We start from the raw sequence: 265,496 nt of genomic DNA, 5'->3' as shown, positions 1-265,496 counted from the left end.
CATAAGACCTATCTGTGTCGGTGCGATGTAAAGCCCCTAGCAAAAAAAAAAGTCTTATATATGTATAAATGATACGAGTAAAGAAGTCAAATCAGAGATGAGGCTTTTTGCAGATGATGCTATTCTGTATAGAGTAATAGAAATAAGTTACAAAATTGTGAGCTGCTTCAAAATGACCTTGGTAATATTGGGAGATGAACGGCAGGCAATGGTGTGATGGGGTTAAAAGTCATGTTGTGAGTTTCACAAATAGGAAAAGTTCTCTCAGTTTAATTACTGCGTTGATGGGGTGGAAGTTCCTAATGGGGATCACTGTTAGTACCTAGGTGTTCATACAGGGTGGTGCACTAATCGTTGACACATTTCAAAAGCAAATATAAAATGCAACTTACGTGCTATGTTGTTAAAATTTCATGCACACCATCCCTGTTCCATGGAAATATCTGTAGAGGTGACACTGCTGCTTTGTCTCCAAATTCCTGCATTCCAGTGAGCTTTCTGCCATGACCGACTACTGCCAACTCTCCGTTCATCAGCGTGCCAAAACAGTTATTTATAATGCGAATCAAAAAATTACAGCGACACAAAAGAAATTTCAAGCTGTATTTCAGACTAGGTGGGCATCAGCAAGGAATACAACCCTTCACTTATACAGAAACTTTGAAGAACAAAGCAGTGTGAAGGAAGAAAAGTGACCACATGCACCAGCAGTTCGGTCTCCTGAAAACATCACTGCGCTGAGGATCGCCATGTTGCGCAGCCCACACAAGTCAACATGGGGGGCTTCAAGAGAAAGTGGATTATCGCACCATTCAGTTCAAAGAATATTACACGGCAACATTCAATTGTACCCGTACAAAATGACTGTGCTACACAAGTTAACAGATCTTCACAGGCAGAAGAGTCTGCAGTATGCTTTATGGGCTCAAGATAAAGATGAAGTACTGTTCAACACTTGGTTCTCTGACAAAGCCTATTTTCATCTCAAAGGGGCAGTTAATAAATGAAATGTGCAGTTTTGGGCTACAGAAAAACAGACAGTATTCACGAAAAAACATGTATGGAGAAAAAAGTGAGTCTGTGGGTAGCTCAGTCAAGTCACAGGTTAATTGGACCATTTTTCTTCAGTCAGACACTTAATGCACAGCGATACAAGGACGTACTGGAGAATGAATTCATGCCTCAAATTCTCGCTGTACCTATTCATACGTGGTGGTTTATGCAAGATGGTGCAACACCTCACACAGCTAACAATGTTCTTGAGTTTTGAGGGGAGTATGTGTTGATCGTGTAATGTCTCATCATTACCCACAGTACAACAATTATGGCTGATTCTTCTGGCCTCCTTAAAGCCCAGATTTAAATTATTGTGATTTCTATTTACGGGGCTATTTTATAGAAAAACTCTTCGCTTCAAGACCTCGAAGCCGCATGGCAATGCGTGGTCGGTTTGTGCAGCTCACCAGTGAAATTCATGAAAACCTGTACCGCAAAGTAGTCAGAAACATGCGTACTTGTCTCGAAGAGGTTATCCGCCAAAGTGGAGGCCATATTGAACATGTGATGTCGTGAAATGTATTTCCAGGGTCCTAGCTGCCTGTGTCGAAAATTTCATTAGTGTTCTGTGAAAAATAAAGTTGTTATTCTAAAATTAAATGTGTCAACTATTCGTGTGCCACCCTGTATAAGGAAAGATCTTCATTGAGGTAATCACATAAATGGGATTGTAAATAAAGGGTACAGATCTCTGCACATGGTTATGAGGGTGTTTAGGGGTTGTAATAAGGAGGTAAAGGAGAGGGGATATAAGTCTCTGGTAAGACCCCAACGAGAGAAAGGTTCCAGGGTTTGTGACCCTCACCAGGATTACTTGATTGAAGAACTGGGAAACATCCAAAGGAAAGGAGCTCGATTTGTTCTGGGTGATTTCCGACAAAAGAGATTTCTTCATTTCGATAATTACTTATAAATTGTATAATTTATAAATTGATCTTTTTTCATGAATTATTAAGAAAAGAATATTTATTAGGACAATTTCTCTATGGAATATTGTACAAGTGTTTCCTTGACGACTGCTTTCTATTGTAGAAATAATTTATTTATTTTCTCTTGAGTTATTTGTTTGTTTTAATCTTGTCAATCTTATGTTAATTTTAAGGACACTTCCTCTAAAGCATTACTTTGTCAATTTTATATATTTTTCATCTAAACAGTGTTATGTGGCTGAAGATGTTGATAATATACGAAACATGTACCACTTTTGACCATTAAAAATTGCCTTAAGCAATCATTGTATCGACTAGGTGGAAAATAAATAAATACTTAATTGTGAATCTATTGAAGTGATGTAGATGTTGATTCCCATAGGGAACCTAAAATATTTGTCCTGAATGAGTAAATTTATAATACCAATATAATGGTCCGTTATTGGACATTATAAATTATAAAATATAAATTATAAAAAAAAAAATTATAATGTCCAATAACGGACCATTATATTGGTATTATAAATTTACTCATTCAGGACAAATATTTTAGGTTCCCTATGGGAATCAACATCTACATCATTTGATGGCCAGGCAGGCATCTATTTTTCGAAATGAGACATAGCTCTCATAGTGCATTGGCACTGCTGGTGGCTTCAAATAGCCTATGCAGTGGCCTCCACGGTATGCACTAGCCTTGCGTCTTGGGTGGTGTGCTAAGTCCCAACTGACGAGCCTAACTTAGCACACGAGGGCGAAACGCAGGCAACCAAGAATGAGTTAGCTGGAAAATTTATAATGTCCAATAACGGACCATTATATTGGTATTAATCGATTGAAGTGCGATATGGACCATGAAGCTGATTTTATGTAAAAGAGAAGCGTTACAAAAATGTTGCAAAGTTTGGGCTGGGAAGACTTGGGAGAAAGCAGATAAGCTGCTCGACTAAGTGGTATGTTCTCAGCTGTTACTTGAGCGATGGCATGGAATGACATTAGTAGACGAATAAGCGTGAGTGGTGTCTTTAAAAGTAGGAAAGATCACACAATATGAAGATAAAGTTGGAATTCAAGAGGACAAATTGGGGCCAATATTTGTTTATAGGAAGAGGAGTTAGGGATTGGAATAACTTACCAAGGGAGATGTTCAATAAATTTCCAATTTCTTTGAAATCATTTTAGGAAAGGCTAGGAAAACAACAGATAGGGAACCTAAATGCATACTGGTAGTGAATGATTGATTGATTGATTGATTGATTGATTGATTGGCCGCGGAGACACAACTGAGTCCTGCTAGCCGTAATGGCAGCTCCGGCATCATGAACGTGGCTACTCCACGGGTTTTCGACGCCAAGACGGAACAACCAGATGATGAACATTAAAATAGTTAACACCACCTTTCCAATACTTATCTTTCCTGATATTTAGGATATAAACATTACAACAGGTGTTGTAAAATGGAACATGTTACACTTAACTGGCATAAGTATCATCAGCCGAAATAAATCTGAGACTAAAGTTAGTTCAGGGCCCCGAACCTAGTGTCCTTAAAATATATGGCATCCTCCTAAGCCTATTTGATTTTCTAGATGAAAATGTTGATTCTTAGGGTGCCATATATTTTTAGGACACTAGGTTCAGGGCCCTGACCTAACTATAGGCTAAGATTTATTTCGGCTGATGATACTTATCCCAGTTAAGTGTAATATGTTCCATTTTACAACGCCTGTTGTAATGTTTATATCCTAAATATAAGGAAAGATAAGTATTGCAAAGATGGTGTTAACTATTTTAATGTTCATAATGTGATGTCCAATACAGTCTACACTGAGTTTTATTACTTGTAATACAACCAGATGACGCGAAGGTGGACGGGCCATACCATTATGATACCATGAGCAAGGCGTCCGACAGTTGCAGTAAGCTCCATGGCACTGAGAACAATTCAGGGAGTATGTTCGGTGTGAAACAGAACTACGAGGAGGCTCAGACTATGTCCCAGGAGATGGGGGCAGTGATGGCAATGACACGGCCATTTGGACCCCCTCTAGGAGATGGAGAACCAATGGGGTCCAAACTGACAACCGACAAACAAGGGTGCGACATGTCCAGGACACTCGCCACGGATTTGGCAGTAAGAACATCAAGTTCAGCACCCCAGAAAAAGAGGAGAGTCAACAGGACAAGCTGGAGACATGCGAGCCTGTCCTATCCATCACACCGGTGGAGTACGAAGTATGAAGACACGTGGGCCGTAGCACAGCACAAGAGTGTGAACGAAGGGAAAGCCAGCGGAGTTCCGACTGCCATGCGAGGACCAGCAGATCATTGCCACCAGGAATGAGGACACCGTAGACCAGGTCCAGTAGATCTCCCATGGGAAGGTGGTGATGTCCGATTGAACCGCCTGTCTGTGCCCTGCGGACTGCGACAGTGCCAACGAGAGGACTGTGTGACTGAGGGAGTCTGTATGCAATTAAACAGTGAGGATAAGAGAGACAAAGACTTGTATATTAGGACACCTGGATATACAAATTTAAGACCTAGAGTAAGGAATGTACAGGACAGATATTGCAGGTTTTAGTCGGGGGGGATTATTGTCGTACATAAGCCATCCTATACGTAACCTTACTCTTGTAAAACCTTCAGTTACTGTATTATGTTTAATATATTTTAAATATCTTTTATTAAATGCTGGCCCCGTGGTGTAGGGTTAGCGTGCCTGCCTCTTACCCGGAGGTTCCATGTTCAATTCCTGGCCAGGTCAGGGATTTTTACTCAGCCTACGTGATTACAATTAAGGAACTATCTGACAGTGAGATAACGGTCCCGGTCTAGAAAGCCAAGAATAACGGCTGAGTGGGTCCGTTGTGCTGACCACGACACCTCGTAATCTGTAGGCATGGATCTCATAGTGCATTGGCACTGCTGGTGACTCCAAGTATTCTACGCAGTGGTCTCTATGGTATGCACTAGCCATGCGTTTTGGTGGGTGTGCTAAGTACTAACTGATGAGCCCAACTTAGCACACGGGGGTGAAATGCTGGCAACCAGGAATGAGTTAGCTGGAAAATTTATAATGTCCAATTTACATTGGTATTATAAATTTACTCATTAGGGACAAATTTCAGATTCCCTATGGGAATCAACATCTATGTCATAAGTGGTATATTCCAAGCTGTCAGTGGAGAGATGGCATGGAATGATATTAGTAGACGAATAAGTTTGAGTGGTGTTTTTAAAAATAGGAAAGATCGCAATATGAAGAAGGTGGTAGTGTTTCACGTTGGTACTAACAACGTAAGACAAGCAGGCATAAGTACCAACATAGTTGGGGATGTGTGGGACCTAGTATGGTAAATGCTGCACGGGTGAAATTTAAGGAAGCGGAGGTTGTTATCAGTAGAATACTGTGTAGGAGGGATACTGACTGGAAGGTGATTGGGGATTTAAATGAGACTATGGAGTGGGTATGTGGGAAACTGAGATTTCTAGATCCTAATGGGTGGGTAGGAGATAGGGATCTGCTCTTGGATGGCCTTTACTTAAACCGCAGTGGTTCATATAAGTTAGGAAATTTGTTTAGAAGGGTTACGGGCAGGTACATTCAGGGAAACGGGATGGCTTAGGGAGTGGTGATAAGGGAACAGGGAACTGGAAATCAAGTAGGGATGACATAAAAATGTTAGTGCTCAACTGTAGAAGTATTGTAAAGAAAGGAATAGAATTAAGTAATTTAATAGATATATACTTACCGGATATTGTAATAATAGTTGAATCATAGCTGACAAATGATATAATGGATGCAGAAATTTTCTCATGGAACTGGAGGGTGGATTGTAGAGATGGATAGGAATGATAGGAGGGGAAGTGTTCATTCTGGTGAAAGAAGAATTTGTAAGCTATGAGAATGTTAAAGATGACAAACATGAAATTCTAGGTGTAAGGCTCATCTCTAAAGATAATAGGCAACTTGATGCCTTTGGTGTGTACAGACCGGGAAAGGATAGCGCAAACACTGATTCAAAATTATTTGATAAGATAATTAGCTATGTGGGAAATGATAAGGAAAGGAACGTGATTGTAGCAGGAGATCTCAATTTACCAGAGGTCAATTTAGAAGGTAATGCAAACAACAGAAAGCATGCCCACCAAATGGCAATAAGTTAATATGGGAAGCACAGCTGATTCAGAAAGTGATGAAACCAACTAGAGGGAAGAATATTCTGGACGTGGTGCTCGTAAAACCAGATGAGATCTATAGAGAAACCGAAGTAATAAAAGGTATTGGTGATCACAGAGCTGTTTTTTTGTTGTAGTTAAAAATAGATGCAATATAAAGGATGGTCTTAAAAACAGGACTATATGGCAGCACCATACGGCTGATAAAACAGGCATGAGAGAGTTTTTAAAAAGTAACTATGATTGGTGGAAAATGGTAAATAAAAATGTAAACAGACTCTGGGATGGGTTTAGAGCAATTGTTGAGGTATATGAAAATAGGTTTGTACTTTTAAAGGTGGTAAGGAATGGTAAGTATCCACTATATTATAATAGAGAAGTAAAGAGACTAAGAAGGAGGTGCAGGTTGGAAAGAAACAGAGTTAAAAATGGCTGCAGAAGTAAGGAGAAATTGAACTTACTAGGAAATTGAATCTAGCAAAGAAGTCAGCTAAGGATAACATGATGGCAAGCATAATTGGCAGCCATACAATTTTTAGTGAAAAATGGAAGAGTACAGTATGTATAGGTACTTTAAGGCAGAAACAGGTTCCAAGAAGGGTATTCCAGGAATCATTAATGAAGAAGGGGAGTGTGTATGTGAGGATCTTCAAGAGGCAGAAGTATTTAGTCAGCAGTATGTAAAGATTGTTGGTTACAAGAATTATGTCCAGATAGAGCAGGTGACTAATACTAAAGAAGTATTAAAATTTACCTATAACAACAATGACATTTACAGTAAGATACAAAAGTTGAAAACTAGAAAAGCGGCTGGAATTGATCAGATTTCTGGAGATATACTAAAGACAATGGGTTGGGATATAGTACCATATCTGAAGTACTTATTTGATTATTGTTTTATCGGAGGAGCTATACCAGATGAATGGAGAGTTGCTATTGTAGCCCCTGTGTATAAAGGAAAGGGTGATAGACATAAAGCTGAAAATTACAGGCCAGTAAGTTTGACATGCATTGTATGTAAGCTTTGGGAAGGCATTCTTTCTGATTATATTAGACATGTTTGTGAAATTAATAATTGGTTCGATAGAAGGCAATTTGGTTTGAGGAAAGGTTATTCCACTGAAGCTCAACTTGTAGGATTCCAGCAAGATATAGCAGATATCTTGGATTCTGGAGGTCAAATGGACTGTATCGCGATTGACATGTCTAAAGCATTTGATAGGGTGGATCATGGGAGACTACTGGCAAAAATGAGTGCAATTAGACTAGACAAAAGAGTGACTGAATGGGTTGCTATATTTCTAGAAAATAGATCTCAGAGAGTTAGAGTAGGTGAAGCTTTGTCTGACCCTGTAATAGTTGAGAGGGGAGTTCCTCAGGGCAGTGTTATCGGACCTTTATGTTTTCTTATATATATATAAATGATATGAGTAAAGGAGTGGAATCGGAGGTAAGGCTTTTTGCGGATGATGTTATTCTCTATAGAGTGATAAATAAGTTACAAGATTGTGAGCAACTGCAAAATGACCTCGATGATGTTGTGAGATGGAGAGTAGGCAACGTTATGATGATAAACTGGGTTAAAAGTCAGGTTGTGAATTTTACAAATAGGAAAATTCCTCTGTGTTTTAATTACTGCATTGATGGGGTGAAAGTTCCCTTTGGGGTTCATTGTAAATACCTAGGTCTTAATATAAGGAAAGATCTTCATTTGTGTAATAACATAAATATGATTGTAAATAAAGGGTACAGTTCTCTGCACATGGTTATGAGGGTATTTAGGAGTTGTAGTAACGATGTAAAGGAGAGGACATATAAGTCTCTGGTAAGACCCCAACTAGAGTATGGTTCCAGTGTATGGGACCCTCACCAGTATTACTTGATTCAAGAACTGGAAAAAATCCAAAGAAAAGCAGCTCTATTTGTTCTGGGTGCTTTCCGACAAAAGAGTAGCGTTACAAAAATTTTGCAAAGTTTGGTCTGGGAAAAATTGGGAGGAAGGAGAGGAGCTGCTCGACTAAGTGGTATGTTCTGAGCTATCAGTGGAGAGTTGGTGTGGGAGGACATCAGTAGACGAATAAGTTTGAGTGGTGGCTTTAAAAGTAGGAAAGATCACAATATGAAGATAAAGTAGGAATTCAAGAGGACAAACTGGGGCAAATATTTATTTTTAGGAAGGGGATTTAGGGATTGGAATAATTTACCAGGGGAGATGTTCAATAAATTTCCAAATTCTTTGCAGTTATTTGAGGAAAGTCTAGGTAAACAACAGATAGAGAATCTGCCACCTGAGTGACTGCCGTAAATGCAGATCAGTGGTGATTGATTGATTGACTGACTGATTGATTGATTGATTGATTGATTGATTGATTGATTGGAGTTACAAGGACACAAAATCCTCGAAAGAAAAGTGGACAGACAGGTAATGCAGAAAGTACTCCACCTAGGCATAGGATACACATAATTCTCGAATGAAAGATTCCATCTGCTCAACACTTTATCTCATATATTGAGTCATATACTGTATTAGTGGGAATACATGTTTCATCTGCTATGAGGACATCTTCAATTCATTGAAAGATAAGCATAAGATTACAAAGACAGCCCTTAATATATAGGTATATGTGATAAAGAGAATGTTGAACAGGTGGGCTCTTTCATTTGAGAATTGGATTGTGTCAACAAGGGTAAGGAAAATAATGAAATACATCATTGTTTGGGATAAACAAGATACCGGTACTCGACTCAGTCACTGACTTAACCTTCTCAAGCAGCCGAGTATCCATCTCCTCTCTCAAGTCGCTCACAAGGGCTACACATTTGTTTACATTCATGCCCTAATGAATGAGGGGAACAGGAGGAACTTGGAAAAAATGGATGAATTCTGGGAAGATTTTGAGGCTCTTCTTCCTAAAATCCCAGAAAGACATAGGCCTACCCCATACTGCAACATGACCTCAATGCCCAGTTGGGAAGGGAAAGAAAATACAGAAACTGATGATAATGAGCTTTTGGGCTTTCACTGTGTCAAGAAAGCAAGGTGAAATTCTTTATGTTTACAGAGAACTTTGCTCGGCATCTTCAGAAGAAAATCTCGTCTGTTCATGAGGTAGATTTCTCTAGTAATGATGTTTTGAATTTAGGAATGCTTTGCCATTGGTTTACAGTAAGCAGTACTCTTGCACTTTATTTTATATTATTTTTTATTTCTATTTATTTCTTCTACTGCATTCATCCCTGATTTGTCTGATGACCATGCTGTTACATTGCAACACACATATGGTGTAACATGAAACATCTTAATTGGAGCTTAGATGGCTTCGTCGGCTCCCACTTGGAATGCTAGCGTACAGTGAGCCCTCTAGTGATGAAGGAGAGTACCACTTTCTATAGACCAGAGGTGCTCACGCTGGGCATTCCGTCTTGCAGGTGCATAGCTCTGTAAGCGGACAGGCGGGCAAATGGTGAGTGTATGTGATTCAGCTACAGTGACGCTGCGGTTACGTCACAGGCTGTGGAGGTTGAGCGATACCCGAGTTTGAAATGGAAGCAGAAAATAACGAAGGAAAGAGGGCAGAAATCCATGTCATTTTCAATTTATGTTGTAAGAAATGTTATTTATGTTAACTTCAGTTTATGTATTTTGACTGGATACAATAACGAATTAGGCCTACATGTTTGTAATGTATGTAATGAATTGCAATTTTCACTATTATAATTTAAAAGTTGCTTTAGAAACATTTCTAATGTAATATGGAGTTAAGGTGGATACGCTGTGGCTTGTGGTTGCTTGGGTTTAAATTATCTGATAAACTCACCAACAATCCAATCATGCTTACCAGGAATAAAATCAGTTAGGTTATTTATTTGCTTTTTTTTTTGCTAGTTGCTTTACGTCGCACCGACACAGATAGGTCTTATGGCGACGATGGGACAGGGAAGGGCTGGGAGTGGGAAGGAAGTGGCCGTGGCCTTAATTAAGGTACAGCCCCAGCATTTGCCTCGTGTGAAAATGGGAAACCACGGAAAACCATCTTCAGGGCTGCCGACAGTGGGGTTCGAACCTACTATCTCCCGAATACTGGATACTGGCCGCACTTAAGCCACTGCAGCTATCGAGCTCGGTGTTATTTATTTGAAGGCATACTGTACATCTATCTGGTAGATACATTTACTGTACATCTATCTGGTAGATACATTTACTGTACACATATCTGGGAGATATATTTACTGTACATCTATCTGGTAGATACATTTACTGTACATCTATCTGGGAGATGCATTTACTGTACATCTATCTGGTAGATACATTTACTGTACATCTATCTGGGAGATGCATTTACATTGTTGTACTTTTATCTTGGATAGTAAATCTCTATTTCCTCACTTGTGATGAAACTCCCTCATCATTTAGAGGCTAGCTCTTGTCTTTGGATGCCTGTTAAGTTTTAAATACTATTTTCAGATATTCAGTGAACAGGAAAAGTCACACAGCACTATGATACTGTGCAAAATCAAGCAGTAAACTGGTTGATTATGTAAATATATTACTTTTTGCTTAATGAATAACAGGAATTGTATTTAAAAAAATGGAAATACTGAAATTCCCAACCAAGGAATTGTAAATTGTAGCTTGTACCTTTGTAGATTGTGACACAAAAATGATAATGTGTAAGTTTTCTTTGAATGTGTATATATATGAGAAAATAAAACTGACTTTATATAGAGGGCGCCAGCTCCATGGTGTAGGGGTATAGTGCCTGCCTCTTACCTGGAGGTCCCAGGTTCGATTCCTGGCCAGGTCAGGGATTTTTACCTGGATCTGAGGGCTGGTTCGAGGTCCACTCAGCCTACGTGATTAGAATTGAGGAGCTATCTGACGGTGAGATGGCAGCCCCAGTCTAGAAAGCCAAGATTAATGGCCGAGAGGATTCATCGTGCTGACCACACGACACCTCATAATCTGAAGGCCTTCGTGCTGAACAGCAGTCGCTTGGTAGGTCATGGCCCTTCGTGGCTGTTGTACCATGGGGAGGGGGGATATAGAGGGCAGTATAAATCAAACTGGAATATCTTGAAAAGGTCAGTTTTTAAATACTCTACCTCAATCAGCACTTTGCTGAGTAGTGGACGAGAGCTTCATAGTCACAATCCAACGTCACTGCTTCACTTCCCTGCAAAGTGTGTTCCCTCTCTCACTTCACTGTGATGTATGCTTCTCAATCAATATTGATCTGCATTTAGGGCAGTTGCCGAGGCGGCAGATTCCCTATCTGTTGTTTTCCTAGCCTTTTCTTAAATGATTGCAAAGAAATTGGAAATTTATTGAGCATCTCCCTTGGTAAGTTATTCCAATCCCCAACTCCCTTGCCCCAATTTGTCCTCTTGAATTCCAACTTTATCTTCATATTGTGATCTTTCCTACTTTTAAAGACACCACTCAAACTTATTCGTCTACTGATGTCATTCCACCATTGCTACATAAGCTGCCCGCATTTACGTCAGGCCAGCCCACTTGAGCACCTCTGCTACAGACCAACAGTAAGCATTCTTAAATTCAAATCTTCATTGATGGATAAGACTTTCTCGTGAACAGACAAGATTTTCTTCTGAAGACGCGGAACAAAGTTCTCTGTGAAATGTAAAGAACTTCACCTTGTTTCTTGAAGTGTCAAAAGCCCAAAAGCTTAACATCATGTCTACAAGTACGTGCCTTGAAAGCACCAATTTAACAATATACAGGAACAATCCTGAGCGCAAGTGACCTAACCACAATGGAGAACAATTGGTGGAACTGGCCTATCAGATGACTCAAAACATCTACAACAAGCGAGGTCTGTCATGCAATCTGAAGCTGAAACACTTCACAACAGTCATCCACCTGGAAGCCCTGTATGTCAGTCACTAAATAGAAAAGTCTTGATAGAAAAACTAGAAGTCAGGGAGAGAAGAATTCTCAGAAAGATCCAAGACCTAGTACTGGCAGATGAAGAATATCAGAAACATCGCAATTCAGTGCTCTACTCCCAGATATACAGGATGTATCATAATTAACAGCGTAAATCGAAACACCTGTAAGTGCACGATACTAAAAGCAAAAAAGTTGGATCCGCAATTGACTTGTTTACGAGATAATGTATCATTTGTGATTACTAGCCACCAATGACTTGATTGTGTGTTAATGTCATCCTAGTTAAAAAAAAAAAAGGGTACCAATACAACATTAAGAAAAGTTATTAGGTTCTTTGGTAGAAGTGCAGTTGTTTTTAATGAACAAGAAATCAGTCATACTTAGTATGTTACCCACATGCTGTGAATGAATCACCCCACATTAGCTATGTTTCTCATTGAATGTGTGATTAGTGGTACTAGGTGATCGTCTCATCGGGCAGCACATTTTATCAAACAAACTCAATGGATGGATTTACCTTTGGTTTCTGAGGCTTCAACTACGAGTAAGTACACTGTACAATCATTGTAGTATTGAAAATTGTTTCATCCTCCTGGATCAGTTCTTTAATCCCAATTTCAACTTGAATGAGATATCAGAAAAACCAAAGCCTTTATTTGATCTATTAATTCTTATTTTCAATTTTTTAAAAATGGAGTACTCTAACCCTCCTTCTTTATTTTTCTCCAAATTCCCTCCAGCAATCAACCACCATGCCGCATCCCTCAGCCCCACCTTACGCTACATTATACCGTCCATCTACAACTCAGCTCTATTTTTCTTCCCTCTCTTTTAATTTTTTCAATGATCCATATTGGAACCAAATGAACATCTCAACACTTTCTCATCAACATCATTCTCTTCACAGTTGTTTCAGCTGAACCAAATTCTAGAAGATTCTTTTAAGTGTTTCACCTGGTCTTTGGTGAAGTGCATTCTTCAAATTAGAAGAAAACTGAGAACTTACACAAGACACGTGATTGTGGTGACTGTTTAACATCCAAATCTTTACTTGTCTTACACCAAATTTCAACAACACATGCTTGCTTCATAAATTTTATCTATAATTCATGTCTTGCCTTAACTTCTATTGATTTTGACTGATGGTCTCTAGCAAGACCGAAACTAATTTCATCAAATATATGTAACTTTTTTTAAGGTTACAATAAATAGTATTGAATAGGTGGAAACCTTTAGCTTTTGTTTTACACTACATTTTACTAGGTCACCTCAGAAATCTGTGAATCAGGGTGCTCGTGAAAGCGGGGTAAGCCGATCAACTGTGCGACGAATTCTGAAGGCTACAAAGTGGAAAACGAACATTCCAAAGCCTTTATTTGATCTATTAATTCTTATTTTCAATTTTTTAAAAATGGAGTACTCCAAATTCCCTCCAGAAGTCACCCATCCCTGGTATGAACAAGGACGACCCGGATCGAAGGATGGAGTACTGCAAGTGGTTTGAAGGCATGCTTTGTGAGGATGAACAGTTTACAGGGATGGTTATCTGGTCTGATGAGGTGCAATTCAAACTGAATGGTACTGTAAACTGCCACAAGTATGTGTACTGGAGTCCTGAAAATCCTCACGTTCACGGGGACAAACATGTTAATCTACCCAGTGTTAATGTGTGGTGTGGTCTGTTATCACGTGGTTTGATTGGCCCATTCTTCCTTGAAGGTACCGTAACTGGTGAGGTGTATCTTCATATGCTGCAAACATCATTTTACGTGCCATTCGAGACGTGTTTGAAAATGAAAGAATTTACCTTACACCTCCTGACTTCTACCTATGGGGGACCTTGAAAACGAAAGTTTATCGACAAAAGCGAGCTATACTGAATGAGCTACAAGGAACCATTGAGGCATCCTGTGCAGCTATCACACCGGCAACACTGACAGCCATAGTTTGTCAGTGGTTCAGCGGCATCTACATTGCTTGGCTGCTAATGGGGGTCACTTTAAACACATAAAATAACCTTCCCCCATGCAAGAATTGTAACGATATGTCATTTTGTTCCATTAATATCGACTATCAAAGAGTGTCTACATTTTTCTGGATCCCTCTGTATATAATGAGGTGGAATGACAACACCACTCCATTCCACTGTGAGCTTCACAACCACTGAAGTTAGTTGGAATCCATGAAAATACCGAACAAAGTCTTCAATGAAATGCTGGGACCATTATAAATGCTCCCAAACCATGGCCTACTAGCTCGGAAAATACAGACATGATTTAATACTGGGGACAGATGAAAGTCTAATGGTTGAATAAGGATGGCCCCTAGTAAGCCCATTCAAAAGAAGGAGAAGAAACTACACAGAAATGTGTACTTTGACCATTGCAGAAAGTAGGAAGAAATGGGGAAGCATAGCACAGATTAGTCGACATGATATACACTAGCAAAAAAAAATGTTTAAATTCACCTGTGTAATTCTCTATGTATTCTTGAATGTTACTTACTTGAGATTTATTTCATATGAGATATTTCCTACTACAGATGTTTCCCATGTTAAAATAAGAGATATTTAACATGCGAATGGTCACGCCCACGGCAGTTTGCCACACTTTTTAAATGTTTGTTAATAGTTTCATTGCTAGCCGCTGTAGGGCTTAGGGCGCTCGTTTCATCCCTCCCGTCCCTCTCTCTCTCGCCTAACGTTGATTATTGTCAGTGTATTGCCGTGTTCCGAAGTAGTTTAAGTTTTCTTTCACTCTCGCATCTACTGCGGCAAATTGCCTTCGTGAGACCCTTTGCGTAGTGCATTCTTATATGACTGCATTTCCAAGAAAGTTTCTTATGTGAAGTTCATGAGGTTTATGGTGGCTTTCAGTGAAGTGTGGTGCTGTAGTTTTATCTTGAATTGTGACCAAATCATTCATTGAAATGTATAAATGCAAACGTTGAGGCAATTTGCTCATGTGTGACCTCTCGTGCTCTTTAAGAACTCACATAATTTTACCAGATTTTGCAAAAAAATTAAATTAATTTTTTTACATTGAGAAAATATTTTTTACTGGGTAATTATGTTAGTACTTGTTTAAAGGCAGTTAAACAGGGTACATATTTATATTTTTATCAGAGCATTCACTGCAAAAGGAAAATAACAGCTCATTAAAATATTAAGCGTGAGCAATTTGCCTTCGCACAGCCTCTCAAGTTCTAAAATGGGCACGACCTCTCGTGTGTTAATGATATGAGAAACAGAACATTTATTTTCCAAATGGAATATTTTTTTGGCAAAATCACATGAATTACAAAATACCCATATACATATTTACACTTACCATTCTACTCATTATGTTGTCTCCTGCTGAGTTCTTGCTTACTCCTGTCATGACCTCATTGTACATTTGAATGAATGCACATCTTTTGGGAAACAGTTGAAGATGTCCTTTGGTAAGCTGTTCCATTGTTTTTCTGCCCTTCCCACAAATTAATATTTCCCTCAGTTATTGTGCCATTGGCATAACCTTATTTTAAACTCATGATCAAACCTTCTCCTATTATCACTTCAGTCTTTAGTGTCTTTCCAATGTCCTCTCAAGTACTTTTCCCTGTATATGCCAGGCTTATAACCCCCAATCTTGCTGTCACCCTCCTTCCTGTTAAACTTTTCCACCTGAGTTCCCTTAGCATCGGTAGCAGCGATGAGGGAGGGGGCAGGGGGAACATTTGGTGGAGCAAAAATCAAATTTTATTCCATTTTAGCTGCCTGAAAGTGGGAATTATCTTTTAAAAAATGTGCAAACTCTCTTGTCTTTTCAGCTAATTTTTTCCTCTTATTTCTATAATTATTAAGAACAATATTTAGTGGAAATGGGCAAAAAACGTCATTCATCACAGCTAACCAAATTGTACAAGGCCACAGCAAGTGTAGTGGAGACCCACGGAGTAATGTGCTGCATGTGCTGTGGTGAAGGGTAGCAGGGGTATATTTTTTACCTCGCTTACCCGCATTCATGAGTCTGGCAGTCTCACTCAGCCAATGTGTCTGTTCAGTTCTATCTAGTGTGTTACTGTGTTTGTGTGTGGCCAAATACTAAATTACTTTTTAATTTTAATTTTTACTTTTAATTATATAACCAATTGTTCTTAATAATTTATTACCCTCAATCTTGCTGTCAACCTACTTCCTATTAAACTTTTCCACCTGAGTTCCCTTAGCATTTGTTGTGAAATTACCAGCGTTTCACTCCTGTGCAGCAGCAGGCTCATGGGAGATAACAGATTACCGAAAAAAAATGTATGATCTAGAACTTGAAGACAAAAGACCAAGATGGCGACCAAGACTCAGGTACAAGGACATGGTGAAGATTGACATTCAACAGCGAGGACATACTTTGGAAAGCATCGAAGAAGGAGAGAAGTTCAGAGACCACAACTGGTGGAGAGGCTTCGTTCGCCGACCCATCGCTTAAGATGGAATGACGTGGGATATGTATGTATGTAATCACGCCATACTTCTATTGAATTATAATACACGTGTAATTATTGTTCCTTTGGTGACATTTTTACTGAATAGTATTGTTATTACTGCACTTAAGTTGGTAAACTGTCAACCTTTTACGTTTCTATTGAAATTCGCTCAGTGAGCAACAAAAACTTTTTATATAACATTTTTTTTCAATTTTGATGTTATACACCCCTCTGGCTATATCCATTGGACCCAGGTACTTTTTGTTGTCTATATATTTTTGTGACCTTCACCCCCCACCCACTTAATTCCCACTTCTTAGCATGATACTAACACTGTTAGTCACTCTATAGTCTCCCATTACAATGATATTTAATTATGAAAACATTCAAGCTCTTAAGTCTTTAGGCTTTTTTAATCGTGAAATTACCAGCGTTTCGTTCCAGTGCAGCAGCAGGCTCATCAGTTGGAATGCTGCACCTTTCCAAGACGCTCGCACTAGTATGCCATTGAGACACCACTGCAAGCCTCTTATGAAGGACAATGCAGTGACAGTGCACTAGGGGAAGCATGTGCCTCCACTTGTATAAATGCCTGCTTTTGGCCTTTATATCAAAAAATAAGATTCCTAGAAGGAAATTGCACTGCTGCACTGGGGTAAAACACTGGTAATTTCACAATTGAAAAAGCCTAAAGACTTAAGAGCTGAATGTTTTAACATTTGCATCGATGAAATTAAATTATGGTTTCCTTCTAAGAACCTTATTTTTTGATATTTAATTATTATTTAGATTTTTTTAGTTACTGGAGAATGATACTTCAAATATAATCTTCAACCTGTGTAAACCAAACGTCAGCCTTCTTCTTCTTCTTTTTCTTAGTATTTGATGGACTTCACTCATGCACTATGTCTAGCCACTAGTCTTATATACAGTACCTTGACCAAGAAGTTAAAGGAAAGAGGCCAAGAAATCGATGGATAGACACAGTGAAATCGAAGGCCAGCAAGAGGAATATCAAGTGGGAGAGATAGAGGAACAGAAACTATAATTTAACAGGAAGAAGCGGCAAGCAATTGTACACTACACCTGGGAAACTGGAGCTAGAAAATGCTGATGATGAATGTATACACTGGTAACTGTGAGTCACAGGTAGCACCAGACAGTCTTTGCAAGAGGTAAAGGAACTGATGTCTGGTCTGGAACATAACGAACATCATGTTTACATGGATAATTTTTATTAAAGTGTACAGAATTTTTACTGACTTACAGCATTCAGGTATTGGTGCTTGTGGCATTATTAGGATCAATAGGCAGGGCCTGCCAGAGAGTATGAAGGTCATAAAAATGAAATGGAGAGATTTGCCAACAGTGTGGGTAACAGAAGATAGAAAATGACACGGAACTGGGAGAGTAAACATGCTGTCTTCAGTAGGTAGTGCCGTGGTACAACAGGTGGAGGTGAATTCCAAGAAAGGACACAAAGTGTTAAAACCCAACATTCAGGTTATGTATAATAAAAGCATGCAGAGTTCAACACCAACATCAAAGAAGCTAGCAGAGGGATACTACTACAAGTGGGAAAAATCAAGAGGACTGAGAAATTTAAGTGTCTCGGTAATATAATAATTTCGTGTGGCTATTACTAGCCGAGTGCAGCCCTTGTAAGGCAGACCCTCCGATAAGGGTGGGCGGCATCTGCCATGTGTAGGTAACTGCGTGTTATTGTGGTGGAGGATAGTATTATGTGTGGTGTGTGAGTTGCAGGGACGTTGGGGACAGCACAAACACCCAGCCCCCGGGCCACTGGAATTAACCAATGAAGGTTAAAATCCCCGACCCGGCCGGGAATCGAACCCGGGACCCTCTGAACCGAAGGCCAGTACGCTGACCATTCAGCCAACGAGTCGGACAGTGTCTCGGTGAATGGATTGAACCCAACTTATCAGAAAGAGCGTCATTATCCATGAGAGTCAACAAGTTGGAACTGGCCTATCGACTGACGATGAACACTTATGACAAAAAATTCCTATCACGCAATCTGAAACAGAAGCACTACACGTTGTCATACGACCAGAAGCTCTGTATGCCACGGAGTGTCTTTTATTGAACCAAAGAGGTCTGATGGAGAAACTGGAAGTCACAGAGAGAGAGAAGAATTCTCAGGAGGATCTTAGGTCCAGTAAATGAACGTGAGGAATTCCACAGACTGCACAATTCCGAGCTCTAGGAACATACAGAGAGGTTCTCTGATTGTGCTAGGAAAAGGAGAGTAGCTTTCTATGGCCGTATTGTAAGACTGCCTTCCAAAAGACTGACCAATCGCCTGTTCATCTTCTGGCAGAACAAGAAGACCCGTACCACTTGCCTGACAGAAACTGAGAAGGATATTGAAGAACTAGGAATATCAGATCTTCAAGACAGACGGTGTGTATGGCATGCCCTGAAGGAAGCCGATGGATTTCAAGAAAAATTCCTAGAAGAAAGGAACCCCCTGGACAGATGAAAGAAAGGAGTTATAGCGGCAGAAAATGCGAGCATACTGAGCAAAGATCAAAGTCCAATAGTTGAACAAGCGAGGTCCAAAGTAGATCCATTCGAACCAAGAAGTAGAAGAAGAAAAGCATGGGAGGTGTCGATCAGTTTGATCATTACTGTTCTATGTATCCGTTTACAGGTTTACAATGAAATGGTACATGGTACTGTGCCACTTTGTAATTGAAGTTGCTCTCATAAATAGCTGTATTGCTTACAACATTCAGAACCCAGAAAAGAAGGTTATCCCACAGAAAGTTTTGTGAGAACATTATTCACAGCCTCCTGGAAAATTATGAATGCCCAAATACCAAAACAAAAGGGAAAGAAAAATCTCAACCCCTACTTTGGCAGCCAGACTGACAGAGAGGTACTTCCCAAAACAATCTGAGGACAAGAAACGCTAACCTAATTTTACTGTGTGTTGTACAGGGTCTCTCAAATAAAACCAGATCAAACGCATGGTGTTTATACTCTGTGCTACAGCAACTGCAGTATGGCAGGTGCGTGCATAGTTTTTGACCTGGCAAGCATCAGTCGCCAGTCTGAATCTCAGCTGTTAACATGGTGAGACAGTTATCATTCCAACACTGTATTTTCGTATGTAAGAGTTCTGGTTTCATCTTAATGGTCGTGTGAACAGTCATAACTCTTGCAATTGGTGTGAAGAAAATGGTGTTAATAATAATTGTATGGCCTCAGCTACCGTGTGCAGACATTTCAATTTGACGCCATCTGGCTGTCTGCTCGTCAATTTTGATGTTCTGTTTTACTCTAGGCCTTCTAGATGGCAGACCGAGTAAGTTGAAACTCTCTTGGGCGTCTATGGCTGAGATTTAATTAATTTTGTCTGGTAAACACCAAATGTGTCACCGGAGATCTTCTACATGCCGTCATCGTACGACATGGAATGTAAAATGGACTTTTTTCCGCTCTTCAAAAATCTGACTACCTCTAGCGGGTTTGAACCTGCTATCTTGGGATCCAGAGACTGACACTCTACCACTGATCTACAGAGGTAGCTATATTGGAGTTTATGAAGTCCCTCATTATGATAGGACGATTGGTGTTTGGGTGCTCTTACTGCAAGATGAATGATTGGGCTCAGTTTTTTGAGATGACAGTTAAATGAAGAGATTTACCAAGACGACATTTTGATGCAGTTCTTCCATCAGTTAACGGAAGAAGAAAAATCGCATGGATGGTTTCAACAAGATTCAGCCTCTGCTCATACAGCAGAAGATTCCCTTCTTACAATCTCGAAAGTGTTTGCAGACAGAATGAGCAGTGCTGGTCTGTTTCATCCTCATTCTCCAGATCTAACAGCGTGTGATTTTTACTTGTGGAGTAAACTGAAAGAGAAAACGTATTGAACAAATCCTCACACATTGGAGGAACTGAGAAATAACATTACGAATGAAATCAGAAACATTACACTGGCAGAACTCACTCACATCAGGCAGAATGTGGTTACCAGATACAATGCCTGTATAGCCCAGGAAGGACGACACTGCCAGCATCTTTTATAAGGTAAGATTTCATATATAAGATTGTATACACGCTTAAAGCAAGGCATTGCAAGTAATCAGCTTCATTTTCCGTATCAAAATCTAATCACTAAGTTTTACAATATTAAAATTCTTCCACCGTTTTGATACTTTTTTATTTACCCTTTGGCAAATTTTTATTTGTCAACAGTACATGTTTCGTTCCTTATTTAGGAACATCCTCAGCTGTTATTATAGCTTAGGTGAATTGCTAAGATTTTAAACACGTTAATTTGCAGGTACATTGATTCTCTTAAAAGCTACTAAAATACCAATTAAATTAAATGATATTAAAAAACAATGTAGGGGTTAGTGTGTTAATGATATGAGAACAGATGATTACATAGTTGGTCAGCTTAAAAACTATGTCTATTCATTTGAATAGTTGTTAAATTTTTTTTTCATTTTGTTACATTAAAATGTCTGTTTGCGGTTAAAAGTTTTAAAATTGTTAGTACTATACTAGACGTAAAGCAGCATCAAACGACCCTCCAGGGTCACAGTAGAATTGGAGTCTAACAACAGCAAGAAATTGAAACGAAGCTCCCTTCACAAAAATTGGTCAGCAATCAGCTTCAAAGTTCCACATTAGACTCAATCAAAGGCACTATAAGCAAACTCATAATATAATACAACTTACCAGGAAGGAACGGAAGAAAAAACTTTCAATAATTTTAAAACAATTTTAAAACTTTTAACCGCAAACAGACATTTTAATGTAACAAAATGAAAAAGTTTTTTTAAACTACTATTCAAATGAATAGACATAGGTTCTAAGCTGACCAACTATGTAATCATCTGTTCTCATATCATTAACACACTAACCCCTACATTGTTTATAATATCATTTAATTTAATTGGTATTTTAGTAGTTTTTAAGTGAATCAATGTACCTGCAAATTAACGTGTTTAAAATCTTAGCAATTCACCTAAGCTATAATAACAGCTGAGAATGTTCCTAAATAAGGAACGAAACATGTACTGTTGACAAATAAAAATTTGCCAAAAGGCAAATAAAAAAGTATCAAAATGGTGGAAGAATTTTAATGTTGTAAAACTTACTAAAGCAAGGCAGCCGTGCTTGACGTGAGTTCGGCTGAGGCAGCTGCTGTAGCGCAGAGTACAAACACCGTGCGTTCGCTCTGAGTTTATATGGGAGATCCGGTATAATGGCAGCTCAGTAAGGAAAGGGGTAGGAGCCTGCCAACATAAGCAAACAAGCTATTTTTGTTCAAATTGCCCAGACAATCCATCCTTATGCTTTGGGAAGCATCACACTTTTAAACATTATGGGGAGTGCTAGATGTGCAAATAAAGAAATAATTTTCAGAGCTGACAAGATGTCTTTGGTGAAATAAATCACTACTATCAATTTATCAGACAAATAACTTACAATTTTTTAAGTTTTGTATTCACGGTGTATTTCTGAAGTGTGTACTATCTGCGCACTTTTTAGCGATAGATTTGTGTATGGGTTTGAGGAGCAAGGAGGGATCACTTCCAGTTCCGTTATTACTGCCAACTGAATGGAAATGAAATCTGAATTGAATCAATAATATGATCAATCGATGTGAATATTCTAAACCTTTGTTATTTTAAGCCAACAACTGTGTCACACACACCATTATATAACATTATATAACATTATTCCTAGAGTGAATTCTATAGTTTAGCTTTGCTGTGTAAATAACAACAGTACTAGTTCGTAAAGTGTACGCCAGATGTCGCACAGTGATGCATAAGTGATTCATAGTTTGTATTTCAAAAGTTGCCAATACGAATCTCGAAGATTGCCGAGGTTGACCGATTCAGCACTAGGGTGTAAATCTCTCACTAAAAAGTGCGCAGATAGTAGATATTCATCTTGATCAATAGGTCAGGAGTTTTCAATGTTCTTCAATACTGATAGATCAGCTGATCAGTGATCTGTTATTCCATTAGCTTGATTAGAGTCATTCAGATTGCTTTAAAAGGCTTTGGAAAGGCCTGTTTTTAAATATTCTTCTTCTTTCATAAGTAGGCTAGCACCCATTTCCATTATTAGCAAAATTTTGCCATAATCGTACAAAATGTTTTCAGGTTGTTGTTGAGGGAAACTTGTAAATAATTCTCAAATAATGTAAATAAGTTACTTTCAAAACTACTTTTATGTACAAAATGCTGTGTTCTTTCATATGTTAGAGGTGTCATTAAATAGTATAACTTGCACAGAATAGGCAAATATTTCTATGTTTCCACTGCTGGGCAAAGCCCTCTCTCGCCACACGGGTTGTGAAAACGGCAACATTGTTTTAAGCTTTCCCTCCCTTCTGTTCACTGGCCTGCATTCTTTTGTGGTTAGTTGCATGTGATTGGTTAAATTTTTGGGTTGTCAAGATGCTTTCTTTTCACTTCAACCCCATTACAGCTCGAGAAAAGATGTTGAAGCAGCTGTCATTCCCATTCCAGTTCTGTGCAGACTATGTTGATGATCATTAGCAGTGAGTGGGGATTGGAAGTGTGGGAAGGGGGAATATACAGACAACAAGAAGTACCTGGGCTTGTGGAATATAATAAAACAGTAGGGGGTATATAAATCAAATCTGAAAATAAAGCTACTAAATGGTAAGTTTTTAATGCTCTCTGAGCGAATTTCGACAGAGGTTGACAGCTTACTAACTTAAGTGACGTAATAATAGCTTTTTTGAGATTTTAATTCAATACTATACAATGAAACTTTCACCAAAGGAACAATATCAATATTACACATGTATTACAATTAAATAGATGTATGCATGATTATACAAATAAATATCATTTAGTATTTAACTACACACTAAGAAACTAACAGACACTAAAGGGACTGCCGAATGCGTGTGGCAAGTGGGTGAATTGTACCTCAGTGTCCATGGCCTTGGTTGCTACCCTTCCTCACAGCACATGCAAAGTCTCCACTACTTGCTGTGGAGCTATACAAATCAGTTAACTGCGATGAACGAAATTTTGTGCGTATTTCCACTAATCATTTTGTTAATCATTAAAGAAAATGAAGAAAAGAGCTGGTAAGACAGCAAGGCTTGTACAATTTGTTTTTCTTAATAATTCCTAGTTTTAGCTGGTTAAAATTGAATAAAAATGTAACTTAATGTTTTGAAAAAAATAGGGTTGGGGTGGGGGCAACTGCCCCCACTTGCCTCCCCCACAATTGCCGCTACTGTTGATGATAAAATAATTGAATGATAAATTTGTCCAGATTGTCTTATTATCATTTCCTAAAATGAAAGTCCCATCAGTACTATCTGATAAATCACTCTCAATGTTAGCTTCCTCATCAGAAAATTCATTCTTGGAGCCTGTGTTTTTTGCACATTCTTGCAAAATTTCTTTCTCCCTCGCCTCGTATCCACTAATTTCGTCCTTATCAAGGATTTCTCATTAAGGTTTCATAAAATCAAGGAAGTCCGCCAACTCTAAAGAAAATGTACAATGTACTGCTCCGGGGTAACTGGGTCATGATTTTACAACATGACCTCCAGTTTCCTTCATAAAACTGTAATTTGGGACAAGTAATAAGCAATTTTTGACTACAATTTATAGCACGATTAGTTAGCAATAAACCGACAAACATATTACATACCATTTAAGGCAACTTCTTGACATTATATATTTTTTATACATACATAATTTTTTCTTTTTTGCTAGTTGCTTTATGTCGCACCGACACAGATAATTCTTATGGCGACGATGGGATAGGAAAGGCCTAGGAGTTGAAAGGAAGTGGTCGAGCCTTAATTAAGGTACAGCCCCAGCATTTGCCTGGTGTGAAAATGGGAAACCACGGAAAACCATCTTCAGGGCTGCCGACAGTGGGATGCAAGCTCACAGCCGCACGCCCGTAACCACATGGCCAACTCACCCGGTACATAATTTTTATTCCCTCTGTTGGCCCAGTTGCCCCGTGAATATGGGGTGACTGGACCACCCCAGGCTGTATTCTATAAGAGTACTGCAGCAAATATCTGGGGTAGGTGGACCTATTATTGTGCATTTAATTGATTTAGAAAAACAAAATATTGGTATGACCAATAGTTTGATTTAAGCACACATTCCGGCCGTTGTATCAGAACCCTAATAAGGGCATTTGAAAAAAGGGCAAAGAAAAATGTCCAAATCATAAGGAAAAGTAATATATATATATTTATAACTGTATTCAAAGAAACTTGTTTCTTACAAAGAAATTAGAAAAAATTCAAAGAAATTACAATACTATCTTACCATGAAATTACAAAAAAAAAAAAAAAAAGACAAGAAAAGGAAACATTAAAAAAAATTACAAATTAAGTAAATAGGCCTAATTAAAATAAATTTGAGTTAAAATAATTACTCATACATTAAGGAAAACTTAGTGGATATTAGTTAGATCACTGAGGTCTGCTGCAAAACCAATCATATTATTAAATCGAGCGGAACTACTTGTTATCATTTGTGAAAGTTTCCGTACGATGTCAAACTCTCTAATGTAGAATTCTTCATTGGTTTCTTTGAATTACATTGTCTGCAAATGTCTTTTATAAACAAGAACCATGTAGCCTTCATTCTCTTTTTGTAAAACCTTTGCAACGTATAATCTGAATCTATTCTCTGTTTTGCCAAAAACTTTAGCGATGAAAAACTCTCCAGGTTCAGGTGTAATTCTATCTTCATCCTCATACTCCGAGAAACTTTCAAGAGAGTCTTCTGCACTTTCTTGGATAGAATAAGCATCACAATCATTTTCATCACAAGAACAGTCTTAATGAACTTCTTCTATTTCGGTTTTCTTTTTCCTTTCTTTCTTTTCTCAGAATTTTTCTCTTTTCTTGCTTTTGCATTTTCCACTCTTCTTTTACATTTTTCTTCTTTTTCTATCAAAGCCTTTTCTTTCTCCTCTTCTTCTTTTCTTTCATTTCAAGGTATTTTTAAGTTACTGGAGTCCTCTGCGATAAAAAGATGTCTCACCATCTAAAGGCAAAAATTTACAAGACCGTGGTACGCCCAGCAGCTATTTATGGGGCATAATGTCATCCAATGACTAAAAAGCACAAGCAGACTCTTCATACAATGGAAATGAGGATGCTTCGATGGACTCTTGGACTGACTCGATGTGACCACATAAGAAATGAAGATGTTCGACAAAGGCTTGGCGTCACTCCAATTGTGGAGAAAGTGAGGGAAGTGCGTCTCCACTGGTACGGTCACGTTATGATAATGCAAGATGGCTCAGTTGCTAAAAGGAGCTCTCCAAGTTGATACAGGAATAGCTCGACCACGTGGAAGGCCTTTAAAGCAGTGGACCGACAATATCAAGCCCGACATGCACGACGCTGGTTTAAAACCTGAAGATGTCAGCAATAGGATGAAATGGAGGAGATGTACCAAAGCAGCGGACCACATACTTTAGGATAAATGCTAGGAAAGGGAGAATATTTCACAGTTATTAACAATTTTTTTCCTTTTCTGTGATTTGTCTGAGTTTTTGTCATTTCTTACAAGGTCCAGTAACAATTCTTCAAAAGTCTTTCTCCTTAGTGCTGATGACTGCTCGAGCTCAGATGTTGATGGCCGCTCAGTTTCAACTGTTTGGGCTCTAGTGTTAGTGGCTGCTCATGTTGAGATGTCGAAGGTTGCGCAGGATCGATTTGCATGAGCTGCTGAAGCTTCAAGGTAGTTTATTTTACTTGTTATACATTACTGGGGTTAGTGGGCCATCCCATTGAGGTTACTGAGTCCCTCCAGACCCAGTTACCCCTTTTTTATAAATTTTCTTGGGTAACTGGACCACCCCTGCCAGACAAACAACAACAAGCTCAGGAGTGTTTATTAGCATATTTATAGATAAAACCATTCATTATGTTTATGCCTAAATGGTAATAAAGAAACAGGTACTTGCCAAGAAATGGTGGAAGCCCGTAACACATTTGAAAACATTACATTGTATAAGAAAATTTCTTATTAAATATTAGTGACCCTCTTACAACTACAAAATGGCTCCAATTGAAGTAATAGCTGTTGTTCTAAAGAGAAACAAAGAAGATGAAGGTGTGCCAACAGAATAATATTAAAATTCCCACAAATATGGATATGAATAACCTCCGGCCGAGTTACCCCCTGGGTCCAGAAACCCCGGAGCACCTTGTAACTTGGAATCATAGAATGAAAATACTCCAATTTATAAATTTCATTGTGGGCTTCCTTATTGGCCTTAAACTCAACTTTGGTTTTGAGAGGTCATTTCCACCTTCCAATAATTTTTAATGGCTAATCTGTCATTACATAAACTTAGCTTATCATCCAATTTTGGACCAGCATTGAACATGTTATAAACAATATTTTATTGTCTGTGTCAGCTTTCTTATTGCACACATTTTTACCTGAAGATGTCTCACAAATTGGGATGAAACATGCACTAATTAGATGTTAAGCTAAGTCCAAAATTAGACGATAACCTAAGTTTATGTAATAATAGATTGGCCCAGTCTTGATTGAGTAAGCTGAGTGAGCAGATGTGCTGAGTGAGTGCAGAAGGATGGGGATTACGCTGGAGCTATGTTGAGTGAGGATAGGAAGTTGGCAGTGCAGGAGGAAAAAAGAAAACAAAAACGTGTAAGATAAAGGGAGAGGCAATAGGAAAAATGGCATGGCTGCTGCTGGCTGTGGTGGTGGTAGTGCTGCTAATAATGGTAGGTGTGGAGGCGAACCCAGGCCTGGTCCAGTGGGTGCTCTTGGGTGAGAAGAATTGAGATGATAAAAGACAAGGTAGGGGAGGCGTGTCAAACAGACAAAATAAAGAAAATGATAAGGCAGCGGTGGCCAGGAATATCGCACCTGTGCAGCACACTGATATGCCATGCGATGAGCTGCCCTCATGCTTGCACATTAAGATTACCACTCCTCCAGAGCTGCTCCTCCCAGCATGACCGACTAAACTAGCCATGCAGGAGAGAAATACTGCTCTCGCTCCTCACCTATTAACAACAGTATGACATCCTAGCCATATAGCAGTCATCCTTTCTGAGTCCGAAAATTTCAGACCACACATTATATTATTGTGGTTTATACATCATATACAATAAATAAATACAAATTCAAACGATGTGTCCTTGTTTGCGTAAACCTGTGACAGGACATTCTATTTAGTAAGATATCACATATGAAATGCTATTGTATCATATTCTTCTTTGTGGACAGCATTATAGTGATGCTCGACAGTAAATTTCCAGTGTCCGCCGATAGTTCAGTGAAGAAATAAACATTTAAAATTGTTTCTGTTGGCCATAAAAAAGAACTGCAATTCCCAGTAAATTTTAAAGGATTGCAAATTTTTGCCACTTCTTTTTTGTTTTTGGATGTGCTTTCCATATTGCAATGCAATGAACAACCATCCTGAACAGTGTATGCTATGTTCCCTAGCCGTCAAACTCATACAATACAGCTGGCCAACTCTACGGTCAGTGCTCCCCACCACATTACGTCTCTCTCTGCGAGAGCGGATGCGCCTACCAAGCTCTTCATGTGTGCAAAGTCAGTGTGCGGTGACTGTAACATTGTGAACTGTGCAGTATCTGGGCACCGCTGTGATAAGGGATCAATCCAAGGAGTTAAAATGTCTTAAGGCAGTGCATTACAAAGGAAGTGGAAGTGATAAAGGAAAAAGTAGAGAGTAATGAGGAGGAGATGGCTAAATTGAAAAGAGAACTAGTGTATGGTATCCAGGATCGAAGGAAGAAAAATATTTTAATATATGGAGTAGAAGAAGCTGTGAAAGAAGATAAAGTGATAATAGTATATAAGGCGGTTCAGATGATGCAGATCAAAATGAAGATACATTTTAATGAGGTGGATACTGATGAGGTTCCCAGCATGGGAAAAGTAAAAGGGAAAGGTGGTAGGCCAATTAAACTTATGCTAATATCTATCCTGATGGTGTACACTGTTCTAAGGAATGCAGGGAACCTAAAAGAAGAGAAGGTCTAGATGAAACAGGATATAGGTATTTAGAGACTTTAAAGTACTAAGAAGTCATATGGGGAGAGTGAGGCAACAAGGGCTGAGAGTGTACATTCAATCATACAACTGGTTGTTGAGAATGGTAAATGGTCAAGAGAGTTGTCAGTGGATAAGTTGCAGGAAATGGATAATAAATTAGCCATTAATGTGTATTGGAATGTAGAAATCATCTCTTAAAATCAGAGTTATAACAATCCTCCATCACTACAAAAATCTCACTTTCCTTACAAGGCACGTCACGTTCTAAACGATCTACCCTGTGTTTATCAACATTTCACTCAAGAACAAAGCAACAAATATAAATAGTATAGACCATAATTTATAGTTCAACAAAGGAGCAGATGCTCGAATTGGAAACAACACAGTAAGAGACTTAAACCAGTGGATGAAGGAAAAATGGCGTCGTCAACTGCAGAATGGAAAGTCCGCTGAAAGGAAGCACTACCCCAGGTGTTAGCACGGAAGAGGAAACTACCATTGCATTATGCAATGCACCGGGACCTAGGGTTCTCCGGAGTCCCAACATCTGCAATAAGGAAGAGTCGGAGTATCCTTGATGTCCTTCCAGACTCAAGTTTAAGAAGACATTTTTTGTTGGTACTTTGAATGTAAATTCTTTATTGAAAACTGGTAAACAGAAAAGTACTAGAAACTCTTTCAGATGAAAATGAAATACAAATCCTAGCAGTAGAAGGAACAAGATTTTTGAATAAAAATGTAACAGGAAACAAGAACTATAGAATTTTTAAGGGTAAACCAGCAATTAAAATTATGAAAGGTACTGCTTTTTATGTTCATAAAAAGGTAATAGATCATGTAACAGAATTCAAATATAGTTCTAAAAGAATATCTCATCTCACAATTCACTGCAAAAATGAATGGTATACCTTTGTTAATTGCCATGCACCAATACATGAAGATAACAAGAAAAATCCCAGTAAAGTAGAAGAACTCTGGGAACTTCTGGAAGAGGAAATGTCCAAAATCCCAAAATTAAATGCTGTGATACTGAAAATCCACAGCCTGTTTCTAGTCATTGACTGGGTCAGGAATGGAATGAATGAAGCCCCACCTAGTGGTGAGAATAGGAATTGTTCCGGCTGCCGAAGCCTGTCTCACTCCTCTGGGGCAATGATTAATGAATGACAGATGAAATGAAATGATATTGGAGAGTATTGCTGGAATGAATTGAATCGTGCAGTGGAGTAAGGAACTAAGTCAAAATCGGCCATTTTCATTTTATTGCCTCATTTACCTGACATAACCAAGCCCTATCGTTTGGTAAATGAAAGAAACAAGTCAGTCTTCTCCTTGTGGGAGAAACAGTGGATGGACATCAGGCATATTCTGAAGAAACGCACTAAGTCATCGACTTAGTGCGTTTCTTGACCACTTGCAATTCATGACTTAGTTCCATTCTTGGCCACACGTTGCATGCGATGTAAGTATAACAGGGGATATTTCAATTTACGGCGTTGGTATAACACTAAACTGATATCCGATCATATTCAATCATTCCCTCTGAAATGGACTCATTACGGAGGGAAAGAACTGCATTACTTAGATGCCCGCTTAACTATTAAAGAAATGCACAACATGTTTGTCACAAAATACCCGGAGTGTGGAGTCAAGTACAGCTTCTACAGAACTTATTTTGTTGAGAATTATAACTACCGGTTCGGACGACCACAGATCGATGTCTGCAGCAAGTGTGAGGAGTTCACAACTAAACTTAGGAGTCCACATATTTGTGAATCAGCAAAGCGTGTAGCTCAGGCTGAATATGATGTTCGTAAAGGAAGAAGCAGGAAATTCTACAGGTCATTGAAAGAAGTTGCAACACTGTGCAGAACAAATGACAAAGTGACAGGCCTTGCCTTTGACTTTATGCAAAATCTGCCCCTCCCACACATACCGCTGCAAGAAGTGTTTTACATGAGACAGTTGTGGGTGAATGTGTTTTGTATTCATGATCTTGCAACGGACAAGTGTGTTGTGTATATGTATCATGAATGCCAAGGAAAGAAGGGTGCGAATGAAGTTGCTTCTTTCCTGAAAGATTATATAGACGAATTTGTGTCAGAAAATGTTGATCAGTTACAAGTTTTCTCTGATGGTTCTCCAGGCCAAAATAAGAACCATGCGGTCATAAGACTAATGCTAGGCCTGGCAGCTTCAAATCATTGTAAGGAGATTAGACAGTACTTTCCCGAGAGGGGTCATTCATTCCTACCATGCGACAGGGACTTTGCGGTATTTAAGAAAAACATTTAAAAAGTGGACAGAGTTTATACTATCAAAGAGTATATGACAATTATTGTAAACAGAAAAGCAAATGTTACAGTTAAGTTAGTAGACTCAAGTGCAGTATTTAATTTTGACAAGTGGTGGCCTGAGTTTTTTTAAAAAGTGACTGTATCAGCTGAAATATTGACAAAGAATACTCCTCGTGCTGGAACGATTGCATTTTCTCCTTCGTTTAAAGAATACAGATATAGGTCAGAGAAACCAGGAGTTCTTGTAGCACTTCCCTTCATAAACAGCATTGTGAAACATACGTTTCATCTTGGGAAAGGTAACTTTTGCACATTTTCCTTGCAACCAATGGCAGGCAGCATATCCAGAGGGTGGGGTTCCAATAAAAGCTGAGAAGATTAAGGACTTGCGTAAACTGTTGAAATATGTTGCGAATGAGGATGCTTTGGCATTTTATTTTGACATTATTTCGCAGCCAATGAATTCCCCTTAGGTTAGTAGTCTCGGTTGTAATACTGCAGTGATTTGGCGCTTCAAGGTCATTTGTGTTTGTTTCCCTGTTTTTTCTGTTGGATAAACTGTAAACAGTGCTTATGTATTGCATTATGCTATGTTTAATATATAACAAAGGTTGGTATAGTTCGTATGAGAGATTTATTCCCAACCCCCAATTTTTTTCGGTGTTTTTGGAGAAAGGAACTAAGTCAAAAAAGTTCAAACGGTCATAAAATTTATAAATTTTTCTTGAACATTTTCCTGTTACCTCCGTTACATATCTATTACTGATCTAAATATTATATAAAATAATAGGAACTATTCATTGAAGCGTGTTGAAAAAAATCAGTTTTTTTGCTCTCCTGAAAAGTAGCAAAATCTGACTTAGTTCCTTACTTGACTACACGATTCAATTATGACAGGGAAAACCTGAGTACCCAGAGAAAAATCTGTCCCATCTCTGCTTTGTCCAGCACAAATCTCTCATGAAGTGACCAGGATTTTAACCATGGAACCCAGTGGTGAGAGGTCGGAGTGGTGCCACCTGAGCCATGGAGGCTCTTATGCTGTGATACTATTGGGGGATTTTAATGCAAAAATAGGGAGAGAAAAAGTTTTTCAGAAAACAGTGGGGGAATATACAGCCCATAAAGGAATGAAAAATGGAATGAGACTAATTAATCTCTGTAAAACCTTTCAGTTGATATTATTGTCAACTTTTTTCAAGCAACTACCAACATGGATATCTCTGATTCCAATGTTAGGGGAATTCCAGTTGGATGATGAGGCTATTTCTCAAAGGAATGTTAAAGAAATTATGAATGTAAATGTAATAAGAATTAGAGAATTTGACTCTGAACACTACTTCTCTAAAGTTAAACTCAAACTTCTCTCTCATAAAAATCAAAGAAGACAAAAACTAATGAGGTATAACATAGACAGACTCAACATCACACAGGAAACAATAAAACATTTTCAAGAAGAAATTCAAGTAACTTAACATGGTAACTGGCAAAAATTATCCAAAGAAATCAACAGTGCAGCAAATCTGAAAAGAAAGTTTGGTGGAATGAAACTTGTTAAGAATTGCTAACAGAAAGAGCAAAACTACGAAAAAAAATGGAAATGCTCTGGAAAGAAAGAACACTTTGAACAATTTCAGCAGCAAAGAAAAGAAACAGCAATAATAATAATAAGGAGTACTAAATGATATTTTAAAAACTCACAACTTGTTGAGATACAGGATAATTGTTCAAAAAATAACTCATGGAATTTTTATCAGATGTTTAAAAATAACCTGAAGGGCTATCAAGCTCCAAGTATTTGCTTCAGAGATGAAAATGGCAGAATGGGGCTAACCAATACCGCAAACTGTGAAATACTCGCAAAATACTTCAATCAACTTCTGAACTGTGAAGAACCGAACCACAAGTTAGAATTTCCAGAGATATACGAAAACTTGGAAGCAGATCCACCACCTACTGTTGAAGAAATTGGAAAAGCAATTAGGCCCAATACCCAAAACAAAACTTAAACAATGGTCTCAACCAAAAATCATAGATGATCTTCAAAACTTATTTGAAGAAATCTGCAAAATGGAGAGGATCCCAAAAGAATGGAAAGTGGCTCTTATACATCCTTTTTATAAGAAAGGTAACAAGCAAGACGTCAACAACTAGCGAGATATATTCCCATTGCCAGTGTCTTATAAGATATTTTCAACAATATTAATGAACAGAGTAAAAGCAACTCTTGACAGTTGTTTGGGTGAATATCAGAATGGATTTAGAAAGGGCAGATCTTATCTCAGAACAGATATTCAACCTGAAGTCCATAATCTGTCACAAATTAATGAACTCTAAAGACATAGAGTAGTAGTAAAACTTATACATTTAAAAACAGCTTTTGACTCTGTTGATAGGGAAACTCTAGATAAAATAATCCGAGAGTTCAGAGTTAAAACCAAATTGACAAACCTAATCTGTAAAACCCTCACAGACACCATAACAAAAGTAAAATTTATGGGTGAAATATGTAAACCATTCAGAATAAATACAGGTGTAAGGCAGGGTGATGGTTTTTCTCCAAATCTATTCAGCTGTGTCCTGGAGAAAATAGTAAGAATTTGGAATATAAAACTGAAAGAGCATAAGCTATCAACAATAACACTGGGAAGAAAGAACAGAGGTATTGAAATAAAATGTCCAGCATTTGCAGATGATTTTGCCAAACTTTCAGAAAACCTGAAAATGCAGCAATACTAGTCAGTCTCCTCGATGAAATGGCCAAGAGAACAGGTTTAAGAATTTCTGTAGGAGAAAACAAAATTTATGGCAAATATAAGAAAAAAACTACAGAATATCCAATAACAGAAATTTGTTGAATAAGGAAAATAAAGAAATTCAGATATTTGGGAGAAACAACTCAAGAAAATGGCTTGGAAAAGTCTGCTGTAGAAGAAACTAGGAATATATACAACAAAAAGTGTTTATCTAAAAACCTCAAAATATAATACTATAACACAGTAGTCAAACCAGAATGCCTATATGCGAGTGAATGTCTAGTACCTACTGAATTACAAGCTGAATAAATTAGAAGTACTGGAAAGAAAAATGATACGGAAAATACTCGGTCCACTGAGAACTACAGAAGTTTGGAAATCAAGAAGTAATTATGAATTATTATATCGGAACATAGAAAACACAATAGAAACAATGCGGAAGAGGCAATTGACATTTTTTGAACGTTTATGCAGAAGACAGTTTAACCAAACGGATCTTCAAATAACTTAGGAACAACAGCCCAGATTCATGAAGTCAAGAAAGATTTGGGAAGAAACAATATAAGAGAAGAAGCAGCAACAGAGAGAGAGAGAGAGAATATTAGAAAGAAAATGTTAAAAATTTAAGGATTCCAAGAAAACAGGCTCAAAATGGTCCAAAGATAGGAAAAAGATACATAGTGAACAGATCCAATCTTCCCATCCCTCCACAAGGCACCTGTTCAGCATAGCAGGTGAGGCCGCCTTGGCGAGGTACTGGTCATTCTCTCCAGTTGTATTCCCCGACCCAAAGTCTGAAACTCCAGGACACTGCCCTTGAGGCAGTAGAGGTGGGATCCCCCGCTGAGTCCGAGAGAAAAACCGACCCTGGAGGGTAAACATATTAAGAAGAAGAAGAAGAAGAAGAAGAAGAAGAAGTCTGAAAGAAGGTATTTTTCTTTCCTGGTCTTTCATGGTCAAATTAAATGCGAGAGCCAGTGACTTAATAGAACGACCATGAGATGTGATACGGTAAACAAAATTCCCTGTAGCTTAATGTTCAGAATCTCAAGGATAACCACGTTTTTGACATAAATATGTCTTATGACTGGAGGTCATCCGAAAAATTGAGTAACGTGTGTAACGGAAGTGTAAGCATAACAACCGTGCAGTAGCGATGCTAAGAAGCTCGACCCCCCCCCCCCCACGGCAATATTGAAAATGGGCCCCTCGTTTCCAGATAAGTTGCAAGTTTATTTCGTAGTACAAGGTCGTATACGGTATTATTACAATGAACAGCAACGACGAAGCTAATAATAATAATAATAATAATAATAATAATAATAATAATAATAATAATAATAATAATAATAATAATAACTAGCAGTTTCCCGCTGGCTCCACCCGCAATGTACAAAGTATGGTGTTGTTCGTTACTTGTTGTTGTTGTTATTTGCTTTACGTCGCACTGACACAGATAGGTCTTATGGCGACGATGGGATAGGAAAGGCCTAGGAGTTGGAAGGAAGCGGCCGTGGCCTTAATTATGGTACAGCCCCGGCATTTGCCTGGTGTGAAAATGGGAAACCACGGAAAACCATCTTCAAGGCTGCCGACAGTGGGACTCGAACCCACTATCTCCCGATTACTGGATACTGGCCGCACTTAAGCGACTGCAGCTATCGAGCTCGGTTTGTTCGTTACTATCCTCCTGGATGCATTTGCAAAGTTTCGAGTTAATGAAATAAAGCACATGATCTGCTGTGCTAATAGAATGTAATATTATGTCAACAAAACACTTGAAAATACATCACACAAAGAAATTGAATTAAACGTTCCTTGGAACAACACTACGCCCCGAACTGTTAAAAAGTCCTTCAAAGATCTTCGTCATAGAGACAAATGTATTCATAACTTTTCTCAGAATCAACCAATTTAAGTAGTTATTACCTCAAAAGAAAACGCTTGATCCACTGAGTGTTTTATAGACTAAAACGAACTGCGTACCTCAATTAGAACGAAGGATATGATTGCTTCAATGAGAAAAAATGTTTAAGAAATGAGACGTCAAATTGAATGTGCACTCATAACTTTCCTCAGAATCAACCAATTTGAACAGTTATGAGCTGAAATGAAAGAGCTTGATCCATTGAGTGTTCTTAGGCCAAAACAACTCCGTACCTCAATTAGAACCAAAGATATGATCGCTTCAAAGATATAAAAAATTGAAAAATCAAATTATTTGAGGAAGGTGGAAGTTAAGTGATTTATAGTACCTGATGACAAATCTGTGCATGAATAACTTTCAGTTAAAAAAAATGAAGGAAAGCGACCGGATAGAATGGCCGGACTGACTGACTTGCCTACTTTAGTTTTCATACATTTTTTATATATATAGATAATAATAATAATAATAATAATAATAATAATAATAATAATAATTTACAGGATTTAGTTTTCAAATACAAAGGAATTAAAACAACACACTCATATGGTACGAACACACACACACACAACGAATGCATATTTCAATTATAGAAACCAAAACACGCTGACCATCACAATATTAAGAAATAATCTCGTTCCTAGGACCAGATAATTTACAACTCGAACGTCCATCGTAGGCCTACTTAGCTACACTGACCGCCGAGAGTTATAAACAGGCTCGAGACTTCGGTATTTAGAGTTTAGATAAGGAGGATGTTTTTGTTATCGCATCTTCACTGACTACTGGGTTCTCAGAACTGGCTAATTACTTCAAAAGCCTTGTTGATTGTTGTGAGTGGCAGCAAGGGATGGTTATTATTGGAACAGGTTGGGAAACCTACATTCTTTCAGAAATAACTACTATACTCCTGTTGATGAAAGAAGCTCTGCACTACGACGGCCTAAGTTTGGAATAACCCTCTGTAATACAAATAGTAAGGGCTGCCTGGGCGAGGTGGTAAAGGCGTGCTCGGTTCGCCCTGAAGGACGTGGGTTCGAATCCCCGTCAGGAAGTCGTAAAATTTAAGAAGTGAGATTTCCACTTCCGGAGGTGCACATGGCCCTGAGGTTCACTCAGCCTACACCAAAAATGAGTACCAGATTAATTCGTGGGGGCAAAGGTGGCCGGGCGTAGGGCTAACCACTCCACCCCATCAAGTGCCGAGGTTAAGAATAGTGGAAGCCTTTACCTTCCACCCCTCCAAGGGCTTTCATGGCCTGTATGGAGATAACTTTGCTTTTTAATACAAATAATACTGTGTTGTGTTCTAGCTTTATCAAATCACTCTTCAGGTACTGAAGTAAGAAACAGTCATGGGTCCCTCACAAGCCTTGGGCCCCACCACCCCGCGGGCTCTGCGGAGGTCCTTATCGCCGTCATTGAGGCAGTGCTGTAAGGTAGGCATGGATGGTCAGACAATGTTAGCTAGCAACCGTGCAGGCTGTCTTATGGCTGTTAATGGATGGCCATAACTGGGAGACATATTTATTATGATTGCATTTTTGCAAAGGGAAAAGTGCCTTCTTTTTTATTTTGACATAGACAACAGGTACATGGAAAGAAAAATTGAGCAGGGTTTCACAAAACTTGACATCTGCAAAAATATACATTTTTCAGCAGAGATTTTTTAATTAACTCACAAACGAAACACAGTATCTTTGCGGCTAATATCAGTTTAAAAGCATATAAATTAAATAAATAATAGCACAAATAACTCTCTTGGAAGAAATAGCCAACAAGACAGGTTTGAGAATTCTCTGTAGAAAAAAAAATTATTATAAACATTAAGAACGTTCCAAATGTTTGGCGACAGAGTAACGAAATTCAAATATCTGGGAGAAATAATTCAAGAAAATGATTTAGACAGATTTGCGGTAGAAGAAAGGGTACACAAGATGGAAAGAGTACATGGTATCACAAAGAATTTTTATAACAAAAAGTGTGTATCTAAAAATCTTAAAATAAGGCACTACACTACAGTGGTGAAACCGGAATGCTTATATGCAAGGAAATGCCTGCTACTAAAACTATAGATTAGATAAACTTGAGGTACTAGAAAGGAGAATCATGAGACATATCTTAGGCCCTGTGAAAACAAAAACAGAAGCATGGAAATTAAGATCTAGTGATGAAATATACAGGAACATAGAAAACATAACAGAAACCATAAGAAAACGGAGAGCAATTCTTGGACATATTTACAGAATGGATGATTCCAGATTAACAAAAAGGATTTTCAAGTACCATTGGGACAAAAAGGCAACAACTAGCTGGATTCAAGAAGTAAAGAAAGATTTAGAAAGAAATAAAATAAGAGAAGAAGGAACTATGGACAGAGAGATATTTGGAAAGTGGGTAGTAAGTATGGAAGGATTCCAAGGAAGATTGAACAAGAAACCTGGTGCCAAGTGGTCCGAGGACAGAAAGAAACAGCATAGTGAACGGATGACAGAATATTGGAAGGAATAGAAGAGAAGACAAAGTGTGACGAGAATTGAATTGAAATTGGCATGTGGTCCTTAGCAGGCCTCATCGAAAAGAAGAGAAGAAGGAGAAGAAGAAGAAGAAGAAGAAGAAGAAGAAGAAGAAGAAGAAGAAGAAGAAGAAGAAATATACGCTAACGAACACATACTAAAATATTAAGTTCATGGGTGAGGTACCTGTACTCTTTGAAGTCAATACAGGTGTAAGACAATGATATTGCCTATCCCCACTTCTGTTCAGTTGTGTCCTGGACAAGGTCATCAAAGACTGGGAAAAAGTACTCGCAGAAAAATGCATTAAGGACCTAGTAAGGATAGGGTACAAGAAAGAAAACATTGCTATCAACTGCTTAGCACCCCGGGCTGAGTGGCTCAGACGGTTAAGGCGCTGGCCTTCTGACCCCAACTTGACAGGTTCGATCCTGGCTCAGTCCGGTGGTATTTGAAGGTGATCAAATACGTCAGCCCCGTGTCGGTAGATTTACTGGCACGTAAAAAGAACTCCTGCGGGACTAAATTCCGGCACCTCGGCGTCTCCGAAAACCGTAAAAGTAGTTAGAAGCCAATAACATTATTATTATTATTATTATTATTATTATTATTATTATTATTATTATTATTAACTGCTTAGCATTCGCTGGTGATCTTGTGCTGCTGTCAGAGAACATCGAATCGGCTATAATGCAAGTTCAGACTTTGGAAGACCGGGCGAGTTGGCCGTGCTCGTAGAGGCGCGCGGCTGTGAGCTTGCATCCGGGAGATAGTAGGTTCGAATCCCACTGTCGGCAGCCCTGAAAATGGTTTTCCGTGGTTTACCATATTCACACCAGGCAAATGCTGGGGCTGTACCTTAATTAAGGCCACGGCCGCTTCCTTCCAACTCCTAGGCCTATCCTATCCCATCGTCGCCATAAGACCTATCTGTGTCAGGGCGACGTAAAGCCCCTAGCAAAAAAAAAAAAAAAAAGACTTTGGAAGAGATAGCAGTGAAAACCGTCCTGCAGATATCGTTTGAAAAAAACCCATTTCATGACCAACTTTAAAGAAGTCCCGAGATATTAATGACAACAAAGGAGAATAAGACAAATAAAGGTGTTAAGCACCTTGGTGAGATAATTCAGCCTAACGGGCTCGGTAAAGAAGGAAACCGCGAGAGAGCCAGAAAAATAGAGCTTGCATTCCCCTTTACGAAAAACACGTACGCCTATAATAAGAAAGCGATTTCTATTAGGACTCAACTACGACACTATCAGACAGTAATCCAACCAGAGTCCCTGTATGCTTCAGAATTCCTAGAATTAACAACCAGAAAACACACTGAAGAAATCGAGACGAAGGAGAGAAGGATTTTAAGAAAAATTCTCAGACCAAAAAGATGTGCTGAGACATACCGATTACGCAGTGACAAAGAAGTACGATATAAAACATGCAGCAGGATTTCATATGCAATACGCAAACGAAGGGTTAAATTCTTTGGACATATTTCAAAAATGCCCGACTACAGACTCACTAAGATTTTTTAAAACCATTTCAACAAGTCCAATAGGAAAGGCAACTCTTATGACAAATGGTTTGTTAACACCAAGAAGGATCTGCAAGAAATGAACATTATGGATCAAGACATCCACAACAGAATCACTTTCAGAAGCAAGGTGCACACATCTGAGGGGCTCCCAGAGCCAGAAACAGCGACCAAGAAGAAACAACTCTGGACGACTGAAAAGAAAGAAGCTGTAAAAAATGAAGGAATACTGGCGACAAAGAAAACTGAAGTTATGAAGAGATATTTACATGGTCTATTGTTGGCCAAAATTGACTATGAATAATAATAATAATAATAATAATAATAATAATAATAATAATAATAATAAAAAACACAATTCATCACGAACATCGGTGAATCTCCTTGTACGTTGCATCTGGAACAGGGAGAGATCAGGAAAACCAATAGGTTTAAGTACTTGGGAGAATGGTTGGAATCCAATCTCTCTGAAGGAACAGCTTTGTCAACTCGAGTTAACAGGCTTGAAATGACCTACCAACTGACCAAGAATACGTATAATAAAAAGTGTCTCTCTCATAATACTAAGATGAAGCACTACCAGACAGTCATCCGCCCTGAAGCCTTATATGCTTCAGAATGTCTAACATTCAACAGGAAGGGACTCATGGAAAAACTTGAAATCCAGGAAAGAAAGATAATGAGGAAGATACTGGGGCCAGTCAAGGAAGGGGACAGTTATAAAAGACGGCCTAACCAAGAGCTCTACAAGTACTGTGAAAGAATAACGAATGTAGCAAGGAAGAGACGCCTAGCATTCTATGGGCACGTCTACAGGATGCATCCTACCAGGTTGACCAACCGGATTCTCAGCTACTGGCAAAATAGGAAGACCAAGTCACCATGGTTGATGGAAGTGAATAAAGATCTACAGGAACTGGGAATAACAGAAGGAATCTTAAAGGATCGTACAGCACTCAGGAAGATGCTTAAACATAAGAAGTTCCAGGACAGATTATCAACAAAGAAGACTGGCGCCCTTTGGACAAAGGAGAGGAAGGAGCAACACAGACTGAGGATGCGCAACTACTGGGCAAACATCAAAGCCCATTCCAAAATGCAATAGTTGAATGTCGTGGTCCTTAGCTGGCCTATACGAAACAAGAAGAAGAATAATAATGTCAATCATCATGTTCCAATTTCAATTATCAACAGTGTTTAATTCGTGTACCGGTACTGAATTTGAAAGAAGTCATGTCATGAAGTGAGAAAAATAAAGCTAATACAATTCTATAAATAAATGTTAACGGTTGTTCTCTAATCCACTCTGAGTTGTCGGAATGAACCTGCCACTCCCAGCTGATCTTCCACGCTCTTCAGTTTACCAGGTCTTCTCGACTCGTCGACACCGTATTTCTCGTCCTCTAGGAAGTAGTCCCGGTAACTCTCCACTTTCTTCTTGATGGATACTGTGGGAAATAAATAAATAAATAAATAAATAAATAAATAAATAAATAAATAAATAAATAAATAAAATGTATATAGGGGGTGTTCCCCCCAAAATATGGGAAGTAAGCAGGACGTGGGATAGTACACAGCAAAAACAACACAAAACGTCCCTATAAACATACATCCCATGGTCGAACGTTCACAAGTTACAGACATTCCATTATTATTATTATTATTATTATTATTATTATTATTATTATTATTATTATTATTGTACCAGACGCCAACTGACTTGAACTTGTAAACTCCCAAGAAATTTCATCTTCTACTCTTAGATGACTCTACGATCGATTTATTGGTGCACTCTTATGGAGTAAACACTAACCTAGAGCTTAGGAAATTTCATTTTTGTTATTGGCAAACCTTTTTCTGAGGAGTGTTCTTTTTATTGTTCCGAAGTTGTCTACACTTCTACTGGTTCCTCTTCTATTGTTATCTACCTATCAGAGGCCTGTAAATGGGTTCTCTAGCCTATCAAATCCGGGGGGTGTGTACAGGAATCCAGCCAATCAGCAAAGTGTTCTGGAAGCTTCCCCTCACGGCACTATAAAAGCAGGACACTTTAGGGCTTTCTTGTCTGAATTGCTCCAGCGGTTGGGAGTGCAACTTGACACGAGCTTACGAGGCAGGGGCGAGGCCTGCTTGAGAAAGATCCAGCGGCACAAGGTAATGGCAGAATTTACCTAGACATGTGATAACGCCTGCGGATGGTATGAGGGGAAGTTTTCTACCGTTTTCTTTTAATGTAATTTTGTAAACTGGCGGTTTCAATGAAGAATATCGGCTAAGTTTGAGGACTCTATTTCTATTCCATACTGGGAAATATGTAATGTAAGGGAACAAGAGTGATGACCCTCTGCTGTGTCCCATTCAGCCTTGCACTGGGTAACTAACATTTTCAACCTCAACATTTCGTAAATCTCTTGGCGTTAAATGTTTCTCCTTTAGTCATACCTTTTACTGTAGTATAGGATTAGCCTCTGTATCATTGGGCCATAAGCCCACTTAGGGTTTCAACAATTGTTTGCCTTACGTCACAATATCTACTTTTATAGTTTTCTGAGACGCCGAGGTGCCGGAATTTTGTCCCGCAGGAATTATTTTACGTGCCAGTAAATCTACCGAAGCGAGGCTGACGTATTTGGGCACCTTCAAATACCACCGGACTGAGCCAGGATCGAACATGCCAAGTTGGGGTCAGAAGGCCAGCGCCTCAACCGTCTGAGCCACTCAGGCCGGCTTAACAATTTCTAGAAGGAGTCCAGGTGTTTTGCCTCCTTGCCGTTTGTTTATGCTCGATTATGTGCAACCCTTTCCTTTATACTATTAAGGCCATGTAGTATGGGCATTTATGCCACTGTTTATTATGTAACTGTTTCTGCGTTTTGGTTCCCTTTGAGACAGTGCTTAAAGTTATTGTGGACCAATTAATGAACACTTTGAAGTGGGGTCACCCGATGGGTTGGCTAGGTTAATTGCGAGGCTAGACCAGGGTATTTTGGAGCCCAGACTCCTGTGTAATGTAACTGGTAGGAGCAAGATTTGCAATTATGCTCTTCTCTAAGTAAAATTAACTACCTCGTAATTTTTGCAGGTTTTGTAACTGATGTTTGGCCCCGATATTGTTAGAGTCGACGAGCTCATTCGTATTGTTTGTTATTCATTCAGATTCTCTATCTCTCAATTATTTTAGAAAAGGAAAGAAATAACATTTCCAATTTTTTTAAATGTTAAATTTTGCTCTAGATAATTCCTTGTCCAGCCATTCAACCCAGTCGTTTGTTATTAGTCTGTGAGCCACGGAAACTCCGTAACGATTATCATTATTTAATCAGTTTACCTCAGTGAGGGATCCCACCTCTACCGCCTCAAGGGCAGTATCATGGAGCGTGAGACAATTGGTCTGGGGATACAAGGTGGGTAGGAGGACCAGTACCTTGCCCAGGTGACCTCACCTACTATACTGAAGAGGGGCCTTTTGGAGGGAGGGGGGGGGCGATGGGGAGATTGGAAAGGATAGACAAGGAAAAGAGAAGGAAATGACTGTGGCCTTAATTTAGGTACCGCTGTGAGCTTGCATCCGGGAGATAGTGGGTTCGAATCCCACTGTCGGCAGCCCTGAAGATCGTTTTCCGTGGTTTCCCATTTTCACACCAGGCAAATTAAGGCCACGGCCGCTTCCTTCCAAATCCTACGCCTTTCCTATCCCATCGTCGCCATAAGATCTATCTGTGTCGGTGCGACATAAAGCCACTAGCAAAAAATAATTTAGGTACCATCCCGGCATTTACCTGGAGAAGAAGTGGGATATCACGAAAAACGACTTCAAGGTTGGCTGAGGTGGGAATCGAACTCAACTACTCAATTGACTTCCCGAGGCTGAGTGGGCCCTGCACCGGGAGGTACACCCCAACGCCGCGCATTTAAATCTAGCGCCTAAAAGAACTCCTGTACTGGTGAAACAGTGAAATTAAAACTATAACTACTTAGAACTTTATTCAGAAGATGTCACCACTAAAATCTGATGTAATTTTGTTGTTGTGAAGTTTCCTGAACTGACTGTATTTCTACTTGTTTTGTTTGCCATTCATCAAGAAGTTTGGACATTCTTCCACAGATGTCACTACTAAAAACGATGATCATGCACCCTGGTGCGAAGTGAAAGAACTGTTGATTTAAAGAAGTTTGGTATTCATAAGTTTTTTTTACTAATTGATATTCATTTATTTTTGGTTGGCAATATTTATCTTTTATTTCCGCCAGTTTTGAATCCAACCAATCAAGAATTTCTGTAATTAATTTTCTACCAATCACAGTCTTCTTCTTCTTCTTCTTCTTCTTCGATTTTGAGTGTAACTTTTAAAATAACCCAATAAAAATGAGAGGGTGTAGCTAGTTTAATCTTGAATGGTCTCGAACTTTCCCCGAGGGTTTATAAACTGCGGATTTTCACGTCTCTTGGCCAATTGATCGTCATCTTACTGAGTGTATGTGTCAAGCAGGAGGCAGGAGGCCTCTTCGTCCGCTGCTAGAACTTCTACAAGGTAATGGCCACATAACATCTTTCTTTCTTTCTTTCTTTCTTTCTTTCTTTCTTTCTTGCTAACTCCGCAGTTTAACCAGAGGGAAAGGTCCGAAATCGTTAACCATGTAACCTTCCTTCTAAAAATGTAACTTTCTGCCGGCTAATGTAATAACTTCATAAAATCTTCTACTGTAAATCGGGGATAGAGAGTGATGTACCCTCTCGAGTTCCCCTTCATCTTGGTTTGTGGTGCCACGTTTTGTAACCTTTCGTTTCTGCAATGTATTAAAGTTATTTCCATCCGAGCAACCTCAGTAGTTTGGGAATAGCCCCTGTTTCGTCGGCCAAGCGCCCTATATTTCTTAAAATTTTTTTGGAGCTCAGTCTTCGACTCCATTCAAATTGTACTCGGTCCGTTTACTTAGCCTGTTCTTTTCCTCTAAGGCCCTGTGTCTTATTACACCTCTGTGTAATAAGATTTCTATTTGTAAAAAGTGCCTTGTAAGGCTAGAGATAATTAGATTGTCATGCAATGTTGCCTTGAGTAGGCTTAGCAACTGAAAGCACGTTAGCTCTTTGTCAAGTGTTGTAAAAGGTGCCTCTGGGAAGCTTGATATTGTATTTTGTGAGCAAGTGCTCCATGAATTAGGGGATTTCTGCCCTTGTATAAATTTGTGCTCTTTTGTAAATTTGAGCTGAGAGTTCAAGAATAGTAAAGCGAGGGGCTTGAAGTCCAGGACTTGTAGAATTCATTACATTGTATTTTCCTTGACTTATTTCTAACTTGCCTATTGTACCTGTTACGTTGTTATTGGTTGATTTTTGAAATTCTAAAGAAATGTAACCTTTGTTAAAGTTTTTAAATTCTATTCTTGACATCGTAGTTAGACCCATTCATCCCGGCACCTTCTTTCACCTCTGCGATCCACAAAACCCCGGAACAGATCCCATTCCAGTTCTCGTACCTCTTTCCAAATTTCGTGGCAGAGCTACTGTCCCACAGAGTCGGACTATTATATTTATTATTATACATAATCGATAATGGACCAAGTAAATAACTCCTTATGATTTCAATTTTCTTTGGCGCCAATATTCCTTCATTTACAGCTTCTTTCTTTTTAGCCGACCAATGTTGTTTCTTCTTGGTCGCTCTTTCTGGCTCTAGGAACCCTTCAAATATGTGGATCTTGTTCCTGAAAGTGGTTCTATTGTGGATGTTTTGATCCATGATGTTCATTTCTTGCAGAACCTTCTTGGTGTTAACAAACCATTTGTCGTAAGAGTTGCCGTTCCTATTGGGCTTGTTGAAATGTTTAATTTTCTTAGTGAGTCTGTCATCGGGCATTCTTGAAATATGCCCAAAGAATTTAACCCTACGTTTGCGTATTATTATTATTATTATTATTATTATTATTATTATTATTATTATTATTATTATTATTATTATTATTCATTACCTGGTGCTAAAATGTAAAGCTGCACTCTTGTGGAAGTACCACATCATTCGCATATAAGAGTGTCCAGGGATAGGGACACTGAATATCAGCTATTGTCGTATCCATACAAAGATTGAACAGTAGGTGGGAGAGGGATGGACTTTGAGAACACCGACAGTGATGTTAAAAGTAGGTGACAATCCGGCCGGACTTTGTATCATACTTGCGAGGTTAGGGTACAGAGGTTGGGTCCATCCAAAACATACCCCTAGAATTTAAGCTGCGTTGGTGTAATGGGAAGCGAGTTAGGTGATAGGGCTGCCAAGGAGGTGGTCACACTGCCCCCGTTGCTTTTCGTTCTCACCTGAGACATTTGGTGATTTCTCATTGGGAGACGGAGTGGCAGGTCAATCTTTTCTCAAATGAGCAGAGAACGATTAAAGGAACTATGAAGCTATGGAAAACTTCTCTTCGGGCTTCTCGGAGAGAAGTGCGCCTTTTCAAAGACCATGTTTTAGTACATAGGAACTTCTCCAGATCTTGTCTACAGCAGATTCCGAGAAAATACGCTAAAATTTCAGATGTCTGCCTGCCGTAGCTTTGGCTGGGTATCGCACACATACCCACAGACAAACACTTCCAGATATTACAGACTGAATATGGCTCGTCGTGTCGGGGACCAAAAATGGCTTCATTCATGGCTCCTTGACTTGTATTGCCTTATCTTATGTACGTTGCCTAGCGACAGTGAATCTACACACTTAATCCTGGTGACAGAACGTTGAATTGTCATTTCTCAGCACACCTTTTTCGTTCGTAACTCACCAATGAAAGCGAAGTTTAAAAATCCGGCTTCGAGGTGCACGGACTCCTTTCCATCTACCTATGTTCAAAATTTCAGATCTCTGCGTGCCGTAGATTTGGCTGGGCATCGGAAAACACACACACACACACACACACACACACACACACACACACACACACACACACACACACACACACACACACACACACACACACACACACACACACACACACACACACACACACACACACACACTCTCTTCCTTTTAATATTGTATGTAGCTATACAGATAAGGCATTACGAATGAGATCCACCGATTATCTATAGCCTATATTAAGGAGTTTAGTTTTGGCAAATCCGTCCGTCCGTTCTGCTGGACCGATCTGCTTCATTTCTATTTTATTCCCTCCGAAACTACCAGCCGGTAAATCATGAAACATCGATAGGTCTCCAAGTTCAGCCAACTTTGAGTAATTAAAACATCAAATCACTAAATAACCACTTCAGTCATTGCAGGCTAAGGCTTAACCTACAATCTATACTTAGGGGGTTGCTAAGCGACTAACACTTTCAAAATTGTCTGATATTGTATGTGTTTTTCATGCTTAGTAATAGCATTGCATGCAGCCATGTTTGATTGCTACCTGTCAAGCCAGAGAGTATACACTTCCTCTGATGATGGAAGAATACTATTGTCTGCTAGGTACTCTTTGATTCTATGACCTTCCCCAGCTTCTGAATATACTCAACAGATGGCAGAATGTTCTTAATAAGTTACCTGCTATTAAGAGAAAATAGTCTACGTACGTACAGACGGGAAAGGTATCAAGTCGACTGCCTTCTATATGACCATTAATAAAGCGCAGGGACAAACTCTTAAAAAAGTGGGTGTCTACTTACCTGAAGCAGTATTCAGCCATGGCCAAATGTATGTTGCACTATCTCAGGCAAGGTCTACGAAAAATGTTAAGATTCATACACGGCCGATTGGTCGAATCACAGAGAATATTATATGGAAAGTGTTTTAATCTAAATTACGAATAAATCAGTTATTATGCACCGGTATCACATGTTCATAAAAACATTGAAAAGGGCAGTCAAAACAATATGACTGCGACAGACATATCAAGGCGAATTATCTGACCTATTTGCTCAATTTTCATCATCATTGTTAAAATTTTGTTCAGTGGATAGACTTTACAATTTTAATTATCATTGCATTTCGTTTCATCTCGTACTTTTAGGGGCCGATGACCTAGATATTAGGCCCCTTTAAACAACAAGCATCATCATCATCATCATACATATGGAAATTTCGTGGCTGCGAAGTGCCCGCAATATGATGTCTTGAGGGACCGGATAAAATGCTCTCCACCGAGCTCGATAGCTGCAGTCGCTTAAGTGCGGTCAGTATCCAGTAATCGGGAGATCGTGGGTTCGAGTCCCACTGTCGGCAGCCCTGAAGATGGATTTCCGTGGTTTCCCATTTTCACACCAGGCAAATGCCGGGGCTGTACCTTCATTAAGGCCACGGCCGCTTCCTTCCAATTCCTAGGCCTTTCCTACCCCATCGTCGCCGTAAGACCTATCTGTGTCGGTGCGACGTAAAGCAAAAAAATAAAAATGTTCTCCGCAGGTCTATAATGCACCGTCTTCTTCCATTTTCTGTACATTTCAATCAACAAACGTAAGACATGGGTAATATCTGTGATACTGCATCCTCCAATAAGTCCGCACTGATTTGCTGTTATGGCAACAATACTTCTTAGCCGATTATCCAGTACTCTTTCAAAAACCTGTAGAAAATGGCATAGAAGTCGAATTCTTGTAAACTGTCTAATATATTATAGCAAATACAGTAGAGACAATACGCGACATTCTGTGCGAGATGTCGAGCGACAGCTATTAGAGCTCTCTCTAGCGGATTGACCTGAGAACTACTGATTCTGTCCTAAGAGCACGTGTATTTGTGTGTGAAGTTTTTGGTGTTATTTATGCGTTTTCAGTGAGTTGACATAATTAAATAGTAGCGTGTGTTATTCCCTGATATCTCCTCTCAACATGAGAGGAAAGGTATATGCTGTGTTCGGCCGCAGTAATTATGAAGTAGAGAAGTATGCGCGGTCTTTCTTCCGTTTCCCTCGTGATAAGAACATGCAAATAATATTGTGTTTGCATATATATTCTTCCAGTGACAAAGAGATTTTTATAGTACTTCATAATCTTCTGACCTGCCAGTAGGAATATGGGACTGAACATCAACCAGCAGAAAACTAAATATATGGCTGTTGGGAAAGCATGTAAGGAGAACATGCCACCCTCAATAACCGTGGACAATTACACCTCTGAGAGAGTTGAGCAGTTAAAATATCTGGGATCGACAGTCACCTACTCAAATGATACCTCTCATGAAATTAAACAGAGATTAATAGCAGCCAACAGAGCCTATTTTGCTCTAACAAGGCTTCTCTCCTCAAGGCTCTTGATCCGTACCACTAAATTAACCATCTATAGAACACTTATAAGACCTGTGCTTACATATACCTCGGAAACTTGGCCATTAACAGCAAAAGATACTGGAATGCTGGATGCCTTCGAAAGAAAGATACTTCGAAGAATCATCGGTCCAGTCTGTGAAAGAGGAACATGGAGGAGGAGGTACAATCATGAATTGTACAACATTTTTAAAGACCCACCTATTAGAAGAATAGTGAAATCAGCCAGATTGAGGTGGGCCGGGCATGTAGCACGAATGAGTGATACGGAAGTACCTAAAAAGATATTAAATGGAAATCCAGAGGGACAGAGAGGACGAGGTCGACCGAGAACCAGATGGATGGATGGTATTACTGAAGATCTTCGGAAAATGGGCTATAGGAATTGGAAAGTTTTAGCGTTGAATCGTGATAAATGGCGGAAGATTGTTGAAGAGGCCAAGGTTCATAATGAACTGTAGAGCCAGAGAAGAAGAAGAAGCATCTTCTGACCTACTCGACCCATATTTTATTGTATAGTGCAGCAGTTAACCTTCAATACCGATGTGTTGTTGTAGGTGTGATCTGTGGATTTTTAAATGTCACAGAAGTAATCTGGATAATGTGTACAAGAAAGAAGGGATGTTGCCTTTATATAAGAATTATAAGATCTGTTCAAATCATTTCCAGGCCAGCGACTTTAGAAATCCTCAACTATACTGTAAGCTGTGCCTTTTCGGAAAATTGTGAAGACATTCCCAATGATTTAATTAAGGAAAATGCATATGCATGTGTGTGGCTGGTTGTGTTCCAAGTTACCCAATTTGGAATGTCGTAATGTGTTGTCAAGCACTGAACAAAATATGGGTGACTAGAAATGTACACATTTTGTTAAAACAATATCATAATGCAAATTCGCTTTATCCTAATGTAATAGCAAGTATTGTTTATAGGACAATTTTGAATGTTTTTGAGGCTAATTTTATAGATTTTCTTTCTGTTAGTAGGCTTCATGTTCAGAGGAAAATTGTCCAGCTTTTAAATGTTAATTCATTGCATCATGTGTGTAAGGAATGTGCCGATATTTTTATTGACAAGTGTCTTAATGTTATGATACAATGTTTTTTAAATGAGAAAAAAGACAAATCTAACCGTAAAAGTTCAGGCAGGAATGCTACAGCAAAAAAGTAATGCATAAATGAAAGATCAAGCCATTTCACAGCAGTCCATTTCACATCTTGATTATATGTCTAATTTCAGTCTTTAAATAATAACCTTTCAAATAATTCTTCATTCCTTTATCCAGAATTGCTTTAGCAACTTCGAAGTTAATATCTCAATAATACTTTCTTTCTAGACGTAATTTATTTATCCATTTTCGTATATGCATTTCCATTGACATTTGAATTTAGCGCGAATTTTCAGGTCACGTCACTAGGAGCGCCACTTGCGAATTGTCTTTCATTTTAACAAGGCTAAATCCGTAAGTGTCGCGTATTGTCTCTACTGTATTTGATTATACTTAAGTATACTCACTTCTCATCATTTCCACACTTTGATTTTCCCCACCAAATTCCTCAGGTAGAACCATTAGAAGTCCCCTTTCCTTTAACGATTCTACGTCTTGATGTACATACAACTGTAACAAAAAGAAGAGAAATGATGTTAGAACATTCGACCAAATCTGCATCCATGAATATCCGCTTGATAACTGATAAAATTCTTGCTGATGAAATCACAAGAAATATACCCACAAATGAAATTGATATTCTATCAAATGTATAAGCTGTTAAAAGGATGCACTCAAACAAATTATTGATCTCCCTTGTAGCAGAAGCGACTGGGGTAAATTTTCATTCATTGGGAAGGGCGTGACGGAGTGGAACAGTTTACCAGGGGTAGTGTTTGATCCTTTTCCAGAATCTGTACAGGTATTCAAGAAGAGAATAAACAGCAAGAGGGAAAATAAATGAAATGTTAGAGGGCATTCGACCAGTGCAGGCTATTGTAAATAAAAAATGTGTGTTAAAAAATTAATTCCATCCCCTGGTCCATGGAGTTTGGACAGCCAAAGTAGGGGACTACCTGTAGGGGTGAAGTACAGTGGGGACTTCGAGGACCCTGGGACCGCTACGGTAGCTGTGAAGGCCCTTCAGGAACTCTGAAAAGTGGTGACAAAAGGGGGCTCTGGTTAAGACGCAGCAGGTCGTTATGCTACTTAGGTTCCAAAATGGGTAAAAAATAAAAAAAAAGTAAATAAATGCAATGTAAATTTTAATCTTATACCAGTTGCATAGTATTATTTGAAGTAATTCCACATACTGTATATGAGTTGACTATGTTTGTAAGTATAGGAGATATTATAAGTAGAATTTTGTAAACAATATAAATTTTTTAAGGATGATCTGTTTGTTTAATAGAAAAAAATTGTTAGCATAAATTGTATATTATTGTATTCTAGAAAAAAAATTCTTCTCTTGTTAATTTAAAATTGAGTGCTTGACACTAATGTATTTTAGTGTACCATTTGCCCCCGAGGTAGACACCTCATTTACAAATAAAGAGATTTTGATTTGATTTTGAACTGTCCAGGTAGATAGCATTTCCGGGGCTCAGGTCTTATGCGAGCCAAGTGGGAAGCTTCTATACAAAACTTCAGAATCTAAAACCATCTTCTTCGTGTTAGAGACGGTTGCCTTCACGCTTCAGAAAATTACGGGCAGAAAGGAAGCCAGTATTGGGGAAGTTAGACACTGATGAAACTAATAATGCATTAACTGGTCGGCGAATTCCTTAACTACTACAGAAACAAAGCTTCCGCACTTGGACACTACACACTTTAAGAGAGAAAGACGTTGAAGTTTATGCTGATCACACTTAAGCGAATTTCTGGGTAAGTAAGTGGCCAGGTTTAGCAAGCACGAGGCAAGTGTACTGAGAACGTATGTGCGCATTCGCGATTCCAGGGAGTGAAGGTGCCGAGTCGCTGGAAGCAGAGCCAACCTGGAAAGGACTCTGAATGGGCAAATGCTATCATATAGAGCGATAATAATAATAATAATAATAATAATAATAATAATAATAATAATAATAATAATAATAAAACAAACCAATATACAGAGTTCGGGAAGCGCGCGGAAATCCACAGAATCAAAAATAAGCATATGAAAAGAATCGATAACAAGATCAATAACAATTGTATATTAAGTAAACAAATTACAAACAACAAGAAAGAGGACCGGTAAACTAGCGTAGCAATAACAACCTCAATTGTGACTTGAGAAAAATATGAACTTTGATTACAATAAACACATCACACTGGAGCGATGAATAAGACCACCTGGCTCGAAAAATGTGCCGGCTTATGTACCCGAGAGGAAGGTTCCAGAAAACTCTGGGCTAAAGTCCGACACACCCCTAATTTTGATCGGGTAATTAAATAGATACAAGACACGGCTTTTTGGCTGAAAAATAAATATACAACATTTTCTATTGGTTAACATTTTGAAGTAGGCGGCAAGAGATAGGAGTGTAGTAAACTTGAACACACCAAAAAACGAAGAATAATCAATTCAGTTTAGGAAACCTAGGAATAAAAATTACTTAATAATTTCAGTAGTAAGTCTTCCAACCAGAGGGCATACATTTATAGTAGAGACATCTGTAGGGAAATGTCCAAACTTGTATTAGTTGTTGCGCGTTTTCAAGGCGCTTCATTTCAATGAACGGGGCGGGTGTACCTACTGGTATTATTATTATTATTATTATTGACAAATACATTGCAAATGGGAAATATCCTGGTGGCAATGGCCACTTGCAGTAATGTAATAATTAAGTAAAGTTAACATAATTTTCCATCCATCCATCCATCCATCCATCCATCCATCCATCCATCCATCCATCCATCCATCCATCCGTCCGTCCGTCCGTCCGTCCGTCCGTCCGTCCGTCCGTCCGTCCGTCCGTCCGTCCGTCCGTCCGTCCGTCCATCCATCCATCCATCCATCCATCCATCCATCCATCCATCCATCCATCCATCCATCCATCCATCCATCCATCCATCCATCCATCCATCCATCCATCCATCCATCCATCCATCCATCCATCCATCCACAAGAGTACTACAAGCAAATATATGGAAATAAAATATTACAAGAATTACTACTAGTTTAACATTTTAAATCCAGCATCATCATATACGAATTCACACACAACTGAAGTATTTCCAGTGCTTAACACTACAGCTTACAATACGATAGGTTTATCTTACTAGTAACTTAACATTATAGGTGATAATAAAGTGAAGTTCAACCTAATTACCCTATAACAGAAACAAGAGTACAACAAGCAATAAATACTACTAGTTTAACGTTCTAAATCCAGCATACGTACAGTTTCATACACAGCTTAATTATTTCCAATACTTAACACTATGGCTTACAAAACTATAGGTTGAGCTTACTACTAGCTTAACACTGCAAGTGATAGTAAAGTAAACTTAAAACATAACTACCCAACAACAACAACAACTGGAGTACAACAAGCAATCCCACGAGAAAAAAAAAATACAAGAAATACTACTAGTTTAACATTATCGTATCAAATTTCATACACAACTTAAGTATTGACAGTGCTTAACACTACGGCTTACAATACTATAGATTGAACTTACTACTAGCTTAACATTACTATGATAACAAAGTAAAGTTAAAAACATTGGTAATTACTATACCCGTTGTACCATAAAGTAGGAAGAGTAGCATAAATTCAAGGAGTTCTCTAGGCTGTACCCCTAATATTTATGCAAATCTCAAAGCATAACCGTTGTACAGTGGAGGGTATACTTGTTACTGGCTTAAGTAAGTTTGCAATCTAACCTATCAGTACCTAATAATCCGGACTCTAGTAATTACCAAATAACAACAACTACTACTACTACTACTACTACATGATTACAACAAGCATTTCCCTGGAAAGAGAATACCACAGGAAAAATCCTAGCTTCACAATCTAAACCAAGCAGAAAATCAAAAATTCCATGTCCGTAATTGACAATTTTTACTTTTCACTTTACACAAGCACTAATGGTTTTCTTAAATGACTTGATACCGGAAGAGAATTTATCAAAGACTGCTGCAGGTAATTTATTCTAATCCCTTATGGTCCTGTTAACGAAGGAAAACTTGCCCACGTCCGTATGCGGGTTTCTGGCCCTAATTTTATGCTTATGATCATTTCTCGATAAATATGAGGGAGGTTCCAACCTATTCGTAATACTACTCCCGGCAGCCCTTCCCGTATAGCTCTTACAAAGACCACATGGGCGAGCTCTAGTTCTTCTAGATTCAAGACTTTCCCAATTACTGTAATGGTATTCCTCCTATTCCCGGTTACGAAACGCATCGCTCTTCTTTGAACTTTTTCTAGGGAATTTATTAAACCCACCCTGTACGGATCCCAGCACGCAGATCCATATTCGAGAATCGGTCTTACCAAGCATTTATAAGCTTTACTTTTGGCACCAGAATTAGCTTTCTTGAGATTCCGCATAATAAAATATAACGATCTCCAGGAGTTCTTAACTACATTTTCCACTTGCTCTGACTAGTTTAAAAGTCTTTTCTAATGGTAACACCTAAGTACTTACAACTATCAACTTCAACAACACTTTCTCCTCCAGTGTCGTAATGCCTCTTTCCTGTCATTTTCGTTTTACTGAAACACAATACAAAGTTAATAAAGCAATGTTAAAAATATAATTACCCTACAAGAACAACAACAGTACTACAAGCAAACCCGTGGAAAGAAAGTATTACAAGAAATACTACTAGTTTAAGTGTAAAATTGTAAATCCATCATCATCATATACACATTCACACAAAATTTAAGTATTTCCCAGTGCTTAACACTTTATCACTGCTATAAAATATATTTGCCATGAAAATTATCAAGTAGGCCTAGGTATTTCATTAATCTGAACTTGCAGTGGGCTCGATTCCTCGTAGATAGAAAGATTCGCTGTCTCTTGCATCACTAGTATCCTCTCCTAAATTACTTACAAATTCGTTACACACCACGTCTAAAACATTCTTCACACGCGGTCTTTTCTTTACGTGGTGGGTGATTCTTTTTCGTGCAATAAACAGTTGCAACAGACACACCGGCGAACTCGGATGTTAGTTTTGCGATATGGTAAAAGCTCGTTAATTCGAAGTCGTTGAGACGCAAAAATTGGACTTCGAATTACGTGATTTCGAACTAACCGCCAGCTCGTACTTCAGAAATGCCAACCCTTACCGCGTCAAAAATTAGTAACCCAGATCTGCCCACTGTCCTAATTTAAGGACAGAAGACATACCCACCATCTTTTACCACTGCCTAAGCCGTCAGGCAAAAATTGGTGCTAACTGTTATGTTGGTAGCACAATAAAGATATCAGGGAGTAAAGAATAAGGGGAGCTGCCCGCTACACTACTCTCTGTGGCTGTCGCTTGAAGCCAACGGCCAGGCCCCCCCATGGTTACCAAAACATGGCAATTCTTATGTTGAGGATATATACAAACTTAGACATTTTCTCGGGAGTAGGGAAACTTCGAATCGCTCAATTAACTACAATCGTTTTCAAAATAACGCAGCGATTAACCGTGACAAAATTATCTGGCAAAAGACCTATTAATGCTTTTTTACTGAGCTCTAAGGAAGCGTTTCTCATGGCCCGCAGCCTTAAATCTACTCTCTCGCTAGTTGACTATTGGTACTAGAAACCGAGTACAGTCTAACCTGGTCAGCGTTCGGTGACGGACGTGTTGAGTGAGGAGCTGGTAGAGCCGGTGAGTGGAAAAGTAAGACGGGAAGGAAGAGGAAGATGATTGCTGTGGATCAATATCGTGCAGCTATTGGAAGATGGCAGGGGAGATGGAAAAAGGAAACAGTTAGAAATAAAGGAGGTAAAGTGGAAACAAAAATGATGGGCGAGATGATACTGGTGGCAGCGGTGGTTATGGTACTGTTAGCCATAGGAGGTGTGGAGGTGAACCCCGGCCCGACTTCCAGTGGCAACATGAACTGGGAAGACGTGGAGGTCATAAGAAGAGTGGTGAAAGAAGTGGTGGAAGAAGTATGTCCGTTTGAGCAGATTAAAAATATGATGAAAGAACAAATGAAGGAATTTGAACATATGAGGCGTTGGATACATGGAAAAACAGACGAGACAATGAACAAAGTAGAAAACAGCAGGAGAGAAATGATATCACTAAAGGCAAAAATAAAGGAGATGGAGGAAGAGGTGGTGAAACTGAAAGCAAAAATTGAAGACAGCAACCGAGAACGCAGGAAGAAATGCTTATTTATATATGGAGTGCCGGAAGACAAAGGGGAAGACAAAGTGCTGACAACCTACAAAGTTGTGGAAGTTATTCAGAAAATGATGAAAATTAACTTTAGTGAAGTTGATATTGATGATGTGGAAAGGATAGGTAAAAAACGGGGTGATAGGCCGATAAAACTGAAGTTGTTTTCCACCCTGATGGCGGAAATAGTGATAAGAGTGCAGATAATATACGTAGCACAAAAATTTGGATTAAAAGAGACATGGGAAGAGAAGGGGTAAAGAATATAAACACTCTGAAAAAACATTAAGTCAGGGCTACAATACAAGAGTTAAGAGCCTACATTAAAAAAAATAAACCGAGTATCTTAAAAACAGGAGATGTAAATCTTCATCAGATATCAGTAAAGATAAAGAGTATGCTATTAATAAGGGTTACCACAATCTGAGTGCTTTTGGAGAATGCGCAATAAATTACCAAACTAGGCATAGCAACATTGCTTACTACATATTTTGGAGTGGTGGTGATTATTCTTTTATTAGAACGTACAACCATCAAGTAAACCATCCTCTGACACAAGTGGAAACAATGCAGTAATCAGCTAAGGGCCCCTTGGACGCCGACACACACTCCGAAGTAGAGCCCCTTAGGCCCCCTTAATCGCCTTTTACGACACGTGGTGGTGATAATTGCTTTAAGAGGGAGTACAACTAGGCAACCATCCTCTATTAACATTAATCAGAGAGAAATGAAGATATCGGCCAAAGAAAGACAAGGGCCATGAAGGGCGAGAAAATGAAAGACTCCCTAGCCCTCGAATCCTCTTATAGACTCGGGGTCGGAAAAGAACAAGAGTGACCGTCGGAGATCGGACAAGACATTAAAATTAGCCTGGCACAAGTAAGTGGAAGCAATGCCAGGCCTCAGCTAAGGGCCCCGTGGTTGCCAATCCATGCTCCCAAATTGAGAGCTCCTGGGACCCCTTTCAGTCGCCTCTTACGAAAAGCAGGGGATACCGTGGACCTTATTCTACCGTCCTCACCCATAGGGGGATACATATTTTAGAGGTGGTGGTAGTGATTATTGTTTTAAGAAGAAGTACAACTGGGCAACCATCCTAACCCTAATTCAGAAGAAAAATGGAAGGTATCCGACACTTCGAAAGATGAAGGTATCGGCCAAAGGAAGACAAGGCAACGAAGGGCGTGAAAATGAAAAACTCCCTAAGCCTCGAGTGCTCTAAATCTGTAGATAAGAAGGGAATGCTTAAAAAAATAGTAGGTACTGCATTCTCCTTCAAAACAAATTTCTTCATGGACCGATCAAACAATTCCGGTTTGAAATGTGCTGAACATATTCTGGTGTAAGGAGAAGGTATAAAATTTTCCCTTCTAATTGCCTTAATCCACTCTGTTCTCCTTTCTTCATGAACAGGAAACCTCCTGAAAAACTGACGATAAACAAGTCTAACCTAAACATTCTTACAAAAGTGGACGGTGCTTCTGAGACTCCGAAATACTAGCACAATAACAATGGAGGTAATATAATGTACTGTACTGCATATTACAAGCCATACTTAGAATCTTACCTGTGCAATGTTATTCCAGGAATATTTTCGGATTCGTACCGTATGCACAACACGACATTGTAAGAGCTACAACATCAACTAAATATTAGTATTTTTTTTTTTACGTTTTAGCGTGTCGTGCAGTGTTTGCATGTGAAAATTCCCGCAATTACAATTATTTGCGATCACCGTATTCACTTCAATGAGCTGTGACAGATTTGAATATTAAAAAAATAGCATGTGTTCTCGCGCCTATTTACGACCACGCCCCCTATGTAGACCACTGTCAATGGGCTTCACTCTCAGAGCTCCAAGGCATCTCCTTGTATTCTTTACTCCCTGAGAGATATAAACTGTAATTTGTTTTGGTTTCAAGCAGTTTAAAGAAGTTTCTGTACATTGTTGATAGCTTTATAACAACCAGACTTTGGCATCATGGGAAAGCTGGTGCCCCGTAAAAATGAAAGATAAGTTACGCAGTACCTTTTGTTGATATTTATAATCCAATTGGTGTGATATGTTGGTCAAGGTACAAGTAATGAATATACGAATTCTCCATTCTTGGTGGCGAATAATTGACTATGTGATTTTTATTTATATTTGAGTGTCCTCTTTATAGGACAGTGGGCATAACGTGTACTATTACATAGTTTGTTTCTCCTCTATTCCAGATTGTCTCTGAACGAGATTTTGTCAATTCTGGGGGAAGAACCAGACTGCAAAGTGGCATCTGCTGCTGTGTTACCACCTAGTTCCATGGATGACATCGTTACTGATGAGGAATCAGGTGAAGAGGACGATTTGAACGTGAATCATTTTCCTGGATCACAGTTACGTGCTGATGCTGAAATGATGTACCATGAACAAGACGATGTAGTAGATGAAGAAGTTGTAAATAACACTTCCAACTGCGACATTACTGAGGAAAACCACCTGAAATTGACCATGTCTTCCAAAACTGCATACCTGTGGAACCTGAAACGGCAAAAAAGCGCAGTCGTCCATCGCCGCTAGAAAATGCTGATTCCCAATATGACCACGAAGATCATGTAATTGAATACCAAGGGAAGCAAACAAAGTGCAAGGTATGTGACAAAAAAAAGTCTATGAGGAAAGCAACGGGAAACTACCTCATTCCTCATTTCCCTAATACGCCTCTTCAGTGACGCCTAGGCTATTTGTGACAGCTGTTAGCGGAGCTATGGAGGCAATGTTGACCTCGAAAATCCGAATTCGCGTGTAATCTCCGCAATGTTATGACCCATGCGCCGTCCGCTGATGATCATCCCACGTTCAAAGTCGGTTAACTTGCGACGTGTTGGCATCTTCCCGATATTGGTGTCTGTGATAAACTGCTCAGCTACGCTGCACCTAGCCGCAACACTCAGGGGTCATACACGGTGCTTTTCCTAATGGAACACCCCTTGATACTTGATACTTGATATCAAGTATTCTCTCTTAACCATGTGAAGAGATGTGTAACCTTTCTTAACAACCTCATTAATATGGTTATCCCAATGTAAACATCAATGTACTTAGAGTATTCCCAATGAGGTACTTTCACCTCATCAAAACAGTAATTGAAACTGAGAGGATTTTTCCTCTTGGTGAATCTTATAACTTGACTTTTCATCCGATTTACATTCCTACCATTATCTGCTGTCCATAACACTATATTGTTTAAGTCCTCCTGCAGTCGCTCACAAGCCTGAAATTCATTTACTACTCTAACATCGTCCGCAAATAGTCTTATCTATGATTCCAGATCTCATATAATTTACATATATAAGAAAACATAAAGGTCGAATAACACAGCCCCGTGGGACTCCGTCCTTCTCTTAATCATTACAGGATCAGATAGCGCTTCACCTAGTCTAGTTTCCCAAGTTTTATTTTCTAGAAATTTAGCCTCTCATTCAACTATTCTTTGTCTAGTACAATAGCCCTCATTTTGTCAGTAATCTTACATGAAATACCCTATCAATGGCCTTTGAAAGGTCAAAAGCGTTCGACGGGGTATTAACAGCTAATGTGTTCATTTCTCTATGCCATATACTTGTATTTTTGAATTCAGTATTCGTTACAGAACATAATTCTTCAGAGATATTATAATAGCGTCACAGCCTTAAATGCAGATCGGTAGTAAATGATGATGATGATGATGATGATGGTGACGGTCATAAGTCATATCTTACTCTTTTCCGTATCTTCTCCTTGAGCACAGTCTTCACGAGGTTGATCAACGTCCCGAAGAAGCCCGGTGTATTTATATACTCGATGCCAGCTATTCTGCACGGATATCCATTCTGAAACAAGAAGCCTACAAATTAGAGTGGTAACTAAGGCGGGGATTTTTAGCCACTAACTAAAATGCTTAAAATAGGCAGGCAGAAGACACTGAAAATTCGAGAAATAAACACCTTAAATGGCACTAAAAATCAATAAATTACACAAAAAAGAGAAATTAAAGAAACAGTTACTACATGAGACAAAAAATAGGTTATTATAAGGTGTATTATATACACATAGGACCACTAATAACGTAGATATTTGAGAATTGCATTTTAGGCCTTCCCCTAAACCACCATTTCACCCAGCGTGAATATAATTATTTATAGCCTAGATTTTAGTGCCTCATTCCCCGACTTTACATACTGATTTTCATTTACTCTTGAGCCATTTTTTTCCGTTATGCACGTACACAGACAGACAGACAGACAGACAGACAGACAGACAGACAGACAGACAGACAGACAGACAGACAGACAGACAGACAGACAGACAGACAGACAGACAGACAGACAGACAGACAGACAGACAGACAGACAGACAGACAGACAGACAGACAGACAGACAGACAGACAATTAAAAGGGACATTTCCTTGTTACAGTGGACACAACTGATATAAACTAATTTTAAAAATTCTGAGCAATGTACAGACAAAACTCTTATTTTATATACACTGGGTAGCCAAAAGTCATGGGAAGACATTGAATGTGATGTTAATAACAAGTTGCTCCTCCGCGAGTCCTCAAAACTGTAGCGATACGGTGAGGCATCGACTCTACAAGGTGTTGGAATCGTTCTGGAGGGATCTGGACCCACACGTCTCTGCTACCCACAATTAGTCTTGTGTAGTTGGTGCGCGGTTCATGGAGCGTACACAAGCATCCACAGCATCCTATAAATGCTAGACTGGATTAAGAGCGGGGGATCTGGAGGGCCAATTCATGGTCGTAACTTCACTGGAATCTTCCTCCAACCACCTGCAAGCCACTACAGATCGGTGACATGGAGCATTGTCCTGTTGAAACATGGCATCTCCATCAGGGTGCTCTAGGACCAGAAACGGATGCAGATGGTCTGAAAGAATGTCCACATAACGTGTACCTGTCAGCGCTCCCTGCAGCTGGACAATGGGGCCTAATTGCGACCATGAGAACGTCGTTCAGACCAGAACTGAGCCACCTTCCGCCTGGACACAACCTTATTGACATAGCTTCATGAGGCATACGCCACACTCTCACGCACCCCTCAGCTCGATACAACTGGAACCAGGATTCATCGGACCATACCACACGCCGTCACTGTTCCATGGTCCATTGCCGATGTTCGCGGGCCCATGCACGTCGTTGAGCTCTGTGTCGAGGTGTCAGCGAAGGAACACGAGTTGGTTATCGGCTGGTGAAGCCTATGCGGTGCAGTTACCTCCTTACAGTCCTGGTAGAAATGGGCTCCTGACTCCCAACATTCAACTTGGCGGTGATCTGACTCACAGTAGCCCGTCGACCGCCCAGTATGGTTCTGCGAAGGCGACGTGATGTCCGTTCGTTAAACACCTGTGGTCTTCCCGTAGGGTGGTAAGATTCTCTCTGCCATATTGAAGATCCACCCTCGGCAATGTTGACTTCGAAAACCCGAATTCGCGTGTAATCTCCGCAGTACTATGACCGATCCGCCGTGCGCCGATGATCATCCCCCGTTCAAAGTCGGTTAACTCGCGACGTGTTGCCATCTTCACGACACTGGTGTCTGTGATAAACTGCTCAGCTACGCTGCACCTAGCCGCAACACTCAGGGGTCATACACGGTGCTTTTCCTAATGGAACACCCCTTCCCATGACTTTTGGCCACTCAGTGTACATAGATACGAAAACATGGCTTCTGAACTACAGCGAAGCTTGGGGCGTAAGATGTTAACTCTGAGTTGATAGGAGATTTACCTGCCAGACTGAGACTGATTTCTGCGTTACTGTCGGAGTCCACATGGCCATATGGGCCAGGGTGATGTTGTGGCAGTCTGCCAGAACCTTCTGTCCGAAGATGGCAGCGTGATCGCATTCCAGAAATATAATCTCGAACACCATGAAGACAGCCTTCAAGATATCGTCCACATTGTGCTTGGACGTGTCTATGAGATGCATCATCATGAGCCATACGTGGTGTCCTTCTGCGTCGGTCCCCAAAGAAAGCTGAATCCTACAAACATAAAGAAAGATATATATTTTGGGAAATATCAATCAATCAATCAATCAATCAATCAATCAATCAATCAATCAATCAATCAATCAATCAATCAATCAATCAATCAATCAATCAATCAATCAATCAATCAATCAATCAATCAATCAATCAATCAATCAATCAATCAATCAATCAATCAATCAATCAATCAATCAATCAATCAATCAATCAATCAATCAATCAATCAATCAATCAATCAATCAATCAATCAATCAATCAATCAATCAATCAATCAATCAATCAATCAATCAATCAATCAATCAATCAATCAATCAATCAATCAATCAATCAATCAATCAATCAATCAATCAATCAATCAATCAATCAATCAATCAATCAATCAATCAATCAAGTAAGTTTCTAATGAAAACTTTCCGAAGTGAGTAACAAGATACATAGTCTATTCTACAACGGTTGTGCTGTTAGTTTTGCATAAACGTAGAGGTACGGTCATTCAGAACTCTAGAATTTATGTAACTCTCGCTACATAACGAAATAACGGGCTAGATGACACTTCCTACTAACCAAATTAGTTTGCGTCTACTCTATTAGTGCTTAAAAGTCCGAGGTCTATTGCGTTCTAATTTATTAGTGTTTAAAAGTCCGATGTCTGTTCGTTAGCGACCTCCATTTAGCGCTGTTGTCCAGGAGGCGATTCCCAATCAATTGTGTACCTAGCTTTTTTTCTAAACATTTCAACGAACTTGGAAATTTATCGAACATTTCCTGTGATAAATTATTCCAATCTCTTACCCCTTGTCCTATAAATGAGTAGTTACCCCAATTTGTTGTCTCGAATTACAACTTTATCTTCATATTATGATCTTTCCTACTCTTAAAAGCTCCGCTCAAGTTTAATCGTCTACTTATGTCATTCCACGCATCTCTCCACTGACAGCTCGAAACATACATACATACCTAGGTCGTCTCCTTACTCCCAAGTCTTTCCAGCCCAAAATCCTAAATAGTTTCATGTCTATAAGTACGGGCCGTGAAAGCATCAATGGCAGCATTACTACAACTCCTAAATACTTTCATAACCATGTGAAGAGATCTGTAGCCTTTCTTAACAACCTCGTTTATGATTACCCCAATGAAGTTCATTACTTATTTTAACACCTAGTTTCTTCCAATGTTCTCCATGAGGTACTGTCACCCCATCAGCAAAAGAAGAACTCCCCTGTACCTGATTTACTGAGAGAACTTGTACTCTTGATGAAAATTTATAACCTGATGTTTCATCCGTTTATCATCATACCATTGTCTGCTGTCCATTTCACAATATTGCCTGGAAGTAGAGTAATCACATATACTTTTAAGCAGAACATGAATACACACCCTTTGTTAAAAATGTCTTGTAACTCTGGCAAGAAAGGATCTCTGTTCTTGAAGAACTCAGGCATGGCAGTGCGATACGTGTAGTAGGCGTCTAATTTCTCCTTGGTGCGCTCCAGGCTGAACTTACAGCCGCGAAGGAAGGTGATGAGGAACTGGTCGTCTAGAAAGAGAGACATAGATAAAACAGCGTCAGTCAGAAAGATCAAGAGCAAGTAACTAAATTAAACCAGAAAAAATTAAAGGGACATTCTATCTCTGTTGTTTGTGAATTGAGTCGGGCAGACAGAACAATATTAGGGAGGTGTGACTGCGATCGAAACTTCACATCAAGTTACTCATTTCACTTCCTTCGTGAAGTCTCATTGCTCCGATTTACGATACAGTGAAAACGAGCAGAATAATGTCCGGCTGCATAGATAAATGGCTAGCGTGCCGACCTTCGGTTCACGGCATCCTGGGTGCGATTCCCGGCCGGGTTAATTCTTTTGGCCAGTTCAACCTTAGAATTCATCGTAGGTTCGGCCATATGGTGTCAATTGTAATGGGATTGTAGAAAACGGCTAGAGATCTCTGCACTTGGTTATGAGTGGGTTGTAGTAAGGATGTAAAGAAGATGGCATATATGTATTGAACCCATGACCTTTGTGCCCTAAGAACATTATGCATAATGTAACAATTAAACTAAAAGTTGGATTCTTGATAGCATGGATTTGACACGTGACGAGGGGGTGATTACCTTCGGTCCCACGCTCTGGGGTACGTGACGTCAGCCATACGTGTCGACGGCGGAAGAATCTCAAGTCATTTTTATGAACTATTTCAAAGGGCGTGTACATGGCGTGAACCCACGCCAAGTCAAAAAATATAGTGCCTATCAAAGGAGGTCAATCATCTCACAAATCGAACCCGTAAAAATTTTAAATGTCCATGAACACTACCGCCAGAAATGTAGCAAGCATGTAGTCACTTTCAAAACTCTTGAAATTACAGTTTAGGTAAGTCAGAAAATTTACAGAAAATTTCTTGGCGGCAAAAGGGAGAGATCCGAAGAGAGGGGGTAACTGCTATAAATATGAAGGGACGCCATGACGAAGTTTCCTTCTCCGGCATTTGTGAAACAAAGCGGACGAAAAATTGTTGAGCTGCTCTGCGAAATCAAACCAACGAAAGTAGACTGAGTTCAACTGCAGATTTTAGCCATTGCGGCTAAGTCTTGACTCCATGAGGAGATAGTTTTCTTGAGTGAAATAATTGTACCAGATAGGACGGTCAAAGTACTGAATAAATTCTAATGTGATTAAGGAATTCGTGTGCGTCAATAACTATAGTCCATCGTGTGCACTCAACAAACAAGTGAAGGGTATTTTCTTTTTTTTATGCTTTATTCCAGGAAACCTGAAGAAATAATAATAAATTGTGAAGCCATGAATGTAAAAATGGCTAAATAAAATGCCAGGATCAGAGGTGGGCCCTATGACGAATACTGGCGTGACGACATGAGGTAGGTGACTTTCCATCTTACTACCTCTTATACCTTGTCTCGTGATTTCTTGTATTTGAATGGGGATATACGACGCAGTGGTCACCCCTACTAAGTTTTGTAAATGTGAGAGTACGACTAAAAGAGTCATTTGTTTTATTTTCCACTTGGATAAAAGTTTGAAGTCTTGCGAGTGCCGTATAATGTTGTAAAAAGTTATTGAATAGGGTTCCGAAGTGATATCACGTCCAATGTAGATCGTCATCCGTGTGCGTGTACTGCCTATATTTTGTGATGTCAAATTAAGATGTTCATTCGACGTAAAGTTCTTCTGTCTGCAATTTGATGTTAATAATAATAATCCATGGTCACTCATTTTCAATCGAGTGGAAGCGCGCTGTCGGGTGAGAACCTAGGGTGATGAATTTGGTCACGGAGAGAAACGTTTTTTTTAATGCCCATTTTAAACTGTGTCTGACTGACAATAAAGATCTAGTAGAATGTTTCAGTCATTTCTGGTAAAATCAAGTTATTAAATACGATATCATTTATGCGAAGTTATTCATGATTAATGCATTGTGCGATATTAGACGTCGGGATTTCTAGTGAGGATTTTGTTCCAGTTCTTTGTCGATGATAATTGTGGAGCTGGGAAACAGAGGTTAGTTTGTGAATCAGGTTGGACCTGTCATTGAAGCCGGGACACGGAAGCCCGAGGAATGTTTTATAATGTTGAGATGAGATGTGCGAATCAGGTTAGAGTCCTGTCATTTGAAGCCGGGACATGATAGCCCGAGGAATATTTTATAATGTTGAGAATGGAAAGAAATTCATAGAAATCCATAGCGGTATAATTGGCGACGCGTGTAATTAGTGTGGGCATCTTGAAGCATATCTGTGCATTTTGTTTGTTAGAATATCGTATTTGTTTAAATTTGTCGGCAGGGTTTAAAGAGAGCATTTTGAGGAGCCAGTCAACTGTGTATAAAACAGGTGTTTCGTGTAACTGCCAAGCGAACTGGGGGGTGAGAGCCTCAGCTGACAGCGGGGATGTAACGGGACGTGTGGAATTGAGATTGTAATTCTCGGCCGGGAAAACGTTAAAATACTGGATTTAGTAGAAATTCATAGCCGGTAATGATCTAAGTATTGTGAAATACTGTAATTGGGGACGTAATGAGCATTTGAAATCACGAACTTTGAGTATAAGGAACAGAGTAACCCAATTTCAGGGTTGTCCAAAATATAGAGCGATGGTCGTGATGATCGGGTTGTCTGTGAGGGGTGTGCAAAATTCATAAGGGTAATGACGAGATATGACTTCGTAATTATATGGCGAGTTGTTTGGTTTGTACGTAGATTATTAGGATATCCAAGTGTTAATAACGGTTAGGACTAGATTAGATTTTTAAGCGTGATATCACGAGACAGGATATATAGCTGGACATGAATTATGTAAAATTCTTTTCCAGCCAGATGAACATCGCAATATTGAATTCACATCACAGCTGCGTAGGAATTTGTGAAGAAACCAGAGTCCGCGGTGATAACATTTACTGATCTTTAACATTTCGTTAAATCATTTGAATTTATTTAATTATTTAATTCAGTGAAACAGCATTTGAAATAACTTTAATCAAGCGAATAACTTGGAGATGCATTCTGGAAATTTTAGTTTGTTTTCTGGGGAATATTAACATGTAAAGTAACGATTAAGAGGGCATATCCGAAGGAAATGGATTTTACTGCCACAAAGTTTGTGAGCATTGCTATTGTTGTAATTATTGAACTTTGATTGATTGAGCAGTGAATGTGCTGGGGATAGTAAAGTGGAAACTTTGGTCATCAACCGATGTAACTTAATTGTGTTTAGCCTTCAGCCTAGAAACTTGGATGGTCAGGGGTCATCAACCTCAGTGACTTAGATTAGGGCCATATGCCATTGTAGCATCATTTCCTTGCGGTCATCATCCACAATGACTTTAAAGTAACTCAGAAGAATAGATGTCGGCCCATGACATAGACGCAGGTCACATCGATTCAATTAAGGGTCCATGCCGTAGAACCACTGTGTGGCACACACCGATTGGACGGCCTTAATTATTCCCAGAGTCCAGAGTTCGTGTTACGAGGGCTGGACCATAACGAATCACTATGATGGTACATGTGGCCTCACATGGAAGCCGAATTTAAGGATTTCCAGACTTTCCTTTCTTAAATGATTAATAATTGAGACAATGGTTTCTAGTATGAATGCCCATCAGGCAGTTACGTTAAAGTCTCACACCAGTGTTCTGACGTTTATGTAAAAGTGATTGTGGTGTCCAGTGGACACAATTGACTTCTCTGATACTGTTGACATACCATGGGGCTTCAGAATTTTCCTGAATAAATAGGAATCTTTTAAATAGACCTTTCATTCCAGTAGATAGATTAGAATTAATGAACCCTACCTTTACCTCAGCAAGTGACGAAGAACCCGAAACGACCCAAGAGACAGATCTCACGAACTTTGCTGATAGGTAAGGAAGGCAGGTATCCCTCAATATGGACCTAAAGGGTTTAGTATTTAATAAGACCCCAACTACAGTATGGTTCCACTGTATGGGACCCTCACCAGAATTACTTGATTCGAAAACTGAAAAAATAAATCCAAAGATAAGCAGCACGATTAGTTCTGGATATTTCCGACAAAAGAGTAGCGTTACGAAAATGTTACAAAGTCTGGGTTGGGAAGACTTGGGGGGAAAGGAGACCTGCTGCTCGACTAAGTGGTATGTTCCGAGCTGTCAGTGGAGAGATGGTGTGGAATGGCATTTGTAGACGAATACGTTTGAGTGGTGCTTTTAGAAATAGGAGAGATCACAATATGAAGATAAAGTTGGAATTCAACAGGAAAAATTGGGGCAATATTCGTTTATAAGGAGGAGAGTTACGGATTGGAATAATTCACCAAGGGAGATGTTCAATTAAATTTCTTAATTCCTTTCAATTATTCAAGAAGAGATTAGGTAAACAACAGACATGGAATCTGCCACTTGGGCGACTGCCCTAAATGTAGATCAGTGGTGCTTGATTGAGCCGGTTCGAGTCCCGTTGGTCGAAATTTTTTTACCATCGGATTGTTGACCGGCGCGGTAGGAGAGGTGATGGTATACAATATCTAGTAACTGAATTGCGCGCTGAACGCCTGAATTCACTGAGAACTAGCGCAGAAATGAAGAGCTACGGTAGTGCCGTTGCTAAAAATTGAAAGGTCTGTCAGCTCCAAGCAACTCCAAGTGAACTGCAAGCATGTATCCATGGTGACCACATTTTCGAAGACAGCCGTACCCCTACTGCCTTCTGTCCAGTCAGGTAGGCTGTCAGAATGCTTCTTTTATTATTAGGACTATATAAAATGTAATCTCCTGACCTGTCCTCGCTCTGAGGTGTGGCTGCTTGCTGAGCCAGTCCTTGATGTATGCCACGTCCTTCTCTCTTCGTTCAGGATCCTCATTGATGTTCTCTCTCGCCGCGTCCTCCAAGTCCTTGGTCAGGGGTCGGATATCCAGCATGCTGCAAGCCTGGAAGAAACAAATGAGTATTCAGGTTCTCGTAGGGTAGATCGCTGCAACTACACAAGATAACTATAAGGCGTGATCAAATTCCGTTTGAGGGCGTTGCTGCAGCAGGCATGCAACGTAGCGTGACTCCAATGCGGGTATATAAGCACAGACATGTAGGCAAAGGGATTAGTGTGCAGTCGTGTCGTGCCGAGGTGTATGTGTTAAATGCGGCCATGTGAACTATGACGACGTTATTACCAAATGCGTCCAAACAGGACCAACGTGCTGTTATTCTGTTCTTGGCTGCCGAAGGACAAACACTGGTGGACATCCATCGGAGAATGAAGGCTGTGTGTGGGACACCATGTCTTTCGAAAACTACCGTTGTGGAATGCTACACCAAGTTCCATGCGGGTTGCGTTTCGATACAAGACGCCCGTCTCCATACCGCAAAGGTCGTCATGCAGAAGGTACGCAAACTTAGGTGGGAGACACCCGAGCACCTGTCCTATAGTCCTGATCTCTCCCCATGCGATGATCACTTCTTCGGTCCCCTCAAAAAAGAATTCCTGTCGGACGAGGATGTGCAGCAGAGGGTTACGGACTTTTTCACGCAGCAGCACACGGTGTTTTACTATACGGGGATCTTCAACCTGATGCGTCGGTGGGATGAGTGCTTCAATGCTTACGAAGAATTTGCCTGATTGGCATCTCGATTCAGGACGGTACGGCCGTCGAATGGGATCTTTTTGATTGCCCCCTTATACAACAAGCCTGCAGATTGCGAACTGACATGTATTCAGGACGACAAATCCTCTCCACCCAAATCCATCCTTGAAAAATAAGGTAGCAGTGGGACCATACGTCCCGTTTTCGCTGGCAGTCCCCATATTTTATTTTGTCTCACCCGACGCGTCGGTTTTGACATGAATTTGACTCAGGGCTGGTGGTCATCCGAAACATTTGCGTGACGAGACACAATGTGGAACGGAAGTGACATCACGATATGTTTTACCTATCAATAGTGACAGTGAGAGGTGCACGGGCTGTAGATTTATATAAATAGTGTGTATGTGTAATGTAACAGACAATCTTTCCAGTCCATCAAACACACAATTTCAATATAAACATTTTACACACAGATAATTAAAAGTAAATCTTTGAATATTAAGGAAGCAATCGAAATTCATCGCAAAATAAGCTAACGAAACCAACCTAAATGACCATATCCATATAAAAAAAATCCCCCTGTTCACTTACTTAACATCTGGTTAACATTTACTCTTTAAACTAGTTCCCCCTCTAGGTGGGGGTGGTAGAATAACACCCACGGTATACCCTGCCTGTCGTAAGAGGGGTCTCAGCGATTCTAAACTTGGGAGCGTGGGTTGACGACCCCTTAGCTGAGTCCTGGCATTGCTTCCACTTACTTGTGCCAGGCTCCTCACTTTAATCTATCCTACCCGACCTCCCTTGGTCAACTCTCGTTCTTTTCCGACGCCGATGGTATTAGAGCACTCGAGGCCTAGGGAGCTTTTCATTTTCACGCCCTTCGTGGCCCTTGTTTACCTTTGGCCGATATCTTCATTTTCCGAAGTGTCGGATCCCTTCCATTTTTTCTCTTTAATTAGTGTTATAGAGAGGATGGTTGCCTAGTTGTACTTCCTCTTAAAACAATAATCACCATCAATACTGCGTCTTTAAATTAGCGCTTAATGGCCTTTAGATTATGTTTTATCATTTTTAATAACATCGTAATTGATACTTTCTAATTCATTTCCATACTTTTATTTAAGCCAAATCATCAGCTTGCATTTGTCCATAATACATAAAATACATTATAACATGAAGAAGTAAGTAACCTTCTCTCCCATCTCAAGGAACAGTATGCTACCCCCACCCCCCCACCCCCCACCCCAAAAACTTTCCACTTGCCTCACCATGATCATAGTCGTGAAGTAGTGTTTGGAAACAACGAAGTATTTCATTAAGTTAATAGCAAACTCTCTGTCATTGATAAGTTTTTGCTACGTAAACAATACCGTACATACACATGATTTAAGGGATTTGATAGGATATGAGGATGTTCTTGTAGAACGAAACATATCGTTCTTTGTGTAATAGTGTGTATTTTTTTACAGGTATGTTCTAGTGTTATAATCTATATTGAATTTTTGTGTTTGACAGGCTGGAAAGAGTTTATTTTACATTTAACTAAGTCGACAGTGGAAAGTATGGTTTCCTTCTTAAATGATTAGTGTGTGTTGAATTAGAAGGCACTAGTTTAAAATCCTTTCCTGGTCAAGTTATTTAAGAAATGAATTTTTGGGAATGAAACATGTTTTGTAGTGATGGAATGTCAAGGAATGAGAGGTTATTTCTTTAAAACAAATTCAAACACTGGAACTGTGGAAAAAAAAAATTGTGGGGACTATACTTCCCAATAACTAAACGCTAGCACACACAAATCAGGACATAGAACGCGAATATGTGAATTCATCTTATACCACACAGAAGTATAACCAATTTACACTGAATACAGCTGTAACCATCATTTCAGGTAGAATACGGGGTGTACAAAGTGAAAGCCAAACAAATAATTCAACCACAATTAATTATTGGAAAGGTAATCTGAACACATTTATTTGCCATGAAACAAGAACTAATACATTAGATTTTTTTCATGGAATTTCTGGAACTCAGTAACATAATAAAGTGAAATAAAATAACAAAATAATTCTGGAGATGAATAATCATGGCAAGATGAAGAACGTATATTCCTGTGTTTCACCTTTACATAAATCCTATTTATTTACCCATACTGAGACAAAAAATATGCTTAATCTATGTCTGAAGCACTACAGAATATTTTATGATAACGTAAATAGCTTAGATTTGCTAACATCCATCTTTCTGGTGCAGAAAATTACTTCACTTCCTAAAAATGCGCGCTCTTGGCAGCCATTACACTGCACACTAGTAGTATAATAAGCGGGTTCTGGCGCCTCCTCCCGCGGGAAATTTGAATTCTGGCGGGAAATTTGAATTTTGGCGGGAGATTTGAATTTGGAAACAAAGCCACGTGCTTTTTGACAGCTGTCATCGACAACAACGCATCGCTAACCTCACTGCTGCCATCTTGATGGGCCTAAACCTCAGTAGTGCCAACTTAACCTAACTAGTGCGAGATAAACAAAGCCACGTGTTTTTTTGACAGCCACGTGCTTTTTGACAGACAACAACGCATCGCTAACCTCAGTACTGCCATCTTGACGGACCTAAACCTCAGTAGTGCCAACCTAACCTAACTAGTGCGAGGTAAACAAAGCCACGTGTTTTTTTGACAGCCACGTGCTTTTTGACAGACAACAACGCATCGCTAACCTCAGTACTGCCATCTTGACGGGCCTAAACCTTAGTGGTACCAACTTAACCTAACTAGCGTGTGGTAAACAAAGCCACGTGCTTTTTGACAGCTGTCATCCGCCATCTTTAAACCACAGAGCACTGTGCTGCCCTCTTTATCGTAGTAGATGTAAAATTCATCACCTGTCATCGGCAGTGCTGCCATCTTGGCGGGCCTAAACCTTAGTGCTACCAACTTAACCTCACTAGCGTGAGATAAACAAATCCACGTGCAGCTGACATCCGCCATCTTTAATCTATAGAGCACAGTGCTGCCCTCTTTAGCTACTTACCTTCCACGTGCAGCTGTCATCCGCCATCTTTAATCTATAGAGCACAGTGCTGCCCTCTTTAGCTACTTACCTTTGAAATGTGGTGGCGGATAATTTGAAAAATGCTTTTTGACAGCAGCCATCTTTAATCTAGAGAGCACCGTGCTGCCCTCTTTAGCTAGATACCTGTGGTGGCAGGCAATTTCACATGACAGCAGCCATCTTTAATCAAGAGAGCACCGTGCTGCCCTCTATGTGGTGGCGGCAAATACTACATGCTCTTGTTTGGAAACAAACTCACGCGCTTTTTTGACAGCCGTCATCCGCCATCTTTAATCAACAGAGCACAGTGCTGCCATCTTTAGCTAGATACCTTTGAAATGTGGTGGCAGCAAATTCCACGTGCTCTTGTTGGGAAACAAAGCCATGTGCTTTTTGGACAGCTGTCATCCGCCATCTTTAATCAACAGTGCACCGTGCTGCTATCATGCGGGCAATTTCGTCAGCTGTCATCCGCCATCTTTAATCCACAGAACACCGTGCTGCCCTCTTTATGGCTACTACCTTAAGCACGTAGTAGCGGGCAATTTGAAAAGTTCTGTTAGCTATCATCCGCCATCTTTAATCAAGAGAGCACCGTGCTGCCATCTTTAGCTAGATACCTTTGAAATGTGGTGGCGGCAAATTGAAACATTTCACGTGCTCTTGTTTGGAAACAAACTCACGTGCTTTTTTGACAGCTACCATCCGCCATCTTTAATCAACAGAGCATAGTGCTGCCCTCTTTAGTTTGAAATGTGGTGGCGGTAAATTCCACGTGCTCTTGTTTGGAAACAAAGCCATGTGCTTTTTTTGACAGGTGTCATCTGCCATCTTTAATCAACAGAGCACCGTGTTGCTATCATGCGGGTAATTTCGTCAGCTGTCATACGCCATCTTTAATCTACAGAGAACAGTGCTGCACTCTATGTGGTGGTGGTAAATTCCACGTACTCTTGTTTGGAAACAAATTCTATGTGCTCTTCAGCTGTCATCCACCATCTTTAATCAAGAGAGCACCGTGCTGCCCTCTTTGTGGTGGCGGATAATTTGAAAAATTCTTTTCGACAAGCAGCCATCTTTAATCCAGAGAGAACAGTGCTGCCCTCTTTAGCTACTTACCTTTGAGGCGGTTCATTTGAAAAATTCTATTTGAAAAGCTGCCATCTTTAATGAAAAGAGCATCGTAGTGCTATCTTGCGGGTAATTTTTTACGTCACAGCTGTCATCCACCATCTTGCATTGCTAACCGTAGTGCTGCCCTCTTTAGCTACTTACCTTTGAAAAAAATCTATTTGACAAGCTGTCACCCGCCATCTTGCATCGCAAACCTCAGTGCTGCACTCTATGTGGCGGCAGATAATTTGAAAAAATCTTTATGACAAGCAGCCATCTTTAATCTAGAGAGAACAGTGCTACCATCCTTAGCTACCGCCATCTTACATCGCTTACCTCGATGCTGCACTCTTTAGTTGAAATGTGGTGGCGGTAAATTCGAACAAGTTTAATCACGCATCGGGAAAGCTAGAGTAAGCACGTGCTGCAGTGATGACGTCATTGTGCATGTTTAAACCCGTTCGTTGACTAAAAGCTTTAGTCTTCGAGAAACAGTGATAGAGTGTGGAGTGCAAACATGACGAAAACATTAATAGTTGATGTGCAAGGCTTTAAAGTAAACGGAAACAAATTTGTGTTTAAAGAGGTGGCTGTGTTAGATTGCAGTGTGTTGTGGGCTCCAAAACTTGTTAGTTTAGTATTTAGTCCACCGTTCCCTTACTGTTTGCAAACAGATGAAGATAAAAAGCAGACTCAGTGGATTGAAAACAATTTAGGTTTGAAGTGGGAAGGAAAAGGAATACCTTATCGTTTTCTACCTTTAATGATGAATGCACATTTGTCAAGAGCAGATCTTGTTCTTTTAAATGGTTGTGAAAAGAAAGAATGGTTGCGTGATTTTCTACCATCATCATGTGAAATTATCGACATGCATGAATTAGGGTGCCCATCATTTAAAACTCTTCCGAAAGAGCATAGCAGAGAAACAAGTAAACAGTCTTTACAACATGTATGCATGCTCTTTGATTGGTTGTGTCGCAGTGCATGCCGGGAAGTGAACAACATATGTAAACTGCAGTGTCGAAATAACCTTAGTGTAAAAGAAACATTTGTAGAGTAAAGACATCATGTCATTTCTAACAGATACTAAGTGTAACGGAGTTGAAAAGGCGATCGTAAAGTTTTATGCATGCAAAAAGAAACTAAACACTTTTACTGAAGAAGAGTTAAGTGCATTACCAAAGGCATTTTTGGTTAATGTAGCTGCGAATGCTGTAAAGAAGATTTGGGATAAGGTGCCTCGTGAGTGGACTCAAGATCCTGTTTTGTCAGAGCTTCAAACGTGTAGTTTACATCATGAACACGTGAGTTTAGGTAGACGACCTTCTGTGAGACAGTGCCGTACATGTCAACTAATTAAACTGTATCAAGGACCTAAAACTAACGAGTTGTCTTCGCTTATAAACACTTATCATGGCTGTGGAGAGAGTAAACAAGGAAAAGGTGAAGAAACGTGCTGGGAGAAAGATGAGGAAGCATGTTGGGCGTGGACTCATCAATAGAGTGATTGATCTTCTTTTCTTCGTGCTTCATCTCCCCTGCGCCCCTAGAACACGTTCGCCTGACACGTAGTTACATGCTGCCTGCATAGAGTATGTCGTGTAGCTGTTAAAATCTGCTTCGTACAGTTATGCTGTGTGTATGTGTGTGTGTTATTACCTAGTGCTTTAGCTGCTCAGAAGAATATAGCAGCACTTGTCGTTGTTGGTGTAATAAAACGAAAACTGAGTGACAAAGACCGCAAAATAAACAAAGGATAAAAATGTATATATATATATTCTAAAATAAATATGAATTGTCAAAACATATTACAGGTGTTGTTTAATCCTACAGCATGTCCTAGTGACTTAGAAGAAAGGAAACGTAGAGGATTAAAAGAAAACACACATAAGATTTAAAGTACATCCTCTTTATTAATCCATGAATTAAAGCTGTTATTAAAACCAAGCCATTTAACATACAGTTTATTGCCACGACGTCGAATAACACGTTCAACTAAATAGTGATCAGGATATTTTGTTTTCTGCAGTTCTTCGATGTAGAATCCTCCTTCAATAGGCTGTGCTCTGAGATCGCGAAGAAAATACGTAACTGGATTAGTAAGCTTAACACTTCTGATTTGAAAAATTTCAGTGCTCCAGTTAGGTGTGTATCCTTTTGCAAAGATAGACTTGTGTTTGCTGATGCGAACAAAATCACCTTCTTTAAAGCGATGGCGACGTGGATCAGCTGTTTTAATTACAAGATGAATAGCATTTATACGAGGTGTATTCTTTGTAACAAGCCGTGGCTTTGTTCCGATAGTGCGATGAGGTGTATCGTTGTAGGTAGATAAAAGTCTAGGTAGCAGATCAATCCAACGATATGAACCTTGCGCTGTAAATTCTCGCCACATCATTGTTTTGAGTGTACGATTAAAGCGTTCTACAACACTTGCCTTGAGATTGCTGAACGTAGAGTAGTGTTGAATGCCAAGTAACTTGAGGTAAGAAGAAAAATCCTTGTTGTAAAACTCTTTACCTTGATCAGTTTGAAGAAGCCTTGGGCAGCGTTTCGATTCTTCAACAATATGTTAAATGCTTCTTTAACTTGAGCTGCTGGTTTAGAACGCACGGGTTGTGCAAAAGCAAACTTCGAGTACACATCGATAACAGTAAGTAGATACTTATACCCCTTATTACTAGAGGCATATGGAATCATTTCTACTAAGTGTGCTTGCCAGAGATCATCTTTTCCTCGTGTAATAACGCGTCTGCGACAGTAGGTGCGACGTGCTGGTTTATGTAACTCATGTGCGATGTTTACCTTTACAGGTGAGATCTTCTCTTGACGAGCCATTACAAAATAATACCGGCATAACGTAGTTCTCTTTCTATTTCTAGAATTTCTGATCCGTGACCAGTATGACCAGCCTCTTGCGATGCTCTTAAAAGTTGTAATCGTTCAACGAGTAAGTTTGGGTCAATACGGCAACAAAGGCTTGTAGATAACATCTAGACTACGTGCAGTCGGAAACAGCTTAGAAATAAATTCACGATACTTGTAACTCTTATTCGCATTTACAGCTTCTGTTCTCTTGTAATTACGTCGTGTTGCGTCAGTAGCAAAAAGTATTACTTTATATTTTTTAAGATCATCTTGTAAAATTGTATCCTTGTCAGGTATTCGTGAGAAAAGAAGTTCTAAGAGTCCTTTCGTAGGTTTATAGGTAACACCTTTTACAATGAGTTTGTTGCTATTAATCTTAACATTTGAATTTCCTATCCGGAAACAGTCATCTTCGTAGCGAATACCGTAGGTAGTGTCAGTTTGTCCTGTAAAAAGTTTTTCTATATAAGGTGCAAAGAGAGATCCATAGGTATCTTGAATAAAAGTTCTAAACTGATTGCGATACTCTGGTGTAATCATCACCTCAGACAAAGATGGTAGATTTTGCGTCGATGTAGTAGGTGTTTCAGCAATAACATCTGTAGTTAAAAACTCAACACGCTTAGATGGTGATGTATCATTAAGTTCTTCTTCTCCTTCTTCTTCTTCTTCTTCCTTATCTTCCTCTTCTTGATCTACATCCTGCTTCTTCTCTTCCTTATCTTGTTTATGCTTTTCTTCTTCATGCTTCTCTTTATGATATGATGTTTGCATAGAAGCAAAACTTGAAGTAGACTGCGGTAATGAAGTAGAATTAAAAATTTCTTTGAGTGGTGTACTTAGATGTGTTTTTAAAAATAAATCCGTGTCTGCTTGAATACGTTTAAGCTCCTTAAATTTCCGTCGAATATTGTTTCGAGCTTGGATGATATGTTTTGTGATCTCCTTGCTAGATGTTAACATGATGATGGTTTTTAATCAAGTAGTTACTGTAATTCTGTGTTAATGCATATAAAATGATCGAAACCCATGCGATATCGTCCATGCTGTACATCACTTTCTTTATCAATAACTAAAAAGCTGTAACGGTGTAATGACCAACATTTAGCACACATACGTTTAAAGTCATCGAATGTCATATCAGTGTTAACGTGATCGTTATACACATGTCGCATGTTGCGCTCATCTTGCCGAAAAAGCACAATAACATTTGCGTTGTCGCGTATCAACTGCTTAGGCACACGAGAATAGGTTTGGCACAAATAGATGCAATCAACATATTTATGCCGACCCATACTAAAGAACGCACGAATAACGTTTTGCTGTTCTGTTGCGACATCATCAAAGATCATAAGAGAATTAGGAAGCACATCGTCTGGTGATGGTACTTGCTCATGCGAATTAAATTTAAAATATCTTATTCCATCTTTAACTAGATCGTGCATTACAGTTTGTAGAATAGTATATAGCGGCTGATAGAGTGACTTTGCGAAAACGTAAATATTCTCGAAGCGTACACCATTTACAGATGTAATAAGTGTGAGTAAAAGATTTGTTTTACCGCATCCCGACGGACCTGATATAATACATCGAACAGTAAAAGGAAACAACGTTCCATGACGTTTTCTTGTAGTTGTACTAGAACTAGGTAAGAGATGTGGTACAATGTCGGTAACAGGTAGCGTGTCTTGCTGCTTTATAATCTTCATGATAACTGAATCATAAAGTACGTAATAGTAATATATATATTAAACGAAACAAGAGGCAACGGTTAGTTTATGATTTGCTCTTGACTAGTAAAGTCGTGTCCAGCATGGTGAAACAACGATATCCAAACGACATGAAGAAGAAGAAGAAAGTAAAAACTGTTGGATGGAAAGATGTTATAAAGGCTGCGCAAAAAGCTATTCGAGGGGAATACAATCCTCGTGTAGCTATTACTAAGGCGTTACGCGCAGCAAGAGCGAGAATTTCTCCAAAGTGCAGAGCAATATTTAGTAAACGTGCACGAATTATTCCTGTACCAAAACGAGGAGGATTTCTTCCTGCGCTGTTTGCTGGCTTAGCAGCTTTAGGGTCATTGGTAGGTGGTGCTAGTGCTGTAGCGAGAACTGTCAAAGCTGTAGAAGAAGCGAAACAACAGTTGAAAGAGAGTTAACGTCATAACAAGACGATGGAGGCAATTGCGTTACGAGGCAAAGGTGTGAACGTGAAGCTAGCGCCATACAAGAGCGGGCTTGGTATCTACATTTCTCAAAAAAAGTCTACTGAATGCACTGCCATATCGAGCTCTAACGCATGATGAAGTTTTTACGTTTGCTAAACAACTAGGAATTCATTATTTTCGAGGAGTGTATATGCGCGATCAACTACCAGTGCGCCCACGTGAACGTGAAAGTGCCGTAATTAACTTGGACGACAGTCGTGGACCTGGAACTCATTACGTTGCTTATGTAAAACGTAAATCTAAAGTATGGTATTTTGATAGCTATGGAGATTTACCTCCTCCTTTTGAGCTCATACGTTATTTCGGAAGCAGTGCAGACATTGTTTACAATAAAAACCGTGTGCAAAACTTTAATACACGCATGTGCGGACGATTATGTCTTATGTTCTTATATCAAACCCAGACAGTAGAGAAAGTGCATTAGTGTCTACATGATGATGAACAGTGAAAGAACGTTTGCTGTACGTGGAGAAGGACCTGAAACAACCGTCTATTTTAATCCACCAATCGAACTTGGTTATCAGCCGCATAGTCTTGGACTAGTATCGTTTGAAAGCTACCATAAAATCTATAATGTGCATGATAGTTTAAACAAGTTCTATTACGATGAGTATGTGCTAACACTACCCTCAGGTAGTTATGCAGTAGACGATATTCACGACTATATTGAAAGTACGTTAATTGATCAGTTTGGGGAAGATAGTTTTAGTAATCATAATTACAAGTTCTCAATCACTATAAGCAACATTACACATAAATGTGTTATTGAATCATCATTTAAGATTGACTTCAAATCACAACCTGATTCGATTGGACCACTGCTTGGATTTTCATCGAGGGAGCTCCTACCGAACGTACGTTACGAGTCTGATCAGCCTATAAAACTCTTCGATGATTATAATGTGAACATTACTTGTAATATTATTACAGACTTGAATAGTAATCTACAACCTTCGCACGTCCTGCACGACTTTATTGTTACAGAGGAACGTGGATATACTATTTGTGAGAAACCGGCAGTAGTTCTTTATCATCCTGTGTCTGTAAAACACATTAGCAATATTACTCTTAGACTTGTAAATAAACATAATCAGCTTATTCATTTAGATCAGCACGCGTACGTAGCTTACAAACTACATCTTAAACCAGTATGAAAACCATCTATAAAACACGGTGTACATTCCGAAGACATACTACATGTGTGCAGAGACTCATCGAGTTAACAGATACCCATAAGCAGATACTCCAAGATTTAGGATATACACTACTACAACAGAATGGAAGAAATGCTAGACATTACGAATACAGTAGAAAGTCGTGAAGGTGTAGTACGAAGTGAGCTTCATTCCTATCAACCTTTTACGTTTGGATTAAATAACAATGATGAAATTCATTTTATTATTAATCAGCAAGATGTTTACACCTTACCACACGAAAGCTACCTCTATATTGAAGGACGACTAGAAAAGTCTGATGGAAGTGGACCAAGCACTTCACAACTAAACAACCATGCTCTAGCTTTTCTCTTTTCTGAAGCGCGATATGAAGTAAATAATGTTGAAATAGATCGAACGAAGAATGTTGGTATTACAAGTGCAATGAAACTCTACCCTTCTTTCTGTGAAGAAGAAAGTAATCTTTTGCGGATGGCTGGATGGTGTCCAAAAGCTACTAACAACTGGATGATTAATGAGGATGGAACTTTTACGGGTATGTTATCACTGAAACATATTTTTGGATTCGCAGAAGACTTTACACGTATTATAATCAACGCAAAACAAGAGCTTATTCTAATCCGTGATCGAAGTGATTACAATTCTCTTAAAGCAGTAGAAACACCAGTAGAATCGAAAATAACACTGCATCGTATACTGTGGCGGATTCCACACGTAACCTTATCTGATCGTGAAAAACTTCGATTGCTCAAGATTGTAGAAAATGATACACCATTACCCATACGTTTTAGAAGTTGGGAGCTGCATGAATATCCTGTGTTACCACCTACCAACAAGCATAGCTGGGCTGTTAAAACATCACGTTTTACTGAGAAGCCCTTGTACATTATTTTTGGATTTCAAACTAATCGTAAATTCAATCACGAAAAAGATAGCTCACTGTTTGATCACTGTAAATTAAGACACGTTAGACTATATCTCAACGGAATTACGTATCCCTACGAAAACATCGACATTAACTTTGAGAAAAATAAGTTTGGGATGCTCTATGACATGTTTTGTAAATTTCAATCATCGTATTATCAGAAAGAAGATCGTCCGCTATTTACACCTCAAGAATTTAAAAATAAAGCTCCGATTGTAGTTATAGACTGCTCTTATCATGAAGAATCTATAAAAGGATCTCCAGTTGATATTCGTTTAGAATTTGAAACATCTGAAAACATTCCTGCTAACACAGCAGCCTATTGTCTTATTATTCATATGAGTGATGTTATTTACCATCCGCTAACGAATATCGTTACGAGACTATAAATAAGAATAGATCTTTATCATTTTCATTAGTGTGTGCTTCGACATCGTACGCTATGGAACAAAACTGTAAATGTGCATGTTGTTTGCATGCTCATACGCAACATCTTATTTATGTTTCACGAGTGAGTGAGGCTATTAAGATGTTCTATAAACATAGATCGTCGATGCCGAAACATCTTATTCAATACTTACCACCAGGATTTTTATATACGTACGCAGCCTCTTACGTACATAATTTATGGGACATCCTTCCTCTACACAGTAAGATGTCGATCGAAGTAGCTTTATGCAGAACTTGTGAACGACATTACAAGCATCGAGGAGAAAATGGTGATGATGATTGGGATGGACCAAATCCGAGGATTGAACACTGTACACAGTGTATGAATGAACTTTCTCTAGTACCTCATGATGATGATGATGATGATGATTCCGAAAAGGAATAACAGCAAGGTAAGAAGTATATGATCTTCTCTGTAAAGCATAACATACTTAGTATAATATATTTCTAAATGTTTTGTTTAATTTGAATGTTGCAGGAGGCATTTCAGAAGCATACGTTGTTAAGAAGCACACCAACCTTGTCAGCAGCAAAAACGAACACTGTTGTAGTACATTTGTAAATAAATATTTGATCGCATTCAAAAATGTTGTACTTATTGCATTGCTTTACACCGACTTACTCTTAAGAAAAACGATCAGGTCTAAACACGCACAATGACGTCATCACAACAGCACGTGCTTACTCTAGCTTTCCCGATGCATGTTTAAACTTGTTCGAATTTACCGCTAACACATTCCTTTACACCAACTTACTCTTAAGAAAACAGACAAGTCTAAACGTGCACAATGACGTCATCACTGCAGCACGTGCTTACTCTAGCTTTCCCGATGCGTGATTAAACTTGTTCGAATTTACCGCCACCACATTTCAACTAAAGAGTGCAGCATCGAGGTAAGCGATGTAAGATGGCGGTAGCTAAAGATGGTAGCACTGTTCTCTCTAGATTAAAGATGGCTGCTTGTCATAAAGATTTTTTTCAAATTATCTGCCGCCACATAGAGTGCAGCACTGAGGTTTGCGATGCAAGATGGCGGGTGACAGCTTGTCAAATAGATTTTTTTCAAAGGTAAGTAGCTAAAGAGGGCAGCACTACGGTTAGCAATGCAAGATGGTGGATGACAGCTATGACGTAAAAAATTACCCGCAAGATAGCACCACGATGCTCTTTTCAGTAAGGATGGCAGCTTTTCAAATATAATTTTTCAAATGAACCGCCTCAAAGGTAAGTAGCTAAAGAGGGCAGCACTGTTCTCTCTGGATTAAAGATGGCTGCTTGTCGAAAAGAATTTTTCAAATTATCCGCCACCACAAAGAGGGCAGCACGGTGCTCTCTTGATTAAAGATGGTGGATGACAGCTGAAGAGCACATAGAATTTGTTTCCAAACAAGAGTACGTGGAATTTACCACCACCACATAGAGTGCAGCACTGTTCTCTGTAGATTAAAGATGGCGTATGACAGCTGACGAAATTACCCGCATGATAGCAGCACGGTGCTCTGTTGATTAAAGATGGCAGATGACACCTGTCAAAAAAAGCACATGGCTTTGTTTCCAAACAAGAGCACGTGGAATTTACTGCCACCACATTTCAAACTAAAGAGGGCAGCACTATGCTCTGTTGATTAAAGATGGCGGATGGTAGCTGTCAAAAAAGCACGTGAGTTTGTTTCCAAACAAGAGCACGTGAAATTTTTCAATTTGCTGCCACCACATTTCAAAGGTATCTAGCTAAAGATGGCAGCACGGTGCTCTCTTGATTAAAGATGGCGGATGATAGCTAACAGAACTTTTCAAATTGCCCGCTACTACGTGCTTAAGGTAGTAGCCATAAAGAGGGCAGCACGGTGTTCTGTGGATTAAAGATGGCGGATGACAGCTGACGAAATTGCCCGCATGATAGCAGCACGGTGCACTGTTGATTAAAGATGGCGGATGACAGCTGTCAAAAAAGCACATGGCTTTGTTTCCAAACAGGAGCACGTGGAATTTGCCGCCACCACATTTCAAAGGTATCTAGCTAAAGATGGCAGCACTGTGCTCTGTTGATTAAAGATGGCGGATGACGGCTGTCAAAAAAGCGCGTGAGTTTGTTTCCAAACAAGAGCATGTAGTATTTGCCGCCACCACATAGAGGGCAGCACGGTGCTCTCTTGATTAAAGATGGCTGCTGTCATGTGAAATTGCCTGCCACCACAGGTATCTAGCTAAAGAGGGCAGCACGGTGCTCTCTAGATTAAAGATGGCTGCTGTCAAAAAGCATTTTTCAAATTATCCGCCACCACATTTCAAAGGTAAGTAGCTAAAGAGGGCAGCACTGTGCTCTATAGATTAAAGATGGCGGATGACAGCTGCACGTGGAAGGTAAGTAGCTAAAGAGGGCAGCACTGTGCTCTATAGATTAAAGATGGCGGATGTCAGCTGCACGTGGATTTGTTTATCTCACGCTAGTGAGGTTAAGTTGGTAGCACTAAGGTTTAGGCCCGCCAAGATGGCAGCACTGCCGATGACAGGTGATGAATTTTACATCTACTACGATAAAGAGGGCAGCACAGTGCTCTGTGGTTTAAAGATGGCGGATGACAGCTGTCAAAAAGCACGTGGCTTTGTTTACCACACGCTAGTTAGGTTAAGTTGGTACCACTAAGGTTTAGGCCCGTCAAGATGGCAGTACTGAGGTTAGCGATGCGTTGTTGTCTGTCAAAAAGCACGTGGCTGTCAAAAAACACGTGGCTTTGTTTACCTCGCACTAGTTAGGTTAGGTTGGCACTACTGAGGTTTAGGCCCATCAAGATGGCAGCAGTGAGGTTAGCGATGCGTTGTTGTCGATGACAGCTGTCAAAAAGCACGTGGCTTTGTTTACAAATTCAAATCTCCCGCCAAAATTCAAATTTCCCGCCAAAATTCAAATTTCCCGCCAGAATTCAAATTTCCCGCGGGAGGAGGTGCCAGAACCCGCTTATTATACTACTCACACTTGTAAACAAACACGTCCAGCAACCTAGAAACTGCAAATATACCAGAGCAGAAAGTTTTTATAGATTTTCTGATATCCAAACTTGGTAGCGGCACAAATCAAATGTGGGAATCAGGTCACCCTTTGGCCCAATAGCGGAAAAATGTTAGTGGAGATTATATCACCCACTGACCACGAAAGGGTTAAGCGTTGCCTACGTGATTATGTAGTAATAAGGCCTCCGCATGGTAGCTTACACAGCGTGAAATATGTTCTAGTTGTGGAGTCACCGCTAGACTTTGTGTTAGCCTTCCACTGTTTAACACACTCGTATATGGAAACTGTGAAGCCAAAAGATAACTTCGTGAGTGTTTCACGTGAGATAAGCCTTAAAATCAATTATACAAGGCGTTGATTTGTGTATTCAGCTTGTAGTGAGTATATGGTTTCTATTTAAACATAAGATTAAGAAAAATTTTGGTGCATATTGATAAATATACAAAGTTTTGTATTTAGCGCTGAGGGAGTATTTATCGTAAACATTCTATTCACAGGATGTTTATTGCGCGTGATAAACAGTGGTTTATTGCTGTGTACCACTCTGAAAATGTGCAGTTCCTTCCACGAGTAAATGCAGAATTACGAGGAAAATGGGTCAAAATTACATGATGTAGGGGTGTCAGAAAAATAGTATGCGATAGTCTTCCTCGAAGTCTGTAGTATTCAGTGAACATTTTGAAAGCACGTGTTTTAGCATTTCTACTAAAACTAACCGCATTCAATTCCAACACTTTTTTCAGGATATCCATGGTATTTGCATGGCGAAAGTAGGCTATCTGCATACTGAAGTGTTTTAAAATATTCTATGGGGTATTCTCATTTTTTTACCAGGACGTGAACTTTACGGTTGTATTTATACTACCTGACTCGCATGAGCTCTTCTTCAATTATTGGATGATACGTTTACTTTTTATTCATTGAACGTAATAGAAATATCACTTTCCTATTCATCTCATGGTCAACTAGATCTACTCTACATCAAGTCGGCCGTGGTAGTACTAATATTCAGACCCATGGCCTCCCTCTTACGGTGTACACTGTAGAACTAATATCACAGTCTAATATAACAGTCGCGAAGCTCTGATGATATTTTTCATCCGAGGCGACTACAGCGCTCCAAGCGGCAAGGTAGAGGCAACTTGCTAGCAGACAACAGGGAACGAATTACCACTACAGTCTAAAATGGTCATAACTTCTGAACCATTCATGCAAATAATGTCCTGACAAGGTTATTGTAATCCTTATGAAATAGTGGAGGAGGTCAAACAATTTATTCCGATGAGGAGTTCGAGGATAATATCGAAATATTTAATCTTAAGGAGTTATTTTTCTTTACCGAGGACTATAACATAAAATCGCTTTTAGAGGGCAACCGGTTCGAAATAAGTATATACCACCGCGGACTTTTTTTGTAGAGGTTTCTATGCTCTACAATTCGTACGCTTACACTTGGGGTCTATCGTTGACGGTTCAGTCAGCGTAAGCCAAGAAAGCAAGTGACCGACCGACCGATATCGAACCTGCCAAGTTGGTCTAAGAAGGCCAGCGCTCTACCATGGTGGGTACGCCTTCACCCTGGCCAGGAGTTTCGGTGGGTTGGGAAAAGAGCAATGGCACTAGGAAGAGGGGAATTTGAAGTGAGGAAGAGGGAGGTGCGTGTAGGAATTTATTTTTATTTTTAATTTTACTATTTTTTAGAATTTTATACATACAAGCGCATAATAATAGAGTAACGCGTAACAGTTGTTTTTGTTAATATATAAGTGCAGACTCATGAATAGTTTAATAATAATAATAATAGCAATAAAGGCAATGATGATCTGATTTAAATCGTTCGTTATCAATAAGTGAGTTTCATTTATTGAAAGACATTTTCATGATCATTAGCTTTTCGCAAAGGAAAAGTTTTACATTTTCGCTCATTTTATTCTCGTTTTAATTATAGGAATATAAGAAATTGATATATTTATAGTCGATTATTATCGTGAGAGGAAGTTGAAAACATTCGAAAATATTTTTGTATTCTAGTGGATTAATATTGTACCTTGTGTATTAGGGTTTATTAACATTGAAATAAGGAGTTATTTCATTAAGTCCGGTTTTCCGAAAATTCAAAAAAATAAAAATATTTGTTATTTTAGAACATTTTGATACCAGATGACTCTGTGAATTGATCGAGGGGATCTTTCTTTTGTGTATATTTAAATTCTTCTTAAGCTTTACCTTTTCTCTTTATTTCAGTGACTATTTTCTAGATAAAATGAATACGTTTTGAGTTGTGATTTAGAAAGGAAGAGAATAATTATATCTAACACTGTGCTTGCCTTAAGAGATAGAATAATACCCGAATGATTTATAACTATGCATTTATAATTCATTTCGTGCCATAGCTTCTTAGCGACATTTCAAGTGGTGTGACATCCGTACTTGCTTCAGTCGTATGTGTGACTATTGATACTGAAAATTTCAATTTTTTTGCTAGTGGCTTTTCGTCGCACCGACACAGATAGGTATTATGGCGACGATGGGATAGGAAAGGAGTAGGAGTTGGAAGGAAGCGGCCGTGGCCTTAAAATACAGCCCCAGCATTTGCCTAGTGTCAAATTGGGAAACCATCTTCAGGGCTGCCGACAGTGGGATTCGAACCCACTATCTCCCGGATGCAAGCTCACTCACAGCCGCGCGCTCCTAACCGCACGGCCAACTCGCCCGGTGAAAATTTCATAATGATTTTTACAATCTTGTTGTTTTTCGAATGTATGCCCCCTTTCCTTTTCGATGTTTATAGACAATAGGCAGTAAAGAAAATCAGAGGAATTTGGAAAAGGAATTACAATCCAAGGGGAGGAAATAAAGCTCTGAGACTTTCCGATGATATTGTTATTTTATCCGAGACTGCAGAAGATCTGGAGAAATCGCTGAATGGCATGGTCACAAAAGTAATGGAGTGCAGTCGAAAAATCAAATGATGCAGGAAATATTAGATTAGGAAATGAAGTCTTAAAGGAAGTAGATGAATATTGTTACTTGGGTAGTAAAATAACTAACGATGGCAGAAGTAAAGAGGACATAAAATTCAGACTAGCAAAAGCAAGGTAGGCCTTTCCCTAAGAAAATAAATTTCCTCGCTTCGAATATAGTTATAGGAGTTAGAAAGATGTTTTTGAAGATTTTCGTATGGAGTATGACATTGTCTGGTGAAACATGGACGATAACTAACTCAGAAAGAAAGAAAAAGGAAGCTTTAGAAATGTGGTGTAACAGAAGAATGATGAACGTGAGATGGGTGATCGAATCAAGAATGAAGAGATACTGAATGGAATCGGTGAGAGAAGGTCGCTTTGGTTAAATTTGACGAAGAGATAGAATGATAGGGCAAATTCGGTTGGTTTTTGAGGGACGTGTAGGAGTCAATGGCGGCTGGTGGTTTAAATGTTCAGTGGTGCACAATTTTTACCAATGATATAATATAATTCCGCCTCTGTGGTGTAGTGGTTAGCGTGATTAGCTGCCACCCCCGGAGGCCCGGGTTCGATTCCCGGCTCTGCCACGAAATTTGCAAAGTGGTACGAGGGCTGGAACGGGGTCCACTCAGCCTCGGGAGGTCAACTGAGTAGAGGTGGGTTCGATTCCCACCTCAGCCATCCTGGAAGTGGTTTTCCGTGGTTTCCCACTTCTCCTCCAGGCGAATGCCGGGATGGTACCTCACTTAAGGCCACGGCCGCTTCCTCCCTCTTCCTTGCCTATCCCTTCCAATCTTCCCATCCCTCCACAGGGCCCCTGTTCAGCATAGCAGGTGAGGCCGCCTGGGCGAGGTACTGGTCATACTCCCCAGTTGTATCCCCCGACCAAGAGTCTGAAGCTCCAGGACACTGCCCTTGAGGCGGTAGAGGTGGGATCCCTTGCTAAGTCCGAGGGAAAAACCGAACCTGGAGGGTTCACAGATGATGATGATGATATAATATAATTACAGGCTAATTTTCAAATCTAGATACATCAACAATACTTTTTTATTATTAAAAATAAAATAAACATTTTACATTTATAATTTCAGGAATATTACTATAAGACATTAAAATTTTTTTTCATTTAAAAACTCGTTTACCATACTGAAATGAAACACTTTGAGGTAGCCTAATTCCGGTATTGAAAAAAATATCCTTTTGTAATGTAACTGGTTTCAAAATTAAACGTCGCGTGGGCTTACCTATTCGTTTCACCTCGGACTGTTCCTCGGCAGTCCTTCGCGGAAACGGCCTAGACATTAAAGACTGCACCGAATTCATGATCTGGCAAAATACCACTAACTGATAAAAACGCACAATAATAAAAACACACATGCTGACACGAATGTTTACACAATGAAATCAATAAGCTACTTAGCTTGTACGCACGTAACAAAGCTCACGACTATACTGAAAGAAATGGTGTTTATTATCAAATTTAGAGACATTAGTTATATATCCAGCCACGGCCGACTTGATGCGTCGCTCTAGCCAGGACGAATAGCTCTAGCTAGCTCCTTACGGAGCGCAGCGAGGGGTCCAATGGGCCGTGATTCAGCAGATGAACTTCCATCAGGTGTCGCTAGATGACACTCCTGTTCTATAACAGAATCTCACATTGAGCAGCAACGGTCTCTAGCGACTTCGCTAGTAGTTGGTTACGTAGGAGCACGGCCGATTTGATGCGTCGCTCTAGGTAGCTCCTTAGCGCAGCGAGGGATCCAGTCGGCCGTGGTAGGAGGAGCGAGGTTGATCTTAGCCTACAAGGAATACAAAGCCTGCCCAATAGCCACTCATAGCTGTCCGCCCTGTGGATGCTATATTTGCCGCTAGAGGCGCTGCAATTCAACCTCACATGAACACCTCGGTTGGCGGTATATCTACACGTTGTATGCTTACTGGTGACGTTTACTACGAAAGTTGAATGTTAATACTGATAGAAATAATGAAACTCAATAATGATTTTGTTTTGTCCCAATCCTTGGCTGAATGGTCAGCGTTGAGGCCTTCGGTTCAGAAGGTCCCGGATTTGATTGCCGGCCGGATGGGTGATTATAATCACGTCTAATTAATTCTTCTGGCTCGGGGACTGGTGTTTGTGTTTCTTGATACAGTGATTACTAGACCCCGGATTTTTAGGTACTAAAATGTTATTTTAGCTGCCTAAAACAGACTCTCAAATAGGCTCTACAATATTTTTAGACAGCTGCAGTTTTACGTATCTTAATATGCATTATTTAAAACACCGTGTTGATTTTGCTAAATTGATAATAATTCGTTATGGGGAAATATAAAACAAGTTTCACTCACCACTTGCTGCAAACGTCACAGAATATAATTTTACCATCCGATGTGAAATGGGTAAACTCTTGTAAATTGAGGATGAATTGGAACCTGACACTTTCGGCTTAATTCACACACTAACCAAATAGGAATCAATGTATTGTTAAAATACGTCAATCATATTACACTGGTGTACTGCTGCGTTCCGTTTTGTGAACAAGGCTCTAGAAATAAAGTTCTTGGAACTAGTTTCCATGAATTCCCTTGCTAAGAGCCAACTAGGGAATTATGGATTAAAGCAATAGGCCTAAGCAGACAAGGTATGGTACAGTAAATACACAGACCATGTGACGGCAAAAATTAGGTTACTTATTATTATTGCTCCTGTTCTGATGATAATAATTTCCTTATTCTGTTGTGTAAGTGGTACCAAGGATAAGTTATGGAACCCTAGTGACCGCTCCGTCGAGTGCTGCAATGGCATATATTGGAGGGTATTTTGTAAGAGTTGTCAAAGACCAAATGCCATGTGAAGATTGTGTTGAAAAAATTAGTAGTATCCAGAGTCCATCTCCACTAACGTCATTAATAAAAATCAAAGACAGAGGTGGTCTCACGACTCAGGTATCCAGAGCCAAGTTTTGTTTCACTGCTGATGAAACTGGGACAAGTAAGGGACGAAATGTTATCGGTAACGCTGGGCAGTCCAAAAATAGCACAAACATTAACCGAAATACTGTTGCCACGTGTTGCTAAAAGTCCTATTCTACAGTGTGGGATAAGTGATCATCCTGAGGAACAAACCAGAATAATACTGCAGAAGTTTCTGCATCCCTCTGTCACTAACTACGCGAATGGCATGGTAGATGAGTATCGCCGAGAATACTTCTCGAGAAGAAAAACAATTTATGAGAAGAAAATATCAAGGAAAATAGTTAAAGTCGTTCCTTTTCACTGAAAGTCTACGGTACGGTAGTAAAAATATCTAGTGCAGACCTTATATCCTTTGAAATGCTAGACATAAATTTCGACAGTTATGTGTGCCATCTGAAATGAAAATACACAGCTGAATTGAACTCCTAGGGAAAAAAGGTGAACATTTATTATTTTCTGCTCAGTAACGTATATAATACACAGGAAGTATAGTGTAGAGATAAGTTTGTGCTGGTTTTAACTGCCGTTAGCAATGCTAGTGAGTGCTGATGTGAGGTGGTATACTAGCGCTGCAGTGGTCAAGGCGCGCACTGCCAGGCGGACACTGTTTCTGAAGAGAGCACTGCGAATGAGCAGGCTTTGTATTCCTTGTAAGCTAAGGGTTGATAAACATCCATTTCGATGGCTTTCTTTAAAAAACCTAAGTCCGATTACTCTTCCTATCCATTATATTCCTTAAGACTGGTCACGCTTCCCAGTCTCATATTTATATGCAGTCAAAAAGAATAATTTTCGTTATGGTCATTTTCCTCTGCCAATATGTAAAGGAAAATGAACCTTAAATACATTATACTGTAGGAGTGTGTAAATTTGCCATGCAATCTACATCCCTACAATACGGTACGGTAAGGTCCATTTTCCTTTAGATATCAGCAAAGGAAAATGAACACAGCGAAAATTATTTTGATGGACTGCGTACAAATATATGACCGGGAGGCGTGACCAGACTTAAGGAATATAGGGTAGGAAGAACATTTGGACATACGAGGTTTTAAAAGAAAGCCATCGATTTAAGCGATGTATAAGAAGCCACGCCTATTTTTTCCTCTCCCCGCGCACCCCTCTAGCAGCCTAAAAGCACACTTCTAGCAGCCCCGCGCAACCCCTCGAGCAGCCTAAAAGCACACTTCTAGCAGCCCCGCGCAACCCTCGAGTAGCCTAAGTTTCATCCTACCTCAGATTGACTTCCCGCTGCAAACTTTTCGGCTCCTGCAGTGAACATCTAAGAGTACCGGCTTGTAAAGTACCCTGTAGTCAATATTTGCTCTTTCAAGCTCTTGCAAGGTTTGTCTTGTTGAATGAAAATACAGTAGTTGATAAAACTTTACCTAAAATAAACATAAACATTTAATAGGGGTAGCGCAAACCTGCAACCTTATGGAGAAACCGCCCCTGATAGGAGGTAAGAACTGTAGCGGTAGACCAAGGTATGAATCTGACAAGCAGATTAGAGCAGATGTAGTAGTACCGTAGAAATGAAAATGTTAGCACAGGATAGGGTGGCATGGAGAGCTGCATCAAAGAAGTCTATGGACTTACAAGGAATAGAGTGTTGTTGTTATCTCTCATCTCAATACTTGCCCCCTCCAAGACTAGAAGTTTTTGCTGCTTCACTCAACAGAATTACCAATTCGACTGACCTGGCTAGATCTCTCTTATATCTAAGCGAAGTAACCAGCAATATCCTTCGTCATTTTCTTCCTTTGGAAAATAACAATCAGGAAAGTTTACAGCTTCTTAGTGACAGAGATTCAGTTGAAAGGTGCAGGTAGGGGCGCGCTCCACAGCCGAAGCCCCCTCCAGTCTTATAGAAAAACTCCACAATCTGTTTCCAGTCATTCGACCGGGTCACGGATGGAATGAACAAGGCCCCATCTAGCAGCGAGGATAGGAATTGTGCCGACTGCCGAAGCCTGTCGCTCTCCTCTGGGGCAGTGGTTAATGAATGACATATGAAACAAAATGATATTGGAGAGTATTGCTGGAATGAAACATGACAGGGAGAACCGAAGTGCCCGGAGGAAAACCTGTCCCACCTCCGCTTTGTCCAGCATAATTCTCGCATGGAGTGACCGGGATTTGAACCACGGAACTCAGCAGTGAGAGGCCGGCGCGCTGCCGCCTGAGCACGGAGGCTCTCATTCTTATTAAAAATATTTTAAAATTTGAATGAGATTTAAAACATGAAATAACAATCCTTCCCTGGTTTTACGAACACAACACTGAGAAAAATTTCTACCGAGCAAGAGTATGCGCGGTTTGGGGCGCGCAACTGTCGCCTTGCATTCGACAAATAGTGGGTTCGAACCCCGCTGTCGACAGCTCTAAAGATGGTTTTCAGTGGTTTCCCATTTTCACACCAGGCAAATGCTGGGGCTGTACCTCACCCAAGGCTACACTCGCTTCCTTCCCTCTCCTAGCCCGTCGATGCCGTAAGACCTATCTGTGTCGGTGCAACGTAAAGAACATTTTCTGATTCTATCGACAATAACCTCACTGAAGTATTTATTTGCATTCCCTGTGACTATGTTATTTTAATCTGAAACTACACTTACTGAATCCACATCATCGGTGTCCTACTTCCTATGCAGTGAATGTATTACTTTGCTATCAACCTGTAATGCGGTTATTGTTTATTAGACGCGGCAAGCTAGATCAAAGGATTAGTGATCCAGCCGACCTTAAAAGGACACATTATAGTCATTTTGACCAGAAATCATATACAGGGAGGGCAAATAAAAACTGGCCCGAAAATATGGACAGGATTGACGCGGAATTAACCATTTTAAATGAACAGGAGAACGGCCCATCACAGGAAATGCTGGAAAGTGTGATTTGGATGCACAAATCGGTTGCTGTCATATGTCTCCCGTCCGAGTACATCGCTGTGTCATTACGTGTGAGTGAGGGAGAGGAGCAGACGTGTTTAGTGTCCAGTTGAATGCAACACAAAATGGTGCTCACGATAAAACAGCCCGTGTTCATTGTCGAATGTTATGCGGGGACAGAATATCGAATTAGGCGTCTCTTCCGTTATTTTTTAATCCTCTGATGCTATCACCCTCTAAGCTTACACGTCACTAACATGTTGCATGTCAGTTAGAGGCGAGCCGGCCAAGAGTCTCTAAGTACCCACGTGTTAATACAGGGTCTTTATTTATGCTTGGAAGGGACTTTATCGCTCGAACTTGGCCGCCAATGACAGGCCGCTACCGGCCGCTGGCGCGTGCTGTTTCCGGCACTCTGCAGTTGTTGAGAGCTGAGCTCCGGGATAGTAGGGTGTTCAATGAAGCTACTGCGTACTGTATGTCGTGTTGTATAGTGTTTTATTGTGATTGTGTACAGTGCTGTAATGCATGTGAAATATTCGTTACGTGAACGTGTATATCTGCACAATACTTACATTAAGTGAAGAAAATCGTGTGCTAGGACAAGACAAAAGTTTCGAGAGAAATTTCCAGGGAGACCCATTCCTGTCAATCGGAAAATAAAACAACTGGCCGAGAGATTCAAACCTACAGGTTCAGTAAATAATAAAAAGGTCGTTATCTTCTTACTGAAGCGTGTTTGGTACGAGGACCATGAGACAAAAATCTGTGGCCCCATCGTAGCCCAGATTTAACGGCATGTGATTTTTATTTGTGGGGAATGTTAAAAAATATAGTTTATGGGAACAACCCTCACCACTAGATGAACTTAGAGACAATATAAGAGTTGCAATTGCATCCATCAGTGCTGATGAACGTGTTAGAGTAACCGAAAACTTCATTAGGAGATGCCGATTATTTTGGCAGCGCATGGGGGAAGATTTTCAGCATAAACTGTAAAAATGGTGAGTAAAATGCATGATAATGATTTTGAGCACTGTATTCTGCCGTACATACGCACTCGCGGTAGCCGGCAACTGAACCGTCACTGGCGGCCAAGATCGAGCGAGAAAGTCCCTTCCAAGCATAAGTAAAGACCATGTATATATACTAATTTTGATTCGGGTAAGAAAGGTTACAGATCTCTTCACAGGGTTATGAGAGTATTCAGGGGTTGTAGTAAAGATGTAAATGAGAGGGCGTATATGTCTCTGATAAGACCTCATCAGTTCTACTTCATAGGAGAAATGGAAAAAAATCTAAGGAAAGCAGCACGATTTCTTCTGAGCGAATTCCGACAAAGGAGTAGTGTTACTAAAATTTTACAAACTTTGCGGTGGGAAGACTTGGGAGTAAGGAGACGAGATGCTCGACTATGAGGTAAGTTCCGAGTTGTCAGTGGAGAGATGGCGTGGTAAACTTGAGCGGAGCTTTTAAAACAAGGAAATATTTGGGCAACTATTCATTTGTAGGACGACAAGCATGGGATTGGAATAAATTATCATGGGACATGTTCGATAACTTGCCGAGTTCTTTGAAAATATTTAAGTAAACAATTGATAGGGAGCTGTCAGCCCTAAATGTAGATCATCAATGACTGATAGATGGATGATATACAGTGAGTCAAAATGAAACTCACACACTGGAGGAAAGCTTGTTTATTTGGATTCAACAAGAACATATAACTACTGTACTACTTTATTTTAGTCTAGGTTCTGGCTTAACAAATACACATTTCTCTACTAAGGTACAAAGTAAATCAATTCCTATTTCTTATACTTACAAAGAAAATGAATACATTAAACATGCATGAAACAGGTCAAAGTAAAACTCATACACCTTCAAGTAGTTCTTCAGTGATCTCGAATAGCACAATTAATTTACAGTTGAAGGGTCAGGGGGGGGGGGGGAACCAGGAGAGTCAATATTTGTACAACTTGAGACAACGCAAGTTTTGTGCTTGACTTCCCTAGTTCTTTCTCCTAATAGCGAAATTTTGAGTGCTAATTTCTCCTAACTCTCCTGCTTTTTTTCCATTTCCGACCTCTCAATAGATGCGCATGATCACTCTGAAGCGGACTGTAACAATATCTCAATTTTGATGAAAAAGTAACTTACCTGTTTTTTTTTTCCCACGACCTTTCAGTTAATAATGTGTAGGATATCCTTTAGCACTTTTCATGGCTCTTAAACGATTAGGCATAGATTGTACCAACTTTTCGCAATTAGATGGATCTATTTTCTTCCTTTCTTTACATAAATCAATTTTCAGATCACCTGTGTTCGAAATCTGGTGTTTTCTTATCGCTGTTTCCCAGTAATGCCATAGATTTTGTATCACATTTAAGTCTGTTCACTTTGGAGGTGTCTCGAGTAGTTTTCGGCAATTATACAGCAGCCACATCCGTACTTTATGAGCTTTGCGCTTCGGGTCGTTACCTTGGTAATACTTAAATCGATCAAGTATTCCAAGCTTTTGAGCACTAGATCGTAAATGTTCTTTCAGTACACATGTTGATCCATGGTCCCATCAATAAAAGTCAACTCTTCGGGTCCACTAGCTGACATGCAGCCCCCAGACATTTACCCTACCTCCACCATGTTTGACTCTTTGACGTAGATTGCTATGTTTCAACTCCTCATTTGGTTTCCTCCAGACCAGGGCCTCTCAGGATGCATGCGCGTGGTGCATGCACTGTGCACGGTGCAAAAGACGACATGGCTTGGTTGACCTGAGTGCAGACCCCCCACTCCTCGATTTGGAGCAATAGCGCTAACTCTCTCTTTCCTTGCGCCTCTCTCGCTCGCTCCGCCTGTCTCCCTTGCGCCGTAGCGCTCCAAATCCGGGCTGAGTTGAGCCGAGTATAGCCGAGTAGAGCCGAGCATAGCCGAGTAGCCCAGAGACGAAGCGTTGATCCGAGCCAGACCGAGCGGCACCGAGCGGCACCGATGCACAATGTACGGAGCTCTTGCGCCTCGCTCTGCACGCATGAGATTTTGGGCGTTTGAGAGGCCCTGCTCCAGACATTAACCTTTCTATCTGGTCCGAAGAGATTGTATTTGCTTTCACATGCATATATAATGGTATTCAAGAAGTCGAAATCGTTTACTATATAATCCTTAACGAAGCTCAACCTTTTCTTCTTATTAGTCTTGCTGACATATGGTTTTCCCTAGCTATACGTCCATGCCTGTTACTTTTCCTTAGGGCAAGTCGAATAGTTTCTGGATGTGCTCTCTTGTTGTTGTGTTCCTTAGCCATCACAGCCAGTTTCGGAGCACTAATCGCTGGATTTTTTTCACTTAATATACTATCCAACGTTCCTCCCAGAGGTTGAACATTTTTCTCCTACTCACTTTGTCTTTATTTTCAATGCTGCGTGTACTTTTATATCTATTTATAACACACTGTACAGTTGCATGACTCCTGTTTACAAGTTACCAATTTCTCGGAGTGATTTTCCTCTCTCAGGGTCAAAAATCAACATTTCTCTTTCTTCTTTCGAAGATTGTCCTCTTTGACTCCCCGTGATAGCATCGGAACTTGTCTGTACTTCACAACTCTCGACAACACACTGTCGAAACACAAGCATACAGGATTTGTACTGACCTCTTATCCGCCCATGTAGAACTGTATGAGTTTCATTTTGACGTGCCCCAGCAACATATAAACAAAGAACCTGTTATATCTTGCTAAGTTAAGGGATACGCTAACTACGTAGGTGGATCAAAAGGTTAGTTGCAGTAACGCGCCGCAGCAGCTCGCTGTGTTTCGCAAACGTGGGCACAGGGGAGAAAGGGGCAGACACTGCCCACACGTGTGTTAGGCAGGTCGCTGTGGTGTCTCGTCTAGTATTGTGGGAATAGCGGCCAAGTGCAATGGCGCGTCAACTGGACGTTCACTCCAAATATGAGGTGCGTGCGACATTCCGATTCCTATGGGCCAAAAGGAAGAATTGCACGGGCATTCATCGTGAAATTAGTGCTATGTATGGGGAGAGGACCGTTTACCGGCAAGGCATCGTAAAGTGGTGCCAGCAATTCGAAGCCGGACGCACGGATATCACGGACAACCATCGCGAAGGCAGGCCCGCAACGTCCAGGACGCGTGTATAGGTCAACAGTGTGAATGCGATCATTAGACAGAACCGTGGCATTAAACTGAGAGAAATCGCGACGTAGCTGAACATGTCGTATGGCAGTGTGTTCGCCATTGTTCACGAGGACTTTGGATATCGTAAGCTGTGTCAAAGATGGGTCCCACGTCTTCTCACCGATGAGCACAAGGGACAACGTTTCCAATCCTCCCTGACATTTTTGCAACGCTATGCTGCAGACGGCAACGAGTTTCTGCGGCGAATCGCCACAGGCGACGAAACGTCGGTCCACCACTTCACCCCCAAAACGAAGCGAACATCAGTGGAATGGGTGCACCCCTCATCACCACAACGAAAGAAGGCCAAGGTTCAACCTTCAGCCGGTAAGGTTATGGCGACAGTGTTCTTTGACATAGAGGGTTTTCTGCACGTGGAATTCATGCCGAAAAGAACGACGATCAACGCGGCGTCGTATTGTCAAACGTTGCACCGGTTGCGTAAAGCGATTAAAGAGAAGGGCTGGGGGAAATTGAGTGCCGGTGTGATTTTGTTGCACGATAACGCAGCACCTCACAAGGCCCGCCACACGAGAGAACTGCTGCAGCGTTTCAAGTGGGATGTCTGGCAACATCCACCCTAAAATCTCGACCTAGTGCCATGTGACTTTCATCTGTTCGATAAGCTCAAAACAGAACTCGGTGGTCGACGCATCTAGACCGATGAGGAGGTGAAGGGCGCTGTCTCCGATTGGTTGCAGAACGCTGGAGGAAATTTCTATGCATCCGGCATCGACAAGTTGGTTGTGCGTTCGCAGAAATGGTTGGAGTCTCTTGGAAACTATGTGGAAAAGTGACGTTACAGTGTACGTCGTTATAGTCGTGTTGCTGTTGTATAGGTGGTGTAATAAATGGCCATAACTGGGAAGTGCAACTTATTTTCTGATCTGCCCTCGTAGTCTGTGGCGACTTAATAATTCAAGACATACCTTTATTGTTCCAGACATAAAATGCGAACATAAATATTATTGTACACATTTCTATTCAAAACACATACTAGTTACGGTGGTGTATGACTCACTGTATCTTCACCTTCTGGCAACGCTACAGGGTCAGTGGCCCATTGAAGGTACGCCTGGTTTTAGGTACACTTAGAGGACGCATAAGTTACGTGAAGTAGAAGTGGCCAAACTGCACTCCTGCCTTGCACACAGAGTACAGAGTGGAAGAATTGAATTGAATTTATTGATAATGATGATATACATGCCACTGAGGCTGAAAAGCCCCTTTATGTAGCGTCTACTTATAACACAATACAAGTTTATGAATATACTAACTACATTTTATAATATTAAAATATTAAATTAAACATTAAACTTAAAAATTAAAATACAGATACCAATTCCAATAAAATTAAAACATAAATCATATAAGAAGTAATAAAGCATATCATTCGATTTTTTAATATTTTAGGCTACAAGAATTTCAGGAATATAAAAAACAGAAACAATTTTCTTAGAAATATACATATTTCTTATTATTAGACACAAGAATACCTGATCTCAGCCCCTTGCGTACTCCTCCAGGAAGATAGATGTTAAGGACTGCTTTAGTTGGGTGCAGTTCCTGTCATTTGCGAAACGGTGAAGATTAAAGACATTGAGGATACGGGATGCAGTGCAAACAAAAGATTTGTTAAATTTAGTGGTACGATGAAGGGGAATTTGAAGGGTAGTTTTTGTAAACCTATTATCTCTATTATGTACTGACTCCATAGATTTAAATGCATTATAAAGGTAGGGTGGGGTCTTCAGTTTGAGAATTTTGTGCGTAGCAACGGTTACTGTGATTTCCCGTCGTTCATGGAGTTTCAACCATTGCAGCTGTATGTAATAGGGTGTTATGTGTTCATCACGCCTGGCATTTGTCACGTAACGAACACATGCGTTTTGCACCCTCTGTAGTTGTATGTTCAAAGTTTCAGATAAGTCGTTGTATACGACTGATCCATAGTCAATTATGGGGAATATAAGACTTTGAACAAGTAGTTTCCGCATAAAAGGTGGTGTACATGACACGTTACGTTTCAAAATATGCATGGATGACACAACTTTTCTGATCACATTTGACGTATGATCAGACCAGGCTAGGGTTCTGTCGAAAATGAGTCCTAGATTGTTAACGGTGTCACTATAATGGATATCTGAATCTAGAATTTTTATTGGTGGGAGGGATTTGAGGACAACAGTTTTCAGGAGTTTTGAGTAACCTATGCAAATCAGCTGGGTCTTAGCCACATTTAATTGGAGGTTATGATTTGCGCTCCATTCGATCAATCGAGAGATATCATGGTTGAAATGCATTATACAACAAGGTGCGTTAGTGGGACTGAGGTGGAAGTGGGAGAGTTTAGCAATCTGGCCACAGGATAGCAGCACGGTCGCCTATCACCTGGTCTGTTTTCGAAAAGTTTCAAAGACTTCGAAGTGCTCGAGACTCTCTTGGATTTCTTTGTTAGGAACTTCTCCGTTTTAGGTGAGAATATTCCCTGTTAATTCCACCTTGAGCTGACGGATCTGCAGAGCAACACTCGACTCAAGGACATATTTCTGCGATCCAAAATATGCACGATTTTTATAAAGTATTTCTTCAAGTATTATTATCTGAAAACATCCTATAGTTTTTATTTGATATGAAATCTGTTTTAAAGTAGTGATATACGTTTTGATCTGCGGTAGTAAGCAGTACCAACTAGTAATAATATAAAAAGTAAAAATGAAAACTTGGCGGCCAAAGTATCCGGATTGCTGGTATTGGCTAACACGAAAATATCACGTACATATTATACACACGGCGGTCATTTAACATGGTAAACGTAATATCATGCGGAAAAAATCACCTTTACGCGTATGAAAACGCTTCGCCAACAAGCGCGCACCACATATATTCTATATTCTATATTCTACTAGAAAGAGCACAGCAAGCTGATTATTTACAAATTTCAATTAGTCAAATAACGTTTTCTTCTAGATTTCACATCACTATATAGATGAATATACATATTTGTTAAAATGATATTTATAACATTATTTTGAAAATTTCAAAATAAATTAAGGTGCAAAATTCTTCGATTTATTTGCTCTCATAAGCCCTATGAAATATAATTTGTTGCCGTAGTTTTGAAGTGGTGCATAATTTCTTATATTCAGCACCCAATGAAAAGGAAGTACGCCAGAAATTATAATGTTATTGGCTTTACGTCCCAGTAACTACTTTTTACTGTTTTTGGAGACGCCGAAGTGCCAGAATTTAGTCCCGCAGTTCTTTTATGTGCCCATAAATCTACCGACACGAGGCTGACCTATTTGAGCACCTTTAAATACCACCGCCGCGGGCCAGGAACGAACCTGCCAACTTGGGATTTGAAGGCCAGTGCCTTAACAATCTGAGCCACTCTGCTTAAGTACATCCGAAATGATTATGTTAACATTTGACACATTGATGATGACCTAGACACTAAGGATATAATAAGTTTTTACCCATTAAAGGTCCGAGTCGTCAGCGTACTGGCCTTCGGTTCAGAGGGGTCCGGGTTCGATTCCCGGCCGGGTCGGGGATTTTAACCTTCATTGGTTAATTCCATTGACCCTGGGACTGGGTGTTTGTGCTGTCCCGAACATCCCTGCAACTCACACACCACACATAACTCTGTCCTCCATCACATTAACACGCAGTTACCTATACATGGCAGATGCCTCCCACCCTCATCGGAGGGTCTGCCTTACAAGGGCTGCACTCGGCTAGAAATAGCCACACGAAATTATGATCATTATACCCATTAAAGGACATGAGTGGATAAACTCTAGTGACTCTAAGCATTGATATTTAACCACATGGACAAGCTTCAGTTCGGTGTGGTCTGCTTTATAACAGGTAAGCACAGCAAGAATCGGAAGGTGTTGGTAGTGTAAAACCCTGCGTTACAAACCCAGCCAATTCCTCAAGTATCTATTTCTTCTGTGTAACAGTATACAGATTGCTCCGTCTGTCACACTTCCCGATTTTGTTACACTTCAAGATCTGGCCAAACATTTCTGCAGGCAAGCACAGATTATTGTAAAATACACTTGTACCTAAATCACTCGACACCTTGAAGCACATAGGCACTGACGGAATATCATAATATAAACTATATTCTACCTAAATTCATATTTTTTGAGGTTCAGCGTTTGGAATTGGAGGAAAGTCTTCCTTAACCTCATACTTATCCTCAAAATGATGTATGCACACGACAGTTTTGTCATTGACTTTAAAATAATCACGATGCATATTCCTAATCCACTTCTTTCTTAATGTTTTACTCCGTAGAAATCTTAAAATAGTGTTATGAGAGGCAATGCCTCTGTTTGACTCATACCTGGTACACAACACGATCCAGACAAACACGTTCTCATATTACTGCGTATAATTACAGATCCTAAGTGTCCATTAGAGGCGGAAAACTATCGATAGCACTATCGATGGTTATCGATAGCGACCACTATCGTCATACATCGATAGTCAGTTGCCTATTATCGATAGTCAACGCTAGTTTTTTTCCCCCCTCATTGGCTTGTTTTTCGCGCTAGCAGAAATTATACAGTTGTTTACAGTGAACTGGTATGCAGTTCGTTCTAATTCATAGGTGTGCATTTAAGTACCTCTGCGTACCTCCGATTTCAGTGCCTGAATAAAGACTATTTAGCATTTTGGAAGGCGGGATTCTCCATTCAACCTAACCTTAGTTGAGTTGGTGCCAATACGGGACAAGAAATTAGATTTATATGCCCACTATCGGCAGCCCTGAAAATGGTTTTCCGTTTTTTCCCATTTTCACAGCAGGCAAATGCTGGGGCTGTACCTTAATTAAGGCCACGGCCGCTTCCTTCCAACTCCTAAGCCTTTCCTATCCCATCGTCGCCGTAAGACCTATCTGTGTCGGTGCGACGTAAAGCCCCTAGCAAAAAAAAAAAAAAAAGATTTATATGTTGTTAGAGACTGTACGTAGGCGAGAGAAGATAAGGCACATTTAAGGTCAAGGACATCATGAAAGCAACTGAAAACTCTCCTGCCATCTGTTGAGAATGCTGTAAAATATTTCTCCAAAGATATATATATATATATATATATATATATATTTTGCTAGTGGCTTTACGTCGCACCGACACAGATAGGTCTTATGGCGACGATGGGATAGGAAAGGCCTAGGAGTTGGAAGGAAGCGGCCGTGGCCTTAATCAAGGTACAGCCCCAGCATTTGCCTGGTGTGAAAATGGGAAACCACGGAAAACCATTTTCAGGGCTGCCGATAGTGGGATTCGAACCTACTATCTCCCGGATGCAAGCTCAAAGCCGCGCGCCTCTACGCGCACGGCCAACTCGCCCGGTCCCAAAGATATTACAATACCGGAGAAAATGTCTGGCGATCGCAATATGAACACTGCAGCTGAACGAGAATTTCTCGGGCGGTCACATTATAGGCAAGCGCGTGCAGCCCAAGAATGTCTCGGACGTGCCACTGAAGAGATTTATGAGTGACTCCGATTTGAATTTCAGAAATTACATAGCATAAAATAGTTGTGCTTTCTACAGATTTTTTGGTGGATTTTGTTCAATAGTAGTTCTATTTTCGGGCATAATGATATGATTCATTTCACTTTTTGAAAACTATCTATTACTATCGATAGTAGAGCTCATAATATCGGAAAATATCGACGGCAATTACTATCGATAGTTTGCCGCCTCTAGTGTCCATTGACTCATATAAATATACTCGCACACTTATATCCGGCTTCCTCCCTCACTCTCACCCCCCTCTCCGCTAGCTCAATTCTCTATATTACAGTTAAGCAACATTGGGAGTGGTCATCCATTGGATGGGTGACCATCATCCCCCACTCTACACCTACCGGCCTCGCGCCACTATAAATCTCTACTCACTCCCTTTTACGGGAAATGATGAAACCCCTGGACACTACATAGTGGCCCAGGAACTCTTCTTCTCACCCATACGGGTGCAGGCCATATTCTGGCCAGTTCAGATTTCTCCTTCTTTTAGGCCACCACCTTCCACACCACAGTTCTGTTCCTACCACTGAATTGTCGAAAGCAGTACTCAAGACTGAAAGGTCGAAGGGCTATAATGGCTCAAAGGATCCGGGCTCCAGCCCGCATATCCATTTAGATGCGTGGTCTGTACAAGGAAACTAACATTTATCGTCAACTTTCCTGAAATTATATCGACTACATACGATAATAACAAGCCAAAAACAAACTCACATTTCCAACAAGTCCGGCTACTCGATGCGCCATCTTTGAACGATAGAGAGTAGCATTAAGGTCTGACGATGGGAGCCGGTCTTGGTTGAGACGCTGGTCATCTGACTCTAACTTGGCAGGTTCGATCCTCGTTCAGTACAGTGATATATGAAGGTACTCAAATACGTCAGTCTCGTGTCGGTAGATTTACTGGCACGTAAAAGAACTCCTGTGGGACAAAATTCCAGTCTCCTTCGGTGTCTCCGAAAACCGTAAAAATAATTAGTGGGACTTAAAGCAATTATTGTTATTTAATTTATACATGGCCCACATAGCTAAGCTGACGCACGCGAAGGTCTACAGTGTCGGTCAAAAGTTTAGGACCACATTGAAAAATCATGAAGTTCCATCTAGAACCTACAATTTTGCTACTAGACCTCTGTATCTTTTCTCCTGAGCTCTTGCATTTAATATGACATACATCGCCTGATTTCAGTGATTTACGCCAAGTATTGTATAAGTAATACAATTTTAAATGTTATAAGGTCACATCAGAAAGTCGACATTTTTGGAAATATTATGTACTGTATCCTCTAATTGGTTTCAAGTATCAACACTAAGATTATTGTAGAGACTTAGCAATAGTTAGGGGTCATTTTAGTATAAATATGAAAATTCCGAAAAAATGCGGCACCCATTTTTGTGGGTTTATTTTGTTTCAAACCAGTGCTAAAATAGTCGATTTTTCCTTGTTCTTGTCATAGGTCTCAGTGTGAACTATCGACATCAGAAACGTATTCTTGGATGCCATCCACAGAGTGCAAATGAAACTATCAGGCCAGATAAGTTTGACGCCGATAACTCACACTGAGACCTTGGGCCATACATGAAAAAGGCAAAGAAAAATCAACAATTTTGGCCCTGGTTCAAATAATAAAACACGAAAAAAACCGGTGCCGCATATTTTCGGAATTTTTATATTTATACTAAAATGGCCCCCACCTATTCCTAAGTCTACAGAAAAATCTTGTTGGTGATACTTGAAACCAATTAGAGTATTCAGTACATTATATTACCAAAATTTTTGATTTTTTGTTGTGACCTTCCAAGAGTTAAAAATTCATAACTTCTACAGTACTTGAACTAACTCAATGAAATCAGGCAGCATATATCCTATTAGATGTGAGACATCAAAAAGAAAATTACAGACGTCTAGTGGCACAATTTTAGGTTCTAGGTGACATTTCGTGATTTCTTTATATGGTCCTAAACATTTGACCGGTACTGTATATGCATGCTGATGATACGGCTATTTTCTCTGTCTCGTGGCAACCACCCAGAGTACGAAATTACAGTGAAGACCCCCTCTCCACCTTCGAACCATGACTACGAAAGTGGAGGATCAAAATTAATGGAAATAAAATGAATACTACTTTATTTTCTAAACGTACTATGATCTACTCCCTCCCACTCTCTTCTTTGGCGAAGTGACCCGGTGGAGAAATGCAACCAAATATTTGGAAGTTACCCTAGACCAGAGATGGTGAAGCTATGACACGCGTGGCACTAGGTGACACGTGAACACGATTTCGTGGTACGTCAGACGACATCCTAACATATTTTAAATGTTTTAGCATGAATGAATAGGTTGGAAATCTAGCAAAATAGCATATTTAGATATTACGCTTTAATAAAGAAGCATGTCTCAATTAAATTTATGGATAAATTTTTTACAAATTGTAATAAGTTAAAAAGCAGTTCTCAGATGAAACTATCTTTACACCGGTCTCTTTTGATACCAACTTTGCTTTACGGGAGTGAAAGCTGGGTGGAATCAGGATATCTTATTCATAAGTTAGAACTAACAGACACGAAAGTAGCGAGAATGATTGCTGGTACAACCAGGTGGGAATGTTAGAGGGCATTCGACCAGTGCAGGCTATTGTAAATAAAAAATGTGTGTTAAAAAAATTAATTCCATCCCCTGGTCCATGGAGTTTGGACAGCCAAAGTAGGGGACTGCCTGTAGGGGTGAAGTACAGTGGGGACTTCGAGGGCCCTGGGACCGCTACGGTAGCTGTGATGGCCCTTCAGGAACTCTGAAAAGTGGTGGCAAAAGAGGGCTCTGGTTAAGACGCAGCAGGTCGTTATGCTACTTAGGTTCCAAAATGGGTTAAAAAAAAAGTAAATAAATGCAATGTAAATTTTAATCTTATACCAGTTGCATAGTATTATTTGAAGTAATTCCACATACTGTATATGAGTTGACTATGTTTGTGAGTATAGGAGATATTATAAGTAGAATTTTTTAAACAATATAAATTTATTAAGGATGATCTGTTTGTTTAATAGAAAAAAATTGTTAGCATAAATTGTATATTATTGTATTCTAGAAATTTTTTTTTTACTTCTCTTGTTAATTTAAAATTTAGTGTTTGACAATAATTTATTTTAGTGTAGCATTTGCCACCGAGGTAGACACCTCATTTGCAAATAAAGAGATTTTGATTTGATTTGAACAATGGCAGTAGGGTACTCGGAATGAGGAGATAAAGGCTAAGTTGCTATTTTTGCTAGTTGCTTTACGTCGCACCGACTCAGATAGGTCTTATGGCGACGATGGGACAGGAAATGGCTAGGAGTGGGAAGGAATCGGCCATGGCCTTAATTAAGGTACAGCCCCAGCATTTGCCTGGTGTGAAAATGGGAAACCACGGAAAACCATTTTCGAACCTATTATCTACCGAATACTGGACACTGGCCGCAATTAAGCGACTGCAGCTATCGAGCTCGGTAAGGCTAAGTTGGGAATAAACTCGATAGATGAAGCTGTACTCATAAAAGTCGGCTTCGGTGGTGGGGTCATGTGAGGCGAATGAAAGAGGATAGTTTACCTAGGAGTATAATGGACTCTGTTATGGAGGGTAAGAGAAGTAGAGGGAGACCAAGACGACGATTTCTAGACTCAGTTTATAATGATTTAAAGACAAAAGGTACAGAACTAAATCAGGCTACAGCACTAGTTGCAAATAGGGGATTTGGGCGACATTTAGTAAATTCCCAGAGGCTTGCAGACTGAAATCTGAAAGGCATAATGGTCTATAAAGATGATGTATGTATGTAATAGGTTAATGCAAAAAAATACCTTATACTTAAAATTTACCCGCTTTTTAAAGTGTAATTTTCTGTGATTTTTGCAAAATAAAATCGTGTACCATTCAGTCGAATGGATTTTTATGTAATGCATTTTAATACCTAAATGAAGTAAAATGAGGGGTTTCACACTAGACTGTAAGAAGTAATAAACAAGACCTAATTGACACGCTAGTCGGTAAAGGTTTGCCATCCCTGCCCTAGGCAGAGGACTAACCTTCGAGGAACATATAAATTCGATTTCGGTCCAAGCGAACAGACGCTTATCTGAAATTATACCTCTTATGAAAGCCGACCAAGGCCTTAATCTAGAAAACAGGCTCACGTTTTACAAGACCTCCCTCAGAGCTACCCTACAGTAAGTCAATCCGGTCTGGGGAACGGCAGCTAAAACACACCTATTGTCGCGGCCACGAAATTAGGCGGGTCAGAGAAATTACGCTGTTGCCAAGGTTATGTAGCAACTGGCGAAGAAATGTCTAACTGAACACATCATTTCGGGGCGCGAGGCAAGTTGTTCTCTCTCAAGCTTCTGATGTTACTTCATATAATGTTTCGAAACAAATTATACTACAAGCTTCAGAAAAGACTGTTGATTCCAGTGGTATAACTATTTTCCATATAAACCACTTTAAATAATTATGAAAAATAAAATCTTGAACGAGTAAGTTTAAATCCGTAGAATCATGTATTGAAAATTTCAGTAAGCGGCCAAGTTTTTATTTCTTCAGCCAATAAAATTTTGTCTGCGGGAAAAATGTAAAAATTCGCCTGACATATTTTTTATTTGAAACATATTTCCGTGAGTCTTGTAATTTTCCTGGAAAATGGCCCGAAAAGCGATCGTGTAAATGTCGCTAGCTGAGGCAGTTCGGGGCGCGCGCACCAGCACAGGCTGCAGGACCCCGTAAATACTTTCGGATTACATATTAATCTGTATCAGTTTTATTACATTATAAATATTTGAATACTGTATATTGTACCGAGTAATATAGGAAAAGAACTACTTTAAAGAATAGGTTTACATTAATTTACAATGAAGTAAGAATCGGTTTCTGGCTTTAAGGCAGTCTTAGTCACTGTCATCACTCATCTCACTATCTGTCGAGTCGTCTTTTACACTGATGATGAATGGCTCCTTTCTTTCGTCCCTTACTATTTCCTTGGCCAAATCGTCTATTTGAACATCTTCCGCGCGATTGAAGCACTTTTCCCAATCTGCAGCAGTCACACGGTCGATGGCTTCTGACGTGAGTTTTTCTACGCCCTTTATTTTGAATGTCTTGTTCCTCTCTGCCACTTCTTTCTTGACTTGAGCCCAAATCAATTCACATTCACCATCCATCTTTAACTGCACTTACGATGCGAGCTCAACAGCTGCATGACAGGGAATGACTCGGGTAAGGTGGCCTGGAGCGGATGGGCTTCAGTTTGACAGCACTGCACGATCAGCGTTGCCAATCCGTGCCCAGGGGTAAGCGACTCTCGACCATCTGTCGCTTCGCCGTTCCCATATCTGACGACAGCGCAGTTTTCCTTACCCGCCTAATTTGGTGGCCGCGGCAATAGATAAGGTGCAGCTCATACAAAATCGTGCGCTGCGTCTCGTCTCTGGTGCACGCTGGTATGAACAGAATCGGGACATCCTTCAATACCTGAAGATTGATGAGATTAGCACCAGAATAAAGAAGACGTTCCAGAAATTCTATTCTGCACTAATCCGTAAGCCGAACGCCCTCCTCTCCACGTTGGAAAAACTACGATACCATATACCCCGCACGGTTTCACTTCCAAATTGATGTTACGCAAAAAAAATGAGCTTCGCCTTACCTCTGTTGCCAGCGCGCTACTGCCGCGAGAACAGCTGATGCAATACGACCGCGGTAAACAGCCCCCGAAAAATGTAATGCCATACTCAGAAGAGCTAATGAATCGGGATTGGAAACAAAGTCATAGATTGTGAGCAACTGCAATGTGACCTCGAAAATGTTGTGAGATGGACAGCAGGCAAAGGTATGTTGATAAACGGGGTTAAAAGTCAGGTTGTGAGTTTCACAAATGGGAAAAGTCCTCTCAGTTTTAATTACTGCGTTGATGGGGTGAAAGTTCCTTTTGGGGATAATTGTAAGAATCTAGGTGTTAATATAAGGAAAGATCTTCATTGGGGTAATCACATAAATGGGATTGTAAATAAAGGTTACAGATCTCTGCACATGGTTATGAGGGTGTTTAGGGGTTGTAGTAAGGATGTAAAGGAGAGGGCATATAAGTCTCTGGTAAGACCCCAACTAGAGTATGGTTCCAGTGTATGGGACCCTCACCAGGATTACCTGATTCAAGAACTGGAAAAAATCCAAAGAAAAGCAGCTCGATTTGTTCCGGAAGATTTGCGACAAAAGAGTAGCGTTACAAAAATATTGCAAAGTTTGGGTTAGGAAGAATTGAGAGAAGGAAGAAGAGCTGCTCGACTAAGTGGTATGTTCCGAGCTGTCAGTGGAGAGATGGCGTGGAATGACATTAGTAGACGAATAAGTTTGAGTGGCGTTTATAAAAGTAGGAAAGATCACAATATGAAAATAAAGTTGGAATTCAAGAGGAAAAACTGGGGCAAATATTCATTTATAGGAAGGGGAGTTAGGGATTGGAATAACTTACCAAGGGAGACGTTCAATAAATTTCCAATTTCTTTGAAATCATTTAGGAAAAGGCTAGGAAAGCAACAGATAGGGAATCTGCCACCTGGGCGACTGCCCTAAATGCAGATCAATATTGATTGATTGATACACTTACTATCAACATCCGACACTAAAAAGAGAATGAGGGAATACCACTTCACTCACCGCCAATGGCTGGCACAGGAAGGAGGTTATGACCTACAAAGAGAACACTCCACTGATCTCAGAATCACTTTTTTGCCACTTGTCTTCCCCGAACTACACTGAGACATGCTAAACACGCAAACGAACTAAATACATTGACCAATACACGGACTTAAATAAAACTACAGCTATATTTTATGCACTGAATTATCAAATCTATACTACATGTTCATTGAGGAGGTCATATCAAAACTCAAGCAAAAAACAAGAGGAATCAAAATTAACGGACAACAAATCCACTGTATAAGGTTTACCGATGACATTGCATTAATTGCAGATTCAGAGAGGGGAATAAGTAAAATGCTACGAGTTTTAACATCAACATTACAAGAATAAAAATTGAAACTGAACACCTCGAAAACAAAAGTCTTAGTTGTCAAGAAATCAACTGAGGAAAATACCAATAAACATTAAGGTAGGCGATGAAAATGTACAACAAGTAAGTCAATTTTGCTATTTGGGAAGCATTATCACTCAGGACAACAGGTGCACCACAGAAATCAGGAGGTTTGCTCTAGCTAAAACGAGCCTTCAGTAACAAGAATCAGCTTTTGACAAGCAGGAACATTAACATTAAAATTAGGAAAGAATTTGCCAAAATGTTTGTGTGGAGTGTTTTGTTGTAAGGTTGCGAAACGTGGGTCTTAGCAAAACAGGATATAAAACGCCTGGAAGCAATGGGAATGTGGATATGGAGGAGGATGCTAAAAATTAGTTGGACAGAGAAAAAGTCAAATAATAGGGTCCTTAAGGAAATAAACGAAACAAGGGAATTGATCAACACTATAGAAAAGAGGAAAACTAAATGAATCGCTAATTGCAGAAACCACCTAAGTGCACTTTTTCAAACTGTTGGGAAAATGAAAAAAAAACTGTGTGGGAGCATAAGTTGAAGTCTGATCTCCTTCTAAATTTTTAAAATTAAAGTTTAATGTGCTAGAAAAGTGTAGTAAACAAGAAATAAGTTTTAAACATTTTTAAATGCCACAAATAATTTTTTTAAAACATTGCACTTAGGTTGTTTCTGAAATAAACAACTTTTTCTGTTCATTTTTGTAGCAATTATTTAAAAAACAGCAAACTGATTAATCTGTGCAAGTTTTAAGATGAAAAGTTACGTAAATAACACCGTTTTATTCATACAAAATTTAATAGACATCAGTTAATGAACCACAAAGTACAAATTGGAACAGTAAAACCCTTTCTGGCTTTATTCAGCTTCTGGCATATCCCCAGCAGGTTCTCTCTCAGTTGTTGGCCACTGAATGATGCTGTCATAAAAGTCTTCATAACCAACGGTGTAGTCCATTCATTTTGTCAAGTCCTCTACTTCTTTCTTTTTTGTTGATTGGAACCTAAAATAAAAAAAAATGCGTTGTGCAGAACCCATTAAATTTTTTTAAATTATTATAGACTACAAAATGTTTTTACTTGCTCAATAATTTTATATCCCTTTAGTAATATTATTGTAATCAACTTACCTTTCCTTTCTCGAAAGGTAGCTCAGGTGGGCTGTCAGTTTTCAGTAGATGAAAATCCTCCAATAAACGCCTTTGCCACAACTTGTCCTGAAGTATCTTTATAGTACAGAAACTGTTTGTAACTAGAAACCTTGAATGGCTTCTTACGTTCTCGTGGTACTTCCCTGCCTGATGTTTCATTAGAGTTTGTCATTTTCCTGTACGATATAGGCCACCAATGCTTAAAACCTAAGACATCGTCCGAGGTAAGATGATAAACGGTAAAACGTCTAGACACACTTGTCTTGCTCAGCATACTCATCTGGAGTATAAATTCTGACCACCTTCCTCAAGAGCCGTTTAATACTTCCAATATCACTGTCACAAGGCGAAAAAGAGTGCCCACGGACAGGGAAGTTTTGCGTAATCGTCTCAAACTGACCTCTGTCACAGAGATTCAGTAAGAAACGCACAACTGTGTGTTTCTGTGTGAGTCACAAAACAGGTTATCCTAACAGGGCCACCGACCGTTATGAGTGGTGGAATGAATTTACCGCAGAAAGAATCTAAGCGACTGCGCTTAGGTTCTTTCTGAAATAAACGCATTATTTACACAGCTGCCTAACAGCATTGCTTGTATGGAATATGGTTTGTTTCTGCTAAAAACAATGTATTTATCTCCGAATAGTACAATCCTGTCAAAAACTCAATTTTGATAAAAGTGTCACTTAGGTGGATTCTGAAATAAACGATTCAAATTTCTTGCCCACACACTTCGACATAACACATTCCTTACGGCAATGCTGGAAGGAAAAGTTCTGGGTAAGAAGGGAAGAGGAAGGCCGAGGAAGAAGTATCTGGATTCCGTGATGGACAGGCTGAATTTGAAAAAAATATGTTAACCTGAAACGCTCAGCAGAGGAGAGACAAATGTGGTTGCAGCGACAAAGCCTTGCCTTTAGGATACGAATGAATGAATGCTGTACTAACTTTCGCTATGCTAAACTGTAAACTACGCTGTATTGTGCTACACTAGAGAGATAAATACTAATATGAAACGAACTAATTACCGAAGAAAAAATGCAAAATATCGCGAACCGTACCGAATACCATACACGCTGAGCGAGATAGGTTAACCACGTGCTGAATGTAAATATTAGACTTAGCAGCTTGGGATCGGTTGGATGTCTGTGTTGCAGCGCATAACCACCTGACAGAGCCAAAATAGGCCAAAACGTCAATTTAAATGTAAAGTACTGTGGAGTATAGGTTTTCGCTATAAGCGTCCGAAGGTTATTTTAAATTAGTCACCCCTAAACAGTCCCGATTCTGTTTCAACAGGTCCTCACCCTCATACATCAACGCAGTTCCTAGCTTAGACTATTCAGGATTAACACACAAGACCAAATTCCGTTCGGAGGGCTAAAGTCCTCAAAAGAAACGGTGTGTTCGTATTCTGCTTGAGACTCGACTCCAGGAAAACTAGCAGGAAATTCATAGTCCTTTTACTAGCAGTAGTACTCGTCGTTGAGAATTACTTAGTAGTGCTGGAGCTGTACCTTGATTCAGGCCACGGCCACTTCATTCCCAGTTCTAACCCTTTCCCAACCCTTGAGTCACGGGAATTCTTTCAATGTCTTCGTGCGACGTTAAACCAAAAGGACAAAAAACAGTCAGGTTATAAGTTTCACCAAGTGCTAGTACCTCATGGGAATTACTGCAAGTACCCAGTAATGTAAACTTATTTAAGGAATTATCTTCAACGGGGTAATTAGCTATTTCTACTCAAGTAAAATCTTTACATTTGAAATAATAAGGTATCTAATCCTGGTTTATAATTCAAATTTCAAAGCTTCATATATTATAATCAAACCTTATATAGATTCAAAATTCTACCTTAAAAATCTATCTTTAAACTTACAAAAAACCTACTAACTTCTATACTAGTTATGTTTACTGTAGCCCTACGTATAACCGCGGCGGCTGGCACGACTTTAGCCGGCCACATATCATATTCCAAATCCCCTTGATAAATAATATCAAATGCTAAAAATCACACTACACCTTTTAACCATCATATATGTTCACAAAAAGTCACTTGAAAAGTTTGTTCTCAAAACGGGTTCATTATACAGTGGAACCTTGGATTGCGAGCATAATTCGTTCCGGCAACATGCTCGTAATCCAAATCGCTCGTATATCAAGGCAAATTTTCCCATAAGAAACTATTGAAACTCGGATGATTCGTCCACAACACAAAAACATTTATTCGCATAAAATTTCTAAAACAAAATATAACGTTAAACAATTAAACAGCACTTTACCTTACAATAGAATCATTGTTAGTGTGAGAGAGACGAGAGATGACATGAGAAGAGTCACTGTGTAGCACGAATTTCACTAACGGAATCACTGCTATCGGTTGGCTCATTGGAAGTGTTTTCTTTTCGTGCAACTTTAACGAGGAACCTATCCAATGACTGTTGCTTTCGCCTCTTTTTGAGGATTTCACGAAAATGTGGCATTGCATTGTCATTGAACAGATTCATCCACTGTAATCATCTCTTTCTTCCGACCGAATTCCTTTTTAGCCTTCTTTTCGTTCACAGGGCCCATCGTTGCGGAACAGTTATATCACAGATGACAGAAACAAAACATGTACACTCGTACGGTGTTGACTATGCGAGCGAGGCACGCCAACTGAAGTCCAGCGCGGGAAATGATTACACACACTTTCCCAGGAAAGAGAGTGGCAGGGGGAGGGGAAAACAAAGGCACAGGGGAGGTGGAAACGTACGTACACGTGACGCTCGTATTGCGAAACCTCACTCGCTTATCAAGTTACAATTTATTTAAAATATTTGCTCGTCTTGCAAAACACTCGTAGACCAAGTTACTCGCAATCCGAGGTTCTACTGTATTACATTTGATTATTTATGGGATGTTAATATATAACTGGTTATTAATTAGTTGATCCACTATTTATTCTTATTTTATTCTTGCATAGTTGTTTACTTATAGTCTATATATACATATACTATTACTGTTTTAACTAGTGAATTGTATACTTGTATAATGGCTTTGATATTTTTGAATTTGTGTTTCTCATTAGAAATCCTAGGTTCTTATAGACCTTATTTACGGCGTTCTTTATGTATGTATTGAACGCAAGTTTACTATCAAATATTACTCATAAATCCTTCTTTTCTTCAACTCGTTTTAGGCTGATATAGTTCATTTCATAAAATATGGATTCGTGGTTGTCATTTTCTACTAAAAATTATTGATTCACATTTATTAACATTGAATTGAGAGGAATTGTGTTTTCGTCACTCAACCAGTGCTGTGAGGCCTTGCTGTAATTTTTCGTTATCCTGGTTTGAAGAAATCTGCCTGTAAATTTTCATGTCATCGGCAAATAACTGAAATTTAGAGTTCGTCAATACAGAACCATTATCATTAACAAACAGAATGAACAACAGTGCACCTAATTTCGCAAATAGCATCCTGACAAGAGGGCAGCGAATTTCAAATCTGGATGAAAATCCACAGCCTGTTTCCAGTCATTCGACCGGGTCAGGAATGGAATTAATGGAATCTAGCGGCGAGGATAGGGAATTGTGCTCGCTGACGAAGCCTGTCGCACTCCTCTGGGGCAATGATTAATGGATGACCAATGAAATGACATTGGAGAGTTTTGCTGGAATGAAAGATGAAAGGGACAATCGAAGTACCCGGAGAAAAACCTGTCCCGCCTCCGCTTTATCCAGCACAAATCTCACATGGAGTGACCGGGATTTGAACCATGGAACCCAGCGGTGAGAGGCCGGCGCGCTGCCCCCCGAGCCACGGAGGTTCTTCAGTTCTGAATACATTTCATTTTTATGGTGTTTCATTTAGAAATCAACTAAATCACGCTATAAGCAGAACTAGCAAAAGTACGTCCTTCTTTGTTGATGACATCTTTTGAAATGGATCTATACATGATTTATGGTGGCGACACCTTCAGCGCCAGCAGTGTCCTAGTATAATAGAGGCCTTAGTATGCAATATCCTTCGAGGAAGTAGTACAATTGAGAACTTCCATGTTTCGAATTTTGAAATAGAACGGTATAGAATAGTATAGTATCACCTGAAAGTGGGGAGAGAAGATAAGTTTATTTCAGTTCATTTGTTCGATATCTACATTAAATTATCCTTCTTACACCTGTTTGACTGTTACTACGTTAAATATTATACTTAGAGCCAATAATGCTTATAATCATAACACAAATTATACCCACTTTTTCTTTACTTTTCGCTTTATTTCTGTCCTAGATATAGTACAGTGCACATATTCTAGGACTATCATGTATTCTACCCGCACTTCTTTTAATTAGCGCTTTTTTCCTTCTTTCTTAATCTGTTTACCCTCCAGGGTTGGTCTTCCGTCGGACTCAGCGAGGGATCCCACCTCTATCGCCTCAAGGGCAGTGTCCTGGAGCTTCAGACTTTCGGTCGGGGGATACAGCTAGGGAGAATGACCAGTACCTCGCCCAGGCGGTCTCACCTGCTATGCTGAACAGGGGCCTTGACGGGGGGGATGAGAAGTTTGGAAGGGATAGACAAGGAAGAGGGAAGGAAGCGGCCGTGGCCTGAAGTTAGATACCATTCTGGCATTTGCCTGGAGGAGAAGTGGGAAACAACGGAAAACCACTTCCAGGATAGCTGAGGTGGGAATCGAACCGACCTCTACTCAGTTGACCTCCCGAGGCTGAATGGAGCCCGTTCCAGCACTCGTACCACTTTTTAAATTTCGTGACAGAGCTGGGAATCGAACCTGGGCCTCCGGGGGGTGGCAGGTAATCACACTAGGCGGACTAGTGCTTTATTACAATTCCTTTTGTAACACACTTTAAAAAAATGCTTTCTTCCCGGTGTAATACATTCTTTGTTTAATATTTTATCAATTATATAGCATTCTTTCTCTCTTTGAAGCCTTCGTTGCTCAGGCAGCAGCGCGCCGGCCTCTCACCGCTGGGTTCCATGGTTCAAATCCCGGTCACTCCATGTGAGATTTGTGCTGGACAAAGTGGAGGCGGGACAGGTTTTTCTCCGGGTACTCCGATTTTCCCTGTCATCTTCCATTCAAGCTACACTCTCCATTAACATTTCATTTCATCTGTCAGTCATTAATCATTGCCCCAGAGGAGTGCGACAGGCTTCGGCAGCCGGCAAATTTCCTATCCTCGCCGCTAGATGGGGCTTCATTCATTCCATTCATTCCGGTCACATGACTGGAAACAGGCTGTGGATTTTCATTTTTATTTTTCTCTTTTTTCTATTTTTATTTTAAATTCACTACCCAAATCCAAGTGCGTCAGTCCACCTACATACTCTCTGTAGATGCTCCTCTCGAATTTTTAAATACTGAAGTTGACGTGTAACACCACGTGTGCTGTACAAATGTAACGCCACGAACCTGCTACGTTGGCGTAGCAGGGTGAGAGGTGATACTCCCACGTGGCGCGTCCCAGGTGGCGTAAAGGGGGGTCCTAACCGGCTTGTCGGCGGACTTGAGGGAAATAAAATACCTCTCGCGAACCAAACACACACCCCGTGTGGGTGGGGGAGGCAGACGAATAATACACCCACGGTATCCCCTGCCTGTCGTGAGAGTCGACTAAAAGGGGCGACCAAGGGATGATTGGATTAGAACCATGAAACTACTTGTGATTAGTACCACCGCGCGGGGAACACCATGGGTCGTTATTACTTGCGCGTAGTACCACTATGTTAGGTACCAAATACAGTAGGTTTGTGATTAGTAGCAATCAGGAACACCGTGCGGTCAGGCTTTTACGGTACCTGTGATTAGTAGCACTATATGAGCGACACCAGGGTTCTGGCTTTCCTATGATTATTACCCACTATATAAGGAACACCGCGGGATAGTACGAGTCCCTGTGGTTAGTACACGCATGTAATGAAAACCATAGGTTTGCGTTGCCTGTAAATGGCGCCGCTATGTGTGAAACACCATAGGTCTGTATTACCTGTGCGAATTTCATTACCTGTGAGTAGTACCATAATGTGTGGAATACCGCGAGTCTACGATACTGTTGATTAGTACCGCACCATGTCAAATACCATGGTTCTACTTTCCAAGCGATAGGTACCATTATGAGAGTGCGATGACCTATATTTTGGACCCCTTTAGCTTGCAAGCATCATCTATTCAGTATTGAGCTATAGAAGCAGCCCCTTGGTCAGTATTACTATTGTTTTCCGTCCGTTTCTGAGACTGAGGCATTGCGGGTCGTCTCCACTGATTATTTTAACTTCATATCCATCCGTTCATTTTTCGTCCTCACGTTTTGAATTCTGGTCAGTGGAGAATTTTGTATTTTTATTTTGTCATTGCATTTCGTCTCATTTCGTACCATCAGGGGCCGATGACCTCGATGTTAGGCCCCTTAAAACAACAAGCATCATCAGCATCAAATGTAACGAACACTGACATTTTAAATTCACTACGATTTAATGTTTAATGTTTCAAATTCATTATCGTAAACAGCTTGCTCATAATAGAGCATACTGTTGTTTTGTCATCAGTCCATAAACTGTTTTGATGCAGCCCCTATTTTGTGCTAATCCTTTCATTTCTACGTAACAGCCTACATCTACTCTAATCTGTTTGTTATATTATACCTTGGTTTACCCTTACTGTTCTTATCACCTACACTTCCCTCAAAAGCTTACTGAACAAGTCTTAGATGTCTTAAGATGTGTCCTGTCATTCTATCTCTTCTTCTATTCCATTCTAGTCAGATAGACCTCCTCTCACCAATTCAATTCAGTATTTCTTCATTCGATCCACCCATCTCACTTTCAGTGAACTAGTTATTGTCCATGTTTCGCTACCATACAATGCCCTGCCCCACATCTTTGTAATTCCTATATCAATGTTCGAAGTGAGTACATTTCCTTTCTTAAGAAAGGCCTGCCTTGCTTGTCTGCATTTTATGTCCTCCTTACTTCTGCCATTGTTAATTTTTCTACTATTCAACTAACAATATTCATCTACTTCCTTTAAGACTTCATTTCTTAATCTAATATTTCCTGCATCACCTCGTTTACTTATTTAGTTTCAACTTGCACTTTTCTCCCATGACTCTGTCCATAATACGATCTTCTGCAGTCTCAGATACAAAAGCAATATCATCTGCAAATCTCAGGGTTTTGACTTCCTCTCCTTGGATTGTTATTCCCATTTCAAAAGAATCTAACTGTCTTGCGACAGAGAAACCTCGAAGAATGTGGATATTAGAACATGTAAGCAAGGCTTGTCACAGGAGGTAGATAAAGGTGAGGCTTAGGAATGCTCTTAGCTCGCTTGCTTGGTCTGCGAGCGTGCTCAATCACTTGGCGCGATAAGACTAGAGGAACGTGCTCTAGTTCTTCCTCGGAATACTGTCCGATCGTTTTTCTCACAGGTCTATACATAGATTTACTCGGCTGACATTTTTATTTATTCCTTTTCTGAGGTGACAAAGTCGTAGCGCACTGGCAGTGAAGTTGGCGATACAAGAATCAGTGTATATGACAGGCTATTAAGGGGACAGGGTAGTGTAAACGCCGGTCACCAATAAATACTTAATATCATCTAAACTGCTCTATCAATCTTTCTAAAATTGTTCAGTATTGTTAAAGTGACTTGTGGGTATGCATGGTTTGAATTTAGTAGGGATTGATTGATCCATTGAGCAGTGAAGGAAATTCACAAATTTTTGAAAACGAAAAAATTCACTGCTTTTTGGGTACCTTTTTCTTATGTTCTAGACGACACAGGGTCATGATTATTGGTTTATACAATGAAATACACATGATTAATACTCTGTAGCAGATTACTTGTGATTGCTTTTATGGTTGATTCTATAAAACAATTCTATTCCATCAAATTTTTTGAGCTACTTTTAAACAATATTTGGTTCCTATTTATTTATTATCTCAATAAACTAATAATGAAATCAAAACCATTCTGCTACACTATATGTGTTGGTATTTTCTCAGTGTGTGATAGACATTTTTTTGCCTGTACATTTTGTAGTGTCTGAGAAAATGGTACATAATTCAGCAAAAATGGCATTTTGAGAAAACTGAGGTTGATGTTGAACTTGCCCACGATTTTAAAACATTCCGGGCATTAATCATCTTCTTTCCCTTCATTGATTCTCTTTTCTCGCCTCTTCTTCTCGTTCTGCTTTTCTTAGTTGAATATAGAGCCTAGTGCTTTCACCGCTCGATTATTTATTGCATTAACTAGCTAAAATGCCTGTTCTTTTTACGGATTTTTGAGCAAATTAAATTGATCATTGATGCAAAATGAAATGTCGATTATATATATTACAATTAGCTTTACGTCACACCGGCACAGATAGGTCTTATGGCAACGATGGGATAGGAAAGGGCTAGAAGTGGGATGAAACGACCGTGGCCTTAATTAAGGTACAGCCGGGATGGTACCTAATTTAAGGACACGGCCGCTTCCTTCCCTCTTCCTTGCCTGTTCCTACCAATCCTCCTAATCCCTCCTGTTCAGCATAGCAGGTGAAGCCACCTGGGCGAGGTACTGGTCCTCCTATCCACGACGAAATGTCTCACGCTCCAGGACACTGCATTTGAGGAGGTGAAGGTGGTATCGCTCGGTGAGTTCCGGGAGAGAAAGCAATTCTAGATGGGAAACGGATGGTGAAATGAAATGTAATTAACTGTTGAACGACCGAGCAAGTTGACCACGTGGTTTGGGTCACGTAGATACTCGTATTATGTTGCATTCGGGAGGCAGTGAATTTGGCAGCCCTGAAGATTGCTTTCCGTGGTTTCCCATTTCACACCAGGCTTCCTTCCCACTCCTAGCCCTTTCCTGTCTCATCGTAGCCGTAAGACCTATCTGTGTAGGTAAGACGTAAACTGAAGTGTAGAAAAGAACCTTTCTAAACTGCGGGTTGGTATTTTAAGGTTCCAATAAATGGAAATTTCTCTCCTCAGCTGCTGGAGTTTCGTAGCTATAGGCTGAGAGCATTAACTAAATAATTACATTTAATTAATTAATTCTTTGATATTTAAGCACCTTCAAATATCACCGCTATGAGCGGGTATAGAAGCCACCAGGCTGGACTCAGAAGGTCATCGCTTCTGACCTCTCAGGAGCTGAACCTGATGTTCTTGAAATGCATCTATCGATATGGTACCACGAAAAAGAATCTCCAAAAATAGAAGAGCTTCACAAAAATTGAAACTCTAGAAAATGCTTTGTTCAGAATGTAGAGATCTTTGTTTATTTGTATGGCTCCGAACGCTCAGGACTACAGAGTTGATAACATGTAAATTAATGCATATCTAGCGCTCGTTCCATCTCTCGAATCGTCTGACTGTGGGTATTACACACGCCATAAGTCACTGAACCATGTTGTGAAATACAAATTCCCCCGCCTTCCGCTTGATGGATCACTCACAGTTCTCATTCTCAAGTTGAGATAAGATCTCCAGTAATAGAACAACTTGTCAACAATGAAGGCAATTTGTATGTAATCGGACCGTAAGAACAAGGAATTTTCTTTTTTTGGAAAACAAATCACACTACTTCCTGCTTACACCGTCTGACCTGGTTGGAGTGAAGAAAGGTAAGATGTCTTTATGTAAAGTAACCAACACAGAACAGCTGTGAACGGTCTTAACTGACATGGACGTGGAACTGCGTCATTTAAATACTCTCACGTAATACAAACGGGACTGAGTCAGCTGTCTTGGGAGTAAGAGGCCAATTACTAAGTCCCTGCTCCACTATGGTCATCATCATCATCATCATCATCAACAATCGGATACTGGATTCACCCGTTATCTACTCGCAGTAAAGTAGCCGACCTTAGATTCCTGTACAACGCTGTTCACGGTTTATTTAGTTCTCCTGAACCTGCATCCTTCATTAACCAACGTGTTTCAACTCGCGAAAGCAGGATTAATCCACAGCTTCGTATTCGTTGTCCAAAGAACTTTATTTAACCGCTCAAGGGGTGTTAACGAATGCGATACGGACCCGCCTGCCAAAATACAAATTCAGCCCCTCCTCAAATAAAAAGGAAAACCTATGAATAACTTGATATAAATTTAATTACAGTTTGTAGAAATAATGCAATATATTGTCAAGTTGTAAGAACAAGAGGAGTATTCGTTACTGTAAGATTATTAAAAATAACTAAAGGATCCGAGCTGCTCCGCGCAGTGTTGCCAGGTCTCTCGTAAATCCAGGTGTCCTCCAGATAATTTGCAACACGCCAGAAAACCCGTAAAAGCTAAGAAATCTCCCGAAATTTCTTCTAATCCAAATTTATTGAAAAGTGAATAACAATGATTAATGGTTCATATTATATTTGTGCCGAAAAACTCTTTCCTCGTCTCACTGCCTCACGTTTTATCGATAACATCACTCGTTAGGTACTTCCCCGCAATCATTTTAGGTTCGAATTACGTAATCTCCCTCCTCTTATTGAGCTCAATACTCATGCTTGACGGCATCATTCGAAGGGAAATCCCCGATCCGCACATAGAATACTAATGCCCTAGTGCACCAACCTCGGTAAAGAGAATACCGCTGTAAACTTCACAATTTTACCAGGGTAAAGTCGTATTTCTGTTGCACCAAGCTCGGTTTCGAGTTTACCGACATTTTACCGCGGTATAATGTTTACCGCGCGTGAGCGAGCGGTTAACTAAGAAAACCGCTGTAAAGTTGTATTTGTGCTCTGTGGTTAAAGATTCCAAGATGGAGCTTAACAACTATAGGTTATATGTCCAGTATCTTAATCAGTTTGAAAGAAATGAAGGGAGAATTATAGAAGAGAGACGCGATTTATTTGAAGAATTAAGCGATGTTTCGTTCCAGAGAAGATGTGAACAATTGGAATGCCCGACTGGGAGAAACTGTCCTATGTCGCCTAGAAATCGTCTTTTAATAGCGCTGCGGTTCTATGCAACTGGAACATTTCAAGGAGTGATCGGTGACATCTGTGATGTTGACAGAACAACTGTATGCCGCATAATACACAAGGTTTCTGATCTACTTGCGTCGTTATCGCCACAGTTCATTCAACTTCCACTTACGCAGCGAGAACAAAGAGAGGTTATGGAAGGGTTTCATACAATAGCTGGGTTCCTTGGTGTATTGCGTGCGCTGGACTGCACTCATGTGCGAATACAGTCTCCCGGAGGTGAAAATGGGGAGGTATTTAGAAATAGGAAAGGTTATTTCTCGCTAAAAGTGCAAACTGTGAGCGATTCGAACCTCACGATACGAGATATTGTAGCAAGATGGCGAGGGTCGACTCATGATAGCACAATATTTCACAATTCTCGGCTGAGAGCGCGTCTCGAGACGAGAGAAATAGCTAATGGCTATATTTTGGGTGATGGAGGTTACCCATGTAAATCCTTCCTCCTGTTCAGAATCCCACCTCCCCAGCAGAACAACGATATAACAGAGCCCATATTGCCACAAGGAATGTTGTCGAGAGACAATATTGTGTGTGGAAAAGGAGGTCCCCTTCCATGTCTTTAGGACTTCGATGTAACATTCAAAACATGTCGAACATTACTTTCCATTTTAAGGAGTCGAGGACTTGCTTGCGCTGTCACAAAATGTAAATACGAGGGACAAGTGACTGTCGAAACGATCACTGCCGGCTGGATAAACTAAAGACAAGTGACTATCGAAATGATCACTGCTTCCTGAATACTACTTCAAATTTCTTCCGAGGGGAATAATAGCGAGAAAATCAAGCGTCTAGAAACCGCGGTAACGAAACCGGGCGATAGTAATGGTGCACTGCTTTTACGACAATACCACGGTAAAAGTTTTACCACGGTTTCGTAAAGGCTGATAATTACCGAGCTTGGTGCACTCGGGCATAAGACTTCAAAATTGACACACAGTTTCTACACCGATGAATAACTACAGGAAGAAGAAGAAGAAGAAGAAGAAGAAGAAAGAATAATAATAATAATAATAATAATAAGAAGAAGAAGAAGAAGAAGCGTAGAGTGGCCAGAACACGGGTGAGTAAAACTCAATATTTTTCTCATACCAACTTTAAATGACTCTTGCATTCTTTAATTTAGTTATACGAGTATTATAATATTTCAGTGCTCGAAAAACTACTGACATTTTCATTAATATTCCAGAGAATTTTACGTACAATCTACCAATATTTTATCTGTGGACTTGGCAACGCTGGCTCTGCAACATTCGTTATAAATAGGTCAGGTAACTTGTCTTGAAGTCATTTGGTTTTCCCTACACTTTTCGATAGTTTTATGATCACTTAATAAGAAGCGCAGTTCGTAGTCAGAATTCTGACGTCATTATGCCGTCTGTTTGGTAAACATTTATCCATATATTCGCCTTCTTATCCTGCAGATCTTGACGTAAAGCTTGGTATTCTGTAGTACAAGGCAATGGTATTTTTACTTGCAGTTATTCTGTATAGAGCGGTTATCTTGTGAGCTCATAGACTAGTCTTGAAGGAGCTTTTTTTCAGACAGAGAACTTTTTATATACATGGCCTTCACTCTTTCCAGTGTAGCTAGGTTGTCCTTCAATAGGTGTTCCGAGATAATGCCTCAGGCATATGTCATGATGGGGTCTGTTTGTACGTAGACTTTTTCCTCTTAGCAAAATGTTATGTCATGATGGGATCTGTTTGTACGTAGACTTTTTCCTCTTGGCAAAATGTTATGTCATAATGGGATCTGTTTGTACGTAGACTTTTTCCTCTTAGCAAAATGTAAGTTATTAAGAACGCTCTACCATCTGTTGACTGTATTTGGAAGCTGGGAAAGGTTAGATAATCAAAGAGTATCTAGCAGGGAATAGTATTCTTCCGTAATCAGATGAAGTGTATACTCTCTGGCTTGACAGATAGTAATCAAACATGGCTGCATGCAATGACATTACTAAGGATAGAAATCACATATATCAGAATATTATTTTACCCGCCATTGGTCGAGCCTAACGGACGACATCCGTACATTCCTACGGTAGGATATTTCTTCAAGAATCGACACTAGAAAATAGAGGTTCCATACTTCAGTAATTGTCTCTGAATTCCTGGCCCTCCCTGTCACTCCTGGAAGGTGAATTACGATGTTCCTCCTTGGTCTGCGTCTGCACAGATTTGGTACGGGGATTATCCACTGTGTTGTATTGTCATGGTCTGTGTAATAAGGCGCAAAACCAACGACTATTCCTTTCTCTTCATATTCTTCAGCATATTGTTCATATTTTGGACAGTATGTCGAACCTCATATACCTTGGAGAATTATCAGAAGAGCTGTTACCGTTCTGAAACATATTCTCTTCAAGGTCCGGTTCCTCTTGAAGCCAATTGTCTATTTAATAATCATCATTCACAATGTAAAAAATAAACTACACATAAAATGGAAAAATAATTAGAACTGGGTAATTAATCATACGAATTTTAAGAATTTGGCAAGCTAAACGAAAATTACGAAAATCGAGAATCAAACATTATCAGTAGAAATGTATAACACGGATGGTCGAGGGTGAACACGTAGTAGTGTACAGTTCATTGGCACTGAAGTCACTAAAGATGATTCAGTTAGGTAGTGACTGATCCCTTTCACTCTATATATTCCAGCGAACAGCTACTGATAGTTACACGTCGCAGCAAAATTAAATTCGTGGTGAGTACCGCGCTCACCCCGCGACCAACGGCGGGTTAAAGTGTTAGTCGCTTAGCAACCTGCTAAGTACAGAATGTATTGCGGGTTAGGCTAAGCTTTCGCCTGCAATTATTGCAGGGATCATTTAATGATTTGATTTTATGATTACTCCACGTTGATTTAACTTCGAGACCTAACAATGTCTCATAATTGACCGGCAGGTAATTACGGAGAGGATAAAACAAAAATGAAGCAAGTCGATTAAGTAAAATGGATTATAAATGGTGTTTTTAATCTATATATTAAAAAAATTGATGAAAACTAAAGTCAGTCAGTGCGGCCATTCTATCCGGTCGATTTCCTTAATTTTTTTTAACTGAAAAGTATTCATGCACAGATTTGTCATCAGGCACTATAAATCACTTAACTTTCGCCTTCCTCAAATTATTTGATTTTTTCAATTGTATGTCTCTTTGAAGCTGTCATATATTTGGCTCTAATTAAGGTACGCAGTTCGTTTTGACCTAAGAACACTCAGTGGATCAAGCTCTTTCATTTCAGCTCTTAACTATTCAAATTGGTTGATTCTGAGGAAAGTTATGAGTGCACATTCAATTTGACGTCCCATTTCTTCAACATTTTTCTTCTCATTGAAGCAATTAAATCTTTCGTTCTAATTAAGGTACGCAGTTCGTTTTGGTCTTAAACACTCAGTGGATCAAGCGCTTTCTTTTGAGGTAATAACTACTTACATTGCTAGATTCTGAGAAAAGTTATGAGTTCATTTGTCTCCATGACGAAGATCTTTCAAGGACTTTTCAACAATTCAGCGCGTAGTGTTGTTCCAAAGAACGTTTAATTCAATTTCTTTGTGTAATGTATTTTCAAGTGTTTTCTTGACATAATATTACATTCTATTACCGCAGCAGATCATGTGCTTTATTTCATTAAGCCGGAACTTTGCAAATACATCCGTGAGGATAGTAACGAACAACACCATACATTGTACATTGCGGGCGGAGCCAGCGGTAAACTGCTAGTTAATTCTTTCAATATATAGATGTTTACTAGCTTTTATTTGGCTGCTTCCGTAATTTAATGACTACGCTGCTGAACTGCAAATTAGATGTTCGCACTTACCTTTAATTGGTTTCATTTTTCAGCAGCTACAGAACAATTATACGTAACGTATACTGAAGTCGCGGTTATGATAATTTATTCCATCAAAAATAAATCAAAAATCAAAAATTGTTTAAATAAAGTTTGAAAACTATCGAACTGCACAAATGATAAACCTAGTCTGTTATTAACTTCGTGCAGGGAGAGCTTGTTCGAAACTGAGTTGACTGACTGCTACTACACACACTTCTTATTGACATTATACGTTGTCTAATAAATAAAGCCGGATTTTTATGCAATAACAAGGTAGATTGCAAACTAATTTGGTTAGTAGGAAGTGTCGGCCACCCGCTCTTCCATAATGTAGCAAGAGTAACATAAAATATAGGGGTTCTGGTGGGCCGTACCCCTAATGTTTATGCAAACCCCATAGCATAATCGTTGTGAAGGTAGACTATACTTGCTACTCGCTTCAGTAAGTTTGCATTCTAAGCTATTAATGCATAAAAATCCGGGCTGTAGTTATTATAAATTAAGGTATGGACTTTAAAGTCACCTTTATAAATGTTTCATTTATTCATATTCTTAAAACATTTAAGAAAAAACTATGTGCGGTACCTCTACTATTGTAGATCCATAAGAAACAAGCTGTTAATGAACTGTAAAAAAAATCAGAGTTCTGCCTTAAGTAGTTTCTGAGGTAATGGGGGGAATGTCGCAAAAAACGTATCTTTTCAGAAAGTGTACCAAAACTTGGATGGTACCATGTTTCTTACCACGTAAATACCAGATAGAAAGTAATACCATAGCAACCGATGTTGCCTACTTATGAAGCAGGATGTTTACTATATATCAACAAAAATTTCCGACTTCTAGAGCAAGTAATTTCCGAGATATCTTGTCTTTACTCGAGAAATCCCGAGAAATGGCTTGTGCGGGAATATACATGTACTTTCTTAAAATTTATAAATAACTGCACTCTCTATAATCATTGAAACATACATAAAATTAAAGAGGAAACTCCACATATTAATTTTCCATAAAAACAAAAATAGATTTTTTTTACCATTACCACCTTTTATACTCCCTTTGAAGGCCCGGAGCCGCACTATCGTTACGCGCCTGATCCGCTGCAGGAAACAGAGGCTGGTGTGTGGACTGCAGAGTAAAGATCTAGAAGAGAGATTGGTAAAGAACTGCTTTGGAGTGTCGTAATGTATGAAAAAAAAACATAGACACTTAGGAAAGAATGATAAAAGACTTTGAAAAGTCGATTTGGAGAAAAGGTGGAAGGGTTGAGTTGGAATAACAGAATGATCAATAAAGAGTGCGGGGAGAAGAAAGAGAAATGCTTCGAAAGACCTAAAGATGAAGTATATGAAGATTTTATTTATATATTTATTTGGTTGCTGGAAGCGTCCGTAAACAACAAAACTTGGAGATCTATGAAGAAGTAGGATGTCTTCCTACAAATGGATCTACAAGATGAGCTCATATTGTTGTCATCGACCGGGCGAAAGGTGATTGATCCGACGGTAAGATTCGAGGAAAAATAACAGCAGCCTCGATTAGTGTGTGAGGAGAAAAAGGTCAAATGTGAGGCATGCGTTGAGGATCTCGGAGAAAAGTATGAGATTACAAAATGGGAAGTCATTGACGTTATAATTGGGGCTAGAGGGACAATTCCTAAGGGGAAACTGAACTTCTTAAGAACAAACAAAATCCCGGACACCATTATCCAGACCATAGCGGATTCTCTGTTGAAAAGTTCACTGGTGATCCTTAGGCACTATTTGTACTGCCTGATCTGAAATACCATGCATAGGTGTTTCTTTTTCAAATAAAATCTGAAAGAGACAATCTGCCTTATGGTGGCAGTTTTAATCTTGAGTTATGACTCAAGCCCCGCTTAATCCAAACATCATATATACCGAGCTCGATAGCTGCAGTCGCTTAAGTGCGGCCAGTATCCAGTAATCGGGAGATAGTGGGTTCGAGCCCCACTGTCGGCAGCCCTGAAGATGGTTTTCCGTGGTTTCCCATTTTCACACCAGGCAAATGCCGGGGCTGTACCTTAATTAAGGCCACGGCTGCTTCCTTCCACTTCCTAGGCCTTTCCTATCCCATCGTCGCCAAAGACCTATCTGTGTCGGTGCGACGTAAAACGAATAGCAAAAAACAAAAGCAAAACATCATATAAAATAAATATTGTTCTTATGAACTGATTAGGAGGCAGATCTTTTGAGTCCCTAATAGGGGCGGCTATCAGGTGGATTATCTCTCTTAATTAATTAATTAATTAATTTACTGATTTATTTATCGTATGGCTTTTCGTGCCGGGAGTGTCCAAGGACATATTTGGCTCGACTGGTGCAGGTCTTTCTTTCTATTTGACATCCATGAGTGACCTGCGCGTATGGATGTGAAATGAGGATGATAATGAGGTAGAGAGAAGGTGAAATCTGGTGTCGGCACGTAGCCTACTCCTGTCGAATAACACGAAGTGGCGTGTTCAAGGCTTCATGATCCACCATCAACAGCGTCTTATTCCCTCACTCCGTATGAACACAGTGTCCGACCATATAGACTTCACGCCTTAACGATCATGACTATCAGGCAGGCACTATATGAGGTGCCTGACGACATGTGAAATTGAAGGAACGATGCATTGACAAACAGAGTGAGGTAGGAAGAGGTTTCAGCTGGTACACGACAATAAAGTGAGAAGAAGATACGACGTGCTGAAGACAGAGAATCATGGTGACACAGACCATGAGAAAAACGATCGATGATAATTTTAAAAAAATTGTATTTATTTGGGAAATAAACACAGCGAGATGGCGGGGTACACAGATCCTAGCGAAATAGATATTTACAATGAAGTAGAACAATGCAAACTGAAAAATAAAGAATTGAAAGAGCTACGAGGATTTAATCAACTAATGATAAAAGCAGAGGAAGAAAATTAAAACCTAACACCATAACTGCATGTGAAAAAAATTAACAATAAAAATAATGGAAAAATAGGAAAGAACAGGGAAGATTGAAGATTCAGTAAAACGAAGAGAAGAAATGATATCTAGGCACGGAATACAGATCAGCATTCCAAGGATACTTAGTCTACAAGAAAAGTAGAGCCAGGATGCATGGCTCAGACGGTTGAGGCGCTGGCCTTCTGATCCCAACTTGGCAGGTTCGATCCTGGCTCAGTCCGGTGTTATTTGAAGGTGCTCAAATACGCCAGTCTTGTGTCGGTGGATTTAGTGACACGTAAAAGTACTCCCGCGGGACTAAATTGCTGTACCTCGGTGTCTCCGAAAACCGTAAAAGAAATTAGTGGCATGTAAAGCGAATTATATTATTATTACTAGCTGTAGTACCCGGCGTTGTCCGGGTAGCTTTTGAATGTTTACCTTTAGTATTTGTATTACCAGTTAGTTAAGTGTGAAGTGGATGCTTATTGATTTCTTTTTGAGATATTAATTTTACGACCTATTATGTAGTTTTAGAGCTATTTAGATGTATCTGATTTCAAGTTTTAGATTATTTAATTTTCGTGTAAAACCTCGTCCTTGTGGAAGCTAGAATTGACGGGGAAGTATTTGATTCTTTCCAAAAGGAAAAAAAAGGAATAATTATATGTATTTATCCGTCACACTATACATAATGATGTACACAATTTCGGCAGTCATTGAGACCGTCACAATCAGCCTAATGACCCCAAAAGCTGTGTATTCAACACTAATCTCGGTCATTTTATACTATATACTTTTAAGCCCTACTCAGATCCTGTCGAGACTGAACGTGGACTTAAACGGTATCAAGAACGTCACAGTTCATATAAGAGACACATGAACAATGGGTTTCGACATTCATATCGGTTATTTTCCATCATTTTTGCACGTCAGCCGCTCTCATTTCCCACCCCACGGCGGAGGCTATGATTCTTCATCTCCATAGTATTTTTTCTAAGATGGTAAGTCATATGTGTACCAAGTTTCGTTGAGAGCAATTCTGGAACATACCCCACATACAGCACATCCATAATATCCCTTTTATTTACATTCATTTTCACCCCCTCTCAAGTGATTGCGGCTGAAGTATGACAACTATCCAGAGTGTCACAGATCAACTCTGTGACCTCGTAAAGAAGTATTCGACATTAATATCAGTAAAACGTTTATTTTTATAGTTCTACATTTCCCGTAGGTGTGCTAGAGGTGTTTTACCCCAACACTATTTTTTTCAGATAGCAAGTTCTGCGTGTACCAATTTTATATGAGGGCTAGGCTTAATGAAAATACATCCGTATTTTTGGTCATTTTGAACATTTTCCTTTCTATCCCTTCTAATATCCATGCCGATAGGGGCTGAACAAAGACAACCGGATTGTGATTATTCATCTCAGCGACCTCGAGAAGTATGGCTGTGCCTTAATTAAGGCCACGGCCACTTCCTTCCAATTCCTAAGCCTTTACTATCCCTTCGTCGCCGTAAGACATATCTGTGTCGGTACGACGTAAAGCAAATTAGCAAAAAAATAAAATAAAAAAATAAAATACAAATGTATGGATTCGACACAATTTTTATTATTTGTATATATCTTTCCCCCATCGTTCCTCCACCCCGAAGGAGGCTAAAATTAGACATTAAAAATTTCCGGCGTGTCACTATTCATCTCAGCGAAAGCGAAAAGTATGGATTCAACACTACTTTTGATGATTTTTTATCTCACCCCCTCGCCCCCTACCCGTAAGTGTAGGTGGGGTGTCTAACTCCCACGTGGTTTGTCTCATGATAATAAAAATTCGGAGTGCTGCTATTCATCTCAGTGACCCGGAAAAGGATGGATTCTACACTATTTGTCATTACTTTGATATATCACTCCCCCCTCGACCCCACCCAAAAGGCGGCTGAATTTGGACCTTGGAAAAATTTCGGAGTATCACTATTCATCTCATCGAATCCGAAAACGATGGATTCGACACTATTTACTATATTCCTGTATGTGAACCCCTCGCTCCCCGCTCCGATGGGTACATGGGGTGTCTTACCCCCACGCGGTTTGTCAAAAGAAATCCGGAGTGTCACTATTAATTTCAGCTACCCCGAAAAGGATGGATTCGGCACTATTTCCTATTACATTGATGTATCCGTTCTCCCCTCGCCCCCACCCAAAAGGGGGTTCTATTTGGACTTGAAAAAATTCCGGAGAATCACTATTCATCTCAGCGAATCCAAAAACGATGGATTCGACACTATTTTCGTATATTTTTAAATGTGGCCCCCTCGCCCCCCATCGCTATGGGTACATGGGGTGTCTTACCACACGCCGTGTCACTATTAATCTCAGCGAGCCCGAAAAGTATTGAATCCCACCCAACTCGCCCCTCGCCCCTAACGGTTCCTGGGGTGCCTTACACCACCGCGGTTTTCTCTTGATACTAAAAATCAGGAGTGCCAATATTCACCTTGGCGACCCCGAAAACTATATATTCGACACTATTTTCGATTAATTTTATATGACACTCCCCCACCCCCACCCCAAAGGGGGTCGACCTTGGTATTTAAAAGTATTCAGATTGTCACTATTCATCTCAGCGACCACGAAAATTATGGATTCCACACTATTTTCGAATATTTTATATATCACCCCCTCGTCCCCCCCAAATGGTACCCCCACGCGGTTTGTCAAAAGAAATCCGGAGTGTCAATATTTATCTCAGCGACCCCGAAAAGGATGGATTCGACACCATTTCCTATTACCTTCATGTATCACTTCCCCCTCGCCACCCACCCCAAAGGGGGCAGAACATGGACATTAAAAAATTCCGGAATGTCACCATTCATCTCAGCGACCATAAAAGTATGAATCCGACACTTCTTTCGAATATTTTAATGTCACCCCCCTTTTGCCCCCCACGCCCCTATGGATACATGGGGTGTCTTACACCACGCAGTTTATCAAAAGAAATCCGGAATGACACTATTCATCTCAGCGACCCCGAAAAGGATGGATTCGACACTATTTCCTATTACTTTGATATATCATTCCCCCCTTTCCCCCACCCAGAAGGGGGCTAAATTTGGACTTGACAAAATTCGGGAGTATCACTATTCATCTCGGTGAATCCAAAAATGATGGAGTTGACACTATTTTTGTATATTTTTATATGTGACCCACCTCGCCCCCCCGCCCCCAAGCATACTTAACTATTAGAAATGTGCAATCTGGAGGCACGGTTGCGATAGATACAAATAAGCTTAGAGAGTCCCTTGATTTGCTCATTTCCATCCCCACTTTGGGAGAGAAAGAAATTGACGACTCTCTTTCCACGATCACTGACAATACTACTAAGCTAGCTGAGGCTAAAATTAGACATTAAAAATTTCCGGCGTGTCACTATTCATCTCAGCGAAAGCGAAAAGTATGGATTCAACACTACTTTGATGATTTTTTATCTCACCCCCTCGCCGTAAGACATATCTGTGTCGGTACGACGTAAAGCAAATTAGCAAAAAATAAAAAAAAAATAAATAAAATACAAATGTATGGATTCGACACAATTTTTATTATTTGTATATATCTTTCCCCCATCGTTCCTCCACCCTGAAGGATTTCTTTTGACAAACCGCGTGGGGTAGGACACCCCATGTACCCATATGTGCGTGGGGGGCGAGGGGGTGACAATAGTGTCGTAAGTGTAGGTGGGGTGTCTAACTCCCACGTGGTTTGTCTCATGATAATAAAAATTCGGAGTGCCGCTATTCATCTCAGTGACCCGGAAAAGGATGGATTCTACACTATTTGTCATTACTTTGATATATCACTACCCCCTCGCCCCCCACCCAAAAGGCGGCTGAATTTGGACTTGGAAAAATTTCGGAGTATCACTATTCATCTCATCGAATCCGAAAACGATGGATTCGACACTATTTACTATATTCCTGTATGTGAACCCCTCGCTCCCCGCTCCGATGGGTACATGGGGTGTCTTACCCCCACGCGGTTTGTCAAAAGAAATCCGGAGTGTCACTATTAATTTCAGCTACCCCGAAAAGGATGGATTCGGCACTATTTCCTATTACATTGATGTATCCGTTCTCCCCTCGCCCCCACCCAAAAGGGGGTTCTATTTGGACTTGAAAAAATTCCGGAGAATCACTATTCATCTCAGCGAATCCAAAAACGATGGATTCGACACTATTTTCGTATATTTTTATATGTGGCCCCCTCGCCCCCCATCGCTATGGGTACATGGGGTGTCTTGCCCCACGCCGTGTGTCAAAACAATTCCGGAGTGTCACTATTAATCCCAGCGAGCCCGAAAAGTATTGAATCACACCCAACTCGCCCCTCGCCCCTAACGGTTCCTGGGTTGCCTTACACCACCGCGGTTTTCTCTTGATACTAAAAATCAGGAGTGCCAATATTCACCTTGGCGACCCCGAAAACTATATATTCGACACTATTTTCGATTATTTTTATATGACACTCCCCCACCCCCACCCCAAAGGGGGTCGAACTTGGTATTTAAAAGTATTCAGATTGTCACTATTCATCTCAGCGACCACGAAAAGTATGGATTCCACACTATTTTCGAATATTTTATATATCACCCCCTCGTCCCCCCCCAAATGGTACCCCAACGCGGTTTGTCAAAAGAAATCCGGAGTGTCAATATTTATCTCAGCGACCCCGAAAAGGATGGATTCGACACCATTTCCTATTACCTTCATGTATCACTTCCCCCTCGCCACCCACCCCAAAGGGGGCAGAACATGGACATTAAAAAATTCCGGAATGTCACCATTCATCTCAGCGACCATAAAAGTATGAATCCGACACTTCTTTCGAATATTTTAATGTCACCCCCCTTTTGCCCCCCACGCCCCTATGGATACATGGGGTGTCTTACACCACGCAGTTTATCAAAAGAAATCCGGAATGACACTATTCATCTCAGCGACCCCGAAAAGGATGGATTCGACACTATTTCCTATTACTTTGAGATATCACTCCCCCCCTTTCCCCCACCCAGAAGGGGGCTAAATTTGGACTTGAAAAAATTCGGGAGTATCACTATTCATCTCGGTGAATCCAAAAATGATGGAGTTGACACTATTTTTGTATATTTTTATATGTGACCCACCTCGCCCCCCCGCCCCCAAGCGTACTAGTGGTGTCTTACCCCCACGCGGTTTGGACTTAAAAATTTTCCGGAGTGTCAGTATTCATCTCAGCGGCCACGAAAAGTATGGATTCGACACTATTGTCGAATATTTTATGTCACCCCCTCGCCCCCCACGCACATATGGGTAAATGGGGGGTCCTACCCCATGCGGTTTGTCAAAAGAAATCCGGAGTGTCACTTTTAATCTCAGCGACCCCGAAATAGATGGATTCGACACTATTTTCGGTTATTTTGATATCTCACTCCCCTTCGACCCCCTCACTCCAAAGGGGGCTGATTTTGGGCTTTAAAAATTCCGGAGTGTCAGTATTCATCTCAGCGACCCCGAAAACGATGGATTCGACACTATTTTCGTATATTTTTACATGTGTCCCCACTCGCCACCTCGCCCCCGCCCCTGTAGGTACACGGGGTGTCTTACCCCCACGCGGTTTGTCAAACGAAATCCAGAGAGTCACTATTCATTTCAGCGACCAAAAAAGGTTGGATTCGACACTATTTCCTATTACTTTGATGTATCATTCCCCCCTCGCCCCCAACCAAAAGGGTTCTGAATTTGGACTTGGACTTATTTTGGAGTATCACTATTCATCTCAGCGAATCCGAAAGCGAAGGATTCGACACTATTTTCGTATATTTTTATATGTGACCCCCTCGCCCCCCCGCCCTTAAGGGTACATGGGGTGTCTTACCCCACGCGGTTTGGACTTAAAAATATTCCGGAGTGTTAGTATTCATCGCAGCGACCACGAAAAGTATGGATTCGACACTATTGTCGAATATTTTATGTCACCCCCTCGCCCCTCACGCTCCTATGGGTACGTGGTGTGTCCTACCCCACGCGGTTTGTCAAAGAAATCCAGAGTGTTACTGTTCATCTCAGCGACCCCGAAAAGGATGGATTCGACACTATTTTCGATTATTTTGATATCTCACTCCCCTTCGCCCCCCACCACCTCTATGGGTCCGTGGAGTGTCTTACCCCACGCGGTTTGTTAAAATAAATCCGGAGTGTCACTATTCATCTCAGCGACCCCGAAAAGTATGCATTCGACACCATTTTCTAATATTTTCAAAGGTGACACCCTCGCCCCCCGCTCCCAAGGGTACTTGGGGTGTCTTACCCCCACGCGGTTTGTCTCCTGATACTAAGTCGTAAGTGTAACAAGTTTGGTGTAAATCGCTCCAGTGGTTTAGGAGGAGATGTAATACATACATACATACATACATACATACAAACATACAATGACATTTATATATATAATATAGATTATTGTCCGACTCGTTGGCTGAACGGTCAGCGCACTGCCCTTCGGTTCAGAGGGTCCCGGGTTCGATTCCCGGCTGGTTCGGGTATTTTAACCTTAATTGGTTAATTCCAATGGCACGGGGGCTGGGTGTATGTGTTGTCTTCATCATCATTTCATCCTCATCACGACGCGCAGGTCGCCTACGGGTGTCAAGTCAAAAGACCTGCACCTGGGGAGCCGAACCCGTCCTGGGATATCCCGGCACTAAAAGCCATACGACATTTCATTTCATTTCATATAGATTATTATTATTATTATTATTATTATTATTATTATTATTATTATTATTATTATTATTACTGTTAAGAAAAGTAGATGGTACAATCTTTATGGCTTAGGCAGGATCACAAAGACTTACAAGAATTGGGGATCGAGGAGGGAGATATACAGGAAAGAACAACCTTTAGGAAGAAATTTGTGGAAATGAGGGATGACCTGAAACAGCATGTCCTAGAGCGCGTAGATCCTGGATAATTCCCCCATTATCCTTATAATTGATAGAACGCGGAGTTCTAGGTAATAGTAGGTTAGAATGCAAACTTTCTAAAGCGGGTAACAAGTGTACTCTAGCAGCACTACGGTTATATTGTGAGTTTTGCATAAATATTAGGGGTTCGGCCTATCACAAGGCCTAGATGTTATGTTACTCTTGTTACATTATGGAAGAGCGGGCAAGTCTGCACACCGGTTATGCTATGAGTTTTGCATAAGTATTAAGGGTTCGGACTATTAGAACCCCTGGAATTTATGTTACTCTTGCTGCATTATGGAAGAGCGGACTAGTCTGCACAAAGGTTATCCTATGAGTTTTGCATAAATATTAGTGGTTCGGCCTATCAGAACCTCTAGAATTTATATTAATCTGGATGCATTATGGAAGCGTGGACTAGTCTGCACACCGGTTATGCTATGACTTTTGCATTAATATTAAGGGTTCGGCCTATCAGAACCTCTAGAATTTATGTTACTCTGGCTACATTATAGAAGAGTGGACTCGTCTGCACAACGGTTATGCTATGAGTTTTGCATAAATATTAAGGGTTCGGCCTATCAGATCCTCTAGAATTTATGTTACTCTTGCTACATTATCAAAGAGCGGACTAGTCTACACAACGGTTATGCTATGACTTCTGCATAAATATTAAGGGTTCGGCCTATCAGAACCTCTAGAATTTCTGTTACTCTGGCTACATTATGGAAGCGCGAACTAGTCGGCACAACGGTTGTGCTGTGAGTTTTGCTTAAATATTAGGGGTTCGGATTATCCGAAACCCTGCAATTAATGTTACTCTTGCTACATTATGGAAGAGCGGTTTGCACGACTCTTCCTACCAATCAAATTAGTTTACATTCTGAGCTCTCACTGCCTTAAAATTCCGGGTCTGCTCATTATAATTTGGAGCATTGGTTGTCGTGACCATCAGTGTCGATTTTAAACCCATCAGAAATTGACATGATTAATAAGCTTTTGAGCTTATCTCGTGTCAAAAAAGCAAGGTGAAATTCTTTGCGTTTCGCAAAGAAATTTGCTCCGCGTCTTCAGGAGAAAATATTGTCTGTTCACGAGGAAGAATTTCACCTGTTTTCCTGACACGACAAAATCCCGAAAGCTCCTTATCATACCTGCAATATACAGTAGTGAAAGCGTCAATCTACATGCTATCAGGGATAGCTTGATGGTGATGATGATGCTTGTTGTTTAAAAGGACTTAAGATCGAAGGTCATCGGTCCCGGGGAGAGCTTGTAAATCCTCTAGCTTATTTCGGTTTGGCGTTAAATATGTTTGCCATACTCTTTCTGCAAAGCAAGGCATGATTCCTAGCTTGAGAAGCTTCAAGTATGTTTCACTTGGTGTTAAAGCTCCTTACCTGATGCTTAAAACGTCTTGTGTGGCCTTGAATTTAATTTACCCCAGTCTGGAGCATATGTGTGTTATTTTTCATGCATTATCTCCAAGGTATGTAAAGCCAAGTGTAATTGACCTGAATACTGCTCTCTTTCTTACACCTTCATTTGTTATTAACATCTCCTTATCTATGTCTGGTGTGTAAGAACCTTTTGTAAGAGAGTTTGGATTTCTCCCATTTAGTAGTATTCAGCCTCTGCCGGTCTAATTAAGGATAATTTTGTCATTTGTACTTTTCGAATTAAAAAAATCTATTCATTTTACATGCTATAGTATTCACGGCATGGAGAGCTGCATCAAACCAGTCTATGGACTGATGACTCAAACAACAACAACAAAGTATTCACGAGAATATTCTAACTGTATAATTAAGTGGTAGTGTTGTTTGAGTTCTGAGAATACTCTAAAATGTAGGTCTGTCTTTATGTTCCTGCCTTGTACCCTGATTCTTTTCCTAATGAGTGGACAGTATAACAAGGATGTAACACTGTTGATATATAAATTGGAACATTAGAAGGAGTCTCTCTAGCATCTACGACACGCAGTGGTGGCTCGTGAAAGTAGGTCACGCTATGGTTTAAATACAGACACGGATAATAATAGATAAACTCTCGATTATCCGACCAAATTCGCACGGATAACTGGAAACACTGACAATACGATTTTGTGCATCCTTCTTCAAATTTATCCGCAGCAAATGTATCTCCATATAGGCGTTTACCTTGCACAGAAATTTTCCGTTAAACCTTGTACACCAAACTGAAAAAAAGAACCTTACAATCCTAAGGCCGCATGAAATATTTTTGCTTTTACAGCGCACATAGCATCTGATATTTGTACCCCCTTCCGTTCTCTTCTGATGAAACTATTGTAACAGTGCTGCATTCCAGTTATTGTAAGTCAGCTTCTTGATACATTTTCGCTTTAAAGGGCCTGCTTCACTAGAGAATCCTAAGAGTTTCTCTTAGGTATTTTTAAGGTCCCTGTCTGAACACTAATTCCATAATCATTCGCTAATTTCTTTACTGGTTCTTCTTTGTATAACTTTTCAATCAATTCAAGATTTTATTTTAAGGTTAAAAGCACTTCCTTTCGCTTTGTAGCCATGACTGGTATCACAGAACACCAACAAAAGACAGCTGTATAATACTGTGTTTAGTGTTTGGTCAGGAGCGCGCTCGAATATCACAGGTATTCAAAATACCGTGAACAAAATAAAGGAAATAAAATCAAAATAATACTACAATAAACCTAGGAGGTGCACGGATAACCCATACAACGGATAATTCGCATATGGATAATCGTAACTTTGCTGTAAATCTAAAACACACTCACATATTTACACATCCAGGTACATACATTAGAAGACAATCTGTCAAAACACACCAAGGCTTACCTTATCACTAAACCCCGGAAGTTCAGGCATTTATTTTGGCTAAAATAGGCAAGCAAATACTCAATTCACATTTAGGACACAGGTAGTAAAAGAATTAAAGTAGGTATTTATAATGACAAAAAAGTGCACTAAAATAATATAGGTGTTTTTTTTGTAAGTGAATTAATGCACATCTGCATCCCATTTTAGTACTAAATCTTACGTTCCCCTATAGGTGGGGATGATAGAATAACATCAGCGGTATCCCCTGCCAGTCGTCAGAGGCGACTAAAAGTGGGAACAGTGGTTCTCAACTTGGGAGTGTGTGTTAGGGACTACGGTTCCGCTAGCGTCGCTTTCATTTATTTGTGTCAGATTCCTCTCTCTTATCTTTCATACCCAAACTCACTTTGTCAACCCTTATTCTTTACCAACCCGACAGTATTAGGTTTTAGGACCTTACGGAGTTTATTTTCACACCGTTCGTGGCCCTTCCTTTCTTTTGTCGATATCTATATTTTTTCAAAGTGTCAGAGTTCTTCCATTTTTCTTCTGCTTAGTGTTAATAGAAGATGGTTACCAAGTTGTTCTTGAGGTGCTCAAATACGTCAGCCTTGTGTCGATACGTTTACTGGCACGTAAAAGAACTCCTGCGGGACTAAGTTCTGGCACCTCGGCGTCTCCAGTAACCGTAACAGTCGTTAGTGGGACGTAAAGCAAAATAGAATGATTATTATTATTATTATTATTATTATTATTAAAACAATAATCACCACCACTACCACTTAATTGTACGTAGCAGGAACGGGACCTGGCAACCCTCTCGACCATTTGGCTCGTGGAGTGAGTTTTCAGTAGAGATTTTTGTAATATTAAAATTAATGAATTTTTTATCTATTAAGTTGAAATGAATTTGTCTTCTTTATTATTAACATAGTAGGTACATTGGAATCATATTTTCTTTTCTTTCCATTGTTTAATTTTAATATTAAAAAACAGCAGAAAATATCCGCAAAAACTCAAAAGAGGCAGAAAAGGCACAAAACTATCAAATAGGCACCGGAAGCTAAAATAGGCAAAGAGGACAAAATAAAATCTGGTCCTACTGTTCCGAAACGTTCGGAAATATGTTTGTGTCTATCTGACACTTCGATATATGAACACCCAAATAAATATGGCATTTTGCCTAACTTCCGGGTTCTACTTGTCACTAATATATTTGTATCAGATCCAGCCCTCTTTCTTTAGTTGTTTACAAATTTTTCCATCATAACCAGCGGATTTTGACATAAGTAGGAATTTAACGATACAAAATGTGTGATGGAATATTACCTAGTCATCGTGCAGGCTGTAATGTGAAGTATTGATGGATTGTCATGACTCAGAGACACATTTATGGCCATTTTATTTTTTCAAAGGGATATCTGACACAATTGTTTATTTTTCAGTTGCCACAGAACTTCTGAGGAACGTCTTTATGCTACTAAATATAGAGGAACACCTCTCTCTTTCCATAGTAGTCATTAGTATGGTTGTAGAATAAATTTATCAATAGCACACTCAGTAATACAAGTCAATGAACCTGGTAGCTTTCTTTTTCCAAAGAGTTGTCTGCTACCCTTCTTGGTCACAGTTTGCGTGTGACCCAGGCTCTCTCCTTACAGCAGGCCTCTTCTAGAAGACACATGGCTTTCGACAACGTTTGTAGTCCATGCATTTTGAATGCCTGCTCTACAGTCACATGGGGGCTGTGACCGGGTGTTGATATATAGGACGTTATGCTCTATCCAGAAGTCAGATTTTGCAGTTTAGAAATACTTGTTACCTTCTCTATGAGTTTGAAACGTGTGTCCTGCGTATAATGTATTGAGAAGTAAAAAAAAAAAAAATTGATGTTTATTGGGAGGACACGTGATCCTGTGATCTTTTCGGTCTGCCACTACTGATTAGAGACCATTCCAAGTGACCAGCTAGTGATAAGAAGTAGCCCCGAAGGAGAGAGTGGGAAAGGGACGGAGGGGAGTGAGCTGTATGGATGGCACATTTTGTGAGTCATGTTGTGTGCATATTGAGTATTCTACGTGAAGGCTGGTTGGATCCTCAACAGCTCCACCATCACCTATCATAGATAGTCTGGATATCACTGAAGAGGCATACTAGGGAAACGAAGAATAAGGTAGTTTCCGGTTGCTTTCCTCAGCCAATTAAACATTTGTCATTGCATATCAGTAGGGGAAGGATTTTTGGGCGCGAATAAGTTAGAATACAAAGGCATTTAACCAAGGCGCAAGTGTCTTCTACCGGCACAATGGTTCTGCAGTGAGATTTGCATGAATAGTAGCGATCTGAACTATCAGAACTCCTAAGTGTCTCCTACCCGCATAACGGTCCTGCAGTGAGAATTGCGGAACTATCAGCGATCGAACTATCAGAACCCCTAAAGTGTCTTCTACCCGCATAACGGTTTTGCAGTGAGATTTGCATAAATATTAGCGATCTGAACCATGAGAATCCATAAAGTGTTTTCTACCCGCAGAACGGTTCTGCAGTGAGATTTGCATAAATATTAGCGATCTGAATTATCAGAACGCCTAAAGTGTCTTCTACCTTACAGTTCTGCAGTGAGATTTGCATAAATATTAGCGATCTGAACTATCAGAACCCCTAAGGCGTCTTCTACCCACATAACGGTTTTGCGGTGAGATTTGCATAAATATTAGCGAACTGAACTACAGTATGAGATTCCCTACAGTGCCTTCTACCCGCAGAACGGTTCTGCAGTGAGATTTGCATAAATATTAGCGATCTGAATTATCAGAACCCCTAAAATATCTTCTACCCTACAGTTCTGCAGTGAGATTCGGATAAATATTAGCGATCTGAACTATCAGAATCCCTAAGGTGTCTTCTACCCACATAACGGTTCTGCAGTGAGATTTGCGTAACTATCAGCGATCTGAACTATCAGAACCCCTCAAGTGTCTTCTACCCTACGGTTCTGCAGTGAGATTTGCATAAATATTAGCGATCTGAACTATGAGAATCTCTAAAGTGTCTTCTACCCGCAGAGCGGTTCTGCAGTGAGATTTGCGTAACTATCAGCGATCTGAACTATCAGAACCCCTAAAGTGTCTTCTACCCGCATAACGGTTTTGCAGTGAGATTTGCATAAATATTAGCGATCTGAACTATGAGAATCTCAAGTCTCTTCTACCCGCAGAGCGGTTCTGCAGTGAGATTTGCATAAATATTAGCGATCTGAATTGGATGCCGTTATGCATCACTAGACCAAGCGCCAAAAGTTGGTTGCGAGATAATCGCGTTTAAATTTGGTTCTATGTGTAAATTCGAGCGAACATAATTTTACTAAATATGGTATTACTGGTGTTGTAGGATAATAGATTGTACCTTCTCACAAAATTTCAACATTTTTATACTCGCACTACATAGATTTTCTTGAAGAAATGGCGCTTAGTCTACTGATGCAATTTAAGGTTTTTCTCAAGTGCGAATAATGTATCACGATGCTACACCAAAAACCCTCAACTGTTGAGTATCTACTGAGTAAAACTTCAAAAAATACTACGTGGCGGCAGCCTCTATTAAAAACTGAATCTCCTACTGTCTGAAAAGGCCCGCTAAGTGCTTGATCCACCGCGAGCCGCGCCACAACTCCGGTACATTATTCAAGTTTTAGATGGAGAAATTCTAGAAGGAAAGCTATTCTCTAAAGTCGTTGCTATAACGACTTACTGATTTGAGGAATTTCAACTTATCTGAGTCAAATACATTTGTAAGACATGAGCCATTGTAGTCTGTACAATTTTTGATTTTCCTTCACGATGGGCCTATTATGTTCTGAGAGTACAGTATTGACGTGATATTTTTAAGCCTTGTTTTGTTCTGCTCGAGACAGAAAATGTGGTTAAAGATGTTTTCTCCCATAAATACACACAAATCACTGGATAGGTAATAATATTGTTGCTCTCAGTTCATTCAATCTCGAAATCAGGATATCCATTAAACCTATCTACGTCATCCACGATGTCTGAATCTGCTTGAAGATTCTGGTAAAATTGTTTGGCATCTGCAGGTATTAGGTGCATCAGCGAACCAAAGTCTCTTAGTTTGGCTTCAGAGATAATAGGTTTTCCTTTTGGCCAAAATGGTATTAATGCCTGGTGAAAGGGAACTCTACTTTCCCGTGGTCGTCTCTGTCTTGACTTATTTAGATTTACTTCCTGAGATTCACCATCAAATTCTAGAGAGTGATTCTCAGACTCAACCTTCTTAGCAAGCTGCATAAGTAGCATTCTCCTTCTCCTTACTTTTGGGAGTACTTGATACATCGCTTAACTTCGTCACTTGATAAACTACTCAATGAATCACCACGTAAAAATGTCAGCACTATCGAAAACGCGGGCTCCTTCGCTGTCATCCGCGCGCAATGTGAGGAATGTGGCGCTTGGTCCAATGATGCAAACTGGAACGTCGCATAGTCTACTGATGCAATATACACTTTTACTGATTCCCGCTTTGTCGCTTAGGTTTTCTGTTTATTAACAACTAACGGCCTCTTGTAATGCAGTGGGGAATTTTTTATAAATAGTTCAAGCCTTCCTCTACAAGATGGCGCTAAAATCTCAATTTTCGTCAAATGGCGCTTAGTCTACTGATGCATAACGGCATCCAATTATCCGAACCCCGACATACATTTTCACACCATTCATTAACAGCAACTGGCTGCATAAGGCATGACATTACTAGCATCGCTCATACCCCAGTCACTTTCACCGAATACAGCATGTTCAGGAGATAAGTACAAATAATCTTGCGGAGGGTAGGATTAGCTAAAGGTTGGTCTCGGGTGGAGTTTGAAGTAGACTGCGATGTTTGTGAGGTAGGTAGTAGCTCCGTGAACCCCTTGCCATATGCCACCACCAGTAGCGTAATGTGTTTGAAGCGGTTCCTAAGTGCGTTACTTCACTGCAGTTTCAAGTAGCATGAACGGGTAAGAAACAATTCTAAGTACATCACTGCACTGCAGATGTGCTACTACTACTAACAACATGTTTTCATTCCTGCCTGAACGGGGAGCCGGGCCTCTTAGACGGTGACGCCGTCTCTGAGGCCGGGAGCTTTGTTACGGCGAAGGAGCTGCCGGGAGAAGGTGAGGGTGTTGGCAGCCGTAGCCTGTACTAGGAACTGTCCCGGCATTTGCCTTAATGCAGGAGAATGGAAAACCACGGAAAGCCATTCTCAGGACAGCCGACGACTGGGGCCAGCCTTGAGATCCAGTCCTGTCCCGTCCCCCGAATGCACAGGCGTAGAGCCACGGTAGTACAGCTGTACACATCACATCACATCACATCACATCACAGTATCAACCAATCACCGTTGATCTCTATTTAGGGCAGTCGCCGAGGTGGCAGATTCCGTATCAGTTCTTCACCTCTTTTAAATAATATTTGGAAATTTATCGAGCATCTCTCTTGGTAAATTATTCCAATCCCTAACTCCTCTTCCTATAAACGAATATTTGCCCTAATTTGAACCCACGAATTCCAACTTTATCTTCATATTATGATCACTCCATTGAGTTAGTAAATTATACACTAGAGGTAGCACTGGCGCTGCAGTCGCGTGCGAAGTTGAGCGAGCGCGCTGTTTGGCAAAAGCTGCGTTGTTTGGCACTGTCACTACTTTAGCTTCCCGATAAATTGAAGTATATACTTCTCTGAAGGAAAATGCCAGTCTCCTGTGCAGCTTATGGCTGCATAGACAGATTCATGAAGGGCAATGGCGTATCATTTCACAGGTTGTTTTCTTGAAATTCATTTCCATGCGTATAGAATAATATTTTGTGTGACACTTATTGTCATGTCTACTTGGGCTGACTTCGCGACTGATTCCGCTGTCAGCGTGAATGAGATTCTTTGGATCTCACCATGACGACTGAAGTTAATGTTTAGGAAATATAAGGATGACATATTCTTCTCACTGAATGGCCATTCCTTTGAAAGCGAATATCCAGAAAAATCATGTGCATGATACCGAGCGACTACTTGCAGGCTTTCGGTCACGTAGCTGTCAGCTTGCATTCAGGAGATAGTGGGTTTGAACCCCACTGTCGGCAGCCCTGAAGATGGTTTCGAATTTTTACACCAGGCAAATGCTGGGGCTGTACCTTAATTAAGGCCACACCCGTTGCAATCGCACTCCTAGTCCTTTCCTGTCCCATAGTCGCCGTAAGACCTATCTGTGTTAGTGCGACGTAAAGCCAGTTGGTACAAATAAGAAAATATGTGCATGATAGCCAGGAATTGTGCTCCGTTTTTCACTTTTCTTAAAATGTATTTATAATATTAAAAGCTATTGAATATATTTTATGTATATTTCCTGTTGCTTTCCCTTTGTACAATACGTGTAGATGTCCCTATTAATACCTTACCAGATTTTACAATTTTTGGACTATATGTGCAAGACAGTGTGAAGATCTGAGTCCTTTACTTTCGTCAATATTATTATTCCTTTATATATCATGTTTGACTATATACAAGCATAATATATTATTGGCCGAGCGAGTTGGACACGCGCGGTTAGGGCCGTGTAGCTGTAAGATTTTAAATGCTGGGGTTGTACCTTAATTAAGCGCACGGCCACTTCCTTCCAACTCCTAGTTCTTTCCTATCCCATCGTCGCTAAAAGGCCTATCTGTGTCCGTGCGATGTAAAGTAAATTGTAAAAAATATTGTATTTTTTCAGTTCTCTTCAATCATATAAATTTACCACTTTCCTTTTCTATTAACGGAAACCATTTTACAGGTTACAATCTTAATGCAAATCATACATTTCAGGAAAAGCTAAATAAACACTCCATAATAGTCTGAAACCACAGCCGAGTGTCATATTTCCACTTGTAATCACGTTTAGAAAACATCGACAGTAATAATAGTAATATTGACTTTACGTCCCACTAACTACTTACACGTTTTCGGAGATGCTGAGGTTCGAATTCTTTCCCACAGGAGTTCTTTCATGTGCCGGTAAATCTGACACATTTAAGCACCTGCAAGTACCACCGGACTGAGCTAGGCTCGAACCTGCCAACTTGGGCTCAGAAAGCCAGCTTCTAAACCGGCGATGACAATATTTTATCTACTTTACCCCAAAATCTCGCCAACGCTTTTAGGTCTAAAAACTCGCTCATTCGCTTCGTACGATCGAGGAGATTTTTGGTCGTTGGGCAGAATTATACCAAAGTCATGGTCATTTACACAAAGGATAACGAAATGTACATGCCGTCCTTCTAAACGTATGCTGTTAGGAAACTTAGTAAATTGATTTTATGTTACTTAACTGCACCTGAACACCGTCTTCTTTTGTCACGTATTTCTACTGTATTTATTCTTTTTGGGCTTTCTTCTTTACTGGAGAGAAGCATGGAAAGTATACTGTAGTATGTGAGAATGTTAACATGTAAGACTTTTAAACCATATCTACATCCACACAGTTTTAAATGACCCCTATTTACACTGATGAGTACAGCGGAGTGTTTTGCCGAACAGCTGTGATTTCAACATGTCACGAACCTACTACGCTGGCGTAGCAGGGGGAGAGGTGATACTCCCACGTGGCGCGTCCCACGTGGCGGATAGGAGGGTCCTAACCGGCTTGCCGGCGGACTTGAGGGAAATAAAATACCTCTCGCGGACCAAACACACAACCCCCTGTGGGTGGGGGACGCAGACGAAGAATACACCCACGGTATCCCCTGCCTGTCGTAGAGGCGACTAAAAGGGGTGACCAAGGGATGATTGTCTTGGAATCATGAAACTACTCGTGATTAGTACCACCACGCGGAGAACATCATGGGTCGCTTTTACTTGCGCGTAGTACCACTATATTAGGTACCAAATATGTTTGTGATTAGTAGCACACAGGAGCACCGTCGTGCGGTCGGCTTTTGCAGTACCTGTGATTAGTACCACCATATGAGCAGGACCATGGGATGATGGCTACCATGGTTCTGCCTTGCCTGTGATTAGTACCCACTATATGAGGAACAGCACGGGATAGGGGAAGGTCCCTCTGCTTAGTACTCTTATGTGCTGAACACCATAGGTTTGCGTTGCCTGTTAATGGCGCCGCAAAGTGAGAGAAACCATAGGTCTGTATTATATGTCGAATTTCTTAACCTGTGAGTAGAACCATAATGTGTGGAATACCGCGAGTCTCTGCTACTTTTGATTAGTACCGCAACAGGACAAATACCATGGTTCTATGAATATTGAATTTTCACGACCGCATTGTAATCGAAACAGGCTTTCAACGTATTAGGTCGTGTTACGTACATGTAGTACGTGTTGAAGAGATGTTAAGTACAGAACAAAAATGGCCAGCCGGACACCAGTGGGATCCGAACCCACAACCTCCCGATTTCGCGTCGGTTGCTCTACCAATTGAGCAATGGTGGCCTAGGCCATCTGTGTTCTGTTTGAAAGGATCTGAGCTACAGGTCTGGCACTGCTGCTAGCACACTGTAGAGTGCGTTTAAGTCGCCCGTTGTGGGGCATGTCAATGAATATTGAATTTTCACGACCGCATTGTAATCGAAACAGACTTTCAACGTATTAGGTCGTGTTACGTACATGTAGTACGTGTTGAAGAGATGTTAAGTACAGAACAAAAATGGCCAGCCGGACACCAGTGGGATCCGAACCCACAACCTCCCGATTTCGCGTCGGTTGCTCTACCAATTGAGCAATGGTGGCCTAGGCCATCTGTGTTCTGTTGGAAAGGATCTGAGCTACAGGTCTGGCACTGCTGCTAGCACACTGTAGAGTGCGTTTAAGTCGCCCGTTGTGGGGCATGTCAATGAATATTGAATTTTCACGACCGCATTGTAATCGAAACAGACTTTCAACGTATTAGGTCGTGTTACGTACATGTAGTACGTGTTGAAGAGATGTTAAGTACTGGTGTCCGGTTGGCCATTTTTGTTCTGTACTTAACATCTCTTCAACACGTACTACATGTACGTAACACGACCTAATACGTTGAAAGCCTGTTTCGATTACCATGGTTCTACTTTCCTAGAGATCAGTACCGTTATGAGGGGCCGATAGCTTGGATTTTGGACCCCCTTTAGACTGCAAGCATCATCATTTCAGTGTAATGCTATAGCAGCAGTCCCTTGGTCAGTAATTCTATTCTTTTACGTCAGTTTGTGTGAACGTAAAGCATCGCGGGTCACATCCACTGATTGTTTTAAATTCATGTCCATCCGTTCATTCTTCGTTCTCACGCTTTGAATTCTGGTCAGTGGAGAATTTTAGTCTTTTAATTTGTCATTCCATTTCGTCTCATTTCGTACCATTAGGGACCGATGACCTCGATGTTAGGCCCCTTTAAACAACAATCATCATCATCATCATCATCATCATCATCATCATCATCATCATTTCAACATGCTCTCTCGCAGGTGGTGGTACCACTGCTACCTCAAGTTTATTATTTTCTAACTCTGTGGGTCACTCCTCATTTTAAACACACCACTCACGAGTGTTCCTGATCCTATAAGTATAAGGACATTCCACTCGCGCCCCAGATGTCCCAATGCCCTCTTTCTTTATGAGTGTCAGACGAACAGAATGGATTGCTCAACGTTACAGGACATTACAGTACTGAACAAAGGTATATTTTTAATCTGTCTAAAGTGAGAACTGTGGCTCAGGAAAACTCATGACTGCTGAGGGCATTAAAATCACTGAATGGAGTGGGTGAATCAGTGGACCTTTTTCACTCACCCCCGTCTAAAATTAGACATGCCCTAACGACCTCAAGAGTGTAAAGTCCTCTCTGTAAAATATATACATTTGTGTAGAAAATTGCTTCTAGATTTAATTTAATATTGGCAGTTATTTTAGGAGATTAGTTCTTATTTATTGAAGGTGTATTTGTTGTATGTAGTGTTTTAATGAATCACCTATAATTGGGTCCAGAGATGCATTACTGGGAAGACAGGTTTTGGTACAAAGATGCATGTATATGTCTGTGAATGTATACGCTTATTTTATTGATTATGAAAAAGCTTAGCCGCTTCTGTGGTGTAGTGGTTAGCGTGATTAGCTGCCACCCCCGGAGGTCCGGGTTCGATTCCCGGCTCTGCCACGAAATTTGAAAAGTGGTACGAGGGCTGGAACGGGGTCCACTCAGCCTCGGGAGGTCAACTGAGTAGAGGTGGGTTCGATTCCCACCTCAGCCATCCTGGAAGTGGTTTTCCGTGGTTTCCCACTTCTCCTCCAGGCGAATGCCGGGATGGTACCTAACTTAAGGCCACGGCCGCTTCCTTCCCTCTTCCTTGCCTATCCCTTCCAATCTTCCCATCCCTCCACAAGGCCCCTGTTCAGCATAGCAGGTGAGGCCGCCTGGGCGAGGTACTGGTCATACTCCCCAGTTGTATCCCCCGACCAAGAGTCTGAAGCTCCAGGACACTGCCCTTGAGGCGGTAGAGGTGGGATCCCTCGCTAAGTCCGAGGGAAAAACCGAACCTGGAGGGTAAACAGATGATGATGATGATGATGAAAAAGCTTTCGTCCATGTGAAACATGAAACATTGCTACATATCCCACATGATATCGGCATGGATGGTAGAGATATTCTAATTATTGCCTACCTGTGTTGAAAACAGCCCGCAAACACCTGAGCTATTGAAATAAATCGAGAAGTGAGGCAAGGCTGTGTTCTATCTCCACTCCTCTTCAATGTTTACTCTGAAAGGGTATTTTATGGAGCACTAGAAGGAAAACAGGAGGATATCGTTGTTAATGGAATCACAATAAATAATCTGTGACGTGCAGATGATACTGTTCTGCTTGCAACAAGCGCTGAAGGTTTACAGACGTTACTAAACTGTGTACCGGGCGAGTTGGCCGTGCGCGTAGAGGCGCGCGGCTGTGAGCTTGCATCCGGGAGATAGTAGGTTCGAATCCCACTATCGGCAGCCCTGAAGATGGTTTTCCGTGGTTTCTCATTTCCACACCAGGCAAATGCTGGGGCTGTACCTTAATTAAGGCTACGGCCGCTTCCTTCCAACTCCTAGGCCTTTCCTATCCCATCGTCGCCATAAGACCTATCTGTGTCGGTGCGACGTAAAGCCCCTAGCAAAAAAAAAATCTAAACTGTGTGGTTGAACACAGTAAAATGAAACGTCGTATGGCTTTTAGTGCCGGAATATCCCAGGACGGGTTCGGCTCGCCAAGTGCCGGTCTTTCTATTTGACGGCCGTAGGAGACCTGCGCGTCGTGTGAGGATGAAATGATGATTAAGACAACACATACACCCAGCCCCCGTGCAACTGGAATTAACCAATTAAGGTTAAAATCCCCGACCCGGCTGGGAATCGAACCCGGGACCGTCTGAACTGAAGGCCAGTACGCTGACCGTTCAGCCAACGAGTCGGACGGTTGAACACAGTGATGCATCAGGTCTGCATTTGAACACAAGAAAGACGAAAGTAATGGTCATAAGCAAAGATGTCATTCAACCTGTTGACTTGATAGTAGCTGGCACATGAGTGGAGCAAGTCGAACGCTGTAAGTGTCTCGGCAGCGTACTTCATCACAGCTGGAACAATGCTGTTGAAATAAGGTCCCGGACTGAACGGGCAAGGACTGCATTCAAGAGATTGAGCAAACTTCTCGGTAACAGGGACTTTAATATCAATCTCCATCTCCGTTTACTTCGACGTTATGCATTTTCTGCCTTATTTTCTGGTGCCGAATCTTGGACCCTAACAGAGAACACCACCAAAAATCTTCGACCCTTTGAGATGTGGAGCTCAGAATATCATGGGTTGAGAGAATACGTGCCGCCTCTGTGGTGTAGTGGTTAGCGTGATTAGCTGCCACCTCCGGAGGTCCGGGTTCGATTCCCGGCTCTGCCACGAAATTTGAAAAGTGGTACGAGGGCTGGAACGGGGTCCATTCAGCCTCGGGAGGTCAACTGAGTAGAGGTGGGTTCGATTCCCACCTCAGCCATCCTCGAAGTGGTTTTCCGTGGTTTCCCACTTCACCTCCAGGCGAATGCCGGGATGGTACCTAACTTAAGGCCACGGCCGCTTCCTTCCCTCATCCTTGCCTATCCTTTCCAATCTTACCATCCCTCCACAAGGCCCCTGTTCACCATAACAGGTGAGGCCGCCTGGGCGAGGTACTGGTCATACTCCCCAGTTGTGTCCCCGACCAAGAGTCTGAAGCTCCAGGACACTGCCCTTGAGGCGGTAGAGGTGGGATCCCTCGCTGAGTCCGAGGGAAAAGCCGAACCTGGAGGGTAAGCAGATGATGATGATGATGATGATGAGAGAATACGTAACACTGAAGTATTCCAACGTCTGAACAAAGAGCTAGACGTCATGCACAACGTCAAAAACTTGAGTGCTTTGGCCATATCATTTGAAATGACAGCCGGGCTGAGTGGCTCAGACGGTTGAGGCGCTGGCCTTCTGACCCCAACTTGGCAGGTTCGATCCTGACTCAGTCCGGTGGTATTTGAAGGTGCTCAAATACGCCAGCCTCGTGTCGGTAGATTTACTGGCACGTACAAGAACTCCTGCGGGACAAAATTCCGGCATCTCGGCGTCTCCGAAAACCATAAAAGAGTAGTTAGTGGGACGTAAAGCAAATGACATTATTATTATTATTATTATTATTATTATTATTGCTAAGGGCTTTACGTCGCGCCGACACAGATAGGTCTTATGGCGACGATGGGACAGGAAAGGCCTAGGAGTTGGAAGGAAGCGGCCGTGGCCTTAATTAAGGTACAGCCCCAGCATTTGCCTGGTGTGAAAATGGGAAACCACGGAAAACCATCTTCAGGGCTGCCGACAGTGGGGCTCGAACCCACTATCTCCCAATTACTGGACACTGGCTTCACTTAAGCGAATGCAGCTATCGAGCTCGGTAACGATGATTGAATCAAATCACTCTTCGGACTGATAACTCAAGCAACAGCAAGAACAAGAACAACGACATTATCATTCTGGTTTAACTGAACACGCGGGCAACGCGTCCGCCCTGGGTTCGATTCCCGGCCGGGTTTTTAATTGTAATGATTAATATCCCTGGCCTGGGGACTGGATGTTTGTGACATGCTTAATCTTCCCTTCCTCACACACACAGCCAACGGCCGCAGCCGTGTTGAAACACCGGATCCCGTGAGATCTCCGAAGTTAAGCAACATTGGGCGTGGTCAGAGTTGGATGGGTTGCCAAGTGCTGTTGGTGGTGAGGGGGTAGGGGAATGGAGGAGCGGAAAGGAACTGGCCACTCTACCGCACGTAAACTCCGGCTCAGGAACACCTCTGCGGAGGTTCGGACCTGCCTTCGGGCAGAATAACCCTTACCCTTACCTCACATACAACATTCCACACTACCGCCATTCCAATTACACGCAGGTTCATACAATATGGTGCCAGTAGGCGCAAAAGATCCACGTGGGTCGAAGCCCCGAACAAATAGCATTTAACAAAAAACTGAACACAGAATAGTCATTTGTAGGGGGAAAGGTATCTACTGTATTTAGTGATTAGGTTTAATGTCCCTCATTATGGACAAAAAAGCCTCAAGGTATATTTCACATGCTTATGCTAATGGGATCTGCATTTTCTATACAATTGCACTTTAATAAAGGTGATGTCATTAGATTGACAAAGGTTATAGCCAGCGACGGGATATCAGTATCCAGGAATGCTAAATTGAGACATTACAAAACTGTAATCCTTCCACCAGCTTCATACGCAACAGAGTGTTGAATACCTTCTCAGATATAAGAATAAGCACAAAAGAAAAGATAATCCTGAGGAAAATTATGGCACTAATTTGGGAGAGTGGCATATACATATAGAGATCAGAACGAGATCTATACAAACAATTAGAAAAAATAATCACGCTTTCAGTAAAATAAAATTAAGGATCTTTGGTCAATCACAAAGACAGATTAACAAAACATATTTTTGAGCATTATGCAAAGAAAACCCCACTGTTCTGGCCCTTCAGGCAAAAACTCAATGTTAAAACCATCCTAGGGATATGAGCTACAAATTTTAGGTAAATAAAATATAATAAAATGTGAGAGTACATTATTTATTCCTAAAAAAATCAATCATTTTTTATTCACCGTTATCCGTTCCATTAGATTAGTGGATTGACTTTTTCTACCACTACGAGCGCTAATGTGAGTCAATGCAGAGTTCCACTTAAGCCCTTATAACTACATTCGGTTTTGAAATTTTTCAAAAAATCGAAAACCCCAGAGGGTACTGAACCAAGTGAAACATTACAGAAAGAATTATGTGCAAATGTTTTCAGACCGCCTCTGTGGTGCAGTGGTTAGTGTGATTAGCTGCCACCCCCGGAGGCCCGGGTTCGATTCCCGGCTCTGCCACGAAATTTGAAAAGTGGTACGAGGACTGGAACGGGGTCCACTCAGCCTCGGGTGGTCAACTGAGTAGAGGTGGGTTCGATTCCCACCTCCGCCATCCTCGAAGTGGTTTTCCGTGGTTTTCCACTTCTTCTCCAGGCAAATGCCAAGATGGTACCTAACTTAAGGCTACGGCCGCTTCCTTCTCTCTTCCTTGTCTATCCCTTCCCATCCCCCCACAAGGCCCCTGTTCAGCGTAGCAGGTGAGGCCACCTGGGCGACGTACTGGTCATCCTCCCCAGTTGTATCCCCCGACCCAATATCTCACGCTCCAGGACACTGCCTTTGAGGCGGTAGGGGTGGGATCCCTCGTGAGTCCGAGGAAAAAACCAACCCTGGAGATTAAGAAGAAAAAAATGTGTTCAGAATCTACAAATTGGCTGGATATTTGCACTTACCAGCCAACAATATTTGCATCCAGTGGAAGAGGGGACACAATTTCCTCTGTTTAACTTTTCAGTAAAGAAAAAAAAAGAATAAAATAATCGGTTTTTCATTCATATCGTACTAGGTGATACCCACACCGTGGATTTGGTAATTTGATAATAGTAATTTTTCCTCTGTACTGCACTAAGACATTATCTGAAAATCCCAAAAGTAAAAAACCTCGCCGAAATATTGAATTTCATTTACCCCACAACCTTTTTGTAAACCATGTCCGTGCTATTGCCTTTAGAGGCTAAGATATCCGGGCTACTGACGGAGCTAGCTCCCAAACGTGCGGCATAAAACTGTACACATGAGAAACAGTCCTCTTTCAAGTCGAAAACAAAAACAAAATACGTGTTTCTTCATTTTTAAAGGAGATTACAAGCGCCAATTTTCACCTCTTTAAACTGTTAAGTTTATGAGATATAAAAAAATTAACCTCTCTTTCCATTCCCTTAGTTTTGGAATATTCAAAGGTCCTCCCTTAATGAGCGCCTACACAGTAGTATAAATGTACCCCAATATTTTAATTCTTTATGTCCAGTAGTTTTGGCTCGGCGTTGATGAATCATTCCGTCAGTCAGTCAGTCAGTCAGTCAGTCAGTCAGGACATGTTATTTTATATATATAGATTATGGTATAAATTTTTAATATTATCACGTTTTCAACATACGTTAAAAAGTTGTTTATAGATCGTGAAAAATGAAAATCACAAAACTTTATAAGCATTTCGCTTATGATCGCTATTGCAAAAAAATAAATAAAAGTCGCCATGGCTAGATATGAGGCACTGACTTACTGTGTATTCCGAATGCGCGGCCAGTCACTTCGCAACACTACTCGCTACACAAGGCGAAGTTGACTGAGCGCTATGTTCGGACTGAAGCTGCAACTGAGTGTCCTTTCCTCCCACCTCTCCTCACTTCTGGGAAGAGAAGGGGACGACCTGAACTGATGAGTATGGTCTTATCTTCTATGTCATGTCACGTTACTATTCTGTCCCCATTTTTACAGAATTCCTTTTATTAACCTTCAAAAGTTGCTGCCTTGGATATCTTACTGAAGCAGTAGAATTACTGTACATATTTCTAAACATAGCGAATTGAATTAATATTTTTTATTTTCATTTTTATTTTATGGATCTTTTCCTGTCCATGTTTACTTTTTTAAATGAAAAGAAAACCAGCCTGGACCTACGATGGTGTCAAGAATATGGATAGCTTACGTCATCAATATTCTAAACATCAAGTTGCGACCGTTATTTTTCTAGCTCGGTTTGGCAATACGAGAATAAATTCACAAGAGTTTTTTTCCAAAATGTTAATAACCTTCGGTAAAACACCATGTTTACGCAGCGTATGTCAAGAAAGCGTTCAGCTGGCCGTTTTCTCTGTGATTATCTTCACTAAATTTATGGCTAGTCGGTCCCTTCTGTTGCTTCTGTGACGTATTACAATATTATTCTTTTTCATTTTAACACAATTCATTTGATTAAACTTCAAAGGTTGCAACATTGGTCAATCTGCTGAAACAGTAGGCCTATATTTAAATAATGTTTTATTAATTTTCAGTTTTATTTCACTACAATATGTGATTTATAATATTTGAGCCCACCTCTTTTTAGTTTCGACACAGCTAATATATAACCGGTAGGTCCTTCAGTCTGCAGAAATTAAATTTAAGAAGTATATTTACAAAGTAACTAATTAATAACACTTTTGGTTGCTCTAATAAACGAGCATATTTTAACCAATCAATCACTATTGATCTGCATTTAGGGCAGTCGCCCTCGTGGCAGATTCCCTATCTGTTGTTTCCTAACCTTTTCTTAAATGATTTCAAAGAAATAGGAAATTTATTGAACATTTCCCTTGGTAAGTTATTCCAATCCCCAACTCCCCTTCCTATAAACGAATATTTCCCCCAGTTTGTCCTCTTGAATTCCATCTTGATCTTCATATTGTGATATTTCCTACTTTAAAGACGCCACTCAAATTTATTCGTCTACTAATGACGTTACACGACATCTCTCCGCTGACAGCTCAGAACATACCGCTTAGTTGAGCAGCTCGTCTCCTTTCTCCCAAGTCTTCCCAGCTCAAACTTTGAAACATTTTTGTAACGCTACTCTTTTGTCGGATATCACCTAGAACAAATCGAGCTGCTTTCGTTAGTTTTCTTCCAGTTCTTGAATCACGTAATCCTGGTGAGGGTCCCATTCACTGCTACCATACTTTAGTTGGGGTTTTACCAGGGACTTATATGCCCTCTCCTTTACATCCTTACCACAACCATAAACACTCTCATAACCCTTTATTTACAATAATATTTATGTGATTACCCCAATGAAGATCTTTCCTTATATTAACACCTCGATACTTACAATGATCCCCAAAAGGAACTTTCACCCCATCAACGCAGTAAATACAACTCAGAGGACTTTTCCTATTTGTGAAACTCACAACCTGACTCTTAACCCCGTTTATCATCGTACCATTGCCTAGTGTCCATTTCACAACATTATCGAGGTCATTTTGCAGTTGCTCACATTCTTGTTACTTATTTATTACTCTGTACAGAATAACATCATGCGCAAAAAGCCTTATCTCTGATTTTATTTCTTTACTCATGTCGTAGATATATGAAAGAAAACATAAAGGTCCAGTAATACTGCCTTGAGTAATTCCCTTCTTAATTATTACAGCTTCGCCTAATCTGATTTTCTGAGATCTATTTTCTACAAATATAGCCAGCCATTCAGTCACTCCTTTGTCTAGTACTCTTGCACTGATTTTTTCCAATAGTCTCCCATGATCCACCCTATAAAATGCCTTAAGCAAGTCAATCGTGATACAGTCCATTTGGCCTCCAGAATCCAAGATATCTGCTATATCTTGCTGGAATCCTACAAGATGAGCTTCACCCAAACTGTCATCTATCGAACCAGTTATTACTTTCGCAAACATGTTTAATAAAATCAGAAAGTATGCTTTCCCAATGCTTATATGCAATGCATGTCGAACTGTCTAACCTGTAATTTTAAGATTTATGTTTATCACCCTTTCCTTTAAACACAGGAGCTACTTACTTTTATGAAAAGGCTTGAAAAAAAATGTATGAACATTTGCTAATTTTTAGCATCATTTAAATATTCATATTTTCCGAACGGTTAATATATTTGTTTATAATAAGTAAATAACATATCAATTCGCTGGTCAAATACGTTCTGTGAAAATACTCCTTAAAAGTGACGTATTTTAGCATTCTTAAGGTAGGGCTCTCTGTATGCCCTTCGTAGTTTAGTTTAAGCAAATGTTCTGAAGCATTGTTTCGCATAAGATTTAATTTACTGCTATCTGATTTTCAGAATTGTAAAAGATTTTTATTTCATACTCTTAATAAAACTAATAAACAGCTCCCGCGTTATCGGCAGAACCTACTAGCTGTCATAAACTGTCGTAACGTAAGAGAGGAGTTGTGATAACGGTAAATAGTGCATTGAATGCAGTGGGGATAGTTCGAGTTCTACAGGAGAAGAAGGTTGTAGTCACTGTGAATATGAACTTTCATCCACCCACCCCCACAAAAAAAAAAAAAAAGAAACCACAGCCCTTCAGGTAAGGCACTCAATTTTGAAAACATCCCAGGGATATGAGCTACTAATTTTAAGTAAATGAAATGTAATGTGAGAATATATTTATTTATACCTAAATGTTACAATACTTTGTTAATCACCGTTATCCCGTAGATTAGAATACCATTTTGCCTTTTTCTACCGCTACAAGCGAATTAATGCAGAGTTTCACTTAAGCCCTGATAAGTGCGTACGGTGTGGAAATTTTTAGAAAATCAACACAAGCCTGATGGTATTGAACCAAGAAACGCATTACAGGAAGAAATATTTAAATAATTTAATTTGACTAGGATTTGAATTCAAAAAAGCGAGTAAAGAAACAAGTGATTTTCGACTTTTTTTTTCGGAACTGCATTTAGACCATTAGTGATTTTTGAAATTTGTTTTCACAATTTGTAATGTTTTCGGGCCCTTTAGCCCTTCAAATTTCGGTGCAATTGAGGAAGTAGTTTAAGTTTACGTTTTTCGTGGTATACTAAGAAAGGTTTTAGACATTAAAAGAACACAGTGTGTAGTGTTGTCACAATATTCGTTGAGGAAACATTATATTTTTGACAATTATCATTATCGAGGGTACCGTCTGAAAAATCTACTGAAGCGGTATCCGAAATTGAAACCGAATATTAAAATGGATAATTTACCCTCACATTCATGAATCTTTGAATACATATGACGTCAAAATAATATCCTATTAAAAACGTTTACACAAGATGGAAAGTGTGTAAGATATCACTAATAATTTTTACAACAAGGAATGCTTATATACAAATCTTAAAATAAGGCAATACAATACAGTGGTGAAACCAGAATGTCTTTACGCAAGTGAATATTTAGTTTTGAGGTAAACTAAAATTGAAGTACTAAAAAGAAGCATCATGAAGAAAATCTAAGGTCCAACAACAAACAACAGGACAATCGAAATTAATAAATAAATATACCAGAACATAGGAAACACAATAAGAAAAAAGAGATTCCTATGTTTGGATATATCAATCTATAGAATGGATGATAACAGATTGACAGAACAGATATTCAACTACCTATAGGAGAAGTTTAATAACAAGCTGAATACAAGAGGTTAAGAAAGATTTACTAAGAAATAAAGTAAGAGAAGAAGAAAGTATAGAAAGAGAGATTTAAAAAGTTTTAAGATTGGAAGGATTCCAAGGTAAATGAAAGGGAATCCCCGTCAAAAGTGGTGTGAAAAGAGAAGAATAAAGCAGAAACGAAGATAATGTTGTGCACACGTGACGGAAATCAGACTGCAAATATCTGCTTGGATGGAGAGAGTCTTACCCAAGTGAAACATTTCAAATACTTGGGAAGTATCATCTTATCAGATGGAAGATGTAAAAATGATGTCCGCTCTCGTATCGCTCAGGCCAAGGAAGCCTTCAGTAAGAAGAGGAGTCTACTAACATCAAAGGCTACCTTACTTTCAGTGAAGAAACATTTTATTAAAAGCTTTGTTTGGAGCATTGCGAAATTCGCCTCAGAAACCTAAACCCTGTTGAAGAGGGACAAGGCAAGAATAAGAGCTTTTGAAATGTAGCGTTGGCGTCAAATCCTACGAATTACCATGGACAAGTAAGGTAACAAATAATGAAGTTTTGAATAGAGTGGAAGGGAAACGCTCATTGTTACCAACTATTGAAAAATCGATGGAACGGCTGGGTTGGTCATCTACTGCGCCATTCATCCTGGTGCATCTAACTGATCAAAGAAAATGTGGAAGGGAGACCAAAAAAGAGGTCAGCTAATTAAACACGTGGCTCAAGAGCGGACATCACTTGGGAGAAGATCATGATGTCCACCAACCTTCAGTTGAGGAGACGAAGAAAAGAATGATGAAGGAACACTGGAAAGAATGGAAGAAAAAACAAAAAAGGAGGATGAATTGAAATTGACATGTCGTCCCTAGCAGGCGTCATGGTAATGAAGTTGAAAATGTAATGTTTTTAGCTCAGGTAGTATTTGTTGACACATTACAATATATTTCAGTGTGAAAACGTTCGCTTCTTGTACGTCGAATGTCTTCACACGACTTAGGTATGCAAAATATGTCCTGAAGCCGCAGTGAAGCGATGCACTTCTTACAATTCACGCATGCATTCTTCCTGAAACATGGTACGGCGGATGGTATAAGCTGGGGGGGGGGGGAGGAACTACTACCTACCTCAAGAGCATTGCACTCTACTTCTTGCTCCTCCCTCGAAAAAATTATTCGATAAAATAGAAGAAGGACCCTTAAAAACTTCAAAGTGGCTCTTGTACACGCGTCCACTGCAGGGTTTTACAGAAGAACGACTATCATAGCATTCGGTTACAAATAAATGAGCCGCGATGGAATCCCGGTGCGATTGATATATTGAATGGCGCGCCTGGTGCTTGGGCTCTTCGTCTAGTAGACCATGACTCGCTGAGCCAGGCTTAAGTGGTGATTAATGTTTTAAGAGGAAGTACAACTGGTTATCTGTAATTCACGATGAGTTCAACACAAATCTGGCGCTCACAAGTTTTGAGTAGGACGAGGCCAAGGCCATTGAGATCCATGTTGTTGTTTTGTGATAAATAATATCACGTAGAAACATTTACAACAGTTCGTTATTTATGTTGCCGACAAGCGAATTATTTGTTTCAGAAATTTTTTTCCACTGAATGCGACTCAGCATCAGTTTTTCGTTCAGTCCATAATTCTTGTAACTTGAAAATAGGTGCAATGAGCATGGCATGAAAATTAGCCTTTCCAAGACCAAATTGATGTCAGTAGGTAAGAAATCTAAGAAAATTGAATGTCAGATTAGTGATGCAAAGCTGCATCGGGTAGATAATTTCAAGTATTTAGGATACGTGTTCTTGCAGGATGGTAATAAAGTGAGATTGAATCAAGGTGTAGTAAAGCTAATGCAGTGAGCCAAGGCCGCACTAGATATCTAGTTGGCCTTGAGTGAGCTCGCAATTGCGATCAACAGTAGGCTATTCTGTAAGAAGGAAGCCAGCTCGCAGACAGAACTATCTTTACATCGGTCTGTTTTCAGACCAACTTTGCTTTAAGGGTGCGTCATCTGGGTGGACTCAGGATATCTTATTCATAAGTCAGAAGTAACAGGCATGAAAGTAGCGAGAATGATTGCCGGTGCAAACAGGTGGGAACAGCGGCAGGAGGGTAGTCGGAATGAGGAGATAAAGGCTAATTTAGGAATGAACTTGATGGATGAAGATGTACTCATAAACCGGCTTCGGTGGTGGGGTCATTTGAGGCGAATGGAGGAGGATAGATTACCTAGGAGAATGATGGACTCTGTTTTGGAGGGTAAGAGAAGTGGAGTGAGATCAAGACGACGGTGATTAAACACAGTTTTTAAGGATTTAAAGATAAGAGCTATAGAACTAAGCGAGGCCACAGAACTAGTTACAAATAGAGAAAAGTGGCGGAGTTAAAAAAAAATTCACAGAGGCTTGCAAACTGAACGCTAACGATCTATAATGAAGGTATTGTATGTAAGTATACATGATTCACCGAGTTCAATTGCTGCAGTTGCTTAAGTGCTGCCAGTACCCAATACTCGGGAGATTGGGGTTTGAGCTCTACTGTCGGCAGCCCTGAAGATGGTTTTCTGTGGATTCCGATTTTCACACCAGACAAATGCTGGGGCTTACCTTAATAAAGGCCACGGTCACTTCCTTCCAACTTCTAACCCTTTCCTATCCCATCGTCGCTATTAAAGCTATCTCTGTCATTGCGACGTAAAGCAACTTGTAAATAAGTATTTATATTTTTCTTTAAAAAACTTGTATATATTAAAGAGAATTTAAGACTAACAGCACGTATTTGCAACTAATAATATTATTAGCCTTGGAAACAAATAACTAAAAATTAAAGTGGTAAATACGAGGCATTTTAAAATGTAAACCCCGGAGCCTGGGGTTAATATTCCTCATGAGTAGTGCCCGAATTTTTAAGCTGTAATCAGTAAGAAAGTAAACTTACTGAAGCGCATAACTAGTTTTACCTATATTCAAAATTAAGTTCCCGGAAGGAAAGCATAATTTAATTTCATCAATAAAATGCTAAAAATACACTGACTGACAGTGACAATGCAACACCAAGGAGGAGTGGTTCGAAAGGGATGAAAGTTGAGGAAAAAACAGAGACGGCACGGACGAATAATTGATGTTTATTTCAAACCGATATGCAGGTTACACAATGCGCACGGCATCGACTCAGTAGGATGTAGGACCACCGCGAGCGGCGATGCACGCAGAAACACGTCGAGCTACAGAGTCAATACGAGTGCGGATGGTGTCCTGAGGGATGGTTCTCCATTCTCTGTCAACCATTTGCCACAGTTGGTCGTCCGTACGAGGCTGGGGCAGAGTTTGCAAACGGCGTCCAATGCGATCCCACACGTGTTCGATTGGTGAGAGATCCGGAGAGTACGCTGGCCACGGAAGCATCTGTACACCTCGTAGAGCCTGTTCGGAGATGCGAGCAGTGTGTGGGCGGGCATTATCCTGCTCAAACAGAGCATTGGGCAGCCCCTGAAGGTACGGGAGGGCCACCGGCCGCAGCACATGCTGCACGTAGCGGTGGGCATTTAACGTGCCTTGAATACGCACTAGAGGTGACGTGGAATCATACGCAATAGCGCCCCAAACCATGATGCCGCGTTGTCTAGCGGTAGGGCGTTCCACAGTTACTGCCGGATTTGACCTTTCTCCACGCCGACGCCACACTCGTCTGCGGTGACTATCACTGACAGAACAGAAGCGTGACTCATCGGAGAACACGACGTTCCGCCATTCCCTCATCCAAGTCGCTCTAGCCCGGCACCATGCCAGGCGTGCACGTCTATGCTGAGGAGTCAATGGTAGTCTTCTGAGCGGACGCCGGGAGTGCAGGCCTCCTTCAACCAATCGACGGGAAATTGTTCTGGTCGATATTGGAACAGCCAGGGTGTCTTGCACATGCTGAAGAATGGCGGTTGACGTGGCGTGCGGGGCTGCCACCGCTTGGCGGCGGATGCGCCGATCCTCGCGTGCTGACGTCACTCGGGCTGCGCCTGGCCCCCTCGCACGTGCCACATGTCCCTGCGCCAACCATCTTCGCCACAGGCGCTGCACCGTGGACACATCCCTATGGGTATCGGCTGCGATTTGACGAAGCGACCAACCTGCCCTTCTCAGCCCGATCACCATACCCCTCGTAAAGTTGTCTGTCTGCTGGAAATGCCTCCGTTGACGGCGGCCTGGCATTCGTAGCTATACACGTGTCCTGTGGCACACGACACCACGTTCTACAATGACTGTCGGCTGAGAAATCACGGTACGAAGTGGGCCATTCGCCAACGCCGTGTCCCATTTATCGTTCGCTACGTGCGCAGCACAGCGGCGCATTTCACATCATGAGCATACCTCAGTGACGTCAGTCTACCCTGCAATTGGCATAAAGTTCTGACCACTCCTTCTTGGTGTTGCATTTGCTCTTTCAGTCAGTGTATTCAAGCTCTCAGGCCTGTTCAATCGTGAAATTACCAGCGTTTCGCCCCAGTGTGGCAATGGACTAATCAGTTGGAATGCTGGTGTCTAGTGCGCCGTTGATACACCGCTGTAAGCCTCCTGTGTAGAGCAGTGCAGTGACGGTCATAGGGGTAATCCGTGACAACGGGCGACAGCCCCCCCCCCCCACGCAATATTTGGAGGTAACCGAATTTTCTTAATATTACAAACTTAGACATACATTGGGAAAGCAACGGGAAACTACCTCGCTCCTCATTTCCCTAGTACGCCTCTTCAGTGACACCTAGGCTATTTATGACAGCTGTTGGTGGAGCCGTGGAGGATTAAACCAACCTTCGGGCTGAATACCCAACACAACACATAGACATACATATTTGACAAGTGCGTTGTTTGTTACTTTGGTTAATTTAGTTTAGTGAAACAAAATGATCGCTGGAAAATTGTGTAGGCTTCCTTCATCTTGATATAAATACTTTCTATCATGGTTTAATTTTATCTTCATCCCTTAATTCTAATTAAACTTCCGAAAAAACTGTTGACATGACGGGTGGGCCCCGATTGTTATGGACTGCGTCGTTGATCAGATGTTCAGATTACCTTTCACCCCCTGTGGGTGGGGGACGCAGACGAAGAATACCCCCACGGTATCCCCTTCATGTCGTAAGAGGCGACTAAAAGGGGTGACCAACGGATGATTGAATTAGAACTATGAGACTACTTGCAATTGGTACCATCACGCCAGTAACACCATGGGTCGCCTTTACTTACGATTAGTACTACTATGCTAGGTACACAACAGGTTTGTGATTAGTAGCAACAGGGGGTGTATCAGTATGGATTTTACAGTACCCGTGTTTAGGACCAATATATGCGGGACAACATGGGTTTCTGTTGACTGTGGTTAGTTCACCTATGTGAGGAACACTGCGGGTTTGCGGTGCGTATGAGTGCTCGTAGTGGTGATTAAGTGAAACCATGAATTGACTCACATTAGCGCTCGTAGTGGTGCTAAGTGAAACCATGAATTGACTCACATTACCGGTCGTAGTGGTGTTTAAGTGAAACTCTGCCTTGACTCACATTAGCGCTCGTAGTGGTGTTTAAGTGAAACTCTGCATTGACTCACATTAGCGTTCGTAGTGGTGCTTAAGTTAAACTCTGCATTGACTCATATTAGCGTTCGCAGTGGCGTGTAAGTGAAACTCTGGATTGTCTCACATTAGCGCTCGTAGTGGTGCTTAAGTGAAACAATGCATTAACTCACATTAGCCTTCGTAGTGGTGCTTAAGTGAAACTCCGCATTGTCTCACATTAGCGCTCGTAGTGGTGCTTAAGTGAAACTCCGCATTGACTCACATTAGCGTTCGTAGTGGTGCTTAAGTGAAACTCTGCATTGACTCACATTAGCACTCGTAGTGATGCTTAAGTAAAACAATGAATTGACTCACATTAGCGCTCGTAGTGGTGCTTAAGTGAAACTCCGCATTGACTCACATTAGCGTTCGTAGTGGTGCTTAAGTGAAACTCTGCATTGACTCATATTAGCACTCGTAGTGATGCTTAAGTAAAACAATGAATTGACTCACATTAGCGCTCGTAGTGGTGCTTAAGTGAAACTCTGCATTGACTCACATTAGCACTCGTAGTGATGCTTAAGTAAAACAATGAATTGACTCACATTAACGCTTGTAGTGATGCTTAAGTGAAACTCCGCATTGACTCACATTAGCGTTCGTAGTGGTGCTTAAGTGAAACTCTGCACTGACTCACATTAGCACTCGTAGTGATGCTTAAGTAAAACAATGAATTGACTCACATTAGCGCTCGTAGTGGTGCTTAAGTTAAACTCTGCATTGACTCATATTAGCGTTCGCAGTGGCGTGTAAGTGAAACTCTGGATTGTCTCACATTAGCGCTCGTAGTGGTGCTTAAGTGAAACAATGCATTGACTCACATTAGCCTTCGTAGTGGTGCTTAAGTGAAACTCCGCATTGACTCACATTAGCGCTCGTAGTGGTGCTTAAGTGAAACTCCGCATTGACTCACATTAGCGCTCGTAGTGGTGCTTAAGTGATACAATGTATTGACTCACATTTGCGTTCGTAGTGGTGCTTAAGTGAAACTCTGCATTGACTCATATTAACGCTCGTAGTGGTGCTTAAGTGAAACTCTGCATTGACTCACGTTAACGCTCGTAGTGGTGCTTAAGTGAAACAATGAATTGACTCACGTTAACGCTCGTAGTGGTGCTTAAGTGAAACTCTGCATTGACTCACGTTAACGCTCGTAGTGGTGCTTAAGTGAAACTCTGCATTGACTCACATTAGCGCTCGTAGTGGTGCTTAAGTGAAACTCTGCATTGACTCATATTAACGCTTGTAGTGGTGCTTAAGTGAATCTCTGCATTGACTCACGTTAACGCTCGTAGTGGTGCTTAAGTGAAACTCTGCATTGACTCACATTAACGCTCGTAGTGGTGCTTAAGTGAATCTCTGCATTGACTCACGTTAACGCTCGTAGTGGTGCTTAAGTGAAACTCTGCATTGACTCACGTTAACGCTCGTAGTGGTGCTTAAGTGAAACTCTGCATTGACTCACATTAGCGCTCGTAGTGGTGCTTAAGTGAAACTCTGCATTGACTCACATTAGCGCTCGTAGTGGTGCTTAAGTGAAACTCTGCATTGACTCACGTTAACGCTCGTAGTGGTGCTTAAGTGAAACTCTGCATTGACTCACGTTAACGCTCGTAGTGGTGCTTAAGTGAAACTCTGCATTAACTCACGTTAACGCTCGTAGTGGTGCTTAAGTGAATCTCTGCATTGACTCACGTTAACGCTCGTAGTGGTGCTTAAGTGAATCTCTGCATTGATTCACATTAGCGCTCGTAGTGGTGCTCAAGTGAAACTCTGCATTGACTCCCAATAACGCTCGTAGTGGTGCTTAAGTGAATCTCTGCATTGACTCACATTAGCGCTCGTAGTGGTGCTTAAGTGAATCTCTGCATTGACTCACGTTAACGCTCGTAGTGGTGCTTAAGTGAAACTCTGCATTGACTCACGTTAGCGTTCGTAGTAGTGCTTAAGTGAAACTCTGCATTGACTCACGTTAACGCTCGTAGTGGTGCTTAAGTGAAACTCTGCATTGACTCACATTAGCGCTCGTAGTGGTGCTTAAGTGAATCTCTGCATTGACTCACGTTAACGCTCGTAGTGGTGCTTAAGTGAAACTCTGCATTGACTCACGTTAGCGTTCGTAGTAGTGCTTAAGTGAAACTCTGCATTGACTCACGTTAACGCTCGTAGTGGTGCTTAAGTGAAACAATGTATTGACTCACATTTGCGTTCGTAGTGGTGCTTAAGTGAAACTCTGCATTGACTCACGTTAACGCTCGTAGTGATGCTTAAGTAAAACAATGAATTGACTCACATTAGCGCTCGTAGTGGTGCTTAAGTGAAACTCTGCATTGACTCACGTTAACGCTCGTAGTGGTGCTTAAGTGAATCTCTGCATTGACTCACATTAGCGCTCGTAGTGGTGCTCAAGTGAAACTCTGCATTGACTCCCAATAACGCTCGTAGTGGTAGAAAAAGGAAAACTGTTAATCTAATCGACCGGAAAACGATGATTAAGAAAAGGATTTTAAATTTTAAATATAAATAAAGAATATATTCTCATTTTTTGTTTATTTTTCCCTAAAATGTCTTCAACATTGATTTGCTTGCCTGTGGATTTTTGGGCTTAGAAGTGTAGATTGTACGAGTATTACAATACAGTACAGGAGTGTAGAGGTTTAATTAATATTTAAGCGTCACCCTTTCCGGGTCTTTATATATCAGAAAAAGCTTCCACTTGCCTACCTTTGGAGATGAGCCTTGCACCTAGAATTTTATATTTGACATACCAGGTGTATGCATAAGTTTCTGTCGGTTTCTGTTGTAAAGAAGACATTTAATTTTCAAGGGAAGCTCATTTAATGTTTATTCAAAATATTGGCTTTCGGCTTGTACACACTTCGCCCATCTTTCAGGTAAATTATGAAAACCATGCCAGAAAATCTGCTTGTCTTTTGCGTCAAACCATTCGTCGAGCCATTCTACGACTTCCTCGAAATTGCTGAAGTGCTGCTCTGCGAGCGCGTGCCTCATTGATGCGAAGAGGTAATAGTCAGATGGCGCCAGGTCGGGGCAGTACGGAGGGTGCGGAAGGATGTCCCATTCAAGCGATTTCAAGGTGTCTTTCACTGGTTTTGCTGTTTGAGGCGGTGCATTGTCGTGTAACAAAATCACTTTGCCATGACTTCTGGACCATTCCGATGGTGTTTTGGTCAATGCGTGGTTTAGTTGAATCATTTGTTGACGATAGCATTGTGCATTAATGGTTTTCTCGGCCTTCAAGAGTTTGAAGAATCTTTGCTCTTTTGTGGTCTACCAGAGCGCCCACTGTCATTCACATTGAAATCACTACGTTTTAATTATCGAAACCATATCTGACATGATCTAATCGATGGAGCGTGTCCACCTTATGTTTCTACCAGCAAACGATGACTGTACACAGCCTTTTTGTTTTGATTAAATAAGGGCCGGTTGCATAAAAATCGCTAACTGTAGTTCAGTTTTGATCGAAGATTGGAAATGAACTTCGTTCTTTTATCTGTGTGACTTGTATAACACTAATCTGAGATCACTGAACCAAGTTCAGTTTTGATCTAAGGTAGACGAAACAGAGTTGACAACATCGCTAAACAAGAGAGATAATTGCGATTGTATCGAATCGAGTTGTATCGAACATGCGATTTAGAGAGAAACGATCGACAATTCTCGACGCCATTCGACATTCATTTGTCTGCGATACGTAAGCAAAGCCGCAAAATGGAGAAGAAAGATGAGTAACAAGAAGACGTGTACTGCAAATTTTAAGAAAGAGGAAAAAGATATGTCCTTCTTACTTCACCCTCCTCAGCAGGCATCTTGATGAATTGAGGTTTTAGAGCTGCAATCTCTCTAGTGACTTTGTGTATAGTCCTACTTGCAGTTCCTTTATTTACATTGAATACATCTCCAATTACTAGCCTATTTGGAAGCTTCCAGTTGCGTAAAATCTTTAGTGTGAGAAGGATCATATACATTGAATTCAGTGCATGATTTCGTTTAGTTTGTGTCCTTAATTGTAGATGTAATCTTTGTTCTAGTTCTTCAACTACACGTTTTCCTAATCGAAACCGTATTTTAAATTGTCGATCATTTAGTTCTAACAAGGAATTCCTTCTATGTTGAAACACGCGAGGAGCTCTTTGGAGTTCAAACTCTCCATTCTCGGATGAAACGTCAGAGTAATCTGAAATCTGAAAATAGCATAACCTATAGGCCCTAAGCATAAAACAGTGGAGAACAAACAACTTGTTAATAGTAGGATTATTGTTCAAATAATTACAATTAGCATTAGGCCTACTTATCATTTTACTTTAATCAACAGTAGGTCTATTTATTACTTTTCTTTGTAATTATGTCATAGACACCTAAACAGATTTATTTCTCACAAAAATAATAATTATATTCCTTCTGCTGAACTTAGTTCAACCAGGTTAATCTGAGAAAATTCACCAGTCAGTTTTGATCTTCCATCAAGAAGACATGATCTTGGATTAATGTTTATACAACCAAAATTCTAAGTTCAGCTTGACTGGAGATCAGTTTAAGGTGGTTGAACTCAGATTAACTTTTATGCAACCGGCCCTAAGAAAAGCAATGCGTGCCGCAAATGTTCTTTTTCAGGCACAAACGTCGACACGATCACTGAACGATACAACACAGACGTTAGTGTTTGGCGGACTCAACTTGTGTGTTGTAGAAGGTGAATGTCAGACGAATAAACTAATGTATGTAGGGGCAAAAGATTCACATGGGTCGACGCCGCGAACAAATATCATTTTAAAATACTAACGTGTCAAATTAATACGCTGCGTTCTGTTCGCTGGCGCCATCTCTTAGTGAAACCGGAAAAGACTTATGCATACAGCTAGTACTTAACTTTCTCATACCTTAGACATTCTTCTGTCACCAGATAGACTCGATTACGCAAGTCGAACTTATGCATGTGAATGGGAGCTTCCTAAGATGATGCTAGAAATGTGTGGATGCAGGAGGAGAACATTTTCAACATCTCCGGCATGAGGTACAATCTTATTTTCTTGACTCTTATTTTTAATTTTGATTGTTATCTCATCTCCTGCAAGGATAAAGTGAGCGAAGTCCTGTCATTGTTCCTATGCCACGGAGCGGGCAGTGATGAGTCAACGGGAGGCAGCTAAGTTGGGCGGGCCTGCCGGCCAGCCGATGAGAGACACTCACTGTACTTACTGTAAATATATTTGCATTCAGTAAGTCAAAGAAATGTTCAAGGCTATGTGTTAGTGTCATACTTTCGAAACGTGTGTACACTGGTTATGCCCCCCCTTCCGGACAGTTCCACCCTCACTATCCTGTTTTTTCTACACACACATTCTTTCCATTCTTCAGCTCTGTTCTATTTTTCAATCCTGGGTGTCTTTCGTTACACTTTATTTTATTTTTTCTGTTTCTATTTTTTCTTTTATCACATTTGTCCCTGATTTGTGTGACGACCTTGCTGTTACTTCGCACGCACACACGTTGTAACAAGGAGCTTAGATGGTGTCGACAGCTCCCGCTTGGAGCGCTGTGCCAGCATACAGGGAGCCATCTGGTGACGAATGAGAGTACCACTTACTATGACCAACAGTAAAGCATTCTTGAATTCAAATCCTCATTATTGGAGAAGTCTTCCTCGTTAACATTTGAGATTTTCTTCTGAAGATGCCGAGCAAATTTCGCTGCGAAACGTAAAGAATTTCACCTTGTTTCCTTGACATAAGCCTATATCATGTATACAAGACAAAGGAAGTTTGGATATGATTTCAGTAACGAAAACCAGTGAAATAGAAGAAGGAGGAAAAAGAGGAGAGGAAAATATTGGGGAAAATCTAGGGACCATTGAAAATAGAGGAAGGAGAGTTTAGTCATAGGAAGAATAAAGATCTATGCAACGACGATCTGGAATTGGACTATTGGAAAGAAGGAAAGAGATTCATTGGAAGCAAGCCAAATGTGGATTTGGAGGAAAATGACGAGGACATGTTGGACAGAAAAAAGGAAGAATTGAAATGTTTTAAGAGAAAAAATGAACAACGGAGACTGATAAAGGATATGGGAAGAAGATAAAACGTGTAGGTCATATCCTGACGGAAAAATACTAGGAAAGAAAGGAAGATGATGGCCAAGGAAGACATACTTGGTGGGATGTAAAGACTACAAGGAAGCGTAGAGAAGAGCGGGACTGAGAGGAGAAGTAGCTGATGTACCCGTGCTTCGCTACGGAATTCTCAGAAAGACTGTCTTGGTGGTTTTCCCAACTGAAGTCAACATTACAATGATCTAAATAGGAATGTAGCGATTAAAAGCAATGCTATATATGAAATACTCGATTAAATGAGAAACCGCACATTTTCTCACTTTTAACAAACAGTACTACGCTGCCGATCTAACAGTCCAAATTTCCAGTGCTGGAATGACCAGGCTGCAGACAGCCGCGAACAATCCTCTGCCATTATTCCGTTAAATGCGCACACTGCTAATTCTAATCAGTGCCTCAGACTAGGGATTGAATATGTGGAATGCTATGATGAACCAATGTTTACGTGCCAGTACAGTATTAGAAAATTTATGAACCAGAGGAAAGGCATGCTAAAGAAGAGATATGTAACTCCCCTGCTACTTCTCGCCAATATTCAGGTAGACTGTTATACTCGGCATGCAGCAGTAATCCCATCTATCGGAGATGAGTAGCAGCAGAAGACACAAAGCACATCACAACAAACAATGGTCAATGTAATGTTATTGTCGATCACTTTTATGTAGGCATTCACATTTCGTTTTCTTCCGACTCTATGATATTTTCTCATGTCTCGGTGCAGATATGGACTTAGCAACAAAGATCCAATTTCATGAACATGTACGATAAAAATGTAGAAGACATAAATGATCGGAAATGTAATTCTTTATAACTTTCATTGCGTACTATTTATCGATAGGACCAATAAGAACATAAATATTTGAGAATTAAATTTAAGGCTTTCTTCTAAACTACCATTTCACTCAGCGCGCGAATACTATTATTTATTGCCTAGATTGTAGCGTCTTATTCCCCGACTTTACGTACCGATCTTCATTAAATTCTCTTCAACCGTTCTCCTGTGATGCGCGTACAGACAGGCAGACAGACAGACAGACAGACAGACAGACAGACAGACAGACAGACAGACAGACAGACAGACAGACAGACAGACAGACAGACAGACAGACAGACAGACAGACAGACAGACAGACAGACAGACAGACAGACAGACAGACAGACAGACAGACAGACAGACAGACAGACAGACAGACATTACGGAAAGTGAATAAGTGCATTTCCTTGTTAGCCTACTGTGGACACGACTGATGCAGAAATACTATTCTTTATAATTCTGAGCAATGTACATGACAAAATTATTATATTATATATATGGTTGGAGCGATGATATATGATGGTGTATGATGATGTTGATGACAAAGACGAAAATGAAAGGATGTCAGACAAGATCAGAAAGAGGAGAATAAAATTTTTTGGTCACATAATGAGCGTTTAACCATGTTTACAAGACAATGAGCAAAAAGACCCGTACAAAGGGATAATTACAAATTTGCCAATGTTCTGGGATGGAGAAAATCTAGATCAAGTAAAGGAATTCAAACATCTAGGAAGTCTTATCATATCTCACGGGAAGTGTGCTAGAGAAGTAAACACTCAGACTGCACAGGCGAAGGGAGCTTTCTCGAAAAAAGTAGGCTCTACCTACATTTAAGGACATCTGCGTGAAGGTACGAAAACACTTCGGGAAAAGTTTTGCGAGCTATGGCTCTGAAACATGGACCCTGCGGAAAGTAAAAGTGGCGAAGCTCAAAGCTTTTGAGATGAGATGCTAGCATCGACTATTAAGAATACTTTGGACTGATAGAGTCACAAGCGAGAACATCCCCAAAACACATATACTGTGACCGTATAGTCATATGAATAATTATTTCGAATTATATATTTAAGAAATTAGTAGGCTTGTAGCTTCCTTTGTGTGGATGCTGGCAGTAGCGTCATATTGCATAACACTTCGCGACATAGGGGCGCCAAGAGCTCCCAGTGGGTGGCTCAGAAAAACTCCCAAACTGCGCGCGTATCATGGAAAAAGGGGAAGAAGAATACAATTTTGCTGACTCCATCTTGAAAACAAACGCCAACGCACAGCGATGCCAAAGCGATGGGGCGATTTCAGGGGTATTTTCAGCTCAATAAAGGCTAAACTAACCAGAAAACATACGTCAGAGTAATAAGAGGAATATTGGATGAATGGCAAAATTGAAAATCAAGGTAGAATAATCTCACCTACGAAAATGCACCTCCATAAGATTACGTAACCACCACGGCGTACCCACGCCTACAGTGTCGCCAAATACTATTAGCGAATACTACCCCCACCCCGATTGTATTGGAATTAATTACTACAAATCCACCGATCATCCTGAGTTCCGCATCACATCTGGTATTTCGGAGTAGTTGGCCACACAAGTTGCCGCATCGCTGGGATTCGTAAGCCTTGTGGATCTGGAAAACTGAAATGTGTAGGAGGGAGATGTCTCCCAAGCATTCCCCACCCTAGGGAGCCCTTATATTTGCCTGCACGTATGGGGGTAGACAGCAGTCTTCGAGGAGTCTACGAGGTGACCACACGGCCGATTTTTGGTCTGATTTCCCTCTCTTTGTATGGTAAATTTTCAGTGAGCGGGAGTGTGAAAAGTCGGATTTCAGTGCGAATCTGCAGTAAAAATCTGAACTGTGTAAACATGATGTGCGCATCTATAATTTGATCACGGTGCGACACGAAGGATCGTGAGTGACATAAATTCGCACCGAGAACTGAGAAACAATGAATTGCCGTCTGTCGAACGCGGAACGTTGTTTTTCAATCAGTATCCCGTAGTGGAGGCAGAGAGCCTCTTAATTATAATCTATGTTAGAAACTGTGTAAACGGCAGGCGAGTGAATAGTGATGGTACGAAGAATTAGTGGTTATCACATAAACAAAATTGTATCAACGTTTATCGTGCTTCAGAACAGCGTAATCTGAGGAGCGCGCGGAACAAGCATACAAGATAGGGTTGAGAATAAACATAAGTAGCAAACCTTGGGGTAATGCGGGAGGATAAACTGTTCCGGTAATGAAACTGTGAGCTTGGAATTGCATATGTCAGATTAGGATAGACTAGCTGCGTCCTGTGCCAGGGTATCGTATACATTCATAACTTTCATTCTGGTTAGAAGAAAGGAAAATTTGCCTGTAACGTGAGTGGAGGAAGTTTTGTGAAAACAGTGTAAACAGTGTCATTTCAGTGTTCAAACCCCAACGCTATGGATTATTCCAGGAGCATCATGGAACGTCTTGAACCAGCGATCTGCCACTTCAGCAGGATGGGTTAAGACCTCCAAGGGAGCCCTCCCTCGGCGCTCGAACTGAGTACGATGGACAACGGACCAGCATTGTTGAGTACAAATTTATGATCTTACGATATCGATATTCCCTGTAGATAAATCATATCAGAATATAGGAATAGCATGGGATGATTTTATATTGAATAATTAAAGTAGTAAGATTAGAGTGGTCGGTATTTTTTTATCTTTTAAAGTTGTTTGGGAAGGAAACAGTTTAGGAATAGAGTATGAATTTCCCATCTAGTTATCTTTATTGCATGAGCATGGTTGTTTCCTTGTTTTATGAGTACTGTCAGAGGAGACTGGGGGAAAAGGCTAATTAATTTCGTTGAGGTAATAAAGGAGCCTTCGTTCTTGGAAAGATATATGAAAGAAGTCAGGTTAAGATGACGCAAGAATCTTTGCCATATATCCTGTGAACCAGATAAAGTTGGATAGATGAAGTACTCGATTTATTGTAAAGTAGTTGTATTTTATGCATGATAACTTAAGGCGTTGCTGCATAATATGTGTGTGAAGAGTCATGGCACCGAGGTACAAATGTCCACCCCCAACAACACTAGCTCGGGCCCCTGTTAAAGAAAATTTTTGTGTGATTGCTTAAGTACCTTTTGTTAGTTCATTTTATTTCATTTTAATTAATCAGTTTGGTCGGATAACTTTATGCTGATCTAATGAAGGTAATATAAATTCATGTTAGGTACATAGTCCTTATTATTATTATTATTATTATTATTATTATCATGATTGTGATTATTATGACGATTGTTATTAGTAAATTCTGTGAGTTTATTAAACTCTAGTTTGCTAGCCCGTGGATTGTGGTAGTTTTACTATGAGAGGCACGAGGATGGAACTCCGGACTCCAATAAGAGAGAGAGAGTGTGAGAGAGAGAGAGAGAGAGAGAGAGAGTAAAATAATATAACGGCCCAAAAGTTGAGAGATTGGTCCGATGAAGAATACCTGAGCGGGTTAGAGCATAATTCTATGCACCTGTTTGTATTTGTTATTTTTGTTCGCGTGAATAAATTGGCCCACTGAATAGGCTTTGTAAACGCACTAATGTTGGGTTTAAAGAAAAAAGTGTGTGGCCGGTGTGCCGGCGGTTGACAAGGAAATTTATGGCATCCCACCCCGGGAGGGTCGGAGCTCGCTTGTGTCGAACTAGGCCTGCTAAAAGGCAAATGTATGGCCGTCTTTCTCAAGGAAGTGTTGTTCCATCGAACCCTCTTTTGCGCTGCTAGTAAAATGTTTTATGTTAATCGATTACCACATTCTAATAAGGCTAAGAAAGAATGAATGCAGGAACACTTAATTCATACACATGTAAAAGCGATAGATAGGGTCTTGATTTTTCAGGTTCCCCGACTCGAGAGACCTGTTGGTCTCCCGTTCGTACCTCGGACATGACAAAAGGGAGTCAGTCACACAAACGACGGCTAATGGTAAACCAGATGCAGCTACCATGTATGGGAAATGTTATAATATGTGTTTTTCTCTTCCAGGTGTGATAATAGTGTAAATAGGATGTTGTGTTGATGCTAATTGATTTGTTTAATTGAGACTTCGTGAAAAATCCTTTGGTAGTTCGTTTGAGTGGAGGGTTCAGGCCCTATGATGTGTATAGTTAGTCCTCAAATGAGGTGATTAGCAGTAACTAGAATTGTGTGCATTGCATGTTTTTGCGAGAGGTTGTAACGCCGTGAAGTTGTTTAATATTTTATGTTTTTTTTAAATTCTTTAAATATTATATTTCTCGTGTTATGTTCGATGTAGGCGGCCACTCTAATCTTAGAGTAAATTAGTGTAACTTGCTGTGTTGTAAATATGTAATTTGGGAATTAATCCCGGGAATATTTATATCCGTAAGGTCATAGTTTTCTTATAATTTTTTTTTGTAAAACGTTTGGTTCATTATAATAGTGTTTACCGTACTCAGCAGATAAAATAATCGTGTCCGTAAATTCGAAACCAAGTTTATCAACCAAGAGTGTAGTAAAAGCAACTCAAATTTCTCCGAGTTGTTTGAAGTTATATGTGAACACCCAGGTACTTAATCCGAATAGGTGATTGTTTTGTGTTATAATATTCAACAGCGTAATGTCAATAGACCACATAATGAATCTTATAATGATGTGGATCAAAATTTCACTTGGGAGATAGCCCGGACATGGTTTTCCGGTGCTGGTATTAACATTCGATGGATGTAAGTTAACTTTGATGTTCAAGGTTGTAGATTGTAAATATGTTCAACGGGAGTGAATTAAATATTCAGAAATTTTATTCGTGCCTAATTCTTGCCGATAATTAGCATCCAGAACCTCTTCCGTTCATGTTATGCCTTTAAGTTTGTTGTAAGATATTTTATTTTTATCGCCGCGGACGGTCTGCGACTCTGAGTAGCCGGGGTTCAGATCGTAGGAACGGGAGAGTTAGCAGCGACCTTGCTGCGCCGCAGGGCGTTGACCTCTCATGTGAGTGGATTACTTATTCAGTTCCAATGAGAGGGAATCGTCACAGGCCGAAAAGGTCCCTTGACCATCGCCTTCCGTGGAGCACGGTGCCATGTGTTCGTGACCCGACAGAGTCACCTCTTTGTTGGCACATGCTACCGTGGGCTATGGGGGATGGTGGGAAATATCCCATATGGCGCCCTTAGTGTTGGCATTTTCGGCATTTCCAGTAGGTTTTTTTCGGTTTTTTCGGTAGGCATTTTCGGTTTTTTATTTTCTGAAAAATGGGCGCACGGCATGGTAATGCCAGAATTAAAATTTGTAGGAATGGCCAATTATGATAACGAACTGATTTAGTTCATATTACTGGATGCACATGATTGGACCAATAGGTGAAAATGAATGACGAGTGACAGTAAATTTTAATTCGTATGTTTACGGCGAAGATTGTCGTATGTCATGGTTAGTATTATTATTATTATTATTATTATTATTATTATTATTATTATTATTATTATTATTACTACGGCAATAGCCATGACGGTCATTCATAGCAATTGACGTACCCAGAAATTAATAAAGAATTCAATTGAATCCGGGAAACAATGGAGTGATTTTCCCGAATCTGAGGAAAAACGAATACCCTTCTGGTAATCATATTCATGGGTATTAGTCAGGAGATACTACTTGCAATAGGCCTCATTGCTAATAGTGAGTGTTTATTCATGTGCCGAGTTAGATTCTCCGTGGAGTAGCCAAGGTGACCTCAGGCCTTTGAGCTGATTCTGAAGATGCAGTAGATTAGGCTTCAGACGGAAAGTCTTGGGACGGTATTACCCATTGTATCAGGTGTATCTGCCTCAATGCTGGAAGGATGACCTAATTTATTGGCATATACCACCTGTGTTGGTATTTTATTTTCGGATCGTTAATTTATTCAAAATTCTATCGTTAAGTATTATGGCAACATTCTTTAATTTTGATTATGCTCTCGGTGCAACAGGGGTGTAAAAGTTAGGCAACTTCGAGTGAGCGTTTCCTTTTTGTGGCTACGTTTTGGACTTAATTCTATTAAATTGTAGAAATTTTCGAAGTTGAGTGGGGAAACAACCTTGATGAAAACTTGGTTTCGAGTTAATTGACCCAGGTCCTAAGTTCGAGTCTAAAGGGGGGCTCATTTAATGAAAATTGTGTTCGTAATGGAATTAGAACAGATGAAAGAATGGATGCAGGTGATGATTCGCGTCAATAGCGAAAACATTTTGGCGAAAATTAATCAGAATAACGAAGACGTGCAGGGTATCAAGGAACTGATGCGTGAAAATAACGAAAACATGCAGGCGAAACTAAATGAGACTAGTGAGGACATTCGAGAAAGTATTACGGAAAAACTGAATCAAAAGAGTGAGGATATTCAGGGAAACATTAAAGAAATGATGGATAAGGTACAGGAGGAATGCAAGGAAGGGAGAGAGGAGATCAATAAACGGCTAGGTGACTTTGAGGAGCGGTTAGAGCGAATGACTGAACGTCAGAACGAACTAGTCGACCAACTTAAAGTCGATCGAGAGCGTTGTGAAAAGGTTACCGTGAAATTAGGAGCGCGAGTAGACGGTGTAAAGGAAAACCGGAAAATTTCGGCAAGATGATCAACACAGCGGTTGAGCGTGTAGATTGTGTTGAGGCCCAAACTATCAGTATGGCGGAGCAACTCGAGGAACACATTAAAGCGACAGTGGCATATCTGGAAACTACTAGTAGGGAGATGGAAGCAACTAAGGGGGAGATATGTCAGGCTCAGAGTAAACTGTGTGAAATGCAACATCAAACCGTGGCGGTGCGTAAGGAATTTGCTGAATCAATAGAGAAGCAGATATCCAAAGTCAAAGAAATAACGTCCGAAGAAATCATTTCGATCCGAGAAGAGGTTCATAAGAGGGACGACAAAATATCGGATAGGATCGAGGATTGGTCCCATAAAATCCAGAAGGCAAAAATTAGGGTAGATACCCATGAAAACCTCATCCAGGAGTTGAGAGAAGAGGTAGGAAAATTGAAAGTACGGGAGGATTTTTCACGGAAATGGAAAGGAGTTCAGTCCGATAAAATCGAGCCCCGTTAACCCTTTCGAAATGAAGATGGAACCGGAAGGAACAAGTCTTTTTGCTAGGATTAATACCAGTCAGGAACAGTTATCTGGAACGCAAATGCACAATTCGACGTCAATTCCTATTGAACCAATACCCATTTACAGTATGATGAAGATGGCGGAAGATAAGCCGAAACGTTTTAAACCTGGGGGGAACATGACTCCAAAGAAATTTTTGCTCGAAATGGACGGATACATGGCCGATAATCCGATAACGCCAGAGCGAAAATTGAGGGTTGTGGAAAGGTTTTTGGAGGACCAGGCCCTCGTTTGGTTCCAAGCGTTCCGATACTGCTTTGATGGATATGAGAGTTTTAAAAAGGCATTTCTGGATAAGTATTGGGGAATGCAGACTCAACAGGGGTTGCGATTGGAGTTGTACTCTCGTCGGTACTCTATGACTGGCCCAACGCGCTTCTGTGAGTACTTCACTGGGCAGCTAGTCAAGATGAGAGAACTAGACAATCCCCCGGCAGAAATTGAGCTAATTGCAGCCATTAGTAAGCAATTTCCCGCCGATGTTCAACGCATGTTAATAGCCGCGAACGTAAAGACGGCGGTGGAAATGGAACAGGTGTTGCGGCACCTTGACCAAACGTCCAGTGGGCAGCATATACGAACTAGGCAGACAGAGATGGTCAACGTTTTGGATTGCCAAGGGAATGCTAATTCAACCAGCCAGAAAGATCAGGGAACAAGTACACGGGAGCTGTACGTTGGGAACCGAAACCCAAGAGATGCGAGGTGGAGGTCTCGACCATGGGAAGAGTCCAGACGTAAATATGGTAGACCGGCTTAGAAGCAAAATGGTAATAATAGAGAGCGTCGACCATATCCAAAATGGCAACCGCGCAATGACGGAAATTCCCAACAGCGTAGGGAATACTACCAGGGCGACCTTCAGGACAGAAAAAAGGAGTCACAACAGTATGTCCGGGATCTAAATGCATCACAAAATGTTAAGGACATATGGGAGCAGCCCATTAGGCGATTAACTCAGACGACCGAATGTAAAGGGGCTGAAAGCATTGCATTGCAACAACACAATGCAAGTCAAAGTAGATTAGATCCCCGTGCGCCAGAATATGAGGCAACTGAAGGAGATCGTCTAAAAAAAGCCGAAGTACTAGATGAGGAGATAGCCGAATTTTCGAAGGCTATCGACCCTCAAACATTGTCATGGACAGTGATCACGATCGACACGTGGGTGGTACAATCTGATGAGTTATTGGAAGATAAGTTTCAAACCGACATCAAGGTCGTGAGGGAATTGCCTGTGATTTATATCAGAGTCCATGCGGTCCGAGTTCGTTGTCTTGTGGACACGGGAGCCAGCGTGAGCGTCGTTTCTAGAATACTATTACAAGAACTTCAATCCAAAAATGATATCCCGGTTATCCCAATATCAAATGTCAAAGTACGTGGGGTAATTCCTGACAGGACCACGATCTGCAATAGTCAAGCGTATTTGGATCTGGAGATTGGGAAGGATATTATTTCCCACCCGTTCATCGTTTTATCCAAAATTGAATATAATGTTATCATCGGTTCAGATTTCCTAAGGGAATATAAAGCCCATATCAATATGGAAACAAACGAAATTTGTTTAAAGTTGGATTCGGCCCAAACTGAGATAAAGTTAAATGGTTTTGAAGACTTAGAAACCGAGGAAAGGATTTGGATGACGCAGCTCTGTTCAGGAAACACGGAGGGAGAGGAAAACTGGATAGGATTGGACGGAATTTGGCACAACGTTTTTGAGGAATCGGGAATGACAATCGCCGCATTGGAGACAGAAGAGGAACCATCGTTGGATTCAACCATTCAAGGAAAAATTCATGAAGCCAAAATTGGGGAAAATGAGAAGGATCAATTACTCAAAATTTTAGAACATTGCAAAGAAGTTTTCGGTTCACGACCGGGGAAGATCCCAAATTTCCAGTATACCTTGGTAGTAAACAGTTGGGAACCATTTGGGCAACGCCCGTATCCGGTACCAGAAAAGTATCATGACAAAGTCAGTCAAATAATTAGCGAGATGGAGGCTAGTGGTTTGATTATGAAGTCCCCAACGCCTTTTCTGAACCACTCGTAATCGTGGAGAAAGCGAATGGGTCCCTTCGCGTTTGCCTTGACGCGAGGGTCATTAGTAAGCGCTTAGTCCCCGAGTATGATCAAGCCCCCTGTATCAAAGACATCCTGAAAAAATTTCTGCATATGAAATTGTTTTCTGGGGTCGACTTAACTTCCTCTTTTCATCACGTAGAGTTAGACGCGAAGACCAAAATTTTCACTGGGTTTGTGTTTGACCAAACGACGTACGTCTTCAACCGGCTTTCGTTCGGCATTATGAACGCTGGATCCGCTCTTATCCGAGCTCTCGATAGAAACCTTAGTGACGAGGTAAAAGCATTTACGGTAAGGTACATTGATGACATTTTGGTGGCATCTGAGACAGTCGAGGATCATCTCGAGAAGATCAAGAAGCTCTTGCTCGATCTGGATCGAAACAACTTTAAAGTCAACCTTTCAAAGTCACAGTTTTGTCAAAGGAGTATTTTATTTTTGGGACACGTGATTGATGCCGATGGCGTGATCCCAAACCCAGTAAAAATTCAAGCAATCCAAAACTTTCCAAGACCAACTAGGGTCAAGCATGTTCGGCAATTTCTAGGGATCTGTAACTTCTTTTCTGATCATTGTCCTGGGTATACCGAAGTCGTAGCACTCCTCCAAAATTTTCTAAAGAAACATAACCGGTGGAAGTGGAACGAGGAATGCGAAGCTGCTTTCAATAAGACGAAGGAACTCCTCGCCAACAGCGTCAAATTAGGTTACCCAGATTATTCAAAGAAATTCATCGTGCAAACGGACGCATCGAAAATTGGGGTCGGTGCCATGTTGTACCAAGAAGACCCGGAGGCACGACCAAAGATCACATATCTGGCATTTATGAGCCGCAAATTGAGAACTCACGAGCTCAAATACACAGTGACTGAACTCGAGATGTTGGCCATCGTCACAGCCCTAGGTCATTGGCGGAAGTACATCTACGGCTTCCCCATTGTCCTACGGACGGACCATAAGGCGTTAACGTTCATGCTCAAGTCGACAATGACGAGCGAAAGGGTCAATCGTTGGTGTCTTTTCGTCCAGCAGTATGACTTAACAGTAGAACATTGTGCTGGGAAGAACAACATTATCGCAGATGCATTGAGTCGAAACCCGGACCCCAGCGAAACTTCCATTTTCCACATCCAACTAGAAGATGAAGACCAGGCCACGCTAGAGAAGTTGAGGACTATAGGGGAGGAGCAAGAAAGAGATCCGGAAACAGGGAAGTTGATCAAGTTCTTCAAGCGGAAGATACAACCAGGTACCGCCGAGTACTCAGAAATAGAGAAGAAGGCAGAACGATACAATTACTTCAATGAAATTCTACACAAATTTGTCGATGATAACCACACTCGATACAGGATTGTAGTGCCGCCCGTATTACATGAAGACTTAATCTGGTTGGCCCACCGAGCCATTGGTCACGCCGGGATCGACAAGGTTCTATCTACGTTAAAGGAAACCTTCATTTGGCCAAATTTGAGGAAGATTATCCGCCGTGTATTGATGACGTGCGATATATGCCAGCGGGTGAAACACAACACCTTTTTGCTTAAACAACTGCCACGACCTTTGTTGCCGAAGGAGCCCAAAGAGCTCTTCGCGCTAGATTTTTACGGTCCTTTGCCCAAGGCACGACGCGGAATGCAGCATATTTTGGTGTGCATCGATATTTTTTCGAAGTTCATCCAACTTTGCCCTGTACAAAAAGCAAATACCAGAGCTGTCATCAATCAGATAAAGAATAAAATCATTCCGAGGATGGGTAAACCAGAGTGTATTTTAACAGACCACGGTTCCCAATTTACTTCCGGAGCTTTTAAAAGGGATATTGAACGGCTAGGGGTGAAGCATCATTTGAGTTCGATTCGCCACCCCGAATCCAATCCAGCTGAGCGGATCATGCGGGAAATAGGCAAATTCTGCCGAATCTACTGTTCCCGTCAACATTGGCGATGGGTGGACGTCCTTCCTATTATTGAGGAGTGTGTTAACGGGACTGTCCACGAATCAACTGGGATGATCCCAAGCGTAATTCATTTCGATGAAGTTCCCAAGAGACCCTGGGTGAACGTGATCCAATGTCCCCAAGACCCCCGCTTATCCGCGGAACTCTGCATCCAAACGACGGCGGAATACTTGAAGGAACAGGCGGAAACGAGATTACGACGTCTGCGTGGGAAAAGGTACCATCGTCCGCTACGAGTTGGTGAACTCGTCCTTGTTAAACGACCAGCGATCTCCGATCCCGCAAATAAAATCTATCACAAGTTTGCGGAGCTATACATTGGGCCGTATAGGGTCATCGAAAATCTGGATAATAACTCGTACAAGGTCCAGAGTATGGACGGCACAACTGAGACAGTGTACAACGCCGCAAATTTGAAAGTATACCATCCTCCAGGAAGCAGCAGAATCGACGCCAATCAGGTGCATGAGAACGTCGAAGAAGAGGGAGATGACCTGGAGAGAGAGGAAGATGAGGATCCATTGGACGAGGAAGAGGACGTTCAAGAGGATTCAATGGTCCACGTGATGTCAACGGTCGAGCAGGAGAACCAAGATGGCCAGTGTTGTGAAGAATGCCTAGGATTGTATCAGAAGCGTGAAGCCTTGGGACGGATATGTTTCCTTCTCAAAAGAGAAAATGCCTGGCTGAATTTAGAGACTCAAAGATTAAGTACACAAAGAGGAGACGTTCCTTAAAGCAAAATTTTAAACCAAGAAATTCGTAACTCCGTTCCAAATTTCTTGAAACCAATGGAGGGGCAGATGTGACCGTATAGTCACATGAATAATTATTTCGAATTATATATTTAAGAAATTAGTAGGCTTGTAGCTTCCTTTGTGTGGATGCTGGCAGTAGCGTCATATTGCATAACACTTCGCGACATAGGGGCGCCAAGAGCTCCCAGTGAGTGGCTCAGAAAAACTCCCAAACTGCGCGCGTATCATGGAAAAGGGGAAGAAGAATACAATTTTGCTGACTCCATCTTGAAAACAAACGCCAACGCACAGCGATGCCAAAGCGATGGGGCGATTTCAGGGGTATTTTCAGCTCAATAAAGGCTAAACTAACCAGAAAACATACGTCAGAGTAATAAGAGGAATATTGGATGAATGGCAAAATTGAAAATCAAGGTAGAATAATCTCACCTACGAAAATGCACCTCCATAAGATTACGTAACCACCACGGCGTACCCACGCCTACAGTGTCGCCAAATACTATTAGCGAATACTACCCCCACCCCGATTGTATTGGAATTAATTACTACAAATCCACCGATCATCCTGAGTTCCGCATCACATCTGGTATTTCGGAGTAGTTGGCCACACAAGTTGCCGCATCGCTGGGATTCGTAAGCCTTGTGGATCTGGAAAACTGAAATGTGTAGGAGGGAGATGTCTCCCAAGCATTCCCCACCCTAGGGAGCCCTTATAGTTGCCTGCACATATGGGGGTAGACAGCAGTCTTCGAGGAGTCTACGAGGTGACCACACGGCCGATTTTTGGTCTGATTTCCCTCCCTTTGTATGGTAAATTTTCAGTGAGCGGGAGTGTGAAAAGTCGGATTTCAGTGCGAATCTGCAGTAAAAATCTGAACTGTGTAAACATGATGTGCGCATCTATAATTTGATCACGGTGCGACACGAAGGATCGTGAGTGACATAAATTCGCACCGAGAACTGTGAAACAATGAATTGCCGTCTGTCGAACGTGGAACGTTCTTTTTCAATCGGTATCCCGTAGTGGAGGCAGAGAGCCTCCTTATTATAATCTATGTTAGGGACTGTGTAAACGGCAGGCGAGTGAATAGTGATAGTACGAAGAATTAGTGGTTATCACATAAACAAAATTGTATCAACATTTATCGTGCTTCAGAACAGCGTAATCTGAGGAGCGCGCGGAACAAGCATACAAGATAGGGTTGAGAATAAACATAAGTAGCCCACCTTGGGGTAATGCGGGAGGATAAACTGTTCCGGTAATGAAACTGTGAGCTCGGAATTGCATATGTCAGATTAGGATAGACTAGCTGCGTCCTGTGCCAGGGTATCGTATACATTCATAACTTTCATTCTGGTTAGAAGAAAGGAAAATTTGCCTGTAACGTGAGTGGAGGAAGTTTTGTGAAAACAGTGTAAACAGTGTCATTTCAGTGTTCAAACCCCAACGCTATGGATTATTCCAGGAGCATCATGGAACGTCTTGAACCAGCGATCTGCCACTTCAGCAGGATGGGTTAAGACCTCCAAGGGAGCCCTCCCTCGGCGCTCGAACTGAGTACGATGGACAACGGACCAGCATTGTTGAGTACAAATTTATGATCTTACGATATCGATATTCCCTGTAGATAAATCATATCAGAATATAGGAATAGCATGGGATGATTTTATATTGAATAATTAAAGTAGTAAGATTAGAGTGGTCGGTATTTTTTTTATCTTTTAAAGTTGTTTGGGAAGGAAACAGTTTAGGAATAGAGTATGAATTTCCCATCTAGTTATCTTTATTGCATGAGCATGGTTGTTTCCTTGTTTTATGAGTACTGTCAGAGGAGACTGGGGGAAAAGGCTAATTAATTTCGTTGAGGTAATAAAGGAGCCTTCGTTCTTGGAAAGATATATGAAAGAAGTCAGGTTAAGATGACGCAAGAATCTTTGCCATATATCCTGTGAACCAGATAAAGTTGGATAGATGAAGTACTCGATTTATTGTAAAGTAGTTGTATTTTATGCATGATAACTTAAGGCGTTGCTGCATAATATGTGTGTGAAGAGTCATGGCACCGAGGTACAAATGTCCACCCCCAACAACACTAGCTCGGGCCCCTGTTAAAGAAAATTTTTGTGTGATTGCTTAAGTACCTTTTGTTAGTTCATTTTATTTCATTTTAATTAATCAGTTTGGTCGGATAACTTTATGCTGATCTAATGAAGGTAATATAAATTCATGTTAGGTACATAGTCCTTATTATTATTATTATTATTATTATTATTATCATGATTGTGATTATTATGACGATTGTTATTAGTAAATTCTGTGAGTTTATTAAACTCTAGTTTGCTAGCCCGTGGATTGTGGTAGTTTTACTATGAGAGGCACGAGGATGGAACTCCGGACTCCTATAAGAGAGAGAGAGAGTGAGAGAGAGAGAGAGAGAGAGAGTAAAATAATATAACGGCCCAAAAGTTGAGAGATTGGTCCGATGAAGAATACCTGAGCGGGTTAGAGCATAATTCTATGCACCTGTTTGTATTTGTTATTTTTGTTCGCGTGAATAAATTGGCCCACTGAATAGGCTTTGTAAACGCACTAATGTTGGGTTTAAAGAAAAAAGTGTGTGGCCGGTGTGCCGGCGGTTGACAAGGAAATTTATGGCATCCCACCCCGGGAGGGTCGGAGCTCGCTTGTGTCGAACTAGGCCTGCTAAAAGGCAAATGTATGGCCGTCTTTCTCAAGGAAGTGTTGTTCCATCGAACCCTCTTTTGCGCTGCTAGTAAAATGTTTTATGTTAATCGATTACCACATTCTAATAAGGCTAAGAAAGAATGAATGCAGGAACACTTAATTCATACACATGTAAAAGCGATAGATAGGGTCTTGATTTTTCAGGTTCCCCGACTCGAGAGACCTGTTGGTCTCCCGTTCGTACCTCGGACATGACAAAAGGGAGTCAGTCACACAAACGACGGCTAATGGTAAACCAGATGCAGCTACCATGTATGGGAAATGTTATAATATGTGTTTTTCTCTTCCAGGTGTGATAATAGTGTAAATAGGATGTTGTGTTGATGCTAATTGATTTGTTTAATTGAGACTTCGTGAAAAATCCTTTGGTAGTTCGTTTGAGTGGAGGGTTCAGGCCCTATGATGTGTATAGTTAGTCCTCAAATGAGGTGATTAGCAGTAACTAGAATTGTGTGCATTGCATGTTTTTGCGAGAGGTTGTAACGCCGTGAAGTTGTTTAACATTTTATGTTTTTTTTAAATTCTTTAAATATTATATTTCTCGTGTTATGTTCGATGTAGGCGGCCACTCTAATCTTAGAGTAAATTAGTGTAACTTGCTGTGTTGTAAATATGTAATTTGGGAATTAATCCCGGGAATATTTATATCCGTAAGGTCATAGTTTTCTTATAATTTTTTTTGTAAAACGTTTGGTTCATTATAATAGTGTTTACCGTACTCAGCAGATAAAATAATCGTGTCCGTAAATTCGAAACCAAGTTTATCAACCAAGAGTGTAGTAAACGCAACTCAAATTTCTCCGAGTTGTTTGAAGTTATATGTGAACACCCAGGTACTTAATCCGAATAGGTGATTGTTTTGTGTTATAATATTCAACAGCGTAATGTCAATAGACCACATAATGAATCTTATAATGATGTGGATCAAAATTTCACTTGGGAGATAGCCCGGACATGGTTTTCCGGTGCTGGTATTAACATTCGATGGATGTAAGTTAACTTTGATGTCCAAGGTTGTAGATTGTAAATATGTTCAACGGGAGTGAATTAAATATTCAGAAATTTTATTCGTGCCTAATTCTTGCCGATAATTAGCATCCAGAACCTCTTCCGTTCATGTTATGCCTTTAAGTTTGTTGTAAGATATTTTATTTTTAACGCCGCGGACGGTCTGCGACTCTGAGTAGCCGGGGTTCAGATCTTAGGAACGGGAGAGTTAGCAGCGACCTTGCTGCGCCGCAGGGCGTTGACCTCTCATGTGAGTGGATTTCTTATTCAATCCCAATGAGAGGGATTCGTCACAGGCCGAAAAGGTCCCTTGACCATCGCCTTCCGTGGAGCACGGTGCCATGTGTTCATGACCCGACAGAGTCACCTCTTTGTTGGCACATGCTACCGTGAGCTATGGGGGATGGTGGGAAATGTCCCAATACCTTGGTTGAAGCGTTGAGCAAAAGAAGAAATAATTTCATCCGCCACTTATTTCGTCATTCTGTCTGGTGCACCACCACGTTTGAAGGGAAAATTGAAGGTTGCGAGGACCGAAGGAAGACCTAGTATAGACAACATTTATGTATGGCAATTCACACTTTAATATTCATGTAATTCCTTAGCAACTAATTGTAAACCATCGATTTTTTATATGATGAAAACATTTCTTAGTCGACAAAGTAGAGGTCCCCATACTACGGAAAACTTAAAATTAAGCAATTTTACAATTGTGCCGTAAGTTGAAGGGTTAATGGACCGGAAAAGTTTCAAATTGTGGGTATTGGATAGCTGTATCAAACTAAAAAACAAATTTCGTGTATCACTTACACCCTAAATGAAGTTCCGGAAAAGCAGCCTAAAATTGCTTTTCTTACTTACTCGTTTTATTTTTAATCAAATCCTAGCCAAATTAACTTATTTACGTAATTCTTTCTGTAATCTTTTCCTTGGTTCAATATCCTCAGGCGTTTTTTTGATTTTTGAAGCATGTCCACACCGAATGTAGTTATATGGGGTTAAGTGAAACTCTGTAATTACTCACAATTGCGCCCGTAGTGGTGCTTAAGTGAAACAATGAATTGACTCACATTAGCGTTGGTAGTGGTAGAAAACGGCAAACTGCTAATCTAAACGACCGGATAAGGGTGATTAAGAACAGGATTGCAATTTTTAGGAAGAAATAAAGAATATATTCTCAGACGTTATTATATTTTATTTAACTATAATTCTTAGCTCATATCCCTAGGATTTTTTCAACATTGAGTTTCTTGCCTGAAGGGCTAAAGCTGTGGATTTTCTTTCTGGACCTTCATGGTCATAAGGAATGCTGGGCAAATGTTTCATTTGAAATAGTCCTACATAGCAGGCGGCCTGCGAGTGCCATACTTTCTACTTACAGATGTCCCACATGGAATAGTGATGCATGGGTTGCATAGTCACTTGTTTTCAAAGGAGCGGTACAGCGTGCTGCATATCGGATGTGAGACAAATAGCAGTAATTCTTATAACTATACCTCGGATTTTTAGGTGGTAATAGGTTAGAATGCAAAGTAATTTGGTTTGTAGGAAGTGTCATGCAACCCGTTGTACCATAATGTAGGAAGAGTAGAATAAATTCAAGGAGTTCTATGGGCTGTACCCCTAATATCTATGCAAATCTCATAGCATAACCGTTGTACAGTGTAGGGTATACTTGTTACTTGCTTAAGTAAGTTTGGATTCTAACCTATCAGTACCTAATAATCTGGACTCTATTTATAACGTATTAATTTATACACGGGTCGACATTCCTCTGTGTAAAAGAGTTGTTTGTGTGAAAAAAGCTACTACATAAATCAAAGAAAGCAAAATTGGTAAAGATGTTAGACAAGGTTGTTGTTTAATATATACTTTGACCAAATAATTCGAAGTTGTTTTCAAGGTAAGAAAATGTGTTAATATGGGAGGAAAGAAAATTGAATGCATCAGATTTGCTGACTACATGGTGATTTCAGCAGAAACTGAGAAAATGATGAATATCCTGCTGGAAAAATTGAGCAGATCGTTTGAAAACTTTGGTATGAACATTAACAGAAAGAAGGATAAGGCAGTGATCATGAGTAAGAATAAGGATGTAGCAGCAAATACAGTTCTCTCTGGTGAACAAATAGAACACGTATTTTCACTCAAATATTCAGGAATCACAGTCGTATGTGATCTATATTATTTGGATGAGATGAAGAGCAGGAGAGTTTTGTATGAGACTTAGATTTTGGGAATGGAGGAAGAAATAAGATTGAAATCTTGCGAAATGTGGGCATGGAGAAAAATTGAGTTCAACTGGCAAGACAAATAAAGGAATGAAGTAGTACTGGAAAGAGTAGATGAGCAAAGGACGATAATACTGGTAACTAATCAAAACGGAAAGAATAATTAATTAGGTCACTCTTTACGAAGATAATGTTTTTAACACAGCTATTGGAAGGCGCTATTGCAGGGAGAAGGTTGAAAGGAGGAAAGAGGTATCAGATGATGTACAGTGTGAAAATTAATGGAAGATACTGGAAGACTAAAAGGATGGCGGGAGACAGATCAGCTTGGAAAATGCATGCGAAAACATGCTGACAAACACAGAACTGAAGTTACGATGATTACGATGGCCTACAACGTATTAAAATATTACAATAGATATGAATTTAACATTTAACATGCTTTTAAAATCTTGTATATTTTCTCTTCTTATTCTTAAGTCTTCCTTGAAATGGAGAACTCTTAGAGGAAAACGATCAAGAAGAAAAAGAATTTGAGGAAGAAGAATTTTAAGACCCTCCTATATCTTTATCTCTTCTTGTTCTTCAATCTTCCTTCAAAAGAAAAGGAAGAGAAAGGATAATTTCAGGGCCATCCTGTATCTTTTCTCTCCTTGTTCCAAACAGGGGCCTTGTGGGAGGATGGGAAGATCGGAAGGGATATACAAGGAGGAGGGAAGGAAGCGCCCTTGGCCTTAAGTGAGTTACTATTCCGCCATTTGCCTGGAGAAGAAGTGGGAAACCACGGAAAACCACTTCAAGGACGGATGAGATGGGAATGAAAACCCCTTCTACTCAGTTGACCTCCCGACGCTGAGTGGTCCTCGTTCCAGCCCTCGTATCATTTTTCAAGTTTCGTACCAGAGCTGGAAATCGAACCCAGGCATCCGGGGGTGGCAGATAATCACAGTAGACACTTCACCACCGAGGTGGACGTCTTATAACTTTTGATCAACAATGTGAGGCACGCATATGACATTGTCATCTTGGCTGACAGCACTGAATGTATCGTAGACAGAATCGTAGCCGAAGGTAATAAAATTGGGTTCAAAATTAACACCGACAAGACAAAAGTGATGAGCATTACCAGACCTGGTAACACGCACGTTCTTAGGAACATTTATACCGGGCGAGTTCGCCGTGCGGTTAGGAGCGCTCGGCTGTGAGCTCGCATCTGGGTTCGAACCCCACTGTCAACAGCCCTGCAGATGGTTTTCCGTGGTTTCCCATTGTCGCTCCGGGCAAATGCTGGTGCTGTACCTTAATTAAGGCCACGGCCGCATTCTTGCCATTCCTAGGCCTTTCCTGTCCCATCGTCGCCATAAGCTCTATCTGTGTCGGTGTGACGTAAAACAAATAGCAAAAAACCAACAAACACATTTATAGGGAAGAAGTCTAAGTACCTTGGCAGCTGGATTACTGAGGACTTAGGCCCGGATTTAGAGATCCGTGTACTAATAGAAAAGGCTCGTACTAGCTTTCTGAAAATGAGCAATACACTGAGTGAGAGAAGCCTGAGCTCGGACATACGTCAGAACATCGTCAGATGCTATGTACATTCATGCTTATAAAAAGCAGAACACCTTGAAAGAATAGACGTAGGGCGTTCATATTCACAGGGAATGTTCATTATTATGTTCTGCAGAAACGATTATAGTTACCTAGGTTCAGCATGTGTCCTGTTGCCTAGTAGGCACTGGGTTCTCCATGGGCGGCATCGACGCGTATAAGGCGCGAATTTCTTCCTGGGGTATAGTCATCCATGTTGCCTTCAACTGGTTCCACAGTCATCGTTTCACCGTATCGATTGGTGAAACGTCCGGTGAATTTGCGGGCCAGGGCAACAGTCTGACATCCTGTGACAACAAGGCACGTGTTCATGCAACAACGTGTGGTCGCGCATTGTCCTGCTGTGATATGGCGTCTGGGGTGTCGTGCAGAAAGGGCATGGCGACGGGTCGCAGGATATCATTCGCGTAGGTCAAACTGGCCAGAGTGCTCTGAACACGAACCAGCTGTGATGTGTGGTTGTACCCAAAAGCACCCCACACCGTAAGGCTTTGAAGTGGCGCTGTATGTTTTGTGCGAATGAGGTCAATGTGATGCTTCTCCCTTTGTCTGCGGCGAACCAAAATGCGGCCATCATATTCAAACAAACAGAATCTGAATTCGTCCGAAAACAATATCTGCTGCCATTCCTGTCCCCAGTGACGTCGTTCCACACACCATTGCAGTCTAACATGTTTATGTACATTAGTCCAAGGTAGGCGGAGAAGTGGACGACGCGCTGCTAACCCAGACCGTAATAAACGGCGACGTACTGTCACTCCTGATAGTGTACGATGTGTTACACTGTTCCACAGTTACGCCAGAGCCGAGGAGGACGCAGATCAGTCCTGCAATGCCACTCAGATGAGGTGTCGATTTCTTGAGGGGGTGGTCTGTGTGGTGCGACCAGACCCATCTCGTCGTGTTTTACGGTTTTCTGTAAACCATTCTGTACCACCGGTTGCACTGCCGACACACTTCGTCCCACACGAGCAGCAATTTCCCGGATGGGTGCATCACGTTCTCTCATGCCAGTAATGCGCCCTCATTCAAACTCACTCATCTGAAGGTACGATTGTCGCATACGTCTGCGAGGCATTCTGCACGTGTGCTCAAGTCACACTGTTCCTTCGGTTTATAGCGACAACGAGCTACCAGTCGATGGTGGTGCGCCGAGTTATCGACATGGACCTTGAACCTGAGGGTCGACATGGCTCAAATCCTAATCATTTCTTCAGAACATACTAATGCACATGATGTGTGAATATGAAGTTCCTATCTCTAGTTTTTCGAGTAGGGCTCTGTACGGCCCTGGAAGGTGGACTCTGAAATGTAACATCATTAAGAGAATAAATGCCTTCGGGATGTGGTTGTTCCGACGGACGTTACGGATCTGGTGGACTGACTACGTCTCCAATGCTATCGTATTCAGACGCACAAGGAGGGAACGAATGACGGCGTATTGGGCATATTATGAGAAATGAAAAGCATAAGTAATAAAATTGATAATGCGGGGAAAAGTTGATGGACGTTGGGGTCGTGGTCGAAGAAACACTCCTACAGGGTTGGACAGAACTAGATTGTAGTAAGCTGATGAGGGCAGACTTCGCTGTGATTGTGTTCAAGCTTCAATAATGGAGAAGGCGCTAGAAGACGAAGAAAACTCTTGTAAAAATAAACAGAATTTATTACCAATAACTGTTTTTAAAACCATTACATAGTAATTACAACAAATTAAGGATTTTTATCCACTTCTGACACATTTGAATATGCACGATTCAATACATCGACGCAAAATCTTCTGCACCAATCTTGTACTCATTCAGTCTTTGCATACATACTTTATATATTCCATGATATCACCTTGGTAGAGATTCTTTTTCTTACACAGTCCCTCTATCTATATGCACATTAATTCTTTGAAATATCGCAAGTGTCTTAGGCCAGGATATCAAACCTTGCTGAACTTCATTTCCTCGTGAGATTCGCTCCCTTCCATGTTCCAAAAAGATAGAAAATTACTCGATGCTTTAACATTTTAGTTGCTGAGAGAGGCTTGGAATTATCGTGTGGGACGACGAAGCATCTTCGAAGCTGTTTCATTTGGTGCAAAGTCTGTATATCCAGAACTTTACAGAGAGAGGACTGGGATTACTTTGCAGGGACATGATGCCTGTTCGGAGATCGTCCATTTGGTACCAGGTGAGGATTACCTGGTGTAATACAACAGCTTAGAAGTGTCTTGATATTTTAGTGCAAAAACACTAGGTATCAAATCAGGATTGCCCAATACTTTATAAAGACCAAGATAGACCGGATATGATTGCACAGGAGCCCAACGGCTTGTTCGTAGCATTTGCCCTTCGGAGACAGATATCTAAACACATGTCAGTTTTCTCAACTGGCCCTTCCATCTGCCACCGTAGCGCTACGGATAGCACTATTAGCTGCCATCCTCGGATATCCGGGTTCGATTCCCGCTACTGTCAGAAATTTAAGACTGGCTGGAGGGCTGCCATGTGGTTAACGTGGTACATGCCGCTCACCTCCTTTGAGGGTATGCGTGAAAAGAGCTGCACCACCTCGGGATGAGGACAAGAGTTTAATCCGGCTTCTTGTCTAAATAGTTAGCGTGCTGAAGTCCCTGGTTCGATTCCCGGTCGGCTCACGGATTTGTACCTTCATCGGCTAATTCCGATGGCTCGGGGCTAGGTGTGTTACTTATCACAGGTAGAGCTCCATTCTTATAAGATCTCCTATATGGCTTTAACTCGAAAGAATTGCAAAAGACCTCTTCGGAGGCCAAACGCAAAAAAAAAAAGGGCCCTTCCGTTGACATTTTTATGGGGGAGAGTAGGACATTTATTTGAGGCGGTCTGGTACCTGTGAGAGCAAGTAATTGTACAGATCCTTATAGTCAATTATTGTGATAAAGGGAAACGTTTCTACCTTACTTATTGAACAAGCCTCGTATCAGGTAGTAGATAATATTAGCTCTCACAATCGGAGTCACCAAATTTCTCTTTTTTTTTTTCGTTGTTAAGTTCAATAAACAAACAACCAGGTTATAAAAAAAGCTAATCTACTCGAAGTTGACGGAAAGAGCCTTCAATTCCGAACAGGTCCCCCTTTGTCTTCGGTTTTCCAGGCCTCCTCGACTCGTCCACTCCATACTTGTCGTCGTCAAGGAAGTAATCTCGGTAACTCTCCAGCTTCTTCTTCAAAGACCCTGCGAGGAAGAAGAACAAGAGAATATAGGGTCTAAAATAAGAGAATTATCTGCATAGGTTCATAAATAAATAAATAAATAAATAAATAAATAAATAAATAAATAAATAAATTGACAACAGAAATGATGAAATCAGACGTATAAAGTCAGGTGATGCAAGGAATATTACGTTAAGAAGTGAAGTTTGTTATTTATAATTTATACAGATAGATCTGATAGCGGTGATTGAATGGGAAAGGGCTAGGAGTTGGAAGGAAGCGGCCGCGGCCTTAATCAAAGTACAACACCAGCATTTTCCTGGTGTGAAAATGGGAAACTATGGAAAACCATCTTCAGTGCTGAAGACAGTGGGGATTCGAACCCACTATGTCCTGACTGCAAGCTGATAACTATGTGACAAAAAGACCACGCGACCACTTGTTCGGTGAGAAATTAAGTTTAAAGGCAGTTAGATGAAGGTTGTGGTAATAAAATAAGGAATTATGGAAGTAGTAATGATTACATTGGACCATATGCACGCCAGCGCAAGGAAGAAAGGACTGTCTTAATAAAATACATTCATTAATCGCAAATACATACAGTCGAAATTGGATATCTCGAATTGCTTGTTAGTTACCGAAAAATATGCGTACTATTTCGGCTACACAGCTAAAATTCCTCTTCAGGTAAGCAACTCAATGTTGAGAACATCCTAGGGATATGAGCTACGAATTTTAGGTAAAAAATATACTATAATAAAGTATGAGAATATATTCTTTATTTATTCCTAAAAATTACAATCCTTTTGTCCGGGTCCATTGATAACTGGTTAGCGTGATGGCCTTTGGTCACAGGGGTCCCGGGTTCTATTCCCGGCAGGGTCGGGAATTTTAACCAACATTGGATAATTTCGCTGGCACGGGGGCTGGGTGTATGTGTTGTCTTCATCACCATTTCATCCTCATCACGACGGGCAGGTCGCCTACGGGAGTCAAATCGAAAGACCTGCATCTGGCGAGCCGAACATGTCCTTGGATACTTCCGGCACTAAAAGCCATACGCCATTTAATTTCATTTGATTTATATCGTTTTTCTTAATCATCGTTATCCGGTCGATTAGATTAGCAGTTTCCCTTTTTCTACCACTATGAGCGCTAATGTGAGTCATGCATTATTTCACTTAAGCACCACTACGAGCGCTAATGTGAGTTAATACAGAGTTTCACTTAAGCCCTTGAAACTACAATCGGTGTGGACATTTTTCAACAAATGAAAAATTCTGAGGTTGTTGAACCAAGGAACTCATTATAGAAAGAATTATATGAATTTTATATAATAAGGATTATAGCCTTTTTTCTGAGTACTGCGTTTCGGCCGAAAGTGATTTAAAAAAATTCCTTTTCGTTTGATAGAGCTCTCCAAGACTCACAATTTGAAACCCTTCTGTGCCCTTCAGCCCTTCAGATTTCGGCACAAAAGGAAGTTGCTTAATTTTACGTTTTTAGTGGTATGGGGACCCCTAAGAAATATTTTCAGCATTAAAACATCAGCTGTTCTTTTTATTTACAGGACTTCCTTACTTTTGTTTTACATTTATAGTTTTTCATATTAGATGTATTAAAAGTCAATGTTTTGAAAACCAGTTTTCAGTATACATTTCTTCTCCATGGCGTTGACCTTCCTATTCTGAGTAGGGTCTGAGTGATACAGCACTTGCTGGGGTTACAAAGTTGCCTAAAGCAGGGCGACCAATGCCACGTTTCGAGAAACACCCTCTATCCGTTTTCCCGTGCTGCTGTAAGAGACAGACAAACGGAGAAAAGTACCGGTAAAGGAAATTAAGTCATCTCCGTACAGGCTATGGCGGCTCTTAGAAATGGGATCAACCCACTTCAAAAACACAGGGACAGAAGGCCCATACTACGCGGCCATAAGGGAAAGCAAAGAACCTCAAGGAGATGCGCTCCTTCAGAATTTAAAATCTCGTTTTCTTTTAAATGTCGATCTCCTGACATTCCCAGGCTTGCTATGACGCAGGATTTCATCCCAGACTACACGTCCCTATTCGAAAGTTATTGTATTTCGAACTCTGTAGGAGCTACTTCAGTTTCACTGCAATCTTTTCAGTCAACCGGTGTAATTAATACATCTTAGAATGTCTGGTCTCTATACTCACTTCTCAGGGTATCCATACTTTCGTTATCACCCCCATACTCCTTGGGAAGTACTCCTTTCATACCATGCTTGTACATTGATTCCAAGTTCGGGTGAACGTGGAGCTGTAAAAGAAATCAAAGCCAGCATTTATTTAGAAAGTAAGACAGTAAATTATTATTATTATTATTATTATTATTATTATTATTATTATTATTATTATTATTATTATTATTATTATTATTATTATTATTATACAATGGCAAGAGGTTCCTTGGAATGAGGAGGTAAAGGCTAAGTTAGGAATGAACTCGATGAATGAAGCTGTATGCACAAACCGACTTCGGTGGAGGATAAGTTAGCTAGGAGAATATTGGCCTCTGTTATAGGGCGCAAGAGAAGTGGAGGGAGACCAAGACGACAGTTGCTAGACTCGATTTCTGATGATTTAAGAGATATAGAACTAATCGTGGCCACACAACTAGTTACAAGTAGAGAATTGTGGCGACGTTTAGTAAATTCACAGAGGCTTACAGACAGAACACTGAAAGGCATAACAGTCTATAATGAGCATGTACATTCATGCCTTATTATTATTATTATTATTATTATTATTATTATTATTATTATTATTATTATTATTATTAGTATTACACCAGCCAACATGATTTTACGGTAAAATAGAAAATATGTAATTCTTATGGAAATCGCTACCCTGATTCCGAAAATGATGCTATTTTCTTCCTATCACGTCCAGTTTTGACGCATTTCGTCGTTTTATTATCTGCATAAATTCGTAAGATGTAATGTTGAGAGATGTTCTCGCGCAACATTTTTTAGAACAAAATTATGTGATTTGATTTGTTATTGTTTGCATTTTATTATAGGTTTATTGCTGTCTAAATTTTCATTTTTTAGTTGGGGGTTTCCTGATAAATTCGTAACAAACTCCCCCAGATACGCAATAGACTGAGAGGTATGTAGGGCTGAAGATAAGACAGTTGAGCGTTTGTCTTTCATCGTAGACCACTTGAATAAACAGACGTGTTAAAAGCTCTAGCCCTTATGCAATGTTTATGATGGACTGATATAGCAATTTCCTTTCAAAGATAACAGTGTTGCTTGAGAAGGGCTCCCAGAAGTATCGGTACGTGTTTAGTGCGTCTTTTAAAGTTCACATTCATTTAATTGTAGGCCTATCGTGTGCGTGAGATTTAATGTAATTTATTTTCAAATTGATCACTAATACGTGAAGTGTTTTAACACCATCATGGCTAGTGTTTCAGGGGTGCACAGAAGACAGTGTAAACAAAGTCCTCAAAAGTTTTGTTACATTTGTGGAGTTTATGTGTTCGATTCCAAGGTGCGTCATATAGACTCGTTTGTAAAGAAACGTTATTTTTCTTACTTCAAATTGAAAGTTGAGGATCAAGACAAATCTTTCGCACCTCATATTGCATGCAATACCTGTGTCGAGGGACTACTTTACTGGTATTAGAGCAAACGGAACTCAATGCCGTTTGCTATACCCATGCAATGGCGAGAGCAAAGGAACCATCATAAAGACTGCTATTTTTGTGTGACCCATGTTCTCGGTTACAATAAGAAAAGTAAAAACAAAATTAAATATCCGAATCTCAAGTCAGCTCTTCGACCAGTTCCTCATGGACCTGACTTACCTGTACCTACTCCACCTACTCACTTGAGTGAGGAAAGTAGCAGTTCATTGCAATCTGACAATGAAGAAATAGATTTCGAGCCACATCAATATGACACACCTTCAGACAAATTCGCGCAATCCGAATTGAATAATCTGATAAGGGACTTAGAGCTAACCGGAGAAAAAAGTGAATTACTTGGTTCAAGATTGCGCGAAAATAATATGTTGGCACACGGTGTTACATTTTCCTGGTACCGAGATCGTGACAAAGAAGTCCGGAAGTATTATACTCAAGAAGATGAACTTGCATTTTGTAAGGATGTTTCAAACCTTCTACGTCAATTGGGAGAGAACGAGTATGATCCTAGTAACTGGCGTGTTTTATTGACTCTTCCAAAGGAAGTTTAAAGGCTGTTTTGCTTCATAATACATATGTTCTGGCATCCGTACCACTTGCACACTCCAAAAAACTGTCTGAAACATACGAGACCTTAAAGTTGGTGCTTGAAACAATTAAACATGACGAGCATGGGTGGCAAATTTGCGGTGATTTGAAGATCATTGGATTGTTGCTGGGACAACAAAAAGGCTATACAAAATTTCCCTCTTTCCTAAGCGTGTGGGATAGCAGGGCACGGGATAAACATTGCGATACAGTGAATTGGCCAGAAAGGAAACAACTACAACCAGAATCCAAATATGTCTTGAATGTAAGTCTTATTGACCGTGAAAAATTTCTACTTCCACCTTTGCACATCAAATTAGGATTGATGAAACAGCATGTCAAGACATCAGATAAGTAGCCTATGCTTCAAGTATTTATCCACTAAATTTTCCTCAGTATCAGATGCAAAAATCAAAGAAGGCCTATTTGATGGACCATAGATTCGTAAACTGAGGAAGGATAAAAATTTTACAGACACGATGACCAAAATTGAGAAAGAGGCATGGAACGCATTGAAAGATATAGTGACTAAATTTTTTTTTTTTTTTGCTAGTTGCTTTACGTCGCACCGACACAGATAGGTCTTATGGCGACGATGGGATAGGGAAGGCCTAGGAGTTGGAAGGAAGCGGCCATGGCCTTAATTAAGGTACAGCCCCAGCATTTGCCTGGTGTGAAAATGGGAAACCACGGAAAACCATTTTCAGGGCTGCCGATAGTGGGATTCGAACCTACTATCTCCCGGATGCAAGCTCACAGCCGCGCGCCTCTACGCGCACGGCCAACTCGCCCGGTGTGACTAAATTCCTTGGCAACATTGAGGACTCTCAATACAAAGAAATTGTGAGAAAAATGTTGGTAAAATTTAAGGAACTCGGTTGTAATATGAGCCTTAAGCTTCATTTCTTAACTTCGCATCTGGATTATTTCCCTCCAAATTTAGGAGCTGTCAGTGAAGAATAAGGTGAAAGGTTTCACCAGGATCTCAAAGATGCAGAACGACGCTATTAGGGACGTTGGGATGTGAATGTGATGGCCGATTACTGTTGGTCGATTGAACGAGACGACCCTTCTAGAGATCATTCAAGAACTTCAAAAACCCGGGAATTCCACGGAAAACGGAAAAAGACGGAGGTGTGACTCTAACCTGCACATAATATAAGTAACAAAACTATGTATGTTTAACCATGTAATTTGTATTCAATGTACGGTTATATTAATTTAAAAGCAATTGTACAGCCGAAACTAAATAGGCGCTTTATGCTTCAGTTTCACGAATTTCAATATACATTAAAAATATAATACAAACCATCTACTTGCTAACAAAACAGCATTTATGTGTATTTAATGCATGCAAAATATGATTACGGTTTGGAAGCTGAAATTTACATTAATATATCAAATTTAAGCAATACTAAGTATCAACAATTTTACGTAAGAACAAAATGATATTTTGTAAAATTGCCACTAAACCAGACGTGGTACGCCAAAACTAACTTTTTTCTCGAATTCTGCGTTAAGAAATTTATAAAAACCGCCTATTTTCGTTTTTACCGGAGAAAAAAGTTTTTTGCAGGCTAGTGTTATTATTATTAATATTATTAGGACTGATGTTTTTACGGCCCACAATTGTAGGCATCATACGCTTTTGGACTTATGCAGTGTCCAGAACACAAGGTGAAACTCTTTACATTTCGCAGAGAACTTTGTTCCACGTCTTCAGAAGAAAATCTCGACTGTTCTCGAGCAAGACTTCTTCAATAATGAGGGTTTGAATTTAAGAATGCTTTACCGTTGGTCTGTAGTGATTGGTACTGTCGTTTGTCACTAGATGACTCACCACACGTTGGCATTCATAGCGCGAGGTGATGGCACTATCTTAGCTCCTATTAATATGTTCCCTATTCAACCGTTTGTGCGTTGCCAAGTAAATAGAAAGGTCAGAAGACGAATGAGGGAAATGTTAGGAATTCCACGTTGCTATCTTGGCATGAAAAAATCCAAAAGCTTTTTATCGTGCCAATTATTATTATATATTTGCGAATAAGCTCATTAAGACTACGTGCATTTGACTTCCTCTATCACATATTCCTTTCATTCTTTTACTGTGGGCTTCCTTTCTGTCTTCAGACCAGGTTGCTCCCATCTTCTTCTTTGGTCTTTCCTCTTAGACAACTTGCCTATTTGTGAAATTTGGATCTGAAGATAACCCTGTTTTGGACATCTGCTGGTGTAATTCTTGCCTGTTTCAAATTGATTTTGATTTCGTCAATCCATTTCATTCTTTGTCTGTTTTAAATTTACTCCTGTTTTCATAAAATTCGACTATTTGTTTAGTAAGTCTGTCTGGTTGCATTCATTTTAATTTATTTTGCCTTCACACCCTGTTTTTAATTTTTCTTCACATCTAGCCACTCTCCTAAATATTTGAAAGTTTTATTATTATTATTATTATTATTATTATTATTATTATTATTATTATTATTAACCTACCTGCCAGTCCTAATCGTTAAAACATCAAGTCTACATGGTCTGACATGAGTAGCCGGTTCGAGTTCCGTTGATCGAAAATATTTTCACCATCAGAATGTTGGCCGGCAATTTCTAATCACTAAATTGTGTACGAAAATCCTGAATTCAATTACAAACCTCTCCGCAGTGAGTGTCAGGTTTCTTAGTCCACTGCACACCCCAAAATTTAGGTTATTGCACATGTTTGCAAAACAACCTTCAAGAGGCATTATATTTTAATGAAACGAATGAATTTAACATAGTATATTAACAAGACATCAAACAACTAGTCTGAGCACAAAAAATGTGAAACATCATTTTTAGTAATGTTTTTGGTATGATAATCCTCAAAACAAGGTACAAGGAACAATTTTTACTTGCTTACTTAATCTGCTTACCCTCCAGGGTTGGTTTTTTCCCCGTCGGACTCAGCGAGGGACCCCACCTCTATCGCCTCAAGGGCAGTGTCCTGGAGCGTGAGACATTGGGTCGGAGGGTACAACTGGGGAGATTGACCAGTACCTCGCCCTGGAGGCCTCACTTGCTATGCTGAACAGGGGCCTTGGTGGGGGATGGGAAGATTGGAAAGGATAGGCAAGGAAGAGGGAAGGAAGCGGCCGTGGCCTTGAGTTAGGTACCATACCGGCATTTCCCTGGAGGAGAAATGGGAAACCACGGAAAACCACTTCCAGGATGGCTGAGGTGGGAATCGAACCCACCTCTACTCAGTTGACCTCCCGAGGCTGAGTGGACCCCGTTCCAGGCCTCGTACCACTTTTCAAATTTCGTGGCAGGGCCGGGAATCGAAACCGGGCCTCTATGGGTGGCAGCTAATCACACTAACCTCTACACCACAGAGGCGGACAAAAATATTTGAAAATGTGAATTTCTGAAGAATTTTTCGTCAGTGAAACATTCTGAATTCCTGACTTACTGCCATCGAATTTAAAGGCGGTTGGCGTGAATTGGTTAGTTATAGTCTCGTCTTCCCAAACCCTGTGATTAATGGGCGCTTTATTTACGTTCGTTCGCTACGGGCTGTAAGACCTCATCCTCACTTTCATTTAAGTCTTCGCCACTTGAATTATTTCCAAATATACCTCCTACATCGTCTTCATCACTGTCTTCAAATACTGAACAATCACTTTCAGTATTCATAAGAATTTCACGAACTGTATCGTCGCTTGTAAGCAAGTCAGCTCGACTTCGCGCAGCCATGTTCAACTGTTTGCAATTGACCCGCCAAAGCTGAAGACATCCGCTTAAATACATTTCATTTCCCGCGCTCCCCGTGGTGATAACAATAACCTAACGACTTCAAAATATAGCCAACAGATGTAGGGAACTCTCCGTTTTTCAATCATTGTCCAAAGACATACAGTTACGAACATATATCACTTCAAACTCCGACACGCAATATATAGCGCCGTGTGACCTTCAAGGGGTTAATTACAGGAAGAAAGTGCACAGTGAGAAGATGACGCTACTCACCGAGTGTACATAGACAACACTAGATTCCAGATAGACCCCCCCCCCCAGCCCAAAATCCAGGCGGCTCGCGAGCGCCGTACTTTACTACTTATAAATGTCCCGCATGCACTAGTGATGCATGGGAAGCCTAATCACTTGTTTTCCAAGGAGCGTTGCAACGTGCTGTATTTCGGATGTTGTGAAACAAATAGCAGGCATTTTTCTGCACATGTTCCATAACAGGGTGCATTGGTAAATATGCCAAAGCTGCAGAATTTAATCAGTTTTGAATGTAGACACGTGTAGACTTTCCACGCTATAAAAGAATTGTTCATATGAAACAAGAGCTGATACTGTTCGGCGAAATACGTCTGAGAGCGTCGCTACATTCCGACCGAATCTTCCATAGATTAAAATGATGTCTGTGTATTCTCCGTTACTGAACACACTAGGCATTGTCGATATACAGACGGCATATGTAGTGCTGCTGTACCAGACACCAGCCTAGTATATGTGGTCGAAAACGGGGCTTACTAATGCAAGGGGTTGCATTAGATGGGTAACGCTGTAGAACATGGTGCAAGTGACCATCCGGTTGTTATCTCTTCATATTCTGACGTAACCTGCCTGCTGCCAGTAGTTCCTCTGTGAAAATCAGTTAGTAGACATCCCATTCATCATTTGTGCATGCGGAACATTTATAAGTAGAAAGTACGGCGCTCGCGAGCCACCTGGTATATATCCATGTTAATTGTAACTTATTAACTTGCACAAAACCGGCCCGTGTTACCATAAGTTAAAAATGCACCATTGGTGAAGATTTTGATGTGGTGCTGAATACGAGAATTTTCTAACCCACAAGAGACATCTCCGTTGAATGAACGCCACTGAAGCTCTGGGTCTCATGTAACTCTAATTGAAGACCCGCAAGACACTGAATCTTGGTTAGCAACATAACTTATTAGGCGTACGTTGTAAACCCCACAACTCTTAACGTGCCACTAGTACTACTACAGTTAAAAAGCAATTCAACTTGTATGGATACTTTTATTACAGATGATACGAGAGCTGTTATATAAAACCACTTTCAAAGTAAACATCTTGGGCAGTTACGCACTTCTGGCAGTGTCCGGGCCACGTCTTGGAACTGTGGTAACTTTCCGCATCCGTTTTCTCTTCTTCGGATGACGCGAACCTCCACCTTTTGAGCTTCATTGTGACCTTGGCAACCAGTGTTCGCCATCTTATTACTGTACACTAAGAGCTCGAGAAAATTTCGTATCAACTGGACCCTGTTCTACTCCTCAGTCCAGAATTAAAATCGTTGAAATGGCCGGAAAAGAATCAACCTGGAACTATTCTCTTTTGGATACGTTCATTTTTCTTGAGCAGAGTTTTGACTTTCTGAAGCAGGCAGTAATCTGCTGGAGGATGAAGAAGGACAGGTATGTTATGGAGTGCCCGGTGTGCTGTGGCGTTGTCGTGATAAAAATAACTCCGACCTTGCAATAAACGAGAACGAGGCCTTCCATGTCGCACTGCGTCACGAAGACACCGAAGATTGGCAGAATATATCTCCTCAGTGACAGTCGACTTCATGAATACATTTAAAATGTACTAGTTCCTGGAATCGAAGAACACTTCAAGCATGACATTTCCATTACGCTAGGTACCATAGGCTGTACTCCATGCAGGTAAGGCGGAGCATTTGCCTACATAGCAAGATGGAGCCAGCTAAATTTCGGTTACTTCTTGAATTCTACCGATACTTCTAATTCTAATAATAGTGTTATTGTTTTTACGTCCCACTAACTATTTTTAAGGTTTTCGGAGACGCCGAGGAGCCGGAATTTAGTCCTGGAGGAGTTCTTTTACGTGCCAGTAAATCTACCAACACGAGGCTGTCGTATTTGAGCACCTTCAAATACCACTGGACTGAGTCAGGATCGGACATGCCAAGTTGGGATCAGAAGGCCAGTGCCTCAACCGCCTGAGCCACTCAGCCCAGCACTTCCAACTCTTTCCGAGCCATAGACGGGATATTGGGCCAATGGATATTTACTGAGGGTCACAGAAGGAACATTCTTCTTTGTACCGTAGGCAGAACATTTGGCCCGATCTCTTTCTAGATTGCTGTCGATTTGTACTTGTCAATTTTGTCAAGTGATGTGTTAGCCATTGTTGATTTCCGGAGTAAACATAGAAGCATGGAGAGCGTACGATGCGAGAAAAGCACCGAAGCATGGCCCATGTAAGAGAATTGTTTGATAATTCGAGTGTTAAGTGTAGATGAATGTGGTATTGATGATAATGACGACAATGATAATACAGTTATAAAGGTTCGTGCTAGAATGATGAACAGTATTACAGAAATCCAATTTCACACAAGGCAAATAGGAAGAGTCTTGGAGTATCACAAGTCAGTTATCGCCTCAACAAAGTAGCAGTGATTTGCAAGAAGAAGAAAAAGAAGAAGAAGAAGAAGAAGATTCCATGGGCCTCCAGAAGAACATCTTGATTAGAAACAGCAATTCTTGTTGAGGAAAGAGAAATGGTAATATCGTTATTCTATACAAAAAATGAATTATGTAAGAAAAACAATACATGTTTCAGAAATCCTTCCTTCCACCCTTTGTATTGAGATCTTTCACAGGGGAAGGATTCTGTAAAGTACCCAAGTAAATATACTGTATGTATAAACATATGCCAGTAGCTTATGTTTAAGGCAGTATTATTCATCTATTTGTGTTACTGATCAAGGGATTGTTTGAAACTAACTTAAATTTTTCTGGCTATTTTTGATGGTCATATGTTTTCAATATATATTTGGAAGAGATTGTAGGATTGAGGAAAGTAGTATTGAATGGAATGTTAAGTGACCTAAGTGAGGCATATGAGGAATATGGAATGAAAAGTAGATAAAGGAGAAACAAAAGGAATGGTCATAGGTTTAATGAATCTAAGAGTGAAGTACATGATAGTACATGAGGAATCAGAACAATTATCGTCCTTCAAGTATCTGGGAAGCTGAATAAGGGAGGGCATACAATGTGAACAAGACATCGAGTCGGGATAGCAATGACTAGATAATGTTTTAACAGAAAAAAGAGGTTGCTTTGATTTTGTGTGGGGCAACAAACCTGGACGATGAGGAAACTGGATGTGAGAAGAAATGAAGCGATGAAAATGTGGATGTGTCGAAAAATAGGAAGGATTGGCAAGTCATGAAGAGATGTGAAATAAAGTAGGAGAAGAAAGGAACATGATACAGATCGTGAAGAATAGGAAAATGAGTACTGGAGAGAGAGAGAGAGAGAGAGAGAGGAAGAAGGACATACGAGATGGTGAACGATATAAGCAGAACAGAAGAAGACTACGGAAGAATGAAGAGGAAAGCGGAGAAGAACGACAGGTGATCAAGTGGAAACCAGCCGCTGATCAGAATAAATGATGGAATAGCAATGGAGTCAAATCATATTAAACATTCATTTTAATGTATTTATAAGTGTTTTTTCAAGTGTTACCCACCACATCTGCAAGGAATGGCCATCACTTCATTAATTGTTAGTTATGAATTGTTTTTCTGAATTTAGATGAAGTGCAAATTTTGGAACACTTTGGAACCGAAAAATAAATAAATAAATCATCTGACACGTGTCCTAATAATTTATGTTGCCGATGAAGGTTCAGTGTTTTTCTGGTCTTCAAGTAGGATTGTGTAAGATCCAGAGCTTCAGTGGTTCCCAATCAATGGTGACATCCCTTGGGGGTTTGAAAATCTTGTATTCAACGCCACATCAAAATCTGCACCACTGCTGTCTTAGTTATACTATGGTAATAGAGGCCGGTTTTATGTGCGGTAATACGTTTGAAAGGGCACCAAATATCGTATGAAAAGTTCAGTACCTGGAAGGATCCGCTCGTTATCTAGATGGAAAACCTATAAAAACTTAGGAGAAGTACTTAGGAGAAGTGATTCAGCCATATAGAGAGGATTTCAAAATTACAGAAGGCCTATAGACTGACCTGGAAGAGATATAACAAAATGTAAATATCAGGGAACGCAAAGTTAAGATATTATAACTCAGTTATCAGACCTGAAGCACTACTGTATATGCCTCGGAAACCTTGATCAGTGGAGGTAGATCAATTATTAAAGGCATAAAAAACAGGAGAGGGTAATATTAAGGAAAATATTTGGTCCAGTTTGCCCAGAGGGAATCTAGAATCTGGGTAAAACGGATGCCTCAGGATTATCAACAATCTGAAAAAAATCACCTACACCATCAGGAAAAGGTGATTAAAGTGCTATAGCCAAATTCTCAGAATGAACAATGACAGGGTCACCTTTCTCTCTCAATGAAAGTCAAGAACAACTGTCTTAGTGAAATAGAAAAAAGACCTTCAGGAAATTGGCATCCCACAGGGAATTATTCAAGATCGACTCCAGTTCTAAAAAAAGCAGTCAACAACCATCATTTTGATGAGAAAATTGAATACCAGGACCAATAAACCATGGACTGAAGAGGGGAGGAAAATGTTCAGTGCCCAGATGAAGAGATTTTGGGAGAAGATAGAGTTGGGGCTTACACTTTGTAAAGCCAGACAAACAAAGATATATTAGCAACATATGATAAGAGCAGTCTTCTAAGGATGAGGGATATTTTCGTAAAAGGTCTAGTTTTACAGAATTATTTCATGTTTTACACGAAGGAAGGGATAGAAATAAAGCGTATTTTACTTCAATTAACACAACTTACCCTCTTTCTGAGTTTCTCCTTGATGATGGATCGAATGAAATTTATTAAAGTTTCGAAGAAGGAAGGTAAATTTATGTAGTTCAGCCCTCGTGGTCTACCGGGATATCCATCCTGAAACACACAATGAGATTACAAAATGTGAACCAAAGCTTGAATTTTTGATAGAAACTATGTCATATATATCCCAAGATATAAAAGCAGGAGCATGTCCATAGAGGACACGAAATCACTAGCAAAAAGAAACCTTGTAGTTTTATTTAACATCTGATATCATGATCAGAATCATGGGATCTACGGTTTTGGGTGGAATCTGAACCGTAAGGATAAGACTTAATAAACCCCACATGTTCGGAGTCGAACTACGGTGGCTTTCGTAATAATCCAATGACTTATCCTACTCTTCTATCAAGTTCAAGGTTTCCATTGTTCTAACCTCGGCGTTAATGGGAGTCATGCCTGAGATATTGCGATTTTTGATCAAAAATCAAATTTTCAATTTTAACCTCATTCATATTCAGTTATCAGTTATTCCCTAACAGAAATTTTAATGATCTGAATGCCAGATATCCCCGACCCAATGTCTCCGCTCCAGGACACTGCCCTTGAGGCGGTAGAGGTGGGATCCCTCGCTGAGTCCGAGGGAAAAACCAACCCTGGATGGTAAGCAGATTAAGAAAGAAAGAAATGCCAGATATAAAGAGTAGCGTTTCAGCGTTTATGGAGAAAACTCACGCTGCTTTTTTCCACGCTCTCGGACAAATGAGCTTCAAAGTTCTTTCGGACTAGCATTTCAGTAATCCCGCTGGAATATGTTTACATTGTAGAGGAGAAAGAAGTCTGAGGGAGTAATTTACAGTCCAGGGGAGTTTGAATGCAGGTATGTTTCTTAAAACTGTCAATTGATTTTTTTATCTACGTTAAAAATGCATAAAATGTTCCTCGTGACAGAGTTCTTATCGGATTCATCTAAAAATTTTAGAGAATGTGTGTGTATTTTATTATTATAGCGCGAAACTAGATCTTTGCCCATTGAATGAATAATAAAAATTGAAATATATATATATATCTCCAATATTCGATACCAGACTGCAAAACCCGCAGTTGTTCTAAAATATATGAGCATTTTTGACAATTTTGCCAAATTATAGGCAGAATTTGAAAACTCTGCAGCAAGGAGCATTTCCCACGCAACGTATAAAAATAAACCTTCTTTTTTTTTCTTATTCTTCTGTTTACCCTCCAGGGTCGGTTTTTCTCTCGGACTCAGCGAGGGATCTCACCTCTACCGCCTCAAGGGCAGTGTCCTGGAGCTTCAGACTCTGGGTCGGGGGATACAACTGGTGAGAATGACCAGTACCTCGCCCAGGCGGCCTCACCTGCTATGCTGAACAGGGGCCTTGTGGAGGATGAAGGGATAGACAAGGAAGCGGCCGCGGCCTCAAGTTAGGTACCATCCCAACATTTGCGTGGAGAAGTGGGAAACCACGGAAAATCACTTCGAGGGTGGCTGAGGTCGGAATTGCACCCACATCTACTCATTTGATCTCCCGAGGCTGAGTGGACCCCGTTCCAGCCCTCGTGCAACTTTTCAAATTTCATTGCAGAGCCGGGAATCGAACCCGGGCCTCCAGATGTGCTAGCTAATCACACTAACCACTAAACCTGTTTAACTTCTCGGTAATTTCATCCCTCCAGTCCTATTCTACTCGCGGGTGCTGGGACAGTTTAGAGGGTGCAAATCTTTTGCATCTCCGTTTTAGAACAATCAACTCACCTGCCATATTGCGAATATCTTCATCATCACTGACGGTGTCCACAGTGCGAGATGGCCCAGAGTACTCTTGGCGAAGTCTACGATCACATTCTCTCCATAGATAGTGGTTTCGTCGTGTTCCAGGAATATTATCTCGAAGACCATGAAGAAGACTTTGAGCATATTGTCCACCGTGTGTTTGCTTGGGTCGATGTCCTCCATTCTGAGCAACCACACGTATCTACCCTCAGAGTCCGTCCCCAGCATCATATTCATGCTGCATAACAAGAAAAGTTTGTATTCAGTAAGGTTACCGTCCTTCTGAGATCAACATTGTTTCACTACACCTTTAAAAAATACAATTTATAAGTATGGCACTTAAGACGAGCCAGAAAGCGTTAACTTGACAAAGTAAACTTGACAGAAAATATACCCAAATAACTCAGGAACTATTAAGTTTAGACTTTCGAAAATGTTACCACTCCTAATTGCAATCTCCCCCTAAGTGCTAACCTAGAATGAAGTGGACTAAGTAAACAGTTTTATATTTATTAATTTTTTAAATTTCCATATTCTTATTCAAGACGTAGGCGAAGTAGTCCTGTAAATTTTGTTCGACGGCTTGTTTTCTTTGTTTTATAATATCACTGGATATTTTTGTCTTTAATATGTCTTACGGCCGGGGAGGGGGGGTCATCTGGCAATTTGCATAACGATATTAGCGATACACAACGTGTGACACGATGTTACCTAGCAACCGTGCAGGCTGTGGCGTGAAGTATTGATGGATGGCCATGAAATGAAATGACGTATGGCTTTTAGTGCCGCGAGTGTCTGAGGACAAATTCGGCTCGCCAGGTGCAGGTCTTTTGAATTGACACCCGTAGGCGACCTGCGCATCGTGATGAATATGAAATGATGATGAAGACGACATATACACCCAGCCCCAGTGCCAGCGAAATTAACCAATTATGGTTAAAATTCCCGACCCCGCCGGGAATCGAATCCGGGACCCCTGTGACCAAAGGCCAGCACGCTAACCATTTAGCCATGGAGCCGGACATGGACAGCCATGAATGAGACTGAGAGACACGTTATCAAAGAGCAGTGTTGCCAACTTATACTACTAAAATTCCGCCAAGAAATCCGATCTCAAATAATAATAATAATAATAATAATAATAATAATAATAATAATAATAATAATAATAATAATAATAATAATAATAATAATAATAATAATAATAAAAATAAATGTCTGCACTCACCTGATCTGTGAGTTTCACTGGGATTAACCCCCTGCCTTGAAGGCGGCGAGTTAAAACTTGTAGCCTAGGCGTTTTACTGCCGGGTGCAAACTAGGTGAATCCCCTACCTCAAGAACAGGCGAGTTCATTAAACGGTCTTCCTTCATAGCATAAATATAAATGCTACTCTCTCACAGTTTCATTATTTGTCGTCATTCGTCATTTAAGAGACAAGTACCCTTTCCCCACGCATTACAAATTTATGATACTATGATCTCATAACATCAAATCCAAATGACATGTTTTCCTCATGTGACTGCTAGCTCCTGACAAGAAATACAGAATAGCTCGGAGACAGACTGGAGTACAAATTAAAAAAAAACGTAAAATAGATAAAACGCTAAATTCCGCTATAATAAATCTAGAATTCCGCCAAAAAATCCGCTGTCCGCTAAATGATATATTTCGCCGCTGACAGTCTTCTAATTCCGTCAAATTTAGCGGAAAGAGATGCGTTAGAGTACATATGGTCAATGTGATCTTGCAGCCTGTGATGTGAAGTATTGATGGATGACCATGACTAAGAGACATATTATTAAAGAGATGCGTTAGAGTACAGATGGTCAATGTGATCTTGCAGGCTGTGATGTGAAGTGTTGATATGGCCATGACTGAGAGGCATATTATCAAAGAGGTGCGTTAGAGTACAGATGGTCGATGTGATGTTGCAGGCTGTGATGTGAAGTATCGATGGATAGTCATAACTGAGAGACAGATAGCAGGCTGTTTTATCAAAGAGACCTGATCTCATCATATTCCAGAGAATTGATTATTTCATTCGTAGGCCATGATGTTCTGAATCCTACACTTGTCAGCTCCAAATTCCTTACAGATGTCTCTGAAAAACGATTAATTAGATACAAATAAATTAATCGTTATCGATTTTCCTTTGCCAACGGTGTTGAAATGCCGGATCCCGTGAGATCTCCGAAGTTAAGCAACATTGGGCGTGGTCAGGAGTTGGATGGGTTGCCACGCGCTGTTGGTGGGGAGGGGTAAGGGAATGTAGGAGCGGAAAGGAACTGGCCACCCTACCGCACGTAAACTCCGGCTCAGGAACACCTCTGCGGAGGTTCGGACCTGCCTTCGGGCAGAATAACCCTTACCTTACCTAATTTATCTTTCATTCATTGAAAGACATATTAATGATCGATGGTTTTTCACAAAGGGTTATTTGACAGATTTTGTTGTTGTTGCTATCGGCTTAGTAGTTTTTGAGATTAAAGTTGCGTTGGAAATAATGTCTAGTGCTTGAAACAAATATCAAGGTACTTTTTTTTTTGAAATCACATAAATATCAAACATTGAATTACAAACTAAATACCGAATTCTAGACAGTCATACCTATTCTGAGGATGCTATTAATTTAAGGGGTGATGTAACCGAGAATAAAGCACTAGATTTCTAAATTCAAGGAACCCACAACTTGACAGACTGAAAACTGAAAGTCCATTGTATGACGTTAAATAGTTACATTTTTCAGCGTAACTACTGATGGTATCAGACTGATAATTCTTCGGTCTAAATTATAATGTTTTATCTTAAATTTCATGAAGAATTATGAAAATACAGCAAAAAGTGCACAGTTCTAGCCTTCCAGGCAAGCAGCTCAATGTTGAAAACTTCCTACGGATATGAGCTAGGAATTTTAGGTAAATAAAATATAATAAAGCATGAGAATATGTTTTATTTATTCTTAAAAATTACAATCCTTTTCTTAATCATCGTTATCCGGTCGATTAGGTTAGCAGTTCGCCTTTTTCTACCACTACGAGCGCTAATGTGATCGAGTGCGGCGTTTCTCTTACGCCCTTATAACTAGATTCGCTGTGGGCATTTTTCGAAAAATTAAAAAAAAAAGCGCTTGAGGTTATAGAACCAAGGAGAAAACGAGTCAAGCACAAACGATTTTAGGCTGTTTCTCCGGAAGTGATTTTCTTCTTCTTCTTCTTCTTCTTTATCTGTTTACCCTCCAGGGTCGGGTTTTTCCTCGGACTCAGCGAGGGATCCCACCTCTACCGCCTCAAGGGCAGTGTCCTAGAGCTTCAGACTTTGGGTTGGGGGATACAATTGGGGAGGATGACCAGTACCTCGCCGCGGCGGCCTCACCTGCTAAGCTGAACAGGGGCCATGCGGGGGATGGGAAGATTGGAAGGGATAGACAAGGATGAGGGAAGGATGCGGCCGTGGCCTTAAGTTAGGTACCATCCCGCCATTTGCCTGTAGGAGAAGTGGGGAAACCACGGAAATTCACTTCGAGAATGGCTGAGGTGGGAATCGAACCCATCTCTACTCAGTTGAGCTCCCGAGGCTGATTGGACCCCGTTCCAGCCCTCGTACCACTTTTCAAATTTCGTGGCAGAGCCGGGAATCGAACCCGGTCGTCCGGGGGTGGCAGCTAATCACGCTAACCACTACACCTCAGAGGTGGACGGAAGTGATTTTCGAATTTTTTTTTAGTTTGATAGAGCTATCCAAGACTCACAGTTTAAAATATTTCCGGGTCTTTTACCCCTTCAACGTACGCACAATTGGGGAAATTGCTGAATATTACGTAGTAAGAGGTTACTTTGTCTGTTAAGAAATGTTTACAATAAGTTTACTATAAAACCTATGAATGAAAATATAATAATAATAATAATAATAATAATAATAATAATAATAATAATAATAATAATAATAATAATAATAATAATAATAATAATATACGAAGGTGTAAATGCTCGATAAAACTTTCATTGTCCACGAACCTGCTACGCAGGCGTAGCAGGGGGAGAGGTGATACTCCCACGTGGCGCGTCCCAGGTGGCGGATAGGGGGGTCCTAACCGGCTTGCCGGCGGACTTGAGGGAAATAAAATACCTCTCGCGGACCAAACACATTACCCCCTGCGGGTGGGGGACGCACATGTAGAATACACCCGCGATATCCCCTGCCTGTCGTAAGAGGCGACTAAAAGGGGCGACCAAGGGCTGACTGAATTAGAACATTGAAACTAATTTTGAATCGTACCATCAAGCGGGAAACACCATAGGTTGCCTGTACTTGCGAGTAGTACCACTAAATTCGGTACGAAATAGGTTTGTGATTAGTAGCAGTAAAAGCCTGGCCTGGTGGTTTCCAGTACCCGTGCGTCGTACCCATGTGAGCAACACCGCGGGTCTGGGCGTAGCCTGTGAGTTGTATCGCTATATGAGCGGCACCGTGGGTCTGCGTTGCCTGTGATTAGTACCCACTCTGTGAGGAACACCACGGGAATACCGGCGCCCGTGTTTAGTACACCTAGGTGAGCTTGCATCCGGGAGATAGTAGGTTCGAATCCCACTAACGGCAGCCCTGAAAATGGTTTTCCGTGGTTTCCCATTTTCACACCAGGCAAATGCTGGGGCTGTACCTTAATTAAGGCCACGGCCGCTTCCTTCCAACTCCTAGGCCTTTTCTATCCCATCGTCGCCATAAGACCTATCTGTGTCGGTGCGACGTAAAACCCCTAGCAAAAAAAAATTGGTACACCTAGGTGAGGAACCTTCTCGGTTTGCGTTGACTCTGGGTTGGGCCATTGTGTGAGACACACCATAGGTCTGCGTTACTTGTACGCATTGCAATACTTGTGAGTAGTACCATATTTTGTGGAACACCGTGAGTCTTCGCTACTTCTTATTAATACCCCAACATGACACATACCATGGTTCTATTTTACTCGCGACATGTACCATTCTGTGGGGCCTTAGACGTGGATTTTGCACCCCTTTAGACACCAAGCATCATTGTGCTTTATAAGTGGTTCCTTGGTCGGTAAATGTTCTTTTCGATCTGTATTGAGTCCGATCCACTGGGCCGATGACCTTCGATGTTAGGCCCCTTAAAACAACAAGCATCAGCATAAACTTTCATTGTAATGCACGTCTTGGTTTTGAAAAAGGTCCACTACAATACATTTGATAGAACATTGACCATATGAATGCGGATGAAAGCATTATAAAATCATTACGTCCATTATAATGACACCAAGACGTATATATTCCATGACTTATGCAACGCTGGTAAGTGCATGTAAGGTGACTGTCTTTTTCATGGTTTCCATGGCAGGGATGGCAAATAAAACAAGATGGTTGACACTTAGGGCAGAGATAGTATACACACAAACCGAGTGCCTCAGGATTTTTTTTCTCTAAGTAGTATATTCTATGCACTTGTCGACAAAAGCGACCTGGAGAACGTACTTAAAGAGGAAAGAAAAATCATCAGAAAAATTGTCGACCCAAAGCTCACAAATGAAGGGTACAGGCTTCACTCCACGGATATCATAGAGAGGTTGTCTAACTTCGCAGCAGACATCCAAAAAAGGCGTCTAAAATTGTATAGACATGTAAGCGGACTCTCACAATCTAGACTTACGTTCAGAATCGTCAGATACATCCACTACACCATGGATGACGCAAGTAAAACTCGATCTAGAAAGAGCGCAGATAGATTCAGCGGATCTTGCATAGGAAAACAACTATAGGCACAAGATATACAAGTGGGAAGTATTGCCAGAGAATGCAGCACCTAAGGAACCAAGGCTGAAGTTGAATGAAGAACGGAAGTGGGCCTTTAGTGACCAAATAAAGGAACACTGGAAGAACAAGAAGAACAAGCAGTCATGAATGCTTCACGTGGTCTGATATCGGCCTATTGCGTGTGTAATAATAATAATAATAATAATAATAATAATAATAATAATAATAATAATAATAATAATAATAATAATAATAATAATAATAATAATAATAATAATAATAATAATAATAATAATAATAACTGCTTTATGTCCCACTAACCACTTTTACGGTTTTTGGAGACGCCGATGTGCCAGAATTTGGTTCCGTAGGAGTCCTTTTACATGCCAGTAAATATACCGACACAACGCTGAAACTGACGTATTTGAGTACCTTCAAATACCACCGCACTGAGCCAGGATCGAACCTGCCAAGTTGGGGTCAGAAAGCCAGTGGCTCAACCTTCAGAGTCACTCAGCCCGGCGATTGAAAATATCATAGCATTAACACTTCAAACGGTTGAAGTGCTGGTTTTCTGACCCCAACTTGGCAGCTTCGATCCTGACTCAGTCCGGTGGTATTTGAATACGTCAGCCTCGTGTCGGTAGAATTACTGGCACGTAATAGAACTTCTGCGGGACTAAATTCCGGCACTTCGACGTCTCAGAAAAACTCAAAAGTAGTTAGTGGGACATAAAAAAATAACGTTATTTACTAAAAGGTTAGAAAATACTTCTTAAAGATCCTAATGGCGTGATCTTATTAAAGCAGCTAGAAAGAAAATAAATTCTTAAAAATACTTCCCCCTTTAGCAAAAAAAAGCTTATTTTTCACTGAAAAGAAAAAACACGTCCGCCTCTGCGGTGTAGTGGTTAGTGTGATTAGCTGCCACCCCCGGAGGCCCGGGTTCGATTCCCGGCTCTGCCACGAAATTTGAAAAGTGGTACGAGGGCTGGAATGGGGTCCACTCAGCCTCCAGAGATCAACTGACTAGAGGTGGGTTCGATTGTCACCTCAGCCATCCTGTAAGTGGTTTTCCGTGGTTTTCCACTTATCCTCCAGGCAAATGCCGGGATGGTGCCTAACTTCAGGCCACGCTTCCTTCTCTCTTCCTTGTCTATCCCTTCCAATCTTCCCATCCCCCACGAGGTCCCTGTTCAACGTAGCAGGTGAGGCCGCGTGGGCGAGCTACTGGTCATCCCAGACCCAGAGTCTGAAGCTCCAGGACACTGCCCTTGAGGTAGTAGAGGTGGGATCCGTCGCTGAGTCCGAGGGAAGAACCGACCCTGGAGGGTAAACAGATAAAGAAGAAGAAAAGGAAACGCCATTTTTTTTAGGAAATATAATTTTTAAAATTTTGAATTTTTGCCCGTGATCTGTTACAATCCCCGTTAAGAAAGCAAGTTTACTCCACGGCGTAATATATCGGCCGGTTCTTGAAATACAGGATATTTAATGAACACGCCACTGTGGCTCAAGATGACGTAACGTCCTTGCTAGACAGGGCAGTCTTGGCGTCCTTCTCTCTGATGTATTCCTACCTTTCTATCGGTCGTGACAGAGAGTGAATTGTTTGTAAACACTAACAAATCAAGCGAGCTGACCAGCACGCAGCAGGTACAGCACACTTCCAAGAACATGAACTAGCATTACACAATCGTTCCTTAACGCCTGTACTTTCTGATTTTCTTCCTCGCGTTTTAGGGAGACTATACTGAATCTTGTTGTTGTTGTTGTTGTTTGAGTCATCAGTCCATATACTGGTTTGATGCAGCCCTCCATGCCGCCCTATCCTGTGCTAACCTTTTCATTTCTACGTAACTATTGCATCCTGCATCTGCTCTAATCTGCTTGTCATATTCAAACCTTGGTCTACCCCTACTGTTCTTACCACCTACACTTCCTTCAAAGACCAACTGCACAAGGCCTGGGTGTCTTAAAATGTGCCCTATCATTCTATCTCTTCTTCTCGTCAAATTTAGCCAAATCGATCTCCTCTCACCAATTCGATTCAGTATCTCTTCATTCGTGATTCGATCTATCCATCTCGCCTTCAGCATTCTTCTGTAACACCACATTTTAAAAGCTTCTATTTTCTTTCTTTCTGAACTAGTTATCGTCCATGTTTCACTTCCATACAATGCCACACTCCACACGAAAGTCTTCAAAAACCTCTTTCTAATTCCTATATCAATGTTTGAAGTGAACAAATTTCTTACTGAGTAAAAAATATTCTCTTGGAGTGTGGGAACAGCTTATTAAGTTGATGGTGGATAATCAGAAAACTGCAAACCAAGAGCAAAGTAGAATAAAAGCAAGTTATCCCTGCCTGTCCTAAGAGGCGACTAAGCGGGGGACAAGATTATTTCAAATTGGGAGCCTGCCTTGGCGACCACGGTTCCACTAGCTGAATCTGGCATTACTTTCACTTTCTTTTTCGTTGCTCTCCACTTTCATCTATCCTATCCAAACTCCCTTGACCACTTTTTATTCTTTTCCACCTGGTGGGTTGACCATGTGGTTAGGGGAGAACAGCTCTGAGCTTGCATCCTGGAGATAGTGTGTTCAAACCCCACTGTCGGCAGCCCTGAAGAGGGTTTCCCATAGTTTCCCATTTTCACACCAGGCAAATTCTGGGGCTATACCTTTATTAAGGCCACGGCCACTTCCTTCTCACTCCTAGATCTTTTCTATTTCATCGTCGCCGTGAGACCTATCTGTGTCGTTACGACGTAAAAGAAAATTGCAAGAAAATTGTTCTTTTCCAACCCCGATGGTATTAAGTTTTCGACTCCCGGCAAGGTTAATTTCGCTGGTACAGGGGCTGGGTGTATTTGTCCTCTTCATCATCATTTCATCTTTATCACGACGCGCAGGGCTTCTACGGCCGTCAAATCAAAAGACCTGCTCTTGGAGAGCCGAACTTGTCCTCGGACACTCCCAGCACTAAAAGCCATACGCCATTTCATTTTTTACCACCATCAGTTATAGAATTCCAATACAAGGAGCGTAATAATATTATAGCCAGTACAGAGAATGACTTACTGCATGTGTTAACGCGTCACGACTGGGGACGAATGGGTTCGTATCCTACTGTCGGCTGTCATGAGAATGATTTTCTGTGGGTTCCCATTTTATCACTAGGCAATTGCTGGGACTGTACCTTCATTAACCCCATCTTGTGAGGTACGGTCACACAGACCGCGGGAATCATTTCATTCTTTATTTTATTCCCTTCTGTTGTTGGCTGCAGTCTTTTCTTTTGTCTACCTTCATAGCATGTAACATTGAGTCAATGCACAGCTCCAGTGTTGCTCTAGCTGTTGACAGGTGCGGGTGATTGTGTAGTCAAATTTTAACATTGAAAATGTTTCTTAGATCACACAGTATACTTTAGCAAAACCGTAGTTAACTCTTTCACTCAAATGTGACTAAAGTATTGAAGATAGAGAAATGGTGAATGTGTTTAAACGTGTGTTTCGGAGAGATATATTAAATGGAAAAGTAAAAATTTGGAAATATTAACACCCATAAAAAGGTCAATTTTTAAAAATGAACTGGTTACAGAGTTATTACCCGAAGTTCATTTTAAATATTTCGATAAATAGATTTATCCTTTTTTTTAAAGATTTGTGTGCCAGGTTTTTGAATTTCGCAAAACGAAAGTCTCCAGTTGGATTTGAAGGGGGTCATGTATGATGTAAAGATAGCGTTACTAGTGGTAGAGTTAGTCAACCAATGAGTTTAAGGTTTGAGGTCATGGAGATCATTACTCGTAACGGAACGACTCTCGATGTAGCTTTCAGCAAGATGACACCACTCGAAATGATGTATTATACGTTACACTTTAACACTCACACTACTTGAATCGCAACTCAAACAAAATAAATCACATGCTGAAGAGGTATAAATCACGAGTCCAAGAGCTGATCAAACCATCGATGGTTATGGACATCATTAGTGAGGAGTTAGAGAAGCAAGCTAAATCGTAAAAAAAAAAAAAAGAAATCTCAAATACATCTGACACAAGATGTATTCATTTGTAGGTATATAATTATTAGAGTCTGGATTATTAGGTACTGAGAGGTTAGAATGCAAACTTACTTAAGCCAGTAACAAGTATACCCTACACTGTACAACGGTTATGCTATGAGATTTGCATAAATATTAGGGGTACAGCCTATAGAACTCCTTGAATTTATGCTACTCTTCCTACTTTACGGTATAACGGGTTGCATGACACGTCCTACAAACCAAATTACTTTGCATTCTAACCTATTACCACCTAAAAATCCGAGGTATAATAATTATAGTAATAAATAATAGAGGATTCATGCTCATCCGCAGCATTCGTTATAAATAGGTCTGATAACTAGTCCTGATATTCCTGTCGTAGTCATAATGTTTTGCCTGCCCTTTTCAATGGTTTTATGTACATTTAATAAGAAGAGCTTTATGAGATGCCGCGGTTCGTAGTTAGAATTCATCCATTCTGACGTCATCATGCCGTCTGCTTGCTGAAAATCTATCCATATATTAGCTTTTTTTTATCCTGTAGTTCTTGATGTAAAGCTTGGTATTGTGTCGTAGAAGGCAGTTCAAACGCAGTTCTTCCATATAGCACGGTTGTCTTGTAAGCTCATAGGTTAGTCTCGAAGCGTATCTTGCGTTCACTCTTTCTAGTGTAGCTCATCTTTCGATAGGTGTTGTCAGACAATGTCTGAAGCGTAGTACGGTTTTTCATCTGTTGAATATTATTGTAAGCTGGGAAAGGTTAGATAATCAAAGAGTATCTTCTTCTTGTTCTTCTCTTCATCTGTTTACCCTCCAGGGTCGGCTTTCCCCCCGGAGTCAGCGAGAGATCGCACCTCTACCGCTTCAAGGGCAGTGTCCTGGAGCTTCAGACTCAGCGTCGGGGGATACATCTGGGGAGAATGACCAGTGCCTCGCTCAGGCGGCCTCACCTGCTATGCTGAAGATGGGAAGATTGGAAGGGACAGGCAGGGAAGGGAAAAGGAAGCGGCCGTGGCCTTAAGTTAGGGAGCATCCCGCATTTACCTGGAGGAGATGTGGAAAACCACGGAAAACCACTTCGAGGATGGCTGAGGTGGGAATCGAACCCACCTCTATTCAGCTGACCTCCCGAGGGTGATGGAGCCCGTTCCAGCCCTCGTATCACTTTTCAAATTTCGTGGCAGAGCCGGGAATGGCACCCGGGCCTCCGGGGGCGGCAGCTAATCACGCTAACCACTACACCACAGAGGCGGACGCATCAAATAGTATCTAGCAGGGAATAGCATTCTTCCGTGATCAGAGGATGTGTATACTGTCCGACTAGACAGGTTAGTAATCAAATGTGGCTGCATGCAATGATATTACTATGGATGATGATCACATGTATCAGAATTTAAATGAAAGTGGTAGTCGCTTAGCAACCCGACAAGTATAGAATGTATTGCGGGTTAGGGTGAGCCTTCGCCTGCAATTATTGGAGTGATCATTTAATGATTTTATTTTACGATTACTCAAAGTTGGCTAAAATTAAGAGACCTATCAATGTCTCATGAATCATCGGCAGGTAATTCTGGAAATAATAAAACAAAAATCAAGCAGAACGGACGGACGGATTTTCCAAAGCTGTTTTTTTTTTTTTTGTAAATTCTGTTAGTATATAGATCAGGGGTTTCCAATTTGTAAGGGCTAGAGGGCCATTTTGTAAACCGTAGTCATGTTCGCGGGCCGCACTTGAATAGGCCAATTTTCGTAAAATTCTGCAAATAGTACAGATGAACCATTATGAAGTAATAGTTCAACTGAAAAAGCCTCCGTGGCTCAGACGGCAGCGCGTCGGCCTCTCACCGCTGGATACCGTGGTTCAAATCCCGGTCACTCCATGTGAGATTTGTGCTGGACAAAGCGGAGGCGGGACAGGTTTTTCTCCGGGTACTCCGGTTTTTCCTGTCATCTTTCATTCCAGCAACACTCTCCATTCTCATTTCATAGCATCTATCAGTCATTAATAAATCACTTTGGGAGTGGCGACCCCATTGTAATAACAGCCTATATCTGCTTCATTCATTCCATCCGTGACCCGGTCAATGACTGGATAACAGGTTGTAGGTTTTCATTTTCAGTTTAACTGAAAGGAGGGTTTGACAATGTTAATTTCTTAAAACATGATTTTAAAATTGCATAAAAGAGTAAAATTTGGAGCCGGGCTGAGTGGCTGAGGCGGTTGAGGCTCTGGCCTTCTGACCCCAGCTTGGCAGGTTCGATTCAGGTACAGTCCGGTGGTATTTAAAGGTGCTCAAATACGTCAGCCTCGTGTCGGTAGATTTACTGGCACTTTAAAAGAACTCCTACGGGATAAAATTTCGACACCTCGGCGTTTCCGATAACCACAACATTATTGCTTGAAATTTGGATTTTAAATGTTTTAAAATAAGAAATCTTCTATTGAGAACAAGTGAATACTTGGAAAGCGGAACTTGTATTATAGAATAATTAGTTTCGACTTGGGTCTATAAGTTGTATAAAAATTAGTACGTTTTTGAACAAGCAATTAAATATTTTTGTGACTTTTCTTCTCATTATTTCTTTGAGTGCTCTCGCGGGCCGCAAAAATGGCTTCGCGGGCCACATGCGGCCCGCGGGCCGCCTTTTGGAAACCCCTGATACAGATTGTGTAGCCTACATTGTAAGCAATCTCATAGTTTACTTCTCCTTCATATCCTAAAAGTTCCCTTTTCCACATTTCGTGTAGGAACACTTTTAAGTTCAGTTGCTAGTCCAAAGTAGTGGAACTGTGGATTTTTGAGCAGTGTGACAGACCGCACCTCCAGTGGCGGCTTTTGAAGTTTCATATAGGAGGATCACATTATGGTTTAAATACAGACATGGATAATAAAATGTAAGTCTAATATACTCACACATATTTACACATACAAGTATAAACAATAAAAGACAATATGCCAAAACACAAGTTTTATATCCTCTTAAAACAATATTCACCACCACAACCTTTCCCAAAACACACCTAAGTTTACTTTATCATTAATTCCTGTGTCAGACGCACCCTTATTTCTTTAGCTGTAGCAAATCTCTCGTTCATAGCCTGCGAATTTTTACCTCACATTTGTCATTACTACTTCTCAGGAATATCTTTAACCTGTTTAATGTACAGAAACACCTTTCTCTTTCCACAGTAGTAAGTGATATGGTTATATAATTATTTTCGACAATAGGACATTCGGAAATACAAGTCAGTGAATTGTGTAGCAGAACTACCTGCTTCCCTTCTCGGTCACAGTTTGCTTGTGACCCAGGCTCTCTCACTACCGTACACCTCTTCCCCAAGGAACATAGCCTGCGGCAACGTTTGGCGCCTATGTACTTTAAACGTCTACTCCACGGTCACATGATGTTTGTGACCTGGAGCATTTTTATGTATACCACTTCACGCTGTATCCTGAAGCCAGATTTCGCAGTCTAGAAGTAAGGTCACCTTCCTTACGAGCTTAAAACCTGTGTTCTCCTGTGTATAATGTATTGAGAAGTAAGAATTAAAATAATAATGTTTATTGGGAGGGATTAACTCGAATAGGAGAGTGTGGATTTGAAACCAATGGTTTGAAGAGGATTCAAGTCACATTCAAACTGGCTCTGATGGAGATTTCTTTATTACGAACAGTAACAATATTTCACAAAGTGAATTTTCTGTAAGTGGCCTCAGTGATGCTACGGCAGTGAAAAACGAGGAAAAGAAGGCTGTGATCGGTGAGTAGTAGAACATACTGTGGAATAAACAGATATAAATGTTCACGTGAGCCTTTAATGAAAATAAGCAAGATACAAAAGCATAACCTTTTTGCCTGAAAAATTATATGTGCTTTACATGTTATGTTTTTCTGACAATATGGTGCTATTTACCATTTTTAACTCTATCAGTCACATGTATTTGTTCCTAAATATGAATTGAATAATGATAATTTGATTGTTTCCTTTTTTATAAAATTAATCAAAACTGATGATCAGTGAAAAGATTCTGCCATTCTCCGTAAGGAGGGAAACAAAGGTTAACAGATGTGCGGTTTGTTTTTATGAAATACTTGCATTTTTAATCCGTGCTAGACGAATTGAAGTTTTAATTACGTGCTGCCATGTGTAACTATTATCTATTCTCCTATATGGATCTGAAATCTGAATCCTGGATCCAAGCACTGAAAAACGCATCGATGCCTTTGAAATATATCTGTATCGTTGTCTCTTGCTCATACAGTACCTTGGATACTGATAGTTTCAAATGTTGATGTCCTTCATCGGATGAAAAAGCAAAAAGAACTGTTACTTATTATAAAACAAAGGTAAAGGCAATATCTAGTACATGTTATGAGGGGCAAGTGGCATCAATCATTACATCTAATTTTATTGAAGGAAGGAGCGAAGGGAAATGGTCTCTTCGGAGAGGGAGAAATTCATGGCACAGATGTACATCAGAAGATGTTTTCGTGCTGCATTTTTGAGATCAGAGTTGGCTACGTGGATCGCCAACCTCTGTTTGGAGACGGCATATTAAGAAGAAGAAGAAGAAGAAGAAGTGTAACTAAGATACATCAGCAGTTTCTGAGACCACGCTGTCGTAGGTACAACATCGTAACTGGTGTAAAACCTTCAATTATTGTGGTCGGCCATATTTTATTGAACGCTAAATTATCGTTTATTAAATGTTAAATATGACTAATACAGGGTTTCCCTGTAGATATGTATTACAAATTTGTATAACCTCAAATACGTATTGTGTATAGGTTTAACCTCAAAATTTATATAGTCGAAAGCGGTAGGAAACTCTATAATATTCGTATATTAGACTTATTCTACTATCATTTGATATATATAGGGTTCTGGAAATTTACTAGAAGGTTAATTATTCAGATACATGTAGTGACATTACCAACGTTGGAGAAATTTCCGTGTGTATCGGTAAACAGTAAGGAAAGTTCTAGCTGGATCCATTACTGGAGTACTCCATTCGACTAGCTGGTCGATCGATTTTTCTATTGTGTTCCATTAGAGCATTGTAAGAACCCTTCTAGAAATCGACAATTCTAGACGGTTGAACGAACAGTATATATATCGAGCCGTCAGTCAGTGAGGTGGTGAGTTCAAGAGAGTGCGCGAGTCAGTGTTGTTGATATCTATACTTGTCAGAATCGACTTCAGGGTACTCCGCTATTAAGTGTTGTAGTGTCACTTGTTACTGTGTATAATTGTGTGTTGTGACTTACAGTGACAATAAAGTAATTTACACAAGGAAGTGAACGTGTTCTTGTGTGATATTTATTTCCTTCAAATAAAATCGCATTAGAGAACAATAATGCCTCACAATGTACGTCCAAGGAATACCACCTCGCAAGTCCGGGCTTAAGGCCAAGGCCAGAATCGAACCCAACATCTCGCTCATAGCTATGTGCCACTAACTGCCCGAACGTTTTCAGGGTCTTACCACAGTCTAATATATACAGTCGCGAAGCTCTGATGATATTTTTCATCCGAGGCGACTACAGCGCTCCAAGCGGCGAGGTAGAGGCAGCTTACTAGCAGACAACAGGGAACGAATTACCACTACAGTCTAAAATGGTCATAACTTCTGAACCATTCATGCAAATAATGTCCTGGCAAGGTTATTGTAATCCTTATGAAATAGTGGAGGAGGTCAAACAAGTTATTTCGACGAGGAGTTCGAGGATAATATCGAAATATTTATTTAACGTATGGAGTTATGTTTTCTTACCGCGCACTATAACATAAAATCGCTTCCTGAGGGCAACCGGTTCGAAATAGGTATATATCATCGCGGACTTTTTTGTAGAGGTTTTTATGCTCTACAATTCGTACGCTTACACTTGGGGTCTATCGTTGACGGTTCAGGCAGCGTAAGCCAGGAAAGCAAGTGATCGACCGACCAACATCGAACCTGCCAAGTTGGACTAAGAAGGCCAGCGCTCTACCAATATCGAACCGGTTGCCCTCAGGAAGCGATTTTATGCTATAGTGTGCGGTAAGAAAACATAACTCCTTACGTTAAATAAATATTTCGATGTTATCCTCCAACTCCCCATCGAAATAAATTGTTTGACCTCCTCCACTATTTCATAAGGATTACAATAACCTTGTCAGGACATTATTTGCATGAATGGTTCAGAAGTTATGGCCATTTTAGTCTGTAGTGGTAATTCGTTCCCTGTTGTCTGCTAGAAATTTCCCTCTACTTCGCCGCTAGAGGTGCTAGTGTCGCTCCAGCTGTCAAGTGGATGAACCTTCCTCTTATTAGAGCTTCGCGACTGTGTATATTAGACTGTGGTCTTACTTCAACTTGTGCTATACAAGCATACTGCTGCCTATTTATACAGACAGCTCATTCGTCTTTCAAGCGAGGAAGAAAATCTATAGCAACAAAATTTCTGGAATCGTTTAGGTTCAAGAGCTGAAGCTGAAATGGGACATTCCTGATCTGTTAGGAGGCAAGCTTGACAGCTTATAAAAATGACGACTTCCAGAACGACAATGTTTCAGTGCTTTATTGTCGAAGACATGCTATTAATTACAGTGTGGCGTGTGTGTATGTTGCTCCTGTCAAAGGGGCAGTCAAATGAAAACAGAATACCAGCCATAACACATGTTCTGAACGAAAGGTGGCAACGTACCGATACTGCCATCGCTGTGGTAGGAGAACTGGAAAGTGACAACTCACAGATACACGCAGTTATTGGGTTATGTCTTTGTTGGTGTGCGGAATGGTCCAGTGTGATCGTCCAGCTGTAGAAATGGAGGTAAGCAAAGAAGTGCAGAGAAGTGTGGTTCGTCTTCTAGTGGCCGAGGGTGCCGGAGTACGCAAAACTTATCGTCGCAGGTCTGCTGTGTATGGCGAACAGTGCATGTCCATGACGAGTGTTCACGAGTGGCATATTAGATTCAGAGAAGGGCGCACATCACTGCCCATCGAGCCATTACTCTTGATGTGATAGGGTAGATTGATGGCCTGATCCAGGAAAACCTACGAATCACGGAGGTAGAAAGGCATTCGTGGAACTCGGCTTCATTCGGACGAGGAATGCAAGAGTGGGTGCGGATGTGTGTCGGTCAGCGACCTACGTCTTTCTACAAAACTGGAACTGATCGTCTCATCTCCCAGTGGTATAAATGTGTTAACGCTTTTGAATAACACCATTCCATGGTTACGTTGTAGAGGGTGTTCGGTTTCCATGTGACTTATACGTATAGTCAAAAAGCTGAAAATTACAGGCCAGTAAGTTTGACATGCATTGTATGTAAGCTTTGGGAAGGCATTCTTTCTGATTATATTAGATATGTTTGTGAAATTAATAACTGGTTCGATAGACGGTAGGTCGGATTTGGGAAAGGTTATTCCACTGAAGCTCAACTTGTAGGATTTCATCAAGATATAGCAGATATCTGGGATTCAAGAGGTCAAATGGACTGTATCGCGATTGACCTGTCTAAAGCATTTGATAGGGTGGATCATGGGAGACTACTGGCAAAAATGAGTGCAATTGGACTTGACAAAAGAGTGACTGAATGGGCTGCTATATTTCTAGAAAATAGATCTCAGAGAATTAGAGTAGCTGAAGCTTTATCTGACCCTGTAATAATTAATCTTCACCTTTTTCTTACCTCTCGTCCTATCATGACCACAATACGAGATCTGGCTCCTCTCTTACCATACCTGTAAACCGCACTGCTGCTTACAACCGCTCCTTTATAATCTCTGCGTCCAGGGCATGGAATTTGCTACCTGCGAACATTAGCGACAATCCCTCTCATCGCAAGTTTAAAGTGGCGTGCCGCGAGTATTTGTTGAGTAGATCCTGCTGACTTGCTGGATAATTGTTGAGTGAATGAAAGAATGAATGGGATGAATGAACGGATTATTGCAGTGGATTTTACTTTGTGTATTTTAAAATTAAGGATTCTTTTGTTGTCATTTTAATATTATTACTATTGTTTTTGCTATTAATATTATTTGTTTTATTTGCATTTGTAAGTACTGTATAAGTTATGTACATGTATACTCGTCTAGTGGTTAAGTGTAAGAGAGGGCCTTGAGCCCTAACTTCGCCACCAATAAAGGCATTATCTATCTATCTATCTATCTATCTATCTATCTATCTATCTATCTTAAGAGGGGAATTCCTTCAAGGCAGTATTATCGGACCTTTATGTTTTCTTATATATATAAATGATATGAGTAAAGGAGTGGAATCAGAGGTAAGGCTTTTTGCGGATGATGTTATTCTCTATAGAGTAATAAATAGGTTACAAGATTGTGAGCAACTGCAACGTGACCTCGAAAATGTTGTGAGATGGACAGCAGGCAATGGTATGTTGATAAACGGGGTTAAAAGTCAGGTTGTGAGTTTCACAAATAGGAAAAGTCCTCTCAGTTTTAATTACTGCGTTGGTGTGGTGAAAGTTCCTTTTGGGGATCATTGTAAGTATCTATGTGTTAATATAAGGAAAGATCTTCATTGGGGAAATTATATAAAAGGGATTTTAAATAAAGGGTACAGATCTCTGCACATGGTTATGAGGGTGTTTAGGGGTTGTCGTAAGGATGTAAGGCAGAGGGCATATAAGTCTCTGGTAAGACCCCAACTAGAGTATGGTTCCGGTGTATGGGACCCTCACCAGGATTACCCGATTCAAGAACCGGAAAAAATCCGAAGAAAAGCAGCTCGATTTGTTCTGGGTGATTTCCGACCAAAGAGTAGCGTTACAAAAATGTTTCAAAGTTTTGGCTGGGAGGAATTGAGAGAAAGAAGAAGAGATGCTCGACTAAGTGGTATGTTCCGAGCTGTCAGCGGAGAGATGGCGTGGAATGACATTAGTAGACGAATACGTTTGAGTGGCGTTTATAAAAGTAGGAAAGATCACAATATGAAGATAAAGTTGGAATTCAAGAGGACAAACTGGGGCAAATATTCATTTATAGGAAGGGGAGTTAGGGATTGGAATAACTTACCAAGGGATATGTTCAATAAATTTACAATGTCTTTGAAATCATTTAGGAAAATGCTAGGAAAACAACAGATAGGGAATCTGCCACCTGGGCGACTGCCCTAAATGCAGATCAGTATTGACTGATTAATAAGAAATGAACTGAAGTGGTCGATGGCTTTTAGTGCCGGGAGTGCCCGAAGATATGTTCGGCTCGTCAGATGCAGGTCTTTTGATTTGACGCCGTAGGCAACCTGCGCGCCCTGATGGGATGAAGTGATGATGAAGACAACACATACACACAGCCCCCGTGGCAGCGAAATTAACCAATGATGGTTAAAATTCCAGACCCTGCCAGGAATCCAACCCGGGATCCCTGTGACCGAAGGCCAGCACGCTAGCCATTTAGCCATGGAGTCGAAAATTAATAAGAATGATATATTATTTGTATGTGTGTCTGTTTATTTCGGATAGACTCGAAAACTACTGGACCGAATGGTAAATTTGGTAAGGATAGGCCCTATGGATTGAAATCCTGAGATTTTACCGTTCCGAACACGTGGGGGCAACTTCGGGCAAATTTCGCCCTACATTAACTAAAATAACGAGTAAACAGTTGCCCCTATCAAAAAATAAAGTGCACCGTTTGGTAACTAAATTAAATTTTCTACAGGGAACGTCATAGGAATTTTCTTCGTAACTCTGAAGCTTTTCGAGAAAAATCCGTTTTCTGGACGAGGTCGCCTTCATTAATGAATGGACTACTCATTTCAGTTGTGAAGTAGGGCTCACGTGAAGCCACGTGCCTCGAATGCCGCGGGGTCCACAGGAAAAGCACGGCGTGGCTCGTTCTTAGTTGAAATGCTCTGTTACTTTATTCATAACTAGTTTGCTACTTACTTGGTATTTAATATATCCTGCAGTTCTGGTAGGAAGGGGTCTCTATTTCTGAAGATCTCCGGTAGCGCCGTGCGGAAAGTGTAGTAAGCGTCTAGCTTCTCCTTCGTCCTCTCTAGGCTGAACTTACATCCACGTAGGAATGTTATCAGGAACTGATCGTCTAAAAGCAACAATACTTTGATGTTATTTCATGTGCGTCTCCGAAAACCATAAACATAGATACCTATATATAAAGTTTGAACGTGTAACACAATATTGTAAGAAGACGGTAATATTATCGTCTATGTGTTATACATCAAAAGAAGGTCTCCATCTCAGAATTACTAGAAAAATATTATTTCTTTCATTAAGTCCTTTACTTGCGTAAAATAGTCATTTATTCAGAAAAATAGGATGATTAGGTCATTGCAGTTCACTGTATTCGCCGGTAGATTGCTCTATGAAACTTGTCTCGCGCTGATATTTCTATACCAGCCAGATAGAGAGCTCTGTGAAAGTTGTCTATGCAGATCTTTCTATGTTAGTCCGACAGATGGCTCTGTGAAATCCAGGTGTCATCAGAATGTTACCCGTTGCATACGTTATTATACAAGGCTGGGAAATGAACAATGAGAAGTGGGGTCACCGAATTTAGTTTTCAGTTCTCCCGCTAGGATCGCCTTTCTAAGACACAAGTTTTGAGTGTCTTCCTTCCTATGTTCAGCATGGATCTTGTGACAAGTGCTGGCGAAAATTTGGTAATGTATAGCTACTCATGCTACTTACGGAGAAACCACGTGTTTCGAATGTTGCTTATGATCCATTTTTGTTATAGTGCAATCCATCAATATGTTGTTAACATGTCCTGTTAGAAACTCTTTCACATCAGTATTTTGAGGTTATGAGTCGTCGTAGTATGGACCCACAGTCAACACGAATTTATACATATTTACAAAGGTGTTTAAAAGTTTTTATGATAATCTATAGTCAATTTATGCATACGTAAAAGCGAATACGTAAAAAGTAGTCTTTGTAAAGGGTGTCCAGTTCAGAATAACCATTTGAATCTCACATCACTGCTCAGCCTAACTTAGCTTTAACACTTTTATGTTCAGAGGTTTGCTGTGTGTAAAATAATATGACACAGGAATCCTGTAATGTGTGGAAAGACCTTTGAACAGAATGCAGAGAATTTTATTAGAAAGCTTGTCTTCAATACCGACAGAATCACTATCCAAGAAGCTTATTCAAATTCCTGTCATAGACCAGCTTTCATTTTATTGCCAACTCATCTATCATGATAGAAATAACCGTTTCATTGTCGTGCTCTAAAGATTTGTTTTCTGCAATCCGACGAGCTCGTACCAAAGAAGACATTCCTATCTCTCCTCTGGAATGGCCAATGTAAATTTGGACGGTAATATGCAGGCCTTTATAGTATTCTTTCTGAATTTACACTTGCGTTTACTCAAAGCTTGACTCTACTCAATCAAGAAATTTTAATTCAAATCACCTTGTTCAGCTAATTCTGTAATTTTATTTAGTTGACTCTCAAGTACATGTTGATTTTTTTCATTTTTGAGTTGATGCATGCTTTCTTTTGAAGTGGTAATAATATTTGACTGCTTCACTATTTGTGTTGTTTGTTTCCTACGTTTTCTAACCTACTTCAGTGCTATCTAATTTAAGCTTAGTAGAACACTCTGTGCCTATGTTTTTATATAACGGTTCACTGATAACTGCAGGTGGAGGATCCTTCTCTTTTCTGACTGTAGATGTCGTTGGTTCTACATGAAGTTAAATTTACTTGTAAAGTTTAGCTTCATTTCCCACTTATGTAGCCTGTCTCTTATGCGGTCTTCCTGTATGTGATTGTGTTTATTTGTGTCCGGGGAAAACTTGAAATACAGATTGAATTACATTCGAAAGTAGGATTTATTTTGCTGTGTTTACATTAATTAATCGGAGTCTTTAAAATGCCTACTGCAAACAGCGAAATGCACACTAGGTTTCCACAGAGATCCCAGTCTATTCCCAATAAACTGCCAAACACCATTTAGTTGTAAGTTCCTCGTATTTGAGAAATCATCCGATGTTCGCATTACGTAAATATGGTCATTAATTTAAGTCACTAAATTATAAGCACCCGCACAAGCGGAAGAAAGCTAATTAAGAACAAAAATACATCTCGACACGCTCGTGAATGTTTGAATGAGTATTTCGCCCGCGCAATTTGATGACTAAGAAGAGCGCACCTAGCGGCAAAAGGATGCGTTTCACGAGCCCGAGCACAGCCAACTAGATCCCTCGCTGCGCTCCTTATACCGGCCTTGATAATCGCTTGTGAAGCCCAGCATAAAGCGGTAATTGGAAAGTTTCACCATACTGCCGCTGGAGCGCCGGCCTCCTACTCACTGACAGGAAGCTGTATACCGCAAATTGCTGCATTTCCGGTTTTATTTATATTGTCCCGAGCGGGAACCAGTTTCACGACCAGTGAGGCCTTGTATTTTCCAGCCTTGCATAATAACGTAAGCAACGATGTTACCAGTAGTTGTTGTTCCTTGTTGGTTCTAATAAGCGAGAAACAGAAAGAAATCCATCTCAGGTTATTCTATTTCAAAATGCCCTCTAGTATGACACTTGCACTGAATTGGAATTATAAAATGTAATATGTTCACTGAGGAAATGGTAAATGGACATTTTAATTCGTATGCCACAATGGTTTATTTTATTTTCCACGACCTCAAGTAGACGACGTACTTAAGGGTTTGATGTTATATGATAACGATTTCATGAACCATATAAGGCAGACCGGGCGAGTTTGCCGTGCGGTTAGGAGCGCGGAGCTGTGAGCTTGCATCCGGGAGACAGTGCGTTCGAGTCCCACTGTCGGCAGCCCTGAAGATGGTTTTAGGTGGTTTCCCAATTTTCACACCATGCAAATGCTGGGGCTGTACCTTAATGAAGGCCACGGCGAATTCCTTCCCACTCTTAGCCCTTTCCTATCCCATGGTCGCCATAAGACCTATCTGTGTCGGTGCGACGTAAAGCAAGTTGCATATAAGGCAGTATCATCATCATAGGTTGTTCTGCCATTCGGCAGGTCCAATTAAAGCCGTGACCTCCATATCCCTCGACCTTGTGCCCTTTTCTCCACTTCTGCATAATTTTCCTTTTCTTTTTTTTTGCTAGGGACTTTACGTCGCACCGACACAGATAGGTCTTATGGCGACGATGGGATAGGAAAGGCCTAGGAGTTGGAAGGAAGCGGCCGTGGCCTTAATTAAGGTACAGCCCCAGCATTTGCCTGGTGTGAAAATGGGAAACCACGGAAAACCATTTTCAGGGCTGCCGATAGTGGGATTCGAACCTACTATCTCCCGGATGCAAGCACATAGCCGCGCGCCTCTACGCGCACGGCCAACTCGCCCGGTCCTTTTCTTTTCTAATGCTGTCTAATAACTGATATCGTCTCCTTCCTCTTCCTCGTTTTCCTTTTATCATCCCTTCAATTGCTACTCGTAGTAAGGTGTTGTATCTTAGATTACGCCCTATCCAATTTTTTTCTTCCTATTTTGGATTACGGTCAGCATGCCCCTCACTTCTCCCACTCTCTTCAGAACTTCCTCATTTGATATTTTACCTTCCCACTTTACACCTTCAATTCTTCGCCAAACCCACATCTTAAATGGAGCTATACTCCATATGTAACACCTTGCAAGTCTCTTCCTCTGATCTTTCTCTAGCGGACCACAAAGCAGTTTTTTTCTTCTTGTTGAAGCATTCCTTGGCTAAGGAAATTCTAGCTTTTATGTCTGTTATAGAGTGAAGGTCTTCAGTCACAATACTTCCAAGATACTTAAACTTATTCACCTGTTCAATAATTTCTCCCCCTATCTTGATTGTCGCTTTTTCACCTTTACCTCCAAGTATCATGAATTTGGTTTTCTTTTTGTTTATGCTCATTCCATACTCTTCACACTTTTTGTTTAATTCTCTCAGCATTTTGCAGAGGTCCTTCACATTTTCAGCTATTACTGCCATATCATCAGCAAATCTTATACATTCAATTCTCTTACCCCCAACATTGACACCTCTTTTACCATCCAAGCATTCACAAATAATTTCCTCCAAGTAAATATTAAACAAAATTGGTGATAAGCATCAACCCTGTCTAACACCTTTCCCCGGTCTGATTTCTTCTGTTAATTCTCCTCTTATTCTCACTCTTGCTGTTTGATTGTAATATAATTCCTTGATCAGTCTTCTCTCTCTCCATTCCACTCCATGTTTTTTAAGTACCTCCAAGAGCTTATCCAACCTCACTTTGTGAAATGCCTTCTCTAAGTCTACAAAGACTGTATAACAGTACAATTTTCATTGCATCCTTCTCTGATAAACGTAGCCACATTCCAGGATTAGGATTTTACTGTTTTAAGATTCAGGGGATGATTCATGGATACATTTCAGATTTACTGACTACTAAAAATTTCCGAGGATTATATGGCCAGCTTTATGTGATCGATTCGAGACTTACGAACAGAACTCGTTGTGAAAATTCTATAAATTGTTCCGCATGTATCGTCACAGCGGAAGTATACGTTTGAAGGCAAATAAAGGATCTTCCAGAGTTCAGTATATTTTCTCGTTATTTTTGTCACGCTAATTTTATTATCAGTTTTATTTTTAGTTTTTGTTCGAAGCTGCTGCTGCAACAGGCCATTAGTTGGGTTTAATCGTTAACAATTTCAGTTTCCTTTATTGGAAGAGATATTCATGATCATTTGAGTGTACCACAGGGAAATTTCACATAACATTTTATTTGCTACTGGCTTTAAGTTGCGCCTGTGGGATAGAACTGGGAAGGAAATAAGGTACAGTTCTTGCATTTATCTGGTGTAAAACTGGGGATTCACGGGAAACCATCATCAGGGCTGCCAACAGTGTGGTTGCAAACCACTATCTCCCGAAGGCGTGACCCAAAAAGCAAAGTTTGAAATTTCAAAATACAGTAATTTCGTTACGATGTCACTACCTGTTCTAGCGTGGATGTGTGGTTGTTTACTGATCCACTCCTTTATGTGGTTCACATCCTCCTCTCTGCGTTCAGGCACCTCGTTTAGGTTCTTCTTGGCGTCATCTTGCAACTTCTTGCTCAGTGGCCGGATGTCCAGCATGGTGACACGAACCTGGAACAAAGAGACATACCGTATTATGTATCATATAAACACTTGGACGTGACATCGTCATAGCCTTCTCGATCGTCCTCACCCAACACATTGATAAAGAGATTAATAACGTACCTCTTCGCTAAGTGTTCCGACACCCCTTGATGTTTGGGAGGAGGTTGCTGATAGCGAGCAGTATATTATTCGTATCATGGCTTCCGTTCCTCAAAGACTTCAAGTGGTAATTGAAGTGGAAGTTCTTTATGCGAATTATTAGATGAGCTTGCGGGAAACATATGATCCGACTGCTAGAGCAATATCGTCATCTTCTTAACGGAACATGTACGTGAATTTTTAGAAAAAATCGAAAAAATTCTTTGCTCTTATAATATTCCCGTGTCTTTCCTGAATCCAACCATATACAATAAGTACATATTATTAATGTTTCAGGACCTTTTACAGCCCTAATCTTTAATATCTGCAGAACTCTGCCACGCCCCTTTACATGTCAAATGTATTTAAGCTTCATAATATTTCCTGAAGAAGGTAATTTCTATGCAAAAACAGTAAATTTAACTTTCAAAAATTTGGCTAACCTGCACAATGTTCATCTTTCTCCACATCAGTAATATATAAACTACAGTGTTGATCACATTTGTTTTTCTTAAAAGATAAGTCGTAAATGTTTCCATAGATGTGCCGAGGACAAGGAAATTTGGTGCTGGCAGGCGCAAGTTCTACGGAAATAGATTCACATCTAAGGAGCAAGAAACACAAATCAACACCAGTAATAGTTCTGGTGAGAGTGAGGTTAAGGTGCAATCAAGTGCTTCAGAAAAGAAACTGAAATATTTGGACTATTCATGCAGAAGTAGATTTAGTGAAGAAAAGAGGCAAGAAAGGAGGCAAGAACCAGAAAAAGGAATATAAATAGGCAGAAAGAGGATGAATAACTTCTGAACCAAAATGATTGTGGGGCTGGAATGCATTAAACACATCAGGTTAGGCGACAACTTTCATTAAAAGCAAAGTTAAACTATAAGTGCAATTTCCCGAAAGTTTAGTTTTCTGACATTTAAATTAATAGACCAGAAACTACTCATGCTAGAAGGCTGAAACTTTGTACATAGAATCAGTATGATAATTGAAGGAAAGTAGACTACAATCACGGACCTACCTTAAAAAATAAGGACTTACTTCAGTTACGCCCAACAAAAAATTGCTGTATTTTTATGTACCAAGTTTTAATTAATGCTGCTAATTCATTTCCTTCTGAATGTTCCCCATAGTAGTCTACTTTGTGCACACACATATTCTCTGTATACAGTAAATAAATTGGTGGATTTTATTGATAGGTTTCAAAGACATAGGTACCTAAGGAACTGTCTACACTCCTAAAAAGTAAATTACTTTAGAAGTATAAATTAGACTAATTACTAAAATGCTTCACTAACTATTTTTTCTTTGTCGTTTTGCGGTTCTAAAAGGTTAATTCCACTTGTACAGTGAATTTCAGGTGTATATGAAGCATACTACTGGTGATATCTTGTGTGTGATTTGTAGTTAAAATTATGGACCTTCACAGACACCCTTAATTTGCGTCCGGATTCAAGCCCAGAAGGGTTAGAATTCCGATGTACTAAACGTGCTCAATAGAAAAATTGTGTCAAAATTTCCCCTTGGGAATGTGAAATCATAAATATGTCTTTCAATAAATGAAGCTCAAATTGATAACAATTAATTTATTTGCATCGAACGAATCGTTTTCAAGAGGCATCCGTTTGGAATTTGGAATGGACAAGTGTAGGATTCAGTGGATAGAAAGTGGAAAAGTGACTCAGGGCCTGTGAAACTACCACGATTGAAATCATCATTTCTCTACAGCAGGGCCTCTCAAACGCCCAAAATCTCACGCGTGCAAATCGAGGCGCAAGAGCTCCGTGCACTGTGCATCGGTCGGGCTCGGCTTGTCTTGGACGAACGCTTCGTCTCTGGGCTACTCGGCTAAGCTCGGATAAGCTCGGCTAAGCTCGGCTCTACTCGGCGCAACTCAGCTCGGATTAGGAGCGCTACGGGGCAAGTCTGGAAGAGGGAGACAGGGGGAGCGAGCAAGACAGGCGTGAGGAAAGAGAGAGTAAGCGCTATTGCTCCAAATGGAGGAGTGGGGGGGGGGGGTCTGCACTCTGGTCAACCAAGCGAAGTCGTCTTTTGCACCGTGCACAGTGCATGCACCAAGCGTATGCAGTCTGAGAGGCCCTTCTCTAGAGCATGGTGAGATGAGACCTTATTGATAAAAAAAGCCTTCTGTATGTCTCTCAGTCATGGCCATCCGTCAATACTTCACATCACAGCCTGCAAGATCACATCGATCATTTGTATTGTAATGCTCCTCTTTGTAAATATGTCTCTCAGTCATCGTCATCCATTAATACTTCACATCAGAGCCTGCAAGATCGCATCGACCATTTGTATTGTAATGCCCCTCTTTGTTAAAATGTCTCTCAGTCATGGCCCATCTCACATCACAGCCTGCAAAATCACATCGATAATTTGTACGTTAAAACCTCTCTTTGATAATATGTTTCTCAATCATGGCCACATATCAATACTTCACATCAAAGCCTCCAAAGTCACATCGACCATCTGTACTCTAACGCACCTCTTTGAGAATATGTTACTCAGTCATGGCCATCTGTCAATACTTCACATCACAGTCTGCAAGATCACATCGACCATTTATATTGTAATGTCCCTCTTTGTAAATATGTCTCTCAGTCATCGCCATCCATCAATACTTCACATCACAGCCTGCAAGGTCACATCGACCAACTGTACTGTAACGCCCCTCTTGGATGATATGTCTCTCAGTCATCGCCATCCATCAATACTTCACATCACAGCCTGCAAGGTCACATCGACCAACTGTACTATAACGCCCCTCTTTTGTAATATGTCTCTCAGTCATGACCATCCTTCAATACTTCACATCAGAGCCTGCAAGATTAAATCGACCAACTGTACTATAACGCCCTCTTTGATAATATATATCTCAGTCATAGCCATCCATCTGTACTTCACATCACAGCCTGCATTGCTGCTAGGTAACATCGCGTAACACATTTTGTATCGCTAATTAATTTCCGTGATGCAAATTTTCAGACGAACCCCAGAAATAAGTCATTTTAATGTCAACATGTACACTCCAGCCCAAAAATTGAACGCTGGCTAAAATCGAAAAGTGTGCGCCATTACGGACCCACCGATCGGAGTAAACTTGTACATAAATTAGAAGCATACATAGTATTTAGCTAATAAATATCTTTGAGATCCGATTTCTAGATCGACGCAAAACACATTAGCAACAAAGGGTGCAGGTAATTGTTTCCAGAAGGTAGAGGAGCTGCTATCTTTCTGATAAAGAGATTAATAACGTACATCTTCGCTAAGTGTTCCGACACCCCTTGATGTTTGGGAGGAGGTTGCCGATAGCGAGCAGTATATTACTCGTATCATAGCTTCCGTTCCTCAAAGACTTCAAGTGGTAATTGAAGTGGAAGTTCTTTATGCCAATTACTATATGACCTTGCGGAAAACATATGATCCGACTGCTAGAGCAATATCGTCATCTTCTTAATGTGACATCATCTAGTAAAGTTTGGCGATCGAATTTGGATGCAGCGAAGCGGAATGGGGATATCTTGCTCAACTCGTACCAGACTACAAGATTCCTCAGTCACAGCGTTCATTGTCTGCCAGATCTCCTACGTCCTTCTAATGAAAAGTTGAAAGATTCTGTACTTATGGAGGAAGTATTCCAGCTGTCGCATTTCTGTTGGTCAACATGACTTCAGTCTTTCTCTCCTGATCTATCCAACACGTCGAAATTTCCGATTCAACCCATACAAAAATGCAAAGCATCCATCTGTACACCCAAAATATCGTCAGCAGTCGTTATCTCATTACGGTAAGGTATTATTCCCCTAGGGGTCACTTAGCCAATTCCTCCAAGGCATCGTGCGACGGCTAGTGATGTTATACATTCCTCAACATTACAACAATGCTTACAGAAAGAAGGGAACTGCCTACCTGCCTTACATTCACAATGCCACAGATCGAATTGCCAAAGTCCTCCGCAAGCACTATTTAAATAACCGTGTTTGGCACCGTCACTAAAACAGTTAGCTGCCTCTGTGGATCAGCGGTAGAGTGTCGGCCTCCGGATCCCAAGATAGCGGGTTCAAACCCGGCAGAGGTAGTCGGATTTTTGAAGGGCGGAAAAAAGTCCATTCGACACTCCATGTCGTACGATGTCGGCATGTAAAAGATCTCTGGTGACACATTTGGTGTTTACCCGACAAAATTCATTAAATCTCAGCCATAGACGCCCAAGAGAGTTTCGGTTTACTCGGTCTGCCATCTAGTGGGGGCCTAGAGTAAAACGGAACGTCGAAATTGACGAGCAGACAGCCAGATGGCGTCAAATTGAAATGTCTACACACGGTAGCTGAGGCCATACGATTATTATTATTATTATTACTAAAACAGTTTAGGTAAAAGCAAGGGCAAATTATCCGCAGTATTGCTCTTTTGGGTGTACGAAATTCCCTGTACTTGTGGCAAGGTACACATTGGCCAAACATGCCAAGGAACATCAAAGAAATATCCGTTTCATCCAGCCAGACAAATCAGCAATAGCTGAGCACGACCTATCGTCGGGTCATGATGTTGTGCTCCAAGATGTTTGAGCCTTTCCCACACTGAATGCTCCAGGTCTAGGATTATACGGGAAGCTGTGGAAATACGTAAAAATCCTAACAATTTCAACAGCGATACTGGCTATCGGTTAAGTATTACGTGATTGGCAGCCATTAAGGATTTACGTAGGTAGGTCTCTTCCCCTTTATTTCTGTATTGTTATTTCATGTCGCTGTTTTCCAAAGTCGAACGTTCCTCATACCAATTGGTTCATTCCAAGCTAAGAGTTATGTGTACACAGGTTATGCACACCCCGCCTCCCTCCCCACGTCTCACATCATTACGATCCTCTGGTTTTCTCTACTTTCTTTCCATTTTCAGCTCTGTTCTATTCTATCCTCGTGTCTTTCTTTGCATTTTATTTTATTAGTTTCCATTTCTTCCTTCTACCACATTTGTCCCTGATTCGTCTCCTCTCTAATACTTTTCACGCACACACGGTGTGATAGAACATGTTAATTGGAGCACGGCCGACTAGATCTCACGCTGCGCTCCGGCTAGCTAGAGCGGCGCATCAAGTCGGCCGTGATTGGAGCTTAATGTTGTCGTTAGCTCCCGCTTGGAGCGCTGTGCCAGCATACAGCGAGCCACCTGGTGACGAAAGAGCGTACTACTGCAGCTCTAACGGTAGATCATTCTTAAATTCAATCCCTCATTATTGGAGATTTTCTTCTGACGAAGCGGAGCAAATTTATCTGCGAAACGTAAACGTTTTCTTGACCCGGTATAAGCCCAAAAGCCTGTATCATATATACAATGTTAAATATAATAATAACGTCGAACATACAAAAGAGTATTCGTAACTCAACTGTCAACTACGGTATCTGATACTCACGTTTCTTCTTGTTGACGTTGTGCATGACCTTTAGCTCTTTGTTCAGGCGTTAGAGTGCTTCATGATATTCTGAACAGGTGTCGATAGCACCACATCTCAAAGGATCGAAATTTATTGGAGGCGGTCTCTGTCAGGGTCCAAGTCTCGACACCATTAAAGTAAGACAGGAAATACATAATTCTGAAGTAAACGGAGACGGAGATCGGTGTTAAAATCCCTGTTACAGAGAAGTTTGCTCATTCTCTTGAATGCAGTCCTTGCCTCTTCAATGCGGGACCTAATTTGAACAGTGTTGTTCCAGAAGTGTGATCGGGATACTCAAAGCACTGGCCTTGTTCTAGTGATGTGCCCGCTACTGTCAAGTTAACAGGTTGAAGGACAGGTTGAGACCCCAACTAGAGTATGGTTGCAGTGTATGGGACCCTTACCAGGATTACTTGATTCAGGAACTGGAAAAATAAAAATCCAAAGAAAAGCAGCTCGATTTGTTCTGGGCGATTTCCGACAAAAGAGTAGCGTTACAAAAATGTTCCAAAGTTTAGGCTGGGAAGACTTGGGGGAAAGGAGACGAGCTGCTCGACTAAGTGGTATGTTCCGAGCTGTCAGTGGAGAGATGGCGTGAGAGGACATAAGTAGACGAATAAGTTTGGATGGTGTCTTTAAAAGTAGGAAAGATCACAATATGATGATAAAGTTGGAATTCAAAGAGGACAAATTGAGGCAAATATTCGTTTATAGGCAGGGGAGTTAGGGATTGGAATAACTTACCAAGGGAGATGTTCAATAAATTTCCAATTTCTTTGCAATCATTTAAGAAAAGTCTAGGAAAACAACAGATAGGGAATCTGCCACCTGGGCGACTGCCCTAAATGCAGATCAGTAGTGATTGATTGATTGATTGATTGATTGTTTGATTGATTGACATGTTTCCTTTTGACCATTACTTTGGTCTTTTTCGTGTTTAAACGCAGACCTGCTGCAGCACTGTGTTCAACCACACACAACTTCAGCACATGTTTCAAGCAGAACAGTGTCATCTTCATAGCGCAGATTATTTACGATCATTGTTAAAGAAAACTCTCCATCTCTGTTGTGAATGGCAGTTGCCAAGTGAGCCTGCCGTTTTAGTAGAAACTCCCGAACTCGATTGTGATTGGCAGTAGAAAATGTGGCCTGCCATTGTCCTCAAAACTTTTCCAATACCTACCTTACATCGGAAAGAATGTATTCTGTCCTCCCAGCTTTGTTTCTAGGATAGCGCTAAGGGGCATGAAATGTTATATAATCCTATTCACTGCCTTTACAGTAATTTACGGAGAAATCCGCATGTAGAATACCGCAGAGGTGCACGGTTACATTTGCTAGTTATATTATATTTATATTTGTGTTTTTGACCGTTATTAAGTATCTAATGGTATTTTAAATAATAATTCCGTACAATTATTTTATTTCAATACATATTTCTAGCACGATGAATTCTCCTAGAGGGGGTGGGAGGCCCAGTACTCGTCCACTTCGTGAAAAAAACTACCACCGGCCGAAGGGAAATGATATGTACCGCAAGGGAATTCTTTGAAGAGGAGGCTACGAGTTTTTCGGAAAGGAATGTACCTTTAATTTCATTACAGAGAGTCCAGGATGCACTGCCAAAGCTCTTAGAAAAAGTACTGTGACAAGAGTTACGATGGTGAAATACAATATCGAAATATGTATGCCTTTTAATGACGGTGCAGACCTTCGTTTCGGGATAATTGGTGGCTAAACGGTAAGTCGTATTGCAAAACAGATAGCATAATCGCCGTTCTACTTGGAGAGATGAACTGTTCACGCCTGGAAAGACAGGCTGTAGGTGCCACCTCGATTAGAGAATAATAATGTCATTGAGTTTACGTCCCGTCAACTATTTTCACAGGTTTTCTTAGACGATGAGGTGTCAAAATTTAGTCCCGTAGGCGTCCTTCTACTTGTCAGTAAATGTATTGACAGAAGACTGACGTATTTGAATACCTTCAAATGCCAGCGGACTGAGCTAGGATCGAACCTGCCAAGTTGGGCTCAGAAGACCAGCTCTCTACTGTCTGAGCTTTTCAGCCCGGCCCCAGTTAAATATAACGGAACTGGCCAAGTGGTCTACAACATAACACACCGGTCTGAACGAACGAATAAGTGAAGCGAAAGGGAGAGGAAGGAGAACGGAGAACAGCAGAAATGTGGCAACACCGTGCAATGGCACGTTCAATGCTCCTCCCTCCAACTCTAGTTGTCAGAATGCTTCTTTCAGTGTTAAGGGTATAGGAAGTTCAAACCATACACATGTATTCAATCTAGATCAGGGTCTCTCAAACGCCAAAAATCTCACGCATGCAAACTGCGGCGCAGAGTTCCTGTGCACCGTGCATCGGCCCCACTCGGCTCAACTCGGCTCGGATTTGGTGCGCTACGGAGCAAGTGAGGAAGACGGAGACAGTGGGAGCGAGCGAGACAGGCGTGGGAAAAGAGAGAGACAGCGCTATTGCTCCAAATCGAGGAGTGGGGGTCTGCACTCTGGTCAACCAAGCGAAGTCGTCTTTTGCACCGTGCACAGAGCATGCCCCCTGAGAGGCCCTGATCTAGATTGTAGCTTTTCTCAGAAATGATAAAACCGTCAAACGTTTGACGGAATTTATTTAAATAATAAGAAAACTTTCACGTACATCTCTGTGTCATTTCCAGCTCATACTGTCACGCAACAATATCTGTTCAATGAAACTACAGCTGATGAGAGCGGCTTTGTTTTCCTCTCAGGCGGCTCTGACTTTATTTTGCCTTATTGACGTCAATTGGGTTCGAGGCTGCAATTCACATTCTTTGCAGGTCTGCCCACACACATACGTAATGGAAGGTTGAAGCTCTGTGGTATTCATTCTCTTAAAATGAGGCTTATCCTTTACAGTTCTGATTACGTACTTAACACATCCAGACACTTCATGGTAATCATTTTCGCATCTACATCATGTTGGAGAGGGTCTAAATTAATCTCTTAGCTAAATACGCTAAGATCAGCCGAAATGGAAATGAGAAATAATCAATTTTCAAGACAAGAGTGCAATGGATTCTTAAAAAAAAATCCAATTAACATTCGCCTGTGTAACATTTACCTTCCATTAATAATAATAATAATAATAATAATAATAATAATAATAATAATAATAATAATAATAATAATAATAATAATAATTGATTACGTTCCACTAACTACTTTTACGGTTTTCGGAGACGTCGAGATGCCGGAATTTAGTCCCACAGGATTTCTTTTACGTGCCATTAAATGTACCGACATGAGGATGACATATTTGAGCACCTTCAAATTCCACCGGACTGAGCCAGGATCGAACTTGCCAAGTTGAGGTCAGAAGTCCAGTGTCTCAACTGTCTGAACCACTCAGACTGGAAAAAGAATACAACAACAACAACAACAAGAATGTATAGGTAATGATGGGATTCGAATTTACCATCTACCAAATGCATTCTCACAGCTATGTAGTGACGCAGACCGTACGGCCAAATTCCTCGGGATTATTATTTTCTGTTTTTTTTCCTGTTTTTCGAATTCAACCTCTTTGGGCTGCGTGTTACTAACAACCAATTTCATTTTCATTGGCGCTCACATCAGCTGTAGTTTCATTGAACAGGTATTGTAGTAAGTGTGACAGAGCGAGCTGGAAATAATACAGAGATATACGTGAAAGTTTTGTTATTAATTAAAGAATTTCCGTCAAACTTTCGCCAGTTTTATCATTTCTGAGAAAAGCTACAATAAGGCCTCTCAGGGTGCATGCTCTGTGCACGGTGCAAAAGATGACTTCGCTTGGTTGATCAGAGTGCAGACCCCCACTCCTCGATTTGGAGCAATAGCGCTGTCTCTCTCTTTCCCCAGCCTGTCTCGCTCGCTCCCCCTGTCTCCTTCTTCCTCACTTGCTCCGTAGCGCTCCAAATCCGAGCCGAGTTCAGCCAATCTTAGCCGAGTAGCCCAGAGACGAAGCGCTGGACCGAGCCGAGCCGAGTGGGACCGATGAACTGTGCACAGGAACTCTGCGCCGCAGTTTGCATGCGTGAGCTTTTGTGCGTTTGAGAGGCCCTGATCTAGATGGAATACATGTGTATGGTTTGAACGTCCTATACCCGTAACACTGACAACTAGCGTTGAAGGGAGGTGCATTCACCGTGCAAGGGCACGTTGTTGCCAAATTCCTGCTCCTCACTTTCATCTATTCCATCCCACCTCCCTTGGTCAACTCTTGTTCCTTTCCCACTCCGGAGCTATTAGGTTCCGTGGCCTAGGGAGTCTTTCGTGTTCTTGCACTTCGCAGCCATTGTTTCCCTTTGGCCGATACCTTCATTTTTGGAAGTGTCGGATCCCTTTCATTTTTTCCTCTGCTTATTTATGGTTAAGGAAGGTTGATCACCACCACTAGAACTCCTGAGAATATAGATGTTGCTTTAAAAGAGTCAAAGATCCCCGTGAAGTGGCGACTACGTATAGATGAACTCCGGACTTTTCTAAGCCGAATACGAATTTTTATTTGTTACTGGTTTAACGTCGCACTAACACACCGAAGGTTTTGGGCGACGGGAAAATAGGAAGGATAACGATCGTGGCCTTAATTAAGGCACATATCCAGCTTTCACTTGGTGTGAAAATGGGAATGCCGATGGTGGGATTCGAACCCACTATCGCCCGAATGCAAGCTCGGCCTATTCGCTTCTTCTTCTTCTTATTATTATTATTATTATTGTCCGGCTCCAAGGCTAAATGGTTAGCGTGCTGGCCTTTGGTCACATGGGTCTCGGGTTCAATTCCCGGCCGGGTCGGGAATTTTATCCATCATTGGTTAATTTCGGTGACACGGGGGTTGGGCGTATGTGTCGTCTTCATCATCATTTCATCTTCATCACGACGCGCAGGTCGCCTGCGGGAGTCAAATCACAAGACCTGCACCTGACGACCTGAACATGTCCTCGGACACTCCCGGCACTAAAAGCCATACGCCATTTCATTTCATTATTATTATTATTATTATTATTACTATTATTATTATTATTATTATTATTATTATTACTATGATATAATCCTTTACTGAGGAAACTGACCCTCAATGGGTTTATCATAACAAACAGTATTGTCAGATTTTGAGGTTTTTAAAGAATATGAATGGTAAATAAATAATTTCGTGTGGCTATTTCTAGCCGGGTGCAGCTCTTTTAAAACAGACCCTCCGATGAGGGTGGGTGGCATTTGACATGTAGCTAGCTGCGTGTTATTGTGGTGGAGGATAGTGTTCTGTGTGGTGTGTGACTTGCAGGGATATTCGGGACAGCACAGACAACCAGCCCCCGAGCCATTGGAATTAATCAATGAAGGTTAAAACTCCCGAGCAGGCCAGGAATTGAACCCGGGACGTTCTGAACCGAAGGCCAGTCCGCTGACCATTCAGCCAACGAGTCGGACAATGTGAATGGTAAGAAGCACAGACCCACGCACAGCTGCCTCGGCAGTCGTGGCTACGTAGCTCTCCTTGAGAGCAAACCACTTCTACAACTCGGCCATCATCTCCGGTATGCTACCTTTTGCACCCACGAACAATCCGTAAACGGTGACTGAGTTTATATGTTATTTCTCTATGATGTAATTGGATACTGGAACGTACATTCCCTTCTTCTCTGAGTGCTATAGTTCCCCTGATTCTAGCCCGTACTGTAGGGTCCAATATTATTGAGATATAGTTGTAGAATTTTGAGCTAAATATGTGCAACCCCAATTGTTAAAAAAAAAGCAAAGTCACCTCCGTACAGGCCATGAAGGCCCTTGGAGGAGTGGATGGTAAAGGCTTCCACCATTGTTAACCTCGGCACGCAATGGGGTAGAGTGGTTAGCTCTACTCTCGGCCGCCTTTGCCCCCAGGAATTAACCTGGTACTCATTTTTGGTGTAGGCTGAGTGAACCTCAGGGCCATATGCTCCTCCGGAATTGGAAACCTCGTTTCTTTAATTTTACGACTTCCTGACGAGGATTCGAACCCACGTCCTTCCGGGCGAACCGAGCACGCCTTTACCGCCTCGGCCAGGCAGCCTCTATCCCCAATTGTTAGTTAGATATAAATTCATAACTGTTGCATATTGCCAGTTATATATTTCCATACCGTGTAGGCTGGCGAAGAATTTTGACGGTGATATGCAAAGTAAAAAAAATTAACGAGACGAATTTATTTTACTCACCATAAATATTGTTTGATGATGCGTCAAGATGAGACAGGCTCGTGTGACGTCGTGAAGAGGAACCTCTTCCGCGAAGACCACTTCTTGTTACAGTGACAAGACTGATACGAGCAGATATCAGCCGAATAGCTTTGGCTGGAGGAAAGGGAAATGTGGTGGGGAGTCACCAACCGGTACAGTCAGCACCAGCAAAACTGAAGTGATTTGGAAGTTCATTGCTGTATACCAGGAATGGTACAGACTGTACAGCACAGTTAGAGCAAGTTCAACTTCCGGCAGAACGCAGACAGAGCAGGGGTAAAATTACATGGCAAATGACGCAATGGGAGCGGTTTAAACATATAGATATATGTCTTATCATTTATAAATGATATGAAAAAAGGAACGGGAATCCGAGATAAGACTTTTTGTAGATATTGCTATACTCTATAGAGTAGCAAATAAGTTACACGATTCTGAACAACTGATAAAAGACCTCGAAAATATTGTGCGATGGACAGCAGGTAATGGCGGGGTTAAAAGTCAGATTCTGAGTTTCACCAATAGGAAAAATCCTACCGGGAGAGTTGGACGTGCGGTTAGGTGCGCGCAGCTGTGAGCTTGCATCTGGGAGATAGTGGGTTCGGGGTTCGAACCCCACTGTCGGCACCCCTGAAGATGGTTTTACGTGGATTCCCATTTTCACACCAGGCATATGCTGGGGCTGTACCTTAATTAAGGCTACGGCCACTTCCCTCCAACTTCTAGGCCTTTCCTATCCCCTCGTCGCCATAAGACCTATCTGCTTCGGTGCGACGCAAAAAGAAAATCCTCTCAGTTTTAATTACTGCGTTGATGGGGTGAAAGTTCCGTATGGGGATTGCTGTAAGTAGCTAAGTGTCATAAGGAATTATCTTCATTGGGGTAATCACGTAAATGGTATTGTAAACGGTACAGATCGCTGCGCATGGTTATGAGGCTATTTGTGGATTGTAGTAAGGATTTAACGCCGGCAGCGTGGTGTAGGGGTAGCGTGCCTGCATCTAGCTTATATATATATCTAATCCACCACACAGCACCTCGTAAACTGACACTCCGGTCTAAAAAAAGTCCATAAGTCGTATTTCGTGAACAATAACGGCAGGATCAAATCGATCGTTGTACGAAGAAGAAATATTACGAGTTGTTACTTGTACCAAGTCAGATATAGAAGATACTGACAGCAGTGTGTTAGAAAAGGACTGTCGGCATACGATAGTGAAATATTTTACAGTTAAACTGGAAATTTATTGTTGTGTCTTTTGTAGAATAGAGATCATTTACTCCCATCATCCTTGTGCAGGGAGTTCCTGGGTCAGGCAGAGGATCAGTGACCTCCATTTCGACCTCTCCTTCCACTACTCTTCTTTGCATCTGTTGGGGACGTCAGTGCGTTCGCATTGTAATTTTAGAGCACGGATATTGAGCCTCGGGAGGTGACAACCCGCTCTACAGCAGTGATAACACAGGTGTCCTTGCACTGGAATGGCTAGGAGTTAAGCCGGCAACTTGTCCGTCCAGGCCGTTATGGGGATATGCATACCTTCCTGGCGATCTGAATAGTGATACGAACGAACTTTTGTCACCACCAGATATACTTTTTCCACCTCCACTTGTAATCCTCCAGTATCCTCCTTAATCTGGTTCTCCCACCTCTTTCTCAGTCTCCCTCTTGGCCTCTGTCCACCACACCTCTGCTCCAAACTTACTCTAGGAATGCTGTCTGCTTTCGTTCTTGCGACATGCCCAAACCACCGGAGGCGAGACGTTTCTATCCGGTCTCCCAGTCTTTCAACATCCAGCTTCAGTCTCAACTCCTCATTTCAGATTTTTTAAATCTTCATGTTAACGACTGTCTGAGGACCGCCCGCCGGCTCGACTGTTGACCAATAGAAGATGACTCTTGACTAATATCATGTTAATGATAAACACCACGTGGACCGCAGTGTGGACATAAAAAGCGTGCCGGACGTTAATAAGGAAATTGCGACAAGTATACTGTAATAAAAAAAAGAAGCGTTTTGACAGATGGGACTGAGGGAGGAGCATTGCACGTGCCAATGCTAGGTGTTGCCACATTCCTGCATTCCTTCTCCTTCCCTTCGCTTCCAGCTCACTTGTTTGTTCGTTCAGATCAGGCTGTGTTCAGAAGTGAGAGGTTTGGCAACTCCAAGCAACACGAGCTGACCAGCAGGTTTGTCTCCATGGCAACCGCAGTGGATCCACTCACGTTTTCATGGCAACTATACTTCCTGCTCTCTTCTCCCCACCCAGGCAGGCAGGCTAATCTCCGTGTCTCTGCGGCATAGGTCAATACGACTTGTACAAGGTTGTCTTACACTGCAACATTATCTTTCCAAACCAAATCTCTTACCATTTGGTACTATCCACTAGCTAGCTATATACTTTAACGTCTTTGACAGTTCCATCATCCACTTCTTCTTCTTCTTTTCCTACCGCTTTTCCCACACCTGTGGGGTCGCGGGTGCGAACTGGGTCGCACATGTGGATTTGGCCCTGTTTTATGGCCGGATGCCCTTCCTGACGCCAACCCTATATAGAGGGATGTAATCCCTATTGCGTGTTTCTGTGGTGGTTCGTAGTGTGGTATGTTGTCTGAATTTGAAGAGAAGAGTGTTGGTACGGACACAAACACCCAGTCCCCGAGTCAGAAGAACTAATAAGAAGCGATTAAAATCCCAGACCCGGCCGGGAATCGAACCCGGGACCCTCTGAACCGAAGGCCACTACGCTGACCATTCAGCCAACGAGTCGGACAGTTCCATCATCCACTACGATCACAAATCGTCATTGCTCTTAGAAAAATCGCTATCTGATAAAACAGGAATTAAAATTTGAGGGGAAAGTCTGGATATAAAAATCGATATTTTGGTAATTTTGGCGAAAAAATGTTTATGGCTGATATTGAAAGGATTGAGTTTCTTTTTTTTTGTCAGGAAGTTATTCCGTTGAATTCAAACAATTTATCACTTTAAAAAATCTTTGTTTGCCAGTCTGTATACAGCAGAAATGGGCCTGGCGTCCGTCTGCTTTCCTTTCATTCTCCCACTAATTATAATTCTACATATTATTCCCATTTCAATCCCATAATATTATACCAAATGTAACAAAATTTGTATGATATACACTCATGTTCATATGAACCAGAACACCTTTAAAGACTATAGATAGGAAGTTCATATTCACAGGACATGTGAATTAGTATGTTAGTAGGTTCAAGCTCCACATCGATATCTCGGCGCACAACCACCGACTTGTAAAATGTGCCTGCGGCTCTCGTTGTCGCGATAAATTGAAGGTAATGGATCAGTGTGACTTGAGCAGGCGTGCAGGATGCCTCGCAGATGTATGCGAGAACCGTACCGTCAAATGAGCGAGTTTGAAAGAGAGCGTATTATTGTCATGAAAGAACGTGTTGTATCCATCCGGGAAACTGCTACACGTGTAGGACGAAGTATGTCGGCAGTGCAACGGGTGTACACAGAATTGTTCGCAGAAGGCCGTAGTACTCGACGAGATGGGTCTGGTCGCGCCACACAGATTACTCCACAAGAAGATCGAGACCTCATCCGAATGGTATTGCAGGACAGATCTGCGTCCTCCTCAGCTCTGCGGCAACAGTGGAACAGTGTAGCACATCGTACACTATCAGTAGTGACAGTACGTCGCCGTTTATAACGGTCTGGGTTAACGGCGCGTTGTCCGCTTCTCCGCCTACCTTTGACTAATGTGCATAAACATGCTAGAATGCAATGGTGTATTGAACGACGCCTCTGGGGATAGGAATGGCAACAGATAATGTTTTCGGGCGAATCTAGGTTCTGTTTGTTTGAAAAGGATGGCCGCATGTTGTTTCGCCGCAGACAGGGGAAGAGGCATTACATTTACTGCATTCGCACAAGACATACAGCGCCACTTCAAAGCCTTATGGTGTGGGATGCTATTGGGTACAACCACAAATCACAGTTGGTGCGTGTCCAGGGCACAGTGACCAGTTTGACCTACGTGAATGACATCCTGCGACCCATAGCCATACCCTTTCTGCACGATACCCCAGACGCAGGACGATGTGAAACCACATTCAGTCCATTCAGCCTCGGGAGGCGAACGGAGTAGAGAGGGGTTCGATTATTTCATCAGCCATCCTTGAAGTGGTTTTCCCACTTCTCCTCCAGAAAAATGCCGGGATGGTATCTAACTTAAGGCCACGACCGTTTCCTTCCCTCTTCCTTGTCTATCTCTTCCAATCTTTCTTTCCCCCACAAGGCCCCTGTTCAGTGTAGCAGGGCGAAGTTCTGGTCCTACTCGCCAGTTGTATACTCCGACCCAAGGTCTCACATTGCATGACACTGCCCTTGGGACGGTAGAAGTGGAATCCCTCGCCGAGTCCGAGGGAAAATCCAAACCTGCAGGGTATACAGATTAAGAAAGAAAGAAAGAATGAGAAAAACTAGAAGTAAAAAATGAATGCGGCATATGCTAAAACATGTCGGTTTTCTTAAATTGATATTAGAAGAAATAATTGAAGGAAAGGTATACCGAGGAAGACCCCGTAGCCATTATATTCAGCAGATAATTAGAGACGTTAAATGCGGAAACTACGCTGAACTCAAGAGGAGGGCGGAAAATAGCACCAAATGGAGGGTGCCACAAACCAATCTACAGACTGAACACTTGATAAGGTGGAGGTGGAGAAGGAGGTGCCTAAGTAATGACCTTCATTGGGGTAATCATATTCACGAGGTTGTTAAGAAAGGTTACATATATTTTCACATGATTATGAGAGTATTTAGGAGCTGTAGTAAGGATGTAAAGGGGAGGCGTTTAAGTCTCTGCTAAGACCGCAGTTAGAGTAAGGCTCCAGTGTATGTGACTCTCACAAGGACTACTTGATACGAGAACTGGGACAATTCAAAGGAAAGCAGCACGATTTGTTCTGAGTGATTTCCGACAAAGGAGTAGTGTAACTAAAATGTTGCAAGCTTTGGGCTGGGAAGACTTGGGGGTAAGGAGACGAGATGCTCAACTATGTGGTATGTTTCCACCTATCAGTGGAGAGTTGGCGTTGAATGACATTAGTAGAAGAATAAGCTTGAGCGAAGCTTTTAAAAGTAAGAAAGATCACAATATGAAGGTAAAGTCGGAATTGAACAGGACAGACTGTGGTAAATATTCATTTATAGAACAAGGAGTAAGGGAAATGTTCGTTGCATTTCGAAGTTCGTTGAACATCTTTCAGAAAAAGCTATTTAAACAATGGATAGGGAATCTGCCAGCTAGTCAGCAGCCCTAAATGCAGATGATTGATTGATTGATTGATTGATTGATTGATTGATTGATTGATTGAGGTGGACGACGAGGAGGAGGAGATGAAGGCATTCATGATCATACTTCCCATGTACTTGAAGCTTTCCATAGCAAGGAGATTGCGGCACACTAACGCGGAAGTGGTGTAATGTTAAGGCTGTATCAGCAAACCTGAGCAGGTCAATGAGAGCGATGGTATAGCTTATGGAATGTGCTAGGTTCGCGAGTCCAGCCAGAAGAGAGAAGGAGGTCTTTAACATCCATGTGTCGATTTGACGTTGTTGTATTTTACCATCTCATTATAGGTTATTTTACCCAGTTCATCTATTACCGTGGCTATCGCGTCTCCGGAAAGGAGTCACCCGTGGGCCATTTGACTCGAATTATTATATTGTTTTGTTGTATTAGTATTATTAATTATGATTATTTTCTCTATTAATAGATCACTAAGGTAGTAAACACTGTAGATCTGGAGGAAAATAAAGAATACTTGAAGCTTTCCACCACTTTGCATGACTTTTCATTCAGTCCAATCATCCCTCTTCCACTCCTGTTTCTTCTTGTTATGAACAAATGTACTGCAAGATATTTAGGCACACAGAAATGAGTTCCAGAAAAACTGAAAAATATCTCAAGACAGGGAGAAATTCTAGTTGTTAGAAACCTTGTCCTTAAAGGGTTAACGCACCGGATACTACAGAAACATACAAGACGAAACGCATCCTCCGCATATTTTGGAGTCGAGAAGAACACCCGGCCGTAAAACTGTGCTAAATCAATACAAAGTACCGACTTCAGGTTAATTGGGAAGTTGCGAAGATGATGATGAAGACTGAGCGAGTGGTGGCGCGTTTTGGGTCACGTAGTGGTCAGCTTGCATTCGGGAGATAGTGGGTTCGAACCCCACTGCTACACTGGGACAAAACGCTGGTAATTTCATGATTGAAAATAACAAAATAGCCTGAATGTTTTTAATATTATCAAATTAAATAATGGTTTCCGTTGAGAACTTAATTTCTCAATTGTATGTAATTAGATGTTTTTGTGAGATACAAGAGGAGGATACAGACAGATTGCAGGTTGCTCCCGGCCGAGCCATTGATTTGAACCGCGTTTGGTTGATTGCTCTAACTCCTGGCATGGATGTTTGTGTTTGCCTTAAAACACATGTTCATTTACAACACACAACACTAACAAACCATCACGAAAACATACAACAGTACATACACATTCCACCACATGGGGTTGTCGTCAGGAAGGGCATCCGGCCGTAAAAAGCCTGAATCCATTCAAAGTACTGATCCCAGATAACTGGAGAAAGGTAAGAAATTATAATTAGATTAGGATATATATATTTTCTTACAAATGTTGAAAATTCTGTTCAGGGTTCGCTCCTGATGAACAACCTATGGTACAGACCCCTTGGAAGAAACTGTTAAATCTGCAGTTTGAAAAATGGAAAAACTTCCACTCTGTGGAAAATGTGTTTCACAATTTTCAGAATGGACACAATCAAACACCTGGATTAAAACGAGGAAAGGACTTTCAAATTCCCAATGGACCAATGTCAGGAGAATAAATTGTAACGTAATAGCAGCCCAAAGTGTTTCCAGTAGAAGCCAAGAAAACCATTGCAGCGAAATAGAAACCCTCCCTCAAGTTCTTGGTTTCTGCCCGAAAGGGTACTATAGGCTCAGGAGCAGTATTGCAGTACTTCTCAAAAATCCTGGCAGATTTGAAGTCTTTGAAGAAGTGCACTGTATCTCTACAGACGGATCCGGTAAATGCGCAGACATTAATACTAAGAGAAACATCGGTGTTCTTATTGATCCAACAATAAGGTTTCAGAGTAACAATTCACAGGCCGAAGAAGTTGATTCTACCCCCTGTGGGTGGGGGACGCAGACGAAGAACACACCCTGTCGTAAGAGACGACTAAAAAGAGCGACCAGGAGCCTGCGTTATCTGTGATTAGTATCGACTATTTGAGGAACACCACGGGAATACCGGTGCCCGTGATTAGTACACCTAGGTGAGGAACACCATGTGTTTCCGTTGCATATGATTGGCGCCATTATGTGAGAAACACTATAGGTGTGCGTTACCTGTACGACGTACAATCGCGATCACAAGAACTCCGGGTGGAAAAGGAAACAGGTAACGTTTGGACGAAGATTTTGCCCAACCCTGAGAATGAAGGAGAAGTAACCAAGGCAACGTCACTTGTGTTCGTCTTCCAGGAGGTGCGGCTTGCGACGTTACGCACTCAGAGGTCACTCCCAACTCCATTTTCCGGGAGATGATTGAGATGTTTCTATAGTTAAACAGCCTAGCTATACTAGTTTTTCCCAATGAAGGAAAACAATTAATTAACTGTAATTTAATTGCGATGAAGTGTGCACGATGTAATCCCACTCCAATAAATGTTATTTAATTGTTTGATTAGCGTTGACAATAACTTCATAGGAACGGTTTTCCAAACGCTCTTGCGTCTCTGATGATCATAATTATTTAATGTCAGGTTATTTTGACTTTGGTTTATGAGGATAACAATTGCTATTATTGTTATTATTGTTCTTATTGTTATTATTATTAGTAGTAGTAGTATTTAACAGGGCCTCTATTGACGAAAATAAGGGTCATTCTTTCTTACAGTGGTTGAGCGCGATACCATTTGATAATGAAGTCATAGTCGTGATCGCTGACATTTCAGCCAGACTTCGCACACACGAATTACAAAGTAACTGGAGAATTTGACCCTCAATGAGTTGACATACACATTATGTCTGTTGTCTTGAAGGAGCCGTGTGGTTTCTCCCTTCATTGTCAAGCCAGTTGGACGTGTGGGAAGGCGGGGAAGCAAGTACCTTCACCTCCACGTGTGTTTCATTCGTGCCAGATATTCCCGTACTTCGTTTTCTCCACCTCCCCTCACTCTTCAGATGTGTGCATTTGTTAACGCGTCTAGTGGATGTGACCAATGAGAGAGAGAGTGTGTAAGCAGGTGCTGGGTAGTTCTAAGGGCTGTACTGATTTCTTGCCTGAAATTAATATTTTTGGACACGAGACACTAAAGATTTCGAGTATACAATACCTGTGAGTAGTACCATAATGTACAGAACACCGTCAGTCTGCGCTACTTTTGATTAGTACCGCAACATGACAAATAGCATGGTTCTATTTTACTAGCGATAAGTACCATTATGAGGGTCCGTTGACCAGGATTTTGAACCACTTTAGACAACAAGCATCCTCGATTCAGGATTGTGCTTTAGAAGCAGTTCCTTGGTCAGTTTCTGCGTCGGATCCACTCTTTGTTTTAAATTCACATCCATCCATTCATTCTTCATCATCACGTATTTTTATTCTGATCAGTGGATGATTTTGAACTTTTAAATTGTCATAATAATTCGTCTCATTTGGTAACATTAGGGACCGATAACCTAGATGTTAGGCTCCTTTAAACAACACGCATCATCAAGAGATACTACGAACCCTGTTTTAAATATATTGAAGACAAGTGTCACATACCTCCAAGATGCTGGGAGGTGATTGGGTTGCTCTTCGGTACGCGGGGATCTGTCGCAAAATTTTCAGCTACTTTCTTCCTTCATTTTGGTATTTCTGTTTCGTTTCTGAAAGATAATTATTTCTAAGGTTTACGTCATTAATTGTCAATGGTAAATCACCATTTATATGGTATATGTAAGGAAAAATGCAGGATTCCTCGTCGGGGATAGCTGAGCAACAGGTTTCGAGTAACAAGTGTCTGTGTACAGTAGTAAAACTCTAGTGAGGTCATAAATGGTAATTATGAGACTTACCATTACTGATAAGAACTTGTTCTCTAGAACGGTATGCTAATGTGTTAGTCTCGTGTTGACATCTACTGGTTCGTGTTAAAATATTCCGGTGGCCTGATTTCTCAGTCCACACGGCTAAGCAACGTACAATGGAACAGCTGAAACTGGACCTCATGATAAAATGTCCTCACGAACATGCTTCGTGTATGTTCTTTTTTGACCGTGCAGTTAGGATCACACAGATGTGGGTTCGAACCCAACTGTCCCACTGTCGGCAGCCCTGAAGAGGGTTTTCCGAGGATTCCCCATTTTAACACCAGGCAAATGCTGGAGTTCTACCTTAATGAAGGCCACGGTTGCTTCCTTCCAACCCCTAGACCATTCTCGTTCCAACGTCGCCATAAGACCTATCTGTGTCCGTGCGACGCAATGCAAGTTGAAAAAGGAATCTCGCAAATAGGCTCTACAGTAAACAGTCTTCCTCACGTGAACAATTAACCATGGTTTATCAATTTTTGTTAGTGATTACGAATCTACTTTTTTAAGAGTGATTGGGAGGAGAAATATTACTCCTCAACTTGCCGGAAACATGCAGTGGCGGATTTCACACTAATTACGTAAGTACGACATATTTTCAAATATTCAGCTAATATTACCCTGAATGATTATGATTATTATTATTATTATTATTATTATTATTATTATTATTACTATGTTATTTGCTTTACGGCCCCTAACTACTTTTACTATTTTCGGAGACTCTGGGGTGACGGACTTTAGTCCCGTAGGAGTTCTTTTACGTACCAGTAAATCTACCGACACGAGGCTGACGTATTTGAGCACCTTCAAATACCACCGGATTGAGCGAGGATCGAACCTATAATGTTTGGTGTCAGATGGGCAGTGTCTAAACCGCCTGAGCCACGCAGTCCAGCTTTATTATTATTATTTCTTTCTTAATCTGTTTACCCTCAAGTGTTGGTTTTTGCCTCGGTCTCAGCGTGGGATTCCACCTCTACCGCCTCAAACGCAGTGTCCAGTAGCGTGAGAATTTGGGTAGGGGAAATACAACAGGGTGGATAACCAGGACCTCGCCCAGACGGCCTCACCCGCTATGCTGATCAGGGGTCTTGTGGGAGATGGGAAGATTAGAACGGACAGACAAGGGAGAGGGAAGCAATCGGCCGTGGTCTAATGTTAGGTGCAGTACCATCGCGGCATTTGCCTGAAGGAGAAGTGGAAAAAAAGGAAAACCCTTCGAAGATGGCTGAGGTGGGAATCAAACCTTCTCCTACTCAGTTGACCTCTCACGGCAGAGTGGACCCCATTCCAGTCCCCGTGCCACTTTTAAAATTTTGTAGCAGAGCCGGGAATCGAACCCGGTCCTCCGGGGATGGCTGCTAATCACACTAACCACTACACCAAAGAGGCTTACATTATTATTATTATTATTATTATTATTATTATTATTATTATTATTATTATTATTATTATTATTATTAACAGAGCGCGCCTCCATAGCGTCGATCAGGGACGCTGCAGTATATGAACATGTTGGACAGCCCTGCTTTACTTCAAACAGAAGGAAAAAGGGAGACCCTGAAGGTGCGATAGAGCTTTAAGAAGATGTATCTTTCACATACCTAAGCTTTGATTTAGTTGCCTCAAGTATGTCATCAATTAGTAACGACTGGTTAATTGTTACCTCGAGGGAATTCCCCTCTCACTGATGGTAGTTCCGGTGATAATGTAAACCTTGCAGGCGCTGAGGCTGTAACTATTGTTGGAACCTGGCCAGAAAGCTATGTTCACGTGTCAAGCCATTAAAAGGCAATAGTTTCAAGGACTGCAACTCCGCCTCAGTTTCACCTTCTATCCTGATCATCACCTTTATAAATGCACAATTCGTAATCGCGAAAGGTTGTATCAGTGGATGAAGAATCAAATATATGCTCTTGAACTTGTTCAAAATAAGTTTTTACTGTATGTGTTCATCAGTAGCGATTCGTGTCATTTTACTCTGACAGGGCTGTGCTGTCATGTCTTCCCCCTCCCAATAGGTCCTCTTTTCGCTGACCAACATCACGACGTTTTTATATGAATAATAATAATAATGATAATAATAATAATAATAATAATAATAATAATAATAATAATAATAATAATAATAATAATAATAATAATAATAATAATTCAATCATTGATATGCTAAAGGCAAGGCCTTGTCGCTGCAACCATATTTGTCTCTCCTCTGCGGAGCGTTTCAGCTCAACATATTTTTATCAAATTCAGCCTGTCCATCACGCAATCCAGATACTTCTTCCTCGACCTTCCTCTTTCCTTCTTACCCAGAACTTTTCCTTCCAGCAGAGTCGTGAGGAATGTGTTATGTCGAAGTGTGTGGCCAAGGAATTTAGTTTTCCTCTTTGCTATAGTGTTGTTCAGTTCCCTTGTTTCGTCTATTTCCTTAAGGATCCTATTGTTTGACTTTTACTCTGTCCAACTAATTTTCAGCATCCTCCTCCATAACCACATTTCCATTGCTTCCAGGTGTTTTATATCCTGTTTTGCTAAGACCCATGTTTCGCAACCTTACAACAAAACACTCCACACAAACATTTTGGCAAATTCTTTCCTAACTTTAATGTTAATGTTCTTGCTTGTCAGAAGCTGTTTCTTGTTACTGAAGGCTTGTTTAGCTAGAGCAATCCTCCTGATTTCTGTGGTGCATCTGTTGTCCTGAGTGATAACGCTTCCCAAGTAGCAAAATTGACCTACCTTAATGTTTATTAGTATTTCCTCTGTTGATTTCTTGGCAACTAATACTTTTGTTTTCGAGGTGTTCAGTTTCAATCTTGATTCTTGTAATAATAATAATAATAATAATAATAATAATAATAATAATAATAATAATAATAATAATAATAATAATAATAATAATAATAATTGTACCTGGAGGTACACCCCAACGCCGCGCATTTAAATCTTGCGCCAAAAAGAACTCCTCTACTGGAGAAACCGTGAAATTGAAACTGGACCTACTTATAAATTTACTCAGAAGATGTCACTACTGTAATTTGACGTAATTTTGTAATTGTGAAGTTTCCAGAACTGTGTGAATTTCTACTTGCTTTGTTTACCCTTCATCAAGAAGTTTGGACATTCTTCCATAGATGTCACTGCTGGAAAACTATGATCATGCACCCTGGTGCGAAGTGAAAGAACCTTTGATTTGATGAAGTTTTGTATTCATAAGTTTTCGTTTACTAAATTATGTTCATTCATTTTTGGGTTGGCAATATTTATCTTTTATTTCTGCCAGTTTTGAATTCAGCCAATCACGAATTTCTGTAATTAATTTTCCGCCTATCGCAGGCTTCTTCCTCGATTCTGAGTGTCACTTTTGAAGTTAACCAATAAAATCCTGTGGGTGTGTCTTCATTATTCATGAAAGGTCTCGAACTTTCCCCGAGGGTTTATAGACTGCGGATTTTCACGTCTCTTGGCCATTTGATCGTCATCTAACTAAGTGTGTGTGTCAAGCAGGAGGCGGGAGGCGCCTCTTTCATCAGGCAGCAGTACAGCGTCAAGGTAATGGCCAACATCTTTATTTCTTGCTAGCTTCGCAGTTTAACCCGAGGGAGAGGTCCGAAACTTTAACTATGTAACCTACATTTCTGAAAATGTAACTTCTGCCGGCTAATGTCATAACTTCATAATATCCTTAACTGTCAATCGGGGATAGAGAGTGATGTACCCTCTCGAGCTCCCCTTCATATTGGTTTGAGGTGACTACGTTTTGTAACTGGTTTGCTTCCTTTCCGTAAAGCCTTAAATTATTCTTATACCAGTCACCTCCATAGTTTAGGAATAGCCCCTGTTCCATCGGCCTAGTGCCCTGTAGGTTTTAAGAATTCATATCTAGGAGTGCAAGCATTCGCCTCCTCTCATTTTGTGTTCGGGCCATTTATCTAACTGCTATTTCTCTTTACACGAAGGCCCTATAGGTTGGGTACGAGATACCTCTGTTTCAATTAGTAAGCTGGGACATGGAAGGCCAAAAGGTGTAAGATATTTTTGGTGTTGCCTTGAGTAGGCTTGAAAACTGAGAGCCTGTTAGCTCTTTTTCAAAGTAAGATTACTGAATGCCTTTTGAAGGCTGGATATTGTATGTTGGGAGCAAGCGCTCCATGTATTGAGGGATTTCTGCCCTTGTATAAATTTGTGTCTTTTGTAAATTTGAGCTAGGAGCTCAGGAACTGTAAAGTGAGGACTTGAAGCCCAAGATCTGTTTATACCACCAATCTTATATTTCCTAGACTTGTTTATTGCTACTTGTACCTGTTACATTGTTATTAAATGATTTTTGAAATTATAAAGAAATACACTGACTGACAGTGACAATGCAACACCAAGGAGGAGTGGTTCGAAAGGGATGAAAGTTGGGGAAAAAACAGAGACGGCACGGACGAATAATTGATGTTTATTTCAAACCGATATGCAGGTTACACAATGCGCACGGCATCGACTCAGTAGGATGTAGGGCCACCGCGAGCGGCGATGCACGCAGAAACACGTCGAGGTACAGAGTCAATAAGAGTGCGGATGGTGTCCTGAGGGATGGTTCTCCATTCTCTGTCAACCATTTGCCACAGTTGGTCGTCCGTACGAGGCTGGGGCAGAGTTTGCAAACGGCGTCCAATGAGATCCCACACGTGTTCGATTGGTGAGAGATCCGGAGAGTACGCTGGCCACGGAAGCATCTGTACACCTCGTAGAGCCTGTTGGGAGATGCGAGCAGTGTGTGGGCGGGCATTATCCGGCTGAAACAGAGCATTGGGCAGCCCCTGAAGGTACGGGAGTGCCACCGGCCGCAGCACATGCTGCACGTAGCGGTGGGCATTTAACGTGCCTTGAATACGCACTAGAGGTGACGTGGAATCATACGCAATAGCGCCCCAAACCATGATGCCGCGTTGTCTAGCGGTAGGGCGCTCCACAGTTACTGCCGGATTTGACCTTTCTCCCGCCGACGCCACACTCGTCTGCGGTGACTATCACTGACAGAACAGAAGCGTGACTCATCGGAGAACACGACGTTCCGCCATTCCCTCATCCAAGTCGCTCTAGCCCGGCACCATGCCAGGCGTGCACGTCTATGCTGTGGAGTCAATGGTAGTCTTCTGAGCGGACGCCGGGAGTGCAGGCCTCCTTCAACCAATCGACGGGAAATTGTTCTGGTCGATATTGGAACAGCCAGGGTGTCTTGCACATGCTGAAGAATGGCGGTTGACGTGGCGTGCGGGGCTGCCATCGCTTGGCGGCGGATGCGCCGATCCTCGCGTGCTGACGTCATTCGGGCTGCGCCTGGACCCCTCGCACGTGCCACATGTCCCTGCGCCAACCATCTTCGCCACAGGCGCTGCACCGTGGACACATCCCTATGGGTATCGGCTGCGATTTGACGAAGCGACCAACCTGCCCTTCTCAGCCCGATCACCATACCCCTCGTAAAGTCGTCTGTCTGCTGGAAATGCCTCCGTTGACGGCGGCCTGGCATTCTTAGCTATACACGTGTGCTGTGGCACACGACAACACGTTCTACAATGACTGTCGGCTGAGAAATCACGGTACGAAGTGGGCCATTCGCCAACGCCGTGTCCCATTTATCGTTCGCTACGTGCGCAGCACAGCGGCGCATTTCACATCATGAGCATACCTCAGTGACGTCAGTCTACCCTGCAATTGGCATAAAGTTCTGACCACTCCTTCTTGGTGTTGCATTTGCTCTGTCTGTCAGTCAGTATATAACCTTTGTAAAAGTTTTAAATCAATTCGTGATATTGTAGTTAGACCCATTCATCCTGGCACCTTCTTTCACCTCTGCTGGTCCACGGGTAACCCCGTAATAATAATAATAATAATAATAATAATAATAATAATAATAATAATAATAATAATAATAATAATAATAATAATAATAATAATAACCCGATGACACGGGCTGAATAAAAACATGCTTGTTTCACCACATCACTAAATAATAAATTAACTGCACTACAAAAGGCATTTATACACACATTAACTACTGTAGCTAACAGCTAATGCAATCCCGACTACTATGGCACTGCACTTTTTCACTGATCTTAATAATTATAATAATTTCGTATGGCTATTTCTAGCCGAGTGCAGCCCTTCTAGGAGAGACCCTCCGATGAGGGTGGGCGGAAACTGCCGTGTGTATGTAACTGCCTGTTATTGTGGTGGAGGATAGTGTTATGTGTGGTGTGTGAGTCGCAGGGATGTTGGGGACAGCACAAACACCCATCCCCGGGGCCATTGGAATTAACCAATGAAGGTTAAAATCGCCGAATCGGCCGGTGCGCTGACCATTCAGACAACGAGTCGGACACTGATCATAATCACAAGCGACAATAACGACATTCACGAAAACGAATTTCTCCCGTCTTTCCCAAATCTCAAAGCATAAAGGCGTATCTACCAACTTTTCCGTCATGTTATGGTTACATTTTGAATCTTTCTGTTAGCTTGTTTATAGGCATGAATTGTTTAAATTGGCAATATAATGGAATTCATTGTTTTGTAGTATGTTTTGGAATTAATCTCTGACAACAGTATTCAAGTAAGACGGGGAGGAGGAAAAAAAGCTTAGGTACATTGTGAAGAGGTTGGCAATGTTGCTGCGGGCTCTGCCCGACAGACCATACACCCGCCTGCACTCTGCCTTCCCCTGACAAGCCCATATCGTCCTTCCAGGCATCTCCCGCACACCGCACACTTGCTAACTCGAGGAACCTACAGAGGGCTCTCCTGCCAGAGCCCGACTGCCTCAAGACTAAAGAGAAAACATCGTGCTTGCAGAACGGCTGCCACGGCCTTTACCATGTCATTGAAAATGCAAAAGCGAAATGTTTACAGGCAAAATAATAAAGATAACATTGCATAACTGAATAGCACACCACCATAAGGTCGACTTCGGTACATTTTCCATCTCTTTATGTCATCAATTCATCATCATCATCTGTTTACCCTCCAGGTTCGGTTTTTCCCTCGGACTTAGCGAGGGATCCCACCTTTACCGCCTCAAGGGCAGTGTCCTGGAGCTTCAGACTCTTGGTTGGGGATACAACTGGGGAGTATGACCAGTACCTCGCCCAGGCGGCCTCACCTGCTATGCTGAACAGGGGCCTTGTGGAGGGATGGGAAGATTGGAAGGGATAGGCAAGGAAGAGGGAAGGAAGCGGCCGTGGCCTTAAGTTAGGAACCATCCCGGCATTTGCCTGGAGGAGAAGTGGGAAACCACGGAAAACCACTTCCAGGATGGCTGAGGTGGGAATCGAACCCACCTCTACTCAGTTGACCTCCCGAGGCTGAGTGGACCCCGTTCCAGCCCTCGTACCACTTTTCAAATTTCGTGGCAGAGCCGGGAATCGAACCCGGGCCTCCGGGGGTGGCAGCTAATCACGCTAACCACTACACCACAGAGGCGGACCTATGTCATCAATTACAGTGTAAAATTACGTTAAGTGTTTTTGAAAAGGCGGTGGGGCGGCGTCCAAAAGCCCTTCATGCACGAACCGCCGCTGGTGTTCATTCATAATCGATTTTGGCCAACTATTGAGGGTGCAAACAACTCTTCATGACTTCAGTTTTCTTTGGCGCCAGTATTTCTTCATTTTCTTGATTACAGGTTCTTTCAGTTCAGCCGTCCAATGTTGTTCCTTCTTGGTCCTTGTTTCTCGCTCTAGGAAACACTGAAATATGTACATCTTGTTCCTGAAGGTGGTTCTGTTGTGGATATCTTGATCCATGATCTTTATTTCTTGTAGACCCTTCTTGGAGTTAACGAATGATTTGTCATAAGAGTTGCCTTTCTTATTGGGCTTCTTGAAATGGTTCGAAAATTTCTTAGCGAGTCTGTCGTCCAACAGCTCTCTTCTCTTTCAAATATATATCTTAGACATCCAGGGTCAGGGAGAGAGATAAAATGAATTCATAGGAAAATAATAATAACAATACTAATAATATTAATATGCCTCTGCTGGTGAGACCTTGTGTTTACTGTGCGCTATGTCTTCTGGTATAGGCTAGATAAATTTTACTACTTTCATTGACCTATTTCAGCTTTATCCTTGGCTTTGACTGTTGTAACCAAGGTTGAAGTTTACAAAACACAACTTTTATTGCTTCACTTTATGATATTTACACAAATAACTGAAATTTATTTTGAAGCAAAAAGGAATATTGAATCTTGAGAAAAGTTTGTCTTTATACAATATGTACAGGTTTGCAGTCTTTATATACACTTCTATCTTGAAAAGATAGTCTTTGTGAATTGACACGTTGATAGTCGAGAACTATCTGGCACACTAACATGAATGTCTTTGAGAGTCCTTGTTTGTTGAAGTGCCTGAATTCCTAAAAAGCAAGTTCAATTGGTTGAAGAAATTCCACCTAGCGAAACTAAGGGAGCTTGCGTGAATTAGGGAATGAAAATGGCTTGTAAAAGAATTACGGAACAGGGGCAGCGGAAACAGGTAAGGGAGCGGTGACCAGAGGTGAAACCTCGTGCTGCCAGAAATTCAGTCCACCTGGTCGAAGCACATTTTCAAGAGGAGTAGCCTCCGTGCTCGACGTAGGGTGTATTCTGGTGCTGGACACCGGGGCAAGTGGGCAATTGAGCAGGCAGGGAGCTCCTATTTATAGTACACTCGATGGTCAGGCACGCGCACTGAGGGCTGCGCGTCGAAGCTAGCAGAATGATACACAGGCGCGCGTGCAGCTGGCTGGTGGAGCGAGAAGGGAGCGCCGGACATACAACATTGACAATATGAAAGTGACTGAGGTATGAGCGATGCCAGTAATACCATTCCTTATGCAGCCAGTCCCTTTTATGAATGGTGTGAAAATGTTCCTCACAGTGTCGGTTGGCGCATGCATTTCAGTGGGCTTGGCAGTCTGATATGTAATAGCAACTTTTGGCTCAGTGAAGAAAATAACGGGAAACTACATCACTCCTCATTTCCCTAGTACGCCTCTTCAGTGATGCCTAGGCCATCTATGACAGCTAATGGTGGAGTTGTTGAGCATCCAAGCAGCCTTCAGGTAGAGGAATGAACATACATGTAATAATAACAACCTAATTGTAATAGTCCAAAAACGTATTGAAGGAACGATACAAGGAAACGGTCTGTTGGTAGACGGATAAATTCATGTCTGAAGGACATTCGAAGATGGCACAGATGTACATCAGAAGAAGCTTTCTGTGTTGAATTGTCAAGATCAGAGATGGCTGCGTAGATCGCCAATCTCAGTATGGAGACGGCGTCTTAAGAGGGAGAAGAAGAACAAAACAGGGTAATCTTTAAATCCAAAATTCACAAGTGGCAACTTGACCTAGAAGAAAAATCAAAGGAGAAGACTGGAACAACCTGGTCTCAAGACACAGAGGAAGCCAACAGTTGAAGAATGAAATAAATATGGGCACAGTCCGGCTCCATGGCTAAATGGTTAACGTGCTGGTCTTTGGTCACAGGGTGTCCCGGGTACGATTCCCGGCAGGGTCGGGAATTTTAACCTTAAATGGTTAATTTCACTGGCACGGGGGCTTGGTGTATGTGTCGTCTTCATCATCATTTCATCCTCATCACGACGCGCAGGTCGCCTACGGGTGTCAAATCAAATGACCTGCATCTGGCGAGCCGAACTTGTCCTCGGACACTCCCTGCACTAAAAGCTATACGCCATTTCAATATGGGCACAAATGAAGCACGCCTTTAAGCACTTTGAGTAGTCTTAATGGGCTTATTCGCACATATAATAATAATAATAATAATAATAATAATAATAATAATAATAATAATAATAATAATAATAATAATAATAATAATAATAATGTTTGTTCAACCCTTGTCCCGTTTCCCTACGGGATCGGGTATGAGGTGAGATGAATCTGTCGTGGCGGGTTTTTATGGCCGGATGCCCTTCCTGACTTCAACCTCATCAGAGTAGTTAATGAGATTGTATGAATGACGTGTTACATGATAGTAGGAAGGGAGAGGGTGAAACCTTGTTTCTGCACATAGCCTACTCCTGTCGAGTAGAACCAAGGGGTCTTCTCAAGTATTAACGTCGCCATCCGACGGACGAATTACCATCAGCAGCGACATATGCCTTCATTCCATATGAGCACTGTGGAGTGGTTTGGAATTTAATGCAGGCTTTTGGCACGCAATATAGTGATAAAAAATTGCATACTATCATATCTCCTACCCTGCCGGCCAACATTCTGATAGTGATTTTTTTTCGACCAACGAGACTCGAACCGAGTAATAATAATAATAATAATAATAATAATAATAATAATAATAATAATAATAATAATAATAATAATAATAATAATAATAATAATAATAACAATAATAATAATAATAAACAGGGTAATATTCAGATCCGAAATTCACAAATGGCAATTTGACAAGTTACTAATAATAACTTATTATTATTATTATTATTATTATTATTATTATTATTATTATTCGCCCCTGTGAAGTAGTGGTTAGTGTGATTAGCTGCCACCCCTGGAGGGGCGGGTTCGATTCCCTCCTGAGTGAACCTCGAAGTGGTTTTCCATGGTTTCCGATTTCTCCTCTAGGCGAATGCTGGGATGGTAGATAACTTAAGGACACGGCCGCTTCCTTCCCTCTTCGTTGTCTATCCCTTCCAATTTTTCCCTCCCCTCTCCCCACAAGGCCAGAGTTTCGTATAGCAAATGATGCCGTCTCTCCTTCCAGTCGGGACAAAGGAGTACATAGGTATATTATTATTATTATTATTATTATTATTATTATTATTGTTGAGGTACTCAATACGACCACTTGGCTGAATGGTCAGTGTACTTGTTCTTCGCTTCAGACAGCCCTGGGTTCGATTTCCAGCCCGATATCAAATTTAACCACGTTTGGTTAATTCCTTTACCTCAGGGACTCGGATTGTTTTAATATACATCTTCATTTCCTCACAAATAATCACAGCACAGAGACAGGCGATTGTAAAAAAACAAAATGAAATGGCGTATGGCTTTTAGTGCCGGGACTGTCCGAGGACAAGTTCGGCTCGCCAGATCCAGGTCTTTTGATTTGACTCCCGTAGGCGACCTGCGCTTCATGATGAGGATGAAATGATGATGAAGACGACACATACACCCAGCCCCCGTGTCGGCGAAATTAACCAATTAAGGTTAAAATTCCCGACGCTACCGTGAATCGAACCCGGGACCCCTGTGGCCAAAGGCCAGCACGCTAACCATTTAGCCATGGAGTCGGACAAGCGATTGTAAATACATCACTTATTATCAGGAAGGGCATATGCCGTAAAAACTGGCCTCAATCTACATTAAAGCTG

At 40.8% G+C, this 265,496-nt stretch overlaps 2 protein-coding genes across 3 annotated transcripts; both read right to left on the bottom strand.

Moving 5' to 3' along the window:
- Positions 1–37,151: 37,151 nt before the first annotated feature.
- On the bottom strand, positions 37,152–154,349 carry LOC136886485 (retinol-binding protein pinta). Of its 2 annotated transcripts, none has more exons than XM_067159295.2 (7): positions 154,242–154,349; positions 68,528–68,678; positions 63,633–63,792; positions 61,994–62,249; positions 59,965–60,075; positions 50,411–50,513; positions 37,152–41,094 (listed from the first exon to the last, which is right to left on the bottom strand). In XM_067159295.2, the coding sequence occupies exons 2-7, from the start codon at positions 68,667–68,669 to the stop codon at positions 40,943–40,945; spliced, it is 924 nt and encodes a 307-aa protein (XP_067015396.1). In that variant the 5' UTR covers positions 68,670–68,678; positions 154,242–154,349; the 3' UTR covers positions 37,152–40,942. The 2 variants fall into 2 exon arrangements, with proteins under 2 accessions (XP_067015396.1, XP_067015397.1); XM_067159296.2 differs by lacking the exon at positions 154,242–154,349 and adding an exon at positions 126,819–126,916.
- Positions 154,350–191,890: 37,541 nt separating this feature from the next.
- On the bottom strand, positions 191,891–233,096 carry LOC136886725 (retinol-binding protein pinta). Its single transcript, XM_067159529.2, has 6 exons — positions 232,946–233,096; positions 227,929–228,088; positions 208,189–208,444; positions 206,415–206,525; positions 195,591–195,693; positions 191,891–193,435 (listed from the first exon to the last, which is right to left on the bottom strand). The coding sequence occupies exons 1-6, from the start codon at positions 233,085–233,087 to the stop codon at positions 193,284–193,286; spliced, it is 924 nt and encodes a 307-aa protein (XP_067015630.2). The 5' UTR covers positions 233,088–233,096; the 3' UTR covers positions 191,891–193,283.
- Between the last annotated feature and the right edge of the window lie 32,400 nt (positions 233,097–265,496).

The sequence above is a fragment of the Anabrus simplex genome, chromosome X (genome assembly GCF_040414725.1).
Source record: "Anabrus simplex isolate iqAnaSimp1 chromosome X, ASM4041472v1, whole genome shotgun sequence".
In the NCBI taxonomy this organism is placed as follows: Eukaryota; Metazoa; Arthropoda; class Insecta; order Orthoptera; family Tettigoniidae; genus Anabrus; species Anabrus simplex.
The sequence above is the reverse complement of the archived record's forward strand: the minus strand, read 5'-3'. Positions and strand labels throughout refer to the sequence as shown.

Coding starts and splice junctions, on each gene's coding strand:
- LOC136886725 (XM_067159529.2), bottom strand. CDS start 233,087: ATGCTGGACATCCGGCCACTGAGCAAGAAGTTGCAAGATGACGCCAAG. Junction 228,089..232,945: donor ACACATCCACGCTAGAACAG/GTAGTGACATCG, acceptor TGTTGCTTTTAG/ACGATCAGTTCCTGATAACA. Junction 193,436..195,590: donor AAGTATGGATACCCTGAGAA/GTGAGTATAGAG, acceptor TCTTCCTCGCAG/GGTCTTTGAAGAAGAAGCTG.
- LOC136886485 (XM_067159295.2), bottom strand. CDS start 68,669: ATGCTGGATATCCGACCCCTGACCAAGGACTTGGAGGACGCGGCGAGA. Junction 63,793..68,527: donor ACACCTCAGAGCGAGGACAG/GTCAGGAGATTA, acceptor CTCTCTTTCTAG/ACGACCAGTTCCTCATCACC. Junction 50,514..59,964: donor AGGAGAAGATACGGAAAAGA/GTAAGATATGAC, acceptor TTTTTGTTACAG/TTGTATGTACATCAAGACGT.